We start from the raw sequence: 288,358 nt of genomic DNA on the forward strand, positions 1-288,358 counted from the left end.
GTGCTCTTCAAGCGTACCATTAAAAGTTTTTGTCTTACTCGCGTATTTTCACACTAATCACGTAAAGTTCGTTTTGTTTACATATCGCGGCCAGGCCGAACTTTTGAGCTTTCAGAATAAACTTCATACCGCAATTTTAAGTGCATTTACTGATAGTTTAGTGTGCTAAATACGTTTGCTGCCCCTTTATATCTGTAGAGTATCGTCATCTCTTAAGTAATTTCCAGTAATAAACTTCTGAACCATTGTTTACATTGTTGCGAGTAGGCCTAATTTTTCGTACACGTATTTTCATTGTTTTCTGGTAACTTAATTGCCTTTCTGTCACTAAAATCGATTTGTACCATGAGTGTAAAGTGTCTGACATGCCGTAGAATCGTTAGCTCTGGGGTCTGGTGTGATGGATGTAGTAAATTTTTTCATTGGGGTGATTGTAGTGGCATGGGAATTGGGAAAATGAGCGAGACTCATCAGTGGTTCTGTAGGCTATGCATTAGAGATAGGAAGATTGTGGAACAGGAGGGGAAAATTGCTGCCCTTCAGGCTGAGTTAGATGAGGCTAGGTGAGAACTGAGCAGGTTAAGGGGGGAGAAGGGCAAACAGGGGTGGGAAGTGGCAACAGGCATAAGGAACAGGCCAAGAAATTCTTCTGACAGCTTTGTTATTAATGTTCAAAATAGGTTTGACCTGTTGCCTCAGTCAGAAACTGATGAGCCTCTCACAGAAGTAGATGAAGACAGGCCTCAACAAGCTTTCATTAGCAAATTGAATAAGAAGGTAGGGAAGTCTGCAAAGAGAAAGAAAGTCTTGTTGCTAGGTAGTTCGCATGCTAGGGGGTGTGGGCCAACTTCTGCAGGATGAATTAGGGTCAGAATACCAGGTCACAAGTTTTTTCAAACCTAGTGCTGGACTGGGGCAGGTTACAGAGGATTTAGGTTCACTATGTAGAGGCTTTACTAAGGAAGATACCGTGGTTATTGTGGGTGGGCCAGGCAACAGTATTGACAGAGATCCGGGGTACAGCATAGAGTGTGACCTGGCAAATATTGCATCAGCATCGAGTCATACCAGTGTTGGGTTTGTGTCGGTTCTGGAGCGCCACGACCAGCCTCATTTGAGCTCTTCTGTCAGGAGAGTTAATTTGGAGTTGGAATGGCTACTTGGATCTGGTGCAGGGTAATACCTTGTTGTGGTTCCTGTTGATTCACTCTGTAGGTGGGACTATACTAGACATGGCCTACACCTCAACAAGAAGGGGAAGGGTAAACTGGCTGGGTTGATAGCAGGAAATTTAAAGGGGGGAGGAACTACATCTCATGGTGGAAACTTTTTCAGTGTAAGATCAGTGTCCAGTGGGAAAATCAGCCAGGCAAGTACTAAAAATGTTAAAAAAGTTCAAGATACTCAAAAAAGTAAAGTGAAAAATAATTTTAGTATATTTCATCAAAATATTGGGGGATTGGAGAATAAAGTTGATGAGCTTCTGCTTTGTTTAGAAGATATAGAAACTGAGAATGTAATAGATGTACTATGCCTGTCTGAGCATCACATTGTCACTGATACGCAAAAGGTTAGCATCAATGGTTATGAATTAGGTGCACATGTAAGTAGAGATAATATGATGAGAGGAGGAGGAGTTGCCATATATGTCAAAAGCTTCCACAGTGTAAAAAATTGAGAAACTAAAAAAATTTGTGTAGAGCAACATATGGAAGCATGTGCCACTGAACTAAAACTAAATTGTGGCACTTTCATAATTGTAACAGTGTATAGGTCCCCCTCAGGGAATTTCCAGCTATTTCTAGAAAACTTCGATGCTTTGTTGTGCTATATGTCAGACAGGGGGGAAGCAAATTATCATTTGTGGGGATTTCAATGTTGATTCCCTGGAAGAGTGTAATAGGAAGAATGACCTTGTAGTATTACTCAGTTCTTTCAATTTGAGCTCTGTCATTGATTTTCCTACTCAGATAACAAAGAACAGCAGGACATTGATAGATAACTTTTTTATAGACCAAGATAACTTTAAGGACATAAATGCTTATCCTGTTGAGAATGGCCTTTCAGATCATGGTGCACAGCCAGTTACAGTACATGACATAGCTCCATGCAGTATATCAAATCAGAATTTCAAAGCAGTGCATTCAATTAACAATATAAATATTGCAAACTTTAGGGAAAGCCTAAAGCAGCTAGACTGGGATGAAGCGTAAATGGAACCCGATGCAAACTTGAAATATAACTTATTTCACAATACATTTTTAACGGTATTTGAAAATTGTTATTCCAAGAAACACATAAAAAACCTTGGCTAACTAAAGGAATAAGAATATCTTGCAACCGTAAAAGAGAACTGTATCTAACAACAAGAGGGAGTACTGACCCCAGAATTGTTCAATATTATAAAAACTATTGTGCGGTACTAAGAAAAATTATTAAAAAGTCCAGAAACATGTGTATCATGTCTAAGATCAGTAACTCTGATAATAAAATTAAAGCAATTTGGAATATTATTGAAAGGGAAACAGGGCAACCAAGAGCACAGGAAGACTTTAGTGTCGTAAAACTGAATGACAAGTGTACTAACAAACAATCAGAAATTGGAAATATTTTCAATAATCATTTTTTAAATGTTGTGGAGAAAATAGGATCTAGATCTTCACTAGAAGAGGCAAGGCTTCTAATGGAAGAGGCCATACCTGTGCAGTTTGAAACAACTGTATTTCCACCAACCTCTCCCTCTGAAATCAGTAAAATAATAAACTCACTGAAAAGTAAAAGCTCATACGGAATTGATGGCATTTCCAGCAAGATACTTAAAGCTTGTTCCCCACAGATAAGTAGGATTCTCAGCCACGTATGTAATAGCTCTTTGGAGCAGGGTGTTTTCCCCGATAGACTGAAATATGCCATTGTAAAACCATTGCGTAAAAAGGGGGATACGTCGGATGTCGACAACTATTGCCCAATCTCTCTTCTGACAGCTCTATCAAAAATTTTTGAGAAAGTAATGTATTCAAGAGTGTAAAAATAAAGTACCAACGAAATGTCAGCTTGGTTTTCAGAAAGGCTTTTCAACAGGAAATGCTATATACACTTTCACTGATCAAATGTTAAATGCTCTGAATAACCGGACATCACCCATTGGTATTTTTTGTGATCTCTCAAAGGCCTTTGATTGTGTAAATCATGGAATTCTTTCAGATAAGCTAAATCATTATGGTTTGAGGGGGGGCAGTGCACAAATGGTTTAATTCATACTTAACTGGAAGAATGCAGAAAGTTGAAATAAGTGGTTCATGTAATGTTAAAACAACAGCTGATTCCTCAAACTGGGGGGGCTATCAAGTACGAGGTCCTACAGGGTTCGGTCTTGGGTCCTTTACTGTTCTTGATATACATTAATGACTTACCATTCCACATTGATGAAGTTGCAAAGTTAGTTCTTTTTGCTGATGATACAAGTATAGTAATAACATCCAAAAACCAAGAAATAAGTGATGTAATTGTAAATGATATTTTTCACAAAATTATTAAGTGGTTCTCAGCAAACGGACTCTCTTTAAATTTTGATAAAACACAGTATATACAATTCCGTACAGTAAATGGCACAACTACAGTAATAAATATAGACTTGAACAGAAGTCTGTAGCTAAGGTAGAATTTTCAAAATTTTTAGGTGTGTCCATTGATGAGAGGTTAAACTGGAAGCAACACATTGATGGTCTGCTGAAATGTCTGAGTTCAGCTATGTATGCTATTAGGGTTATTGCAAATTTTGGTGATAAGAATCTCGGTAAATTAGCTTACTATGCCTACTTTCATCCACTGCTTTTGTATGGCATCATATTCTGGGGTAATTCATCGTTGAGTAGAAAAGTATTCATTGCTCAAAAACTTGTAATCAGAATAATTGCTTGAGCCCACCCACAGTCATCCTGCAGACATCTATTTAAGGATCTAGGGATCCTCACAGTATATATATTTACTTATGAAATTTGTTAATAATCCAACCCAGTTCAAAAGTAATAGCAGTGTGCATAGCTATAACGCCAGGAGAAAGGATGATCTTCACTATGCAGGGTTAAATCTGACTTTGGCACAGAAAGGGGTAAATTACGCTGCCACAAGTGTCTTTGGTCACCTACCAAACAGCATCAAAAGCCTGACAGATAGTCAACAACATTTAAAAATAAATTAAAAGAATTTCTAGATGACAACTCCTTCTACTCATTGGCTGAATTTTTAGATATAAATTAAGGGAGGAAGGAAAAAAATTAACTAAAACTAATGTAATATCTTGTACAGACATCTTTTATTAACCTGACATGTTCCACATCATTACGAAGTGTCGTATTCATGATCTATGGAACAAGTATTAATCTAATCCATGATTACTATTTGTAACAATTCACTTTGATTCTCGTTTAGAGATAATAACTGAACACATGAAGATTATGCAGCTAATCATTCTGTCTTGTAAGTTTCTGCTGAATGTAAGCTAGCTGTTTCTTAAAAAAAAAAAAAAAAAAAATATATATTGTGATGGAACTTGGATCTGTCTGTAATGAGAAAAATAATTTAATTTTTTGCCAGTGCACAGCAGCAAATCCGAATGAGAATACATAATCTCATAGATGAAAATTCAGTGTTTAATGAAAGAGATGGATTTCTCATAAATCAGACGTTACAGACTGGTATGTATCAAATTATATACATTTATCACAGTGAAGTACTTACTGATAATTTTCTTACGTTTTTAAACCATTTCAGTGATCTCTGCTTTGTGAAATATGATTGGTCTTGCCCACACTACCTGTTGTTGAAGTGTTGAGTGTTGAAGATGTGCATGTTAATCGAATATCGATTCCACTTTGCCTCTTACTCACATGATTACACAGCAACTGAGTCCACATAGATCTTGTTTTCTCATCCAAAACTACGGCAAATATGAAGATGGAAAACCCCTGCAGAGAGGCAGTTACATTGAAGACAGCATCCATATGCATCAAGCCAAAAATCCATCCCATCCCAAGTAAGACTGACAGATATATTGCAAACAGTAGCTGTCTGCGAATGCGTTTTTCAATTTGAGAGGCATTTGAAAGTCGCAAGGATTTATGAGATGAGCTGCAGGTAATGTGGATGCATAATGCTAGTATCAGGGTGTTGGCTGCAATTAGCATGTGGGCAGGCACTGTTACACTGAACTGCAGTATCTGACCTCGTGGATAACAATCTGGTGGCTCATATGCTCCTTGTGATGTCCATACAGAAACTCCAGCCAAGGCCAGTGGTAGCATCCAACAAAGAATTGCTGATGCCCAGAGCTGTAGGAAGACAAAATAAATAAATAATTACTTATACTCTTATGTAGTTGTAGCATAAGAGAGACATTTACTTACCACTGTTGAAATAGGGGCATGACTAGTATACATACAACTTTATAAAAATGTTTTATTGTCTAACTTCTGGACTTTTTATTTCTTCATTGGGAGAAACAGAAAAAAGAAAGGTAAGATAACGTGTCAAAAAGGACATAAAACCACAGCAAATAAGCAGTATCCCAGTAGCAACTGAGTTGCACTTCTGCATGACAGTAGCATATAGTGCAGCATGGCCAACCACACAAGATGGCAAGGACAGTTTGTCAAACAAATATTGACCAATGCATTTATGTCCTGTTTCAAAGCCAGTGTCTCCTAGCATTCGCCAAATCCAAAAGAAATCCACCATGTCGTGCTCGACTTCCTCATCTTGGGTGCCAGCCCATGCTGCTGCACTTTGTCTGCTACTGCCATGCACCAGTGCTGCTCAGTCTCTTCTGGAAAACTAGTTACTCGTAACATCTTACCTCCCCTGTTAGCACTTATCCTTACACCAAATACTACAATAGATGAATTTGGAACTGGTTTACAAGATGACAACATAAAATTCAGTTTAAAAAACATTTTGTTTGTAATGAGAAATAAATGTTTTCTGTTGAAACTGGCATTTCATGAAACTTAATTAGCCATACAATGCTGACCCCATTTACACATTGTAAATATCAGTGAAAACACTAGAAAAAATGTTGCCTAGCCTTATAAGTTTTAAGGAGAAGCTGAAATCTACTTACTTGTATTCTATGATGTTTTGTTATTTGTACTTAAAAAAATAGTAAATAGAATTTTGCAAACATTTAATTAGGATTCTTTCAACTAATGACCACAAGAAATGGGTACATCTATATACATGCTCCGCAAGCCACCATACAAAGCGTGGCAGTGGCTACCTTGTTCTACTGCTCCACTTGCAAATGGATTGAGGGAAAAATGACTGTGTATATGCTTTTGTACAAGCCCAGATTTATTTTGTGTGCATAGTCTTTAAGAAAGATGTGTGTTGGTGGCAGCAGGATCATTCTTCATTCTGCTGAAAATGCTGGTTCCCCAAAACTTTTTCAATAGTCATAGTATGCAGGCTTTCAAAATCAGCAATATTTCTGAATGTCTTCTTCGTTCCAGAGAGGAACTTATTTGAGTTCACAGAGAATTTCCATAATACTTGCTTCATGATTAAACTCAAACTCAATGGTAATAAATCTAGCAGCACACTGCTCAATTACTTCACTGTCTTCCTTTAATCTGACCTGGTGGGTGTCCCAAACAATCAAGAGTGCGTTGTGCAATTGTCCTGTGCACAGTTGTCCACAAAATAAAGAATATCTTGGCATAAATAAATAAAAATTAAAGATATTAACTCAAAACTTTATTTACAATTCACATGTTGTACTCCTCTACAGCCAAAAATTTGAACCAGGATATCACTGTCTGTCTGAGGTCATTATCATTTACAAACTGTTTTCCACCCGAAATTTTCTTTAGTTTTAGGAATAAGTGAAAATCACTTAATTCCAAGTCAGGGGTGTAAGGAAGACGTCCAAAAATTTTCCACTCTGGCAATAATAGTTCCTGTTGTGTTCGTGCTGATGCATGAGGCCATGCATTTTCATGAATCAAAAACAACTCTACCAATGACCACGTCTCTTGATCTGGATGGAGTGCTGAACTCATTGAAGAGTTTCACAATAGATCTCTGAATTGAATGTTCTCCTCTTGGCATGAACTCCACGTGGATCAAACACTTTCAGTCCCAAAAAAACTGCGGATATCACCTTTCTAGTATTGAGATGTGCTCTTTCTTTTCTGTGCCATGGGGGAGTTTGAGTGGGCTGCTCCACAGACTGATGTTTGTTCTCCGAGTCTCTTATGAAGTACAAGTTTCATCTCTACATCTACATCTACATCTACATCCATACTCCGCAAGCCATCTGACGGTGTGTGGCGGATGGTACCCTGAGTACCTCTATCGGTTCTCCCTTCTATTCCAGTCTCGTATTGTTCGTGGAAAGGAGGATTGTCGGTATGCTTCTGTGTGGGCTCTAATCTCTCTGATTTTATCCTCATGGTCTCTTCGTGAGGTATACATAGGAGGGAGCAATATACTGCTTGACTCTTCGGTGAAGGTATGTTCTCGAAACTTTAACAAAAGCCCGTACCAAGCTACTGAGCGTCTCTCCTGCAGAGTCTTCCACTGGAGTTTATCATCTCCGTAACGCTTTCGCGATTACTAAATGATCCTGTAACGAAGCGCGCTGCTCTCCGTTGGATCTTCTCTATCTCTTCTATCAACCCTATCTGGTACGGATCCCACACTGTTGAGCAGTATTCAAGCAGTGGGCGAACAAGCGTAATGTAACCTACTTCCTTTGTTTTCAGATTGCATTTCCTTAGGATTCTTCCAATGAATCTCAGTCTGGCATCTGCTTTACCGACTATCAACTTAATATGATCATTCCATTTTAAATCACTCCGAATGCGTACTCCCAGATAATTTATGGAATTAACTGCTTCCAGTTGCTGATCCGCTATTTTGTAGCTAAATGATAAGGGATCTATCTTTCTATGTATTCGCAGCACATTACACTTGTCTACATTGAGATTCAATTGCCATTCCCTGCACCATGCGTCAATTCGCTGCAGATCCTCCTGCATTTCAGTACAATTTTTCATTGTTGCAACCTCTTGATACACCACAACATCATCTGCAAAAAGCCTCAGTGAACTTCCGATGTCATCCACCAGGTCATTTATGTATATAGTGAATAGCAACGGTCCTATGACACTCCCCTGCGGCACACCTGGAATCACTCTTACTTCGGAAGACTTCTCTCCATTGAGAATGACATGCTGCTTTCTGTTATCTAGGAACTCCTCAATCCAATCACACAATTGGTCTGATAGTCCGTATGCTCTTACTTTGTTCATTAAACGACTGTGGGGAACTGTGTCAAATGACTTGCGGAAGTCAAGAAACATGGCATCTACCTGTGAACCCGTGTCTAAGGCCCTCTGAGCCTCGTGGACGAATAGCGCGAGCTGGGTTTCACACGACCGTCTCTTTCGAAACCCATGCTGATTCCTACAGAGTAGATTTCTAGTCTCCAGAAAAGTCATTATACTCAAACATAATACGTGTTCCAAAATTCTACAACTGATCGACGTTAGAGATATAGGTCTATAGTTGTGCACATCTGTTCGACATCCCTTCTTGAAAACGGGGATGACCTGTGCCCTTTTCCAATCCTTTGGAACGCTTTGCTCTTCTAGAGACCTACAGTACACCGCTGCAAGAAGGGGGGCAAGTTTCTTCGCGTACTCTGTGTAAAATCGAACTGGTATCCCATCAGGTCCAGCGGCCTTTCCTCTTTTGAGCTATTTTAATTGTTTCTCTATCCGTCTGTCGTCTATTTCGATATCTACCATTTTGTCATCTGTGCGACAATCTAGAGATGGAACTACAGTGCAGTCTTCCTCTGTGAAACAGCTTTGGAAGAAGACATTTAGTATTTCGGCCTTTAGTCTGTCATCCTCTGTTTCAGTACAATTTTGGTCACAGAGTGTCTGGACATTTTGTTTTGATCCACCTACCGCTTTGACATAGGACCAAAATTTCTTAGGATTTTCTGCCAAGACAGTACATAGAACTTTATTTTCGAATTCATTGAACGCCTCTCGCATAGCCCTCCTCACACTACATTTCGCTTCGCGTAATTTTTGTTTGTCTGCAAGGCTTTGGCTATGTTTATGTTTGCTGTGAAGTACCCTTTGCTTCCGCAGCAGTTTTCTAACTCTGTTGTTGTACCATGGTGGCTCTTTTCCATCTCTTATGATCTTGCTTGACACATACTCATCTAACGCATATTGTTCGATGGTTTTGAACTTTGTCCACTGATCCTCAACACTATCTGTACTTGAGACAAAACTTTTGTGTTGAGCAATCAAGTACTCTGAAATCTGCTTTTTTTCACTTTTGCTAAACAGAAAAATCTTCCTACCTTTTTTAATATTTCTATTTACGGCTGAAATCATCGATGCAATAACCGCTTTATGGTCGCTGATTTCCTGTTCTGCATTAACTGATTCAAATAGTTCTGGTCTGTTTGTCACCAGAAGGTCTAATATGTTATCGCCATGAGTCGGTTCTCTGTTTAACTGCTCAAGGTAGTTTTCAGATAAAGCACTTTAAAAAAATTCACTGGATTCTTTTTCCCTGCCACCTGTTATGAATGTTTGAGTCTCCCAGTCTATATTCGGCGAATTAAAATCTCCACCCAGAACTATAACATGGTGGGGAAATCTACTCGAAATATTTTCCGAACTATTCTTCAGGTGCTCAGTCACAACAGCTGCTGAGCCCGGGGTCCTATAGAGACATCCAATTACCATGTCTGAGCCTGCTTTAACCTTTGACCTTCACCCAAATCGTTTCACAATTCGGATCTCCATCAATTTCCTTCGATACTATTGCACTTCTTATCGCTATGAACACGCGTCCCCCTTCACTGTCCAGCCTATCTCTGCGGTATACATTCCAATCTGAGTTTAGGATTTCATTACTGTTTACGTCTGGTTTCAGCCAACTTTCTGTCCCTAGTACTATATGGGCGTTGTGACCGTTTATTAATGAGAGCAGTTCTGGGACCTTTCTATAGACGCTCCTGCAATTTACTATTAACACATTAATATTGCCATTCCCTGTTGCATTTTGCCTACTCCTGCCTTGCCGCGTCTCGGGAGGCGTCTTGTCGGGCTTAGGGAGGGAATTCTCTAACCTAAAAAACCCCCATGTGCATTCTACATGTACTCCGCTACCCTTGTAGCCGCTTCCGGCGTGTAGCGCACGCCTGACCTATTCAGGGGGACCCTACATTTCTCCACTCGATACCGGAGGTCGAGAAATTTGCGCCCCAGCTCTCCGCAGAATCGTCTGAGCCTCTGGTTTAAGCCTTCCACTCGGCTCCAAACCAGAGGACCGCGATCGGTTCTGGGAACAATACTAAAAATAGTTAGCTCTGATTCCACCCTGCGAGCGAGGCTTTCCGCCTTCACCAATTCCGCCAACCGCCTGTACGAACTGAGGATGATCTCTAAACCCAGACGGCAGGAGTCATTGGTGCCGACATGAGCAACCATTTGCAGTCGGGGTGCATCCAGTACCTTCTATCACCGCCGGTAGGGCCACCTTCACATCTCGGATGAGACCCCCCTGGCAAGCAGACAGAGTGAACACTGGCCTTCTTCCCTGACCTTTCCGCTATTTCCCTAAGGGGCCCCATCACCCGCCTAACGTTTGAGCTCCCAATAACTAATAAACCCCTCCCCCCGTGTGCCTGCTCGGACCTTGCTGAAGGAGCAGCCACATGTCCACTCACAGGCAGAGCGGGCGATGTCACACGGCCAGCCTCCACATTTACCCTCCGCCTAGTGCGCCGCGAACGCCGCTGAACCCGCCACTCCCCTTGGGGAGAGGGTGGCCCAACCGCGCCCGGTACCCGCGAAGATGTCTCGACAGCATGGACAGTGGGTGAAGCATGTAACACCTGGGGTGTACCTTGCGATGCACCAGACTCCCCACTGCCACTACACTCCGAGGTAGCAGCCTGAAGACGGCTGACCGCGGCCATCAACACGCTCAGCTGTTCGCAAAGAGTGGCCAGCTCCTCCTGCGTCCGTACACAGCAGTCACACATCCTATCCATCCTAAGGAATCAATTTACTGAAGAGACTTAATCAACTTTTAACCAGACTGCTAATTCACTAAAGGCGGCTGATTATTGACAAAACTGTGATTGCTAACCACTTCTTGTAGAAAACAATGAAAATAGCACTACCTGTCTCTGGACTGTATTGAAAACAAACACTAGCACTACTGGCACTGTGGTTGACTAAAGGGACTCTCTCTGACTGTATTCAAAACAACATGAAATCTATGTAACACTATTAATAGCACTCAACAATTAAAGCTTCCTAAAAGCAAAAACACACGGCAGAAGAAGTGTCAAGTAAAAAAAATACAGTTAATACTTAAATTAAGGTAGCTCGGTGCACAGCAGACGTGAAGCAGACGGCGGTTAGGGCGACACTCAAAAGGAAGGGAGCCAACAGCACCCGTGTTTCCCAGGCGGTCACCCATCCAAGTACTAACTGGGCTCAATGTTGCTTAACTTCGGTGATCGGACGAGAACCGGTGTATTCAACATGGTATGGCCGTTTCCTGACTTTTCTTTTCAAATTTTGCCTTCAAGTCATTTGTAATGACTCATGGCCACCTACTCTGATCTTCATTGTGCATACTGGCTCTTCCTTGATTTAACGCAATGCACTGTTTCCTCACTGAATACTCGTTTATTCCTCTATCACCATAAACATTCTTTATTTGCCTATAAATTCTGATACGTCAAAAATTTTATGAATTTGGAAAATGTTTGACATTAGGGGCACACTTAACATTTGGTGGGATTTTTAATGGGTACTGTCATTTCAAAAGCTTCCAGAAAAAAAGAGGTGTGACCAATTGACTCATGCCAAGATGAAGGAAGGAACTAACTAGCACACTTGTGACTGTGGTGGTGGGGAATCAGTGTCGCGTATGGTGGGCAATTGTTCTTTACTTTCTGGATGACCCTTGTAGATGAGCCACAATTGCCAAGAATTCTCCCAAAGAACCAAAGTCATTCACAGCCTTCGCTATGACCGACCTTACATATCTATTGTATTTCATGTCCATTTGCAACGTTATGCCTTGATATTCAATTGACATGACTGTGTCAAACAGTACACCACTAATATTGTATTCAAACATTACAGCATTGTTTTTACTAATCAGCAGCATAAATTTACATTTTTCCACATTTAGAAAAAGGTAGTATTCATCGCACCAAATAGTAATTATGTCCAAGTCATCCTGTCATTTAAAAATAACATTGTCCTGTACTCTTCAGCATACTTTGAGGTAATTTTAAAAGTGTGTGTCATGCTTACCTGCTTTGTAAGGGGTGTAGGAGAAAAATCAAAGAAAGGATTCAACAGTCTTTGGCGCATATGTAGACCAGTCGCAAACATCCACAGGAGAGATGCCAGGAGGAAGACCTGAAGTGTGGCTCCTGACAAAGTGCAGGGAAGGCCAGGCTGAGGACGCCAGTCTGGCAATAACTCCTCAGCTGTCACACGCACTGACAAAGTAGTTGCTAATCCACAGAGTGCAATGCATAGCTGTAACTGTACTACTGCACGGCCTTGGTGACGCCAATTTGGAAATATTAATGCTGTTACTATTATAGCGACTAGTCCAGCTATCGACAGTACGCAGCCAACAAGTGCCACATAATGTAGAGCTGTATTGTGAACTGGATTTAAAATTGCTTGATGGTCTCTCCCATGCAGCATTTCACCAAAGTGGGTGGTATGGAAACAGGCACAGCTTGTTAACGTGCTGTCAACTGGTAGGCAACCATCATTTGACCAGCCACCACCAGCATTCAAATTCCAGAAGACGCAGCTGTCCCTTTGGTTTGTATCTGTAACAGATTTTACACAAATAGCTATTTCTCGTCACACTTATAAAATTTTTGTAACCCACAGAACATTTGAAATATGTTATATTAAGTTAGTCCCTATGTGGATGCATAAAGTGATTCCATAAGCTTTTCTAAATTCCTAAAATACCACAATTTTGTAAACCAAAATTCTGTCGGCTTAATAGTCCACCCTAAATAGTAAAATTTTACCTAGCAGCTTTTTAGATGGTTGTATAATTTCCAAAATAAAAATCTGTTCATTTGCAAATTTTTAAATAGCTGGAAGTCACTCAAAGTCAGTCAGCACCCACTCCAGGTTTAGCTAACAAGCATACACTCCTGAAATTTGCTCACATTGTAGCTATATGCAGTTTGTTTGCAGAAATGCATGCACCTGCACCCGCAAAAAAATCAGTAAGGTCGATGTCTAAAAACTTCCAAGTGATTTCTGTTACTCAAATTAATGAATATTTTGACTTAACTGTGTTGTTGTTGGTAGGAGGTTTGAGATGTCATTATTGTGTGGGTGAGTTATTGTTGAGTGTTATGACTTCAATTGATGAGTGAACTAAGTGATCTATATAGTGTACTTTAATTTCAAAAGTTACTACAAGACAATACTGTATCATGACTTTTGTGTAAATATGGACATTGTTTTGTGCTAGTCATCATTACTTCATTTAGTGACTTGTTAGAACTACCATCGATTACTGGCCAGGGCTTCATCAATGTCTGATATTTTCACAAAGTGCGAAAACAGATTACCATCCAAACCATATAAAATTGAGGCTAATTAAACAAGTCAAAAAGTGTAATCTATGCTGTGATGGCATTTACATTTTTGTTGGGCAAACACCATCAAGAGTAGGGTTTCAGCTTCAAGACAACAAAAGGACTTGCTACTAAGGGAGCGATGGAGGTTATAGAAAATCAACTTAGAGCTCTATATCTAGTTTGAACAGTTTGTAAGTGAAGACATAGAACAGTAGTTTTGTACACTATTTTATAAGTCTTTTTGAATGGTCACTTCACCTCTGTCCAATTTCATCATCCTCCTTGGGATACTGTGGACAGATTGCGTGTTCAGTTGTCAAAAACTGCTTTAATTATTTAGGTGGGTATTCCATTTCATCTAGTCGTTTTTTGTATGTAAATTGAAGTGGGGGAGCAGAGAAAGGTAAATTAAGGAAAGGGAAGTGACTACTAATGTCAGCTGCATCAGAACATAACTCGGAATCAGTGGCCTCGAGTGAAAATGTGTATCAGACCGGGTTTCGAATCCAGGATCTCCTGCTTACTAAGGAGGAGATCCCAGTTTTGAATCCCGGTCTGTTACACATTTTAAATCGTTGCCATTTATTCTGCTTAATGTCCCGATGCAGCTGTTATCAGTAATCCCCTCCCCTCCCTTCCCTTCCTCCTGCCCCCCCCCCTCCCCCAATCACCACTTTCAATTTCCACACAATGTATCACAGCTGTTGATTCTGTGCGGGTCTGTTCTTTTGGACATGTTTGAAAGAACAGACACCACACATACATATAATAGTAATTTTTTCTATTTTTAAAGTTTTTTTGTGCTGTAATTTATTTTTAAGTTTAAAGTTTACCTTTCTTCTGGTACAAACTAAAGGGCTGCGTGTAATTAGGTAACCACTAACATCAGCATTTTATTTTGATACATATTGCTACACATTCCATATCTGGACGATGCACTTGCAATATGGATCTACAGAACATGATATAAGTAAAAAATAAATATATGAAGAAATTGGTGATATATTCTTAGATGTAAGAAGAATTTATAATTATTTCATCTCCTATGTTTCAGAAATAGCTGTTATAAGTAAATATTTTTTTTTTTATAATGGGGCTTGAACAAGGATGTGATGAGCAACAAACAGGCACATTTATATCTTATATTTAAAAGTAGACTATAACTCATATACATTTATGGCCACTGCACCTATCTTCCATTCATCGCACCTTCTATGAGATGAGCATCAATCCATTTTAATTCACATTTCCTTTGACTTGTTTCCATAATTCAGTGTAAAATTTTTGTTTACTTTTTGTTTACTTTTTGTTTAGCCACTTCATGACACTAAATATGATTCTTATACATTGTTAAAAATATGATTCTGTATCACTGAACATCAAGGAATTGTACATTTTGTAACAGATGATAACTGGAGGGCTAAAAATTGTAGATGAACACCAGACTTGACTACAGAAAGCAGGTCCAAAAGTATGTTGCTGTAGTGATGCAGAGATGAAAAGGTTTGCACAGGATAGACTAGTGTGAAGAGCTGCATCAAACAAGCGTTCAGACTAAATACCACAACAATAACAACAACAACAACAACAACAACAACACATCACTGAACATATTTTATTAAATGCAGGTTAGTGTTTTCGGGCACTGTGGCCTCACAGTGGGGTTGGAATCGCATTGATTAGAGACAACAGTGACCACGTGTGTGAGTTGTGCATGTATGAATATCCGAGTGTCTCTTTCTCTGATTAAGGACATTGTCCAATAGCTAAAAGCCATCCAACAATTTACTTTTAGATGTGCAGATTTGCTGCTCAGTGGTTCCTCTATGCAGTGGTGGTACATATGGGGGGTGTGCGCCCCCTTGTGGGGCCACCTACATGGCCACTCTCACCGCCCCCACCAATAAGCCCACACACCATTCTTTTGTTTCTGTCATCAGTCAACTTGACTGAATCGAGATCTGACTACCCTACTCTGCACACACTGTACAAAATATTTGCTTGTCTACCTGCACCTATTGCTACAGTAGAAAGAAGTTTTTCAACATTGTGCTGTACAAAGACACGGCTAAGGTTGACAATGGAGGAAGTTCGACTTAATGGCTCATCTCTGTTGAATACTCATCCTGACATTGATTCTTCTATTGACGATGTAATGAACTAATTTGCCAGGAAGAACAGGCACATAGAATTCATTGTTTAAGGAAGATACCACAATTGTAACTTTTATATCATAAGATGGCATTATCTTGTATATGTGTATGATTAGTTTAAATAAAACTTTCTTAAACTTTGCACGTGACTTGATTATTTTTTATTACGGTAAAAGTAAAGGTAACTCAAGATATCTTTAGCGCCCCCTCATTGAGGTTTTTCTGTATGTGATGTTAGCTATCTATCCTAATTTGTATTGTTATTCCACCCTTAATTATCCAGTGTTTAGTTATCACTGTCACATCTTTCGGTGCTCCTTATCACCCCATTCTACATTTGATTATACTTTTTTGCACAGAGTTTTAATTTTAGTGTAGTATTATTGTATTTAATGAATGAGTGCTGTGTAATCTGGGACCAAAACCAACGTACTTTTTAATCTGTGAAAAAACAGAATGAATGACATGAATTGCAACTTATTCCCAGAAACTACAAAAGCACCTACTGCCTATGAAATGTGAACAATGGACAATAATATTTATATCTGTATTTTTCTGTTACTTATTTTTTTGCTGTAATGTTCTAGACTTTATTTAAAATTGCAATCTCAGCGTAGTCCATATGTTCATGACTGGTGTAACGAGATAGCCTTGGTAATAGAAAGTATTCCTACATTTAATGTAAACAGTCATCCATAACTTTTCCATTCATTTGATCTACAATAATATAATAATATGATCAAAGGAATGAGAACTTACCATAAATGTTAAGAAAATAGCCAGTTTCGGAGTCCAGGTTGTATTTTAGGAGAAGTGGATAGTCAAGATTCATGTGAGTGCGACCATTAACTGTCACACCCATTATGGTTGACAATTTTATTCTCTGCACATTCTGCTGTATAAAAAGTTTATCATTCCAGAAGATGCTGATAACTACCCTGTCGTGGTGTCCTTTCAGTTCATTCTTTGATAAGCAAGATCTTTTGAGCTGAGCAATCAGTTCGGTTTCGGATAAGTTGTCTGTAGCAAGTCCCATCAGAGAAGAAAGAAGCTGCAGGGGCAACACAGCAGCAGCATGAACTCCTTTTGCTGTCAGTGTGTCTGCTGTGTCATTCCACCTCAAAATTACGATTTCCTAAGTTTGAACAACACACAAAATTGTAAAATGTTTGGCCACACTTCAAGATAAAATTAACATAATGAGGTATACAATACTTCAGATGATAAAGTTTGCATTTAAGTAAAGGAAAACCATGCTAATTAAATTAATATGACAATATGTTTTATGACTAATGAGCTCTTTACAGAAGAATATATTCTGCCACTGTTTGATGACTTCTACTAGCATTTGAAAAAGTGGACTTCCGTCATATTTAGTTTTCATAATTTTTTGCTTCCTTACTAAATTAACATTCAAAATGTAAACATATTTTAATGAATTTGTTTATTTACTGTTTATATTTTATTTATATACACATTCCACTGATCTACCGCTATATCTGTACTCTCTAATTAATCTAACCGTGTCTTTGGTATCCATATGGGAGCAATATGTAGGGCTAGATTCATCCCTTTAAGCTGGTTCTAGGAAATTTCTAAGTAGATTTTCATCAGTTACTTTGCAATGTGTCTGCAAATGTCTACCAGTTCATTTCTTCTAGCACCCTTGTGATATTCTCCCATCATCATCTCCCACGAACAAACGTGACAATTTGTGCTGCCCTTCTTTGTACCCATTCAATATCCCCCATTAGTACTATTTGGTAAGGGTCCCATACACTTGAGCAATTTCTAGGATGGATCACATGAGTGTTTTGTGTGCAGTCTTGTTTGTAGACTGATTGCATTTCCCTAGTATTCTACCAGTGAACTGTAGTCTGCCACATGCTATATCTGCAACTGAGATTATGTGATCATTCCTTTTCATACCCCTATTAATTGTTATAGCCAGTTATTTGTATGAGTTGACTGATTCTAATTGTGACTCACTGATATTATGCTAACTCAATATGACCTTTTTTGTGGAGATCACAGTTTTAAATTTCTGAACATTTAAAACAAGTTGCAGCACTTTAAAATCTTACCATGATTTGCCTGAATATTTTAAAATATTACCATGATTTGCCTGAATATTTCATCCTTTTATGCATGTGAGACACTAGGATGTGGAATTGTAAATTACATGGAACAGATGACGAGGGAAGGTATAGTTAATTTATAGAAACAGCTGCAGGAAAAAAAAACTTATATCAAAACAGAAACAAAGTGAAAAAAGAGATCATACAAGGATTAGCAATGGCATCAACAATACATAAAAAACAAACAATAAAATATAATCATAAAAATTCTATATGTCTGTTTAAATGGCCTCTAATAAGTAAAAAGTTTTATCAAGCAAGTACATCTTTATTTTAGTTTTAAACAATGTATTGTTATTGCACAGACCTTTCATATTATTTGGCAATTAATTAAATATTTTAATACAGTGATACGGAAGAACTTTACATACCTGAGATAGATTTCTGAAATCACAATGAAGGTAGCCGTCTTTGTAGTGTTAATGTGGTACAATGGTTTCATAGTGCACAGGATTTTCAGCCATGAAGCTCGTAATGGAATAAACATTGGGAAGTAAAAGGAATAAGATAGGACCACAATTAGGAAAACAACAAGGATTTTGGCCTGGAAGATCAATTATAAATGCCATATTTACAGCCAGACAAGCTGTAGGGGAAAAAAAAAAAAAAAAAAGAAGCGAGTTTGGGAAAAACACTGTAGTTGCTGTATACATAAAAAGGCTTATGACACTGTTAGAATGGAACAGAGATGGCAAGGTCTGAATAGACTGAAAACACACACATAAAAATGAAATGCAACAGACAATCAAGAACTTCTACAAAAAGTGTGTGAACTGTGTTGTAATAGACCACAAAAACTCAGAATGGTTTATAATGGACAAAGGGGTTTGGCAAGGATGTGTGATCTCACCAGTGCTTTCTAAAATAGTCTTAGACATAATACAGAAAATTTGGCAAGGGTCAACAGCAGACAATATAAAAATTGTAGCATATGCAGATGATGTGATGATTTGGGAAGAAAATGAGCAGAACTTGGAAGAACAACTAAGTAGCTGGTGAGAATAATTGAAGGAGGTGGCATGGAAATAAGTGTAACAAAAAGTGAAGTTATGCAAATGAATGGGAAAAATGAAAGATGTAAGTTGCAATGAAAAAGTTATTGAAGTAAATTAAACAAGGAAAAAAATCAAGTTTTAAATTCCAGGAAGAATAGAAAATTGTTCAAAATTTTATTATTGGGTATTGGACATAAATAGAAATTGGAAAATATCTGCCAGGGCAAAGATCATGATGTGCATTATCTGCCAACTGACCTATGGATCAGAATACTGGATTTGGACAAATATGAGCAGGATACAAGCAACAGAGACGTGTTTCCTAAGAGGGATTCTGAGTAAGATGGGAAGGGACAGGACTAGGACTATAACAATCAAAACATCCGGCAGATCAAGATCTAAAAGAAACTATCTACAGTAACAGGCTTAAATGGTCTGGCCATACTGAAAGAACTGGATGAGAAAGACTTTCAAGAAGAGCCCTCAAATGGACAGAATCTGGACAAAGATCAACTGGAAAACCATGAACATAATGAATGGATTAGGTGAAGGGTGGTGTGAACCAAAGAGGCCTGGAATACAGGCAATTCTAAATAGTAGCCTGCGAGAAAAGAGATGTTTGGAAGAGACTCTGTAAACGACCTGCATAAGCAGAAATGTTTCATGAAGAAGTATGTATCTCAACTTTCTTAAATTCTTAAAAAGTTTGTGACATGAGGTTCATGGGCAACTGCTCATCATTTGGACAACAGTTTTCTGCAAAAAGAAAATTTTCTTTGATGTTTAAGTATTGCCCCAGAAGATAATTTCATAACACGTAATAGAGTGGAAATACCCAAAATGAGTGGACTTTGTGATGCTGATATCCCTAAAATGTGAGATTGTCCTAATGGCAAAAGCAGCCTAGGACAACTTTTTTTATGGTCTGCAGGACATCATGTTCCCATTTAACCTTGCTATAAATGTGAAGCCCTCTGAATATGGTGCAGTATACTCTTTGTATTTGCTTATTGTCAAGTAAAACAGGTATGTCCTATGGGAATTTATGTTCAGAGCTGAACTGGATATGATTAGTTTTTTCTCAAGTTTACTGACAGTTTGGTTATACTTTGGGCTAGATTAGGAGTTCTGAAAGTAACATTCTGGCAACAGGCTCTAGATCGGCAGACTGCTTGTTGTTTATCACAATACTAGTCTTCTCCTTTTCTTTTTCCTACCGAGTGCGAGGCCTGTTGGCCAGTTATGGTCTTGTTGAGAAGTTCTGCCAATTTTCTATTCATCAACCTTGTGAACTTACACTGTTGGAGTTGTAGTGTAGCATGCATTTTAATGGTTTTTGAGTTCATTTATTTTAGATATTTTCTCCTATTCTTGTTTTGTAAAACCTCACTGCCAGTTTTGTAAAGCCCTCAGCGATACTGCCGTGGAGGCTGAGTTGCTACTGTTGTTACATTAGGCCAAGTCTGTGAGTTTGGGAAATGGCTCTGGCGCAGTTCACCACTATGACAATATCTCCCTGCCATTATTGCACAGCTGTGCCACAGAGTCAGGTAACAGGATAGAAGAACAAAGGTTCTACAACACTCCAACAGATTAGTAACAAAGTCACACAAATGAGTATAGAACTGTATAGTGGAGATGCTGAGTCGCAGTCATGTGTGTATGTGTGTGTGTGTAAGGGGGGGGGGGGGGGGGGGGGGTGTCTATCTTTGACGAAGGCTTCACTGGCCGAAAGCCTTATTTGTGACAGTCTTTTTGTTGTGCCTGTCTTTTTGTTGTGCCTGACTGCGACATTAGCATTTCCGCTACATGGTGAGGCAACTTCCCTTTTCAAATATTGTTACATTCCATCCTGTATTTTCCATTGCTTGAAATGAGTTAAAAATGTTTGCTTATGTTTGTGGAATTTGAATAATGAAGTCTGCACCACTGCATTTATATAACACAAAAATGCCCTCAATGGCTAAGTGCAAATAATCATAGGTAAGATAGATTATACAATGATAAGACAAGAGATTTGGGAATCAGGTTTTAAATTGTAAGATATTTCCAAGGGCAGATGTGGACTCTGACCACAACTGATTGGTTATGAACTGTATATTAAGATTGTAGAAACTGTGAAGAGGTGGGAATTTAAGGAGATGGGATGTGGATAAACTGAAAGAACCAGAGGTTATAGAGAGTTTCAGAGAGAGCATTGGGGAACAATTGACAAGAATGGGGGAAAGAAATATAATAGAAGAAGAATGGGTAGCTTTGAGAGATGAAATTGTAAAGCCAGCAGAGGATCAAGTAGGTAAAAAGACGAGGGCTAGTAGAAATCCTTTGGTCTGGCTGCATATTGTTCAGATGGCACAGCAGTTTTGGCAGTTATGTATGTAATGTGTGATAGGTTCAGTTTAAGTTCTTTCAATACATCTTCATTTCTTTTGTGATCCCATTTGGTGTAACCAGCTGTTTATCTCAGGAATTTCATTTCACAGGGTGTTAGTCTTTCTATGTCTTTTGCCTTTGTTGTCCAGGCTTTACTGCCATAGCACAGCACAAACCTTGCTAAAGTCTCTCAATGGCATACTCTGGTGTGCTTATGATCTGGTGAAGGTTTCATTACTTCCTAAAGCTTTTATTAACCAATACGTCAGAGTTGCAGTTTATACGTTTGGTGACTAATTTCAAGCCAACTGGTTCATTCTCAAGTCTGAATTACTGTAGCCGCACTGTACTTCACAAAGTAATTATAGATGACTTTCACAGTCACCATGTGCCTACTCAGCAAATCAGAATCAATTGCAGATTGATTGCTAAGTAGGCACATGTTGGTTGTGAAAGTTATCTACAATTACTTTGTAAGGCATGTATTGCTGTTTCAATGTTCATTATTATGATCAGGCACTTTCAGTGCAGCCTAAGTAGGTCAGAGAATGAACCAATTGAAAAATGTTGCTGATCATGTATCAACAAAATGTTTCCATTGTTTTTGTATACCTAGTGGCTTTTTAGCAAGGTCTGCTTCTTCCAGAAAGGGTAGTTATAGCCTAAATATGTGAATAATATAATCATTCATTCCAGAATTTTACTTTTAAAACACATCTTACTTTTTACTGGCTGTTTTCCACATAAGGCCATAGTTTTTGTTTTTCCTGTGTTGATGTCCATGCTGTGATATAATCTCTAAATTATGTACAGAATGCTCTGCCCGCCACAAGTCAGGATAAAAGGTAAGTGATAGAGGAGTCACACCTCTTAGAAAAGACCTTGGGCCAGCTAGCTGGCTGGCAGTTCTTGTAATGGTCCATTGCCAAGGTTACAGGTGAAGATAGTCAGTGGTTTTAAAGGCAGAAGAGGACCATACATCCCTGTGGCACTCGAAGTGAAGGAGCTATCTCAAATCCACCAGGTAGTGTCTGGTCTCCAGGCCTGAGGCGGCTACTAGCAGGGTCAGTTCCTTATGTTAAGGGCAACTGAAATAATGCCTAAAACTGGTCCAGAAACTATAAGATGGCAGCCCCATCACTGTAATTGCTTTCTATCAGCAAGCAGCTGAGTGGAAGCACACAACTTATTGCTTTCAAATCTCAATGGACATAATTGCACAGACCACCGCAATACTAATATAATTAAGAAATATAGTAAATAGCATGTTTTATATGATAAAGAGGAAACAGCAGCACACCAAGTTCAGACTCCAGGTGACTATATGGAGTACAGTGCCCCTGTTTGACTCTACTTCCTCATCTGTTTTGTTGCTCTCATCCAAATTACCTTCTGCTTCCTGTCTTGGACGTAGGGTTTTAGCCAGTTCCCCATTGCCCCATCGGTGATGTGTTTTGTTGAGACGTATTTTGTGATCCACACAGCTGAAAACCTTAGAATGGTCACAAAATATTCCAACTGTCTCCATTTTTTATTTAGAGATTCCAAAACATTATCTGTGAAAGAAAATACAGCTTCAGTTGTGGACATACCTGTTTGGAAACCAAATTGTCTTTCACTGATGACCTCAAAGTTTTCATGGTGCCTCACAATTCTAGTATACAATACTTTCTCAATGACTTTTCTGAGATTGGTCAAGAGAGATCGGACAGCAGTTTGTGATTTCTGTTGCATCTTCCATTTGTAGAGATGCTTCACTATATGTTGCTGGGTTCAGTCCACCAGGAAAGGCATCATAATACATAAAGCATTAAAGATGGGGACTAAAACTCTGCATAATTGATCTGAGCAGGCTGTTAGAAGTTTACTGTAAGTATTATTTGTACAGGATGGCAGCCAGTCAAGGAATATTTTAGGGAATTAGTTAAAAAAATTATTTCAAATTCCCAGTGGAATCTTCACAAGTTTTCTCCCAGAGTAATTCACGCTGTGTCTGCATGACACAAGTCGCTTGCCTTTCAAAACCAAGGCGGTACTGTCCAGTTAAAGCTGCTGACAGGAGACGCCCTGAGCATTCTGCTGAAACTGCTAGCTAATTCACGCCATTGATTTTAGCCAATAGCATGCATGGGATACCAATCACATGTGTGGATGCTGGTGGTTTGCAGTGCAGAATACAGTTGCTTCTCTCTCTTGTAACCCAGACCTCGAGCAGAACAGACATCTTTTTGGGAGGCAGAGCCTCGGGTTTTGTTCTTCACGACTGGCCACCAAAGTAAGTTAACATGAACCGCTTCTCCTTCCGTTACCCATTTAATTTAATTGTTTGACCTCCTAGACTGGCCTAAACCTGGTAACTTCTGACCCTCGGCACGCTCTTTCTACTCAGTGTATTGAAATATATCCTCTTTATTGTACTTAATTCCAAGTTTCTCATTTAATGGCAGCCCTGGATGTCCACTATCAAGTCCCGACCACTTTACCTCCTGCACACTGCCGCCACATGGCATATTTAGCAACCTTCTTCCCCCTTCCCTGCCATTTTATACATTAACATTGGTGTCAGAAGTCTGTCTCCCACATCCTCAAACTATGCTTATCTTTTACAATTGGTGTCAGAAGTGGGATGTAACAATTATATACCCCCTTCTTGGTTCATACTCTGTTACATTTGAAGTCAGAATTGCGATTCATTCCCACCGTTCGGTCTACAGGGTGGCTGTTTATTTTGGTTCATGTTTGACTTTGTGCGGTTGGTCAATATTTGCTGCTGTTGTTCCTCTATGAGCCGAGCCTGGGTGCAGCAGGTCGGCTACAATGTCATGCCAGACGCTTCATCCACACATACGAGCACGCGGTGTGAGGTCTACTTCCTTCCTCTCGCAATCAGCCACTGCACCAACATATGCGTGCTTAGTACAGTGAGCCATGCCTCACTGCGCACATGCATACTGCATGCACTTGAGCCCCATTCGATGGTCACAGTCAGCCCAGCTTGTCAGTAGCCGTCCGCCAACTCTGAGCCGGGTGCCGAGATATGGAGAAAACGTGTGAAGTGACCTTGCCACTCCTGTGGCTACACATACGTAGCTCACGGGTGCACTATTCACGGTTGGCGCGGTTTCCCTGCTGCTGCCGCTGCCCACCTGCCGCCGCCCACCTGCCACCCCATGTTCGCCGCTGGTCAGCCCCCACTGCAATCTGTGTTTGGGTCCTGACATCAACGCCCGGGGCGTGTACTTTCAGTGTCGTGTAGCCAGCCGCCCTGCTGCCGAGGTTGCTGCTGCACGAGTACTGCACGCTTACGGCCTTCAGCCGCCATACTGCCACTGCCACCATCTCTTCTGTACTGTGAGTGTTGATATATACTGAAGTATTTGTAGTGGATACAGAGAAGAACTTTAAGATCTCCTTTATAGCATAAATTTTGCATCCATAATACAGTTACTGCCTGTGTATTTTAAAACCACAACTCTGTTGTTGAATAAGTGTGTCATGCTTAGTTGTTGGGATGAGAAGTGTTTTAAGTTATTTTTTTTTGTATAGCTTTTAGTTAATGTCCAGGGATGTGCAGCTTGCACAATGTGTTTGGCAACCACAGAGTCTCCCAGCTGTTCATGGCACTTTATTCCATTTCATTTTCATGTCATGATCAACTCTTTCTCTTTCATCTTTCCTATAAGCATCATTTCTCTGCCCTATAATGAAGGTAGGTTCCTTATCCTTGCCCCACAGGCATGAGTTCTTAAGGGTTTTGTAATCCTCTTTGCCGATCTTTGCCGACATACCGCGTCCGCAAGGTATCCGAAATCGTTGGTGCCATAAATGAACTTTTTCTACCTTCTCTTTCTTTCCTTGCTTGTGTCTCTGCATCCTCTTTGCTGACCATTTATTCCGTATCTGTCCATGCCTTCTGTTTTTCATAAGTGGTAGTTCCTTGATTGGGTAACTCAATGCATGAAGCTGTGAAACAGAATTGATCTGTTTTACTCCTGTGTAAGTTGATAAGAGAGGGCAGATGACGCCTGGCTGTTATCCCCCAGAGGGCAGCAAAGTTTTGTTAATATGAAGTGATGTATGAGGTTGTTTTATTGAGGTTATGGAGAAGCAGGCAAAAGGTCGTGTGGGTGTTGTTTAATGCTGCCACCCCAGAGGTCAGCGCAGAACCATTAACCATGATTCACTTTACCATGCAGCGAGTTTGCCGTTGAGACAATGTTTTTTTAGTCATCTAAATTGCGGCCTATGATCCCAGTGAACACTTACTATAAGCAGAGACTGCATGACGCAACCACATGGACTGGCACAGCTACTGCCTTGTGGTAAGTCAGTTATGCCCCAAACGTTACCACTTCTCTCCCTATTCTTCATCTTGCCTGTCAGAAATTAAGTCTAATCTTTATTTGGTTTATAAGACATTTATTGTATAAGTTTTGAGTGACCATGTATGGAGAGTATTAAGTGTTTGGAGGTACCCTCTCCCCACTACTGTATAAGTATTTGTTATTTGATGATGTTAAGATATTTGCTTTATATTCAGCTTTGTTGTAGAATTTTTGTATTATACTGTATTTCACTTTTAGATCTCCTTTATTGACAATGATTTTGTTTTGCCTTTCGAAAGAATGTATCAAGTCCAGCCGTTGTGGCTGAGTGGTTCTAGGTGCTTCATTGTGGAACCGTGCGACCACTACGGTCTCAGATTCAAATTCTGCCTCAGGCTTGGATGTGTGTGATGTCCTTAGGTTAGTTAGGTTTAAGTAGTTCTAAGTTCTAGGGGATTGATGACCTCAGATGTTAAGACTCATAATGCTCAGAGCCATTTGAACCATTTTTGAATGCATCAAGTTTACCCTACTGAAGTTTTTCTACGACACTACTTTTTACAGCCTACATCGTTGAATGTTTTGTTTTGTTGTCAAACCTAGAATGTGGAGCCCCTCCTTCCATTTTCCATTCTTGTTTTCTTTTCTTGTTCAATAGATTGTGATACTTTGAATTTTCATCTAACTTTTGTAAAAAATACTCTACTGTTCCACTGCTTTGCAGATGAGCTAAGCCTACCGCAATTTTAGAAGCATTTATTTCCCTGTTTTCTTTCAAGCTGCCTAAGATTAAAAATTATTGCTAGTGTTTCACTCTCATGCCCACTGACCAGGCTATAATTCTGATTGGAGTTTTGAAGCAAGTGACCTCCAGCTGACGGAACGTGAAGTGGAAACACACCATAATAATGAAGCACGCCATTGTGGGGTGTTTTCCCATGGACTGCCATTTAGTTTGGTGGCACTTTGCACTTCTGAGCCTCTTCTGAAGTATAGTACCACCATACCACCTTCCATAAATGCCCACTATGATATGCATTTTCATGGAAATCCTTGCTAAGTGAAGCACCTGAATTATGTAAAATACCCAGTAGAGAAGAGTTGAATGTGCCCCTGAAGTTGAGAAGAAGTGCACTACTCTCTCGCTGTAGAGCGGTAAGTGAGATAGAGAGTTCACCCAGACAAACACAAGTTTCGTTATTATTCGCCCTACTTCTTACAAAGCAATTTATTGATGAAGTGAGGATGTTACAAGCGAGCACGGAAATTGACACTGCTACCATTTGGGTACAGTGATCCGCCATGTGTTTGGGAAATGAGAGAGATCCGTTTGTTTATTCAAACAAACACACCCGTGATGTTATAATATTGAAGCTCCTGCTAAAATAAGCACTAATTTGTTCATGTTTAGCACCCATGACGTGACGTCATTGCCCAAGCGCAGTAATGCATTATTTTGTTGATAATTTAGTTAGCAAGAGACTTCCACCCAAATGAATAAAAAGTTTCGTTGTACAATGTTGCAGTAGTTCTTGCCCCTCCTTTTTCTCATAGCTCACCCTGTTACTTCAGGAAGTTTGGAAATTTTGTAGTAGTTAACCCCCATGAGATGGATTGCCCTATGTCTTCCCCACCCATGCATTGCACTGGGTTACTGCCATTGCTTTGAGTTGCTCGTTTCCACCTCAACAATTACTTTCTACCTCCCTCCTACAGGGCTGTGTGCCTTACACTTTGCAGTTAGCACCCGCAGAGTGCTCAGCTGATCAGTTTATTCTTTTAGTTTTCGGTTTTGTAAACTGATCTCCTACCTATCTATTTCATCTATTCTTCATTGCCTGCCCCCAAGGAGGAGGAAGGGAGTCTTTTGTATTCTAATATGACTACTACAGTCCGAATTTCTCTGTTATCACCGCTGAATCAATTTTTACTCTGAAACTTGTTACGTGAACTTGTTCCCAATTATACCCAATTTCTTATCCTTTAATGTGAGCATCCTTCTGATTCACTGAGAGTGTGTCGCTCAGCATAAATGGCCAATATGGCAGGCTACCCTGGCATTGCAATCACGGACGGCTGTCCACAGTTATACCTAGAACAAACAACATAATTTTCCCAGTGGTCAAATCCCTTTTCTTCCTAAGCTCCAACATCCAGTACTAAAGCTTCCAATTCAGCGAATCACTTATGATACCACTAAATTCCACCGGTACACGCTGCCAGCTGTGCCGTGTGCTGAAAGTGCTACTGCCACTGCCACTTCCCCTTCACCCCTCTCACCCTTCCTCCGTCCCTTCCTCCCTTTCTCATCCCTTGTGCTTACCTCTCTGCTCTTCCGCCCCCTCCCCCCCCCCCCCCCTTGCAAGATGTCAAGATGTGCGTTACGTCACAGATAACTAGAGAGAGTGAGACAATGGCCATTAAAATCTGTCAATATGACACTTCCCCACCAGACGAGCCACGTGCTCTTCTCCCATCGGTCAAAGTTTGCTTACAAACAGTGTGTGCACTTGTGTCACACAGAATCACATTCTAGATGTGAACCTTTCTGTATTTTGTGTGACTGATTAAAAACTCACTGCATTCTTTCCCTTCCTTTATATGAAGTTTTGTGAATAGGACGAGAATATTGTTAGCTGTTTTGTCACTATGGACACACTTTTTAATTAACTTTGTTTTACAAGCTTATGTTGTGCCATATGACACTCCCCTGATTTCATCCTTAATTCCAGTGTTTTGTCGGTATATGTTGTAGCCCGTGGAACTTTATACAACCATTACCTGTGACTAATACATGGAGGATGCACTAAGATTTTACATTTGTTATCACTCTTCTTTAAATGTACTTAACCCAGTTGTAACCCAAGCTAGGTGTTAATGATCTGCAGTACATTAATTTATTATCTTTTTTACCCAAATATTTTGGTTACCATAGAATTAAGTATTTTGTTATAATAGCAGATTTTTCCCTCAAACTAGCAGAAACCATGTTAGTTCATTCCTATTTTGTGAATCGTTATGGCATCATTTTAACTTCGTTTGTCTTAAGACTTGATTATATGGACAGTGATAATTTTAACTATTACAGGAGATATTGTATTGTAATTTGAACAAGTTAATACTTTACTATTTCCTTACTCATGAAATTTGATAAACTTGACTGTATGTAAATCCTCTCCCATTTACATACACTAAACGAAACATTGTAACAGATTCCTCCCATAGTATTAAGGCCCCTACTATGGCAAACCGTCTTTCCAGGGAGTGACTGACGCTCTTTTGTAGACAATGTCTGTCACCACTTCTCTAGAAGAGGGAAGGAATGTACAGGATGGCAGCCAGTCAAGGTATATTTCAGGGAATTAGTTGAAAAAAATTATTTCAAAGGCCCAGTGGAATCTTTATAAGTTTTCTCCCAGACTAATTCACACCGTGTCTATGTGACACAAGTTGCTTGCCTTTCAAAACCAAGGTGGTTCTCTCCAGTTAAAGCTGCTGACAGGAGATGCCCTGAGCCTTCTGCTGAAACTGCTAGTGAATTCACGCCATTGATTTTAGCCAGTAGCATGCACGGAATACCGATCATGAGTGTGGACGCTGGAGTGCTCTGCAGTGCAGAACACAGTTGCTTGTCTCTCTTGTAACCCAGACCTTGAGCAGAACAGATGTTTTTTTGGAAGGCAGAGCTTCTGGCTCTGCTCTTTGCGTGCGGCCAACAATGTAAGTTAACATGAACCACTTCTCCTTCCGTTACCCATTTCATTTAATTGTTCGACCTCCTAGACTGGCCTAAACCTGCTAACTTCTGACCCTAGGCACGCCCTTTGTACTCAGTATATTGAAATATATCCTCTTTATTGTATGTAATTCCCTGTTTTGTCATTTAACGGCACCCCTGGATGCCCACTATCAAATCCTGACCACTCGACCTCCTGCACACTGCCACCACGAGGCATATTTAGCAACCTTCTTCACCCTTCCCTGCCATTTTATACAATTACATTGGTATCAGAAGTTTCTCTCCCCCATCCCCAAACCGCACATATCTTTTGCAATTGGTGTCAGAAGTGGGATGTAACAATTATATCCCCCCGTCTCAGTCCGCACTCTTTTAAATATTATTATTATCATTATTATTATTATTATTTACTTTTTAAGAAGGTAATGGTTTTCTTTTCTTAATTTTAGTTATGGGGGATATGCTTATCTCACTTACAGCATTAGCAAAATGCTGTTACAGGGTCTCCATGGCACCTTCTTTGAAGCCATTGCAGCCTATTTGGTTTGTAGCCCAAAAAATGGCCACTAAATTTTTTTCAATTCTCTCTTGGTTGTTTATACATTTATCATCTATATTTAAGACAACGTCCTTGCTTTTCCTGGCATGGTTGGTACCTGTCTTCTTATTGCATCCCAGACTGTTTTGACTTTATTACGGGATCAGTTGATTTTAGAACTAAAATATAAACTTTTGATTATTTGTTTACTTCAATTACTGTTTTCCTATAATTTTATAATGATTTATTTGGGTAATGTTTCCTGAATTTTTTGATGTAATGTACAATTCTTATTTGTGTTTGCAAGATATTCTTTCCTTCTTTGTCATCTATGGCTTCTTTGTTGTTTCCCTGGGAAAATTCTTGTAAATTTTATTTGAAACAGACTCTTCAAGATTGTGCTGAAATTTCGTTGGTAAATGGATTGTATTTGGAATTGTCTGAAAAAGAACTACAAGATGATGAATCCAGGAATGCATTTGTGTTCCATTGTTTTGGAAGCCATTTGTCTAATGTTGTCTGTCTGTATGCAATGCATTTTGTAGGGAGTACCACATTGACATATGCCATGCATCTCAAGGGGAGCATACTGAATACCTATGAAAAGGTGTGAAAAAAAAAACTTTTTGAGTTTCCTGCTCATCAAAAAACAAAATTCATTGTATATGTTTATTAGTTTCAGAAATATAGATGTGTCAGATCAGGTGATTCTTTTTGATACACCCTGCATTACTCATTGCTTTGGCTAACTGGTTTTTACTGTACTAGTTAAAGTGCAATCTGTAGTTTGTGTAATACATTTGACTGAAGGTGCTTCAATCATGTTCATGTTCATGAACTGTTCCAGAATTCTACATAATCCATATTGGCGACTGTCAGTGCCTTATTTGCTCACGAGGATCAAGCTAATCATGCATGATTGGGACATACATCATAATCTCACTGGTTTGTTTCAACTGGTTTGAAATCATTCTCAAGGCAAAAACAACATTCAGACCTCACTTGTGGCCAAAATAGTTAGAATCACTGCAGATCATAATGACGTCTTTTTTTTTTATTAATTTATGAGAAGTGGCACTTGTTTCAAATACCAACATTAACTTAGAAAATTACATTACACATACACCAAAGGAAAAACCAAACAGAAGAAAGGATATGGACAGGATAATTTCTGGGGTAAAAGTATCCTGTGATGGGAAGTCCTGACTGCACGGCCAAGAGTTGAAACTCCATACTACCAATGTCACAAAATCCTCCAGTATGTCTTTAAAAAAGCAACACAAATACACCTGTGCTCAGAATATAAAATACTCTAAGAATAATGCGACACCTTTGGAACATTACTAAAAATGAAGAAAAAAGTAATGATCCAAATGAAATTGAGACCCAGAAACAGTGATACATCTCATCACTGGCCACCAAATTTAATAATCGCTGGTTCATCTTCACAGTGATGGCAAACACTGTACTCACTGATATGCACCAAATCAACTAAATACAGACACATGATACTTACTTCAGCAGAGGCTACATGCACCACCAACAAGTCTTAGTTTCAAAGATATAATCACTAAAGAGGATTTAAAATATAAGTCACTAAAAAAGAGAAATTTTCTGGCTGAGATGATGTTTCAAGCAAACTTTTAAAATATTGTTCTCAGGCCTCAGTGCCTGAAGATGACAGAGCAGCCATGTTTGTGAGATATATGTGTGTGTGTGTTTCTATGTCTGAGGAAGGACTTTGTCTGATAGCTAGTTTACTTTTATATGTGCCTGTCTGTTGCTCAACACCATCTCTACATGTAGAGTAGCAATCTGTGTTACTTAATTGTTGTTAGGGTTCAGAAGTTAGTAGCAGCTGTGCAGTAAAAGAGGAGGAGCAGTGACTTTTCTCAAAGTAGCTGTTATTCTCCTGATATATACTAACATGTGTAAAGAACATAGGGTAAGGTAAGTTATGGCAGAATGTAAATGGTTTAGGAGTAAAGGAAACCACTAACTGAATAGTAGAAGCATTGTGTCACTGGCATGCACATAAAAAAATGAAAACTTTGCTTCTATGTGTTCTTTAATGAGGTGCAGTACACATACATATGTGTGCACAACGCCCTCCCCCCCTTCATCCCCCAAGGGGGGGGGGGGGGGAGGGGGGCACACAAGCATGTATGTATGTTCTCTCTAGCTCATTGTAGGATTCATCTGCAAACTAGCAAAGTTTTCTTTCTTTTTTGTGGGTCTGTTGGCAACTCAAAGCTTCCACTATTCGGTGAGAGGTCTCCTTTATTCTTAAATTATTTACATAAATAAATTAATTTAGAAGTAATTCCCATAATTATTAGTATGAGTGGGTTAGTAATGGTCAAAAGTTTGTTGGTGAAAATCTTAACAAGAACAAACTACAATGCTGCTTGTCTTGACTTGTTACGCATCCCTGATAGTCTTTCCTACATAATGGAAGTTGTCAGTGTTGACATGAATCTTCAAACCTAAAATCTTAATATTTCTTTGTGAGGAAGGAAACAACACTTCAAAAAGTGAGGAACATTTTTTCCAGTTCTAATTGTTTCACTTGGCTGTAATGGAATATGCCCTCCTGAAGGTAAGTAAGGTCTGCCTCCTTGTAATTTCACAGTTTTCTCAAATTAATTCTCCTACTGACAGACTTAATGGCTTTTGTGGAATTCATCTTCCTGTTACTTGATCAGTCATTGTTCACATACATTATTTATTGGCTAAACCAAATTTGACCCTTATGTCGTTTTCAATACCCCATATTTACTTCTTAGCCAATGGCTGTGTCAGTATGTAGTAGGAGTGTGCATCTTCTTTACTCTCCCATCATGTCCGCTAGTAGCAGACTTGAGGAGATGGATGCTTCTACTGCATACTGACACAGCCTTTGACTAAGAAGTGCTAGGGGCTATTATGAATTATGTAAGTGTCAAAATAGGTTAAGCCAATAAACATGTGTATGAGCAATGACTGTAAACCTCTGTAGTCAAATTTATTGTGCCCTGAGATTATGTAAGCTAACAACATGATGATTACAAACAAATTCTTTTTTGTTGTCAGTGATCATTTTTTATATTTGAAATTGGTTTTCTCTGTATAGTGACTGTTTTTCTTTGTATTGCCATCTTCTTTCTGTACTCAAAGATGTTTTCCCTGTGCCCAGCAATCTATTTTATTTATTTGGCTATCTTGTTTTTTTGGTGATCTCTTATCTTTGTGTAACAACATTTTCAGTATTTAGCAATCTGTTTTCACTGTTGGGAAATCTGCATTCAGTGTTTGTTGAACTACTTTCAATGCTGAATGGTTTTCTATCATTCTTTGGCGATTGTTGTTCCTTTTTTCCAAATGCTTTCTTTATCATTTGTCTGCTATTTTTCTGCATCTTTTACATTCTTACTTGTTTTTCAGGTATCTTTACACTGTATCCAATCATTTACTCTTGTTGAAAAATTATTTTACTGTCAATTAACTTTCTGCACATCTCCCAACAGCCAATTTGCGTATGTACAGAGATGAAAACCTTGTTCTAGTCTTGTTTCTTCTTAATAGCACTACCTTCACAAGCCTAAGCCTTATCCATCTTATCCCTCTTTTTGCTAAACTCACCATCTACCTTGACCTTGTACTTCAATATTTACACTCCTCCTACAAACATGGTCTTGCTACAATCAAACACAACAGTTCTACATACTTTCCCCCGGTCCTGCTTAACCATTGTTTTGCCCTGAAAGCCTCACCTTAAAAATTCACATTTGTGGCTGCAATTCACATTTCCACCAATTCCTCCTTAATTACCAAACTGGTCAGTCCATAGCACTTACACACATAATGCTTGATGTATACACTCCCTCTGCCAACCACCATTCCCCATAGCTGCTGTCTCTGTTAAAAATCCTCACTTTTCATCCTTTGGATCAGCTAGCACACAGTTTATTTTTCATTTAATTACTCCTCAAGGGATGAATTAACTGTTCCAAAAGTTAAGAACCCTTTTTCTACCCCTAAATATTTTTATTGGCAGTACTGGAATTTTCTCTCACGAAGGTATGTAGTGAACAGCCATTCCATATCGTGATAATGTTAAAATCTAAATATTCAGCTTATTTATTGAATGAAGACTCACAAGGTAATGTTTTAACTTAGTTCTGAATTGTTTCAGGTTCCAAATTCTGTACTTTACATCAGAAGGCAATTTACTAACATCTTGAAACTTTTCGACAGGTCAAAACTGGGACTCGAATCTGGGAACTTTATCTTGTTACCAGACTGAAGAAGAGGTCTACGCTCCTGGCCATTAAAATTCCAACACTGGGAAGAATAGCAAATTACAAAATTTTACCTATTGTGCATATATAGTTTAGTGCAAAGAATACCTGATTAAATTTGTAGGTGATTTGGGGGTGTATAGAGTGCAAAATTTAGTACTCAGATCTGCCACCTTTGACAACATTAATAGCTCCAACCCAGCTGGATGTCAAGTTTAACTGAGCAGGTATATTATTCTATGGTGCTCTAATGCTTTAGATGACCTGGAATGTGGTGCGAAATTGGATTGTATGCAAAATTCACACTTCTCTCACATCAGTTGACTTACGTGATCTGCACAGCCAGTCTTTTTCTCTGGATAGCTGGCTACGTCAATCTCCACGAACTTCTTCACCGAAGAATACTGCTGGTTAACGGAATTTATCAGACACTCTCTCTTTTTCTTTACTCATAAAATAAGTGGATACTTGCAGAATACTTTTAGTTTAGTCTTGGTATATTTCAACTTCCACAAAGAACAAATTCACCACTTCTTACATAAATATTCGAATGTTTGCAAGTCAACCGATTCGTGTAGCATTAGACTCAATTAAATACATTTACAATAGTGTAGTTTTTACAACCACATAATTCATGAACATGTTTTGTTTCTGGAAAATCCAACACATGAAGTACAATTAACAAAGTTTTCAACCGTTCTTCTTCTTTTTTCTCATTACAATAATCAATGATATAAAACGCCATGAGATACATAAACACTCCTTGTTCTTCCAATCTGATTTCCGTGGCGCGAGCGACAAATACTTATTGATGCCGTTTGACCGTCACGTCTACCTTGTGCTCGTGACTCCTTTCCAGCCTGCACACATAAACATGTGTTGCGCAGTATGTACGTTCTCTCACACTTATTTTTAAAAAATTGTGTGTTCGAGACAGTAGAAGGGCGAGTGGTTCTAGAATTTACATGGAAATTCTTGAAGCACTACATATCCCTCCCCTCAGCTCGAACATGCAATATTTTACATTTAGTCATTGTGCACATTAGTATTACGTATAACAACAATTCATATTACCATAGTATACATTCCACATTTTTTATAACCATGCTTCCATGCTTAACCCTTTTATTTACCATTTAGCTTTTCTTTTTTCATTTTACTTTGATTATAAAATGGGAGTATTTCATTCAATGTTGGAGTCAATTCTTCTATATCTAGGAGTCATTGGGCCTAAGCCTTTGGTTTCCAACCATGAGCTCCAGGTGTTCATGACACTTGAGTATTTTATTCTTTATTCTAATTATTTGTACTGCTTCTTTAGTACGCGATAGTCTAATTAATTATAGACTGTTTGTAGTCTGTAGGAACTCTGGGCAAATGAAAGTATTCTTCTCAACACTTGTAAACTCACATAAAACATAATAATACCAGTGGAATATAGAATTCAAACTCAACAGAACATTTCCTACAAAATGTGTGATTTCTGTCACGGTGCTGTCCTATTCCCCTAGGAACAGTACCTATGACTTACATGTGGGTTACCCTTTGAGTGCACTTACTCCTTCCATTTTGGTAGTTATGCTCCTTTTTTAAAACATCCCTATTCATCAGGCCACAGAGCGTCTATCTCCACGCAGGTACACCTGCCCTATATGCTTAGCAAATGTCGGGTATGTCCCCCTTTATTATTTGTGAGTAGGCCTCATGGTTCATTGCCCTAGTATACATCTTTATGTACACTACAATTAAATATTTCCCAGTAAAATATAAATATATTATGGACTTTGCATATCCTTATTAATACTTCCTTTGGTCCCTTGAGTTCTCCCCTACTTTTCAACTTATACGTGCTTGGTATATACTATGTCTCCACACACTACACTATGATATACACACACTATGATATACATACACTACACTATGATATATAATATGTTTACTTAGGTTATAAGAGTCACACTATCCTACAAATTGTCAGAATATTTGTTAAACTGACATTTCTTAATAATTATTACAATTGAACCATACCTTCCCCCTACAACACTTGACAGTTCATACCTCTCGACAGGTTTCTAGTTAGTAGTTTCATTGTTTGCGTACTCGTATATCTTTGTGTGTATTATGTGTGTTTGTGCAGCCTGATTCTTCAGCCTTCTTATCTGGAGATAAGTTGTAGGTTATTGGAAACCACAGAATCCAGGAAGGACTTCTGCGATAGAAATAGATGAATATGGAAAGAGGGAAAAATAGATAGGTACTCAAAAGAGAAGTAAGAAAGGAAAAAATAGAAATAGTTGCTAAGGTCGAAGAAGAGAAGGAAGTTAGCCCCAAACACAAGAAACCCTTCCCGGCCCCCTTCCCCAGGATCCCTACCTCACCAGTACTAGAGTGAGAAGCTGGAGGAGGTATGGTGTTAAATTGTATCCTACAGAACAGACATTCCCACCTTCACCCTTGAGGTCCCCAAAGAAAATCTTAGCAACCCCTATGGAATGGTAAATGGTGAAGATTCAGTCACACTTGTTTGTGAGGGTTGTTTCAAAGGTGTGGTGTGTGTTCTTTGTTAGCTGTGATATATATGTCGGTCCAAATCGTGTTTTAATCTACGATACCCACCCCTTCCAAAAATTATACAAACCCTCCCATCTATATCATATCTCACAAAAGGTATAAAATATTCTGTACAAAACAGAAAATTATACACTATGATAAAATAGTTGTTCTGTTCGTCACATTATATTACGTTATCGATAAATGTAATATTCCACTTGTTTTATTTCATGTCTACAGACCACCGTTTATTCGTGATTCTCTCAAGTTTTCTACTTTACTGCCATATCCAGTTTCCTATGTACCAAAATTATAAGGTAGCTTAAGATTTTAGGAGTAGATTACAGAATAGTTTAAGATTTGAAGAGAATTTGGTGCAAGAAAACTATCTTTCAAGAAACCCCGAAAACAATTCGGGATCCGATGGTCGTCACTTTGCCCATTAACTCAGAATGTTAACATCCCTGGGGGACATATGTGACCCCACCCGTATCCCATGGATCTGATATTAACTTCACTTGAGCAAGTGCAAACCAGTACTTCTCATTAAATTTTGCGTGAAAGTCTCCCCAAGGCAAAACAATCACCACTTTACTTGGTAACATAACATCAGGTAAAGTTGTTCTATTTTCTACACTATCCTGGATAAATATGAATACTTTCCATAGTTCATCCATACCTCTCTTGGTATTACTAAACTCAGAAGATATAAAACAGGAGATACACTCTCGGAGATTACTCTTGTGGCAACTTTTCCATCTATCATCTCTTCTACCTGTTCCCCCAGGCTACTTATATTTATCATATCTGAAGTTGCTAGTTTCTCTTTAAAGTTTCTTTCCGCATTATCTACTCGAGTATTGATGCCTGCAATTTGTGATTGGAATAGTGGTAATAACTTGTCCTTTTTCTCAACACTCTCTTTTAAAATGTGTAATATATGTTTTATAGCATCAAATGTAACGTTACATACACTTTGAAATGATCGTAATTTTTCACCAAGTTTGGCTTCTACATTATTATATTTATCTTCAATATCCAATTCTAGCTTTTTAACTAAGTCATGAAATTGGTTACTCTATGTCTGACTAAAGTCAATGAACAGCTGGATTACATGACTGCTTAACAAACTAGTTAATTCCTCTTTCAAATCTATTTTAAAATTTTCTAATTTAGTAGTTAAAGCATCGAACATTTAGTACACATATGTGCCATTTGATGTTTGTTGCATGCCCCTTAAATCACGAGTATGTAAATGACAGAAGTCCATGGTCTTTGAAGAAGCTTTAGTACGGTTCACAGTTATTGTCTTTATTAAATATTTTTATCAAAATAATATGTAAAAACAAGGAAAGACAAGCACTCACCTACAGCCAACAAGTTTGTGTTATACAGACACATGTATTAGCTCAGAGATTCAGTTTTGGGCTACCTCTTTTTTTTCTACTCTAATTACACAGTCCCATACTCGCAACCAAACATGTGCCCAAACACTTCCACCGATAGTGACATACTTCCTATTTTTTCAGATTCCATGTTTTGTTCTTTACATCAGAGGGGAAGTTTTTAATATCTTGATACTAGAACAAATCTATTTTGAAAATAATTTTAAACCTCGTAAGTTTGTGTGATGTATCCCATTTAATGCTGAACTTAACTTTTACTAGCAGTAATTTCCATTACTGTGAGATTGTTTTTGTTTGTTTTTTATATGAATAAATTTCTCATGCTCATTGTTCTCCTGGTATAGGTGTTACCCAGCTGTTATCCCAACTAAGATCAACTAATTGTTTTTAATCCTATTGCTGGTGTGGGTCAGGTGACTGCATCATGTAACGTCTTTTAGCAAAAGACATATTATGTAATAAGGAGAAAACATTGTGTGTCATGTTTTGTTCTTGTATAAAATTATGTACTTTTTTTTTTATTTAGATAATATCTGTGTCAGCGAGTACTGAAACTGCCACAGACGATACTTATTAAATATCAAACAAAGATGAGGATAGGTGACTAGTATAAATAGTAAAAAAAGAACATTAATTTCTCTGTCGTCTTCTTGGAGTTACTTGAGTAGGAATAGCCTGTGACGTTATATTGTACGCTTGCGTAGCATTCGTTTGTCAAGATTGTGAGAGGGACGCCATTAGACATATCTTCAGAAAGGTGTGTAATTAAATGATTTGTTTAAACGTTTTGAATAGAGTTAGTTAGTGAAACCTTGCGTTATGATTTGTAATAAGCTTGCCTGGTATTTTATCCCATCCCTTTAAGACATTTTCAGTTATTTAAATATTATTCGTGGTGCAGAGCTGCGCTACGAACAAACGAGCTGCTGCCGCGGCGCATTCAAACTGCTTTAAATGAAATCCATCATACCTCAAAGAAGCGGCCAGGTAATAGTGAAGTAAAATTATTTCTTGCAGCTTTCGGAATTGCAGAGCAGAGCAGCAGATTTTATGATGTGTTTTACAGGTTGACGCGGGCTGCTGATAATATATTACTAACAGTGCAAAAAGATAATCTACCTTCATAACATGAAAGAAATCTTGCTGTGCTTAGTTCTGGTCTGGCAAACCTTATAGTAAAAACATCTTTTTCTATGACAATAGTCTCGTGTTAGTCATGGTACTTACTGGTGTTTTACTGTTAACAAAGATCCACTGCAAAATTTTGATGCTGAACAATCACTGCGTACTGTAACATCATTATTGATAACAGAGTAATTTTCATTAACCTTTTCAATAACTATAAAGTAAGGAAGATATGTTGAATATGTGGGTTACAGTAACGAAAAAATGTTCCCTTAATAGAAAGCCAGATCCAGAAGAATAAGAACATAATATATTTTGTTTTGTTGAAAATTAATGAACCAAAGAAAGTCACAGCACAGCACCACTAAAAGGTATTTCAGGGCTCTTTTCATAGTGACATATTTTATTTCATATATTAGTTGTTACGCTAGTAATAATAAAACAAAGCAAATAACAGAGCCAGCGAAAATCATTAAGCTAGTATTTCATGAAGAAAAATAGTATGTTTGTACTGGGTAGGCTGGGCAATAATTGTCATTGTTAATTCATAAATAACCACCCTATCTCCATGCAGTTCTATGTTTACATTTACATTTATACTCAGTGAATATCTGTGAAATGTGATATTGTACCATATACTAAGGTCTCTTTCTGTTTCTTCCATTGTTGGGCAGAGGGAAAGTATGATACCTAGTACGCCTATGTGCAAGTTGTTCTCTGGTTCTGAAACAAGTGTTTGTGTGTAGTAGGTGTGTGTGGCTGCTGCCACTCGGCAGGTAGAAATTTACGTCTCTCTTTCTATTTCTATCTAAATGTAAACACACACTTCATATTCTAGAAATCCTGTCAAGCAGGAACTATATACAAAGGTTTTTTATCATTCAGAAGCACTATTATTGAATCTTATGAAGCATTTTTTCAATTACCTCACTACGTATCTCATGAATGTCTTGTTTTTTCAGTAAAGCAAGACCTCGAATTTGATGTCTGCATCCTGCCGTTTGTAGATTGAAGACAAGTGTTGCAAATGTTGGAGTGACAGCCAGTACTGTAGAATAGACATACATTTGGATGAAACAGTTTTCTAAATATCTCTAAGCGTTTTCACACTTTAGTTTCAACAGTTAAATGTTGCATCATCAAATCATTCAACAGATTAGCTAGAATTTCTTTTCACTTATCTATTTTTTATTCCATGTTCAATATAGAAAATCTTAATTATAGGCTAAACAAAAAGTTCCATTTCACAAAGTGTCTCAAATTAATATTTACTCTCTTTGACTATGAATAATTGTAAAATATATAGTACAAAGGAAAAAATTCATACATGTCCTAATGTTACCCCGATTTTTTTTTTTTTTTTTTTTTTTTTTTTTTTTTTTTTTTTTTTTTTTTTTTAATGAATGCTACTGACACAAATATACCTTATGAAATCTGGTAAAACCAAGTAATGAAGTGTATCCATGATTTCCAAGGGAACAAATTCCCAATTTGTGATACTTACTGTGAGGTATTTGTGAGGAAGATCAAAATTTAATATCCTATTGATTTGTTTATAATCTATTTTAAAAAGGAGTTTTCTCTTTAGTAATTTTTTCTATTATTGTAATGATACGGGGAAAATCTTAAGTAGGGAGAGCAGAATGCATATTAATGCTTGCATGTAAATGCAATGCTGTTCTTATCTCTTTAGAATAAAAAATCAAATTTTATTAATGTTAAAAGCTTATATCCACTATGCTACAATACTTTTCCTGTAAATAATTGAATTCTCTCTACTTTTTTTCAGATAAAATTATTCACAAGTAATAAGAAAAGTATTCAATAAACTGCAGCAGATAGTCAAATACAGAAAAATTTGAATTACTCTGAGATATCTTGCATTTTACACCACATAGTGTATTAATGATATTGCCATATGGAATCTGAAATCAAGTACCAGTTATGAGAGTACATAATCAACAAGAAGTAAAACTCTACTCTGAAAGCACCTTTATTAAGCAAATACAAAGGTACAGAAAGAGCTGAACTGCATGCCTCAGCAGATGGAGCACTTACTTATACAAAAATATAATGTTTTAGCAAATTACATAATCCACAAATCAGCAAGTCACAGAATTTTCCATTAATTGTATCAAATGATAAATAATTGGAGGAGGCTGGAAAGGAACTGATGACCCATGTTTACAGACCATGACAATAACTGCTATATCACAAATGATAACACAATGTGTGACATTGCTCCCCCTCCTTGCAAAAGAGAGACCCTCTGGTTTGAAGTTAGAAAAGGACTATAGTGTATTGTACCTGGATCTAGTCATGGTCATCTACTCATGGTCTTTGGGACTTTAAAGAGTAGTTACTTCCATTGAGGCATCACAGTCATCTTCATATCTTAATTTCCCTTATGTTGGAAGCTCCTGTCATTGATCTGTGCCATCCAAATATGTTAGTGTTTCATGCAAACAGTATGGGTGAAGTGTCTGCCCTTTTGTCTCCTCAATTTAGGATATTCACCTGCAACTTTGCTAGTGGAATCTGACAAATGATGAATGATTTAGTATCAACCAAAATGTTGCTTTAATAATAGTGTAACTTTCAACACACATATAAATATCCATAACAGGTCACCTTGGTTGTATCTAACAGTCTAGTGTGTGGTGTTATAACATTTATGTTCCTTATCCTGGCTATCTAACATCCATATGCATGTCAGAATTGTCAAAATGAAATGGAAACGAAGTATCCATTGTTGTTTCCTTCTCTCCACCATGCACCAGAAGTTATGGTGTGTGACCCATAATGTCTTGTTTTGTAGTACTGTACAGAGGTTGGACAAAAATGTGGAAACACCATCAGAAATGCTTGCTTGAACATACATACAGATCTTAACCAAGTCTACAGGTTGCTCCGTTGTATTTGACCATGAACGGCCTCTCTGCAATGTTCTCAATATGTTTATAAGTGTCAGTTGTTCTTAGAACTGTGTTCTCTGTTGTTTTGAGTGCATTACATCAGAGCTAAGTGAATTCAAATGTGGGTAATTTGTTGGAGCTTGTGTGGTGGCTGCTCCCATAACCAAGGTAGCCAAAATGTTTGTTATTTCAAGAGCCACCATATCAAAGATTTGTACTGCATACAGGGAAAGCGGAAAAACATTATCTGCTAAGTCACAATGCAGGCTAAAGTGTCTGTTGTGTGATCATGACAGATGATAGATGAAGAGTACTGTGGTGAAAAATAAGAGGGTGACAGCTGCAAAAGTCACTGCAGAAATGAATGTCAAACTTGTGAACCCTGTAAACACCAAAACAACATGGAATGTGCTCCATAAATTGGGAATAGCAGGACGAACTCAAATTCCAATATGACACACCAGTGCTGCACATGCCATAATAGGAAAACGTGGTGCAAACTCCATGAAACGTGGACTATGGAGCAGTGGAAGAAAGTCATTTGGTCTGATAAATCCTGTTTCACATTCTTTCCAGCTTTATGGGACGTTAAAGCCATTTCCAATTTGTGGTCGAGTTTACATCCCAAGAGTGAAACATAGTGGGGGTTCAGTGTTGATTTGGACAGCCAAATCACAGTATTCCATGGTACTGCCAAAGATTATTTATCCATTTTGGCTAATAAGATCTATCACATGGTAGAATGTTTGTTCCCATTGGCAGTGCTGTGTTTCAAGACAACAAGGTTCCTGATCACCTAGCTTTCATCATTAAGGACTGGTTTTGTGAACACAAGCATGAATTATTGCATTTTCCCGGCCATCACAGTTGCCTTACCACAATATTATTGAGTCTTTGTGGTCTACTTCAGAGAGAATGATGTATGACTGCTATTCACTTCCATCATTATTATCTGAACTTGTCATTTTTTTTTTTTTTTTTTTTTTTTTTTTTTTTTTTTTTTTTTTTTTTTTTTTCACAAAGAATGGTATAAGATTCCCTCGAAAACCATACAGTACCTGTATTTATACATTCTGAGATGACTGGAAGCTGTTTTGAATTCCAGTGGGTTTCCTACACCACAATGAACATGATAATGTGTTGTGTCTGTGGTGTTCCCATATTTTTGTCTGCCCTCTGTATGTGAATGTCACAACAGGCAGCATTATATCCCAGTCTTTCTGTTCAACATCTGCATTTACACACAAACTCTGCAAGCCACCAGATGTTGATGCATGGTGGAGGGCAGCTTGCCAGTCATTCCGTTTGCTGGTCCACTCACAAACAGAGCAAGGGAAAAACGACTATCTGTATATTTCCATACAAGCCATGATTTCTCTTATGTTGCCTTTATGATCCTTACACAGGATTTATGTTGGTGGCAGTAAGATGGTTGTATAGTTATTTAAACTTTAACAACAGTGTTTTGCAAAAAGAACATCTTCTTCCCTCCCATTGGAGTTCACACAGCATTTCTGCAATACTCACATGTTGATCAAACCTACCAGCAACAGATATTGGCACAGCTCTTAACTGCTTCACTGTCTCCCTTTAATCTGACCTAGTGAGGATCCCAGACACTCGAATAGTACTCAAGGAAAGACTGCACAAGTGTTTTGTATGCAGTTTTCTTTATACATGAGCTACAATTTTGTGGAATTCTTCCAATAAATCCTGGATATTTAATTGATGTAACTGTGTTGAGCAGCACACTGCTAGTATTGTATTCAAACATTACAGGATTGGTTTTCCTACTCATCTGCATTAATTTACATTTATCCACACTTTTTCATCTACATACATCAAGAGCACCTCTGCCAGTGTTTTATTAAAATGTGCACTGAGGCTGTGGGAATGTTGATTCATGATTCAATGTGAACAATATTAGCAACAAACATTTTATTAATTTTCCAAGAGGATACATGCATCCCTCAACAGATGATACATGTTACAGAATAAAGCAAGAAGACAATTACAGTCAGTAAAATAAACTAAAGAACCTGTCAGTAAGTGAAACAAAGATATTCACACTTTTGTCTTGGCCTTAATGTTCGACTATTTGCATTACAAACCCACAACCCCCCCCTCCCCCCCCAGTGCCCCTCACAGATTGGAGTTCCTAGGATAAATGGATATTTATGCCATATAATTCTGCCAGATCAAGTGAGTGTCCTGTGAGGGCTGGTCCAGTGACACTGTAGCCTTGTCAGCAGTTGCACCCATCAATGTAAGCAGTGGCTGAACAGAATTGCCTGCTGACAGTTAGGTAGGTCAGCCGCTGCATGTTGTGACATAAGTGTCAAGTGACAATAGTGGGACCAAATTGAACCGCAGCATCTGTCTGGATCATTCAACAGAAACCTTGATAAGTTCAGCAATAACCAAATGTGTTCAACAGAAACCTTGGTAAATTTGGCAATATACAATATTATCACCATGTGGACACAGCAATCCAAAACCAGATATGGACCCATACAAGGTGTTTTCAAAAGGGCCTTGACAGATCCATACATTGCATAACATGAGAGCACATACTGAAATCTTTGTGAACATAAATGGGGGAGGGGTGTTGTGGGGTGGGGGTGGGGGAATGCTGTGGATGGGTGGAAACTGGAAATGCAGTTCTTGGTTTACTGTATGAAGAAGGAAGGATCTCAAAGTAGGTAGCCTGTTGTTGGTTGAAGAACTTCAAAGGTAGCCAGACAGTCTCACTGTATACAAATTCTGCTGTGGATGCACCAATACCAGGTATGAATGCTGCAATTGAACTGAGCAACATGAGGGGTAAGGCTGACAAACGAGAATAACCATGACACATCAGGGTGGACTTTAAAGTTCAATGCCAACATTCCAAAATGTTGTTGCCAGATGAATGGTAGCTGGCTGTATGATGATGTACAAAATCACATAATCTGCCATTTCACAAAACAAGGTGGACTCAAATTGTTGGCCCTCGACTGTGATCACAACCATCGGACAGACAAACTGAGAGAGCCATGAGGTGAGAAAGTTATTTGCTGCTGGAAGAAGGAGCCACCAGCTCTGAAAGCAAAGAAACTGCAATACCTTTTCTTTGTGTGTTATCCTGCCACTGCTTGGTCAGATTGTCTATCTATCCAATTAGTTATACTTTCAAATCCATCCAGTTACTTATACTTTCAAAAATTGATTATTTTCAATGACATATACAAATATGTAATACTGAAAGCTGAACCGTCTTTTATTAATCATACCAAAGTTCCTAAATTTTCAGGTGGTCTTATTCCTATATAAAGTGTGGAAGAACCTCTGGTACTAGTGTTTAGAAATTGTAGGGAAAATGGTTAAGACAACTGCTGGCAAAAACCAGGAAATCTTGGTTCGAATCTTGGTGTGACACAAACTTTCAAATACACACATCAAAAAAAGTTTTGCATCAACTCAGTTCTGAGAGTTCTGGAACCTGTACACAAAATTGGAATAGAGATCAACATAAACATCATTTCCGCACTTTCTATTGCTCATGAAAACCACACATTGTGTGTTGTACCACCCTACAGTGAGACCTTCAGAGGTTATGGTCCAGATTGCTGTACACACTAGTACTTCTGATATCCAGTAGCACATCCTCTTGCACTGAGGCATGCCTGTATTCATCATGGCATACTATCCAAAAGTTCATCAAGGCATTGTTGGTCCAGATCATCCCACTCCTCAACGGCAATTCAGCATAGATCTCTCAGAATGGTTGGTGGGTCACATCGTCCATAAACAGCCCTTTTCAATCTATCCCAGGCATGTTCTATAGGGTTCATGTCTGGAGAACATGCTGGCCACTCTAGTCGAGTGATGTTGTTATCCTGAAGGAAGTCATTCACAAGTTGTGTATGATTGGGGGGGGGGGGGGGGGGGGCAAATTGTCGTCCATGGACATGAATGCCTCCCCAATATGCCACCAATATGGTTTCACTATCGACCAGAGGATGGCATTCACGTATTGTACAGCCATTATAGCGCCTTCCATGATCACCAGCGGTGTACGTCCGCCCGACATAGTGCCATCCCAAAACAGCAGGAAACCTCCACCTTGCTGCACTCACTGGACGGTGTGTCTAAGGCACTCTGCCTGACTGGGTTGCCTCCAAACACATCTCCAATTATTGTCTCCCTGAAGGTATATGTGACACTCATCGGTGAAGAGAATGTGATGCCAATCCTGAGCAGTCCATTCGGCATGTTGTTGGACCCATCTGTACTGCACTGCATGGTGTCGTCGTTTCAAAAGATAGACCTCACTATGGATGCTGGTAGTGGAGCTGTGCATCATGCACCCTATTGCCCACTGTTTGAGTCACAACATGACATCCTGTGGCTGCATGAAAAGCATTATTCAACATGGTGACATTGCTGTCAGGGTTCCTCTGGGCCATAATCCATAGGTAGCAGTCACCCACTGTAGTATTAGCCCTTGGGCAGCCTGAGCAAAGCATGTCATTGACAGTTTCTGCCTCTCTGTATCTCTTCTACGTCTGAACAGCACTGCTTCGGTTCACTCCAAGACTCCTGGACACTTTCCCTGTTGAGAGCCCTTTCTGGCACAAAATAACAACGCGGACATGAACAAACTGCGGTATTAACCATCTAGGCATGGTTGAAATACAGACAGCATGAGCCGTGTATCTCCTTCCTAGTGGAATGACTGAAATTGATTGGCTGTTGGACCCTCTCTGTCTAATAGGTACTGCTCATGCATGAGAGTCAAAGGGACTGTTCATTAAATATTACCAAATAATTTTGAAAATCTACATAGTTTGAATTAAACTCTCCTTAAAATCTTCTTCACATAGAATAGTAGTTCCAAACCATGACTATTTAGAATATTCAGATCAATAAAACTGGAGATCGGAAGCAACAAAAATTTCTTTGCACATTATGATATCACATCATATTCTGTAGTAAATGCTAAATTCTTTAGATACTTAGAATTGCAGCCTGTCTATTTTGTGTTAATTTGCACCGGGTTTTATAATTACACAAACTTCAATACTGCATGTAACCACTGCTATAGCATCTTTCACAACTTTCAGCAAATGTATGAAACTATTACACCACTGATTCCTTTATGGCAGAATATTTCTAGAATTTTCACTACTTATTATTGGATCTTCAGCCTTTGGCATATTATAAGTATTTTTTTCATAAAGTTTTATTTTTTATCACCTGAACACAAGCCTTGGCCAAATTTACTTTCAGTTGTTGGCCAAACACAGGGATCCATTTATTTTTGTTGGTGCTGAAAATTTTCATTTGGCACATTAACATTTAAATGTAGTTTCAACTTTCTCAGTTGTGCACTTAAAAAAACATGTTTGTGCACTCCCCATTTCTTTCCTAGTGCCCAATGCATTAAGATCAGTATCTAATGGGCAAACAGCCATCTAGTAACTGATTCCACACTGGACATGTCCACCTACAAGACATCAACAGGTGTACAATCTTTTACTATGTTGCTACTTCTCTGAATTCTTGTTGGGGAAAGCCACAGATCAAAGTAAATTAACTCAAGAATACAGGAGTTTGCTTCCTTCTTCTGTACAGAATGCCTCAAAAAGTTGCTACTGTAGTCTCCATACAGTGTTATAATAGTAATTTCTTTGTAATCAGATGTTGACAAAATTTTAAATATGTTGAGAAAGATCATGAAATTATAATTGAGATATTGGAAATCAGCATAAAAAAGATAAAACAAACTGATTACAGTAAATTCATCTTTATATCACTATACAGGGTGTTTTTGAAATTCCCAATAAAAACTTCTAGAACTTGGAGGAGATAATATTTTGAATTAGAACCAATGTCCAGAAACATATAATTTCTGTGCTACAACCATTTGAAAACATGTTGGTAACATGATCACTTTTACAAGTAATTGATTAGGCATGACCCAGTACATCACTTGTTTCACAGTTAGACTAATTAACAGCCAAAGAAATTGCTCATGTGTTCATTAAAGGCTTCTCTTCAATGTGATGGTTGTACAGCCTCTTCCAATATGGATTTGTGGCATCTCCTTGGAGTCACAGTCACATCTGCTGATGGTGAAGGTACCCTTTCTTGGAGTCATTGAGTAACTGTGGCAAAAAGGGAATGTGATGGAGTCAAACATTGTGGAGAACAATCTTCATAAGGGCAATGAGTGGCTCTTCTATTTCTGTGAGCTTCACCATTCGGAAGGATCCTGTCAGTGTACTCTGCAAGTGTGTGCTCAACCATGTTGCATTAACACTCACAGACATGTGAATGAGGCTACAGATGTAGGATGTATGTCAAATGACATCAGCTGATCTGATGTAACCACCCTCCACCATGACTACCCTGTTGCATACTTTACTAGCAAACATGTTTTCAAAAGGTTGTGGCACAAAAACAGTACATATCCGGACATGGGTTGGTAGATATTTATGTATGTAACACCTAAAGGGGAGACATTGTTAGAGAAAATCTTGAAAAGTTCTTGATTGATTTACTTCCTATTTTTACATGATGCTCTAACTGGCTGTATATTTTTTAAATACATGTGATATACAAATACATATTTAATATACAAAGGGGAAATATTGTAACAAAAATCTTGAGAAGTTCTTGACCATTTTACTTCAAATTGTTACACAAGACTCTACCAACATTCAAATGGACACAGGCCATATGTATTTTTAAACAACAAAGCACAGATTATCTGTAAAACTGACTGTGAGCAAGAAAATGCTGTGCTGTACAAATGTGCAATTTTGGTTTCATTCTTGCAGTTTTAGCTTTGATACCAGTGCATGTAAACCATTAAACAAGCTGTTTCTTCCAAATATATTCTTTTCTCTTATATATAATTTCAAACAAAAATTGTTTACACAACAGTGTGCTGTTTTGTTTCTTTCATCACAGTCAGTTTTAAGAGGAATAATGTTGTATTGGTAGTTTATTCACTTATGATTAGAATACTACTATGGAATCTGAATCACTGAAGACTTTGGAATTCTACCTGTTCACAGATTAAAACTATAAGAAACACTGTTATTGAAGCTACTATCCTCACATATCCAGCAACTGGAGAGATTGCTCTTGTACATTAATTATATCAACCAATTTATGCATTCCGTTTACACGACTTCATTTCCCAATTGCAGTTTCATTTGCAATAACAATAAGTCTCAGGGTCAGGGAGAGAAGGGAAGAGTATATGGACAGAAATGGAAGAGGGAGTAAATGGATGGAGAGAGGGAGAAGGAGGAGATGGACAGAGATGAAGGGGGGGATTTGGACATATATACACTCAGCAATTGCAAAGCATTGCTAGGTTTGTTAGTACCTTGTAAAGTGAAGAACAAATGGAAAGTATCCTTCATTGAACATCCTTAAAACATGATTAAGATTTTGGAGACCTGATTGATTGCCACTATTCTTTCTCATTCAATGTTTGCTTTTTATTATTAATACACTCCTGGAAATGGAAAAAAGAAGACATTGACACCGGTGTGTCAGACCCACCATACTTGCTCCGGACAATGTGAGAGGGCTGTACAAGCAATGATCACACGCACGGCACAGCAGACACACCAGGAACCGCGGTGTTGGCTGTCGAATGGCGCTAGCTGCACAGCATTTGTGCACCGCCGCCGTCAGTGTCAGCCAGTTTGCCATGGCATACGGAGCTCCATCACAGTCTTTAACACTGGTAGCATGCCGCGACAGCGTGGACGTGAACCGTATGTGCAGTTGACGGACTTTGAGCGAGGGCGTATAGTGGGCATGCGGGAGGCCGGGTGGACGTACCGCCAAATTGCTCAACACGTGGAGCGTGAGGTCTCCACAGTACTTCGATATTGTCGCCAGTGGTCGGCGGAAGGTGCACGTGCCCGTCAACCTGGGACCGGACCGCAGCGACGCATGGATGCATGCCGAGACTGTAGGATCCTACGCAGTGCCGTAGGGGACCGCACCGCCACTTCCCAGCAAATTAGGGACACTGTTGCTCCTGGGGTATCGGCGAGGACCATTCGCAACCGTCTCCATGAAGCTGGGCTATGGTCCCGCACACTGTTAGGCCATCTTCCGCTCATGCCCCAACATCGTGCAGCCCACCTCCAGTGGTGTCGCGACGGGCGTGAATGGAGGGACGAATGGAGACGTGTCGTCTTCAGCGATGAGAGTCGCTTCTGCCTTGGTGCCAATGATGGTCGTATGCGTGTTTGGCGCCGTGCAGGTGAGCGCCACAATCAGGACTACATACGACCGAGGCACACAGGGCTAACACCCGGCATCATGGTGTGGGGAGCGATCTCTTACACTGGCCGTACACCTCTGGTGATCGTCGAGGGGACACTGAATAGTGCACGGTACATCCAGATTGTCATCGAACCCATCGTTCTACCATTCCTAGACCAGCAAGGGAACTTGCTGTTCCAACAGGACAATGCACGTCCGCATGTATCCCGTGCCACCCAACGTGCTCTAGAAGGTGTAAGTCAACTACCCTGGCCAGCAAGATCTCCGGATCTGTCCCCCATTGAGCATGTTTGGGACTGGATGAAGCGTCGTCTCACGCAGTCTGCACGTCCAGAACGAACGCTGGTCCAACTGAGGTGCCAGGTGGAAATGGCATGGCAAGCCGTTCCACAGGACTACATCCAGCATCTCTATGATCGTCTCCATGGGAGAATAGCAGCCTGCATTGCTGCGAAAGGTGGATATACACTGTACTAGTGCCGACATTGTGCATGCTCTGTTGCCTGTGTCTATGTGCCTGTGGTTCTGTCAGTGTGATTATGTGATGTATCTGACCCCAGGAATGTGTCAATAAAGTTTCCCCTTCCTGGGACAATGAATTCACGGTGTTCTTATTTCAATTTCCAGGAGTGTATTTTCCACACTGACATATCCCTGTACGTAGGGCATCATTATGCTTCAGTGTTCACTGTGTATTTCAGATATGGGGTTTCATTTCTGTTTCATCCTAAAAGAATTGGCTGCTATTTGTTTATTTATGTGAAAAAGTACATAAAAATTTAAAATTGTATCATGCTTTGAATCACCCTGGGTTATGAGACCAAATAAACAGCAGCCTAACCACTTCAGTGATTTACAAAAGGTTGACAGTTTCTAGGAAAGATGGCTTAAAGCAACCTCCTTGACAAGATTATGAACATACACAAGACATACTTGAAAATTAAGGGTAATGTGGTAATACAAAAATATATTCATTGAAATTAGTGGTTTTTTCCTACAAACCTATTTCACTTTTCCAGATAACTGGTGTTCACTTTTATGCTTTCTTTGTTGCATTGCACTATCTTTTTCAGATACTCTGCACGGAAGTTCTTTATCTGGCATCAGAACCAGTTGATAACTGCAAAATTGAGTTCCCTGTCATCTATGAACAATAATCCACCAATCCATTGTTTCAAGTGCAAGAAACTAGATGCAAGTTTTGGACTGTAAGGGTAGTTGGTTGAAAAGTTCCTAATGTAACTGCTGCATCTTACTGATAGTCTTCATTACAAGCTTCCGCAACAATCTTGTCAATAGGGGTGAAGGTTATCAGCTATTAGTGCTAAAGGGAGATACTTGTATAAAACCAAAGAAAATTTATGAATACAAAAGAAATCTCTCTGTAATCAACATTGCCAAACTGACAGAGAGCCTTGGTCATGAAACTCAGCATCTAGTATTTCAAGCCGAAGGAGTGAATAATAAATGGGATGCCTTTCTAGATACATTATCTTATCATCTAAATAATACTATTCCCATCAGAAAGATAAATATTAATAAGAATAAGGCAAGACAGTCAAGGCCCATGGAATTTGATAATTCTACCAAAGAACTGAAAGAAAAAATGGAGGAAATGTATATGATACAAAGAGAGACCATAAACAATGAGCACAGGGGTAAATACAAACAATACAAGTACCAGTATCATAAGCAAGTCAAAAGATTGAAGACTGAAAAGATTAACTCAAATATACAAAATTCAGATTGTATCTCCGAGACCTGCTGGTCAATAGTAAGTGAAATAAGAGACAATAAAACAAAACTAAAAGGTAATATCAAAATACAGGTATCTAATAACAATATTGATTTCACCAATCCTCAAGAGATCTGTAACATTTTAATGACTGTGTGGCGTCGATCCACAGATCAATAGGCCAGAACATTATATGTGTATTATGTCTTCGAGTTGATCTTCGTTTTGTATACTTCCGGAACCTCAGTTCCGGCCTAGTCTTTGACCTGTATGTTTGTCTTATAATAAAAGTATTGATGATTAGAAGAAAGAACCATGGTCATTACCTTACCAACTTGATATCTCCTTCAGTGGTGACCCCGACGTGGAGGGTCAAAGTGGTTATGACGGTTTCTCTACAGGTTATTATGCAATTGGTCCTCCACATCTGCAGGGAAATTGTCCATCACCGAGTCACTGATGAGCTTGGTGGAACCTGATGCACTCAAATTACTGCACTGATGAACACTCGGAGTAACAGGCTGGTGAATGTGCAAGCTCCACATGTGTATCACTCCATGCCGGTTGCACACTACGTGAATGACATTCGCCAGCCTGTTATTCCGAGTGTTCATCAGTGCAGTAATTTGAGTGCATCAGGTTCCACCAAGCTCATCAATTACTCTGTGATGGACAATTTCGCTGCAGATGTGGAGGACCAGTTGCATAATAACCTGTCAAGCAACTGCCGTGACTACTTTGACCCTTCATCTAGACACTTCTGTCATTTGGACTTTATATTGCAATTTCCCTCTGACATACAATACGGCAAGGGTGCAGATAATGTGGTTGCAGATTTTTTGTCTTGTGTCAGCATGCCCACAACTCTGATAGACCTCTCTAACTTGCCTCAGCTGCAGTCTGCCGACACGGACATTATGGACCTCATTTCCGATCACAGCTTGTCACTCAAACCTGTGCAATCCACCTTTCCCAGTGTCATAGGTGTGGTTTGGTGTGACGGATCAAATGGTATGCTGCATCCCTTCATATTCAAACCTCTACAGAGACAAGTTTTCGACAAATTACACAACCTAACTCATCCAAGTGTGAGAGCCTCTACCAGACTTATTTCACAGCACTTTGTCTGGTGTGACATGCATCACAACTGACAAGCCTGGGCCCATGCCTGCATTCCATGCCAATAAAATAAAGTTTTGTGGTACACATCGCCCCCACTAGGCAGCTTCACCGCTCCTCCCAGTCATTTCCAGCACGTTCACTTCGACTTGGTGGGCCCCCTCATCCCCTCCGAGGGTTACAGATATGTGCTATCTATTATAAACAGAACATCTCATTGGGTGGAAGCTGCCCTGCTACTCTGTATTACATTCGAATCAGTGGCACAATTCTTCATAGACACTTGGATTTGATGCTTTGGCTGCCCTGTTTACTTGGCGACCGACCAAGGCTGTCAATTTGAGTCTGCCTTGTTTTCTGAACTATGTAGGCTGTGCAGCATCAAGAAAATTCATTCAACAGCATACCACCCCCAAAGCAATGGCCTTGTGGAACATTGGCATAGGATGCTTAAGATGGCCCTACATTGCCATGGCCTCCTTTGAACGGAAGCCCTGCCATTCGTCTTACTTGGTTTGCGTACCACTTTCAAGGAAGACCTTAAAAGGTCAGTGGCTGAGTTCGTCTACGGCCAGTCCCTAACACTGCCAGGCGAACTTGTTGCTCCTACTCTAGTCGCTAAACCATCCGAACTGCCATCCTTGGTAGAGCGGGTGAGGTTACACTGTAACAAGTTTCAACCCCCGCCCCCTTCCAGCCACACTCCGCTGCACACATATGTTCCTAAGGTGTTCAACACTTGTGAATTTGTGTTCCTTCGCGATGACAATGTAAAAGCCCCATTACAGCCCTCTTACACAGGCCCGTACAGAGTTGTCAAATGAACCAGTAACACAATGGACACTGTAATTAAGGGTGTAACTGCTGTCTCCCTCCACAGGGTTAAACCTGCTTGCATCGAGTTTTCCCCTACCTCACCCACCGTTGAAGAGACCACACTCTCTGGCCACCCTCAGCTTTCTTCCTCTGCTCATGATTCGAGTAAAATCATGCCTACACTGGCCCCATCAACGAGCCCACACTCATTCCTTGGTTTTCCACCTCCCGGCTCCTATAGCAGAGGCCCCAGCTCCCAGGGCTCTAATATAACAGTTCCATCTTCATGCAACAGCACACCACGCCGCTCTTCTAAATGGTGCAGCCTGCAGGTTCCTGCCACACCCATTCAGATCTCACCGTCTGACACTCACCCCTCTACTTGCAGCACACCGTCCTCACCGTGCTACGGTCTCCCCACCCCACCGGCTCAGCATACCTCTCCATTAGCAGGCACCACTTACGAGCTCTTTACCCACATTCATCCTAATGACATTTGTGGTTTATCTGTCATCGTTAGTGGTGATACCGCATTAGTGCTGCTTGCATTTGATGAATCATGTGACTCGTTAGTTGGTGTGTCACAACTTATAGTGAAGTGTTTCAAAATCTCTCGAAGTGCTACATGTGGCAACCTACGTGCTTATGTTAGGCCAAGTGGAAAGGTGATCATTAGGTTCCCTGCCGACGACACCCTTCCACACCAGTGCTTCTGCACTGCACTAGCCGATGACTACAACTGCCGACGTTGCTTCAAGACTTCAGCATCAGCATCCCAGGATTTGCTCCACGCTCTCCTCCCACATGGCCTGTGCCGTTAGACACGGAGGAACTTACTGTAACCCACTTAACCCCCCCCCCCCCCCCCACACTCCATCGTGTACGTACTCCACACTGCAGGGGGAGGGGGGGGGGGGGACTATGTGGCGTTGATCCACAGATCGATACACCAGAACATCATATGTGTATTATGTCTTTGAGTTGATTTTTGTTTCGTATACTTCTGGGACCTCAGTTCTGGCCTGGTCTTCAACCTGTACATTTGTCATGTAATAAAAGTATTGATGATTAGAAGAGAGAACCATAGTCATTACCTTACCACCTTGATATCTCCTTCAACTATTTCATAGGATCAAACTTTTCTACCACAGATAAAGTATCTGTTGGAAGTCTTGCTGAGGACAATTCTGAAGCTAATCAACTCAATGAACTTGAAATCAAGGATATTTTGCAGCTCATCAGAGAATGTAAAAACAAAAAAATCCACTGGATGGGATGAAATTTCTCCATTTTTACTTAAACAGTGTGAAAACAGTCTAACATATCCTTTGGTGCACCTAATAAATAGTGTCTTAAAAGAAGGAGTGTTCCCTGACATACTAAAATTAGCCATTGTTAAACCTCTCTACAAAAAAGGTGATAAATGAGTGGTAGAAAATTACAGACCACTCACTTTAACTTCCAGTTTTAGCAATTGAATTGAAAAAAATAATTCTGAAATATATGTTAGAGCATTACAAGAAGCACAACATTCTGGGAGATTTTCAGCATGGTTTCAGAAGTGGTCATAGCACCATGAACGCTCTTGATAAAATTGATGAAGGCGTGCAAGTAGCTGGAGTTTTCCTAGACCTATCAAAGGCTTTTGATAGGGTTGATCATAAGGTACTTCTGTCAAAACTGGCCAGAAAGGGCATAAGTGGAAAACTATTGCAACTTACCACATCACATTTAAAAAAAAGAGAAGACAGTGTACCTCAATCTCACACAACAATGGAGAAACATTAAAAATTTATACATTAAGGGTCAGGAATACTAAGTTTGGTGTGTCTCAGGGATCGATAATTGGTCCCTTTCTTTTTATATGTTACGTCCATGACTTTCTAAAGATAGTAAAAAATGATACCTTCATTGCAATGTATGCAGATGACACTTCAGGCCATTGTTGGGGAAATGATATTCTTAATCTTGGCATAGAGATAAAAAAAATTATAGATATTGCAAAGGAAAAGTTTGAAAATGACAATCTAAAAATCAACTTACAAAAAACAAATATAATCCCCTTCAATGTTGGTGATTTGCAAACTTGTATTGATTCTCAAGATAGTAATATTTTAGAGGAAATCTGCAGTGAGTGTAAATTCCTAGGTATATGCATAGATAGCAAACTACTATGGACACAACAAATTGACAACATATGTACAAGGCTATCATCTAGCCTATATGTTTTAAGAAGAATAGCTCCATATGTCAATACCCAAACAATGAGGATGATGTATTTTGGTTTAATACATCCATTTCTAGCATATAGTCTTGTATTGAGGCGCACAGCTTCCAAAACTCATGTAGACTGAGTATTTAAACTCCACAAAAGAGCCTTCAGAATATTAGGCAAAAAAGATGCTAGAACATCATGTAAGGGATTGTTTATAGAATTGAAAATTCTGACTATCTATTCAATGTATATGTTTGAAGGAATAGTATTAACTGTAGAAGATAAGAAATATACCTGAAACTTCCTGGCAGATCAAAACTGTGTGCCAGACTGAGACTTGAAATCGGGACCTTTGCCTTTCACGGGAAAGTACTCTACCATCTGAGCTACCCAAGCACGACTCACGCCCTGTCCTCACTGCTTTACTTCTGCCAGTACCTCATCTCTTACCTTCCAAACTTTACAGAAGCACTCCTGTGAACCTTGATGGTAGAGCACTTGCCTGAAAAAGGAAAAAGTCCCGAGTTCGAGTCTCAGTCCGGCACACAGTTTTGATCTGCCAGGAAGTTTCATATCGGCACACACTCCACTGCAGAGTGAGAAACTCATTCAAGAAATATACCTGTCATAATGCAGAAATTCATGATCACAATACTAGACAAGAACAAAATTACCATATGATACACAGAAGACTGAAAAAAACTGCAAACAGTCCATATATTAATGGAGCAAAATACTTCAATGCACTGCCAAATGAACTGAAGGTATTAACTGGAGAGACATTCAAAAAACATATAAAATCATGGCTAACTGGGCAGTGCTTCTATAGCCTGCTGTTGAAACTAAAATATAAAATTTTATTATGTCAAATAATTTGGACTACATTCTTAAGTTCCTATTATAAAGTAAAATTAGATTGTACACTGTTGTATTGTACTACCAATTGCTGCAAATTTAATTACATGTTTCATGTAAATAAATTACAAATTACAAATTACAAGCTAAGTTTGATTGGAATCCCATGTTAGCAGCTGTATACTGAGAGTGCACCTGGCAGGAAAGGGAAAGGTAAACTGGCAGGGTTGTTAGTGAAATCCATAAGGGGGGACACTAGCACTCATGGATGTACCTCTTTTTTAGACTAATATCAGTGTCCACCGAGAAGTTCAGGCAGGCAGGTGCTAAAGAGGTCCAAAACTCACAAGATTCTCGCACCAGTAAAGTAAATAATAATGTTACCATATTTAACCAAGATATTGGTGGATTAAATAAAAAAGTAGATTCTCACAAAAGTAAAGTAAAAAATAATGCTACCATTTTTCAGCAAAATATTCCAGGATTGAAGAATAAAATATATGATCTCCTGGTTTGTTTAGATGACATTGAATGTGATAATGTAATAGATATACTATGCCTGTCTGAGCATCACATTGTGTCTGATACGGAAAAGGTGAATATTGGTGGTTATAAACTAGCTGAGGGCTAGTAGAAATCCTTGAGTAACAGAAGATATACTGAATTTAATTGATGAAAGGAGAAAGTATAAAAATGCAGTAAATGAAGCAGGCAAAAAGGAATACAAATGACTCAAAAATGAGATCAACAGGAAGTGCAAAATGGCTAAGCAGGGATGGCTTGAGGACAAATGTAAGGATGTAGAGGCTTATCTCACTAGGGGTAAGATAATACGGCTTACAGGAAAATTAAAGAGACCTTTGGAGATAAGAAAACCACTTGTATGAACATCAAGAGCTCAGATGGAAACCCAGTTCTAAGCAAAGAAGGGTAAGAAGAAAGGTGGAAGGAGTATATAGAAGGTCTATACAAGGGCGATGTACTTGAGGATAATATGATGGAAATGGAAGAGGATGTAGATGAAGATGAAATGGGAGATACGATACTGCGTGAAGAGTTTGACAGAGCACTGAAAGACCTGAGTCAAAGCAAGGCCCACGGAGTAGACAACATTCCATTGGAACTACTGATGGCCTTGGGAGAGCCAGTCCTGACAAAACTCTACCATCTGGCGACCAAGATGTACGAAACAGGCAAAATACCCTCAGACCTCAAGAAGAATATAATAATTCCAATCCCAAAGAAAGCAGGTGTTGACAGATGTGATAATTACCGAACTATCAGTTTAATAAGTCACAGCTGCAAAATCCTAACGCGAATTCTTTACAGACGAATTGAAAAACTGGTAGAAGCTGACCTCGGAGAAGATCAGTTTGGATTTTGTAGAAATGTTGGAACACGTGAGGCAATACTGACCCTACAACTTATCTTAGAAGAAAGATTAACGAATGGCAAACCTACGTTTCTAGCATTTGCAGACTTAGAGAAAGCTTTTGACAATGTTGACTGGAATACTCTCATTCAAATTCTAAAGGTGGCAGGGGTAAAATACAGGGAGCGATAGGCTATTTACAATTTGTACAGAAACCAGATGGCAGTTATAAGAGTCGAGGGGCATGAAAGGGAAGCAGTAGTTGCGAAGGGAGATCCCCGATGTTATTCAATTTGTATATTGCGCAAGTAGTAAAGGAAATAAAAGAAAAGTTCGGAGTAGGCATTAAAATCCATGGAGAAGAAATAAAAACTTTGAGGTTCGCCGACGACATTGTAATTCTGACAGAGACAGCAAAGGACTTGGAAGAGCAGTTGAACGGAATAGACAGTGTCTTGAAAGGAGGATATAAGATGAACATCAACAAAAGCAAAATGAGGGTAATGGAATGTAGTCGAATTAAATTGAGTGATGCTGAGAGTATTAGATTAGGAAATGAGACACTTAAAGTAGTAAAGGAGTTTTGATATTTGGGGAGCAAAAAAACTGATGATGGTCAAAGTAGAGAGGATATAAAATGTAGACTGGCAATGGCAAGGAAAGCGTTTCTGAAGAAGAGAAATTTGTTAACATCGAGTATAGATTTAAGTGTCAGGAAGTCATTTCTGAAAGTATTTGTATGGAGTGTAGCTATGTATGGAAGTGAAACATGGACGATAAATAGTTTGAACAAGAAGAGAATAGAAGCTTTTGAAATGTGGTGCTACGAAAAATGCTGAAGATTACATGGGTGGATTACATAACTAATGAGGAAGTATTGAATAGGATTGGGGAGAAGAGAAGTTTGTGGCACAACTTGACTAGAAGAAGGGATTGGTTGGTAGGACATGTTCTGAGGCATCAAGGGATCACCAATTTAAATATTGGAGGTCAGCGTGGAGGGTAAAAATCATAGATGGAGACCAAGAGATGAATACACTAAGCAAATTCAGAAGGATGTAGGTTCCGGTAGGTACTGGGAGATGAAGAGGCTTGCACAGGATAGAGTAGCATGGAGAGCTGCATCAAACCAGTCTCAGAACTGAAGACCACAACAACAACAACAACAACAACAAGATAAACTAGCTGCACATATGAGTAGAGAGAATAAGGTGAGAGGAGGAGTTGCCATATATGTCAATAGTTATCACTGAGTAAAAAGCTTAGATACAAAAAAGTTTCATCTAGAGCAACATATACAAGCATGTAACTGTCAACTTAAAGTGAAGGAGGGCTCTTTTATAATTGTAACAGTATATAGGTCCCCTTCAGGAAACTTTCATTTATTCCTGGAAAACTCTGATGCCTTGTTGTGCTATCAGTCAGATAGGGGAAAGCAAATTATCATTTGTGTGGACTTCGACATTGATTCATTAAAATAGTGTAATAGGAAGAATGACCTGGAAGCCTTGCTCGGTTCTTTCAATTTGACATCTGTCATTGATTTTTCTACTCGGGTTGTAAAGGACAGCAGCACATTGACAGATAACACTTTTATAGATCAAGATGTGTTTAAAAACATAAATTCTTGTCCTGTTGAGAATGGCCTTTCTGATCATGGTAATGATAATAATGAGCGTATGGCATTGGTGGCTGGGAGACACCTCACAGGGCGGTTTGGCCGCCACTCCACAAGTTCTTTAATGCTACTACGGCGACTTGCAAGTAAATGAGGATGAAATGATGATGAAAGGCACATAATACCCAGTCATCTCAAGGCAGAGAAAATCCCTGACCCCACTGGGAATCGAACCTGGGACCCCGTGCGTGGGAAGTGAGAACGCTACCCCAAGACCACGAGCCACGGAATCTGATCATGGTGCTCAGCTAGTTACAGTATATGACATAGCTCCATTCAGTAATTCAAAACTACCCCCCCCCCCCCCCCCCCCCCCCCCCAAAGTTGTGCATTCAATTACTGACTCAACAATCAGAAATCTTCAGCAGTTAGATTGGGATGAAGTTACAAGGAACCCGATGCTAATTTAAAATATAACTTATTTCATGATACAATTGTAAGAGAATTTGAAAACTGTTTCCCTAAGAAGGTAGTTAAATCTAATTATAAGAAACCATCAAAAAACGTTGGATTACTAAAGGAATAAAAATATCTTGTAACCACAAAAGGGAACTGTATCTAATGACCCAGAAACAGCCAAATATTATAAAAACTACTGTGCTACATTAAGAAAGGTTATTAAAAACTTCAGAAGCATGTGCATCATGGTTGAGATTAATCCCTCTGAAAAAAAATCAAAACAATTTGGAATATTATTACAAGGGAGACAGGGCAACCAAGAGTACAGGATTATGGCATTACCATCAAAGCGAATGGAAACTTTACAAAAAACAAGCCAGAAGTCAAAATCATTTTGAATAATCATTTTTTAAATGTTGTAGAGAAAATAGGATCTAAATGTTCATGAGAAGAAGCAAGACAGTTAATGGAAAAGCTTTACCCACACAATTAATGCAATTGAAATTCCACCCACTTCTCCTTCTGAAATTAGGAAGATAATAAACTCTCTCAAGAATGAAAACTCACATGGAATTGATGGCATTTCCAGCAGGATAATAAAAGCTTGTTCCCAAGAGATAAGTGAAATTCTTAGGCATATATGTAATAGCTCTCTGAAGCAGTGTATTTTCCCAAATAGACTTAAGTATGCCATTGTTAAACCACTGCGTAAAAAGGGGGATACAACTACTGCCCAATCACTCTTCTGACTGCCTTATCCAAAATTCTTGAAAAAGTAATGTACTGTACAGTAGCTTCACACCTTTGTAAAAATAAAGTTTTAACAAAATGTCAGTTTGGTTTCCAGAAAGATTTTTCAACAGAAAGTGGTATATATACTTTCACTAACGAAATATTAAATGCTCTGAGTAACCGGAAGTCACACGTTGGGATTTTTTGTGATCTCTCAAAGGCTTTTGATTGTGTAAATCATGGAATACTTCTAGATAAGCTCTGGTTCTCTGCAAATGAGCTCTCATTCAACTTTGACAAAACAAAGTATATACAGTTCCACACAGTAAATGGAATGACACCACTAATAAATATAGACTTTGATCAGAAATTGGTAGCTAAGGTAGAATATTCAAAATTTCTAGGTGTGTGCATTGATGAGGGGTTGAACTGGAAAAAACACAGTGAATTATCTCCTTAAACGTTTGAGTTCAGCTACTTATGCTATTAGGGTCATTGCAAATTTTGGCGATATACATCTCAGTAAATTAGCTTACCATGCCTATTTCCATTCTCTGCTTTTATATGGCAGCATATTCTGGGGTAACTCATTGTTGAGTAAAAGAGTGTCCATTGCACAAAAGTGTGTAATCATAATAACTGCTAGAGCTCATCCAAGATCATCCTGCAGACACTTATTTAAAGAGCTAGGGATCTTCACTGTAGCCTCACAATATATATATTCACTTATGAAATTTGTTGTTAACAATCCAAACGAATTCAAAAGTAATAGCAGTGTACATGGCTACAACACTAGGAGAAAGGATGATCTTCACTACTCAAGGTTAAATCTAACTTTAGCTCAGGAGGGGTAAATTATGCTGCCACAAAAGTCTTTGGTCACTTACCTAACAGCATCAAAAGTCTGGCAGATAGCCATATAGCATTTAAAAGGAAATTAAAAGAATTTCTGAATGGCAACTCCTTTTACTCATTAGATGAATTTTTGGATATAGTAAGTGGGTAATTTCACCACCCACCATCCAAAAAAAGGAAAAAAGATATATTAAGTGTCATGTAATATTTTGTGTAATGTAATATCTTGTATAGACACCTTTTATTAACCTGACATGTTCCACATCATTACAAAGTGTCATATTCATGATCTATGGAACAATTACTAATCTAATATACTTGAGGTGGATCAAGAATGCCCACACACAGATTGAAACACAGTACCAAACAACATATATTAAGCAGACCAGTTAATTAGATGTTCTTGCATTAGCTGGATAAATGAGAGATGATACGCATTAATAAAATACAGGAGCTAAAAAAGTTTGCTGTAAACACTTAGAAACTATGAATAGTGTTACCTTTCTCATCTGGCACATCATGTATGTCGATCTCACTTAATATTCTGTCCACATTCATCAGTATGACATTACTACTTTCTGCTGTCTGCTGGGCTTCTTCCAGTACTTCTTTGTCTTGCCTTGTCATAGCTGCTGTTACCTCTGCCACAGCTTCCACAGCTGAAGAATTCAGTTTCTCTGTGTCAGCTGAGTCTAAAGCAAGACCTACAATAACAATGTCACTAGCTGACAGTTTCTGACCACTTTCATCTGTTCTGTCTCTGATAATGGACTGCAGATTACTGAGTGCACTAGTGGTATGGTTTCCTGTTCCCATGATGAGTTCATGTAATCTTCTTCTTTTTGATCCCAGGTTTGAACCCTGTAACAGGAAATGTTTACATCTGCTCATCACCAGTTTTTTTAGACAGATTTAATGAATCTTTTTCTTCTAGATCTTGGCAAAAGAAAGTAAGCAATAAACTTAAGTGGACTAAACATGGAATAAAAATTTTTAATGATATGAAAAGGAGAATTCACAATTAGTTAAAATCAAACAGAAATATCGATTTTGTTATGAACGTCAAACACAATAAACTGTATCCAAGAAAATTATAGCTGCAGCTAAAAACTGGTCAATAATACTTTCTCTCTCTGCCATAGTAATAATACAAAAGTAGTGTGGTCAGTTGTTCAGTCAGAATTAGGAACCAAAGTTAAAAGTCATGATATTTCAAAAATTAGATTTGAAAAAGAGTCTTTAATAAACCCTGTTCAGATGTTTCAATGAACTCTTCTTAAATGTAGTAAGGTCAGATGAAGATATAGTAGCCTGTCAAGACAACGTAAATTTCATAAGCTTGGAAACACATCTTTCAAACAGTTTAAAAAATCATCCAAAGGCATGTGGAAAGTGAAATTTTGTCTTTAAAAAACAAAAGCTTGTTTACACGGGATGAAATACCCTTATCTGTAATCAGAAGAGTGTGTAATATCATTTCACAACCGCTATCAGCTATCAGAAACTGATCTCTTGGTCAGTGTTGTTTTCCAAATGTATTAAAACATGTTGGGATAAAACCACTATTCAAATAGGGATTGACAGAAGATGTGAGGAATTACCTCCCTCTCTCTTCTGCTGGAAGCATTTGAAAAGGCTTCATTAAAACAAATTCAAAAATTTCTTAATGTGAATGTCATAATTTTTAAAAATCACTCCGGATTCCAACAAGGAAAAAGCACTGTAAATGCAATTAATGTGTTTGCTCAAAAGATATGCTCCTTGTTGGACAAGTGTAGAAAGGCCAGAAATATTCTGTGATCCAACAAAAGCTTTTGATTCAGTGAACCAGTCCTTACTTCTAAACAAATTATATATATATGCAATGAGATACCCATCTTTACAATGGTTCACCTCTTACTTAACAGATGGGGAACGAAGAGTAATTATAATGTCAAATTCAAGAAATTGCTTCTCAGACTGGAAAACAATTGACCAACGAGTCTTGGAGGGTTTTATATAGGGTCCCTACCTCTTCCTTTTCTACATAAATGACCAACCACCTGCTACTGATGCTATTTCAGTTTTATTTGCTGATGATACATCAGTTCCAACTGAAAATGAGCCTGGGAAGAAACCTGGGAAGTGTCCTAAATACTTTAGAGAAACTTGAATCTTGGTTCCATCAAAATGGACTGAAACTACATGTAACTAAAACCAAAATGATGCAGTTTGAAGCTAAATCATTAGAATGAAGTGAAGTAAAGGTAATTTGCAATGATGAGTATATCACAGAAGCAAACACCATGAAGTTCTTAGGCCTGAATTTTGATGAAAATGTAAATTACATGGTACGCATAGACTGCTTAGCAAACAAATTTAACAGCCTAGAAAGAAGAAAAGAAAGGAAGGAAGGGAGGAAACATGTGTTGCCAAACAATGGGCATAATGTTGATCACTGTCAAAAAATCAACTTACACTTAACTCTTTCTATTTCAACCACAATCATTATTTTATTAGGAAACATATGCCAACATGGAAAAACTGAAGGTTCACTGCAGCACTACAATAATTCAATGCAGCACTAAAATGGAGCTCTTTCAAGAGAAGCCAAGCCATTTCCACACTACCAGGTCCCACATTTGTTGTTCTGAGTATGACTGGAAACAGTGCATCGGCATGAAAAGTGGGCTGTAAACAAATACAAATAACCATTTATCTTAGTAGAGGGGAGAGCAGTCCAGCAGTGGCTATGTGGATGAGAGTGTCACACCTTGACCAGGAAATACGGTACAGCACACAACTGCTAAATGGTCAGGCCTTTGATGCTTTGACTTTGACTTTGGTGCTGTTCGTCTAAGCTACCAGTGAACTGCCCCCTCATCCTGGGACACTGCTGTGACCCAACCCTGCACAGAAATGGTCCCATACACAGGACCACTTCAGTTGGTGTCTGAAGTCAACAACAGATGAACGTTAGTGGATGTTAGGGCTTCCAAACACCACAAGGCCACATCTACAGCTTGCAGGAGTCATGCAATGAGTGGAGTGAGCAAGCTGTTGATTCTGATTGTGTGTGCTGAAGATATAGTGTCAAGGGGAGAGATACATTGGAACTTGAAAGTTATATTAATCAAACTGGCAGAGTTGATAGACATACTGTATTTCATGGGACTCAGGGAGCACTATTTGCAGCCAGGTGTTTGCAGTGCACCCTGCCATGGCATAAAGCACCTTGTGCAGAATCGATGTTAGGTACATGCCACCATTATGTCCATCCTGCCAGTGTACTACATTTAAAGTGATTGATAAGAAGGTGTAGGGTATAAATTGGTTGTTATTTGGAGCATTTGTGGAGTATTGTGAATTGGTGCTTTGCTGTCTTTGTTGTGGATGGAAGCTAAAGGTTTTGCAATGGCAGAGTCATGGACACAGGATGTTTCCAAGTGAGAGGCATTGTGGGTGTTACTGAAAAAGGCAGCATAGTTATACATGGGTAAAACAGAGTTACTAAGTCAAATGGCTATTAAAGATGAGCCGTTGGTGCCAATCTAGCCATCAGGGGCTTAAGTAGATTCAACAACTACCAGCATGATTACTGGTACTCCTTTTTCTTGTAGGTCAGCTGAAGATATGGTGTCTGTCTTGAAGAACCTGAAAATGTCAGCAGGGATGGCTAATTGGTCAGACAGTCAGTTGTTGAAAGTGACAAAGCTGCAGTTGCTACGAGAGGCAAAAACTTTTGTTAGGTGTATGGAGGCATTGAAAAATGCAAATACATTTGGGCAATCAGGTCAGGTCCTCCTGCAGTGATATAGAAAGAGAAACATTATGAGGTTTTTTTTGGGAACAATTAAGTGGAATCATGAAAAGGCACAGTGAGGTAATGGAGAATTTTGCTAATGGGATGCATAAGATTAATGTAGATACATACAAGCTAGGAAAGAGTGATGAGGCAAATACAGTTATGCTACCGGAAGCAAAGCACAGGATACTTGTCACCCGAGGGGCCTGTCACCTGATATGTCAAGACAGGTTCATACTGGTGTCCTGCAAGATATGTATTCTGGTGTCAGGTTAGCAACAGAATCTAAGAAGACTGATGTGGTGTGGGATAAATGGCAAATATTTTCTGCATATGTGAAGTGCTATTGCAGGAATGGGAGACATTGAGAGGCAATGTTGATAGCCTTAACAGAGTGTATAGGATGGAACAGAATAGTGGAAGCAGTAACAGAGGTGGCAAGGGGGAAATGGATTAATATTAAATGCAAGAGAGAACCCCAAGTCTGCAAGTGGTGATCATGGTAACTTTTGATGCATCAAGTACACTACATATGCACAGGTGAAGTGTGCTACATTAGAGAATGTGAGGAGCAAGAAACATAGGGTTTTGTTGCACACAGGGGCGCTTGTTTCTGTTGAAGCCTCCCCATTCAGGACGACATACTGCTCTTTGTCCGCCAGAAAACTTTCTATCCATCTACATATGTCATTGGATAGACCATAAGCACACACTTTTTGGAGCAAGTGACAGTGCAGAACTGAGTCGAACACCTTTTGAAAGTCGAGGAATATGGCATCAACCTGGGAGCCAGTATCTAGAGCTTGTTGTATATCATGCACAAAGAGGGCCAGCTGTGTCTCACATGACTGCTGTTTCCTAAAGCAATGCTGATTTCTGCAGATGAGCTTCTCAGAGGCTAGAAAGGTCATTATGTCTGAACACAAAATATGTTCCATGATTCTACAACAAATCGACGTCAGTGAAATTGGCCAGTAGTTATGTGCATCTGATTTTCTACCCTTTTTGTAGATTGTTATGACCTGGGCCTTCTTCCAGCCCCATGGAACTTTCTGCTGTTCCAGTGATCTCTGATAGATGATGGATATGAATGGTGCTCTTTTTGTAGCATTGTCAACCAGAATCTTACAGGGATACCATCTGGACCAGATGCCTTCCTGGCGTCTAAGGATCTTAAGTGTTTTACAATCCCAGATACACTAAACACTATGTCAGCCATCCTTGCATTTGTTTGATAACTGAAAGGGGGAATGGTGTTGCAGTCCTCTACCATAAACAAGTTTTTGAAAGCTAGGTTTAGAATTTTGGCCTTCTGTTTTTCATCATCTGTTGCATTACCTGTGCCACCAGCAAGAGGAGGTATTGAATTATTTGTAGTGTTCACAGATTTTATGTACAACCAAAATTTTTTGGTGTTATTTTTAGAATCTGCAGGTAAAATATTGCTTTGAAATTTGTTAAAAGAATCGCTCATTGACCTTTTGACAGCTGCTTTCATTTTCCATAATTTCTGTTTGTCAGCAGGGCAGTGACTATGTTTAAAACGATTGTGCAAAATTCTCTGTTTTCTCAGCAACTTCCTGATATGTTTGTCAAACCAAGGTGGATCCTTTCCCTCCCCTATATTTTTGCTAGGCACATGTTTCTCTAGCATGTGGTGTGCAATACTGTTAAATTCTGACCAAAGATGTTCAATATCTTTGTGTCCTGCAGTGAATGCTTGGAGCTGACTATGAAGATATTCATTAATGACACTTTTATTTGCTTTCCCAAACAATAAAACTCTAAGCTGTTTCTTTGGCATTTTTGCAACTTCCACTGACATAGAAGCCACAATGACATTATGGTTGCTGAGGGAAGCTGTCACCAGTGAAGAACTGTTGCAAGGTGCATCTATCTTAAGGGACAAGCCAGAGGGCACCAGAAAGTTCCTTTGGATGACTATATAACTGGAGTTACCTGTTGATATGTTATGTCTAATAGAGCCACTAAAACAGAGTAATGTATTGGATGCATCACATTGTTTTGTAAGGAGAAGTATTGTACGTATACAGGAGGGGGATGGCAGGAAGTTGGTGCCCGTGAACTTTGATAATTTTGGCATCATGAAGAGAGGCTAAGGAAGGGTCTGTTAGTGATGAATCTGGATATCCTGGCATGGTCAGCCAAAGGCCATTGCTAAAACTGCATTGCATAAAAAGGTGGAGTATCTACAGGAAACAGAGGGCAGAAATGGAGAAATTACTAACTGGAGTTCAAGGACTTGGTTTATCCTCAGGGTCCATTGTCAATGACACCCAAGATGCAAGACTGAACACCAACTAGGAGTGAAGCACCAGTGTATACCTTGGCATTTGCGGCCTATTATGGAGGATTTCACAAACCTCCAGCTAGCTGATGGGATAATAGAGGGAAGCACTAGTCCATGGTGAGACACCATTGTGGTTGTGCCAAAGAATTTTGGAGACCAAGCCCAAGCACAGCTGGGGTTGCAACTTTGTGTTAAAAATTCAGTGTATTAGTATAGGTTGGCCTGTGAGCCAGCTATTGCTTGGAAACTGAACTTATTTCATATGACAAAAAGTCAGTGTATAAGTATAGGTTGGGCTGTGAGCCAGCTATCGCTTGAAAACTGAACTCATTTCATATGAGAACAATGTATGAACTTCGTGTGACTTGTCCCTTGACTGGTGCTGCCTTCTGTTATTGATTTCCACAATTATTTTATAAGAAACATTAGCAAATGTAACAGCTGCTGTCATGAATGTCTGAGCCAAAATGATCACAATGACATAATTTTGTGTGTGTGCTCATCAGCTTTCACAGTTTGCAGTAATTCTGCTACAAATATGTCACTTCTGCTGAGTGAACAAGAAATTTTGGAAGCTCAAGAGGAAGGAATTATTCAATGAGTCACCGCACAAAATGAAAAACAAATTTTGAAGCTTGGCCCTCTTTAGTATGTATTACTCTTGAAGATACATCAATTACGTATGTGCTAGTAACTCTCTCAATAATGCATGATAGGCCAATTTTCTAAGTTCAATATTCTTCCAAGTGGCCAGTCTCCAAAGTGTTAACTGATGATTCCAAGAAATACAGGATCTCTTGTGACTGTCATCAACCTGATAGTACAACAGTAACCAATGCATATTCCATACCCAATATCACTTAGGGCAGTGTTGGTATTTCTCTAACATGGTTTTAAGGAGTGGGTACTATCAGCTAGATATGATTCTAGAAGACTGACTGAAAACAGCATTCTTGGCACTTTTGCGATATTATGAGTATCAAAGGTTATCATCTGGGTTGAAGAATGTGCCATCAGTGCTTCAATGGTTGTTCGACAGGGTACTTAGGGGATTAAAGCCTTGGCAATGTGTGGTGTACCTTGATGATATAATTGTGTTTTCAAGGAATATGGAGGAATATACACATTGGCTGAGAGAGGTACCATGTGTAGGAGTATAAGACAACCATGAATATGAGGCAATCCCCCAATTTTTTAAGAGGTTCCCTGAGAAAAATTTCTTTTTAACATATTCTGAATAATACAAATTGTTTTATTGTCACAAAGTGTCTGCCTAAAACTTTAGCATTATATCTGTTCTAAACTTACATCATTTATTGATTGCTTACATTTTGATAACACAAAGGGGAATAAAATAATAAAAAAGAAATTGTTTGCATTAATTTTTTATCTTCTCTACTCATCATCATTATTTATCAGTTCCAGTTTCCCAGGTACTGGTAATGAACCTCTTCCACTTTACCCTGTCCAAATACACCTGTTCATGGAAAACATCATCCACTGTCCATCCTCTGATCACTAGATCAGCCTTAATCACATGCATCCATTGGGTTTAAGGTCTTCCTTGAGGCCTTTTCCCATCCAGCTGTCTTTCCAAATTTATTTTGGCTGTTCTAGTTGGCTCCATTCTCATCACATGCACGTACAATTTAAGTCTAGATGTGCCAATTCGATCCAATGATTTCTGAGGTTGTGGTTACAGTGGGACCTGAGAATACATATCACATTTTGCTTCTATATTATTCCGGCTTCTTTCCTCTCCTCCTAATTCCTTAACTTGTCCATCTTGGTCTTCTGAATGGTGGAACTAAGAAATTTCATCTCTGATGCTGGCAGCCTTGATGATCCTCTTTTTGTCATATGAAATGAGTTCAGTTTCCAAGCAATAGCTGGCTCACAGGCCAACCTATACTAATACACTGAATGTTTCAATACCATAGGTCAATATTGGTATGAAATAGCTATTAAACATCATCGATTTGGCAAGTTTTGGAATCAAGTCATCCCATAAAAGTGATCTTACTTGTTAGTAGAGTTCAGATCCTTTTTGCACTCTGTTGGTGATTTCATTTCTAACCAAATTATCACTGGAGATTACACTTCCAAGGTAAGTAAAACACTCTAGTTGGTGGTCTCCTAGTTTTATCTTCACTGCTGTTCTTGCTTATTATGCCTGTCATCTGGGGTATTGTTACTTTTAGTGATAACCACCATCTTAATAGGACCATTGTGAGATTTACATCTTCATTGTCACAGATACTTGGCTGTTCATTCCAAATATGTTGTGATTTCTGAGGTTGTGGTTACAGTGGGACCTGAGAATACATATCACATTTTGCTTCTATATTGATGTGAGAATGGTACAATGTTTCTTCCTTACAAACATACCATTTTACCATTTGTACACCGCTCTCTCATTGGCTGCGTAAAAGCATCAGCTGACACACCCCCTTTTGTTGCTGTCATACCACATAGTGAGCATCAAAAACATTGCTGCAGGAAATGTGTTAAGTATGCAACTGGACCCTATCTACACTTTTACCATATCGTGTGTAAAGGTATAATATTGCTGTGTATGTGTCCAATTTCAATGTCAATTCAAATGCATTCAGGCAAACTGTAGTTTAACCGTGATACATGTTCATAAAAATCCAAAGTATGCAGTATAGATTCACTTGATTGGCAGCACAACTACAGATTCATTAAAAACAAGGTAACCCTTCAACACAACATTGTGAAGCATGGTACAGGATGCATATGAAATAGTACCATGCAATACCTAACTAAACTAAGCCAACTATCACAACTAAAACCCAAATGCATATGTTTTCACCTTACATTGCAGTCACTAGCAGACAGCTTATTGGAGTGTATGGGCCGTAATGACAAGTTTACAGGAAGTAATTCATATCACACAGTACATGGACAGCTGAGTCCAGTCCTTCTAGCACCAGAGCAGTACTTGGTAGGACTGCAGAATGTGGGAGAAGTTGCCACTTGAGTTAAGATTCATCGTGGAGCCTACTCAGCTCAGCAGAATTTACTGGCTGAACTATCAAGCAGCTTTGATAGAAGTTAGAATGGACCAGGCACTATAATATGTACTGGTTCAGTAGAGGATGGAGGGGGGGGGGGGGGGGGCAGGCATGTGGTAATGACAGCAGAAAAGCTCCAGTGCTGGCAGAGTGTAAGAATTATGGTGTGCCCAACCTGGGTAAGCCAGACTGGCACAGACGCATGCAAAGTTCAACTGGTTATAGGAAAACAGGCAATCAGGGTTGTCCATGGGACACCATGGAACCTAAAACATATTTCCAACAAGCAGGGTTACACTGGGTCTATTCTGTGTATGACAATGTAGTTGTTTGTTGTGGTCTTCAGTCCTGAGACTGGCATGATGCAGCTATCCATGCTACTCTATCCTGTGCAAGCTTGTTCATCTCCGAGTACTTACTGCAACCTACATCCTTCTGAATCTGCTTAGTGCATTCATCTCTTGGTCTCCCTCTATGATTTTTACCCTCCACGCTGACCTCCAATGCTAAATTTCTGATCCCTTGATGCCTCAGAACATGTTCTACCAACTGGTCCATTCTTCTTGTCAAGCTGTGCCACAAACTCCTCTTCTCCCGAATTCTATTCAATACCTCCTCATTAGTTATGTGATCTACCCATCTAGTCTTCAGCATTCTTCTGTAGCACCACATTTTGAAAGCTTCTATTCTCTTCTTGTCCAAACTATTTACTGTCCACGTTTCACTTCCATACATGGCTACACTCCATACAAATACTTTCAGAAATGACTTCCTGACACTTAAATCTATACTCAATGTTAACAAATTTCTCTTCTTCAGAAACGCTTTCCTTGACATTGTCAGTCTAAATTTTATTTCCTCTCTACTTCAACCATCATCAGTTATTTTTCTCCCCAAATAGCAAAACTCTTTTACTAATTTAAATGTCTCATTTCCCAATCTAATACCCTCAGCATCAGCTGACTTAATTTGACTACATTCCATTATCCTCGTTTTGCTTTTGTTGATGTTCATCTGATATCCTCCTTTCAAGACACTGTCCATTCCATTCAACTGCTCTTCCAAGTCCTTTGCTGTCTCTGACAGAATTACAATGTCATTGGTGAACCTCAAAGTTTTTATTTCTTCTCCATGGATTTTAATACCTACTCTGAATTTTTTTTGTTTCCTTTACTGCTTGCTCAATATACAGATTGAATGACATCGGGGAGAGGCTACAACCCTGTCTCACTCCCTTCCCAACCACTGCTTCTCTTTCATGTCCCTCGACTCTTATAACTGCCATCTGGTTTCTGTACAAATTGTAAATAGCCTTTCGCTCCCTGTATTTTACCTCTGCCATCTTTAGAATTTGAAAGAGAGTATTCCAGTCAATGTTGTCAAGAGCTTTCTCTAAGTCTACAAATGCTAGAAATGTAGGTTTGCCTTTCCTTAATCTTTCTTCCAAGATAAGTTGTAAGGTCAATATTGCCTCACATGTTCCAATATTTCTATGGAATCCAAACGGATCTTCCCTAAGGTCAGCTTCTACTAGTTTTTCCATTCATCTGTAAATAATTTGCGTTAGTATTTTGCAACTGTGGCTTATTAAACTGATTGTTCAGTAATTTTCACATCTGTCAACGCCTGCTTTCTTTGGGATTGGAATTATTATATTCTTCTTGAAGTCTGAGGGTATTTTGGCTGTCTCATACATCTTGCACCCCAGATGGTAGAGTTTTGTCAGGACTGGCTCTCCCAAGGCCATCAGTAGTTCTAATGGAATGTTGTCTACTCCAGGGGCCTTATTTCGACTCGGGTATTTCAGTACTCTGTCAAACTCTTCACGCAGTATTGTATCTCCCATTTCGTCTTCATCTACATTCTCTTCCATTTCCAGAATATTGTCCTCAAGTACGTTGCCCTTGTATGTGACAGTAGCAAACTCCTGTGAGTAGGGTAGACTTATAGGGGCAAAATGAGTGGAACCAAGCGTTTGTGGAATATTAATCAGTGGAACAATCTGCAACATAACAGGTTCAACTTAACATCTACCAGTCATGGTTATGGGGATTATGTACTGGCCACACAAACCAATGGACTCACTTCCAGCATAGAATGAAACCTTCCTGAGTAACACAGTAACCAAAACTACACCACTCCCTGAGCCAGCTCACAATAATGCAAGAAACGAATATTTTGGTCAAAGTGCTGCTATAGTATGTATAGGGAGGGACAGCATCATGCAGATGTGATCTTGAATGTTACGATACCTGCAGCATAGTAGCTCTGACACTGTTCTGTTCTATCTCCACCTATATTAAGTGTAACCTTCTCCCCCCTCCCCAAACCCACATTAGTTCAGATCCTGGTCCCGGTAGAATGGGTAAGATGTATTACAAAATGTGCTTGAAATGAAGGGGTAGGCCAGTTATTGTGATAATGCAATGCAATGGTGAAACAGAGATCTTGCAGGATGAGCTAAACCATTAGACACCACCAGGCCCCATATTTATTGACCTGAGCGTAACTGGAAAAAGTGCAATAGTACAAAAATGGGGGCCACAGATCAATATAAATAACTATTAATCTTAGCAGAGGGGACAGCAGTCCAGCAGTGCCTATAGGGATGAATGGACTGTGCCAGATGACTGAATGGTACAGGATAGTGCAGCTGCTAGAAGTTCAGGCCTCCACCACTGCACCTTCTGCTAGTGCCAAGTTCTCCTTCTTGGACATGGTACTCCTCCACCAGAGGCTGCCTCCTGGTCCACTACTGCAGCAGCCAGACTCTTGCCCTGGAGGGCTTCGGAATGAGATCAGGGCAGTACAGCCATCCACCCTTCCGTGCTGGTGCAGACACCTAGGCGGCCCACACTGTCACTCACAGGGGTGAGATCCACCACCAGGAGCAGTTGTGTTCCATTAACTGGGGTGCACACAAATGCTTCTGGAGTCAACATTCCTGGGTACCAATGTCATGTCCTATTAGCTACCAGCTCGCTGTTGTTATGTGCTGTCCTGGATGTGTGTTGTGGGGAGGTGGGGGGTGGGGGGGAGGGAGCATGGGCACTGCCTCACAGAGATGCTGTGAGTGTAGTACATCAGTTTTAATAAAATGTTTTGACTTTTGATTCTGTTTGTCTAAGCTACCAGTGGTCTGATTCCTCACCCTGGAATACTGTCACAACCTATCCCCACACAGAAATCGTCTTACACCCCCACACCATTGAATTTCAGTGGCATTTTTGTGCCATGCTGAGAACTTTTTAGTGTGCATCACATTTTAACATTTTAACAAAACTTACACCATTAGCTAATAAATCTCACAATTTCTCTGGCCTTAATTTACATAAATTCTCTCATTCCTTTGGTTTCAGCATTTCTTTTCAGTAGCTATTCCCATGTTCAGCCATTTTTAGTTTTCTATATCTTTCATTGTCTGACCTGTCTATTTTTTTCCTCACCCTCATCCTCCCCTCCCACCTCCTTGTCTACCAGGTATAATGCTCTTAGCTCTCTGCTCTTTTTAACACTTACATGATGTTTTGTCAGTAATCTGTATTGATTATTACCTTATCTTCCACCTTTAAGCTCTCACCTTTCCAAATCCCTCCAGTGCAGTCTAAAACAATCAGTCTTTCCTTCCCATCTCATCTGGTAAGTCTCCCCTGATCCAGGGTTGTGGCTGACTATTCCATAACTCTTCTCATTTCCTAAATCTTACCAGTCTTTTTCCTTCATCCCTTTTCCTTCCCCTTCAACCCTTCTGCCAGAAGAAGGAGCCCCTGACTCTGAAAGCATGGACATTTCTTTAACTTCCATATGTGCTTTCTCGTGCCACCACTTGGTGAGGAGATTTCTTATCTATCTAGTTATATTATCTTTCCAATATCCTTTTTGGGTCTCATGACTTATTCTATGTCATTTATCTCTTATATACTGCTTTGTGTTATAATTTCCCCTCCCCTCCCTACCATCCTGCTGCTGCATTGGTGAGCAATTAGTAGCTTCAGTCTTAGATAATGACAGTTTGTTAACAAATAGTTTTATAGTCTGGAAGGAATAGTTAATATCTAACCATGGTATAGGAAAGCAGTATAAAAACTACAAAGTGAAAAGATTCAATGTAGAAACATTATGTTTCAATAATACCTACATTGTTAATCTGACAATACCCTTTCCGAATGTGTGGGATTATTTCTGTAATCATACTTCTTTGAGTTATATTTAAACTACACGCGTGTACTAGTTGAATGCTTTTTCTTTGTCAGGTGGATCTTATTTGAGTTATGAAGTAGTAATTCTCTTTATTGAACTTAATATCTTGCAAAAGTGCTATCTTATAGTCTTGTAAGATGGCACTTCTGATCATCAAGTAGCTTCAGATGCTGATGTGTTTAGTACTGCTGACAAACATATGTACCAGTAAAAGTGACTACAAAATCTTATCTTTCAGAATGGAAGTCCTGTGGCAGTTTCAGCTTTACTTCTTACCCTGTCATAATCATCTATAGACTGAAACTGGAAAGTACATCAGATGAACAATCGTCGCAGTCTGTGCAGTTATACACAGTCACTCTCCCAATGAGGTTTACTGGTTAGTGCATCTGGCTAGTGAGGTGGAGAACTAGGTTCAAATCCTAGCTTTAGTACACATTTTCAATTGTTGCTTCTGTCTGTGTATATACATAATAGATATTTGAGACTTCATAAGGCTTTGGAACCATACAGTTTCATTTTACAAAAGTACCTATCCCTATGTTTCAAGCAGGCTGCACCATTTTGTTCGATACTGAGATGCTATTTCAATATAGTTGGAGAGCCTCTGCAAAGGTGTTCAAGATTAAGGGGAATGCCAAATGGGCTGATGTCTGAATAGGAATTTGGATTGAGGAGAGAGGCATGATAGGGTAATCTGTGCAGCTGTGCAAAACAGCTGTGCCAAGGCAGTGTAGTGGTTAGCACCTGTGCTTGAATCCCAGCCTTACAAATTTTCATTTGTCACTTCAGTCTTCATATACACTCATGAGCCAAAGCATTATGATCATCTGCTTAACCGCTTGTTTGTCTATCTTTGGAATGAAATACATCACTGATTTTGATTATCAGGAATCCAACAGTTTGTTGGTAGGTTTGCAGAAGTATGAGGCATTAGATGTCTACACATAGGTCATGTAATTAGTGCAAATAATGGTTGTTGATTTGTGTAGAACGTGATGGTGCCCAATAGTGACCAAGATGGGCTCCCTAAGATTTACAGGAGGCAAATTTGGTCACTGAGCCATCAATGTGAGTACACTACAATGCTCCTCAAACCACTGTAGCACAATTCTGGCTCCAAGACATGGACAGTTATGCAGTTGAAACATGACATCACCATCGGGGAATACATCAAGCATGAAAGGATGCAGGGAGTTCACAGCTGTCAGCATGTCTTTTGAGTGCTACCGCAAGTCCCACACAAGTACAGGAGAACATCTTCCATGGCATAACACTCCTCCCGCCAGCCTGTGTGTATGGCGTGTTGCATGTTTCAAGCTGCCATTCACAATGATGATAGAATTTGTGGGGATGACCATCAACCTTTACAAATGTCTGCTTGTGTCTGTGTATGTGCGGATGGATATGTGTGTGTGTGTGCGAGTGTACATCTGTCCTTTTTTTCCCCCAAGGGAAGTCTTTCCGCTCCCGGGATTGGAATGACTCCTTACCCTCTCCCTTAAAACCCACATCCTTTCGTCTTTCCCTCTCCTTCCTGAAGAAGCAACCATCGGTTGCGAAAGCTAGCAATTCTGTGTGTGTGTTTGTGTGTTTTGTTCATGTGCCTGTCTGCCGGCGATTTCCCGCTTGGTAAGTCTTGGAATCTTTGTTTTTAATATATCGGTTGCGAAAGCTAGTAATTCTGTGTGTGTGTTTGTGTGTTTTGTTCATGTGCCTGTCTGCCGGCGCTTTCCCGCTTGGTAAGTCTTGGAATCTTTGTTTTTAATATATTTTTCCCATGTGGAAGTTTCTTTCTATTTTATATATATAAAATAGAAAGAAACTTCTAAACTTTAAATATGTCTGCTTGTGTCTGTGTATGTATGGATGGATGTGTGTGTGTGTGTGTGTGTGTGTGTGTGTGTGTGTGTGTGTGTGTGTGCGCGCGCGCGAGTATATATCTATCCTTTCTCCCTAAGGTAAGTCTTTCCGCTCCCGGGATTGGAATGACTCCTTACCCTCTCCCTTAAAACCCACATCCTTTCATCTTTCCTTTTCTTTGTCTCTTTCCTGATGAAGCAGCCGCCGGTTGCGAAAGCTCGAAATTCTGTGTGTGTGTTTGTGATTTTGTGGTTGTTGTGGTAGAGATAGCCCTTGGTCTCAAGCTGTGGGAGTTTGCATGGCAGGAGGAGGTGAGCGTGGTGAGAAAAAATCCATGAAATATGGAGTGATAAATAATTTTAGGGAAAGCTATATACTCTGTGACATATGGGGTCTACCATACATGTGAAAATGTGTTTATAGTTTTATTCATCCGACATAATATGATGCTTGCCCATTTCATCGTTCACTCTTTAATCATCATGTGTAATGTCAAACAGATCAGTTTCTAATCTCTCAGAATGCTTTTGACATTCACACTTTACCAAAAATCAACAAATACACAAAGAAAAAAATTCACATACACTCAAAGATAAAAATACTTGAAAGTAACACATGAATAATAGAGTGGTACACTACAGTGATTTCAGAAAATTATTCTTTTTGGGTATATTCCTTTTCATAATTTAGCATGCTTTTGTAAATGACTTTGCTTATTCTTCTTTTGCATTATTCTTCATGAGTATTATCATCCATCACAGAATGGATGGAACATGTTGAGGACGCTGTCACCATTACATTGTGTTGTGAAGGAAACAATAAAAACATTTCCACATACATGGTAAAGTTTGTAAGTCATATATTACTTAGCTTTATGTAAGAGTATTTATTGCTCCATATTTCACAGATTTTTGCCCACCACACTCACTCAATGCCACACATCATGACCAAACTACCTTACTAACAGGATACTTACCGTAAAGAAGACCCTCAAGTTGCAGACAGGAAAAATTAAAAGACACTCACATACAGCTTTTGGCCACAGCCTTCATCTGTAAAAGACACACACCCACGCACGCACGCACGCACACACTCACACACACACACACACACACACACACACACACACACACACACACACACACACAAGCAAGCAAGCAAGCACACCTCATGCACACGCGACCAACTCCAGCATCTTGGGCAGAAGTTACTTTTAAAATGAATAGGTAAATTTGTTGGAATCATTAATAAAAGGGGTACAGGAGAAACCTCACTAACTGCTGCATCTGTGAGGATAGTAGCTCTGATTACAATTTTTCTCATAGTTTTAATCTATGAATTGATAGGATTCCAGCCCGAGACACTCCAGTTTGTTGCAGTTGTGTGAGCATGAGGTGTGTTTTCTCATGCACACATTTGTGTGTGTGTGTGTGTGTGTGTGTGTGTGTGTGTGTGTGTGTGTGTGTGTGTGTGTGTGTTTGTGTGCATGCATATTTTACTGATGAAGGCTGAAAGCTTTATGTGAGTGCATTTTAATTGTGCTTATCTGCAACTTGACGTGTCTCCTTTACAGTAAGTGGCAATCTGTCTTTTCCTATATTGTTGTATTCCTACCTGGAGTTTCCATTGTTTGATTCTTAAGAGCATAACTGCACTCATAATATCCTCAATGACATATACATCTGTAGGCATTTCATACCTAGAATGGTATTCATTCCTTCTCCCATTACATATATTCTGACCTAGGCAATGGCAGTTTTCTCAGCTAATTTAATCATAAGTAAGCACTCAGGAATGGAAGTCCTGAGTGGAATGGGTGGGCTGGAGTCAGTCCCACATCTCTAAATTGCAAGCTGAGCTGCAGTTATCATCTTCTGTGTGCCTAACCAATGCTCAATGCTTATTCAGCATCCTGAATGGTTTTGTTGTCTTTCCTCTTCTCATTATTTATATTCTGTCTGTATCATGTTCACTTTGAAAAATCATTAGAGATTCATATTTTTGTCAAGACAAATACTTTATAAAAAACTATTTGCACTTTAAACATACATGAAAAGCTTTCTCATACTTTCAAACATGAGTACTTACCTTCAGCTTCATTACTGGTCCCCAGTGAGCACCTGAGGTAAAGTTACCATGGCACATACGATAAGCTGTACCATCAGTTGCTATAGTTCTCCTGTCAGCATTTGTTAAATGCCAAAGGGGTGGTTCTTCATCACAATGCCAAAGACTGTGCAATCCGATTAGCTCATATGAGGTGCTGTTTTTTATAAGGTTCTTTATGTTATCAGAGATAGGTCCAATGAGATGAAGAATAACTTGGCTGTAAATGAATATCTTATCAGTATATTATGGTATACAATAAATATGAGATTAAAGCAGTCACCTTTGTATATTATGTGGTATTATACAGTTTTCAGTTTCATTTGCACACATTAAAATTTTTTTCATCTCAAAAAATGTATTTATTATGTTGTGCATAATTATGTACAAGAGTTAACACATATGTGCATTTTGACTGATTTATGATCCAATATTATTTCATTGATTGATTCATTCATTCATCACGGTCTGATAAATACCTTGAACAGCAGTCTTTAAGAATGTCACCTGAGTCAAGATAGAGCTTAACAGATCCAAACAGTTGTTTTCTTTAACATAAATTACCGGCTAACATGGAAAAGCCTCACAATAGCTGAATATGTATGGGAATTGTATATATGTCCTAATCTCTTCTCTCCCTCTCTCTGTCCACGTCATCCTCCCCCTCTCTTTGTTCATCTTCTCCTTCTCCTCCTCCCTCTCTTGTACGTCTCACCCTCCTCCTACTCTCATTCTCCGTCTCCGACCTCCCCCCCCCCCCCTCCCCTGAAAAAATATTTCTCTCCAATTTCTCCTCACCCCCTTCTCTGACAATCTCCTCCTTCCCCTTTCTCCTCCTCTTCCCCTCTCTCTCTGACATGAGCCTTGTCTATTTTTATTGCAAACACAACCTCAATCGGGAAATGAGGTTGCTTAAAATAAATAGGTAAATTGATTGCAGTAATTAATATGAGGGGTACAGGAGAGACCTCTCGAACTGCTGCATCTGTGAGGATAGTAGCTTCAATGATGGTTTTTCTTATAGTTTTACTCTGTGAGTGGATAGGACTGCGAAGTTTTGGATAATTCATATTTCACAGATTTCCATTTCACAGCAGTTTTCTAATAACAAGTCGATGCACCATATATGCAATATTCCTCTTTACTCCTAAAACTGTCTGCAATGAAGAAAACAAAAGAGCACTCCATTACGCATTTTGTTTAAAATTATATATAAAGAGAAAGATTGTCAAACAAGTAAGCTTTTGGCCAAAAAGGCCTTCTTCCAGACTGGATAACATACATACACACACTCCTTCTCCCTCTCTCTCTCTCATGCAAATGCAACTCACTCTCAATGACCACTCTCTGGCTGCTGAGGCCACACTGTGAGCAGCTGCACATGATGGGAGAAGCAACCTGGGTCATGGGGGTAAGGAGGGATAAAGATAGCAGGTCAGGGGTTGGGAGTGGTAAGTTGCTGCTAGTGGGAGCATAAAGGGATAAGGTGGAGAGAGGGTAGGACAGCTAGGTGCTATCGGGAGGTTAGATGGAGGGTGGCAGGTAGTGGAAAAGTAGAGAATTAAAAAGACTAGGGGTGTATTGATGGAACAGAAGGATGTATAGAGCTGGAGTGGGAACAGGGAAGAGGATGGATGGGTGAAGGTTAATGACTAATGAAGATTGAGGCGAGGAGGGTTACGGAAATGTAGGAGCTATTGTAAGGAGAGTTCCCTTCTGCACAATTCAGAAAACATGGTGTTGGTAGGAAGGATGCAAATGGCACAGAATTTTAAGAACTCAATAAAATGAAGAAATTTTTGCTGGAAAGCGTGCTCAGCAAAGAAGGATGGACAGTGAGTATAGTAATACATTAGCACAAGCTGACAGTTTTCTTTTTTTGTGTCTATCTGTGACTCAACATCTCCTCTATATGGTGAGTAGCAATCTATCCTTTTTATAATATTGTCATTGTTTCATCCTGGATTTCCCACTGTTTGATTTTGCCTAATGGCTTTTCTTCCATTCCGTAACAAGTACTGTCTTCCTTTGTTACTATTTTCTAATGCATTACAATACTCAGTGTCTGTCCTTCTTTCTCCGCTTTCCTGTGTTTCACTTGTTGCCTTCCTAACTGCACCACACACTCCTACTTAAGAGCCACACTGTAACAACTGTCTTTGCTGCCACAACACACAGCTACATGCCCGCTGATTGCTAGTGCAGCATCTCATGTGCTACATTTCTCTCACAGATGTCATTAATCCTAGACCTTCAAATTGATCACTCTTCCTGCATCACTTTTACATATTTTTGCATGTTATTTGCTGTGCCTTCCTGCACCACAAAACCTGTACCTTTTCCTACTAACCCCCCCCCCCCCCCCTCCACTCCTTCTCCTCCTTTTTTCCAGTTTGCACATACTAACCTCACCTAATCTAGTCACACCAGCTGTACCCCTTCCTCATAGATACCCACCCACATTACAGTCTTCTTAATTATTTTTCCTTTGATCTAATTGTGTTTTCACATTATTTCAGTGGGTTTTCGCCTTTCACTATTGGCCTACTGCCTCAGGTTTCATTTTGTTTCCCCACATTTCATCCATTCCGTTTTTTTTTTTGTGATTTTTCCTACATATTTTGGTGTATTTTTGTGGATTTTTTGCACATATTTCTGTGTTATTTGCATATTTTTAAGTTTTTTTTACCGTCCAATATAGATCCTTGGCCATTCAATCTGTGCCAGTACAGAGAAATTTCCTTATTCCTGACCAGAGCCCAGTCCCACATACTTTTCCTGTGTTGTTGCTTGACTCATAAAATCGCCTCAAATGGCCTTACCATCAAATTACACATCTATGGCTGCGGCACCTCATTCCACAACGACCTTCATCTGTTCAGATTCCACCAGTTGTTAACCTCACTGACATTAGCCCTGCAAAACCTTGTCAATCAGGCCCATACTCCCTGCAATACCTCCTCTCCATCCATAAAATTCTCCTGCTATGCACTCCCAAATTCTTGGACCCCATCTCACACATTGAAGCTCTTGCCCTCCAGGAGCCAGTGCACCATTCGCTATGCCCCCTCAAAAAACTTTCCAACCTATTCACCTCCCGCTCTTGCCTTGGACTACCATTATCCACCATCTCTTCAACAACCTCCAAACTGCCCCCATATCCCCTCATAGTTGACAAGCCCTGCTTCATAGACCTACTACATTTACCCCATCCTCAAAAAACTCCCTTATACCATCATACAAAAACCGGAACATAAACAGACACAAAATACAGTCATGAACCTTTCTTCCACAGAAGTATTAGTCCTTCCGAACAGCCTCACCTTTTGTCCCACTCCACATTCAATTCAATCATGCAAGGCTTGTTAAAGACCTTCTCTCCTTCTGCCAGTCCCTACAGTGGAAACACTTTTTTGCCACCAACACTACCAATCAGACTCAACCAAAGACCAATGTTGAACCCTGCCTGACTCAGTTCACTCCTCTATCCAACTGTGATCCACTACCACTGTCCCCAAATCACCCCCTGTTAACTTTCCAGATTTTCTTAACCTCACACCTTCCTCAACCATCATTCCCCAAATCCCACAACATGCAAGCTAATCTCACATGTACAGAAAGAACTGCAGTCCCCATCTAAAAACTGATCCTGACCTGCTGACAAAGGCTGCACCACTTTTCTTTTGAACCACAAGGATTACCTGGCAGAAGGACACTGGCAGCTGTCAGATTCATCCCTCCCCACCCAAACCACTCCCCAGCTTCCATATACTTTGTAAAGTTGATAAACACTACCACTCACGATGCCCCATTACAGCTGGTTTCTGTGCCTCCACTGAGAGAATCGCTGCTCTTGTAGATCAACATCTTCAGCTTATCACTCCTGACCTACCACACTCTATAAAAGATACCACCCATTTCCTCCACCGACTATCCACAGGTCCTGTTCCTTTATCACACAGTGCCTTGCTTGACACTATTGATGCCACCTCCCTTTACAGTGCCCAACAGATTACAAACTGATAACCTCCTTCCTGGTCGCCATGACAAACTATATCTTCACCAACAATTACTTCTCTTTTGAAGTCATCACTTATAATTAAATCCAGGGTACAGCAATGGACACCTGCATGCAACATCATATGCAAACCTATCCCTGGACCATCTGGAAAAACCTCTCTAACCACTCAGAATTCCAAATCCCTCACCTAGTTCAGATTCACTGATGACATCTTCATGATAGGGAATGAGGGTGAGGTCCCCCATTCACATTTCTCCAGACCCTCAACAACTTCTCCCCCACTCACTTCACCTGGTCCTCCTCAACTCAACAAGCCACCTTCCTCAGTGTTGACCTCCATCTCAAACGTGGATACATCAGCACATCTGTCCATATCAAACCTACTAACTACAGTACTCCCTCCACTTTGATAGTTGCCACCTGTTCCATACCAAGCTGTCCCTCACATACAGCCTAGTCACCAATGGTCATCACATCGGTAGCGATGAGAAGTCCCTCTTAAAATATACCAAGAGTCTCACTGAAGCCTTCACAGAAAGAAATTATGCTCCTAACCTTGTACAGAAACAGATATCCTGTGCCTTATCTCTTTAGTCAGCTCCCCCAATCCCCCCTCCCCCCCCCCCCCCCCCCGCCCCCACCTCCCAAAGTCCCAATGTCTGCCCTGCAGCATTCCACTCTCAACTCAGTGTCACCCAGACTGGAGCAACTGAACCACATTTTCTGCCAGAGTTTTGACTACCTCTTATTGTGCCCTGAAATGAGGAATGTCCAATTCACTATCCTTTCTACCCCTCCCACTGTGGTATTCCACTGCCCACTGAACCTACACAAACCCTGCTCCAGATCCCTTGCCTTATGGCTCATACCCCTGTAATAGACCTAGATGCAAGACCTGTCCCATACATTCTCCCACCCCCACTTATTCCAGTCCCATCACAAGGATTGCCTATCCCATCAAAGTCAGGGCTACCTATGAAACCAGTAACATGATATACAAACTAAGGTGCAACCACTGTGCTGCATTCTTCATGGGCATGACAACCAACAAGCTGTCTGTCACATGAATGGCCACTGACAAACTGTGATCAAGAAATATCTGGACCACCCAGTTGCTTAGCATACTGCCTAACACAATGACCTTCATTTTACTGACTGCTTCATAGCCTGTGCCGTCTAGATCTGTCCTACCAACACCAGCTTTTTTAAACTTCACAGGTGTGAACTCTCCCTGCAATGTATCCTACATTCTCAGAACCTTTGTGATGTCAACCTTCATTTTAGTCAATATCCTCTACCCACCTATCCCCTTCCCTGTTCCCTCTCCAACACTATATAGCCCTCTATTCCACCACTGCAGCCACAGTCTTTCTGTTTGTCTCCTTTTCCACTGGGCCTCCTCCGTACCCTCTGTCTAACCTCCCAACTGTACCTAGCTACCCTACCCTCCATCTCATCTCTGTACGCTCCCATAAGCAGCACTTTACTGTCCCCCAATGCTATCCAATCATCCCTCCCCCATCCATGTCCCAGCCTTCTCTTAACCCCCACCACCCAGATTACGTCTCCCATCACAACAGCTACTCACAGTCTGGCTTCAGCAGCCAGAGACAGTGGTCATGTGTGAGTGAGTTGCATTGTGTGTCTGTGTGTGTTTATGTTGTCTAATTAAAGAAGAAGGCCATTTTGGTTGAAAGCTTACTTGTTTGACATTGCTTTTGTTGTGCCTATCTGCAACTCAATATCTCCACTGTATGGTGAGTAGAAATCTATCTTTTCCACAATATTACCATTATTTTGTCCTATATTTCCCATTTTTGATACAAGGAGAAATAATATCTGAGGAAGAAACAATTTGTCTAATGGTTCACATGCCGTGATATCTTTGTTAAAACCGACTGTGAGCAAGAAAATGAAACTGCTTTTTCACAGCACAGCATTTACTTTCTCACTGTCAGTTTTAACAGAAAATATGTACATTGTCTGAATGATAGTAGAATACTGTGTAACAATTTGAAGCAAAACTGTCAAGAACTTTTCGAGATGTTTGCCAATGATATTTCCCCTTTATTGTGAAACATGCATTTATACTTTACATGAACAGTGAAGCCTCTATAAAACATTTTTAAGGGATCATGAATTCTGAACAGTGTATGGAGGAAAACACTATAAAGACGACAATTTCCAATTGATAATTCTAAAACTTAAGTCAAATTTTACTGAGGATCTACAACAGAAAAACACAGTAAATGGCAAAAATTAAAAATGAATTAGCTGCAAAACAAGTACTTTAATAATGAATTTATAAAATAAAAATTCAGTCAAATTTTTGCAAAAACTCTATGAATTGGCATAACTTGAACAGCACATGTCTAGGATTTTTGAAGTAGTCAGACAAACATGTCTGCTTCCTCTTTGATCTGGATTGTATCAGAACCATTTCTTGCTCTAAATGAGAAAGTCGTACTATTGTTGTGTCCTCAAGTCTATGGGCCAACATAAACCTTCTGCATATTTCAAATCCTTCAGCTGCCTCTGTACATGAGGGCACAGGTTCACCTTCCACCTCACTATCACTTTCATTTTACTTCCATTTTTCCATTCTTCTCTCATCAATCAATCTCCAACACTCAGCCCTCCTGTAGTTGCCACATGATCATCTGTGGTCGCAAAATCAACAAAAGACAGAATTATTGCCTACTAATTCATGGAACTCTTGCAATTCACATCCAACTTCTTCCACTGGAACAACCATCTTGATTTCATGGAATCCTGCTTTCTGAAAACAGTATCTGATAGTTTCTGCACTCACTTCCCATAATGAATACATTATCAAATTCATAGTTTGTAAAATGTTAAGCTTCAGCTGTGAGTTATACTAGCTTCCTGGCTTTCTTGTGTCTATGGTATTCAAAGTCTTTCTTACCAGAGCCATCCTGTATTTAAGCTTCAGGACAGGTATTATCCTCAAGTCCTTACGTTGCAGCTGGCTGGCAGGAAAACCACTTTTACGTTCTTCAGAAATGAAGTATCTGTGGGATGTGCAACACATCTATTCACAAACAATTCCTGTGTATCTTCAGGCCTCAAATTCCTTCATTAATAGGAATTTATTCCCCCTACATTCACCCTTTCTTCCCAGCCAAAGTTGATACGTGTCTGTCTTTTCGTCGTTGTCATCACCATTCTGCCCTAATCGTAATGGTTGCAGACACTGCCAGGGAAATATTAAAAAAATAACTATATTAAAAAATAACTATGACTACCACAAATATAAATGTAAATTTAGGGTCTGTGTGGTTGTCTGTGGTACTGCTGGAAGAAGAGCAAATGCTTGAAAGCTAGTATGCTGTTTCTATTAGGTGCATCTATGTCCCACACATCAATCCATTACACAGTAGGTGGGTCGTTGCCTTTCCCTTATTTTACATATTGTTCCAACCTGGAACTTCCATTATTGTTATAAATTTAGATAAAGTATCCTTAAGTAAACAAGTGTCATAATACAAAACAAGCTGTTGAGGCATGATTCACAACGATAATAACAAAACTCTGTTTTATCTAATAAGAGACCTGCAATTACTTTTAAGAGATAGGAACCTTGAGCTCTCTCACTTGTCAGAAATTTTTAATATGACTTTACAAAAAATCCTTCATTCCTCTTCCATTTTCAAGTGATATTCCACCTAGTGCGCATGTGCAGATTTGCACCAGGAATATCCCACGTGTATCGTGTAATAGGACAATGTGCACCAGTCTGAAGTTCCAAACATGTACACTTGGTACACACCTCAGGTGTATCATGTAATAGGGGCACAGTGTTAAACACACTGTACAGAGGTTCACTATTTTCTCATGCAAAAAACAAAAACTAGCACCAAGGCGACAAATGACAAGCAAAATGTGTATCACATCTCATGTGACTCGGTCACTGATGCTGAAATGTGACACACTGAGCATGGCCTTTCGGAGCCTATGCATATCCACAGAACAGAAAATGAAGCATAGACGCCAGTTGCTTAAACATTATAAAGAGGGAAATAATATGTTAGAATGCCAAAAGTATGAGCATTACATGAAGGAAATTGTTGTATAGAGGGAAAGTACTAAAGTGGAAATTTTAGCATTGTGCATATGGGCTTTTGGCAGGGACCAGAAAATATGAATGTAACATAAAGGAAAACATTGTGGAGTAATGTTACAAAGAGGTTTCACTGTATTTACAAATATACAGTCTGTGTATGTCCAAATTTTTATTAGAGCATTGTGTAAAATTGGATATAAATTGTTCAAGAACTTTTTGAGCTTTTTTCTAACATTTCCCACATATAATTAAAGAATTATATAGCCAATGCCCATACAAAAGTACATTAGAATAACAGAAAAAATTTTGAACTAAAGTGGTCAAGAACATTTTGGCATTTTTGCTAACAATGGTTCTTCTTTATGTGTTATAGACACACACACACACACACACACACACACACACACACACACACACACACACATATATATATATATATATATATATATATATATAAAACAGAAAGAAACTTCCACATGGGAAAAATATATTAAAAACAGAGATTCCAAGACTTACCAAGCGGGAAAGCGCCGGCAGACAGGCACATGAACAAAACACACAAACACACACACAGAATTACGAGCTTTCGCAACTGGCAGTTGCTTCGTCAGGAAAGAGGGAAGGAGAGGGAAAAATGAAAGGATGTGGGTTTTAAGGGAGAGGGTAAGGAGTCATTCCAATCCCGGGAGCGGAAAGACTTCCCTTAGGGGAAAAAAAGGACAGGTGTACACTCGCACACACACACACACACACACATATCCATCCGCACATACACAGACACAAGCAGACATATTTAAAGGCAAAGAGTAAGGGCAGAGATGTCAGTCGAGGCAGAAGTACAGAGGCAAAGAAGTTGTTGAAAGACAGGTGAGGTATGAGCAGCGGCAACTAGAAATTAGCGGAGGTTGAGGCCTGGCGGATATCGAGAAGAGAGGATATACTGAAGGGCGAGTTCCCATCTCCGGAGTTCGGATAGGTTGGTGTTGGTGGGAAGTATCCAGATAACTCGGACGGTGTAACACTGTGCCAAGATGTGCTGGCCGTGCATCAAGGCGTGTTTAGCCACAGGGTGATCCTCATTACCAACAAACACTGTCTGCCTGTGTCCATTCATGCGAATGGACAGTTTGTTGCTGGTCATTCCCACATAGAAAGCATCACAGTGCAGGCAGGTCAGTTGGTAAATCACGTGGGTGCTTTCACATGTGGCTCTCCCTTTGATCGTGTACACCTTCCGGGTTACAGGACTGGAGTAGGTGGTGGTGGGAGGGTGCATAGGACAGGTTTTACACCGGGGGCGGTTGCAAGGGTAGGAGCCAGAGGGTAGGGGAGGTGGTTTGGGGATTTCATAGGGATGAACCAAGAGGTTACGAAGGTTAGGTGGACGGCGGAAAGACACTCTTGGTGGAGTGGGGAGGATTTCATGAAGGATGGATCTCATTTCGGGGCAGGATTTTAGGAAGTCGTATCCCTGCTGGAGAGCCACATTCAAGGTCTGATCCAGTCCCGGGAAGTATTCTGTTACAAGTGGGGCACTTTTGGGGTTCTTCTGTGAGAGGTTCTGGGTTTGAGGGGATGAGGAAGTGGCTCTGGTTATCTGCTTCTGTACCAGGTTGGGAGGGTAGTTGCGGGATGCGAAAGCTGTTTTCAGGTTGTTGGTGTAATGGTCGAGGGATTCAGGACTGGAGCAGATTCGTTTGCCGCGAAGGCCTAGGCTGTAGGGAAGGGACCGTTTGATATGGAATGGGTGGCAGCTGTCATAATGGAGGTACTGTTGCTTGTTGGTGGGTTTGATGTGGACGGATGTGTGCAGCTGGCCATTGGACAGATGGAGGTCAACGTCTAGGAAAGTGGCATGGGATATATATATATATATATTGAAAAATATGTAGATTTTCTCTATCAGATGATATATTAGATTATTATGAAAAATTTGAAATACACTAGCCAAAAATTTTTGATATTTTTGTTAACAACTTTTCTGTCTTAATGTATAAATTAAATATTTGTATACCATAAAGATTTAAAAAATAATCAGCTATGTCCATCTGAATGTTTATTGACTACAGTGAAAAATTTGAAGTACATAGGCCAAGCACTTTTTGAGATTTTTGCTAGCAATGTTGATCAACAATTTGTTTTTATACATTACATTAAGTATAAGTAGACAGATAAATAGACATATGTTATAAATATTTAAAAAATAGGCTTCACTTGCATAGGCTGTATGGCCCACAGAGATATTTTTGTTTTTATTTAATTGAATTGTTGTTTACAAATAGCAACACTGTCTAAGCTTATGGCATGGTCTTTTCTGAATGTACTTCTGTCTAAAAAGCGATTCTGGTAGTTAGAGTCCAAAGTTTTTGTTAATCATGCCTATTGCATTTCTTGTGGAGAAATTTTCATAGCAAACTTCAGTCCCCTAACAAATATTTCTTTATGTTGTTGTTGTGGTCTTCAGTCCTGAGACTGGTTTGATGCAGCTCTCCGTGCTACTCTATCCTGTGCAAACTTCTTCATCTCCCAGTACCTACTGCAGCCTACATCCTTTTGAATCTGCTTAGTGTATTCATCTCTTGGTCTCCCTCTATGATTTTTACCCTTCACACTGCCCTCCAATACTAAATTGGTGATCCCTTGATGCCTCAGAACATGTCCTACCAACCGATCCCTTCTTCTAGTCACGTTGTGCCACAAACTTCTCTTCTCCCCAATTCTATTCAATACCTCCTCATTAGTTATGTGATCCAGCCATCTAATCTTCAGCATTCTTCTGTAGCACCACATGTCAAAAGCTTCTATTCTCTTCATGTCCAAACTATTTATCATCCATACTTCACTTCCATACATGGCTACACTCCATACAAATACTTTCAGAAACGGCTTCCTGACACTTAAATCTGTATTCGATGTTAACAAATTTCTCTTCTTCAGAAATGCTTTCCTTGCCATTGCCAGTCTACATTTTATATCCTCTCTACTTCGACCATCATCAGTTATTTTGCTCCCCAAATAGCAAAACTCCTTTACTACTTTAAGTGACTCATTTACTAATCTAATACTCTTGACATCACTCAATTTAATTTGAATACATACCATTATCCTCATTTTGCTTTTGTTGATGTTCATCTTATATCCTCCTTTCAAGACACTATCCATTCCGTGTTCAACTGCTCTTCCAAGTTCTTTGCTGTCTCTGACAGAATTACAATGTCATCAGCAAACCTCAAAGTTTTTATTACTTCTCCATGGATTTCAATACCTACTCTGAATTTTTCTTTTGTTTCCTTTACTGCTTGCTCAATATAAAGATTGAATAACATCGGGGAAAGGCTACAACCCTGTCTCACTCCCTTACCAACCACTGCTTCCCTTTCATGTCCCTCAACTCTTATAACTGCCATCTGGCTTCTGTACAAATTGAAAATAGCATTTCGCTCCCTGTATTTTACCACTGCCACCTTCAGAATTTGAAAGAGAGTATTCCAGTCAACATTGTCAAATGCTTTCTTTAAGTCTACAAATGCTAGAAATGTAGGTTTGCCTTTTCTTAATCTAGCTTCTAAGATAAGTCGTAGGGTCAGTATTTCCTCACGTGTTCCAATATTTCTACAGAATCCAAACGGATCTTCCTCGAGATTGGCTTCTACTAGTTTTTACATTCGTCTACAAAGAATTCGCATTAGCATATTGCAACTGTGGCTTATTAAACTGATTGTTTGGTAATTTTCACATCTGTCAACACCTGCTTTCTTTGGGATTGGAATTATTGTATTCTTCTTGAAGTGTGAGGGTATTTCGCCTGTCTCATACATCTTGCTCACCAGTTGGTAGAGTTTTGTCAGGACTGGCTCTCCCAAGGCCGTCAGTAATTCTAATGGAATGTTGTCTACTCTGGGGGCCTTGCTTTGACTAAGGTCTTTCAGTGTTCTGTCATACTCTTCACGCAGTATCGTATCTCCCATTTCATCTTCATCTACATCCTCTTTCATTTTCATAATATTGTCCTCAAGTACATCACCCTTGTATGGACCCTCTATATACTCCTTCCACCTTTCTTCTTTCCCTTCTTTGCTTAGAACTGTGTTTCCATTTGAGCTCTTGATATTCATACAAGCGGTTCTCTTTTCTCCAAAGGTCTCTTTAATTTTCCTGTAAGCAGTATTTATCTTACCCCTAGTGAGATAAGCCTCTACATCCTTACATTTGTCCTCAAGCCACCCCTGCTTAGCCATTTTGCACTTACAGTTGATCTCATTTTTGAGACTTTTGTATTCCTTTTTGCCTGCTTCATTTACTGCATTTTTATATTTTTTTCTTTCATCAATTAAATTCAATATTTCTTCTGTTACCCAAGGAGTTCTACTAGCCCTTGTCTTTTTACCTACTTGATCCTCTGCTGTCTTCACTATTTCATCCCTCAGAGCTACTCATTCATCTTCTACTGTATTTCTTTCCCCCATTCCTGTCAATTGCTCCCTTATGCTCTCCCTGAAACTCCGTATAACCTCTCGTTCTTTCAGTTTATCCAGGTCCCATCTCCTTAAATTCCCACCTTTTTGCAGTTTCTTCAGTTTTAATCTACAGTTCATAACCAATAGATTGTGGTCAGAGTCCACATCTGCCCCTGGAAATGTCTTACAATTTAAAACATGGTTCCTAAATCTCTGCCTTACCATGAACCAAGTGTTAGCTATGATTAATTTCTGCTCTGTGCAAAATTCTACCAGGCGGCTTCCTCTTTCATTTCTTAGCCCCAATCCCTATTCACCTACTATGTTTCCTTCTCTCCCTTTTCCTACTACCAAATTCCAGTCATCCATCACTAATAAATTTTCCTCTCCCTTCACTATCTGAATAATTTCTTTGATTTCATCATATATTTCTTCAATTTCTTTATATCTAACTGATAAGTGAAATACTGATTTTCATAAATTTAGCTTTAAATTTTTTTAATGTAATGAATTATTTGCTTAAAAATTTTCATTCCCTGTTGTACTCTATTAGGAGTTGAATTTCCAGAAACAATGAGATACCTTTTTTTTTTTTATTTCTAACCGAGAAGTCAAATACCAATTGTTGTAGATGTAGCCTTCAAAAATACTAATTATTTATCATCAGTGATTGAATTTCCACAAATTCTGAGAAATCAAATACCAGTTATCATAGTTCTAGCTTCAAAATTCCCTTAATAGAGACATACTTTCAAAAAACCAAATACCAGTTTTCATAGTTCTAGCTTCAAAATTCCCTTAATAGAAACATACTTTAAAAAAGCTTTTCATCCTCTTTTTCATCCCCTTTGAGTGGAATGTCAGACAACCCTTCTTAAATGATGCCTACAGTATATGATCTACACCCTCTCAAAACTTCAAATTTCTATCCACAGTGGTTTGACCTGGGCGAGTCAGTGAATTAGTCTGATCCTGTACCACTCCCTTAGGGGTTAGCTTCAAAAATGCCTTCACAATGAAATACATTCATAAAACATTTTGTCCCCTATTTCACTTCATTATGGGCTGAATTTCCAAAAACAGTTACTTGCGCATGTTTTATTTCTAACTGAGAAGCCAAATATCCATTTTCAAATATTTAGCTTCAAAAATACTTGCAAAGTGAAATATTTCCATAAAAACTTTCATCCCCCATTTCATGCCCATAGGGGTTGCATTTCCAAAAATAGTGAAACACGTATCTTTCTATTTCTAATTGAGAAGCCAAATTTAAATTTATGATTTAGCTTTAAGAATGCTTTCACAATAAAATATTTTGATTAAAAATCTCATACCCTATTTCACCTCCTTAGGAATTCAATTTCCAAAAGCACTGAAACATTTTTTTTAATTTGTAACTGAGAAGTCAAATACCAGTGTCCATAGATGTAGTTTTAAAAATACTTCAGTAGTTCTTTAATAATGATATATTTTCAAGAAGAGCTTTCACCCACTATTTCACCTCCACAGGGTTAAATTTCCAAAAATGCTGAAACACATATTTTTTTTATCTTTGGCTGACAAACCAAATACCAGTTTTCTTAGGCCTAGCTAAAAATTACATTAATAGTAACATTGTTCAAAAAACCCTTTCATCCCCTATTTCACCCCCTTAGGGTTGAATTTTGAAAAATCCCTGCTTAACTAATGCCTACAGTATAAGATCTAGACCTTCTCCAAATTTCAAGTTTCTATCCTTAATGGTTTGGGCTGGGCGATGATGGGTCAGTCAGTCAAGACATTGCATTTTATATATAGAGGTATAGTACATGCACATACACATACATATGCGCACGCGCGCACACACACACACACACACACACACACACACACACACACACACACACACACCCCACATGTATGGCGAGAAAAGAAAAAGTAGCATATATACATCTTTACATTTATCAGAGTAACATGTAAAAATTTGAGATAGCTTTGTCCCAAAGTTCTCGAGATTTTTGCTAGCAATCTTTCTCATCAATATAGTGTATGTATAATTACAGACCACAGATAAAAAAATGTGTAGTCTGTGTCTGTCCAAACGTTTATTAGAGTATTGGGTCAAAATCTGCAGTAAATCAGTCAATAACTTTCTAAGAGTTTTGCTAAAAACCTTTCACTATAATTAAAAAATGTGTAGCCTATATGTATCAGACTGTTTATTAGGGTATCAGGTAAAAATTGGAAGTAAACCGGTGGAGAATTTTTGAAGATTTTTGGTAAAAATATTAAACCACAAAGTGCCTTTACATTGTAGAACAGCCTTATGTTTTTCTGACATAAATTTAACATAGTAAAAAATGAGAATGACATGTTTCTTTTTAAAAAAGCTTGAATTTCATCAGCTATTCATTTGCTACTGCTGTTTGCTGTGAACATTACTACTGTGTGTGTGTGTGTGTGTGTGTGTGTGTGTGTGTGTGTGTGTGTGTGTGTGTGTCCTTAATTCAATGTTTTATGCCTAGTTGGAGCTTACTAAATGTTGTAACTGAAAGTTCTTGTTGGAATTCAAGTAAAAGAACTGAATGGATGTTGACCTTCATGTAAACAAGACTGAGAATCAAATTATCTGGCAGATTTAAATTGTTTGCCAAACTGGGTCTTGAACCTGCCCTATTGACTGAGGTACCCCTAAGTCATCACAGCTTTACTTCCACTAGCACCTATTCTCATATCTTAAAAACTTCACAGATGTTTCCCTGTATAACTGAGACTAGCACTAATGGAACACAGGATATTGTGGAGAAATGTCTTAGCCATAGCTAAGGGGGCTGTTTCCAGAACAAAGTTTCATTCTGCAGCAGGGCATGCCTTCATTTGAAACCTTTCTGGCAGATTAAAACTGTGTGCCAGACCAGGACTTGAACCTGCAACATCTGCCTTTCACAATTACAACATTTTCCTCTTCTACTTCTTTGTCTCCACATAACTGCTGCACCCTACATTCACTGAACCTGCTTACTGTAGCCAAGGCTTGGCCCCTCTCTACACTTACCCATCCACACTTCACCCCATCATCAAATTAATTATTCTGTCATGTCTCAGAAAGTATCCTATCAACTGATACCGTCTTTCAGTCAAGTTGTGTCATAAAATTCTTCTCCCTCTACTTCAGTTCAGTATTTCTTCATTATTTTTTTGTGATAAACAAATCTAATCTTCAGCATTCTCCTGTAGCACCACTTGTCAAATAATTTTTTCTCCTCTTGATAACTATGTTTAACTTCTGTATGAGGCTACACCCCTGACAAATACTTGCAGGGCAGACTTCTTCACACTTAAAATTATCTTATTTTGTAGAATAAAAACTGAGGATTCCTCTTAGTTGCATATCAAGAACCAATATTAATTATACACTAGCCTGTATTGTGACACATGCTGTTGATAACAAATATCAAATTGGCCGTGCAAGTACAGTCCTAGCCATAGGAAGTAAACAGCACATCGCTACGAGATGGAATCCAAAATTATTGGGACTGGTGCTGCCATCTGTAAAGCAGGAGTAGTAGATCTTTGCACTGCTAGATGGTGAGAGCTGCATATCTGATGAGTCAGTGTGCGGAATGGCATTCAGCTGGGAGGTTGTGTTGCATGTCCCACAGTGATTTCCGTAATACTCTGTGTTTGGTGTGTCACGATTTTACGATGGAGCTGCAAACAGAACAGTACAAGTGTATCAAATTCTGTGTGAATCTCAGGAACAGTGCTATGGAGACCCTTGAATGATTCAACAAGTGTTTGGGGGACAGAGCATGAGCCGTATGTGTGTGTTTGAGTGGCCTGCTCAGTTCAGGGCCAGCCTTACAGATGTCAAAAATGATGCTCACACTGGAAGACTTGTTAGCCACACAATGCTAGACATTGTTGCCAAACTTCAACAATTGGTTCATGCGGAGCAACGTCGATCCATTCAAGACCTTGTGCAGGAAGTGGGTATTGGTTATGGGACATGTCAACGAATGTACACATCGTATTGCCACAAAATTGTGCCAAGGATCTTGAATGCCAATCAGAAGGCACAGCCTGCTGAAGTGTAAATGGACCTTAGTAAGACCACATCTGATGATCCAACCTTCTTGTCACGGGTTATCACCAGTGATGAGAGCTGGATTTATTGTTATGACCCAGAGACAAAGCAACAATTGTCCCAGTGAAAGAGCCTGGGCTCTCCAAGACCCAAAAAGAGAGACAGGTGAAAAGCAAAGTGAAGAGCATGATCATCGTTTTCTTTGATACCAAGGGAATTATGCACAAAGAATTGATCCCACCCAACCAAACAGTGAATTCTGCATAATATTGTGATGTTTTGTGACAGCTCTGTGAAAACTTGTGGAAATGACAGCCCAAACTTTGGCATCAAGGGAACTGGCTGCTGCATCACGACAACATGCCCTGTCACACGTCCTTGCTCACCAGGACCTTTTTGGCAAAAAACAGCATGGCGGTTGTACCCCACCTACTGTACTTACCAGATTTGGTACCTTGCAACGTTGCGCTATTCCCAAAACAGAAACTCAAGTTGAAAGGCCATCAGTTCAACACTCTAGAGAGGATTCAAGAAGCATCACTGGTGGTGATAAACACCCTCAAGAACAGGACTTCCAGAAAACATTTGACCAGTGGCAGAAGCACTGGGACTGGTGTGTATGTTCAGATGGGAGCTACTTTGAGGGTGATGGTGACCATTAGTCCAAAAGTAAGGTTTTCAAAAGATGGCAGCACCAGTTCTGAAAATTTTGGATAGCACCTCATATATGCAAGTATTTTCCTTTAAGATGAAAACATAATTTACAATAGATTGAATGAAATTTTTAGTAACTGTTTATTATTGTATCCTTGCTGATTTTGGTTTTATCAGTATTGTGCCATGGTCCAAGGTATATTTCTATGGTTTATGTTTCATCCATCTTCTGATGCTGGAGATATCATCAGAGGCTAGAAACAGTCAGATAACATTTTCAAATGTAAACAAGTTCTGCAAGACAAACTGCTCATATGGATCCAAGAAACTGTATATTTGTGACATCAGCAGATTGATGCCTAAGATCATGGAATCTTGCTGTCATGTGTTAAGGAGCTTATAGTGTGAAAGAATTGGTGCTATTTGCTTTCTTTAACACTAAAGCTCAGACCTTGTCAACTTTTAACTCTCTCTTTTTTTTGTGAATTTCTATGACCTCTCTATATGTGCTACCATAGTAATGATTGGACCCTGACAAAATGACAGTATTTGAGAAATTAATTGATGGTTGTATGGTCACAGAGCATGATCTGATACTGATTTATCTCTGCCTCTCAGGTGAGAGTTGCTCATGTTCCTGAAGCCAGGTATTAATTCTTTTTGTAGTCCATATGTACGCTTGTGAGATGTGCTAAGGTAGGTACACCTGCTCTCCCTCCCCCTCAAATCTGTTACTTTTCCCTCCTCAAATAATTAGCAGATATTTTTGCTATATTTATTACATTTCTAAAATTACTCAAATCGCTCATCTGATTATTCAGAACCTACTGATATAATTAGTTTGGGTAGAGTGAATGTTAATTAGAAAATATTGTTAACTGAAAATATTCAAACAGTATGACTCTGCAGATTTGAAGTGAACTAGCAGACATGTATCAATATTAGGACCAAGATTGTTCAATTGTGAAATATTCCAACTTTATGGTAACACATTTTATTTTTCTTGAATTTAGTGTGCTTCCATGTTAATTGTATTTCAAGTTATAACTTTCTGTTGTCATAACTGGACTTCGATACTGTACTTTTATTGCCTGAATTTTTCTGCATCAGAGGACATACACTACTAAATAACTGAAGCACTAATTAACAATTTCATGAAATTCACTGTAATTTGCAATAAGGCACTCATACATATAAGCCAGGGGATTCATATTGCAGAAAAAATAGTGTCTATTTATTTTTATAAATTTGTAACCAGAAATAATTTCTGCAATCAAAAATTCTATTGGTTCTTCTAGCTCACTGAAAACTGTTAACTCCAACCTTGCCCAAGTTTAAAGCGCTATGTAGTTTTCAAAATAACACTCTTTATTAGATCCATCTCTACCACGGAAGAGTCATCTGTAGTGAGTTTGTATATTAATTAACACCTATGTCAACCTATATGGAAAATGTACCACAGGTGATCTTGACATATCATGAGAGTGTTGTTTAACGAGAGCAAAGTCCTACTGTATACTTCTAACTAATGTTAATGATTCTATGTGTGTTGAAAAACAGTCTGATGTTCTGTCTGAACTGTGTTGCTACTGTAGAGAGTTATTTGGTTTGTGACTCAGGCTGATTGTTTATTTGTCACATTTAAACAATAGTGGACTGTTGTGTTAGTGTTAGGTTACTGCAACTATAGGACAATTGCTGGGTGCAGTATGTAGAGGCTCAATGATCTGTACCAAACTAAAGTATGTGTGGCCTGAAATGGCCATAAACAACAGTTCAGACAACATTCAGGGGATACTTAACTGTTTGAAGTTCAAGTTTTGGTACAGCCTGCATCATTTACTACAGCACCACCAACGCTTCAGCCAGTTTTTGGCAGAGGTGCTACCTGCTGAGGACATCGATTCAGGTAAATCTGGTAGGCTACAAATGGACTGAATGCACATGAGGCATTATATACCCCAGTTGTGCAGCCAGTGGGAATAGATCCTTTGTAATATTCAAATAGGCACAGAAAAAAGCCTTGGATCATAACTTAAAGCCCATAAAACAAAAATAATCATGGATAAAAATAGTAGTCTTGATAGCCTGTATTGTAATTATTATTGTTTTTATATAAGAGGCACGCAAAAAGAAACAAGCTGGGGGCATAATTACAGAAACCAGTACCTGTATGTTAGACCCTGGCTGTTAAGACACCCGTCCCACTGTGACACAAGGTGGTGAATGGCTGTCTCATAAAATTTCCGAGGCTGTGATGTTAACCAATTCCACACATACAGCTGGATGTCATCACCCAAGGTGAATCGTTTGCCCCTCAGAGCCTTTTTAAGGGGACCAAAAATGGCGTAATCACAGGGAGAGAGGTCCTGACCATATGGAGGGTGGCCGGGTGCTTCTCATTCGAATTTCTGCAGGAGTGCTATGACTGTGTTGTCCATATGAGGCTTTGCATTGTTGTGGAGCAGAACGACCCCATGGGTGAGATTGCCTGGTTGTTTTGATTTGAATGCTTGGTGAAGGGTGTTCAAGGTTTGTGAGCAAGACTGGGCATTCACTGTTGTCCTGTGCTGCAGGAAGTGAATCAGAAGGGGGCCACCTTGGTCAAAGAAGACTGTCAGTATAACCTTTCTTGCACTCATATGGATGGCCTTGGCTTTTTTTGGTGGTGGTGACCCTGGATGCTTCCACTGGAGACTTAGTCTTTTTGATTCTGGCTTGAAGTGATGACACCCTGACTCATCTCCAACCACCGCTCAAGACAGGAACACATTCCCTTCCTGGGTATAGCGATGCAGATAAGCAAGACAGAGGACCATTCAACATGCTTCCTGGTGTGGTTGAAGACTGTGGGGCACCCATTTGGCACACACTTTGTGCATGTGCAGTTGTTCCTTCGTGATGGTATAAACTCTTCTTCTGATGCTTAATCTGACCACGGTGGCTATGGCTTTCACTATCACTCGGTGGTCCTGGGCAATGTGTGCATACACCAGATGGACGATGTCATTGGTAATTCAGTGTGGTGCTCCAGACTGTGCATATTGGCTAATGACACCTGTTCTTCCCTGAAGTGCTTGTGTCATGCCTTGATCCTTGAAAGGGACATGCAGTGTTTTCTGTACACTTGTGACATTCGTTGATGAATGTCTGTTCCTCCTACTCCTTCCACTGTCAAAAATATGAACAACATCTCTTTGCTCTTCTGTTGATACCACCAAGTCACTGTCTGCAATGTGACTGGCAGTGTTGGACAATTGATGCATGCTGAAGCTAGCTCTGTATAGTCACGTGATGTGCAGGTGTGCTCTCTAGTGGTGGGCTGTGAACTTCCACACTCTGTTCAGAACCACACCTTGTTACACTCACCACAATATTACTCTCCTGTCACCAGTTTGTGCATTCCAGGCTCTGGCTCATTTCTTTTTGAATAACCCTTATATTATCTGGACAAACTGAATTAGAAATACTACCTAGAACCATGTTCAATCCATCTCCATCTAGTGAGGTCAGTGCTGTATCATACCACTGACTAAAGAGGCAATGAAAGCATTTTCATCCATAACTGCTCAACTGCTACCCGCAACTCACATAGATTGGTCACAGCTGGTTTCAAGGAGGGCTTGTTTCACTCAATAGTGTTCCTGATATTCCCTGTATGACTGAGGTCAGGTGACCAATGTATTAACACTAACATCCTTATCAGTGGAGTTTTGCTGAGAACTGCATCATCTTGACAACGGTGCAGCTCAGAAATGGGGTGCTCTAGTGCCCCACCATTGGCATTACTATGTTTACCATCACTCATCAGTCCAGCCAAAATTTTTCCACGTTTTGAGTTCTCCGTAATGGTGATCTTGTGTGGGATGTGAAATGTAGTGAGCAAGGTTACACAAGTGGGTGATAATTTCTATACCAAATTTTTGTATTCCAGCTGGAAAAATAAGATGTAAATAAAGTGGTAGTTCCAGAAACAGATCACAATAACAGAGATGCCACAGCTGAGGCAGGTGTGCATCCAACAGGCATAAACATGGAGCTCATTACAGAGTTGTTGACAACAATATGGAAATTGCTTCCAACCTGGCATTAGTTCCCACATCATTGGAATGCAGCTGAGAAGGTGCCACTGATGTCACAATCTCCAAGCCATGCTAGCAGCACCATGTGATGTGGTTAGTTCACTTGTCCAGGGCTGTACACAAGGCAGACCAGAACTCCACTGATACAGTTTCAAAGGTTATTCATACATACTGTCTAAGTATTTTGGTATTAGGGATACAAAGTCTCTAGTAGTTCACTGCAGAGTGATAATGTAATTATAGTTTATTTGATTTGTTAGACAGTCACCTTTCTTTCTGTGAAAATACCTTCACAACAGTGAAGAAGCCTGTAATACGCAATGACCAAAAGGTACAACAAACAGTACAGCATGTAACAAATACAGAACTGTTCAAAATACTGACACCCGTGATCATGGCAGAATGTACAGAGATGTACCACTGACTGTGTAACATGCTCAAGAATACCAGAGGTTAGTATATTACTTTTGCAGCTGCAATAATCCTAGGAACTAAGTCCGTCTGAGTATCGACCACAGGTACTGTGAGAAAACGTAAACAAGACACACAGCGCATACTGTCAACATACGCAATGTTGTGCATCATTTTCAGTGCAATATGTATACAAAGCTTACTGGGCCAAGAAACCAAATGAAATCCAATAACTCTCTAATGAGCTGCTGGAGACGATGGGACCCTTATACCATAATACTCAGAACGAATTGCCAAACAACCATTGAAAGTTCGTTAATGGAATTCTGGTTCACCCTGCATAAGACAGGCCAGGCACTTTTTTGGGTCTAGCTGTGCTACATCTGCCTCAAGTTTTGTACACTGTCATGGGTATCACTGTGATTTGGACTCTGCATACTGATTAACCTTAAGACTAATGTATTATTACTGAGCAACAGACTCTGTCCCCGATTGCCTTTGGAGCCTGCTTAAGGACAAACAGTCTAATTTATGAATGAGTGCTGCCCATGGACCCTGCCCCAGATCACTGACAACTCTGTTTGTGTTTGGACTGTGTACTGTGCTCAGTGTGTACATAAGTACTTCTTGGAATAGAAAATGAGTAGTGTGGAACTTTTTCCGAATAATATAGCTGCTCACTAGTCATTGTCCGATGCTGAATTAGTTAGAGATTTGCTACACTATGACCTATTTATCTGATATTACAGTCAGAAATAGTATTCAACTAAAGACCAAGCTGCTCTCTGATGTAGTTGGAGTCAGTGGGTTTCCCTCAATTCAGATACTCACTGCACATCCTAGATTCAGTGACATAAGGAAAACCCTGTACCACCATGATATCAAAGATTGAGTGTATCATACATTGTGCACCAATGATCTAGCAGTGATCCAATAAACTGATAGTGTGACTCTTGCCCATTGTGCAAGCAACTGGCTTGCTGATAACAAGACTAAAGTTTGATGACATCTTACTCCCTGATACACTAAATTATTCCATTTGTCACAGTGACAGAAGTGCTCTCTCTCTCTCTTTCTCCCTCTCTCTCCAATATAGCAGCTATTACTAATTAAATTGTTCCTGACAGCACCCAAATCATTTATCCAGTTGGTTTAAAACCTAAATGTCAGTGGTGATTTTATCAAAAATTTCATTAATTCTGAATCTACTAATGTATTAAAACTCTTTAGTTACTTGAAATTTTAAATATTGCCTTTTAGTTTGTTCATTATCAGGACTAATTGATACTGTGTTTGCTAGTATACTACTGTGGCACAGCATCCAAGGAGTTCTTCAGTCAATACTGAACTAGTTCTAGGGTCTGAAATTTTATTCTGCTTTTCTTTATACAGTCACTCATGTTGTTTCTTTTATGAACTTCATAGTTTATCAATTCACTCATCATGTTCCACAAATGCTATGCTGGAGGGAAATAACAAATTATCTTGTATCTGTGCATGTGAGTAAGTTCCGTTTGAGTGATTTGCATGTGTCAGTGAGAAATGATAACTCATCTCTGGATAAGAAATTATTCTTTTATATTCTTAGGCTAATTCTAGAAATATATCCTTTTATTTTTAATGCTTTTGTGCCTTTCTGCAATATATTACATTAGTAATCTTTCACAATGGTAGTTCTGTCCAAGCAGTGATGTTTGGTGTTGCTAGCAATTGCTTTCCTCAAGCTATGTATGCTCATCAAACTTTGTCAGAATTATATAAATAATTAGATTTGTATTGATATTGCTTTGCCATTCCTTCAAGATCTCTAAAGCTCGCAAGTTTTATCTGTATTTTTCTTTGCTCTTTTACCCATTAGCCCTCCTACATATCTCAATTTCATTCATCCCTTGCCTTTTATTTCTCTGAGAATTGGTAAATTATCAAACCTTTCTTGTATGGGCATAGTGGATTCAAGCTGTAGTTGAGTGGTTATATTCTGTCACTAGCAAAATTAACAGAATCAGAAGCCACAATTATGTCAAGAGGCTATGCAAGTTACAATTCTACTTACAGTGTTTCAGAAGTAGGTGAAGTAAGAATAGCAGCAGGCAAATAACGAACAGTATTTGGAGATTTTTTCTTCAGGTCAGCTGCCAGTATTTCAATGGATTTTTGTGGGTTGCTGCATATGCTGAGATTTTCACTACAGCGCAGTTTCAGTTCCAGTGCAAATCTTTGTTTGTCATTGTAATGTCTATGGGTAAAACAATATATATAATTGTATAACATCTATAGCAATACACAGACTTACATACATACAGAACAAGTCAAAATCCAAAATAAAATCAGATTCACAGCTACAGAAAACACAATTATCAACAAACTTTAAACATTTTATAATTTTTCAATACAGTTGTGTACTAAACAAGTAGCATCCACTTGCTTGATAGGTTCTTGGGAATGACACCGGACAATATCATAGAAACAGCACCTTATTTCTGCGAGACAACTGCCTTCAGGTGCTACTGTTGCATCGCTGAGAAGCTCGCCAATTTATATGTTGGCTTTCAAGAACAGCGCAGGCGCCAGTGGGGGCATAATGTCATCAAAGACCAATCGTGGATGGTGTCGAATACGAGAGCCCTCTTTGGAGAAATGGGTCGCGGTCTGCGGAAGGAGCCATGGTGTAGGAAATGCAGCTGGGAGCGATGGACCCCATTCGCGTGCGTGAGGTGTTGGCATGTGATTTAAGCATCTGCGCTAAGGCTTCCCATCTGCGTTGACTCAGTGCAGTTGCTAATCTGCGACTGATGATTCCTTAATGCCGCCAAGGCTGGCTCTCAGGCTTTGCTCAGGTGAAACCCTTGGTTTCTGTTTATTAAGTCACTGCTTATACATATTTCGACCACTTCTTTGATGATGAAGTCCCAGTATGCAGAAGCATACGAGAGGATCTTGGTTTCTTCATAGTTCATACTGTGTCCCATGTCAAGGCAGTGTTCATAAACTGCAGATTTCTCTGGCTGAGCCAACCTCGTGTGACATTTATGTTCAACGCATCTGTCTTTAACCATACAACACATCTGGCCAATATGACTTCCCACAGTGGCACAGGATTTTATATATACCTGGTCTCCTTAGGCCGAGATTGTCTTTAACAGAGCCCAGCATTGACTGCACTCATGCTGGGGGCTGGAAAACACATTTAATCTGGTATTTCTTGAAAATTCTGCCCATCTTAAAAGACATGCTACCAACATACAGTAGAAAAACTCACCCCCTGGTGTTCTCTGCTTCTTCAGGCTGTTCTTGAGGTTTGGAGTGCGCTGGTCGAAATGCATTCTGGATCTGCTTCTTGGAGTAGCTGTTCTGGGCAAACACAGAGCAGAGATGGCTAAGCTCTGCCGATAAGCTGTCCTGATCTGAGATGGCTCTAACCCTATGCACTAGGGTCCATAATACACCGCTGCACTGTGAAGGATGATGACAGCTAGTAGCTTGTAACTACAAGTCTGTGTGTGTAGGCTTCCAGAACACACTGTGACCCAGGGTGCTGTCTCCTTTTCTACAAAACAAAACATCCAGAAACAGGAGCTCACCATCTTTCTCTACATCCATGGCAAAACAGATGCCACATGAAGTGCATTGTCCTTGAAATCTTTCATAAAAAGATTAGCTACTATGGGAGACAGGGGGCTACCCATAGCAACACCATCAGTCTGCTCAAAATACTGGTCATTAAATAAAAAGTAAGTTGAGGTAAGCACGTGTTTGAAAAGGTGTAAGATGTCCTCTTCCAGCTTAGCTCCTGTGAGTTGTAATGAGTCCATCAGAGGCACTCGTGCGAACAAAGAAACCACATCGAAACTCACTAGTAAGTTGGTAGATTCAAGGTGCAGGTTCTTCAGTTGCTGTATAAAATCTTCTGAGTTTCGAATATGGTGTTCACATTTCCCCACCATGGGACTCAGAAGAGAAGCCAGATGTTAGCTAAGCGGTATGTTGGGGCACCTATATTACTGACGATAGGGCAAAGCGGAACATTTTCCTTATGTATCTTCGGCAGGCCATAAAGTCGTGGTGGAACTGGTGCTCATTCTCTTAAACTCTTCTTCAGATGGTCAGGAAGTTGGCTGGAACTGAGGAGAGCAGATGTCTTCCGTTATACGACATCTGTCAGATCTTTCTGGAGACGACGATATGCTGTATCCTGTAGTAAGTCCATCATCTTGCCAAAATAAGATGTAGCAGGCAGAAGAACAGTGGCGTTACCCTTGTCAGCTGGTAAAATTACTATATCATTGTCTTCTTTTAAAGATCGGAGTGCTCTTCTCTCTTCAATGGTGACATTCTGCTTGGTTGCAGGCATCCTGGTTATTGATGTGCAAGCCTCTCACCTTATTTCTTCAGCAGCATCATTCAGAAATTTTAAAACACCTTGTTCAATGGTACTGATGAACTCCTTGATGGGCAAGATCTTGGGAGTAGGCACAAAATTAAGTCCCTTTTCTAACACTGACATTGCAGTGTCACTCAGTGGTTTATCTGTGACATTAAACACAGTCCATCTGCTAAATTTATCTTCTTGCAATGACCAGTGTGTAAGGCGTTGGAACTTAAAAGTTTGACATGCCATGATTTGCTGCCACACCCAGTCCAAAAGCACCCAAGTAGAGCTGTCCACCCACTTCCAGGAATCAGCTAACAGACACAATGAGATCTTCAGACGAAGTGAGAGCAGGCTTCTGGAGACTTGGTCTAACACTCATCTAGTATAACGGATTTTTTCCCTCACCAGTGCCCTGATTGCTCATTGTTTAATTCCCCTGGCTGCCACAGGATCCACATAATGGGTAAACTTGGCAAAAGTTGGTATAGTTTGCTGGTCCCAACATCTCAGTAACAACAGTCTCTCCCTTTTGTTGCACAGTTTATTGAACTCACGTACGGTGTTAACTATCTCCTCCCCGTAGAGCACATCTATAAAATCTGTGCCACTATGGGAAGTCTTATATTGGCCAGACGTGTCATACAGTTAAAGACAGATGCGTTGAACATAAACGTCACACGAGGATGGGTCAGCCAGAGAAATCTGCGGTTTCCGAACACTGCCTTGACACGGGACATGGTATGAACTACGAAGAAACCAAGAGCCTCTCATATGCTTCCACATACTGGAACTCCATCATCAAAGAGGCGGTCGAAATACGTATAAGCAGTGACTTAATAAATGGTTGCATTTCCCGCACCGCAGTGCGCTTCCGCAGACTGTGACCCATTTTTCCGGCAGAGGGCTGTAGTATTTGATGCCGTCCATGATTTGTCTTCGAAGATTTTATGCCCCTGCATAATTCCCAAGATCCTTTCACACAGATGCAGCACTGGGAAAGCCTCAAACAGCACAAGTAGCATCCACCTAAACTTAGAAATAAAAGTCTGTCACGTGCATAACTATCCCACTGCCCACATCCACAGACAAATTTTCAAGTGAGTCTCCTCCCTACCAATTCCCTTTCTCTACCAATGCTGATTTTACATCCAAATAAGGCAGAAGAGACACCCCCCCCCCCCAATATTTACTAAGTACCATCATTGACTTGAATGGTTCAATAGATTACTCTGATGGGGCTACAATTATCTCTACTTATGAAATGAGGTCATCTCTTCCTGATATGCTCTCCATACTACCCATTGTCACTTTCTATTGCTCTCCTAGCCTTGACATCTTTTCCAGGATACAATTCCCAATTCCTATCTGGAGGTTCCTATCCCTGCAAGCTTTCTTGCTGTAAAACCTACTCATACATACATTTAATGAAACGTTTTTCCAGCCCTACCACTGGAAAAATTATAGCATTAATGGGGAGGTCACATGTGAAACTAATCATAACATTTAACTAATTAATGGAAAATCTCATATAAAGATGTGAAACAATTACTAACAAAGAGATAGAGGGGCTGGCCAGTACTTACCTCAGCTCAGTACAGCCGATAGAAACACAAAAAACAACCGAAAATTTAAGCTTTCGGAATAAATGTTCCTTCATCAGGGAGGAGAGAGGGGAAAGAAAGGGAAGAAGGGAAAGTGGATTTAGTTACTCACAACCCAGGTTATGAAGCAACAGGGAAAGGAAAACAGGGAAGGTAGCAAGGATGGAGGCATGGTTGTCAGAGGGAAGCCAAAGATATTCTACTGCAGGTACTGTGCCAGCTTCAAACCAAAGAGGATGCATACAGAAGTAAAGAGGTGTATAGTATAAAGATGTAGGATGGAAAGATGCATGAATGGCTAAAGAGGAAAGGGAAAGAGGAGAAGACTGAAAAGTAAATGGGAGTGAGGTTGTTTAACGTAGGTTTAGTCCAGGGGGATGGCGGGATGAAAGGATGTGTTGGAGTGCAAGTTCCCATCTCCGCAGTTCAGAGGGACGGGTGTTGGGTGGGAGAAGCCAAATGGCACATACAGTGTAGCACGTTCCTAGGTCCCTAGAATTATGCTGGAGGGCATGCTCCGCTACTGGGTATTGGACATCTCCTAGGCGGACAGTTCGTCTGTGTCCGTTCATGCGCTCAGCCAGTTTAGTTGTTGTCATACCGATGTAAAAGGCTGTGCAGTGCAGGCATGTCAGCTGATAAATGACATGTGTAGTCTCACACATGGCCCTGCCTTGAATTGTGTATGTTTTCCTAGTAGCGGGGCTGGAGCAGGTGGTTGTGGGGGGATGCATGGGGCAGGTTTTGCAGCGGGGTCGGTTACAGGGGTAGGAACCGCTGGGTAGAGAAGGTAGTCTGGGAATATTGCAGGGTTTAACAAGGATGTTACGGAGGTTAGGGGGACAACGAAAGGCAACTCTGCGTGGTGTGGGGAAATTTTGTCAAGGGATGATCTCATTTCAGGGGTTGACTTGAGAAAGTCATATCCCTGGCGGAGTAATTTATTGATGTATTCGAGGCCAGGATAATATTGGGTGACAAGGGGGATGCTTCTGTGTGGTCTGAGGGTAGGAATATTGTTGTTGGACGGGGAGGAATGTATTGCTCGGGAGATCTGTTTGTGGACAAGGTCTGCAGGATAGTTGCGGGAGAGGAAAGCACTGGTCAGGTTATTGGTGAAATTGTTGAGGGATTCATCACTGGAGCAGATACGTTTGCCACGAATACCTAGGCTGTAGGGAAGGGAGCGTTTGATGTGGAATGGATGGCAGCTATCAAAGTGAAGGTACTGTTGTTTGTTGGTGGGTTTGATATGGACAGAGGTGTGGATGTGAGCTTCAACAAGATGAAGGTCAACATCGAGGAAGGTGGCTTTGGTTTTGGAGAAGGACCAGGTGAAATTCAGATTCGAAAAGGAGTTGAGGTTATGGAGAAAATTAAGGAGTGTTTCTTCACCATGAGTCCAGACCACAAAGATGTCATCTATAAACCTATACCAGGCCAGGGGAAGCAGCTGTTGGGTCTTCAGGAAAGCCTCCTCCATGCGGCCCATGAAGAGGTTGGCATAGGATGGAGCCATCCTGGTTCCCATGGCAGTTCCCCTGATTTGTTTGTAGGTCTGGCCTTCAAAAGTGAAGTAATTATGGGTGAGGATGAAGTTGGTAAGAGTGATAAGGAATGAGGTTTTTGGAAGATCTTCGGGTGGGCGTTGGGAGAGGTAGCGCTCAAGGGCAGAGAGACCATGGGTGTGTGGGATGTTTGTGTAAAGGGATGTAGCATCTATGGTGACAAGAAAGGTTTCAGGTGGGAGAGGAGTGGGAATGGATTTGAGGTGTTCTAGGAAGTGGTTTGTGTCCTTGATGTAGGATGGGAGTCTGCAGGTGATAGGTTGGAGGTGTTGGTCTACCAGAGCTGAGATACGTTCTGTTGGGGCTTTGAAGCCTGCTACAATGGGACGGCCAGGATGGTTCTCTTTGTGGATTTTGGGTAATAGGTAGAAGGTAGGGGTACGTGGCTCAGGTGGAGTGAGTAAGTCTATGGAAGCCATTGTGAGGCCTTGTGAGGGACCTTGGATTTTTAGGATTTTCTGCAGCTCAGTCTGAATGGAGGGAATGGGATCCTGGGTAACAGCTTTGTAGGTTGAGGTGTCGGAGAGTTGACGCAGTCCTTCTGCCACATACTCCACACGGTCAAGTACCACAGTTGTGGAGCCTTTATCCGCCGGAAGGATTACAATAGAGCGGTCTGTTTTCAGCTGCTTAATGGCACGGGATTCAGCTGGGGTGATGTTGGGGGTTGTCGGAATGTTCTTCAAGAAGGACTGGGAGGCAACACTGGATGTGGGGAATTCCTGAAACGTCTGCAAGGGATGGTTTTGGGGGAGGGGAGGAGGATCCCTTTGAGAAGGCGGTCGGAACTGTTCTAAACAAGGTTCAACACTGGGTCTAGTATTTGGGGGCTGTGTTTGGGAGGTGAAGTGATATTTCCAGTTGAGGTTGCGGGTGAAAGAGAGGAGATCTTTAACCAGGGCAGTGTGGTTGAATTTAGGTGTGGGGCTAAAGGTTAAGTTTTTGATAGAACAGATGTCTCTTGAGGAGAGAGGGATCTGGATGAGAGGTTTAGAACTGAATTGGAGTTGGTGATATGTGGCATTTGACTGTGGTTATGGTTGAGATTTGGTTTGTGTGGGGTATGTGCTGGGATGGGGAGATTGAGTAGGGTGGCTAGGCTAGGTTTGTTGGCTATGAGTGGGGTTTGTTGACGGTTCTGTTGTGGTTGGTGTTTGTGAGGGATAGGGAGAGGGACCCCACTTCTTAGGTGTTGCACTAGCACTGTGGATAGTTTTTTCAGGTGGTGTGTGGCATGGGACTCAAGTTTGCGGCTGGCTTCTAGGATGATGTTCCTGAGTGTGTTCTCCAAGCAAGGGTTTGAGAGGTGGAGGACTTTGAAGAGAGATAGGAGCTGTTGGGAGTGGTGGTTACATGAAGTAGTGTAGAGGTTCAGGACAAGTTGGGTAAGGGCTAAGGATTGAAGGTTCTGGAAGTCCAGGAGAGATTGGTGGAAGGAGGAATTGCACCCAGAGATGGGAACTTTTAAGGTAAGTCCTTTAGGGGTAATTCCAAAGGTTAAGCAGGAACGGAGGAAAAGTATGTGGGATTGCAGTTTGGCTACGGTAAATGCATGTTTCCGGAATGAATGTAAATAGTGTGGTATAGGATTAGGGTACATAGTGGGTAACTGGTGGGTAGGGAAATTAAATAACTAAAGTTAGAATAGTAATCATAAGAAGGAATAAAACACGGAAGGAAGGGCGAGGAAGAAAGAAATTGTGTTGGTAACGTTAAATACCAAAGAAAGACCACCGAATAAGAAAAATACGGAAAAAGTTGACCAGACCAAGCAAGTATGTCCAGATCAGGGGAAAAAGAACACACGCTTCTCAAAAACAGAGATAGCGAGTAGCGAAAAAAAGATCGCGCGTGACGCAAAAAAGATAGCGCGTGCCGCAAAAAAGATCGTGCGTGCGCAAAAAAGATCGCGTGTGCCGCAAAACGGTTCGCGGGTGGCGCAGAAATGTTCCAAAAAATGTTTCCTGTGGCAGAGAAAGATAGGCAATGGCACAAAAATATCACCAGCAACACGAAATCGACGGAATTGGATGATACTGATAGGTGTGGAAGAGATTGTTGGCAGTGATTGTTGGCTGGAAAACAGCGAATAACGAACGTTAAAACTATGGAATGTTAAATAATGGAATGTTAAATAATTAAATAGAAAAAGGGAAGTGGACTATAAACCGAACATGACAATATATATATATATATATATATATATATATATATATATATATATATATATATATATATATATATATATATATATATATATATATATATATTCGTCACCAACTGTGCTAGTTTCATTTGCCTCCTATTGTCTTGTTCGGTTTATAGTCCACGTCTCTTTTTCTATTTATTTATTTAACATTCCATTATTTAACATTCCATAGCTTTAACGTTCGTTATTAGCTTTTTTCCAGCCAACAATCACTGCCAACAATCTCTTCCACACCTATCAGTATCATCCAGTTCCGTCGATTTCGTGTTGCTGGTGATATTTCTGTGCCATTGCCTATCTTTCTCTGCCACAGGAAACATTTTTTGGAACATTTCTGCGCCACCCGCGAACCTTTTTGCGGCACACGCGATCTTTTTTGCGCACGCACGATCTTTTTTGCGGCACGCGCGATCTTTTTTGCGTCACGCGCTATCTTTTTTGCGTCACGCGCGATCTTTTTTTTGCTACTCGCTATCTCTGTTTTTGAGCAGTGTGTGTTCTTTTTCCCCTGATCTGGACATACTTGCTTGGTCTGGTCAACTTTTTCCGTATTTTTCTTATTCGGTGGTCTTTCTTTGGTATTTAACGTTACCAACACAATTTCTTTCTTTCTCGCCCTTCCTTCCGTGTTTTATTCCTTCTTATGATTACTATTCTAACTTTAGTTATTTAATTTCCCTACCCACCAGTTACCCACTATGTACCCTAATCCTATACCACACTATTTACATTCATTCCGGAAACATGCGTTTACCGTAGCCAAACTGCAATCCCACATACTTTTCCTCCGTTCCTGCTTAACCTTTGGAATTACCCCTAAAGGACTTACCTTAAAAGTTCCCATCTCTGGGTGCAATTCCTCCTTCCACCAATCTCTCCTGGACTTCCAGAACCTTCAATCCTTAGCCCTTACCCAACTTGTCCTGAACCTCTACACTACTTCATGTAACCACCACTCCCAACAGCTCCTATCTCTCTTCAAAGTCCTCCACCTCTCAAACCCTTGCTTGGAGAACACACTCAGGAACATCATCCTAGAAGCCAGCTGCAAACTTGAGTCCCATGCCACACACCACCTGAAAAAACTATCCACAGTGCTAGTGCAACACCTAAGAAGTGGGGTCCCTCTCCCTATCCCTCACAAACACCAACCACAACAGAACCGTCAACAAACCCCACTCATAGCCAACAAACCTAGCCTAGAAACCCTACTCTATCTCCCCATCCCAGCACATACCCCACACAAACCAAATCTCAACTATAACCACAGTCAAATGCCACATATCACCAACTCCAATTCAGTTCTAAACCTCTCATCCAGATCCCTCTCTCCTCAAGAGACATCTGTTCTATCAAAAGGCTTAACCTTTAGCCCCACACCTAAATTCAACCACACTGCCCTGGTTAAAGATCTCCTCTCTTTCACCCGCAACCTCAACTGGAAATATCACTTCACCTCCCAAACACAGCCCCCAAATACTAGACCCAATGTTGAACCTTGTTTAGAACAGTTCCGACCGCCTTCTCAAAGGGATCCTCCTCCCCTCCCCCAAAACCATCCCTTGCAGACGTTTCAGGAATTCCCCACATCCAGTGTTGCCTCCCAGTCCTTCTTGAAGAACATTCCGACAACCCCCAACATCACCCCAGCTGAATCCCGTGCCATTAAGCAGCTGAAAACAGACCGCTCTATTGTAATCCTTCTGGCGGATAAAGGCTCCACAACTGTGGTACTTGACCGTGTGGAGTATGTGGCAGAAGGACTGCGTCAACTCTCCGACACCTCAACCTACAAAGCTGTTACCCAGGATCCCATTCCCTCCATTCAGACTGAGCTGCAGAAAATCCTAAAAGTCCAAGGTCCCTCACAAGGCCTCACAATGGCTTCCATAGACTTACTCACTCCACCTGAGCCACGTACCCCTACCTTCTACCTATTACCCAAAATCCACAAAGAGAACCATCCTGGCCGTCCCATTGTAGCAGGCTTCAAAGCCCCAACAGAACGTATCTCAGCTCTGGTAGACCAACACCTCCAACCTATCACCTGCAGACTCCCATCCTACATCAAGGACACAAACCACTTCCTAGAACGCCTCAAATCCATTCCCACTCCTCTCCCACCTGAAACCTTTCTTGTCACCATAGATGCTACATCCCTTTACTCAAACATCCCACACACCCATGGTCTCTCTGCCCTTGAGCACTACCTCTCCCAACGCCCACCCGAAGATCTTCCAAAAACCTCGTTCCTTATCACAATTACCAACTTCATCCTCACCCATAATTACTTCACTTTTGAAGGCCAGACCTACAAACAAATCAGGGGAACTGCCATGGGAACCAGGATGGCTCCATCCTATGCCAACCTCTTCATGGGCCGCATGGAGGAGGCTTTCCTGAAGACCCAACAGCTGCTTCCCCTGGCCTGGTATAGGTTTATAGATGACATCTTTGTGGTCTGGACTCATGGTGAAGAAACACTCCTTAATTTTCTCCATAACCTCAACTCCTTTTCGAATCTGAATTTCACCTGGTCCTTCTCCAAAACCAAAGCCACCTTCCTCGATGTTGACCTTCATCTTGTTGAAGCTCACATCCACACCTCTGTCCATATCAAACCCACCAACAAACAACAGTACCTTCACTTTGATAGCTGCCATCCATTCCACATCAAACGCTCCCTTCCCTACAGCCTAGGTATTCGTGGCAAACGTATCTGCTCCAGTGACGAATCCCTCAACAATTACACAAATAACCTGACCAGTGCTTTCCTCTCCCGCAACTATCCTGCAGACCTTGTCCACAAACAGATCTCCCGAGCAATACATTCCTCCCCGTCCAACAACAATATTCCTACCCTCAGACCACACAGAAGCATCCCCCTTGTCACCCAATATTATCCTGGCCTCGAATACATCAATAAATTACTACGCCAGGGATATGACTTTCTCAAGTCAACCCCTGAAATGAGATCATCCCTTGACAAAATTCTCCCCACACCACGCAGAGTTGCCTTTCGTTGTCCCCCTAACCTCCGTAACATCCTTGTTAAACCCTGCAATATTCCCAGACTACCTTCTCTACACAGCGGTTCCTACCCCTGTAACCGACCCCGCTGCAAAACCTGCCCCATGCATCCCCCCACAACCACCTACTCCAGCCCCGCTACTAGGAAAACATACACAATTCAAGGCAGGGCCATGTGTGAGACTACACACGTCATTTATCAGCTGACATGCCTGCACTGCACAGCCTTTTACATCGGTATGACAACAACTAAACTGGTTGAGCGCATGAACGGACACAGACGAACTGTCCGCCAAGGAGATGTCCAATACCCAGTAGCGGAGCATGCCCTCCAGCATAATTCTAGTCTTCTCCCACCCAACACCAGTCCCTCTGAACTTCGGAGATGGGAACTTGCACTCCAGCACATCCTTTCATCCCGCCATCCCCCTGGACTAAACCTACGTTAAACAACCTCACTCCCATTTACTTTTCAGTCTTCTCCTCTTTCCCTTTCCTCTTTAGCCATTCATGTATCTTTCCATCCTACATCTTTATACTATACACCTCTTTACTTCTGTATGCATCCTCTTTGGTTTGAAGCTGGCACAGTACCTGCAGTAGAATATCTTTGGCTTCCCTCTGACAACCATGCCTCCATCCTTGCTACCTTCCCTGTTTTCCTTTCCCTGTTGCTTCATAACCTGGGTTGTGAGTAACTAAATCCACTTTCCCTTCTTCCCTTTCTTTCCCCTCTCTCCTCCCTGATGAAGGAACATTTATTCCGAAAGCTAGGCGCTTAAATTTTCGGTTGTTTTTTGTGTTTCTATCGGCTGTACTGAGCTGAGGTAAGTACTGGCCAGCCCCTCTATCTCTTTGTTAGTAATTTAATCATAACATTTAACTGCTGATATGTAATTAAAAAGAAAAACATTAAAACCATTGTGGAAAGTACTAAGAAACAGGAATAATGTAACATGTATTTATCTTTTTTATGTTGTAATTTGCTTCTGGGTGCATGCATGTGCTTTCTTTTTTTTATGTATCTTTTATATGTATACCTATGTAGGCATAAAATTGTTCATTGATGAGTCACTAATGTTTCAATCAAATGATTGTATATCACATATCATGTGACAATAAAAGTTCTATTCTATTCTATCCTCGAGTTGCTTTCTGTACACAAACAACAACAGCCAAAATTGTGGGGCACATGTTATGGATTATTGGAGAAGGTGTGATGGTTTGCCTTCTTTATTTCTTTAATTGTTGTCCTCAGTGTTGACGTACTGCATTGCTTTACTGGCTGAAAAATGTGGGGTGGAAATCAAACATGGTCTACTTTAAATGATATAGCTGACAGGTGCACATTTACATGTCACAGTTGTTTACTTTCACTGTTCACAACCCCCATATACACATTCAATATGGCCAGTGCACTATTGTTTAACTTTCGATAAGCCTCATACTGCTACAATAGTTTACTGCTGAACATCAATGAGCAGGAAAAACCTAAGCAGAAAGTTCACAGTTCTTGAAGAATAGAAAGGTATGTATGGAGTAGACACTGTCATTGTTTTACCACATGGACTAATTGTGTAACACTTATTTCACAGTTAAGTTGAAGCATTGTTGTTGTTCTAACCAACACAGTTTTCTCATCTGAATCTTGGCCATGGACTGACTGTCAAGGGACCAAGAATTGGGCTCTTATATATCCTCATAATAATAGCTACTGTAACTACACATTGTTTGAAGTTAAATTTACAGAAATTACAATTAAAACTTAACTCATTCAATTAACTGAATAATTGAAACATTGGTTCTTTTTAAAAGTTTCTTCTTTCATTTTTTTAAGTCATGAAATTAAAATATATAGTTATGCAAACAACGCTTTTGACAAAATTGAAAATTACTTGGAAATTAATCAAGGGCTGACTTTGCTGACATATTTTCGAATATAGCCAAATCGATCCTTTAATAATACTATTAGTTGTTGCTCCAAATGTTTATGCTTAGTACCAGAGTTTATATTTGTTTATATGTCAACAACAGAATTTAAGTTACGAAACAATAACTAATTTCTCCCTATAACAAAAGATACTAACTAGAAATAGTCAAAATTAATTAGAAAAACCAATTACATACATAAAACTAAACACAAAATTAGATCTGGTGTTATATTCTTCTTTCTCTTTTATGAAAATGCATATTGTATTCACATATGTTAATGGTAATTAGTTAAAAGTGAAAAAAAGGGAGGCAGATTGCAAAACAAGATGGGAAGTAAAAATATCCCAGCTTGCTTTGTCACAGAGGCCTCAGCACCACATTCTTCTTTGTCTCTTCCTGTTTTAGAATCTAAACAACATCTACTATATTGTGACATACTGGTATTTGTTGTCTAATAAAGCGACTAATGCTATAAGTGAGAATATCAATAAGAGTGATATAATTACTGATATTGCACTTTCTCTAAATGGAATATCCTGAAAACAAAATATCTGATATAATAAGAGAAGTCAGCAAATCACACCAAAGATACTTGGCAAATGCACATTGTTGCAACAGATGGTGTGATAATCTCTGCAAAAACAATATTTTCAAAGAATGTCTGTAAAAAACATTAAGACTGCTGGAAAGCTCTTTAATCAAGTACTGGAAGTTGTGTTAATACAGGTATGCTAAATAAATCAAATCCTTAGAGAAACAACTTGATTTCTTGAAACTGACAATGACAGTAACAACACCAACTATGAGCAGATAGATCTAATCTAATTGAGTGTGAATATGTATGCTCAAGATCTAAACAATAAAGATAATATAATTTAGATAAAGAGAATAGCTTTTGTTACAAAAGTGTTAGTTGTCTGCAAAATTTTGGTGCATTTGTAAAGACAACATTTATATGTTATGAGTACAAGTTTTTGTGTGTTATCTTAACAAGTGCACCAGAATTTTGTTGTTTTAATAATAATAACTTTTCCTATGCCCCACCTATAACATAATCAACTATCTCTCTTACAATTTATTCATATTCTAGTATGAAAAAATGGAATCTGTACCTATTTGGTGATCTAGACTTACTTTTTGACAACTGTATTGGATAATATAGGCTTTATGTGTTTGTTGGTCCATGCTTGACATATCAGGTAGCCTTCACCTGTGGTGGTTACACTCATCTGAATCTTTGTGACATTGAATTCCAACACTGTTACACTAAGACATTCAAGTTTAACTGCACTGCTTAGGTGCCATGGTCGAAATCCAAGTAACCAACACTTAGGATTACCCAGACTTTTTTCAGGTAAGTTATGTTCTCCACACACATATTCTCCTAATAATGTCTCTGGAAACAGCAGTACAAGTTCACGTCCATCAGACCTGGATTATTTAATAGATAAGTTTGTTATATTAGTAACCACACTGGAGATGAAAATTGGTATGTTGCATGGAATTTTGAGGAAAGCATCTATGGACAATGCAAAAAGAGTAGAATTAAAAATATAACAACGGAAAATCCAGAATGGGATAATGACAGTATTATGAAAAGGACAGATTACTACTTACCATATACCATAGCAGAGATATTGAGTTGCCTGTGAGAGTTTGTGTGTGTGTGTGTGTGTGTGTGTGTGTGTGTGTGTGTGTGTGTGTGTGTGTGTGTGTAGTGTAATTTGTAAGAAGGCCTTTCCGCCGAAAGATTATTTGTTCGACAGTCTTTTTTGTTGTACCTATTTGTGACTCAATATCTCACCTATATATCAGTCTATCCTTTTCATAATATTAGAATTAAAAAAAAATTAATTAAACTATATCAGTGAATATAAGGCAGCTACCTACTACCATAGATACACTCTCAGACTTCCCAGTTTTATTTTGTTAACTGTATTTTTATGGACATTCTTCTAGATCATAGTACTTATCCAGATACAAATTTGTAGAGGAAAATGGGATCATGTCAATTTGGTAGGTTTAGCCATGGCAGCATGTCTCTGGGTATCAATATCGGCGAGCCTTGTCACGAGTGGGCTGTGGGGCTTGTTATCTGTGTCTAAGGAGGAAGTGGAGTAATGTTGCAGATGATAACAGTGAATTTAAACTGCAAAAAGCAATGTCCTATAAAAACTACAGAGCAAAGACAGTTTAATGAAGGAACTATAAGTGTTTTTATTTATCTTCTAAGGATTGAGAACTGGTCAGAGTTCTATGAAGAAAAAAAAATGTAATAACAAATTTCATTCCTTTCATAAAACATTTCTTCACTATCTCAATACTACACTTCCATTAAAGTCAAGGGGAATCGTAAGCAAATGCACAAAATTCATGGGTAACAAAAGGGATAAAAATCTCTAGCCAGAAAAAGTGCTACCTAAAGAACTTCATCTAACACCATGAGGTGGATGATAATTTTAGATGATACCATCTACAAAAAAGTAATTCAACATGCAGAAAAATTAATTAATGATAAATTAATAACAGAATCTAGAAATAAAATAAAATGTATTTGGAAAGTTGTGAAAAATGAAACTAGCGACAAGCACAATGCTACAAACGAAACTTTGAAACTGAATCTATGTGATGAGTTGACATAAGAGCCAGAAAAAATGATAAATGCTTTTAATGTGAACTCAGCACCCATCACATGTGGAAACCACAAAAGCATCACTGTTTCTCCACAATGCTTCAAACACTAAACTGCTCACACTTATAAAAAGACTAAAAGACTCCAGTGACAGTGACAACATACCAAATTTTACTATACAGAATTGCGGGTAGTACACTGCAGAACTATTAACTGTTATAATTACTGCACCCTTTTCCCTGCCTTCCTAAAGGATGGTAAAGTAACCCTACTTCACAGAAAATGATCAGAAAATGATGTAACTAATTGCAGGCCACTAGCACAACTCAGAACCTTTTCAAAAAAATTTATTAACAGATTTTTCCTAATACCAGAACATGAGCATGGATTTATAAAGCTAAAACATCAACCACAGCAGTGTATGAATATCTCAATACAACCTTAAAATCATTAGATAATAAAGAAATTACTTCTGGTATTGTTTTTAGATTTCTCTAAAGCTTTTGATGACCACACTATAAAAAAATTGTTCAAATCGCTCTGAGCACTATGGGACTTCTTAGAACTACTTAAACCTAACTAACCTAAGGACATCACACACATCCATGCCCGAGGCAGGATTAGAATATGCGACTGTAGCAGTCCTGTGGTTCCAGAATGCAGTCCCTAGAACCTCACGGCCACTGCGGCCGGCTGACCACACTATACTCCTTAGAAAATTATCTGATAAATGTGTGAGAGATACTGCAAGGCAGTCATACCTATCAAACACAGTGCAAAAAGTTGAAGTGAAATTTGAAAAAATGAATACTAATGCTCATCAGTGTTTTGTGCACTAATCTGAGAAAATGCCTGTTAGATATGGTGTACCACAAGGCTCAATCCTGGGAGCCATAGTGTTTCTGTTATATACTGATGATATAAACATGAAGCTATCTTCAGAGCATACTACACTTTTTGCAGATGACACATGCATTCTGATAGCAGGCAAGGACAAAGATGACCATGATCAAAAGATTAAACAACTTACAACATCACTGAATGATTCAATAAGAAAAATCTATCAAAAAAGTGCAAAAAACAACATACATAAGATTCAGTTCTCATATCAGAAATGAAAAATCTGTGAATTGCTCCTAAGCTACGAAGAGCTCTCCAGCAAGCTCTGTTAAGTTTCTTGGTACATAGCTTGAAGAAAACCTTAAATAGAACACATGTCAGTTATATCTCTAATAAGCTGTCAACTGTGTGTTATATTCTACAGTTACTCAGCAAATCAGTCACAAAATTCGTCCTTCACAAGTATATTATCCTTTCTTTCACTCCATACTACAGTATGGGATCATCTACTAGGGAATTCACCCTGCAGAAGCGATATCTTTAAAATGCAAGATAGGGCAATACATATAATATGCAACCTGAGATATAATGAATCATGCAGGCAATGTATCAAGAAACTAGGCATTATGGTGCTGCTAACTGTCTACATTTATAGTATTATATCATTTGTTAAAACCTATCTATTAAGCAAAGACAGCCAATTAACATAAAATGAACACATTTATAATTACATGTTTCAGTCCAGAACAACTTATTTCCAAAAAAGTATCCCACATGTTGGGATACAGATGTATAATAACCTACAATCTAAAATTAAAAAAGGCAGATATAGCAAGAATTTTCACATATAAATTTAAAAAAATCTTTGGGAGCCACACTTTAACATGATTAATGATTTTTTTGGAAAAAGGTAATAAATGTTAACAAATTTCTTAATAACTGATCGCTTAGGCCTAATTTTAGTGCATCTTTCATTCATATATGAAGTAATGTACAGTGTAATGTATATTACCTTCGTGTAATATTGAACAAACTTTCATGAAACAATTAAAATTGTAACAATATAATTGTAAAAATTACTTGTAAAAATATAGGCTGACTTGTTCAATACGTCATGTGAAATAAGGAAAATTATTAAATCTTTGAAAAATAAATGTTCTGTTGGAGTAGATGACATCTCTAACAAGTTATTAAAACAATGTGGAGCAATTTCAGCTGATGTTTTGAGTCACATATGTAATACATGCCTGACTCAGAGTATATTTCCAGACAGGTTAAAATATGCCATTGTCAGGCCTCTCTACAAAAAGGGGGAAACCACAGATGTCAATAATTACCAGCCAGTATCCTTGCTTACAGCATTTTCAAAAACCTTTGAGAAAGTAATGTACTCAAGAGTGGTTAGCCATTTCAACGGTAATGGGATACTTAGTAAATCACAGTTCGGATTTCAGAGGTGCTGTTCCACTGAGACACCAATATACAATTTCACTGTCCACATAATAGAGTCTTCAAATAGTGAAATGTTACCAGTAGGAATATTCTGTGACTTATCCCAAGCATTTGATTGTGTGAACCATGACATTATGTTAGAGAAATTACAATTCTATGGTATAAATGGAACAGTATATGAGTGGTTTAAGTCATATCTACAGAACAGGAAACAAAAAGGTCTCTTTATGTGCTTCAAGTGATTCAAAGGAGTTTGCCACTTCATCTAACTGGGGTGAAATTACATTAGGTGTTCCACAAGGTTTGATCATGAGTCCCCTCCTGTTCTTAATATATGTAAATTATCTCCTTTCTTATGTGAAACATGATGCTGAACTGACACTGTTTGCTGATGATACAAGCATAATTATTAATCCAATAAAATAAAGTTCAATATAAAATGATACAAATAAGATCTTTGGAAAAGTTATTAATTGGTTTTCTGCAAATGGGCTTGCTCTGAATTTTGAAAAAAAAAAAAAAAACACAGTACATTGAATTTTCTGCTGCAAAAAGTATAATTCCTTCAGTAAACATAACACAACAAAAGAAGTTAGTAGCCAGGGTAGATAATACTAAGTTTTTGGGTGTACATATAGATGAGAATCTTAATTGGAAAATTCATATTTTGGTTCTCCTAAATTGACTAGGTTCAGCAACTTTTGCAATCGGAATAACTGCAAATTTGGAGGATGTAGAAATTAGTAAGCTAAATACTTTGTATACTTCCACTCTCTGATGTCATACAGAATAATATTCTGGGCCAACTCAACACTTGGGTAAAAGGCATTCACTGCTCAAAAGAAAGTAGTTAGAATAGTCGCACATCTTGTAGGCATCTGTTTAGAAGGTTAGGAATTCTTACAACTGCTTCACAGTACATTTACTCAGTAATGAAATTTTTTCTCAACATGGACCAGTTTAAAATCAACAGTGACATTCATGATTACAATACCAGAAAAAAGACAGACCTACACTATTCTTTACTTAACCTATCTTTGGCACAGAAAGGGGTATATGCTGCTATAAAACTTTTTGATAAATTACTAGATGAAATAAAATGTCTGACAGACAGCAGTAATAGTTTCAAAATCAAACTGAAATCATACCTCCTTGACAACTCCATCTATACCATAGATGAATTCTTTGTATTTGTATTATCTGGCGATATAATATATGCATTTTGTGCCATTTAAGGGAATGGGATAGATAATAGAAATATTTAGGTATAACACTATAATATTAAAAGAAAAAAGAAACAAAAAAAAAAAAACCTATTTCCTATCCGCATTTCTTGTGTATTTGACACATTCCACATCATAACAGTTTTTCCGTGTTACTGACAAATGGAACACGTAACTAACTAACCATATGTAAAATTGTACAATATTATGATTACTTGGCTCAATAACATACAATACTCAAGATTTTCTTGTTAATAAGTGGATACTGTCTATTTTCTAGTATCGTGATTGTGATAGATATTATTGTGTTAAAAAAGGGCTTATTTTTCCCTGTGAAACACGTCAGTGAGATTATATGTTGTGCTGTGGGGGTGAGGATTTCAATTTCCTTAAGAAGACTTCTGCATGTGATTCGATTCATGATTGTTATGGATCTTTCCTGTGCATACAGCACTTTTCCAGCCAGTGGCTGATTTCCCCCAAATATATTTCATACACCATAATAGCATGAAAATACCCATAATAAGCTGATTTAATAGTTTCTTTATTTCTATAAGAGTAAAGAAAGTGTAAAGTATGAGTTACAGTTCACAGTATTTTGCATAGATCCAGGATGTGGTTTGACCAGTTTAGTTTGCTATCAATATGTAAGCCCAGGCATTTTGAAGCATCCATCCTTGATATCTCCTTGCCACTGAGTTTTTCTCCTATTTCTTCATCTTTAGAGGTTGTGTGAAACTGAATAAAGTTTGTTTTACTGTAATTAACAAAAATACCATTTATGTTAAACCAGTTCACAATATCCCTAAAAACCTTATTAACTGTCACCTCTAGTTTATCTAATGAATTATCAATTAGTGCTGTAACGTCATCAGCAAAGACAGTGAAACTACAATTTTTAGTACAAAGAGGTAGATCATTAACAAAAGTAATAAAAAGAATTGAGTCCTGAGGCACTCCACATATGATGGTAACCCATTCAGATGATGCTGAGACACCTCAACTATCCATTAAAACTTTCTGCTTTTTGTCAGAAAGGTACAAAACAGCCACTTCCCTGCTGCACCATTAATAACTGGTTTTGTGTAAAACTATTTGGTGACTGACACAGTCAAACACTTTCTTGTGGAACATAGAAACACATAACAGAAAATAGTATTTACAATAGCGTTTGAGCTCTTGCTCTTATTCTACTAAAATCTCTCTCTCTCTCTCTCTCTCTCTCTCTCTCTCTCTCTCTCTCTCACACACACACACACACACACACACACACACACACACACACACACACAATCACATAGACACCCAAACATAAACTTCGTGAGTTTGATTTATTTATTTATTGATCCATGTCTACAGCTGCACAATGTGATAGAGAGATTTGGATTTTTATGTTAATAGCTGTGTACTGTGTGATTTTGAGTGATGAGTGGTCTTTTTGTGTGTAAGTTTTGCTTTAAACACATTATATTTTCAAGTACATATATATACAAGGAAGAGGCAGGATCATCCTTTCTTGAAACAATGGCCTACATGATTTGCTGTTATCTGCCCCTCCCATTATTCTTATTTTTTTAAAATTTTGAATGTTTTGATGGCATCTCCAGAATTTCACCAGAAACTATCACACTTTGGAGCTGTGTTGGAACTTCTTGCAATATTGTGTAGGTACCATTTTCTAGCACAAGATTTCCTTATACACTAGTAATCCACTTGTTGCTTTTAGTGGTTTGAGCTGTTTTGGCTATCAGTGGAAAAGCAAATTCAAAATAATATTTAAATATATTCACGAATGTCTGAAACTTATCAGAAATATTTTCTCTACTATACACTAGCTCCCATGATTCTTGTTGGAGATGATTCTGGACTGTTTGTACTGCAGCATTACTGAAAGTTCTGCCCGTATAATTAGAGGATGGAATGGTGTTTACACAAAAGCTTATACCCAGTGCATGATGGTCTGCCAGTCCAGCTTTAATTACAACTAATTTATATTGACTGGTTAGTGATTATTAATTAATGAAAGCAGTTGTCTAGGCTGATGGAGATGGGGAGGGATAGAGAAGGAACCATGTAGCAAGGAGAGGGTAGCCTGATAACAGTGAGGCAGGTGTTTTGAGAGAGGACTCACTGAGTGCACAAGTTGGCAGAGCTTCAGAGAGTAGAGCGTATAAGAGATATAGAGGGACTAAAGGAGTGGAAGGTGGAGTTGAAGAGGGAGACTGAGAGGGTACAGAGGAAGGAAGAGGAGTGAAAAGCTGGGTGCGATGGATGGAGAGAGGGAGGGAGGGAGAGAGGTAGGGAGGAAAAGGGAGAGAGAATTCCCATATTGTGGATGGGGGGGGGGGGGGGGAGGAAAAGTGGTCAGAGAAGCCAATACTCAATCTGTTGTGGAACAATGAGAGAAGACGTTTGGTAATGTGAGGCAGGTCGCAGAGATTTAGGTCAGTGGGGAATGCAAGAGCACAAGATACACTGGAGAGACAATTCCCATCTTTATAGTTTAGAGAAACTTGTGCTGGAAGGGAGTATCCAAATGGTTCACATAGTGAAGCAACTGTTGAATTCATCTGTGTACTGGTCTGCAGGATGTTTGGCAATTGGATGATAAAGTTTGCAGATCGCTGCAGGACGATGGTGGCCATCCACACAAGCAGACATTAGGTTACTTGTCATACACACATAGAATTTATCCATAGCTGATACATAATGTGGCTGATTTCAAACGTAGCACTGTCTTTTATTTGTTAGGAAATGCCTGCACAACCACTAGGGAATGACCCATGGGGTGCAAGATTGGGAGCAGGATTTGAATAAGGATGTAGAAGGATATTCAGTAGGCTGGGTGGATGGTGAAACTCTATTTTGAGTGATGTGGGCAGGATTATATTAAGACATTCTTCATCTCATGGCACAATGACAGGTTGCTGAGGCCCTGCTGAAGGATTTGGTTGAGCTTTTTATGGTTAGAGTGAAACTGAGTAATCAAAGTACTGCTTTTTGGTAACTGGTTCACAGGTTTGCTGGTCCCAGAGGAGGAGATGGCATGGGAGATCTGCTTATGGATAAGGTGGGTAGGATATTGCCTGTGAATAAAGGCTCTGTTAAGGCCATTGGTATATTTTGGGAACTCCAGCTTTCTGCTGCAGATGCAGTATCCATGGGTGGTGAGACAGTAAGGAAGACTTTTTGACACGGAACAGGTGACAGCTGTCAAAGTGGAGGTATTGTTAGTGGTTGAAAGTATTTATGGAACCATCTGAGAGGTGAAGAGTTGGCATCTAGGAGGGTGGCTTACTGAAGTGTATCTTGTGAAGCAGATTTTGGAGTAGGTATTGATGTTGTGGAGGGACAAGCAAAGGTTGTCCATGGCATCAATGCAAATCAAGCAGTTCTCATATGTGAATCTGAAACAAACCAGGGGTTAGGTGTTGACTAGATAGGAAGGACTCCTTCAGATGCCCCCTAACAAACTTGCATAGGCCATGCAAGTAACCATGGAAGTACCATAGATTTGTTTATTGATCTGACCTTTGAAATTGAAATGACTGTGCATCAGGTTGGCTGTGAGGATTATGAAACAGGTGGTATGTTTGATATCAGGAAAGGTTTGTGTACAAGGACATTGCACCTACAGTTACCAACAAGGAGCCTGGTGGTAATGGGACAGGAACTATTGAGAGGCAGCAAAGGCAACTAGCAATGTCTTGAATGTGGAATGACAGGCTACACGCAACAGTTTGGATGTGTTGGTCAGCTTCTCAGCTCAATGAGCCATCATCTTACATGTTGACCTTCATTCCTCATATGGAACCATAAATACTTCTGTTCATATCAAGCTGACCAACCACTAACAGTACCTCACTTTGATGACAATTGTCAGCTGTTTCACACCAAAAAGTATCTTCCTTACAGCCTCACCACCCATCTGCAGTGGAAAGCAGAAATTGTCAATCGATAACCTTCCCACAGCCTTTATTGATAGACAATATGCTATCCATTTCATCCATAAGAAGACATCAATGCCACTTCCTTCTCTGTCAGCATTAAGTCTGTGAACCAGCCTCTGATCAGCACTCTTCTGATGATTCAGTATCACCCTCAATTTGTGAAGCTAAACCATATCCTTCCCCACAGCTTTGACTACCTCTTGTCATGCCCTGAGATGAAGGATATCCTACCCAAAATCCAACCCAAGTCACCCAAAGGAGTTTTCCACTGCCCACACACCCTACAGAATATCACTGTCCAATGCTATTCCAATTGTGGTCCCAATCCAGCACCCCAAGGGTCATTCCTTTGTGAATAGCCTAGGTGCAAGACTTGTCCTATACACCCACTTACCACCTTCCATAGCAGTCCAGTCACTAGTCTCTCCTGACCAATAAAAGGTACGGCCATGTGTTAAAGTGGCCATTACTGCACAGCGTTCTACATGGACATGACAAGTAAGCAACTGCCTACTCAGATGAATTGCCATCACCATACTGTGGTACATTGCAAACTTGACCTACCCAGTTGCTGGACGTGTTGCTTTCCAAAACACAAATGACTTCAACAGCTGCTTTATTACACAGACCATTTGGATACCCCCTTCCACAACAAGTTTTTCTGAACTACACTGATGGGCATTGTCTCTATCTAGCATACTGTGCACTCTAACAATCCTCCTGGAATAAATGTCTGCTAACCTGTTACCCAGTGCCTCACCTTACCCTTTCCTTTTTGCCAAAGCACTTCTTCCCTGTCCAGATAATACACTGCTTTCTCCCACCACCCTACACATGTCAGACATTCTCTTTCCCTTTCCTTGTCTGCTCTATCCTCTGAACTCCTTTTGTCTTTTTGTGGAGTCGCTGAGTTACCACTCAAAAGACTTAGCTCACTCTATCCCACTATGTCCTACTTGCCTCATGCATCCCTCGTTACACCAATTCTTCCCCCATCCACCTCTATCAGTCCAGGCAACTGCTTTCAATAATCAATAATCAATAATCAGTCTCACCACAGGAGTGCACATTTGGGTGAATGTGTATATGAATGTGCATACTTTTGCTAGAAAAAGAGTGAGAGCTTGAAAGCTAGTGTCAATACTGTTTTCTGGAACATGTTTCTGTGCTTCACACATCAGTCCATTACAGGTGGTTGCTTTTCCCTTTTTTCTTTACGTATTGTTCCATTTGGGAATTTCCATTTTCATTAATCAAATGCTTTTGGTAGGTCAGAAAATATTCCAACCATCTTAATTTTGTTGATGATTTTCAATACATTGGTAGCAAATGCAAATACACATCTTATGCTGATAATCATTTCTGAAATCCAGACTGATTTTTGCTAATGATATTATGGTCACTAAGGTGCTTAACAATCCTGGTATGCAGTAGTTTCACTAAAACCTTAGGAAAACTTATGAGTAGTGAGATTGGCTGATACTAAGCAGTATCTGTCTTATCTCACTTCTTATACACTGGTTTTAGAACTGCATACTTAGGTCTTTCAGGGACTTTTGTTATCTCAATAAAAAGATTTTAATGTGTTTCCAAAATCCATAAATTCACAATAATTAATATTTTGTCTTTTCAGACACCATGTACAAGATGTGACAACAAATATTTTAACTCTGATCTTCTGTCACAGTGAGGCAGTTAACTATTCAAAAATAAATTTCTCAAGGATTAGTAGTTATTGTTAAATGATGAAAGAGAGAATTTTGTACCTTGTTCTGTAATTATTTCTGAGCACTGCAGATATTAGCTTCCAACATGCTCTCAGTAAACTCTAAGGTGATTGTGGCTGATACTTCATGTTGTTGTTGTGGTCTTCAGCCCTGAGACTGGTTTGATACAGCTCTCCATGCTACTGTATCCTGTGCAAGCTTCTTCATCTCCCAGAACCCACTGCAACCCACATCCTTCTGAATCTGCTTAGTGTAGTCATCTCTTGGTCTCCCTCTACGATTTTTACCCTCTACGCTGCCCTCCAATACTAAATTGGTGATCCCTTGATGCCTCAGAACATGTCCTACCAACCGATCCCTTCTTCTGGTCAAGTTGTGCCACAAACTTCTTTTCACCCCAATCCCATTCAATACTTCCTCATTAGTTATGTGATCTACCCATCTAATCTTCAGCATTCTTCTGTAGCACCACATTTTGAAAGCTTCTGTTCTCTTCTTGTCCAAACTATTTATCGTCCATGTTTCACTTCCATACATGGCTACACTCCATACAAATACTTTCAGAAATGACTTCCTGACACTTAAATCTATACTCGATGTTAAGAAATTTCTCTTCTTCAGAAATGCTTTCCTTGCCATTGCCAGTCTACATTTTATATCCTCTCTACTTTGACCATCATCAGTTATTTTACTACCCAAATAGCAAAACTCCTTTACTACTTTAAGTGTATCATCTCCTAATCTAATTCCCTCAGCATCATCCGACATTTGCTGTCTCTGAGAGAATTACGATGTCATCGGCGAACCTCAAAGTTTTTATTTCTTCTCCATGGATTTTAATACCTACTCCAAATTTTTCTTTTGTTTCCTTTACTGCTTGCTCAATATACAGATTGAATAACATCGGGGAGAGACTACAACCTTGTCTCACTCCCTTCCCAACCACTGCTTCCCTTTCATGTCCCTCGACTCTTATAACTGCCATCTGATTTCTGTACAAATTGAAAATAGCCTTTCACTCCCTGTATTTTACCCCTGCCACCTTTAGAATTTGAAAGAGAGTATTCCAGTCAACATTGTCAAAAGCTTTCTCTAAATCTACAAATGCTAGAAATGTAGGTTTGCCCTTCCTTAATGTAGCTTCTAAGATAAGTCGTAGGGTCAGTATTGCCTCACGTGTTCCAACATTTCTATGGAATCCAAACTGATCTTCCCCAAGGTCAGCTTCTACTAGTTTTTCCATTCGTCTGTTAAGAATTCGTGTTAGTATTTTGCAGCTGTGACTTATTAAACTGATAGTTCAGTAATTTTCACATCTGTCAACACCAAAGGATTGGAATTATTATATTCTTCTTGAAGTCTGAGGGTATTTCGCCTGTCTCATACATCTTGCTCACAAGATGGTAGAGTTTTGTCAGGATTGGCTCTCCCAAGGCCGTCAGTAGTTCCAATGGAATGTTGTCTACTCCCAGGGCCTTGTTTCAACTCAGGTCTTTCAGTGTTCTGTCATACTCTACACGCAGTATCGTATCTCCCATTTCGTCTTCATCTACATCCTCTTCCATTTCCATAATATTGTACTCAAGTACATCGCCCTTGTATAGACCCTCTATATACTCCTTCCACCTTTCTGCTTTCCCTTCTTTGCTTAGAACTGGGTTTCCATCTGAGCTCTTGATGTTCATACAAGTGTTTCTCTAATCTCCAAAGGTCTCTTTAATTTTCCTGTAGGCAGTATCTATCTTACCCCTAGAGAGATAAGCCTCTACATCTTTACATTTGTCCTCTAGCCATCCCTGCTTAGCCATTTTGCACTTCCTGTCGATCTCATTTTTGAGACGTCTGTATTCCTTTTTGCCTGCTTCATTTACTGAATTTTTATATTTTCTCCTTTCATCAATTAAATTTGATATTTCTTCTGTTACCCAAGGATTTCTACTAGCCCTCATCTTTTTACCTACTTGATCCTCTGTGCCTTCACTACTTCATCCCTCAAAGCTACCCATTCTTCTTCTATTGTACTTCTTTCCCCCATTCGTGTCAGTTGCTCCCTTATGCTCTCCCTGAAACTCTGTACAACCTCTGGTTCTTTTAGTTTATCCATGTCCCATCTCCTTAAATTCCCACCTTTTTGCAGTTTCTTCAGTTTTAATCTACAGGTCATAACCAATAGATTGTGGTCAGAGTCCACATCTGCCCCTGGAAATGTCTTGCAGTTTAAAACCTGGTTCCTAAATCTCGGTCTTACCATTATATAATCTATCTGATACCTTTTAGTATATCCAGGCTTCTTCCATGTATACAGCCTTCTTTTATGATTCTTGAACCAAGTGTTAGCTATGATTAAGTTGTGCTCTGTGCAAAATTCTACCAGGCGGCTTCCTCTTTCATTTCTTTGCTCCAGTCCATATTCACCTACTACGTTTCCTTCTTTCCCTTTTCCTACTACCGAATTCCAGTCACCCATTACTATTAAATTTTTGTCTCCCTTCACTATCTGAATAATTTCTTTTATTTGATCATACATTTCTTCAATTTCTTCATCATCTGCAGAGCTAGTTGGCATATAAACTTGTACTACTGTAGTAGGTGTGGGCTTCGTATCTATCTTGGCCACAATATTGTGTTCACTATGCTGTTTGTGGTAGCTTCCCGCATTCCTATTTTCCTATTCATTATTAAACCTACTCCTGCATTATCCCTATTTGATTTTGTGTTTATAACCCTGTAGTCACCTGACCAGAAGTCTTGTTCCTCCTGCCACTGAACTTCACTAATTCCCACTATATCTAACTTTAACCTATCCATTTCCCTTTTTAAATTTTCTTACCTACCTGCCCTATTAAGGGATCTGACATTCCACGCTCCGATCCGTAGAACACCAGTTTTCTTTCTCCTGATGATGACATCCTCTTGAGTAGTCCCCGCCCGGAGATCCAAATGGGGGACTATTTTACCTCCGGAATATTTTACCCAAGAGGACGCCATCATCATTTAATCATACAGTAAAGCTGCATGCCCTCGGGAAAAATTACAGCCATAGTTTCCCCTTGCTTTCAGCCGTTCGCAGTATTAGCACAGCAAGGCTGTTTTGGTTATTGTTACAAGGCCAGATCAGTCAGTCATCCAGACTGTTGCCCCTGCAACTACTGAAAAGGCTGCTGCCCCTCTTCAGGAACCACACGTTTGTCTGGCCTCTCAACAGATACCCCTCCGTCGTGGTTGCACCTATGGTACGGCTATCTGTACCGCTGAGGCACGCAAGCCTCCCCACCAACGGCAAAGTCCATGGTTCATACTTCATATGTTGCAGTAATATTTCATTAAACTACGCTTTCATAAAATAGTAGCTAAATGCATAAACTGGAGCTTTCGAAAGGAGCTTCTAGCTAGTCTGTCTAGTGGAACAAAACTAATCTCTGATATTGTCTGCATCTTCACAGAGAGGAAGACATTTGAAAATCCAGAAAATCACTGCCTTGCTACAAATCACATAGGACAACATACTGGTTCTTAATATATACTCTGAGGAAAATGTACTTTCTACACTGATGACATTAAAATGAAACTGAATTGCTCAAACCTACTCCTTGCTTAAGTGATGATACAAAAATATGGCAAAGGATTTAAGTAATAGCTGCAATAGTATTTTAATAATTTACTGGCTATATTATCAACTCCAGTAGAGTTTTTACTTTTCAGAGACTTAATGATTCTTTCAGTTTTCTATGTAGTGGCTGTTGTTCCTTGGATCTGTTATATTATGCTAGATACACTGACTTGCAGAATGTTCATGGCTTCATTCATGGAGATCTGCAATCCCATGTTCTGTTATGGTTAAAAATGTTTATTGTACATATCAGCAACTATTAATGAATCACTAAGAAGATGATCCTAATTTTTTATTTAGATATTTTTTCTACAAACTGCCCTTTTCCCTGTTTCCTTCTTTACGGAATTCCAGAAGAATCCTGGGCTGATGATACTGCACGCTGATAGCAGGTGGTTTGTGAGAAATGAAGAATAAAATCTGTCTCATGCAGATGATACAAGGAAATTGACTTAATCTCGTTTAAAAATGCTTCCAGTTGTTCAAATTTGGTGATTTAGGGAAGCTGAGAGATGGTTCAGAATACCAGGACCATATCTCATGGCAGTATCCTATTGCAAAGCTACTATACAAGATGGTGCTGAGAACACCTCATGAGTCCACAGCTTTGCAAACATAGCTAATAGTTCTGATAAAAAGTCTAAGTTGCAAAATATTTAAAATTTTAGAGTGAAAATATATGAATTTTATAAATAAACACGGTGAAACCCACACTACATATCAATGAATCTGTGTGTACAGCAATTACTTCTGAGTTTTCATGGAAAACTTCTTGACTTTAAAAAAGCATCTGACTCAGCACTCTTATTACAGAAACTACAGTCATATGCGGTCTCCAGCAAAGTTTGTTACTGGGTTGAGTATTTCTTGGTACATAATGTGCAAAACATTAATGGAGAGTCATAAATAAACAGATATAGTAACTAAAGGTATGCCCTAAGGAAGTGTGTTGGGAGTCTTGCTGTTCATGTTGTATAATAACAATGTGGTAGACAATGTTAACAGTAATGTCTAAGACTTTGTGCAGATGATACAGTTATTTATACCAATAACATTGTGATAAAATTTCTTTAAATGTTTCAGTGGTGTAGGACACATCAACCTCCAGACCTACCCCAGGACCTTAACTAAACTTATCCTGCCCCCACATACTATGCCCGGAGCCTACCTTTCATTGGTTCTATCTATCCCTTCCAATCCACTGTTCCACACGATGAACAACAAGGGTCCCAACACACTTTCTTAGGGCATAACTTTAATTACTGCATCTGTTTGCTTATGACTCTCCATGGCAAGAACTCTCTGGTGTCAGTGCCCATTTCACATTCCTGTCCCATGTATCTACTGCCTCTCTCTCCCATATTCCTATCCCATTCAACTACTGCCTCTCCCTCCTAATCAGCAGCCATCCTTTGCCAACCCTCTCTCCTACCCCCTGTCTCCCTTCTGCTCTCATCCACTCCATTGTGTTATTAATGAAAACCATTGCAGTTTTTGCTGAGGAGTGTGTGTATGCGTGCGTGCGTGTGTGTGTGTGTGTGTGTGTGTGTGTGTGTGTGTGTGTGTGTGTATTGCAGCTCAAAAAAGCTTAAAGTTAGCAATGTTCTCAGTCTTGTAACTCAAAACCTCTATTGTTCAGAGGACTGTAACATTTACTCTTTAACTTAATTGAAATAGAGAACATGCAGACAACAGCTGGAAGTGTATTTGACAGTGTAGATGCAGTATGGAAATGAGTGCACATGGCATGACAAAATATGTGGACAAATACATGTAGTGGCCATAGGGTGTACTTCACTTCTGACAAATGTTAAAGAGTAACTTAGAGTGAAGCATTTAGTTCACTCAACAGCACCTGTCTATTTCATCTCTGGGCATAGGCCCTACCACATATATCTATATATACTTAGTGCAAAATAGAAGACAACTATTTGTTTGTGGTGACACTGTAATCCTGGAACATGTCATTCTTCATTGTTGGAACACATAACTGATCCTGAACTCTACACTGTGCTGTCAAAGCATGCCCATGTAGTAAATGCTGTCATCCAAAGAGGCATATGAAACATTGTGGTACCTTACATATATTCATTCATAGATATAACTACAAGACTCCCAGCATAATGCTTTGAGGTCAATGATGTACAATGGCAACTGGACATCTGAGTGCTTGTTCCTGTGAAGAACTACACAGTCAGTGTGGACAGTGCCCCAGTAAAAATACATCCACAGGACCTAAGTGAAACAAATTCTTTCTGAGATATCTCAGGCACCAACATGTGTTGGTCCTGAAAGTCTTATGAAAAATAATCCATCAATTCCATTCTTGAAGCCAAAGGAGATGAAGACTATGGCCACATGGGAAGATAGCTTGGGGTGTGATTAGCAATGAAGCAAGATGCTGTGAAAAGAGAAGTTGTGGCTGGAGATTCCTGGCTCTGTGACACATGTGCACATCGTCATCCAATTGCCTTACAGTTCAGTTCAAGAATACAATGAGAAGGACTGGTTCCAAGGGTCAGAGAGGCAGGGTCACTGTCACACAGATTAAGGCTGAAACTGAGTGCCAGATCTATAAACTTCTGTATTTGTTTTCATGCCCCTCACACAATGAAGGTCTGGTCCCATAAATAAAGCAGTTTCATGTAACAATACTTGATAGTGAATGTCACAGAATTATTGCAATGTCATATATGTATGTAACAAAGTACATGTCATTTAATTACACTGACAGAAATTCCGCTTATATAGTAATCCTAACTTAGTTATAAAATACTAAGACCCTAATATATTACTGTAAGACATGTAGCTGTAGTTTTCCAACATATTAACATGACATAACTCAATAGCATCATGACTCTGTTGAGCCAAACATATGTAACTAAATTAAAAATTGGATTAATAAATGTTATGCAACCTGATGTAGTACCGAAGTATCAAATCAATAAATAAAAATTTAAAAAATTTTCATTTGTTACTTTTGTTACTGGCATATAGATTTCTTTTGTCAGGTTAAGTAATTTTTTGCAGTTTTCAGAGCTTCACAGTTGACTTGAGTGTCTAGACTATTGGCTAGAACTTGTCTTGTTAGTGATGGCTTAAGTGTGTTTTCAATGGCAGACAGTCACAGAAAGCAATTTTTGTTGTGTGTACTTGTTGGAGCAGCTTCATCAGTCCTGAGTTCCAATATCCAGAGTCTATGAGTGCTTGTGATGCCTGCAAGAAGTCTCATCTAAGGATAAAATTACAGCTGAATTCTGGTAAAACAACAAATTCAAAAGGCTGTGTTCCTACATTGATAGTTATTGTCACAACACAGGTATCTGTTGGCTGAACATATTTTCCAATTGCAACTATCAACAATGTCTTACAAATCTCAGAACATAACTATCTTCAGATGGCAATGATAAGAATCCAACATAACAAAAAATGGAATCCCTAGATTGACTAATGACTGGACGGGTTAGCTGCTAATGAAGAAATCAGTGTGATTTCCCAACAAATTTGCATCTGTCATTCATGAAGGATATTCATTTACAGTGATCTTACCTCTCTAGTCACCTAGATTTCCCAACAAATTTGCATCTATCATTCATGAAGGATATTCTTTTATGGTGGTCTTACCTGTCTGGTCACCTTATTTAGTTTTCCTAATTTTGGCAGACCAGCAAGAGTATGGAACCTCTGTATGGTGAGAATAAATAAGCACATCACACTGGAGAACAACCTTGACTACAGTATAGCAAAGGGTTCATCCTGCAGACTGGCTGTATTTGTGTGCACTTGCCTGGTAATGTTACTGATGAAAAGTTATTGAGATACACAAGAAAAAGTAAGGGCCCCAAAATGGGACCTTGTGGGACTCCACATGTAATTAGTTCCCAGTTGGATGATGCCTGATAGCTTGATACATGTCTCTTTCCTAATAACAACCTTTGTTTCCTGCCAGAGATATAAGATTTGAACCATTTTGCAGCATTTCCTGTTACACTGTAATACTCTAATTTACTTAAAAGGATATTGTGATTTACACAGTCAAATGCCTTTGAGAGATCACAAAATATACCAGTTGCCTGCAATTTGTTGTCTAATGAATTAAGCACATTTTTACTGTTAGTGTAGATAGCCTTCTCAATATCAGAACCTTTTAGAAATCCAAATTATGACTATGACTGTATATTATTTGAGATAAGATGGTTATAAAGCTGACTGTACATTACTTTTTCGAAAATTTTTGAGAATGCTGTCAACAGTAAAATTGGACGGAAATTTGATGCTATTTCTTTATCTCCCTTCTTAAACAGTGGCTTAACTTCAGCGTATTTCAGCCATTCAGGAAATATTCCACTGATAAATGACTGGTTACACAGTTAGCTTAATATGTTACTTAGCTCAGAATCACATTCTTTAATTAACTGTGTTGATATTTCATCATACCCACTAGATGTTTTTGATTTTAAAGATTTTATGATGGACATTATTTCTGTTGGGGTAGTGAGGGTCAAATCCATATTATGGAAAGTTAATTGAAATTTCTGGTCTGGGGTATTCCATAGCAGCATCTACCAAACCTGACAACCCCATCTTTTCACTAACAGTAATAAAATGTCTATTAAAAAGTTCTGCAACACTATACACATCTGTCATCAATGTATCATTTACTCTTAATGCTATTTGTCCCTCTTCATGTCTGGTTCTATCGGTTTCCTCCTTCACTATATACCACATTGTCTTTATTTTGTTATCTGATATGACTATATTTTCCTTGTAATATATTTGCTTTGACATCTATATTACAGTCTTTAATATTTTGCAGTATTTCTTGGTAATGTGCTATAGCATCAACACCGGAACTGTTTCGGATTGACAGATACAGTTTTCTTTTTGTTTTACAAGTTACCCCTACTCCTTGAGTAATCCAAGGCTTTTTTGTACACTTTGCTCTAACCTTGGTAATTTTTGGGGGAAAACAGTTTTCGAATAAGGTAAGCACTTCATTAGCAAAAGTGTTATATTTTTCATTCATGCCATGAGCACTGTAAACATCAGTCCAGTGAATGTCTCTGAGGAGTGTCCTAAATAATCAATTTTTGGCTTATTGATTACCCTCTTGAGCTCAGATTTAACAGATTTTATATCCTGTTCAGTATTAACATTTAACAGATGGAACTGCATGTCATGGTCTGTGAGGCCATTGACTACTGGTTTTGTAATATAATTTTGTTCATTGAACTTTTCTATAAAGATATCAATGGCTGTTTTTGAGCAAGTGGCTACCCTAGTAGGGAACTTTACAGTGGGAATTAAGTTGAATGATTGTGTTACTAACTCAAATAAGTTCTTATTGGGAGAGTCTTCAAGGAAATCTACATTGAAATCACCAGCAACCACTATTTATTTGTTTTTTGTTGTTAAATGGGCCAGTACAGCTTCAAGGTGGTTTACAAACAGATTAAAGTTACCTACAGGTGCACGACATACACTTAATATTATGAAGGATTTTTTGTGAAATTCTAATTCTGTTGTACATGCTTCCATATGCTTTTCTAGACAAAATTTATGAATGTCTATGTTCTTAAATTTATGACAGTTCCTAATGAATGTGGCAACTCCTCCTTTCTCCATTTCTGATCTACAAAAGTGAGATGCTAACCTAAACCCTGTAACACTTAAAAGTTCTATACCAGTGGCCACATGATGTTCAGAGAGGCAGATTATGTCAGCTGGGTTTGAAGACTCTAATTCATCTATGCAGAAGTTGATTCATTAATTTTATTTCTCAGTCCTCGAATATTTTGATGCAATAAAGATAGCTGACATTTCACATTGACTGAGTTAAAATTTGGTAGACTTATAATTTTTGCTGACTGTTGAAAATTCTTACCAATAGCTGTTTATGCTGATGTAATAAGCTGGAATTATGATTTTTGATTTCTTTCTCAAACTTAAGGATTGTCTCAATTCTAACCTCTCTTAAAATTTGCTTTCTTTCTGTCCTCCCTACACTAAAAAAGGGTCTTTTCTGAACCCTATAACCACTGATATTTTACCACTCACGTCAGTGCCTCCCCCCTTTAACTTTCCTGCTATTTCCCCAGCCAATTTACCCTTCCCCTTCCTGTTGAGGTGAAGGCCATGCCTAGTATGATCCACCTACTGAGAGAATCAACAGGAACCACACCAATGTGTGACCCTGCACCCGGCATAAGCAGCTGTTCCAGCTCCAAATTAACTCTCTTGACAGAAGAGTTCAAATGAAGTCGGTCATTGCACCCAAGAACAGATACAAACTCAACACTAGTATGCTTCGATGCTGATGCTTCACCAGGTCACACTCTATACTGTACCCAGGATCTCTGTCAATACTGTTACCTGCCCCACGCACTATAACCACAGTGTCTTCCTTAGTGAAATCTTAGTGATCCTAGATCCTCTGCCACCTGCTCCAGACCAGCACTAGGTTTAAAAAAATTGGTGACCTGGTATTCTAATCCTAGTTTATCCTGCAAAAGTTGGCCAACACCTCTTCCATGGGTAACTACCTAACAACACTTTCTTTCTCTTTACTGATTTCCTTACATTCTTACTTTTCAATTTGCTGCTGAAAGTTTGTTGTGCCCTGTCTACACCTGCAACTGCTTCAGGCTCACCAGCTTCTAACTGAAGCAACAGGTCAAATCTATTTTCGACATTCACCATGAAGCTGTCAGACAAAGTTCTAGGCCTGTTCCTCCTGTTGCCTGTTGCCACTTCCCATCTCTCTTTACCCTTCTCCCTCCTTAACCTGTCAAGATCTCCCCTGGCCTTGTCTAACTCAGCCTGAAGAGCTTCAATTTTCCCCTCCTGTTCTAGTATCTTCCTATCTCTACTACAAATCCTACAAAATCACTGATGAGTCTCATTTACTTCCCCTATTCCCACGCCACTGCAGTCACCCACATGGAAAGAACTACAGCACCCTTCACACCAAAGCCCCGAACTAACAATTCTACGACTAGTCAAGCGCTTTTCACTCATGATAAAGGTAATGGTTTATTAAGAATAAGTCAGTTAAATTACAGATAAACACGAAAATTCGGCTACACAACTTTGGCCTAGACGCAACTGTGTGTAAACAAAAACAAAAGTGCAAAGTTTCTGAAACAACAACTTAAACTTTATGCTACTTTCCAGAAATGCTAGTTAAATAATGAAGAGGTATGCTAATTTAAATTGTTGGAGAGAGCAAGGAACAACTAAACAACATTCTATAGATTTGCTGCAGCAGAACGTAAACAGAAAATATGACTGTACAGTCTTTTCGCATTTTCTGCTTTATTACGTAAAGAAAAATGAAACTTTTAATGGTACACATAAAAGGCACACTAATACATCTATTTACCATGTAATCAGTACTAATCTATATATTTTATAGTCTAAAATGACTCATGTTTATGAGAACACCAAAACTCGCGCTAGTCTCCTGGCTGCAGGGCTGTAGCAACATAATAAGGTATACATATTATTGTTATCTTTGTGCCAGTAAATAAGGTATAACAGGGAATTCAGGCCTCAGCATATGGAATATTACTAAACTAATATCTATCAATGAAAATAATTAGTTTTCAATTTTTGCTGTAATGTCACTGGAGAGTTAAAAAAATTATTACCAAGCAGTGGCAGAACAACACACACACACACATAGAAAGGTTAAAGAAATACACAAGATTTCAGAGCCAGTGGCTCCTTCTTCTGGCAGAAGGAAGAGGGATAAAGGAAAAGGACTGGTGAGGTCTAGGGAATGGGGGGGAGTTTAGAAAAATCACGCAGAAGTCAGGAGAGACTTACCAGAAGCAGCAGGCACAACAAAAAGACTGTTACACATTGGACTTCAGGCCAAAGTCTTCTTCAGAAACAGAAACACACCCACATTCACACAAGCAAGCACACCTCACACTATGGCCAGAATGCAACAGTTAGTTAGTTACATGTTTCATGAATCATTTTGCATGATAGATTTTAATGATGTGGAATGAATCATTTTACATACATATCACAAAGGAAAAATATTTACAGATGTGAGTTAGTAATTCCTACCCACTACCTTTTACACATTACAAAAATAGAATTCTTCTATGGAATAGGAAGCATTGCCAAGGGGAAGCTTTCTCAGTTTGTTATCAAATTTTACTTTGCTGTCAGACATTTTATATCACTGAGTAAGGAATCAAAAATGTTTGTTGCAGCATTGTGCACCACTTTTTGTGCTAAATACACCTTAATGTGTACTGACAAACATTATTTTTCCTTCTGATATTGTATTTGTGTACCGCATTGTTCCTTTTGAACCACAGTGGATTTGTTACAACAAACTTCATGAGAGAACAAAGATATTGTGAAGCAGTCGACAAAATGCTGAACTCATTAAACAGATGTCTATAAGATGATCATGGTTGAGCACCACATATTATTCCAACAGCACATTTTTGTGCAATGCAGGCTTTCTTTCTCACAGATGAGTTACCCTAGAACATTATGCCATATGACATTATTGAATGAAAATTTGGCAAATATGCCTGAAGATTTGCAATGATTCTAATTGCAAATGTGGTTGAACTAAGTTGTTTTAGGAGTTCCAAAACGTGTTTTTTCCAATTGAATTTCTCATTAAGATGGAACTCTAAGAATTTTGAAGTTTCCACCCTATTGATTATATCCTCACCATATGTTACACTTATCATTGGTGTAGTACCTCCAGATGTGCAGAGTGAGACCATTCCCAGAAAACCAGTCAATGATAATTTTAAGAACTTTGTTTACCATTTCTTCTGTTTCTGTACATAAGCTGGGATTGATTACAATATTAGTGTCATCTGCAAAAACAACTAATTCTACTTGTTGTATACTAGGTGGAAGATAGTTAACATATATGAGGAACAGTAGTGGACCTAATGTTAGATCTTGGGGAGCCCCATAGGTGAATTCTCCCCAGTCAGAATTATGTCCATGGGGTATATTTCTTGAATTAATAAGTACAACTTTCTGCAGTCTTTTGGTTAGATATAACATTATCCATTGGTTGGCTATACTGTAAATCTCATAAAACATTGATTTATCTATGATAATACTGTGATTCCCACAGTCAAATGCCTTATAGAAGTCACTGAAAATACCAAACATCGTTATTTTATTATTTAATGCTTGCATAATCTGGGGAGTGAACATATAAATGGCATGCTCAATAGAGCAACCCATCTACAGCCCATAAGGTGACTTGCTAAAGATACTATTGTTATTGAGATTAGGTATTATTCTACAATACATCATCTTCTCTTGTGCTGAATGAAAGCAGCAATCCAGAGTGGGGTGGGGAAGGGACAGGGATAGCTGGATACAGATGTATGGAGAACAGAGCGCTGTCTGGTCATGCATTCATTTACTAGATGGCTGCAGGACAAGAGTGCCAGGTGGCATTGGGAGGCTTTGGGAGAACAGGGGACTGGGCAGGGAATGGAAAAGGAGGGGAGCAGAGAATGAGAAAAAGACCAGTGGTGCACTGGCAGAGAGCAGTGCACAATGAGGGCGAGAGGAAGTGGATTGGGGGAGAGACGTAGTGCAGAGGGGATGAAAACTATTGGGCGGAGGACATAGGAATGGTAGGTTATTGCACGGTGAGGCTGAGATAGTTTCAGAAGCAGAGAATATGCTAAGGATAGCTCCCAAATGCACAGTTCAGAAAAGCTGTTGGTGGAGGGGAGGATCCAGATGGCTCAGCTTATGAAGCAGGAACTGAAATCAAACATCTTATGTTCAACTGCATGTTGCACCAGCCACTGTGTGGTCCAGTTTGCTGTTGGCCTGTGGACATTCATACTCATGGACAGCTGGTTGGTAGTTGTACCAACATAAGAAGTTGTGTAATGATTACAGCAGAGCTGGTACCCTGGTATCCCTCCCCCTTCCCTGCTCCACTCAGGATTGCTGTTTTCATTCAATTTGACTGTTGCATTATGGCTGTTGATACCAATTGTGTGCATGAGGTCTACTGGATAAGTGAATATGCATGTGTTTTCTTTTCTGAAGAAGGCTTTAGTTTTTTTTATTGCACCCATCTGCAACTTTACAGTGAGTAGTATTTTGTGCTTTTCATAATACTGTTGGTTTTCCAACTTGGACTTTCCATAGTTTAAACTAATATCTATACAGATAGATCTTACATAGCTACAAATCTTCATAATATATTATACTGTGATTTGTCATACATTGTAAGTAATTATCATCTCATTTAATTACACAATTATTCAACAAAATGTGAGAATGAATCAGATTATAAAATACAATTAAGTAAATAGATTTTTAGAAACTATATGCAGCATCAGTATGTAATAGGATTAGTACTAAGTTACTACTTGAAAACTTTATACAGTTACAGAATTTTGGTGCTCTATACCAACCGCAATGTGAGTTCAGGTTCCCTTTTTGTTTTATCATCTGTTAAATTTGCACAGAAGATACTGTCATGTTGATAATCTTCAGAAGAATTGACTAAGCATAGACTGATGTGTCTATTATGACAGGGAGATGGCAGAAGTTTTAGTCCACCCTGCCCTGGCAGACCTGTCACTAATCCACAGTTTGCATCAGTGCCAGGATTTTCACTCCCCGTCCAAGGAAGAAAATTTAAACTGTGAGCAACAAATTGAATGTTTTTATACTTTTTGAGCAGATCACATTTAAATACTTACTACACTTATTCTGTATATTGAAAACGTTTCATTAGCTAACCAATACAAGAACACAAGCAGAGCTGTGAGCAAGGTTCAGGCATCATCCTTCCCAAAACAATTTTCACACACACTCTTCATCCCTATTTGATTACAAGAAGGAGATTTTCTTCTTTTTTATCAGGCGGAACAATCTGACAGCTTGTTCACATTGGAAGCAGGAAATGTAGATCTCCACAACTAAAAATATACTTAGTTTCATAAATGAAAGGCTCAGTTAATACAGTTATCAGTTTATTCATATAATTTTTAATTGTGTTGTAATTAATGAACAGCATAAAGGAAGCTGTAAAAATTTATTTAATTTGTAGCTTTTCTGCTAATTATGCATGAAGTAAATTGACATTTTGTTTGAGTATGATAGGACAGTGGCTATTGCTCTTGATACTGGGAATAATGTATCAATAGTAATTGTTGGTTCTGGTTTTAGTCTACAAAAGCAGTTTGTAATAGTTGCTTATCTGTGATAACATATGTTTTAAATCATTTCACATCTCCGAGAGTACTCCATCATTATAAAATAACAGAACATGAAGTGCAAATTAAAAAGTGAATTCATCACTACGACATTTACATCATCAACTGAGATGCCACTTGACTGCAATATTAGATTCACATTTGGGAACACTATGACTCAAATAATCATCCAGCACTCCACATTTATGGTACCAAAATTTTCCCTAAATTGCTTAAGGCAAATGGCAGGCTGGTTCCTTTGCATTAGTTCCTTTGAAAAAGAATCTCTTTCCCCATCCTTCCTTATCTGAGCTTGTGCTTCATGCCTACAGAATTCATTGTCAAAATATTATTAAATCTCTGATCTTCTTTAGTATTTGTTCCAAGAGTGTTTCATTTTTTCCTGTAGTGAACAGCTCTAGTTTCTGAATTTTACTCGTGTTAGCAAAATAAGACAGGTTTTTAAAACATTCCCTTCTGAATAGCACCATATGTGGTTCTCATTACATTTCAGATGACATGGAAATTATATGACAACATGCCACCTTGTCATATCCAATTCACAAATGAGGACCTTTATAATGTATATGCTTAAAACAATAACACAGGAAACAAGTTGTCCATCATAAGATACACGCAGTGTAAAAAGTAAGGCTGTTGTTAATCCTAAAATTGGTTTGATTACTACAATACTTTACCTGTACCTCTTAGTAGCGGTAATATGCACTAACCTTCCTGCAATCTCTGAGTAGACATACCCAGTCTGTTACAGGAGGTCTATCATTTAATGAAGACTCTGAACAGTGATTAACTTGATATTTTTCACATGTATAAAATATTCCCAGAGATTATAGAAGCTATAGGTACCAGACAAAATCCTGGGTCCAACTGAGGATTGAACTTTGGACATTTTCTGACTTAAACACCAAGCTAAATGATCTGTTTCTCTTTGTTACTCAGTCAACAAAAATCTGTAGAATGTGTTAACAAAATAAATGATTCCACATAGGTGCCAAAACTTGTCTGGGTAATAAAAGAGTAGTGTTTTCCAGAAAGTGGTGTCATAAAAATTATATTCAATTTGGTAATATCACCCTCAGCCATGCTACAAGAAACAACTACCCTGTTCATAGCAGTTCTGTGTTCATACTCCAAAGAATGGCAGTTTCTTTAAGGAGTTAACATCACATACATGACACAAAAGATAAATACATTAGAAACTAAAACAGTTTCCCTCTGCTGTGTACTGCAATGAATACTTTTTTAAATAAATAAAGTGAATTCCTAAAGCATTCTAACAACTTTCATGAAAATTAGCACAATATTAAAGAAATATTGTTGCAAAATAGGGCAGTAAAAGGAGATTCTAACTAAGAATTGGAGAAGTCCTTAATTACATCTTAGTGGTGATTGAAGAAACCAATCAGAGAAGATCCTATTGTCTAATCCAGATGTTCACCTCATGCAGCTGTTAGTATCAATAAGGTGAACATCTTGATGGATCACTTTATTATGGACAAATATAGATGGGCTGCTCACCAACCCACAATGCAGATATTGTGGTACCAGATAGTTATATTTTAACTGATGTGTTCCGAGTGCTGCGGTACAGGTTGTATACATCACATGATGATGAAATGTCATAGGTGTGTTCACCAACTGGTGTGCTCATCAAGGATGCTGATAAAATAACAATCCACTTTCTGCCATCAGGTCAATATATGGTACTGTAAGCAGTAAGAATGTGGTTTGTGTGTAGGAAAAGAGGATGAACAATCAAACACATGATAATGGTGGTTCTAACATGTTTATTAGGATATCATTACAAGTTACAATATGTGTTCAGTGTGGTCTCCTGAGTCAGCAAAATGCTACATCCATAACATGTCATGGTTGACAACTGCTCACAGCATATCCAGTGTAATCAGAGTTATATGTCATCATATGCTATTCTTCAGATCAGGAAGAGTATGAATACATCCATGATAGACATGATTTATCAAATAATCCGACAACCAGAAGCTAAACAGATTCAGGTTGGAAGATGTGGAAGGCTACACATCTTGAAACTGCTTGGAGATGATGTGGTCATTATCAAAGATTTCTCGAAGCAAATCTTCCACTTGTCAAGCAACATCTGGTGTCACCCCATCTTGCATTAAAATAACAGTGTGGACACAAGTGCATTCGTCTAAAGCTGGAATCATATGTTGCACCAGGAAGTCCTCATAATGTGTAGATGTCACTTTACACCTGACAGGCCTGTAACATGTCATCTTCTTAAAGAAAATGGAGTGAGAATGAAGAACCTTGCAAAACCACACAACACAGTCACATAAGCTGAGTGCAGTGGATGTTCCTGCATAACATGTGGTAGAGTAGAACCCCTAATCCAAAGTTCTTTGGATTGATGGTACTGTGCAGAGTAAAATGTGCCTCATCCATCCAAAGAATATTCCCCAGCCATATGTCATCCATTTCCATTATGCCAATAAACAAAAGGGAAAGTCATGGTGTTGTAGCCTATCTTGGGGCTTTATTTGGTGTACATTCTGAATCTTGTAGGGATACCAGTGTAAAACATGCTGCAAAATTTTTCAAACTGTTGATCAGGAGAGAGGCAACTCCCAAGACACAGCTTGTGCACTGTTTTCAGAATTTGAGGCATGTGCTGCACAACTTCACCAACAACTGCCATGGGAACGGGCTGCCTCCCTCGCCCTGCTGCACCAGCTAATTCACCTGTTCCTTCGATTTCTTGATTGTATTCTTTAATTCATTTATTGATAAGGAGCCTCTATGCAGCTGTTTCTGTTACTGATATTCACGCAATGCAGTGCTACTATTGCTGCTGTTCTGATAAAATAATTTTCCCAGCACTGCATGATCTTTCTTCTCAATAGCCATTGTGCCTGATATCGAAAAATCCAACCTTCTTCCCTCTACACTAGCAGTCACTTCACAAAAGAAATCAACACACATCGCCAAGTGACAAATGCTGGCATCAAAACAGAAACATTTCACATTCTGTCTGCTTACAGTGCCATGTTTTCACATGGTTGCAGAAAATGGAACTATTATTTTTTCAGCAGGAATTAATGAACATACATATGGTGTTTCAGCATCCTGTGACGTATGCAGCCCACACTGCAACACTTGGAACACTGCCAGTTTAATTATAACCAGCCGATATATCAAAGTCTGCTATAATGAGGGTTAAAAGTATTATACAAAGGACAAAATGACTGGCTTCCAAATGATGATATTGATAGGGAACTACAGATCTCTGCTTGTACATGAACAGCTAGTGAATCCCAGGCTCTGATTCTGAAGCACTTAACTTTGGGCTGCGTACAATTTCTATGGAGTCTGGCAGACAAGAGAACCTTGGCAGCCTCTGCTGCCATATACAGGTTCATAAGACAAGTGAACTGAAGGAATTCAGGTAATGGTGCAGGTCATGGAGGAAGGTCATTTACTTCCATACCTCCACATTTTTATTCAAACTAGAGCAAAATAGACAATACCCAGCAAATCAGAAACTCAAATACTTCTACTACTTTTCATTTAAGTAAAATAAATTGTACAACTCTTAAGATTTAAAGACAGGTCAGGGGTCAATGGAACTGGAAGAGGAATACATAAGAAAAAATGAGTTATCAGAAAAACAGTGAAGAAAATGAAGGCAAAATAGAGTTAAATGCTACAAATAAATGAAGAAAACGAGACTATTCGGGGCATTAAATAAAAAAAGTCACCATGATTTCAGGATCAAAGAGGTAGATACATAGAAGAATAGATAGATGGATAGATAGATAGATAGATAGAGTTGAGAGAATGAGGCAAAAAATACATAATTTAAGTATGAGAGTTCTTTGAAACTAGGGTAGTATGTCAGTGTGATGGAACTTGCTGTTGGGTTTCATTCATCATTCTGATATGTGCTTGCTTGCATTACAGTGAGCTATTGCAAAATGAGCCATTTCTTTATTACTTATTATTTATTTGATTCACTTCCTTGTTCATAATTTCTACTAAGAATGAGTTCTGTAGCTTACTTTTTTTATTTGTACATATGATTTTTTCTCATAATGTATGGAACATATATATTTACCTCAATCTTTCCTTCACGTCACCAGCTGTAGAATTTGAAATTTTTCTCACATCTCCCCAAAATGCATATATATTGTAGAGATGTAGTGTACTGTAAAACTTTTCAGTGTCTAAGTCATTTAATATCTGAAGAATGCTTTTGTCTGATCCACGTTCCCTGCACAAGTTAAAAGCACTATGCCAATCTGTAGGTGGTATTATGTTCACACAATATTGTGAACTGGGGCTCTCCGCTGAAAAGACTGCAAGAAATGTTTTACATTTAAACTGAATTATTGTAATATGTGAATATGCATATAAAAATTAACAATTTTTCTCTCATTAACAACTAATTTGATATAGTTCATACACACTGCAAATATTTATAAGATTCAAGATCTTTTGCTGTGTTTGGCTGAAGAAAATGACTTAAATTGTAATTGATGTAAAGTTCTTTCACATATCACACACTCTTAACTAACAATTTTGAAAGTAGTAAATTATATTCATTGAGAGACAACACTTACCTTCACTAAGCACAGCTCTCAATCAAAATAATACACACAGGCTGTTACAAAAAGGTACACCCAAAGTTTCAGGAAACATTCCTCACACACAAATAATGAAAAGATGTTATGTGGACATGTGTCCAGAAACGTTTAATTTCCATGTTAGAGCTCATTTTAGTTTTGTCAGTATGTATTGTACTTCCTCGATTCACTGCCAGTTGGCCCAATTGAAGGAAAGTAATGTTGACTTTGGTGCTTGCGTTGACATGCTACTCATTGCTCTTCAGTACTAGCATCAAGCACATCAGTACGTAGCATCAACAGGTTAGTGTTCATCACGAATGTGGTTTTGCAGTCAGTGCAATCCTTACAAAAGCAGAGTTGGCAGATGCCCATCTGATGTATGGATTAGCACAGGGCAATAGCCATGGCACGGTACATTTGTATCAAGACAGATTTCCAGAATGGTGTCCCTACAGGAAGACGTTAGAAGCAATTGAACGGCGTCTTAGGGAGCACGGAACATTCCAGCCTATGACTCGCGACTGGGGAAGACCTAGAATGACGAGGACACCTGCAAGAGACAAGGCAATTCTTTGTGCAGTTGACGATAACCCTAATGTCAGCGTCAGAGAAGTTGCTGCTGTACAAGGTAACGTTGACCACGTCACTGTATGGAGAGTGCTACAGGAGAACCAGTTGTTTCCGTATCATATACAGCACGTGGAGGCACTATCAGGCCTCCACAGGTACACTTCTGCGAATGGTTCATCCAACAATGTATCAATCCTTATTTCAGTGCAAATGTTCTCTTTACGGATGAGGCTTCATTCCAATGTGATCAACTTGTAAATTTTCACAATCAACATGTGTGGGCTGACGTGAATCCACACGCAATTGTGCAATCATGTCATCAACACAGATTTTCTGTGAATGTTTGGGCAGGCATTGTTGGTGATGTCTTGATTGGGCCCCATGTTCTTCCACCTACGCTCAGTGGAGCACGTTACCATGATTTCATACGGGATACTCTACCTGTGCTGCTAGAACATGTGCCTTTACAAGTACGACACAACATGTGGTTCATGCACGATGGAGCTCCTACACATTTCAGTCAAAGTGTTTGTACGCTTCTCAATAACAGATTCGGTGACCGATGGATTGGTAGAGGCAGACCAATTCCATGGCCTCCACGCTCTCCTGACCTCAACCATCTTGACTTTCATTTAGGGGCGCATTTGAAAGCTCTTGTTTACGCAACCCTGGTGCCAAATGTAGAGACTCTTCATGCTCATATTGTGGATGGCTGTGATACAATATGCCATTCTCCAGGGCTGCATCAGTGCATCAGGGATTCCATTCAACAGAGGGTGGCTCTGAGCACTATGGGACTTGTAACAAAGAGTTTGAAGTCATGCTGGTACGTTCTGCTGCTGTGTGTTCCCATTCCATGATTAATGTGATTTGAAGAGAAGTAATAAAATGAGCTCTAACATGGAAAGTAAGCATTTCTGGACACATGTCCACATAACATATTTTCTTTCTTTGGGTGTGAGGAATGTTTCCTGAAAGTTTGGCCATACCTTTTTGTAACACCCTGTATAAAAATAAATAATGACTGTAACATATTTATGAGAAAAACAGGTTTTTTATTGAGGAGTTGTTTGAGTTTCTGTGGGAGCAGACCACTAGGAAGCCAAGACAAAAGGGTCCACTTATTGGAAAGGCAGTGGATGGTGTAGTTATGTTTCTTTATTTGTATGGCTTTGTGCATTGTACTTCACCATCATCATGTTTCTTTTCTCCTCTCACAACGAATTAAGAAATAAGACTTTAAAAGATCAAACTGCTCAGTATTTAACTATGGAAATAATATATATACTGTATGTAAAATTTGACACTACTCTTGCACAGCTACAGGGTTTGGACAAAAATATGGAAACACCAAAAACACATCATATTACTGTGTCTAAAATAGTATAGGAGACATGTTTACATTCAAAACAGATTCCAGTCATCTTGAGAAACAATGTTGTTGTCATACTTTGCATATTTCAATTCTGTTCTAACCTATGGCATAATCTCCTGGGGAAATGCTGCAGGTGTTGAAAAAGTCTTCAGAATACAAAAACGAGCAGTGAGGCTAATATGTGGGGTCCCTAATGGGACATCTTGCAGAGGTCTCTTCAAATCTCTCAGGATATTTACCATCACAGGTCAGTATATATACTCACTGATGTTATTTGTAGCCAACAACAGGGAACTGTTTTTAAAACAATTTTGACATCCACAACCATGACTCAAAACAGGTGAAAAATTTTCATCAAGGCTCTGCATCTCTCACTAAAGTACATAGGGGAGTTACTGAGTCTTGTATTAAGGTCTTCAATAAGCTCCCCATCAATATAAAAAGGAAATAAATAATGTACATGTTTTCAAAAGGAATCTAAAATTATTTCCCATTGAACAAACTTTCTATAAAATGAACGAATACTTAGAGTTATGATGTACAAGAGTGGGGGAAACTGCCTAAGAAAAGCACTCCCTTAAAGAAAAAGTGTGCTGCTGTTACTTGTAGTTTAACTGAAATTGTGGTGATAAAATGTAAATTTATCTGTTTCATTATGAGAAAATGTGAACTCCCATGTATCCCACTCTCTTGAGAATTCACTTAAACCTCTTCTTAAGGAATGCAGTTAAAACTTGTATTCATTCAAACCATGACCATGAAGAAAATTTACTTCCTTGTATATGTCAGTAGCATAAAAATATGCACTGTCACTTAGTCTACTATTTTAAACAATCACTTAAACTGTTTTTGGCATAACGCAGGCTTTAATACTGCATGCAAGTAATTGTTCTTGTGAAATAAACCAATGTCTGTGCAATGTGATGTATAAATGTTAATGTACTACTGTAATTGCATCAATTGACTTGTCCTGTATTACTTGTACACTGGATGTATGATATGTAATCAACAGGACCAAATAAATAAATAAATAAATAAAAATTGAAATGTATACAGTCAGGTACTGTATGGTTTTCAAGTCAATTTTATACCATTCTTCTTGCAAAATGATGGCAAGTTCAGGTAACAATGATGATGGAGTTGGATAGCCATCACACACCCTTCACTCCAAAGTAGACTACAAAGGATATTGAGGTACAGTGACTATGATGGCCAAGGGAGATGTGGAAATTCATCCTTGTGCTCACAAAACCAGTCCTGGATGATACAAGCTGTGGGAACGGGGGTCTGGTTGTCTTGTAACACAGCATCATCATTGGGGAACCTTGGCAGTAATGCTACCTTTCAGAGTAACCATGGGGCTCATGGGATACCATCGTAGCTGGTCCCATTGCTACATTTCATACTAGGACACAAACTAGGCTGCTAGTTGGAAACAGTGTGAAACAAGAATTATCCAACCAAATGACTTTGTTCCATTGCTCCACAGTCCAAGTTTTATGGCTCTGGCATGGGCATTTGCATCATTGATGAATGGTTTTGGAATTCCAGCTCATCCTGCATTTCCCAGCTTATGGAGTTCCTTTCACATTGTTTTGGTGCAGACAGGATTCAGACATTCATTTCTGCAATTCTGTCATGATTACTCAACACACACTTTCATCCAAATTGTTACTTAGCAGATGATATTTTCCAAATATCCCTGTATGCAGTATAAATCTTTGATACAAGGCTTCCGCTTTGGCTCCCTTGGTTATGGAAGAACCCACTATATGAGTATCAACAATTTGCCTATGTTTGAGCTCACTTAGCTCCAACATAAAGCACTAACAGCTGCACTAAACACCGTTCTGACAATTACTGACATTTCCAATGTATTTAAGATACTGCACAGGTGCCATTCGTTGTCATATATGACAGTACAATCTACAGGCTTGCCAGGCATCTGCATTTACGAGTGTGTTCAAACACGCATTTCTAATGGTGTTTTCATATTCCTAGAAAAAAATTTCTTTTATTTCTGTCTATGATCAGAAAATTGTTAGGTCCTTGGACTACAATTTTTGGTCAGCAATGATCTGCAGAAAAATATGGAAGAAACATAAATATGACTGGTGGATTGTCTACAGCTTAATACAATAAAATAGGCCATAATGAAAATTATTACTGACATAAATGTAGAAAACATGCACTCCAAATGTAACCACACATACTTTTTCCATATTTTTGTCCAACCCATGTGTATTACAAATGGAAAGCAGGTAATATCATTTACCATTCTGTTTGCATTCTGACTAATTCTTCTCTCATCTACTACCCTACCTGTTGAGACATCTATCTTCACTGATCACAAATTGTTTTGTGCCACCACCCTGATCACATGCATAGTTAGTTTGTGTAATACACACAAACCACCACCTCAAAAAAAAAAAAAAAAAAAAAAAAAAAAAGGGGGGGGGGGGGGCGGCAAAGATTGCAAACTGATCAGTTTTAAAGGTGGAACCCATATCCAGAAATGTAGAGCTTGGGTGCTGGAGATCACTTAAATCTGAGCATGAATGGTTGTGTTGGTTTGTTCAGATTTATTTTAATGTCTGTATATGGAAGGGATGCAACTCTTTAGTCATCTATACTGTGGATGAATGACCTGAACTTAATAACATTCCTGCACATGTGCTACATTCCTACACATAGCCCTAATGTGCATCCTACTGTGAACCTTGTACAATCTGCCAGTACAGTAATGTTTTTGACTGCAGTATGAAACATACTAGTGCACAGCTGTAGAAATGACTGACATGTTGCTTGCATACAGCAAAGCAGATTGCAATCGTAGAGCTGCTGAAAGATTGTATGCAGAATATTTTCCAACTAGATTTACCACACATCATTCCTCATTCATGGCCATTAAAAGACAACTCAGAGAAGCCAGAAAGTTGCATGTGTGTATTTTCTGTCTGGGGTGTTCCATTGTACAGTAAGGTAGCAATACTTTGTGCCTGATACCATCCACAGTCTATTGTTTGTCCTTTGGTAGGTGCTGAAAGGTGTTGCAGGTCATCCAGACTCAGCTCGAACACCACATTTGGAGAGGGACGTGCTGACGATGTTCAGAAAGGATCCAGCCACCAGCACTCGTCAGGTGGCACAAGCGCTGCACATGGACAAAAATGCTGTGTGGTGTGTTGTCCATGAGCACTGGCTCCATCCATAGCATCTGCAGAAAGTCCAGGCATTACAGGAGGAGGACTATCCATGATGAGTAGAGTTTGAGCAGTGGTATTTACAACAGTGCATACTCCAGCCACACTTCCCAAGCTTGGTGCTCTTCACAGATGAAGGCATGTTACTAAAGATGGCATATATAGAACTGTACTACATGCACATTCAGACAGACAAGAATCTACATGCTCAGGTGATTCAAAACCATTCACACAGGGTCACTATTATCAAGTGGATAACTGGTGACCATATCAGTGGGTCACTTAGAGGAAGTCTTCTTGGTTACCCAGGCCTGCCAACCCAAAGCTTGGTACAGATTTATTGATGACATCTTCATGATCTGGACTCATAGTGAAGAAGAACTCCAGAATTTCCTCTCCAACCTCAACTCCTTTGGTTCCATCAGATTCACCTGGTCCTACTCCAAATCCCATGCCACTTTCCTTGACGTTGACCTCCATCTGTCCAATGGCGAACTTCACACATCCGTCCACATCAAACCCACCAACAAGCAACAGTACTTCCATTATGATAGCTGCCACCCATTCCTCATCAAACGGTCCCTTCCCTACAGCCTAGGTCTTCATGGGAAACGAATCTGCTCCAGTCAGAATCCCTGAACCATTACACCAACAACTGAAAACAGCTTTCGCATCCCGCAACTACCCTCCCGATCTGGTACAGAAGCAAATAACCAGAGCCACTTCCTCATCCCCTCAAACCCAGATCCTCCCACAGAAGAACCACAAAAGTGCCCCACTTTTGACACGGTACTTTCCAGGAGTGGATCAGACTCTAAATGTGACTCTCCAGCAGGGGTACGACTTCCTCAAATCCTGCCCTGAAATGAGATCCATACTTCATGAAATCCTCCCCACTCCACCAAGAGTGTCTTTCCATCATCCACCTAACCTTCATAACCTCTTAGTTCATCCCTATGAAATCCACAAACCACCTTCCCTACCCTCTGGCTCCTACCCCTGTACCTGCCCCCAGTGTAAAACCTGTCCCATGCACCCTCCCACCACCACCTACTCCAGTCCTGTAACGCGGAAGGTGTGCACGATCAAAGGCAGAGCCACGTGTGAAAGCACCCACGTGATTTACCAACTGACCTGCCTACACTGTGAAGCTTTCTATGCGAGGAATGACCAGCAACAAACTGTCTATTTGCATGAATGGACCCTATCCCTTAAAACCCACATCCTTTCGTCTTTCCCTCTCCTTCACTCTTTCCTGATGAAGCAACTGTTGGTTGTGAAAGCTTGAATTTGGTGTGTATGTTTGTGTTTGTTTGTGTGTCTATTGACCTGCCAGCACTTTCATTTAGTAAGTCACATCATCTTTGTTTTTAGATATATTTTTCCCACGTGGAATGTTTCCCTCTATTATATTCACCTTTATTAGAGATGTTTTGCCTGCCCTATTGTCATGTTTGGATGGAATGTAGATGCAATATGGAACTCCAGCACACTTTGATGTCAATACACAGAATCACTTCAACATCGCAACTGATGGATTAGTAGGGGTGGAAAAGTTCCATGGCCCACATAGTTGGCAGGTCTGACACCTCTTGGCTATTTTCTATGGGGTAGTATGAAGAGTATGGTGTATGGCACATCTGTAGTCAGCAGAAGACTTTATTGCTCGAGTCCACACAGCAACTGAAATATTTGAAAGACAACTCATAGGCATGAGGCTCAACACCACCAATGTAGGCTCTATGTTGGTGTAGAAGGTACACAGTACAAAGCCTATTTGTAATGTAGACAGTGTGATGAGCTAAGTTTACTGACATAATGTGCAACACACACCTATTTGAGGCTTTGACACTCTCCAGTGCCCAAGCTGTGCATTTCTGAATATGATTTTCTTGTTGAAAAGCGATTAGTGAGCCTTCCCAAAAAAAAACATACAATTATAGTCCGTGTTTTTTGTGAGACCCTGTGTGTGTGTGTGTGTGTGTGTGTGTGTGTGTGTGTGTGTGTGTGTGTGTGTGTGTGTCAGTGTGGTTTTGAATACTCTTTTTGACCAAACCAAATCGCTGTGCATAGCCATATGCATAATAGTGGTAAAGGTAAATGTGCATTCTCAGCACATTTTGGTAGAGTGCACTGTGTTTCCAATTGTGAAAGGGACAAGTTTGTTTCTGTACACTCTTCTAAGTGTCAACATGTCCCAAACTCTCATTTCAACATTAGACTGTGTGAGCATTGTTACTTTGCAGAAAGAAGGGTTGTCACCACAAAATGTTACCCATCGAAATGTTGTACAACACAGCAAGGTGCGAGCTTTCCCAAAAACATACTAATTATAGTCAGTGTTTTTTGGGACACCTTGTGTGTGTGTGTGTGTGTTTCAATATTCTTTTTGGCCAAACAAAATCACTGTGCGTAACCATATGGATAATAGTGGCAAAGGAAAACATGCATTCTCAGTACAATTTGTTTGAGTTCACTGTGCCTCCAATCATGAATGGGACAAGATGGTTTAAGTATACTCTTCCAAGTGTCAACATCTCCCAAACTCTCATTTCAACCTTAGGCCATGTGAGCATTGTTGCTTTGCAGGAAAGAGGGTTGTCACCACATAATGTTGCCTATCAAAATGTTGAACACCACAGCAATGTCATTTGAACATTCAACCACTATCATGAGATCTACCTTGTAGTGGCCGCCCATGGCCAACAACACAAGCCGATGACTGCTACATACAAATTATGGCTCTTAGGTACCCTGATGAGAAGCAATTTAATGTGGACTTTCTTTTATGCATTTCTTTTGAAGGGGTGGGGGAGGCAGAATGGAATCATCTCCACATGATCAATTTGATCTTTAGGTGTCCACTATAAATAACAATACAGACCTTCCCTGAACTGTTAAAGGTCAAGAATGATGGCAAGGGAAAACCTGGAATGGAATCAGGATCAGTGATATTGTTTTCTCTTCATTAATGAGTGCATGATTTTTCTGGTATCTGGTTATCATTGTAGAAGAGCGTAAAGGTAGCCAGATACCAATGAGCTTCTGAGACCTGCTGTCTCATAAAGATCCCAAGGAGATGGGTCAGTCATATTTTGGTCTGGAACTATGTGTGGTTGTCAGGTACCTCTCATCACTATTGAGTGTAATTTGAGAGCTGTGCAGCATTGGAGCAGGCTCCTGGAATATATTATCTAGCCCTACAGTCAACATTTTGCAGACAGGTTTGTATTTCAAGATGATACTGCTCAAGTGCACCGTGTCCACCTTGTGAACACCTTCCTTCAGGGGGCAGGGATCAACCAAAGAAAAAGAAAGGAATGAAGATCAGAGTTTAATTTCCTGTTAACATTTAGGTCATAAGTGACAGAGCATAAACTCAGATTATGAAAGAATGGGGGAGGAAACTGGCTGTACTCAAAAAATCCTGGCATTTGCTTGGATTGGTTTAGGGAAATCATGGAAAATCTAAATCTGAATGGCTGGACAGGGACTTGCACTGTTGTTCTCCCAAATGTGGGTCCAGTGGGCTAACCACTGTGGCATCTTGTGTCACCAACAGAATGGCCTGTGACACCTGCTGACATGAACACTGTTGAATATCTGTGACTAGAGGTTATCCATCTTGAGCTGCCTGCAGTCTAATTAAAAATAATTACACTAGATGCATTTTGCTTTTATTTACAAAGCAACTTCCATGGGGATTTTGTAAATTGGATAAATATGTTCATACATTTTTGATTGTTTTAGGTAAGAAACACTATTTTCCTTATAATGTTGGTGTGCAAGCTATTCACAGTGTTTCTTTATATTCTCTGCCCCTTCCCTCCTTGCTAGCAGAGGTGGGTGTCGACAGGATTTATTTCACGTCTGCACTTGTTTCTGGCATTCTGCAGTATTCCCTGCACTGCACTATTTACAAATGACTTTCTTAAACTGTTTCTCATTCTGCACTGCCACAGTGTTTGTGCCTGTTCATTTGTTTTCATTCATGTTGTGAGTGTTGCCAGCTTAGGAAACAATTTTTTTTCTTTGCCAGTGGGGGAGGGAGGAGGGAGGTATGGACCTGGATAGTGATTACAGGACAGAATCTGGGAGGTAATGGTAGTAAGTGTTCTGCAAAAGTTGAATGATTTGTCCTATACTTCCATGCCCTTACATGTTCTTTGTATCTGGTGTCAAATGTTCTCCTCGTTTGACCTATGTATCTTCCATCACATTTATTGCTTTTCAGTTGGTATATTCCTGATTTCTGATATGGGTCACATTTTCCTATTGTTTTTGGGAAGTATTTTTGAACTGAGTTGTTGGTTTCGTGTGATATTTTTATGCCTTATTTTTTGAACATATTGCATATTCTGTGTGGGCATTTGTGGTTGTATGTCATTCTGTACCATCTTTTGCTTTCTGTTTCTATTCTTGTATTTTGTGTATTTGTTTGTGTGTGATTTTGTCATTTTGTTGGTGACAGTTGTGTCATTTGCTGTTTCTTGATTTTATTGTGTTAGTTCTTTTCTGTTTCTTGATTTTCTTGTTCAGCTTTGTTGCTAAGTTCTCTTTGTATGCATTGTTTGTGGCTATTTGCATTACAGTATTCATTTCTTTTTTGTAATTGTCTGCATCTATCAGTACTGTGTTTAGTCCGTGGAGCATGTATCTAAGTGCTGCCTGCTTTTAAGAACTGAGGAGTTGTGGTGTCTCATATATAACTGTTTCTGTTGTTGTCAGTTTTTGGTATATGCCAAATATATGTTGTTTGTTTAGAACCTTTATGGTGTTGCCCACGAAATTTAACTGCCTATTTTGCTCTTTCTCTATTGTAAAATATATCTTATCATGAATAGAATTTATGTCCATGTGTAACTGGTCAATTTTATTGTTTGGTTCATTTATCAGCCATAAGATGTCATCCATATATATAATCCAATATATGATGTTGTACCTATTTGGCACTATTTTGTTAAATATAATCTATTCTACATGATTCATAAATATGAATACAATAGAGGGAAACATTCCACATGGGAAAAATATATCTAAAAACAAAGATGATGTGACTTACCAAATGAAAGCACTGGCAGATCGATAGACACACAAACAAACACAAACATACACACAAAATTCAAGCTTTCACAACCAATAGTTGCTTTGTTAGGAAAGAGGGAAGGAGAGGGAAATACAAAAGGATGTGGGTTAAAAGGGAGAGGGTAAGGAGTCATTCCAATCCCGGGAGCAGAAAGACTTACCTTAGGGGGAAAAAAGGACGGGTATACACTCGCACAAACACACATATCCATCCACACATATACAGACAACTGCCTTTAAATATGTTTGCTTGTGTCTGTATATGTGTGTGTGTGCGAGTGTATACCCATCCTTTTTTCTCCCTAAGGTAAGTCTTTCTGCTCCCGGGATTGGAATGACTCCTTACCCTCTCCCTTAAAACCCACACCTTTTGTCTTTCCCTCTCCTTACCTCTTTCCTGATGAAGCAACAGTTGGTGGTGAAAGCTTGAATTTTGTGTGTATGTTTGTGTGTCTATTTATCTGCCACACTTTCATTTGGTAAGTCACATCATCTTTGTTTTTAGATATATGATTCATAAATATGTTTGCTATGGTTCCAGACACTGTAGATCCCATTGGTAATCCTTCACTTTGTAAATAGAATTCACTATTGAAATGAAAATAGTTCTGTTCTGGTATTAACTCTAGAAACCAGACTGTTTCTTTGATGTATTCATGTGGAAGTGTACTGTGTGTTTTAAGATTCTATTCTACAATGTCTATTGTTTCAGTTATTGGTATATTGGAATACATATTCTCTACATCAAATGAGAGGAGGGTGGCTGTATTTGGAGCTTGTGTCTTTTATGTCCTGATCAGTTGTGTGGTGTTTCTTATCGTCCTGTCTTCATGTAATGTGTAGTTTTCTGATAATAATTTTTCAACACGTATTTTGCAAGTGGGTAAGTGGGAGTAATTCTGTAATTCTCAATAGCTCTGATGGTGAGATCTTTCTTGTGTAGGTTTGGTTGGCATCGGAGAGAAGGTGCACTGGGATGGATCTGATTTTAATTTTATAATTTTATTTTTTGTGGTGAACTCTTGTGTCTTACTGATGTATTGCTCTTTATCCATAAGAACCACTGTGTTTCCTTTATCTGCCTTAGTGATGATGGAGTTGTGTTTCTGTAGTTTCTTTTCCAGTTTTGTCAGTTTTATGGAATCTGTGTTGTTTCAGTTTCCTCCATTTTCTTTCATCTGTGCTATTATGTTTTTGATTTCATTACTGAATAGCTCTCTCATCAGACCACCAGACCAATGTTTACCTCTCTTGTTTCATTTCCGTTTTCCTATGTGAGAATGCTCTCTGATTCAACTATGAGCTTTTCTATGTCTTTTTCGCCTGTCTCTGTGGTGATACGTTTCAGACCTTTTTTAAATGGTTGTATTTCTTCTGTATGCAAAACAGTGACAGTGAGGTTGGCCATTTTCGATAAAAGTGGTATTTTCCATTAGACTGGGTGTAATTTATGGCTTTGTTGTGTGTTTGTTTATCTGTTAACTATTGAATATGTTTGGGGACAGCTGAAACTTGCAATGTGTCATCACAGGTACCTGCTTTGCACACTGACTAATCTCACAAGTTCCATTGTCAAAGAATGGGAGTGGAACTATTTGAGTAATGATGTCTCGAGAACCTTGTGGACAATGTGTCAATGAGGATCCAAGCATGTTTCATTCTATAGGGAGGAATAAAATGTCACTGAATGTTAGCCAGCAGCAGATTTTAATTTCACAGATTTGCCAAGATCTGCACTCTTGTTCAGACTATCTTTGCTTTAGTTAAAGGTTTTTTTCCTTACTTCACTTTTTTATTTTTTATTTCATAGAGCTGCTGGTTCTTTCATTGTCTGCCCCTCTTAAATATAAGCCCACACATGTTTGCAGATATGTTAAGTGGAACAATATTCTTTTTGAGCAGTTCTTATTAACATACAGATATTTTAACCTTTTCTAACAGGCCCAGGTTTTCAATAAAAATCATTTAATGATTTGTGGCTATGTACTAACTTATAATGCCAATAGCACAACATCTAACTTTCTGGCCTAAGTTAAATCTCATATAATTGAGAACATTCATACTTAATTTTACACTTAGGAAATTTTGTTATTATAAAATGCGTTGACAAAACCATTTGTTTACTTATACCATTGAGTTAATTACTGTACTGAAATATCATTCTGTGTAGTTTTACTTTTGCTTGAATTTATACTGTGTGGGGGCTAGGGTCTTTGTAGGATTGTTTGTTGTTGTGAAGTAAAAAGGTAATAAATGTTAATGAGTTAATGAGTAGATGACATGGCATGTGCATCATTATTCTGACAATGTTAATGTTCCTTTCAGTATTAAAATCTGATGGTGACTTGCCAGGATTCTCTGTAGTCAATAAATTATTCAGGGTATGTCTCCTCACAGATTAAAATATGCAGTAATAGCACACCTACCCATAAAACTGTAGATGAGCAAACCATCTCTAGTGGTTCCAGATTTGATTTGCAGTTTGGTACACAGTTTTAGTCTGCCAGAAAGTTCCAAAACAACACACACTCTGCTGCACTGTGAAAGATGCATTATGGAGTTTTAATTACAGACCCATTTAATGTTTTACAGTATTTTTCAAAATTTTTGAGAAAATTCCTGTGACAAATATTGACTCACTTTTTTAAGATGACCTAGTTAACTGTCTCACAGTTTGGCTTTCATGAAGGATTCTGCCAGGGAAAGCCAAACAAGGCTTCACAAATGAAGTAATAAGAAAATTTATCCTGCATAACATTTTCTTCTGGACATGTGTAAACGTTTTTTGTATATATTATTAAGGATAAAAATGTGATGTGCATTTTGCTAATGTTAAGTGCTAATAAATAAAGAAATACATACTTTTATTATTGGGTTTCAAGAGAAATTCAAGTGTCATTCATGTATATTAATTACGTCACTTTAAGATTTGTTGTCTACTGAAGTATAAACCAAAACTAAATTACATCATTAACAAGTTACTCACAGCTTAAACTTGTCACCTGATCTGCATTCAGTATGAGGACAGCAACCCAAAGAATGTGACTCATTTGCTTCTATAGGTAGCAGAGCTATGGAAGCCGCTACACTGTCTTGCAGTTTAATAGTTCTGAAAATAAAATATAATAGGCTTTAAAGATGTATTTTCAAATAAGAGAGAGCTCCTTAATCTGATACTGACAATTCAGTAATAGAACTAGAATTTTCCTCATTTAAACTCCTTCTCTGGTTTTGTATCATCCAACAACTGAAATATATGGAGGTGCCATTAACACTTGAGCAGGTGCGCCCCTGTCAAGGTGCACCAACCAAAAGTAACATTTTCTTGTACCATTCCATTGTTGTTTTGCATTTTTAAGCCTGTACCTATATCTTCATTATTGTTTTAGCCAACACAGTAATAGGTTTTGTTGTCATATGTCCAAATGAGCAGGAGTAATATAAAATAAACAACAATCTAGGTGAAAAAAATTTTATGACCTATGCAAGGAAATGCCCCAGATTCTGAGCTAGTAGCACAATTCCACAATGAGGCAGTTATATACTAGTAACCAAACAAGGGTTCCGATGTGGCTGTGGTTTTTTATGCTTTGAGAGAGTTGTTACTGTGAGTTAACATTTGGATGTGACAATAGACAGATATAATGGAATGTTTCCAGAATGAGATTTTCACTCTGCAGTGGAGTGTGTGCTGATATGAAACTTCCTGGCAGATTAAAAGTGTGTGCCGGACCGAGAGTCAAACTCAGGACCTTTGCCTTTCGCGGGCAAGAGCTCTACCAACTGAGCTACCCAAGAATGACTCCCGCCCCCTCCTCACAGCTTTACTACCGCCAGTACCTTGTCTCCTACCTTCCAAACTTTACAGAGTCTCGGTCCGGCACACAGTTTTAATCTGCCAGGAAGTTTCATATCAGTGCACACTCCGCTGCAGAGTGAAAATCTCATTCTGGAAACATTTCATTTCCCCTTGGCTGTGGCTAAGCCATGTCTCCACAATATCCTTTCTTTCAAGAGTGCTAGTTCTGCATGGTTCACAGGAGAGCTTCTGTAAAGTTTGGAAAGTAGGAGATGAGGTACTGGCCTTATGCTACCAAGGTAAACATGTATGAGAAGAATCATAATTTAATCTTAGTTTAAGTAAATAAAGGTAAAATAAACTTACATTATATGAGATAAATCCCTGTTCAGTTAAACAATAACAAAATAAACATTTCATTATGAAACTTCCTGGCAGATTAAAACTGTGTGCCAGACCGAGACTCAAACTCAGGACCTTTGCCTTTCGCGGGCAAGTACTCTACCAACTGAGCTACCCAAGCATGACTCACGCCCCATCCTCACAGCTTTACTTCTGCCAGTATCTCGTCTCCTACCTCACAAACTTCACAGAAGCTGCAGAGTGAATGAGTGAATATCTCATCCTGGAAATATCCCCCAGGCTGTGGCTAAGCCATGTCTTTGCAGTATCCTTTCTTCCAGGAGTGCTAGTTCTGCAAGGTTTGCAGAAGAGCTTCTGTGAATTTTGGAAGGTAGGAGATGAGATACTGGCAGAAGTAAAGCTGTGAGGACGGGGCGTGAGTCGTGCTTGGGTAGCTCAGATGGTAGAACACTTGCCTGCGAAAGGCAGAGGTCCCGAGGTCGAGACTCGGTCCGGCACACAGTTTTAATCTGCCAGGAAGTTTCATCTAGTTTCCATATGCACAATCCAAAAGCTTTTCACAGATTGCATAGCGAAGGTCTTTCTCATCTTGACTCATGAGCTATGGGGTGAACTACTCCAAAATGCTGTGTCAGTATTTTATGACATTATCCAACTAATCCAACTGCCAACCCGCTAGCTCAAATAATAAATCAATGTTTTGAAGAGGGCTGTTTCCCAGAGACATGATGATTCAGATTCTGGGTGTTCTTACATTAAGATTAAGATTGATCAGTTGGAAGTGAACTGTTTGACTGGTATAGGTAGCCCAATTTGTGGTATATCTGAACAATTTAGAGACAAGATCAAGTACAGTAAGAATTTTGTGGAAATACCCACTGTAGATGTAAAGATAAGGGGAGCTACAGGTAAGAAAAGCAAATTCGTAAGATCTCAGGTACTTTTAATATCAAAGGCAAAAGCTGTGAACATGAATGCTTAGTGGTCCCAGGTTTGGAAGAAAATATAAATCTCAGTATGGATTGGACACTGTAAGCTGAGGCTTGTTTTTGGATGGAATGCTAAAGAATTGTTTATTTTGAAATCTCAAACTAATCTTATGTGAAAACTAATTTTTGTATCTTAAACTGTGGTAAAAGTTGCAACTATTTGTAAAACGTTGTGAACCAAGGTGAGTACCAGGTATTTGATGGTGATATAGATTTTGATGGGACTGAGTATCAGGATTTTGAAAGAATAGTACATTCTAAAGTAAGGGAAGCCATGACTCTTAGTGACCTACAACAACTTAGGAATTTGTTGTTAGAATTTAAAAATGTGTTTAGTGAAAAACAAGGGAAAGTGAAAGGCTATCAGTGTATGCTTTAAATTAGAGATCATCAACCTTTCTTTCTCAAGCCATATAATGTACCATTTTCAAAGAGGAAAGATGCAGAGAAAGAAATTCAGAATATTGAACAAACATGGGGTGTAATTGAGAGAAGTAAGAGTGCTTACAATAATCCCTTAGTTGTGGTAAGTAAGAGAAATGGCAGAGTAAGGCATCTTAATAAAGTTCTTATCAGGGAGAATGACCATCCTAAGAACATGGACAAGCTGTTACACAAATCTGATTATGTAAAATACATGCGTAGTTTGGACTTGAGCTCTTGATTCCACCAGATCCCACTTGAAATTAATTCAAGAAATATACAGCATTTTTGTATGGAGGTCAGTGTTTGCAATACTGTGTGGTGCCATTTGGGCTAAATGTATCTGTAGCTGAATTCATAAGAGCTCTGGATTCTGTCTTGGGAAGTGAAGTGAGTTGAAAATTAATTGTGTACATTGATGGCACTAAAAGACTTGGGAACAACATTTGAATCTCTTAAGAGTTGTGTTTTCAAAATTAGAATCAGGAGGTATGACTTTGAAAACAGGTAAGTGTACGTTTGGTGTTGAAGAAGTTACATTTTTAGGACATGTTATATCTGAGAAATAATTTGCACCTGATAAAGAGAAACATGATGTTATTGCTAATTTTCCTACTCCTTGCAACAGGAAACAGCTTAAATCTTTTTTAGTGTTAACTGAATTTTATAGAACATTTTGTAGCAGCCAAGCTTTGAATACTTCATACTTGTGTGAACTTTTTAGCAGAATACTGTTTGGGATTGGAATCAGGAGTGTCAGGATGGTTTTGATGAGATCACAGGACAGTTGTGTTAAAGTCAGATGTTGTTCATATTAGATTTGTCTCTTCCTTTTTGTATTACGATAGACAGTAGTGATGTTGGTTTGAGTGTTCATTTATTTCAGGATGTTGAAGTTGACAGTATTATTGAACATATTCATATGTGTAAGGTGTACTATAACAGAATTACTCATTATGCCTTATTTTTACAGCAGTTCAGTTCTGAAATCAGATATATTAAGTGCACTGACAATGTATGTTTCAAGTGTTTCATATCTTTATTTATATGATCATCCCAAGAGAGACTTTGGTCCATTTTTAGTCCCAATAGTTTGACACTGTGATTCTCTTCTTTCCCTGCTTTCAGATTAAAGTAAATTTCCTCCATTTTTATGTTGTTTATACATAACTATTTAGCAATACATCAGACCCTACATTTTTCAAAAAGTTCATTGTTTTTGTTTACTACCTCTTTTGTACTCTCACCTGTGGAGATAATGGTCATATCACTAGCATATAAGACACTTTTGCAGGCTATATAGTTTGAGAAGTCATTAACATAGACAATATAGAGGAAGGGTGCAAGAACGGAGCCCTGTGGAATTTGTCTCTTAATTTTCATTAGTTCTGACCTTCCATTGTTCACATACGCTGTCACCTGTTATTTAGGTATGATTTAATCAAACTAAGTGGTTTGTCTGCAATACCATAATATTCTAATTTTTTAACAACTATCTCATGTGATACTCAATCAAATGCTTTGCTTAAGTCTATGTGTTGTTTGGCAGAAGAGTTCACAAGCTGGCGTGAGGAGGGAAGGACTCTACTGACGTGAGGTCTAGAACATGACAAGGAATTAGAATTCAGAAAGTGGATGTAATTAGTTTGATACTTAACTTTAATCCATTAATGATGAACATTTTCTTGACGGTACATGATTCACAATATTATCTGTTCAGAATAGTAACTGAATATGGTTCCTTGCTAGGTCATAGCAAATGACATAGCTGAAGGCTATGCTAAACTGTCGTATCTTCAAATGAGAGCGTATGTAGACAGTGAACCATTGCTAGGAAAGTCGGCTGTACAACTGGGGTGAGTGCTAGGGAGTCTCTCTAGACTAGACCTGCCGTGTGGCGGCACTTGGTCTGCAATCGCTGATAGTGGCGACACGCGAGTCTGACATATACTAACGGACCGCGGCCGATTTAAAGGCTACCACCTAACAAGTGTGGTGTCTGACGGTGACACCACACTATGAGTGTTGCACAGGTGATCAGTTTCCTTTGAAAAGCATTTTCGATTTCAGTCATCAGACTTTCATAGCTTTTATGATTGGCTGATTAGTTCTAAACACAAACTGTTGTCATTAAGTAATTTGTTGCTCTCAAAATATATGTAAATCTGCATGTGTGTGAACAGCTCTATGATTTTGGGCAGTATAGGGACATCTGATATTGGTCTATAGTTATCTGGTATTTATCTGTCACCCTTTTGTATGTGGGGAGAGTAATTGTAATGTTAAGGCAATCAGGGAAAGTGCCATCATGGATGATTTTATTTGCAAGATAAAGTAGAGAAGTTCTAATTTCCTTAATTACAGCCTTTATTAGAAAGTTACTGAATCCATAGTAGTCTTCTGCTCTAGAGTTGTTCAGCTTGTTTACAGTGTCATTTATACCTGTAGCAGTTATTCTACTCCAGTTAAATCTTTTATCTGTTTTATTCTGTGATTGCAAAAGAAAAGCTTCCACATCAGTTAAATCATCACTTTTTGGTACATGGGCCTTTACTGAATTTATGAAATGTTTGTTGAGAGTGCAACAATTAATTGGGTTACTGATTTCTTCCATTCCCATGTGTATCTCACTTTCAACTATGTCTGAGGCAGCTTTGCATTTGTTTTTAGAATTTAAAATATGCTCTTCATTTGCTTTCATTTTTGCTGCTTTAATTTCAGATTTATATATTTTTCTTAAGTTTATATACCTACTCTTGTTTTCTTGACTGCCTTCAATTTTGTCCTTCAGCATGAGTAAAAGGATTCTAATTTTATTGAGGTGTGGGGTGTACCACTTTTTTGTATGTTGTGGTTTATGCATGTTTCTAGGTTTATGTCTCTTAGTAATAAGATGGCAGTTACTGTCTAATGTATTTTTTATATTCAATATGAATGCAGAAAAGCTTTCATTTATGTCATTGTCGATGGTTAGTACTCTAGCCCATTCTATTCTACTCAGTTCATTTCTCTTTAGTTCAATGTGCTTTTCCTTGAAAACTCTGTATGTAGTTAGCATGCTGGTATCATCAAGGGTCAGATTTCCAATTTGGAGCCATATGCCATCATGGTCAGATAGTCCTAATCTGATGGTATTCCACTCTACTTGAATCCTTCACACATAGCTAATTATATTGTCAAGACATGCCTGCATTCTGCATGGTTTTTTATTTAAGCAGGAGTTATTCATTGATCTTAAGATATTTAGGATGTGTACCAACGTTTTTCTCTTTACTTTTACATCTACATGAATGTCTCCTGTTAAAAATGTTTTATATTGCTTGTATTTTGCAGTCAGTAAGATTAATTCAGAGAGTTTTTCTGCAAGTATCTCCTCATCAGAAGCTGGTGGTCAGTAAACTTGCAGTAATAAGTTTCTGAGTGTGTATAACCAAGGCAGATGCTTCAAAAAGTCCTTCAATAGACAGGATTGGGAGGTCTATGACTGAATATTTTAGATTCAAATTTTTGTTGATAAAAATGGATGGTCCACTGTGGACATTGCATGACCTACAGCAGCTTGTTGCCAGTGAGTAGCCAAATGGTACAAATTAGCTTGTTTCTGCACTTTTACTCCAATGTTTAGTACTGGAGAGTAGCGTGGAGGGTAAATATCATGGTGGGAGACCAAGAGATGAATACACTAAGCAGATACAGAAGGATGTAGATTGTGTAGGTACTGGGAGATGAAGAAGCTTGCACAGGATATATTGGCATGGAGAGCTGCATCAGACCAGTCTCTAGACTGAAGACCACAACAACAACAACAACATGTACAGTTAAAATTACTTTTCCCTTAGAAAAATTTTAAACTATGAAATATCTGCACACTTAAAATTCCTATTATTAATTATGCAATCTGATGGTAGTTATTAAATTTATTTCTGATATAACTTGGTGAAGACACTTCTTTTGTCAAGAAAGTTTGTAAACTCTTTTTGTTTTGAAATCTCTTTGGAATATTGTTAGTGCTGGAGAATGCGGAATAAGACATGTTTCCATGTTTGGCAATAACAACGTAAATTTCTGGCTTAGAGTGGAGATTGTAAAGACAGTGTGACATACAAAAATGGGATGAAATAAAAAAGCCATAGAAACAGAATCATGCAGCAGGCTTACTTCATCAGTTATTATTTCAAATGGAACCCACAATGTCAAAAATTTCAGCCTCATGAATGTACCCCTAGATGTGACAAACTGCAGCCGACAATGAGTAAGTAATAAAACGAGTAAGTAATAAAAGGTTATTTGTAAATCTTACTCCTCTCAAAGAATATTAAAAGAAGTTAATTGTTATGAAGAGATTGAAAAACTACTGATGATGTGTGGGAGGCTAAGATTACAAATTTTTGTACAGAAGCGGAAGTTCTCGAGTCCTGGTCTGGCACAAATTTTCAACTCTCACCATTGTATTGTCACAATGCCCTGTGAAGTTGGAAGTCATTATTTCCTCTGTATCCCTTTCCCATTCCTTTCACCCCAAAATAATCCTGTATATGTTGTTCCATCTGCTTCATCACGAGTGGTGTCTGGTCTGTTGGACATGTCTGACAGAACAGACACTGACTCATATCTATAAAGTGACACTGACCATAAAGAAGATAAAGACCTTGAATTCCAGTTTAAAGAGGGAAAATGAGACTGCTAAATTAAATCTAGATGGCACCTCTATGTACTGTATCACAAAAACAACGTTTTTTTGGAATAAATATTGATTCTCAGTTGAAGTGGTAGAACACACAAAGATATTTGCAAAATGTATGTTATGCCCTTTACATCTTGTCATCAGTGTGTAACAGCAAGTGTCTTGTAGTTACGTACTATTCACATGAGCACTCAGTTCTTAGCTATGGAATTCTTTTCTGTGGAGCAAGTGCAGAAGATATTAATACAGTTTTTGAACTAAAAAAATGGGCATAAGAGTAATAACCAAAAATATAAGTTCTGCTCATTGCAAAGATCGGCTCAAAACACTAGAGATTTTAACTACACTGTGTGGGCACATTTACCAACCAGCTGCACACATAAAAAATAACATTGATAATTACTCTACAAACAGCTTAGTCCATGACAATGGAGCAGGTTCTAGACTGAGCTTATATTTACCAAGAAGGAAAAAACATAAACTCAAAATAGCATTTTCTACCAAGGAAGAAAACTGTACAATAAATTGTCCAAGGAAATTAAGACTTCACTAAAATATCCTGATTTACAAATCTAGCTAGAATGTACCTGTTACGTAATACACTCCGTAGAGTGAACGATTACTTAGATAACACAGAGTAAGGATGTGGTAAAAACAAACAGTGGTAATAACAATAATAAAACATCTAGTACATTAACATTTCACTTCTTTTTTTTCTTCTCTGAAACTGTTACTCTCAATATGCAGTGTATAATACTAACAGTTTATCGTGTTTCTGAGCAAGTCGTCACCCTCATTAAGGAGGGATGTTGACTCGGTGTTTTGTTTGAGCAAATGTGAACTTGCATAGCCTTTCACATTATTAAATAAGTTATTTGCAAAACAGTGTTGTACAGTGGGAATAGACTGAATGGAGCAGCACTGTTTTAGAAAGACTGCCCAGTCTTCACCCCAGCCATTCTGATTTAGGTTTTTCAAGGTTTCCTTAAATTACTTCAGGCAAATGCTGGGATGGTTCCTACTTTAAGTCCAGTTCACTCCTTGTGGAACTCAACACATAAGTATGTAAATGCTTGAAATATGAACTATGGTTTTTGCCCTCAGCCAGGCTGTGAATAGCAGAATAATCATGCAGATGTAGATGTCATTCTTAAAATGTAATAGCACAACATGTTCTCTACCTTTGTAAAAGTGGTCTAAGGACAAATAAAATGATTACTACTACTACTACTAATTTGTGCCCCGTGAGTTCACAACTGTTCAGTGATTTTGACATCTGTGGTATGGGGTACAAATGCATCTGTCCCCTCTTGTACTGTAACAATGTACATTTTCTCTGTGCTTTACTTCTGGTAACTTCTTTCTTGTGTAACTTAAAACACAATATACATGTAAGTTTATTAAAGTCATAATTTTTTGTTCACAAAACAATGGTTTACAGTGTGCCTTATAAGGAGAACCAGTAATTATTCTAATAGCTTTTTTCTGTAGTATTAAGATGTCATGCACACAACTAAAAATGCCACATAAAATAATGCCATATGTAAGGATGCTTTGGAAGAAAGAAAAATATTGTGTTCTAACATACTTTTCAGGTACACAATACATAAGTCACCTTAACAGATAAATTACTCTTGACAACTTACCTCTAATATAGTGAACATGTTGAATCAAAGATAATTTATTGTCGAAATATACCCCCCATAACTTAACATAACTAGGATCATCTGACACAAGTGTGTCTTTCAGACTAAAAACCATGTGCTGTGTTTTGTTGTCATTCAATAAGAAGCCATTTGCTTTAAACCAGTTGGAAGATTCGTCCATTGTCTTTGAACACAACTTTTAGAGCTGCTGAGATCATTACTACAATGAAGAAAGGTTGTATAATATGCATATAGAAAAGTACTAAGCTTTATAAATGATGGCAGATCATTGATCATTATTAGGAACAAAAATGGGCTCAATACTGATCCTTGGGGAAAACCTACCTTAACTCGGTCTGTTCTCAAGATTTCCTTGCCAGCAGACAATTTGCCTACAGTTCTGTAGATAAGACTTTAATAGTTTAAGGCTGTTACATTCAATGCCATGGAATTAAATTTTTTCCAAACTTGGTGTGTGCTCTACACAGTACAACACTTTACTTAGATCACAAAAACTGGCTTGAGGAAAGCTTTTATCCTCAAAGACTTGATGTATGTGTTTGACTGCAGAGTCTATAGCATCAGTCGTTGCCAAATTTTTTTTTAAAACCATATTGTGATTCAGTAATTATTCCTAGATTTTCAGCATAAGCATATAATTATTGGTAAATTACATATTACAGTAATTTGGAAAGAAGCTGGGACTATAGACATTGGCCTCTAACTTGAAGGTGAGTCAGTATCTCCATTTTTATATATTGGAACTACCCTGGACACTTTTAACTCATCAGGGAAACATCCCTCAGTTATGCACTTGTTTATACAATATGTTAAAGGATACACAATACAACCTATTACTTTCTTTAGTATTTTACAATACATGCATATGTCTCTACACTGTCTGATTGTTTTAGCTGTCTTACTATTCCTAAGATGAGACTAGGAGAGATCTCAGAGAAGACAGACATGTCTGTATTAACCAGTGGTTTAAAATCATTTTTTGAAAGAATCTCTGATGAACTAAGATAAATGTGTAAAGTAATCCAGAAGTGATTGCCATAATTATTAGTTTGGGTACATAAGCAACTGCCATAATTTGTTTTAGTATCCTGTGTAGAAGCAGACAGCGTCAGTCATTTCTACCTTCTAATGTACAACTTCATTTGTTTCACATTCCCAAAGGTTCTCCTTCATAATTGGATTTGCAAAAGATCATTTGTGGATGAACGTGTGAATGTTAGTACAGGTTATCAATCCTCTGGTCCAAATAATCAGGTAGTTTATGTTTGGAAGTCAAGCAAGATGTGCCATTCATTTACTTTTTACTTATAAACAACAGAAATAATATGAACTTTTCAGTAGCTGAAAAATATCAAAATCTTTCTAAAATACTGTGTATTTTGTTCTTAAAAAGAAATATCTCCTTGTTTAAGAAAAAAAATGTGATACTAATAAATAAGAATGACACATCATAAAAACTGAGTGATGAACAATAAAAACAATTTTTAAGTATGGTGTTTATACATACCTCCAGTGTCAAAGAGTCTCTCAATTGAACTCAAGTTGCTCCTTGAGTTGCGGCTACATAACTGTCTTAGAATGTTGCCTTGCCACTTAAAAGGCAGCATATCACGTCACACGTTGCTGTTGTGGTTTCATTTCCTGGACCTCTCATGTACACAGACTCAGATAAAATCTTCCAAGGCTACAATAAAGCAAGCAAGCTTTCCATGCACTGTATAGCCACATCATCTACCTTAAAAACTACTGAAATTTTACATACTAACAAACTGTTTTTTGAAAATATTTACAGCACTTTTTAGTCTTTTTTCTCAGATACAGGAACCTGATATGCTACTGGTAACCAATATTTTCTTCTTGTGTAGTTATTGGTCATTTTTGCTGTTTATCTTCTCTATGTATTAACTTTTCATTCACTTTTCTGGATTTCTTTATTAGAAATAACCAATATTCTTTGATTTTGTCTATGTTCTTGTTTATTTTTTAAGTTCTTGATATTTCATTTATTAGTGCTTTATTTGTGACACCAAAGGCAAGAAATATTTTTCTAATTGGTATCTAAATAAACCAGTGATAGTTTCCACACAAATTCCACATATGATAGAGATGTAATAGAATTGTGTAATAGTCGTCATATGAATCCCATTCTGCATGTGACACAATAGGGTCACATTAAGGTAACATGCCACTGTTGTGGCAGTCTCTAAGATTTTGAAAACTAGAACTTTCAATATCGAAAAAAAATTACTTGTCTACATAAAATGATATACTTTCATGGGAAGAGTGGAACCAGCTGTATTTATTTATAAACTGATAAATAAACAAAGATGATTCCACTCTCCCCTACTATTGTTTATTTCATGAGGACAAATAATACTCTTTCCCATACTGACTGTTCTGTTTTGTAACTATGATGAAGAAGCAACATGCAGACTTTCTGGAATTCTCCAAACCCAAATAAATGGAAAGATCTGTAAGTGAAAGTATTGTATATGGATTTAATATGCCTCTAAATGATGGAAGTTGTAAACATGGAACATATCTGAATAGCAAATGTATTGAAAACTGCAGAAAAACTGTTGTAGGAACAAAATCTCGCTTTTAATGATTGCTGAAATTCAGCTGTTCACAGAACAAAATTAATATTTATTAATTTAATTAATTAATTTATTTATTTATTTCTTGTTCCGTAGATCCAGTTAGTGAGTCAATCACAAGGATATGGGACATGTCAAATTGTACAGGTTTCAATTTAAACTTACAATAAATTCAAGGGCAATTCAATGCCAAATTGTACATAGTTTAAGTTAGACGTACTATAAATACAGTAACAGATACAACATCAACTAGATAACGTAACAACCATTTAACAGAAAAAGGAGTTTCAAATAAAGCTTAAAGATAAGAGCTCAAAGTTAAATCAGATATTAGGCCTACAAGAGTAAATACAGGTACAGCCAATTTGTTGTTACAAAAAGTGTGCTAATGCCCAAATGCACAATAAAATCAATTTAACTACTTCTAGGCACAATAAGTTTAGTGATGGTATACATTTTCTTTCAGATATTCATCCACAGTATAATAAGATTTCTCTGTCAGGTAATCTTTGAGAACTTGTTTAAATTTTGGCAGTTCTGTATGAATACATTTGATATGTAGTGGTAGAGCATTGAACAGTTTAATGCTGGAGTAGTAAACTCCTTTTTGTACCAGAGTGAGACGTTTCATTTCGAAATGTAGATTGTTTTTGTTTCTGGTGTTATAACCATGGAATTTACTGTTGTCTTGGTACATAGAATAATTTTTGCACACAAAGGTCAGCAAAGAAAAATTGTACTGTGAAGCAGTTGTTAGGATACCTATCTTCTGAAACAAGTGCCTGCAAGAGTGTCTTTGAAGGACCCCACACATTATTCTGATTGCTTTTTTTTTGGATGGTGAAAACTTTTATAGCAAGTGGTTGGTTCCCCCAGAATATGATAGCATATGACATCAATGAGTGGAAGTAGCCAAAGTAGGCAACCTTAATGGTGTCAACTTCAGCCACTGAAGAAATTACCCATAACATAAATGTTGCCGAGCTAAGTTCTTTACATAGATGAAGAACGTGAACTGACCAATTACATTTACTGTCTATGTAAGCACTCAGGAATTTTGTATCTTCAACTTTCTGTATTGGTTGATCTCTACATTTTATGTTAATTTCATCGGGATTACTTTGTGATGTATGGAACCTCATATAATGACTTTTATCTGCATTGAGTGAGAGACCATTTGAGGAGAACCAATTTAAGATGTCATTAAAAACAGTATTTGTAGTTTCTTCAAGATCATGATCAATCAAATCGTCAATTAGAATTGTGGTATCATCAGCAAACAGGGTAAATTTGCTGTTTGTCTCAGAACAAAGAGGAAGATCATTAATAAAGATGAGGAAAAGCAGTGGGCCCAAAACGGAGCCTTGAGACACACCACACATTATCGTGCCCCATTCTGACGAGGCAGGTTCTCCAGAAGAGCCATTTAGCATTACAGTCTGCTTCTGATCCTGTAGATATGATTGTAGCCACAAGCCAACAGTGCCACCTAAACCATAGTATTCTGCCTTTTTCAAAAGAATTTGGTGGTTTACAGAGTCAAAGGCTTTCGTAAGATCACAAAAAATCTTCCCATTGGAGACATTTTTTTGTTAATGGCTTCCAAAACTTGGTTGCTGAAAGAGAATATTGCCTGTTCAGTACAAAGACCGGCACAAAAGCCAAACTGATTTTTGCTTAAGATACTGTGGAAGTTGAGATGGTCTACAATCCTCCTGTGCTTGAGTTTTTATAGAATTTTTGAGAATGTAGTTAATAGAGATATTGGGAGATAGTTTGTAACAATGATTTTATCAACTTTTTTACAGAGAGGAATCACTACAGCCAACTTTAGTCTATCACGGGAATCCCATCTTGTAGGGATGCATTGTATATGTTGCATAAGATGGGACTAACAAATTTGTAACAGTGTTTCAGTATTTTACTAGAAATATTGTCCACCCCAGCAGAATTTTTATTTTTTAATGATCTAATTGCTCTTATGACTCTTCTTACAGTAACTGGAGGTAAGGATACACTATGTGTAATGTAAGTAATGGAAATAGGGCTTACGTAGACTTTCTGTTGATGGTTACATTGCAGAAGAGGTGAAAGAGAAACTACAATAAACCAGGCTACAAGAATTTATGTCTTTTTCAATATAGGCACTCCTCATGTTATTTTTAACATAGTATTCTTATATACAGTAGTTTACAAACTTCTTGTGTAAATCATTATACAGATGTACAACCAGCAATTACAGCACTTATGCAAAATATTTTTGATGTAAATTGTATGATGTTCATTCTCTGAGTAACGAAGTGACTGCTCTGTAACACATTATCCATAACTTACATAGTCAGCACCTGAGGGGAAAAAAATTAAAAGTGTAGCAACAATTAAGTATCTCTCATAACGTGATGTCTACAGGATGTAGAATGACCGTGATATGGTGAGCCAGGTATGGATCTGTGAGTGAAGTGTGTGACGTTCGCCTGCTTTACTTCTTCATTGATAGTCCTCAGTGTCGACATACTGCATTGTTATAGTGGCTGAAAAATGGGGGGTTGAAGTTCAACACTGACTACTGAAAATGATGTAGCTGACAGTTGCACATTTGCGTTTCAAAGTTCTTTACTTTCACTGTTCACAAGCCCTCAGTACTGCATAGTTATATGGTCAGTTCACTGTTGGTAACTTTTGATAAGCCTCATTAATAGTTTGTAGGCAAACATCAGCATACTGCTACAATAGTTTGCTGTTGAACATCTATGAGCAGTAAAAACCTAACCACACGATTCACAGTTCTTGCAGAGTAATATGGTACTTGCGACAGTATTTCTCAAACAAATTGAACAGACACTGTCATTGTTTTCACACACACCCTGTTGGTGTTACACTAATTCCACTGTTACATTAATGCATTATTGTACTCTAATTGATACAGAAAATTGGCTGTGGACTGACTGTTTAGGACCAAAAATCCGTCCTTTATATGTCCTCCCGATAATCGGCTGTGAAACTCTACACTGTTTGATATTTAAGTTGCAGAAATTACAATTCAAACATACCTCATTCACTTAATTGAATACATGGAATTTTTTTTTCTTTTTAAAGTTTCTTCTACCACAAAGGTTAGGCTGACTTAGTTGTTTAAATAATGAAATTAACAGATATAGTTATACAAACAATGCTTTTTACAAATCTGGTAATTATTTTGGTATTAAATAAGGGTTGGCTTTGCTAACATGTTTTTGAACAGAGCCAAATAAACACTTAAAAAATCCTAGTAGTTCTTCTTCCATATGTTTATAATAAGTATAGAACTTATACCTGTTTATAAGTCAACAATAGATTGAAGTCATGAAAAAATTACTGACTTCACTCAAACAAAATATATTAACTAGGAATAGTCAAATAAATTATGAAATTAATTACATACACAAAACTAGGCATCAAAATTGGATCTGGTGTTATATTTCTTAACACTGAGGGCCAACCTTTCTCTTTTATGAAAATGCAGATTATACGTTACTTTCATGTATGTTAATGGTAATTTGAAGAAAAAAAAAGAAAAGAAAAATCAAGGAGGCAGATGGCAAAACAAGAGAGGCAGTAATGAGATCCCAGCTTGCTCCATCACATTATCCCCTCACTGGTTTCACCAGATAGATATTGCATATAGCTCAGTGGGCAATTCAATGATCACAAGTGACCTCAGAAAGTGAATTTAACAATCTACACAAAGAAAAATATTACATAAGAAATCTTATCAAGAAGTACAGTACATATGTTTTTTGAAATTCCTACTTACATGAACTGGTCATATGGAAATCCCCCTACAAAATATTTACATATGGGAGATACCAAGGTGACTCATGTTACATTTTGATATCAGTGTTTTATTATGTTGACTTGTTATCAATGCCTGTTTGCAGGTAGGGTGTCCATTTAATTATCGTTTCATTTCTAGCAAAGCTGCATGGTCATCTATGGTAACTGTTCTTCAGGAACAGATACTATCGTCATGTATAATGTAATTTATGTTGTGACTCATGTTACAAATTTGGGAAATCCTTTTCCTAATGTGCATTTTAGGTCACAATTGTCCTCAAACTATTGGGAGCATGGATCTGGTTTTTATCATAGAAAATGAGTATTAGGTTGGCATTCAAATGACAGAGTTACAGATTTCTAAAAATATTTATACAATGTGAAATATTGTAATGGATATTCCATATAAAGTAGGAGACACTTATGATATTTAACAGTTTAAAATTTTGTACTTTTGATATATTTTTTGAAAAGGCTGGACTTTTTACTGTATGGCAACAATAGTTGCCATGGCTCGAGTGCTGCAATTGCTTACATCAGCAAGGTACTGTCAACTATACCTGAAAATGTGAACGTAGTTTCAATCTGGTCAGATGGACCTGCCTCACAATTTAAAAAGAAATATATTACTGTTGCTGTACCTCAATTTCAAAATTTCATAATGTGGAAATCTATTGAAACTTATTCGCTGCATCTCATGGTAAAGGAGCCATAGATGGAATTGGAGCAGTTGCAGAATAGCTAGTGGGGATGCAGTAAAAAAGTGAAAATTCATAGTAGGTGATGCATCAACTTTCGCTCAGGTAGCTGCAAGTACCACAACTATGCAGGTTTTTCAAGGATCTATTGATGAAATTCAAGAAATAAATGTGAAACTTAATCTGGCTCAAATATTTTCTTCAGCACTATCAGTACCAAACATAAAAAGCATTCACTGCTTTCACTAAAAGAAAGAAGTACTACAAACATATCTGCTGTCTCCAAAGAATTTTATTGCTGCTGATCATCATACTGAAAAAACTATAGAAAGTGTGAAAATTGGAGACCGGTACAAATTAGAATAAGACAGTAAATTCAATGCTGGAGAAGTATGTGCAGTTTTTGTAAATTCTTATCTAATCAGTGCAATGAAGTGTGCTGGTCATTACTGGAAATGTGATGAAATTATAAAGATAAGTAATCCACTTGCTGTTGGCAATGCAAGAGGATATTTTAGTTCTCTGACTTTTAATTGAATTTACAGTTCACTTTGCCAGATGTCATGCTCTTATAATTTTTCATAGTGTTTGGAAAGTGAAATGTTACTGTTAAATTTATCCTATTTGGTACATAATGTCATATTTTCATTTCTCTGCTTGCAGGAAAAAAGTTTTTCCAGCAGGAAGTAGCAAGTAACATGAGTCACAAAACATTGAGTCGTGCAGTTCATTTTCAGACAAATTTTCACTTTTTTAATGTTTAGTATTTTGCCCAAGCACTTTCACTCTTTTAATAAGCTTTAACACATTTTCTCACCAAGTCATCCATGCCTTCAAAAGGTCTAAGTCGCAGTTGGTAAGGAAATGCACCGCTATCAGTTGCCTTAGTCATAATACCCTACATGTACACTCGCTTTTACTTCTAACTAAGTATGAAGAAAAAATGTTTCACACTAATGGCAAATGATAGCCATTACTTCATAAATAAATACATTACATAGTTCTCAAAACATCACAATAATTAGCACTAAAATTGACTGTAGTACAAAAGGTGGGGACCAGTAAAGATTTTAAAATCAGGTGCACATCACACTATAAAACGTTACACTATGTCATAATTCTGTCTCACAATGGTTAAACTTAAAAGATTTGGGTTTCTTTTCCATTTGCAAAATCACTAAAATGTCAAATCCTGGCTTGAAATTCACACCATTTATGGACTCATATCTTAATCTCCAGAATATGTACATTACCTCTAGCAAAAACTTAAGATGTGCAGTAGCATAGATTTACTAATCATTACATTACAAAAAAGGATAGTCACAATCACATAACTTAATTACTACTCAAATCACAATTAAGGGGATGGAAGCTGTACCAAATCATTGAATTACTTTTCCACTCAATTATGGGCACCACTCTCATCCAACCAGAAAATTAAATCGTCACAAAATGTTACCAAGTACACACATCAAAAGAAGTTTTGCATCAACTTGGTTTTGAGAGTTCTGGAACCTGTACAGAAAACTGGAACAGAGATCAACATAAACATCATTTCTGCCCTTTCTATTGCTGATGAAAACCACACACTGCATGTTGTACCACCATACAGTGAGGCCTTCAAATGTGGTGGTCCAGAATGCAGTTCACACTGGTACTTCTAATACCCAGTAGCATGTCCTCTTGTACTGTTGCGTGCCTATATTGGTCATGGCATACTATCCACAGGTTCATCAAGGCCCTGTTGGCCCAGATTGTCCCAGTCCTCAACGGCACTGGAGAACATGCTGGCCACACTAGTCAAGCGATGTTGTTATCCTGAAGGAAGTCATTCACAAGATGTGTATAATGGGAACACTAATTGTCATCCATGAAGACGAATGACTCGCCAATATGCTGCTGATATGGTTGCACTATTGGTCGGAGGATGTCGTTCATGTTTCATACACCCATTACAGTGCATTCCATTGCCACCAGCGGCATATATCGGCCCCACATAATGCCATCCCAAAACACCAGAGAACCCCCACCATGCTGCACTCACTGGACAGTGTGTCTAAGGCATTCAGCCTAACTGGGTTGCCTCCAAACAGGACTCTAACACTTGTCTGGTTGAAGGCATATGCAACACTCATCGGTGAAGAGAAAAACGGCATGTTGTTGGGCCCATCTGTATCATGCTGCATGGTGTCATGGTTGCAAATATGGACCTCGCCATGGATGTCAGAAGTGAGGTTGCACATCGTGCAGCCTATTGCCCACAGTTTGATTTGTAACATGATGTCCTGTGGCTTCTCAAAAAGCATTATTCAACAAGGTGTCATTGCTGTCAGGATTCCTCTGAGCTATAATCCATAGGCAGTGGTCATCCACTGCATTAGTAGCCCTTGGGCAGCCTGAGCGAGGCATGTCATTGACCGTTCTTGTCTCTCTGTATCTCCTCCATGTCCGAACATCACTTTGGTTCACTCTGAGATACCAGGACACTTCCCTTGTTGATAGCCCTTCCTGTCACAAAGTAACAATGTGGATGTGATCAAGCCACAGTATTGACCATCTAGGCATGGATGAATTACAGACAACACGAGCCGCGTACCTCGTTCCTGGTGGATTGACTGGAACTGATCGGCTGTTGGACCCTCTCTGTCTAATAGGCTGCTCATGCATAGTTGTTTACATCTTCGGGTGGGTTTAGTGACATCACTGAACAGTCAAATGGACTGTGTCTGTGAAACAATATCCACAGTCAACGTCTCTCTTCAGGAGTTCTGGGAACCAGGATGATGCAAAACTTCTTTTGATGTGTGAAGTTGACCTGTAAGAATATTCACATCGATCTAGCACCAAGGTTATCAGTTAATCAGCAAAATTATTTTTCTTTCTGCCAGTGTTACCACTTTAAGCTCATAATTCCTCAGAACACAAACAGAAGTTTTCAGATATCCTATAGGTCCAATAATGCAACATTATATGACTTGCACCTCGCTAAAATTTTGCTCTTTCTGTTAAGCTCTCATTCCCAGCGACACTGTCACGGATTCCACAATATACATGGTACCCAATGTTGCCTAGTTCAAAAATAGATCATCAACATAGTTACACGATATTTGTTTGTATACTGTTATCTTTTTCATTAATCATGCCTGTCAGCTCCATTATTTTACTAACATTTCTTACCTTGTTAGCTAGTGGAATGCAGTCTCAAAAAATTATCCCTACTGCAGAGACAGGCTCCCTGACCAATAAGACCCTACCATTTTATTATTTCATTATTGCTTCATTATCTAATAAATAAACACCTGCTCTGCTTATCCAATGCAGAATTGATTCCACTGAAAAACACTCCACAGTAACATATCCTTATGCTAAGGCAAACTTAACTCTCATCACTGATCAGACAAAATTATCACTTAAAAAAACTATTATTTCACTGTATACCATCAAATTTCTTGAGATTCTAGCCAGAAGGTTAATATACTCATACATGCAAATCTTGCTTCTTCTTTCCACACACATTACTCCAGGCAACTATGTTTAAAGTTTTGTATCTTTAATGTTAGAAGAGGTTGCACGATGACACACTTCTGTACATAGATAGTTGTCTCCATATACTGACTGCACTGAACACAAACACTTCTATTATATCACAATTAATATTAAGACCTAGTATTCAAGATGGTTTCCACTGCATATTGTCTGAGCTGCTGCACCAGATTATACTAATTTCATACATGAGCTTATTACTTCAGATGTTAATTATAATTTTCAGATAATCTGCACTTTCTCCTCCACATATGCTGACACCTTTCATTTTCTGTTTATCTTACCTCTTTGACAGAAATCTTTAACCATGACACCTATTAACCTTCATCGTATTTCAAAAAACCAAATCACAGTACTTCGTAGATTTTTACCAAGTACCCCTGCTTATCTTTTTATGTTGCCTTTTCTTCCATCCTCTTATGATTCTGTTACTCATCTGTAACACAAATATAACACTGGAGAAACCTTTTCTAAAATATTCCTATACTAAAGTATCCTGCTGTACAAAATCACATGAAGTCGAAGATGGGATGCTTCTGGTTCACTTATAAACTACAGATAGGATAGGTAAAGAGTCTGACTGTCTCAGGAAACCTGAAAAATGAGACAGACAGCCGGGGTAAGCATTATCACTACATAATGAATCCAGCACAGAATGTTGAACCCCCTACTTGCTTTTAGATCTTACTTCTGGTTCAATGCACACTCCAGTCTCCTAACAAAATCAATACTATCTAGGCTCAGAAATGCTTTAAACTGTCATGGCTCAATATTCAAACATCTAATTTGTAATACATAGAATTTCAGATCAGTAATATTCTTTAATCCAAAAATCCTTTCAGTCTTTGTGTAAGCCAATTTATAAGACTTGTCATGGGCATTGCATACCACTCTGAAAGGACCATGTGTATTAATAAGTGATGTTGCTTACAAAGCATAATGTAGAGGCATCTTTAAGGAATTAAAAATCATGACTTTAACATCTACATTTATATTTGAAAGCATATGCTTCATTAAAAACCATCAAGTTTCAGCTTTGAATTGTGAGATCCACAATTATCAAACAAGGAACAGAAATGACTATTATAGGGATGTGCACAGAGGATCAATATATCAGGGAAGTGCTATTTACAAACCAAAAATTCTGTACAGTGCATTGCCAGATAGCATCAAAAAATACCAATCAGTAATACATTTAAAAAAGAACTAGAAAAACTACTAATAAACAACAGATTCTATAGCATTAATGAATAACTGGAATTTTGCTCAAATCTGTAGGTCTGCTTCATAACTCCCTAAACAAAAATTCATAATTATTAACCATTCCTAAATAAGACCAAACTTCTTTCATCCATATTTGTATGTAATTATGCACCTAGCTTTTGTTGCAGTATGTTACTTTGCCTAGTTTACTAAAGTACTGGTATTTAGCAATTTTAGTAAAATTGACCAAGGGGGGTTGCAAGCTTTTGTTCTATTTGTATGTACGTAAGCAGAATAATATTTTTGTTATAAAGATGTGTTGATACCAATGATAAGATTTTGTACATGGTGTAAATATGTAATATTTTATACTGTTCTGTACTTTGACAAGTCCAATATCATGAATAAGATAATAATGGCACTAAATAAATAAATAAATCGTTTGTATTGCCATACAGTGTTCAAATATCTTAGAAACAAATTGTGGATCATTGTCACACAAAAGTGATTTTGGTACCTCTACATTGCAAAAGTAATAAAATGTCAACTTTTCAATCAAAGTATTAGTATTTTCCTTCGTAATTGGATATAGCTTTACATATTTTGAGAATGAATCCAGAACAATGAAAACATACTTACAACCTCCTGTGGATGCAGGCAACGTTCCTAGAAGGTCAACTACTCTAAGCTCTTTAGGTTTGCTAGGAAGAACAGAATGCTTTAAGCCTTTTGATGGGACACCAGTTGTCTTTAGTCTCTGACACTTATCACACTATTCTAGTCTCTGCTTAACACTTCTCTACAAATTCTTAAACACTGCTGTCACCGGTGTCTTAGCTGCTATTTTCCTGGTCCCAATGTGTCCATAACTCTCATGCAAGTAGTCAATAAATTTATCAACATGTTGATCAGGAAAGCATAACTTCCAGTCCTTATAATTAAAATTTTTCGTCCTAAACAACAACCCTTAATGTATAGTATAGCACTGTTTCACCTTTGGCATGTTGTCTGAATTGTAATACTGCTTAACCAACCTTAAATTTGGACCCTAATTCTGCTCCCTTCTCATTTGCTTGCAAATTTTCCCAATAAGCTTCCAACCTTCACTCCCTGCTAATAAAACAACCTTACTTGTTCTTCATGGTTCTCACTGCTGTCAGTATCCTTCTTCCCTACTGGCATCCTAGATAATGCATCAGCAACGATGTTGTCTTTTACTTTTACATACCTTACCTCCAAATCAAATTGTTGCAAATACAAAGCCCATCTAGTTAATCTGGTGTGTTTCCGACTGCACTTCTGAAGGTAATTCAAAGCCTTATGGTCTGTATACACTATGGTCTAATGTCCAAGCAAATAGTACTCAAACTTTTGAAACCCAAAAATAATTGCCAAAGCCTCTAATTCCAAAATGTAATAGTTCTTTTCATGTGGCTGTAATGTTCTACTAGCAAAAGCAACAGTTTTGTGTTCAACCAGCATCTCATTAGGTACTAACAGGAAATTTTCTACCTCCAAGCCACAAAACATGCATCAGTACTTGTACAGAAACGCAGTGAAAAAATTGGACGTCCTAACATTTTACTATTTACTAATTCATTTTTCAAACTCTCAAATACCTCTTCACAGTCCTCTGTCTAATTCAATGCCACATTATTTTTCAACAAATTACCAAGGCAAGGATGGTTAAATGACTGATCTGATATGAACTTTCGGTAGAAGCCAAACAAGCCAAACATAGCTTTAAGATCCTTCTTGTTCTTTGGGGGTGGGAAATCTGCAATAGCAGCAAGCTTTTCTGCACCATGCTGTATACCTTCTTCATTAATCCTGGAACCCAGAAATTAAATTTCCTTCTTTACAAATTCATATTTACTTAATTTTAGTTTCATACCTCCCCTATTCATAGCTCTCAGCACTTAATTCAAAATCTTAAAGTTCTTGAACCATTCTGCATTTGCTACTAGGATATCATTTACATACAGTGATTTCACTGGTTAATATCTCACCTACCACCTTGTGAATAGCTCTGACAAACACACACAGAGACAAGTTCAGACCAAGTCACACTACACAGTATTGGTAACACTTATGTTCACGTAAAAATGCTGTACAGGGCCTACTTTCCTTGGCCAAACAGATATTCCAATAGCCACAAGTCACATGAAAAGAAGTCAGAAACTTACATCCATGGGGTGCTTGCAAAATTTCATCTATGTTAGCTAGCCTGTCACTCTCCCCTCCTATGATTTCATTTAGTTTCCTGGCATCCAGAACCAACCTGACACCACTGTTCTTCTGTATAACCACAAGTGGGTTATTATACCTACTGGCTGCTCTTTCAATAATCCCCCATGAGACTGTCTTTTGAAATTCTTTTCTCACCACTTCCTTTTTTGAAAATGTAATATAAGGTTTCTTGAAAAATGGTTCATGATCCTTAAACTTTAACAAGCACTCAAAATCTGGCCTGTCTGAAAATGCCTTACAGTTGTTCACGGGAATACCTTTTAATTCCTCCCTTTGATTATTTTTAATACCTTCAATATACTAAACTCTCTTTATTATTTTCATCCTTACTCTCTCCCCCTCTTCTTCCTGAGTAACCTGCCCAGTGGTCAAAACTCTTAATGGCAAATGTAATTCAGTTTGCACACACTTGTCCATACCTTCCATACTTAAAACTAAACCTACCACTAGCAAAATCAATATTTACACACCATTTGGTAAAGAAATTAGTCCCAAATATTACATCAATGCTGAGATTTTGAATCACCAAGAAATTGCACTCCAGCAGCTGTCCTGCCAATTCTACGATTAATAGTATATCTCGTTTCACACTCTTTGATGGCTTACCAGTAGCATCAATAATTCTTATTCCAGAAACATTCATCACTACTATACCCTCTGCATTCTTAATAGAATCAAAAAATGTCTGTGAAATGCCATTCAAATCACTACCACTGTCCAGTAAATACTTTACATGTATACCTTGTACACTTCCTGTTATTACAGGGTGTCACACTTCCTTTTTACTTACCATGTGATCTTCTTCATACAACAAATCCTCGTTAATTCTTTCCCTGGAAAAACTATCATCCAGCTTACCAAAATAATTATCAGACACAGTCCAATGGCAGATAGCATGGTTCTCTTCCTCATAACCAATCTCAAACTCTAACTCTTCATTAGGCCTAATATTATCCTCCTTTATTCTTTCTTTACTCAACACATTGCCATCATTATCAGTTATAGATTCAAATACCTCACCCTCATCACTACTGAATTCATCACTGCTATTGTAGTAACACGGTTGACATTTTCCGTCGCACTTCACATAGCGTAGACTGAGAACTGTGTCCTAGGCATTACCAATGTGAGCTGACTAGGTGCGGCCCATGCTACCTGAGTTGTTATTGTAATTCCGCCGGCACAGGTCGCGGCCGAATTCTCGTGTGCCCTCTGGTGGACGGGACTCTACTTGCGGCAACTACCGTCCGTGACGCGCTGTGCCAATGTGCGCCTCCCACGATCTTTCTGGTGGCTACTGCACTCCTCCTCCTTCAGGGCGGGGGGGGGGGGGGGGGGGGAGCCAGAACCTTCAAATACGGCTGGAGATGAGCCACACGAAGAGGCCCCCATCATCCCACCACTGGAGACTTGAACAGAATGGGAGACAAGCCATCGAACTCTGAGCCCTGGTCCACCTCGGGAGGGGCAAGACCCAGTGGCAGGGATGATGGGGAAGGGACGACCACAGGCGAACCAGCCTCCTGAGAAACTGGGCCTGCGAGGGGGGCCTGTTCTCGCTGGGGCATCTCTAACGATGGCGATGCCGGTGCTGGAGCTACTGGAGGCTGCCAAGGCTGAGAACCATCACAGTGAGGCTGAGTCACAGGGGGGAGGGGCAGTAGCATCCCCTGAGAAACCAACATGGGTGCCGGCAATGGGGAAGTCGGTGTCCAAGGGGTTGGAGGGTGGGAACCCAATCATGGACATAGCTGATTTTGTTGACGACGTACCTCCCGGTCCCCCCCATGCAAGGTATAGAGCCGGCGGCCATTTCGGCGCAGGACCACAGCTGGTATCCAACGTGGATTTCGACCAAACCCACGTGCCCAGACCGAGATACCCGGTGGAAAGCCAGGTACTCCGTTTTGCGAAGACTGGCGAGAACTAGGCCGGAGGAGGTGCAGCAGATTCCTAGGTTGGCGCCCGTGGAGGAGCTCTGTGGGGCTGCGTTCTCCCATTGGTATGGTCTGGTATGCCGTCAGGAAAAACGTCAACGCCCCCTCCGCAGGAAATTCGTGCACATACTTTGCAAATTCCTTTGTTTTAATGATTGCCACTCCAATTCACGTATCACGTCTGTGACACTATCTCCCCTATTTCGCGCTAATACAGAACGAGCTGCCCTTTTTTGTACTTTTTCGATGTCATTCGTCAGTTCCACCTGATGCAGATCCCACACCACACAGCAAAACTCCAGTATAGGGTGGACAAGTGTGGTGTAAGCTGTATCTTTAGAGACCCATTGCACCTTCAAAGTGTTCTGCCAATGAATCACAGTCTTTGGTTTGCTCTACCCACAATATTATCTATGTGACAGTTCCAATTTAGGTTATTTGTAATTGTAATCCAAAAGTATTTAGTTGAATTTACAGCCTTCAGATTTGTGTGACTTATCGCTGATTTCTTTGAGTACTCATGTGATTAACTTCGCACTTTTCCTTATTCAGTGTCAATTGCCACTTTTCGCACCATACAGATATCTTATCTAAACATTTTGCAAGTCGTTTTGATCATCTGATGACTTTACAAGACGGTAAATGACAACATCATCTGTAAACAATCTAAGACGTATACTCAGATTGTCTCCTATGTCGTTAACATAGATCAGGAACAATAGAGGGACTATAACACTTCCTTGGGGAATGCCGGATATTACCTCTGTTTTACTCGATGAATTTCCGTCTATTGCTACAATAGACGCGTAAAACTTTGCGATTTTCTCGGAAACGCCAGAATAGTGTACCTTACTACTTGCCATTACATTATGTGATCAAAAGTATCAAGACACCTGGCTCAAAATGACTAACAAGTTCGTGGCGACCTCCGTCGGTAATGGTGGAATTCAGTATGGTGTTGGCCAACTCTTAGCGTTGGTTTCACTCTCGAAGGCATACGTTGAATCAGGTGCTGGAACGTTTCTTGGGGAATGGCAGCCCATTCTTCACGGCATGCTGCACTGAGGAGACGTATCTGTGTCGGTCGGTGAGGCCTGGCACAAAGTCGGTATCCAAAACATCCCAAAGGTGTCGTATAGGTTTCAGGTCAGGACTCTGTGCAGGCTGGTCCATTATATGGATGTTATTGTCGTGTAACCACTCCGCCACGGGCCGTGCATCATGAACAGGTGCTCGATCGTGTAGAAAGATGCAATCGCCACCCCCGAATTGCTCTACAACAGTGGGAGGCAATAAGGTTCTTCAAAAATGATTGTAGGCCAGTGCTATGATAGTGCCACGGAAAAAACAAGGAGTGCAAGCCCACTCCATGAAAAGCACGACCACACTATAACACCACCTCCTCCGAAATTTACTGTTGGCACTACACGCACTGGCAGATAACGTTCACCAGGCATTTGCCGTACCCACACCCTGCCATCGGATTGCCACATTGTGTACCGTGATTCTTCACTCCACACAACGTTTATCCACTGTTCAGTCGTCCAATGTTTACGCTCCTTACACTAAGTGAGGCGTCGTTTGGCATTTACCGGCGTGATGTGTGGCTTATGAGCACCTGCTCGACCATGAAATCCAAGTTTTCTCACTTCCCGCCTGTCATAGGTCTTGCAGTGGGTCCTGATGCAGTGCCGGCCGCGGTGGTCTAGCGGTTCTAGGCGCTCAGTCCGGAACCGCGCGACTGCTACGGTCGCAGGTTCGAATCCTGCCTCGGGCATGGATGTGTGTAATGTTCTTAGGTTAGTTAGGTTTAAGTAGTTCTAAGTTCTAGGGGACTGATGACCACAGATGTTAAGTCCCATAGTGCTCAGAGCCATTTGAACCATTTGAACCTGATGCAGTTTAGAATTCCTGTGCGATGGTCTGGATAGATGTCTGCCTATTACACATTAAAACCCTCTTCAACTGTCGGCGGTCTCTGTCAGTCAACAGACGAGGTCGGCCTGTACGCTTTTGTGCTGTACGTGTCCCTTCACGTTTCCACTTCACTGTCACATCGAGGACAGTAGACCTAGGGATGTTTAAGTCTCGCGTACAGACGTATGACACAAGTGACACCCAGTCACCTGACCATGTTCGAAGTCCGTGAGTTCCGTGGATCGCCCCATTCTGCTCTCTCACGGTGTCTAATAGCTACTGATGTCGCTGATATGGAGTACCTGGCGATAGGTGGCAGCTCAGTGCACCTAATATGAAAAACATATGTTTTGGGAGGGGGGGGGGGGGGGAAGGGGTCCGAATACTTTTGATCACATAGTGTATATTGTTTTAATGGCTTGCTAAAGGTTTACAAGGTTTGAAGTAAATCTGTGACCCCAACATTGTGGTCTCCCCTTGTGAGTTACAAACTCGTCTAAAACTGTCACAATTGGTATATTACAGATCTGAAGAAATTTATTTGCCTTCAAGAAATTCTACTTCAAGCCAGGGTAAATAGCTTCGCATGTGTTCCGAAACTGTAGTACAAAATTCTAGATCGGTGTAGCTTCCTGCTTTTGCCAGGAGTCTTAACGTCACCGCCCGCCACTCACATGGAGCAATTGCTCTCCTCACACAAGGATTTTTCCGTATTATCTCCAGGAGTTATGAATGTCTAAAGATATATTTCCAAATCCATCTGCAAATAATCATGCCAGTCGTCGGTTCGCCCTATTTCTCTCGAAGTAAATTGAAGTGTGAGAACTGGCTTCGCTTAAGCTTTTTTATGTTTCTTGCATTTTGTTTGCATTTTTTTGCAACACAAGTTGCGAACACAGACCATAATAGAATTTCTTCCTTTATGAATCTCTGAATAAATGAAATAAAGTATGAGATTGCTAGAACGTAGCTGCTTGCCCCTGACTTTTTTTTTTTTTTTTTTAGACCGATCGATGGCGGGCGGGCGAGCAGTAGATTCAACAGACCACATTTGCGACTTATTGCATACGCAAATATTTTCGCAGATATCTATGCAGGGAGATCGTTGCTTGTGGATGAGCCCTTAGGTACATGTTCGAAGGGAGTACTGATTCTTTCATTTGTCCAGCAAAGTGAGTTTTTTGGTAATTTTTTCTCTTCGTAGACGATGTTTCCCATTTTGTCTTGCCTTACCCAGCTACCTATAGTTTAACGGTTCTATTAGTGGACTCGAGAACCGTGTCGGCTTTGTTTTTCCGCGCAGGTACGGCCAGCCCGCGAATTTTCTCGGCTGTAATGTTCTCTGCAGCCAGCCAGCCAGTCAGGCAGAAAACTCATCCGCGTGGACTAATAACTGATGTGTTCAACATAGCTTGTCATTTTCTAGAATCCTTGTAATTTTATAGACTAGATGCTTTCATGCTAGGGTACTTCATTATTCTAACGTTAGCTGAGAAATTGGGAAATGGATACAGTCAATCGGGGTAACTTTGTACCACTTTTTTCCATTTTTTGAAAATATTGTATAAAAAAATAAATTACACATCAGAACAGATATTGTAACATAGCTGTATCATCTTCTTCTGTCTACACCTATACTAATAATAAAATTGTAAAACTGCCCCGTTTTTTTATCCTCATGACTGTTACGCATGTGACCTGAGTGTAGCTTGGGCCAACGTATAGACTTTATTTCATCAAAATCGGATCAAGGGCCGGCCGCTGTGACCGAGCGGTTCTAGGTGCTTTAGTCCGGAACCGCGCTGCTGCTACGGTCGCAGGTTCGAATCCTGCCTCGGGCATGGATGTGTGTGATGTCCTTAGGTTAGTTAGGTTTAAGTAGTTCTAAGACTAGGGGACTGATGACCGCAGATGTTAAGTTCCATAGTGCTTAGAGTAGGGCCGGCCAGAAATTCGGCACGCGTGCGGTGCTCCTGCACATGTGCAACATCCGAGTCACAACGAGCACGCCGCAGCCGTCAGCGTTCATGTAGTGCATATTTCTACGCACAGAAGTCGCTTTATCCACTTGCTGGGATACTCTGTACTGGCGAATTCTAGTGCTCTTTCCACAGCTTGCAAGCCAGCCATGGGAAGGTATTTCGCGTATTAAACATTACTGTCACAGTGTGCTCATTGAGACGTTTACTTTTATGTTAACAGAGTAACCCAGTAAGACAAGCAATACAGTTAACAACCGTGGGTTTTTATTAAGGCAGCTTGACTGACGGCACGTAAATACGTGTAATGTTTTTGAGCTAATATTTAAGAAAGAGAGCACTTAGCGACTTTCAAAGAATCTTATTCATGATTTCAAATAACATTAAACTAATGCAAAGTCTCCCATAACAAATTCTAGGTGACCTGAGTTACACCCACATAATTTCTGTCTCACTGATCTCTGAACAGAATGATAACCGCAGACCTCTCGATGATCACCTGTTATTTCAATACCATAATTGCTATATCTTTCATCAGTTCCTTCGGAAATCTGCATAATAACCGACAACTAGATGAATGTTATGTTTTATCGACTTCATCTGACTGTAGCCCTTCACACAATAATAAAAAACCCTAAATGTAAGTATACATTGGAACAATCAGTTTAATGACCAATTTTTTGCGAAGATTTTCATCACTTATGCTTGATAGAAACCTTGATTTATTCATTTTCATCACCGAGAAAAATCTTTCACAAACAAGCTCTTGCTTGTACCACATAAACAGGGAAGTGGAGCCGCCGCCGTTCATTTAGCACACATGTCTACTAACAGATGTCGCTGTTGCTCGCCGTCGCACACGTGCGCACGTGTGCAGCACTTCCGCACGTCTGCATACTGTGCAGCGTTTGGCCGGCCCTGGCTTAGAGCCATTTGAACCATTTTATTCGGATCAAGGGGAAAAGATATCGTGATCTGAGGTTTTATCTAAAGCCGCTTTGTCTGCCTGTCTGTTTGAGTACACTAATCTCCAGAAGTTCTTGATGAATTTTCATGGGGTTTTCACAGGTAATTTGAACGTAGCTTGGGTCAGCTTAGGCCAATAGACTTATTTTATCGAAATCGGATTACGAAAAAAAGGCATCGCAATTTAAAGTTTTAGGAGTCTGCTCAGCTCCCAGCTTAATAGTCTGAATGTTTACCTTAACGGCGGCGTAGTACCTCAAAGAGCGAAAGAGTTTTTTTTTTTTTTTTTTTTTTTTTACCTTTGTGATAGAACTATTTTCGGAAATGACAGAATTAAGCGTCGCAATCTTACCTTTACGAATACAAACTAACACTGAATTTACTTGGTTAGAATATACGGAAGTGCTAATTTTGCTTTCTGTACTAAGACTTAATGAAACTGCGTTCCTCCTTTCGATAGGTTTCGTTTGCATTTGTTTTCTTGGTTAGGAAACATGAATTTGTTGATAAAGTAATCTTATAAGGATTTCGTTTTTTATCGATTGATATACGAAACCCCGAAAACCGACGGTATGTGAAGGCCTGTCTTTAACTTACATTGCGAAGCACGGGCTTACAGCTAGTGTAAAATACAAATGATTTTAGGAAGAATGTTGTCGGGCCTGCTGTAATGACAGCTTCCTTCTTAGATCTACAGAAATCTTAATTTTTTTTTAACTCAAATGACAGATTATGTAAAATATGGATAGAAATGGAAAGTGTTACACCACGAAGCACCAGTCCGCTATTTAGCAAACTGTTTTGGGTATGTTTATCACATAACAGGATCGAAATAATTTAACTCTCATTCCGTTTGGGTCCACCATCAACCCCAGTATGAGGTATGAACCCCACGTACATGAAAACATTCTTGTATTCGTTGTGGCACGGAAGTAAACAGTCTCTGAGTGTCGTCGTGAGAAACTTCTTATCATTTCTGAAACACACGCCGTGCTATTTTTGACGACAGCTGGCTAGACACTGGTATTAGAGTATACGACTTCGCAGTGCGTCACATGCATGTTCTATGGATGACATATTAAACAAGGACCTGCTCATTGCTCAAGGCGTTTGTGGTGTGATCTACTGGAATATGCCATATGGCACCCTGGTCATCATAGGCATGACTACAGGGTTTACCATTTTTCGCACATACTGACGGGTATTCACCCCCCTTTGAACAATTCACAAATCAGCCCCGTTTTCGTGTCCAACAGCTACCCACAGCATTATTCCAAGGGCTGGAGAAATGGTTCAAATGGCTCTGAGGACTATAGGACTTAACTTGTGATGTCATCAGTCCCCTAGAACTTAGAACTACTTAAAATTAACTAACCTAAGGACATCACACACATCCATGCCCGAAGCAGAATTCTAACCTGCGACTGTAGTGGTCGCGCCGTTCCAGACTGTAGCGCCTAGAACCGCTCGGCCACTACGGCCGGCAGGGCTGGAGGGTTACGTGTCTCGAGAATCGTTGCTTCCAGTCAGATCGTCTACACATGCGATGGTGTCGATTTGATCGCAACAAACAGAAGGGAGATTCATCGCTGAAAACCACAGCATGCCACTCCATATCCCAGTTGACTCTACAGCTACAAGAATGCAAGTGTCTGTTGTTTCTGGTTTGCTGTCATTGGTAAATGACGCCTGGCATCTTAACCCAGCCTCCTTAATCTGTTCCTGACGATTCGTGGCGACAATCTGCCTGTAACTTCTGCCCGGATTTAATCTATTTTCATCCGTCTATGCGTCAGAGCCAGTCGAACAGTCTAACAATCTTCTTACATTGAGGTGACAAAGTCAGGATATGGCAATGTGCACATATACAGATGTCGGTAGTAGGCATACACAAGATATAAAAGCGCAATGCATTGGTGGAGCTGTCATTTGTGCTCATTTGAAAATGTTTCTGACATGGTTATGGCCCAACGACGGTTATTAACAGACTCTGAACGCGGAATGGTAGTTGGAGCTAGAAATGCGGGATGTTCCATTTTGGAAATCGTTAGGGAATTCAATATTCCGTTATCCACAGTGACAAGAATGTTCCGAGAATAACAAATTTCAGGCATTACCTCACACTACGGACAACACAGTAGCTGACGGCATTCACTTAACCACCAGGAGCAGCTTTGTTTGCGTGGCGTTGTCAGTGCCAACAGACAAGCAACAAATGCGTGAAATAACCGCAGAAATGAATGTGGGACGTACGACGAACGTATCCGTTAGGACAGAGCGGCGAAATGTGGCGTTCATGGGCTGTAGCAGCAGATGACGAACGCTAATGCCTTTGCTAACAGCACGACATCGCCTGCAGCGCCCATTAGTTGGGTCCTAGACGACCGAGAAACCGTGACCTGGTCAGATGAGTCCCGATTTCAGTTGGTAAGAGCTGATGACAGAATTAGAGTGTGGCGCAGACACCACGAAGCCATGGACCCAAGTTGTCAACAAGATCCCGTTGATGGGTCCCTGATGGTGAGGGCTCTCTGGTCAAACTGAACCAGTCATCGACCCGAAATAGTTATGTTTGGCTACTTAGAGGCCATTTGCAGCCATTGATGGACTTCATCGTCCCATACAACGATGGTATATGTATGAGTGACAATGCATCATGTCACTGGGCCGCAATTGTTCGCGATTGGTTTGAATAACTTTCTGGACAATTTGAGCGAATGATTTGTCCACCCAGATCGCCCGACACAAATCCAATAGAACATTTGTGGGACATAATCGAGTGGTCAGTTCGTGCACAGAATCTTACACTGGCAACACTTTTGCAATTATTGACAGCTAAATATATTCTCGCTCAACATTTCTTCTGGGGACATCAAACAACTTTTTGGCTCCATGTTGCGTTGAGTTGCTGCACTAAGCAGGGCAAAAGGACGTCCGTCACGATTTTAGGAGGTATCTCATGACCTTTGTCACCTCAGTGTATGATCCAGTCCTTGTGGAAGGACTCGTGCCTACACCTCTTCCCGCATTGTTGTCCTGTTCTGCAGCCATCGCACTACAGCCAATTTCCTGCATGTTTTTTCCCATGACCGGAACGCCAATTATTCGACCTCCCTGAGAGTCCGAAAGGTGGCGATAAACTGCACGCAGTTTAAGTCTCCAATTGGGACGCGAAGCTTAGACGAGCGCCAGACCTGTAAGGTTTCTGTACAGGACTTATCACGATCTGTAGCGGCCGCTTGGGGTGCCAGGTGGAGAGGGGCCACGAGCACAAGATTTGTTTACAGTGCTTTATCACAGTTAGTAGTGGAAACAGACATGAGGAAAATGTATGAAGAAAAAGGGGGAGGAGGAGGAGAGGCGCCAAATGATAAAACGCTTGTTTGAAAAAGTGCTCTCGAATCGACCCGGTCTTGGCGTGCTGTGCTGTTATCTCTCGCCTGAAAGTTGCAGAAACTTTGGACACAAGTAACAGCCATCATGTATTCACACCAGTTTTCATCCTTAGGTATAGCTTTTATCTGAAGGATGAAATTTTGGTCAACTTGATTTACAGGCATGGAGATACTGCGATAGTTTGGTAGCATTCGATCGAGGTGTTCATGGCGTAGCACTTGCGATTTCCAGCAGTGTAAAACAGAGCGTCTTGTCTAAATTACTGTCGTGTTGCGTGGTAGCCCACTTACAAGCCTTAAAATAATAGAAAATCAGTTATTGTAGTCAACCGTGAGGGTCCGACTAGGCCTACTCCATCGTCCGTCCTGGCTCTTCACCGGCCTCATAGTAGGCCACAAATCAAAGTTATTATCAGCTCACATATAGTATGGGATTAGACTGTAACGGGAGGCATTAAAAATATACCGATACTCTTCTTGGAATTGCCACGATTGAAAGAAATAGCTTCATGCATGACAGCTAGGTATTCAGGATCGAGTGAAAAGCTGAATCCATGCTTGCCATCCTGCAATGTTACCAAATCATGTTGTTTACGCGAGAATTTCTCGAAATACGTACATCCTACGACATTCTGGCAAAGACTATTTTTGTTTTAATATCCAAATATGTATCGAATATTATGTCAGTTCTTGAAGGAACATAAACATGTTAATAACTTGAATACACAGTATTAATGTTCCTCAATAACATTTATTTAATAGTTCGTTATGAACCGGCTTTCGGCTACTTAGGCCATCTTCAGATAACTTAATACTAAACAGATCGTCCTCACAATTTCAACGAGAGTTCATAGCTACACAAAGATTCTTGTACAAAGATTTGGCATTTTAATGAGTATATCGATACAAAACACAAGCATAACGTAATACCTCAAGAGAGACTGAACAAATAAATCTTATATTACAGTAAGTTCAGATTAATATAGGTACACGAATGCGTAAGCCAAATATTTTGTACAAGTGATGGATGTTACAGGCTACTAAGTCATGTGGAAAAACTGGCGAATGTGATGAACAGGCCGAAAAAATGGGAGAGGAGGTAGAAAGAAGTCTATGGGGTGTGGGTGTGAAATAGTTATAACAAACTTATTATCCAATGATGAGAGAAACAATAACTGGCTGCTGCTACTGCAGTAAGGATGTGTTCCATTACTCACGCTTAATAAAGTACCAGCAGCCACATATTATTTCTCTCACCATTAGATAATAAGCTTGTTATAAGTGTCCCACATCCCACAGACTTCTTTCTCTTCCCTCCCCCTTTTTTCGGCCTGTTTGTCACATTCGCCAATTTGTCAACATGACGTACTAGCCTGTGCCATTACTCACTTGTACAACCCATTTGGCTTATACATTCATATAGTTTAATATTTGAATATACTGTAGTATAAGACTTTTTAATTCGGACCTCTTTGGGTATTATATTATGCTTGTGTTTTGTATCGATACAGTCAAAAAAATGTCACATATCTTTTACAACACTGCTGAGGATAGGGAATTAGGGAATACACCAGTCACTCAGCGACACGTTTAGGCCTGTTACAGTATCTCTCTACCGATTCTTGAAGGCTAACGAACAAGAAGAAGAAGCTGATGCTACTAGTAATTTTATTAAACATTACAGTGATAGTTAAATAAGTAGAACGCATGGAGTAAGCAAGGAAAAATCGTATAAGGTAGATACTCAACGTATAGGCTTAAACAAGATTGCAGTACAGATCAGCGATAGAGAATTTGAAAGAAAACTTGATTTATTGAATTTAATGTTGTTAAAAAGTACAAAACTCGAGAGCTTTCCACGCAAGATATAGAAATGTTTTGTCACATATTAGTACATAACAGAAGAATATAAGGAAGCAAATGGCGTACAACAGTTCGAAATAGAAAAACATACTAAACCTTCCTCAACAGCGTACACATCAGCCGAATTATCGACTCACAGAATCAGACAATTAACAAACGATCACCCCAGTACCTCTGTTATGATGACCTTAACAAAATAGTTGAATGATTATGACAGCTCACAGCATTAGCTGCAGCTGGAAAGACAGCATATTCGAATGAAATCGTATCGATAATATCACAGATTCGCCAAAGACATATTATCGAATAATTATGGAGACAGTTGCTCTGGAGCTCCATAAATAAATAAATTAATTAAATTTTATTGTCATTCAACTAATTACAGCTATGGACAACGACAGGATTACAAAAACATGAATACAGCATATTACATTAAGAGCATTAGAGAAATTATGGTACACTTTCCAACAGTTACTTCTATGGCATCAAATTTTCACATTCATAAAATTAATTAATTAATTAATCAATAACCAACCGTACAATATGTGCTTAAATAAATCGAGTGTAGCTTCTATCCATTCTACAGGTAGTTTGTTGAACATTTTCATACCAGTAACTTCATAGCTCTTCAATGTTTTCGATCATCTACAGTAAGGTATGTCAATAAGTCTATTCTTTCTAGTGCAGTGGGAGTGTAGATCCTGTCTAAGCTGGTATTATGGTAAGTTATTTTTTGTATCTAAGAGAACAGGTAAATGTATAAGTTTATTACAGTTAATATTTTTAGGTCAATAAACAATGGCCTGCAGTGGGCACGATTTTCTGAGTTTTCTTTTGTAGTACCAAAATATACTGAAAGTACGTACTATTGCCCCAAAATAAAAGTCCATAGGATATGATACTGTGAAAAAAAGCAAAATAGGCTGTCCTTACATAAACCAAAGGTACATGGTTTCTTTAAATTTGTTAACAACTACAGCACTCTAAACAACCTTACACTGACATACTTAATGTGTGACTCCGAAGACAATTTACTGTCAATGACAATACCTAAAAACGTACCCTTCACGCTCACACAAGCAAGTGCTATAATTCGAGGTTTGGACAGGTGGATATTGTAGACATGAAACAGTATTCATGGGAGAATAAAGGTTTCAAATATATATTATTGCTTATTGTTACGTACTCGAAATCTGTCTGGGCTTTGCCTGTGGAAGCAAAAATGGGAAGGCAGTTGCACATGTGTCTAATAAGCTGCTGCAGACAGGAACTAGTCGTATGCCAGGCAGTCTTCAAACAGAACACTGGGCGAGTTTTACAATAGATTTTTCAAGACAGTAACTGACTGATATGGAACACACAACTGCTTGACTCAGATGAAAGCAAGTGTCATGCAGCATTTGACCTGAACGATAAACGCATTAAAGTGGATGCAATTTAACCTTTGTGGTTCTTATAAAAAGACAACTATCATCCTGCGAATCGTTGAGCAGTATAACAGGACTGCACACTGGACAATAAAAGTGAAACCAGTTGACGTTGATGATAATGAACTTTTAAATAATATTTAAAGTCATTTTAAAATGATAAATCCATGCAAACAGAAATTTAATGTATATGATTTAGTACGTCTTTCAGAACATAGGAGAGCATTTGAGAAATGATACATACCAAACTGGTCAATTCAGATATTTATGGCTTACAAAGTGTAACGAGCAAATCCTAGAAATTGTGGCTTAAGGGATAGCAGTGGTAATGAAGTTACCAGTAGTTTTTACATGGAAGAATTACAGAGAAACAGTGAACCAGATTTTTTTATTGTAGAACTGGTCACGAGGTGATGAGGGAGAAAGGGTCTTTCTAAATGACTTGGCTTTCCTTCATCACACAACAGCTGGGCAGATGTTGATGATCTGCTACATAACAAGGTGCGCAAATCTTCAATAGTGCAGAGGTATAACGTACGTCATAGGACGCCCATCAGCAGAGTAGTGATATTCTTGACAACTTGCCTGTAGCAGTTCACATCCCCATGAACAACAACTGCAGACCAAGAACCGTATTTGAGACGTGACTCGCAAGTAGTAACAAGGGAATCAGTCTTTTAGATGAGGCCAGAAGTCGTCACAATATTGCTTATGGAGAAAATGAGGATATCCCAGGTCGTCACACTTCAGTTAGAGTTTTAGCCAACTGAGTCAAGGAAATGCGTGCAAGAAGGAATATCGGTATTGATCAGCCTATCACTGTAATCGTAGTGGATACAACAACGTTAGAAAAACATAAATTAGGTATACAGCTAAATTTCAGTCGAGTTATGATCGCTGCTTGTCGTCCGCTGAAGACTAAAAAGAAGAAGGGCATGTAAGGGTGTTTTAAAAAAATGAGTCCAGTAATCACTGAAATCAGGTAACAGAGCTTCAAAACGAAAAAGGATTAAAATGTCTAGGGTCTTACGAATGTCTAGCACATCAGATGGATTCTTTTGTTTCACAAATCCAGCCTTGGTTGGGCTTTCAGTGATTGATTCTTTAGCTGGCGGCGCAGCACCTATTGCCAGAACAATGAAAAATGCTGAAGATGCATAGCAGCAGCTTTCCAAAGTGAATAGACGTAATTTTAAACCACTACACACCCATCGCAATGAAAGTCAATCAGTATGCAGGTTATACCGTTCTGAGGAAACAATCAAATGTGGAAAAAAACGATCGAATAATGTTAAATGTGTAAAAACAGTTGGTGGTGTCGCCACTAGCTGATACTGTAGCTGATACTTACATGTCACTTAGTCTCTGAATGTCTCCTAAAGCAGTGCAATTAAAGACGCTGTCTGAGACAAAAATATAGTTTTATTGACTTCTAGGAATCATGTGAAAATCGCCCACTGACGGCATCTGAAATAATTCCATTAGGCAACATGAAAGCACAGGGTCATAAACGTTGTTATTTAGCTGGTCACAGACGCCGGTGACGTATAACCATTGTCCCATAAAATTTCCGTCGAACTTCTGGATGTCTGTAACCTGGCGCCACGATATTTCGGTGCAGTCTTCGGCCATCTGTAGGCGGATCCACTTGCAGGTGACCAGATGATCCAGTGTCGAAATATCACGGCAAGAAGTATCAGACATCTGGCAGTTCGTCCGAAATTTCACGAAACAATCTGTAGGCCGGGAAAGTTGTGGATTTCACAGATATAACCATCATTTTGCAGTCTCAGGATATCATGTTCCAGAGTTGGGATGTAAATGTGCGACTTTTGAAAGTTGCCTTAAGAGAGCAGCATCTCCAAAATTTAGACTAGCTTCAGAGGGCGCACTACATCAACGCGTACATCCTGTCTAAATACAATCATATAGTAGCAGTTCTGCCCATTGAGAGACACATTTCAGAACAGATACGGCATATGTAGTCTACTTACTATCTCCAAGACATCCTGTGACATAACAGCCACTTCTTGCTAAGTGAGTGGACTAGGTCTGCACCAGTAGGAGCTGGTGCTCACTTTCGTTGGTGGGGCCGAGATAAAAAGTGATAAACTTTATAATGAAATTGTTTCGAACTATTGTTATATAACCTTCATTTTTGTCATTTATCTTGGAAGAAAGGAATCTTTCAACAGTTTTCTTCCTCTGCATGTACTGCACTATAATGACAAACTGACTTTAGTACGTAATGTCTGTAGTTTCATCTGCCTGCGCAGAAAAGAAGTGGTAGTATTAATGTGTTTAATCTGTTCTTCAATGTAAACTCGGTATATATCGTCTAAATGTTCACTTTGTATAGTGTGTCACGTATATTTACGGATGGAAGTACTAGAGCTGTTTAAGCGGTAATCTAACCCACTGCCCCCTTTTCCTACAACAGATAACAAATCTAAGAAATTGCCACGGTTAGCTGACCCCTTAGTGTTAATTCGTGAGTTCCACCAAACATTAGGCACTCTACTAGTCTGTTTAATAGCTAACTGTTCTTCGTAACTAATTAATTATGTTCTCGACTTGACATTTTATACGATGACTCAGTCTGAGTAGCAACAGCGCCAAAAATTTTGTATTTACAAGCAATTACTAAATGTAATGTACTTTCCTCACATGTCTTATTCGACCAGTTAAATGCTTTAAATCCTTACAGCCGACTGTAGTGCACAGTCATCCACCATCAAATAAACGTAATACATTGAAAAGCCAAAGAAACTGGTACACCTATCTAACATCGTGTAGGACCCCTGCGAGCACGCAGAAGTGCCGCCAAGACGAAGTGGCATGGACTCAACTAATGTCTGAAATAGTGCTAGAGGGAACTGACAACATGATCCCTGCAGGGCTGTCCATAAATCCGTAATAAGACGAGGGGTTGGAGATCTTTTCCGAAGAGCACGTTGCACGGCATCCCAGATATGCTGAATAATTTTCACGTCTGGGGAGTTTGGTGGTCAGCGAAAGTGTTTAAAAGCAGAAGAGTGTTCCTGGAGCCACTCTAGAAATTCTTGACGTGTGGGGTGTCGCATTGTCCTGCTGGAATTACCCAAATCCGTCGGAATACACAATGGATATGAATGGATGCAGGTGATCAGACAGGATGCTTACGTACGTGTCACCTATCAGATTCATATCTAGATGTATCAGGGGTCCCATATCACTCCAACTACGCACGCCTCACACTGTTACAGAGCCTTCACCAACTTGAGAAGTTCCCTGCTGACATGCAGCATCCACGGATTCATGACGTTGTCTCCGTACCCGTACACGTCCATCCGCTCCACACTATTTGAAACGAGACTCGTCCGACCAGGTAATATGTTTCCAGTCATCAACAGTCCAATGTCGGTGTTGACGGGCCCAGACGAGGCGTAAAGCTTAGTGTCGTGCAGTCATCAAGGGTAAACGAGTGGGTCTTCGGCTCCGAACGCCCATATCGAAAATGTTTCATTGAATGGTTCGCACTCTGACACTTGTAGATGGTACAGAACCGAAATCTGCAGCAATCTGCGGAAGGGTTGCACTTCTGTGACGTTGAACGACTCTCTTTAGTCGTCGTTTGTCCCGCTCTTGCAGGATCTTTTTCCGGCCGCAACGATGTCGGAGATTTGATGTTTTACCGGGTTCGTGATATTCACGGTACACTTGTGGAATGGCCGTACAGGAAAATCCCCACTTAATCACTATCTCGGAGATGCTGTGTCCCATCACTTGTGCGCCGACTATAACACTATGACGTTCAAACTCACTTAAATCTTGATAACCTGCCATTGTAGAATCAGTTACCGATCTAACAACTGCACCAGACGCTTGTTGAGCATTGTCTACCGCAGCGCCGTATTCTGCCTGTTTACATATCTCTGTCTTTGAATATGCATGCCCATACCAGTTTCTTTCGGGTTTCGGTGTAGAAACAAAATAACTTTGTTTAACTTCACTCAATGTTAACCACGACTTTTTGAGGAATCATGTCTTGTAGAATTTGTAGAAAGTTGCGTTCTTCTTACCATCGATTTGATAAGAAACCTTTTGGTTAATTTGCGCCTGACTGCTTGATTTCTAGCTCCTCTTCCATACTTGATAAGTTAAAGGGTTGTTTTAGCAAACAACCAGTGTTATTAATTTTAAGATTACTGTAAGAATATATGGGTTTCAATCACTCATGTCTAGAAATGGGACACTACTGAGAGATGGCCACTTTTGCTCTTGGCGACAGTTCTCGTTGATCTAAAGGAAGTTACGATAAGTGATGTAGGTGAAAATTCTGACTATGAGCCCAAGCCAGATGGTCCCAAATACTGTGGACAGGTGTGAGAGCGGTAACGTGACAAACACCACTGGGTTCGCTGAAGTGTAGGCAGCGAGGGGGTATGCGAGAGCCAGTCTATCCGATGGTCCAAAAAAATGGTTCAAATAGCTCTGAGCACTATTGGACTTAACATCTGAGGTCATCAAATGGTTCAAATGGCTCTGAACACTATGGGACTTAACATCTGAGGTCATCAGTCCCATAGAACTTAGAACTACTTAAACCTAACCAATCTAAGGACATCACACACATCCATGCCCGGGGCAGGATTCGAACTTGCTACCGTAGCGGTCGCGCGGTTCCAGACTGAAGCACCTAGAACCGAGCGCGGATCCGCTGGTCCCGCCCGAGGTGGTACCAAGATATGCTACAGTGAGTTGCGAGTTGGAGCAAGGGGAAAAAAAAATTGTCACGTCACTATGACTGCCAGGGTGAGGAGAGAGTACGGGCCATCAGGCGTTACCTCTCAGCCCTCTACTGTATGGGATGGGGAAAGGAGGGTTGGCAGAGGGGAGGGATGAGGGAGGAGTAGCGGCAAGACTTGGCCCCGCTGCTGGCAGTTCAGAGTGACATCGTGTGCTTGTGCAACGAAGCAGTGGAAACTGCGCCTGATTATAGCTGGTCTGTCTTCCATACTACACCAAAGTCATGTCCTACCCAAACTGTTTGATATACTACTGAAGAAATACCCAGAATAAAATTATATGGCAAAATTATGGTGGGGTTGAGCCCTTATGAACGAGCCGACACTGGTCTGCACAATCATCACAAACGTAGTAATGTTATAACCAATGAGTCAAACAATGTGACCGCTACTTAATAGAATGCTGGTCCACCTTTGGAACGCAAAAGAGTAGCGCTTCTGCGTTGCAGGCATTTGACAAATCTGTCGAAGATTTCTAGAGGTATGAGGCACCAGGTCACACAAATCCCGAGAATTATGGGCTGGTGATTTATGAGAATGGACTGGACCTCTTTTCCGATAGCATACCAGATGTGTCCTATCGGGTTCAGATCAGGCGAGTTTTATGGCCAAGACAAAACACGAGTTCACTATCTTGCTCTTCAAGCTACTGTAACACGATTCTGATATTAAAACATGGACAGTTGGAAGATGCCATCACTGTCAGGGAAGACACCAAGCGTGAAGGGATGGATGTGACTCACAATAATGCTCACATAGCTCATAGCTGTCATAGTGCTTTCGGTTACTACCATGGGTTCCACTGAAGCCCAGTGGAATATTACCATTGGTATAATACTACCTGTATCTGTGGTGTGGATGAGAGCATATCCAGAGACGACCATGAACCTGGTGTAATAAGAAACGTGGGTCTTTCAGCCAGACGACATATTTCCATTGATGCATGATCCAATTTCGATGATCCACTTCCCACTGGAATCGTAATTGACGATTTCATTGGCTGAACATGGTAACACATAGGAGTCTTCAGCTGCGGAGCCTCGTGTTCAACAACATATGCTGAAGGTGCACTCCGAAACACTTGTGTCCGCGCCAGAGTTGTACTCTTTCGTCAGATTTGGCGCAGACTGTCGCCTACATTGCGTTACAGAGCAGCAAGCCTCCGACATCCCCATTCTGTGATGAAGCTTGGACGTCCAACACCTTGTCACCTACTCGTGTCTTCACTGTCCTTCAATCGTCTTCCATAGATGCTCACCACAACAGCAAGCAAACAGTCTACCAGTTTCACCATGTTCGTTCTCATGAGCCAGGCCATCACAATTTGTCCTCTGCTATAGGCTCTTACGTCAGTGGATTTCCCCATTTGCGGCCTTTACCGTCGCTAGAATGATTCCCCATTCGTCTCAGCTCCACTTTTATATTTTCCTTATCGTGTCACCTGTCCGCAACGTCACCGGGCACCAGGAAGTGGGCCGCGCGGGATTAGCCGAGCAGTCTAAGGACGCTGCAGTCATGGACTGTGCGGCTGGTCCCGGCGGAGGTTCGAATCCTCCCTCGGGCATGGGCGTGTGTGTTTGTCCTTAGGATAATTTAGGTTAAGTAGTGTGTAAGCTTAGGGACTGATGACCTTAGCAGTTAAGTCCCATAAGATTCCACACGCATTTGAACAACCAGGAAGTGGTCACAATGTTTTGTTTATTAAGTGTACAGGAAGATGGAATCGTGCTGCATCTACTACAATGCCTAAATGAAAAGGGGAGCACCAATTTCGGTAGGTAAGTAAATGCGTCAAGTTACTGTTCTCTGTTCAAAATGGTTCAAATGGCTCTGAGCACTATGGGACTTAACATCTGTGGTCATCAGTCCCCTAGAACTTAGAACTACTTAAACCTACCTAACCTAAGGACATAACACACATCCATGCCCGAGGCAGGATTCGAACCTGCGATCGTAGCAGCCGCGCGGCTCCTGACTGAGCGCCTAGAACCGCTAGACCACCGCTGCTGGCACTGTTCTCTGTCATAGATACAACGGTCACCTCAAGTTCATAAGGTTTAGTGTCCTTATCAGGCCCGCTAGGGTATATAAGGGCCGTAAACAAAGCCATATGTTGAGTGATAAATGTAAAGGGCACAGGATACTGCGTACTAGTGTGGGACAGCGTTACCAGCAACTGACAGAATTTGAAAAGGAACACATTGTGGGTCTCCGATTGGCCAGCTGGTCGAATCGTGCAATATCGAGATTTATAGGGCATTCGATTGTGACAGTGACCTGATGTTGAACCACAGGCGATCATAACGGCAGGCATACTCATCGTCCAACTTCCAGTGAACCACGACTGGCCACCACAAGGGAGGATTGTCCCATTGTGCACCGAGCACATCGTAAGCTCTTCAGATCTACGCCTGCTACCAAAGAACAAGTAATGGACTCCTGCAACAAACTGTTTTATTTCTTACCATTGGTCGGAGACTAGCAGCAACCGGAGTAGGGGATTACCATCCCACGCCTAGGCATAGTGGTGCCGTGATCTCGAAGCATGGAGTGCACTGGCGTCGCATTGTGTTCAGTGATGACAAATCGAAGTTCTACACTATCCCAGATTACTATAGTTGGCGACAATGACGGCGACCTGGGTAGAGATTCTATTCTTATAATGTTTTAGAGAAACAGAGTGGTGTTACTCCTAGTGTAATGGTATGGGAAGCCATGGAATATGACTTCAGGTCATGGGTAGTAGTGATTGATAGAATTCTGATGGCACAAAAGGTACGTTAAAGGCATCCCGCATCTTCAAGTGATGCCGGTATCTCACAAATAACAGTACTGTGGTACCATTTCTCAACAGGACAGCACTCATCCATACACGGTATGTGTCTCTATGAACTTAGTGATGTTGAGGTACTCCCATGGCGAGCTAAATCCCCAGATCTGCCACCGATAGACCATGATGGGACTAGCTTGGACATCGTCCCAGTGCTAGTATTCAAGATATCAACGGACAGTTACAACAGTTGTGAGCCAGATTGCCTCAGGAGAGGACACCTTGGCTCTATGGCACCATTCCCAAGTGAATAAGTGTATACATCCAGGCCAGGGGAGGCGCAATGTTACACTGATTATGGACTCATTCTGCCAAGTTCTTTGTAAATATGACTGGATTTGTAATCACTGCAATAACATCACATACCCTCTCAACATGCGAGTTTCATTTCTCATCCTCCTCTCTTTCTGAGTACTTTTTTTTTTTGTCAGGCAGAGTGCTTGCGAGATACTTAATGTGAACAAAGCGAGCTGTTTTTCATGCAAGCTGTTTTGTTTGCTAAAATTCATACGGATTCTGTGGCAGAAACTACTTTGTTTCCAAGAACGTCATAATGTTCGGTCTTGGAAAATGCTCTAGGTTACTGCAGTACATGGACTTTATCATTATTAATCTGCAAGCCTGCTGATATAGAGTTTCACCCTTCTCAAATGTGGCATTTGTCATCACATGCTAACGTCACGTTTCCGTGGTCCACAGGGGTTTTAAGGCCCATCAGCTGCTTTCAGCCTATGTCTTCCATACATCTTTGGTGTAACATAGAACCAGACCACAGCATTAGTGATAAACTTCTGGAGGTTGTCACTTCGATTAAATACCTAAGAGTAACACTATACAGTGATATGAAATATAATAAAAGATGCAAATTATTTGCTGTGTCCTCCAGAAGATGTGGGACACAGCCTGCTTTAAAGAGCACCGAGCCACCTACCACTCACATGGACCATAGTTAAAGTCACATTCCAGAGAGAGCGCTCACAATAAGAATGCCTACTATTATATACAGGGTGATCAAAAAGTCAGTATAAATTTGAAAACTTAATAAACCACGGAATAATGTAGATAGAGAGGTAAAAATTGACACACATACTTGTAACGACATGGGGTTTTATTAGAACAAAAAAAAGTATTGCTAGACATGTGAAAGATCTCTTGCGCGCTTCGTTTGGTGATGATCGTGTGCTCAGCCGCCACTTTCGTCATGCTTGGTCTCCCAGGTCCTCAGACCTTAGTCTGTGCGATTATTGGCTTTGGGATTACCTGAAGTCGCAAGTGTATCGTGATCAACCGACATCTCTAGGGATGCTGAAAGACATCATCCGACGCCAATGCCTCGCCATAACTCCGGACATGCTTTACAGTGCTGTTCACAACATTATTCCTCGACTACAGCTATTATTGAGGAATGATGGTGGACATATTGAGCATTTCCTGTAAAGAACATCATCTTTGCTTGGTCTTACTTTGTTATGCTAATTATTTGCTATTCTGATCAGATGAAGCGCCATCTGTCGGACATTTTTTGAACGTTTGCATTTTTTTGGTTCTAATAAAACCCCATGTCGTTCCAAGCATGTGTGTCAATTTGTACCACTCTATGTACATTATTCCGTAATTTATTCAGTTTTAAAATTTATACTGATTTTTTGATCACCCAGTACGTCCGCTTATGCCACACAAATAGTTCCCTAGTGGCACCCATCTACGGTAAGGGAATAAAAGCCCACACATGGATCAACGATTAGCTTCTTAGGCAGTACCACAAGATAGTACCTCAGGACTCGTGTGCAATATCTGCGAAGAAGAGACAAACTGGAGATTGAAGAAGTGAAGTTAGTCATTGTCCACTGAGTTTAGGACTATACCAGTGCTTCAAGAGCAGATCAATGTAAGTTGTCGTTGACCAGTAGTTTCATGCACAGTCTTCACACTACAGGTAAGCATTGTAAAAACGTCTATTAATAATTGCTGTTAATTTGTGTTGCCACCTATTTCTGCCATAGCTGTTGCCTACAGCTATTTGGTCCTGTGGCAAAGCTGGACGCTGCACGTAAGCAAGCCACCTCATAACAGGAACTGCTTTTGATGGTAGGGAATTCTCTCCTGCCATATTTATATTGTTTGACGCCAAGAGCACTTGGTATATATAACATATTTAATAGGAGAGTTACATAGAAGAATGGAATATTTCTGGAACGTGCACTGAATCTGGTAAGGATACCTACTTTACAGTGATACCTGAAGGTTTATGGCCCTCGTCATGTAGGCTCTTGAAGACACCTAATGAATTAGACGACGCGCTACTAGGATCGTAATTGGTCGGTTTGGTCCAGGCGAAACTGTAGCAGATGTGAAGATCACAGAGGAGAAAGGGGACAAATCAATATTTTTGACAAAATTGCCTTATGCTATATTCGTGTTGCTTGAGTTTGTATCATACAATTATCACAAAGTGGCCATTTGATGCACTTAAAAACTTGAAATTACCAAATAATTAATGTCGTTACTAAGGTTCGTAGAAAGTTATCCATATAGATGCATGGTATCTAGTCAACGTTCTTTGACAACAGACAAGTGCTAACTGCCCTTCAAGATCAAGAATGATACACGTGGAATAAACCGTTAGGCGGTGCTACGGCCCTGTTTTAATAAAACAATTGTCTGTTAACATGAAGAAGTGATAACCAGTTTCATCGTATAAAAATAACTGCATCAGTAAAAAGTAATTGTAAGGATTATGCCACTTAATAACTTGCCATACGATACACATGGAAGAGAGGAAAAATTAAAGTTTCTTATTAATTTTATTACTGAGATATTAATGAAAGAAAGTAGTAATTAACATTCCAGCAAAAAACCACAGCAGAGATGGAGTTAATCAAGCAAAATATAATGGAGCAGTTAAGTCTGTTGTTTGAAATATACTGGTCATATTTTTATGTGGTCAGAAAGCTGCCTACCTGTTCTGATATCGATCCCTGCTAAATCTTCCGGAAGAATGTTTGCATGGGGGCAAAGTCAGTAATTTGCTTAGAGAGACAATAAATCACTGGTCCCAAGGTCTTTAAGAATAATGCATTCTGAGCAAACATGATAGCTTATGTAAATTAAATTCTGAACCACCGCTGCAGCGTTACATACAAATGTTTTTCCAGCAAGTCTTTGAGGCTGCTTCAGTCGTTTCACATTATGGTATTAGTCCCTTTAATAGCAGCCATTTTTACTTTAGAGGTTAGTACCCTTCTAATCCATGCAGGCTAGGAGTTGTGAGCTGAACTGACCCGTGACTCTGGATGGAGTCTGAACTTGTGTATGGAAGCATTCTGGCTGCTTCTGTCGCAGTAAGAACCCACTTTCATGTCACTTTCACCAATGGACTACTACCGCTGGTCGTCCATCATCTTACTTTTTTAAAATCCTAACTTTGTTCAGAACACTACAAAATTTAGTACATAGATATTTTCTTCGCCTAAAATGAAACATAAGAATCTTATTTTGTAATAAACAAAATAGTATAATAGTTTTATAACAACGTAACAGATCTCTGTTTGAATCTGATCTCAGATTTTCTGGCAGTGACAGGCTTCTTGTCTCATCTTACTGACGCTTACCCCACTATCTCTTTGTCTGCTGCGCAGAAGACTCGAAGGTCTCCCTGCTTGCACCTTTTGAACGTGTTGCGCCATATTAGATCACTTTGTAGAGAGAAATATTACGTCAAAATATAATGGAACTGTTATCTATCCTTTCATTCTTGACATATGTAACAGTTATACATAATTATGAATCTTTTGCTTCTATTTCCTTTTAGGTGCGAAAACTTTTGTGAAACTGAAACCAGAGTAAGTTTCAGTTTTCTTTGTAATATTCATTATCAGCGTTACGGAACTGATAAGAATGATCTACTTTCATGCAATTTACATTTTAACTGTTGCATCTCCCCCTCTCTCTATAGCACACAGTGAGGTGTTCAGAGGCAGCAAGGTGAAACTGAAGTGATTGCCTTGCATGTCATCTGTTCTTAACTATATATGACGGTTGTATCTGTTCCCGAAAGAACAGTTACCGTTGATGACGGTGCAGCTTTGCTAGAAATGAAATGATAATTAAATGGACACCCTAGTTGCAAACAAGCGTTGATGTACTTCAGTGGGGGACATGTTGAAGATGTGTGCCCCGACCGGAACTCGAACCTGGGATCTCCTGCTTACATGGAAGGGCACAGAGGACAGTGCGTCTGCAGGGACTTCCCTTGCACGCTCCTCATGGGACCCACATTCCCAACATGTCCACACCACTACATTCATAGTGCGCCTAATAGATGTTTGCCCATCATACTCATTACGCGTGGCAGATTGGGAATGTGGGTCCCACGGGGAGCGTGCAAGGGATAAGTCCCTGCAGGCGCACTATCGTCTGTGCCCGCGGTAGCTCCGATGGATAGAGCGTCTGCCATATAAGCAGGAGATCCCCTGTTCAAGTCCCGGTCGGGGCACACATTTACAACATGTCCCTAATGAAGTACATCAACGCCTGTTTGCGACTAGGGTGTCCATTTAATTATCATTCCATCTGTTTTTGATATAATTTGTGAGTCTGTGATTGGCTCACTCATTTTGCAATGGTTCATCTCTTAGTGGCTGATTTTCACATGTGGTGAAAGATAATCTGAGCCCTTACCATTTCAGTAGCTTTACTAGTCACCTGGCGATAACACGCACCCCCCCTCCCCCCCCCCTCCCCCCCCACACACACACACACCACCTCACACACAGCCTCCAAGTGATCTCATAGGTTGGTGATATTACGCTGAGAGGTTGGTGGGATGCATGTGGCAGTAGTGTTTTCAAATGTACATTAAAGAAAAATATCGTAATTGGCCAACATATATACACAGGGTGAGTCACTAACTATTGTCACCAAGAATAACTCCGAAAGTATGATAGTATCTGAAAAGTTTGTGAGACAAAAGTTGTATGGGACAAAAGGGGCCATAATATGATTTCTCGTCACAGATATGAAGGTCAACTTTGTTTTTTAAATGGGATGCTATAGTGTGGTAGTTATTTTCTGATAGCGGCTATCGAGATGAATCCAATGATGTGTAACAGTGAGGTCTTTGAAAGTCAACGAAGGTCAGAAAGGTGGTATGAACTTCCATTTAGAGAAGGTGTTCGAAGTGATGAACAGTGGTATCAATGCAGTGCTGCAATCTTCTTATAATGGATTGAGTGGTATTTCTTATCACTTCGGCAGTTATCGAAGCACATGCTCTGAAAATTCTCTCCATATATCGTGCAAGTAGTAAATACTCGCCGAATACGACGTATCCATCTAACGTGCCATTGACATGTGAACACCATTCGACGATTTCGCAATACAACACTAGTAGGAACGGTAAGACAAATATGGTCGAATCAAGCAAATATGAATGATGTATTCCTTCGAAGAACAAGTCGATATGCTTCTCATTTACGGAGAATGCCAACGAAATTTAGTGAGAGCTAGAGACTTACACGCTGAAAGATATCCTCAACGTACATTTAAATATGAGTATGATAACTTGAGAACAACTGGATCTTTAACGCATCGGAAATATATCAGGAATAGGAAAGTTACTAACGAGAAAAGGAAATTGGTACTTTTGCCACTGCTGTTCGAGATCCATGTGTTAGTTCGCTTCAAATCGCAAGGGAATCTGGGATGAGCTAGAGTAGTGTTGCTCGTGTTCTGCATCGCCATAAATATCATCCTTACCATATCAGTCTCCACCAAGAATTAAGTGGTACGGATTGTATGCGTCGCATTGAATTCTGCCTATGGGTTCAACTTCGTATTCAGAGAGACGACGCAACTATTAATTTGATTTTATTTACTGACGAGGCTACATTCACGAACCATGTAAATGTTAATTTGCATAACACGCATTATTGGGCAACTGAAAATCCATGTTGGCTGCGGCAAGTTGCACACCAAAAACCGTGGTCCGTGAAAGTATTGTGTGGGAATCTGGAGGACAGAATTATAGGCCCCTATTTCATCGAAGGAAATCTTAATGGTAGAAAGTACACCACATTCCTACAAGAAACATTAGATCTGTTATTGGAAGAAATACCTTTAGGAACAAAGAACAGAATGTGATATGAACACGATGGATGTCTGGCACATTTTTCGCTAATGGCTAGAAATGAGTTGCAGAGACAATTTCCACATCGTTGGATTGGACGCGGAGGAGATGTGTCGTGACCGGCACGTTCGCCAGACTTGACGCCTCTGGATTTTTTTTTCTTGTGAGGATTCGTAAAAGACATTGTTTATAAAGACGTTCCAACTACACCTGAATATTTGTGAGAGAGAATTTCCAGAGCAATTGCTTCGATAAGAACCGAAGTGATAATGAATACCACTCAGTCCATGATAAGAAGATTACAGCACTGGATTGATACCAACGGTCATTACTTCTAACACCTTTTCTAAATGGACGTTCATACCATCTTTGTGACCTTCGTTGACTTCCTTCAAAGACCTTACTGTTTCACATCATTGGATTCGTCCCGATAGCCACTATCAGAAAATAAGTACCAAACTACAGCATCCCATTTGAGAAACAAAGTTGCCCTTCATATCCCTGAAGCGACCACACCTAGTAACAAAAAAACAGCGTTATATTACGGCCCCCGTTGTCCCATTCAACTTTGGTCCCACAAACTTTTCAGCTCCTATCATATTTATTATTATTATTATTTCTTTCTTATCTCAGACGTTATGTCTGGTCAGAAGTAGAAAGTGACGCGGACCTTGATCAAGCGTGACTTCCTTTTAACTGTACCGTATATGTTATATTGCATTTAGGAACTTTCGGGTAACTGAACATGTATCAATAATTACGGATTTCTGTAGTTGTATATATAAGTTTGGATGTAGCTGTATTGCATTGATGTACTGGTGGATATTGTGTGGTATGACTCCTGTAGTTGATAGTATAATTGGTATAATGTCAACTTTATCCTGATGCCACATATCCTTGACTTCCTCAGCCAGTTGGATGTATTTTTCAATTTTTTCTCCTGTTTTCTTTTGTATATTTGTTGTATTGGGTATGGATATTTCGATTAGTTGTGTTAATTTCTTCTTTTTATTGGTGAGTATGATGTCAGGTTTGTTATGTGGTGTTGTTTTATCTGTTATAATGGTTCTGTTCCAGTATAATTTGTATTCATCATTCTCCAGTACATTTTGTGGTGCATACTTGTATGTGGGAAAGTGTTGTTTTATAAGTTTATGTTGTAGTTCTAAAACGCGTATGTTTTTAATAGGTGCGGTAAAACATCAGATAAAAAGTTCAAAACTGCCATCTAAGGGACAAGTTCTAGCAGTTTTTATTTTATAATATCCGGGAAGTGAATTTAACTATCAGTGAAAGTACATATCTCACTATTCGAGATTGTATGATCTTTAGGGAAGAGGCGCATGTACCTACCAAATCTGTCCCTAATTGTGTGAAGAAATTAGTGAACCTATGTCAAGTTTGGAGGGAGTTGTAAAAAAATGCACAAAAAACCCAAAAGGTGTTTGAGCAGCGCCGACAAGAGTTTGTCAACAAGTTGGATGATATGAACGACATTGCACACGCCGATGCACTTCAATTAATGAAAATAAATGAAGATAAAATCTTTTTACTGTGACAGAGAGAGCCAGGTTGGCCTGGTCACTTAAGCTGGAGTGTACAAGAAAATGGCTAATAAAGAGGAAAGGTCGCGTATCATAATTATTGAGGTAGAAAACCGACGTGCTAAATATTTTTCCACGTCAGCTCCATCGACAGCATGTTATGAAGCATTACAAAATGACTCATCTACTGATTGTAATGAAAATGAGATGTGTTTGCAAGAAAATTTCCCAACTGTGATTGATAACATAAAATCTGGAACCAGTAAAACAACTATGTGGAAAAATTTCATTACTCCAAAATTAGTAGCAGCATTATATAGGTGTCAGTTGAGTGTGAGAGATTCAATGTATATTCTTGAAGCTACCATTGAGGCACTTGGATATAATACTGATGAATTTCCTATAAGTAAGTCCTCGATTCAAAGAATTCTTACGGAGAAACGGAAAGAGCGTGCTAAAGCTATAAAAGTTAATTTTCAAAACGAGGTACCAGATGTTGTGACTAATCATTGGGATGGCAAACTGTTGCCTGCTACACATGATCGGGAATCAAAAGAAGAACGCCTTCCGATAGTTATTTCGCGCAGAAATAAAGAGCAGCTTATTGCTGTGCCAAGGTTGGAAAACTCTTCAGGATGTGAACAGGTGGAAGCTGTTTGGAACGCGATTATGGACTGGAATCTCGAAGACAAAGTGCAGTTTCTTTGTTGTGATACTACGGCTTCAAATACAGGCCATATCAGTGGTGCTTGTGTGCTACTTAACCGAAAACTAAACAGAAGTGTCATTCTTTTTCCTTGTCGCCACCATGTGTATGAACTAGTGTTTAAAAACGTGTTCCGGGTAAAAATCAGTCCAGTGACAACAAGTCCTGATATTCCACTCTTCAAAAAGTTCCGACATAACTGGAAAAGTGTAGATCTAGATAACATACAGTGCTACAAAGAAAAGGTCGCAACGCACCTGACTGTTTCAGAAATTGACAATCTGCTTGAGTTTTACCACACTGAACTGACAAAAGAAATAATCGGAGATGATTACCGAGAGTTGATAGAGCTTTCTGTTATGTTTTTAGGTGGAGGTACAGACAGAAAATTAAAGATACGGTCTCCAGGTCGCATACACCAAGCTCTATGGATGGCGAGAGCTACATATTCTCTAAAAATATCATTACTTTGTGGTCAGTTAAAAGAAGAAGGTAGCGCTGTTTGACGTTTGCCTGTTCATCGTGACATCATACGTCAAGCCATGGCTCCAGTGTATTTCGGCAGTAAAGGCACCCTACCAAGATTCGTGCTTTTTGAAATCAATGAAGGCATGCGAAAAAATTGATAAAGACATCTCAAAAGCAGCTCTAAAGAAGATAAGCCAACATTTATGGTATTTGACTGATGAAGTTTCTGTCTTGTGACTGTTTGACGATGATGTGGATCTAGAAACAAAAGTTAAAATGGTTGAAAATTTAACCAAAGATAATTTATCAGCTCATGCTAACCGTTACATCCCTTCGAAGGAAGAACTTTGCGGTCCATTGTGTGGTGAGTTAAATAAATGGATAGAGACCTTGTTTCTTTAGTTTTCTGTTTACATCACAATTTTGTTAACTGGTTTTCTCTCTCTTAATTACAGAGTAAAACATCTACGACTTCATTTCAGTCAGAAGCAAGTCATTGTTCCATCGTCTTAAAATTGACGACAATTTTCTCCACCAATGTCCTGCCATGTGGTCAAACAATGCTTCCTTTCAAGAAACCAGAAAGAAGGTTTCAGCACTGAGAGCAGTGAATGATTCAGCTGAAAGAGCAGTCAAGTTGATGCAAGACTTTCGTGGTTTAATTTCGACTGAGGAGGAACAAAAACAATTTTTGTTACGTTGCGTACAAGAATACCGAAAGATTTATCCTGACTGCAGAAAACAAACTTTGAAACGAAAATTTAGAGACTAATGTTTTTACTTATTAAATAGTGAATAAACACGATTTGGGAAATTTGGTGTTTTATTTATCAAACAATCATTAAGTTCCAGACTCCCTCCATTCCCACATAGTAAAAGTTTTCAAGTCTCATGTTTAGCATCAAGATGTCACGTGTTATAATAATTTAATTGTAATAATATTTAGTATGTGGGTTATTAAGGTCAAGATGTATGTGAATTTTCTGTAATGCAAAAACCTCGATCGATTCCATGTTCCTATCCAATTTCATGACACTCTTCAAACAGCATTCACCGAAATTAATTTTGACAATGTGGAGACGGACGCCCGTCCACTGGAACTACACATTTATTAAATCTAAAATACTTACTGTCCGTCTTTTATTGGTAAACATGCAAACTGAAACTTCGTACATTGCAGCATACAACTCTAAAAGCTAAAGCATTCCAGTAATTTTAACATATCGAAGTGTACGGTTTTTATAATCATGACATACCCACTTCTCTCAGAATGTCATTGGGCGCATAACTTTTTAAAACCACATGACTTTTAATTTTTTTATTACTTGACATTGCTTCTCTTCAGCACAGTGTAAGTTACGTATTCTTTCTGTACTTACTCTGTACATATCTAACCTTTGTTTTTAATATCCTGTTATGAAAAATGTTTGTATATCCTTTTTATTATGCATTTACATTGGCAGTTTCATAACGACTTGAAAAATCGCATGATATAAAACCTTAAAGGAGTTGTGGACTTAATAAAGTGTTTATTACCAACTGGAGCGGCTTTCCTTTAGTCAAACGGAAGAAGTTTCTGTAGAGCTCCGACAAGAACGATGTTCACATTCACTCAAGCTTTCCTTCAATGGTTTCATGGCATTCCTAGAAGACCCGTTCTTAGAACTATGTTATGTAACTTTCCTGTTTCACTGTTCAACTAACTTCCTCTCTCGAAGGTCGTTTAACATGAGAAGACAAAAAGTAACGAAAGTCATATGCGACGGCAATCCTAAGACAACCGTAAAACTTTCAAATGTGGGTAATAAAGAAGGAAACCTTTTTTGCGTTTAAAAATAGGTTTTAACTGAGAACCAATGAAAATTCGCCACTATTTAACTTCGATGTAGAAAGTTCCAAACTGATGGTAGCTCGTTTGTTTTGCAAATCGAAATGTTTTTTCCATTCCACATATTCATTCCCCCCCACCCCCATGAACCATGGACCTTGCCGTTGGTGGGGAGGCTTGCGTGCCTCAGCGATACAGATGGCCGTACCGTAGGTGCAACCACAACGGAGGGGTATCTGTTGAGAGGCCAGACAAACGTGTGGTTCCTGAAGAGGGGCAGCAGCCTTTTTCAGTAGTTGCAGGGGCAACAGTCTGGATGTTTGACTGCTCTGGCCTTGTAAACCAAAACGGCCTTGCTGTTGTGGTACTGCGAATGGCTGAAAGCAAGGGAAAACTATAGCCGTAATTTTTCCCGAGGGCATGCAGATTTATTGTATGATTAAATGATGATGGCATCCTCTCGGGTAAAATATTCCGGAGGTAAAATAGTCCCACATTCGGATCTCCGGGCGGGGACTACTCAGGAGGACGTCGCTATCAGGAGAAAGAAAACTGGCGTTCTACGGATCGGAGCGTGGAATGTCAGATCCCTTAAACGGGCAGGTAGGTTAGAAAATTTAAAAAGGGAAATGGATAAGTTAAAGTTAGATATAGTGGGAATTAGTGAAGTTCGGTGGTAGGAGGAACAAGACTTCTGGTCAGGTGACTACAGGGTTATAAACACAAAATCAAATAGAGGTAATGCAGGAATAGGTTTAATAATGTATAGGAAAATTGGAATGCGGGTAAGCTACTACAAACAGCATAGTGAACGCATTATTGTGGCCAAGATAGATGCGAAGCCCACACCTACTACAGTAGTAAAATAACTGATGATGTTCGAAGTAGAGAGGATATAAAATGTAGACTGGCAATGCCAAGGAAATCGTTTCTGAATAAGAGAAATTCGTTAACATCGAGTATAGATTTAAGTGTGAGGAAGTCGGTTCTGAAAGTATTTGTATGGAGTGTAGCCTTGTATGGAAGTGAAACATGGACGATAACTAGTTTGGACAAGAAGAGAATAGAAGCTTTCGAAAAGTGGTGCTACAGAAGAATGCTGAAGATTAGATGGGTAGATCACCTAACAAAAAGAAGTGACCGGTTGGTAGGATATGTTTTGAGGCATCAAGGGATCACAAATTTAGCATTGGAGGGCAGCGTGGAGGTTAAAAATCGTAGAGGGAGACCAAGAGATGTATACACTAAGCAGATCCAGAAGGATGTAGGTTGCAGTAAGTACTGGGAGATGAAGAAGCTTGCACAGGATAGAGTAGCAGGGAGAGCTGCATCAAACCAGTCCCAGGACTGAAGACCACAACAACAACAACATATTCAATTACTTTTATTTTATCTTCATTCTCTGTTAACATAATATGATAAACACGCATTCACAGCAGTATTTAAATACACTGGTGTCCATTAAAGTTGCGACACCTTGAGGGCGATACACAACAAAATTTTACTGGATGCTTGGATATGCAAGTGGTTAGCATTTGAGCTTAATCGAAGAAAATACAGGGTCTTTACAAACGAATATCGGGGTTTTAACGCTTTATAATATGTATTGTATTAAACTTACAGCTATAAATGATATGTCAAATGAAAGAGCAACTCAAACAGTTTTTCCAAGAACCTTATAAATGTTCAATGTGACCACCATTTGTCACACAGCACACATCAAGTCTATGGCCGAGTTCTTCCCAAACGTTGATAAGTGTGTCTTCAGTGATTGTAGCAAAAGCTGCTTCAATTCAGTTTCTTAATTCAGGGAGGTCTGCTGGTAGCAGAGGCACGTACACACGACCCTTGATGAAGCCCAAAAAGAAAAAAATCGCATGGCGTTAGGTCGCGTCAACGTGGAGGCCATGCAAAGCAAGCCCCGTCATTGGGCCCCTTGCAGCCTTGTACTTGAGTACAGTGAAGTTTAACCAAACGCATACTTCACTATGCCAGTGAGGTAGACACCATCTTGCTGGTTAATTAAGTTCTCTGGCTCATCTTCTTCCAACTGAGGGAAGAGCCATTGCTCTAGTGTATCAAGGTAAGAAGTGCCAGTTACAGTAGATTCACCAAAAAAGGAAGACCCATAAACTTTCCGTGGGGATACGGAACAAAAAACAGTCACTTTAGGGGAATCTCATTGCATTTGTGCCACCCAGTGAGGATTTTCTGAGCCCCAGATGTGCACATTGTGAGTGTTAACATGTCCACTAAAGTGAAAGGTCGATTCATCACTGAAGACAACATGATCCAGAAAATCTTCATCGTTATGAAACAACATTTCGTTTGCGAAGTTGGCACGTAATCCATGGTCTGCCGGCTTTAGAGCCTGTAATAACTGTAAACGGTAAGGACGTAGTTGTTCGCGTTTTCTTAAAACTTTCCAAGCAGTCGACATGGGAACTTGTAATTCACGACTAGCCTTCTGGACTGATTTCTTTGGGTTACGAGTGAACGACTCTCTCACTCGCTCAACAGTCTTTTCACTAACTCTTGATCATGCTGTGCTCTTGCCTTTACAAAGGCGGCCGGTATCTTCAAACTGATGATACTATCTACGAATGTTATTATAACTTGGAGGATCACAACTGAACTTCAGCCGGAACGCAAGTTGCACAGTAACTACAGATTCGGTTTTTGCAAACTGCAGAACACAAAATGCTTTCTGTTCACTAGTCGCCATCTTCGCTACTACCGCTGTCTAGCGGATTGTGGCGGAAACTGCGGGCTCCGCATGCGCACTGGTACCAAACAAAACTGTTTGAGTTGCTCTTTCATTTGACATAACATTTACAACTGCAAGTTTAATGTAATAAATATTAGAAAGCGTTAAAACCCCGATATTCATTTATAAACACCCTGTAGGTAGGAGTAACATCATCTACATTGTACATTATCTGTTCAGAAGTATCTCGAGTCTTATTGGTGAACTTCAATGTGAGATCTGTCAACCCTTCGCCTTTATGACTTGGTCTCTGAAGAGCCTACTTTCTGTGATGTGTCTGATTTTCTGTGGAGAAATGGCAGCCCATTATTCCTCAAGAACCGAAACTATAGTAGATAGTGATGCTGCACACTGGGATCCAGAGCGAAATCGATTCCAACTCATCCCAAAGGCGATCTACTGGGTTCAGGTGTGACAGCCATCGTGTCCGGTATATTCCTCTACTGTACGCAGTAGAGAATGCTGCAAAGTATGCTTATATCTTTTCACATTTAACTATTTCTTGAGCACAACAAGTGGACCCCACCCTAACCACGAAAAACACCTCCATACCGTAACATAACCAGCGTTGGCGTTACACATGACGACAGGTATATTTCTCCAGTCATCTCGAATCCTTCCATCGGCCTGCCACAGAATACAGCGTGATTCGTCACTCAAAATCACTTGTTTCCTGTCATCCACTATCCAGCTGCGTCGCTCATTCCACCACCTCAAATGCCGCTTCGCGCTGACTTCGGAAAGAGACCAGTCAGAATTGCGCTTTATATTCAGGCGATGTCTCAATTTTAACAGAGCAGGAGAGTGATCTACACAAAGGAATTTATCTTCCAAACAGCCTGGACACCTCAGCTTATGAGTGTCTTTTGAGACGCCACCGCTTGTGCCGTCATATTTCTTCGAAGAGCCACCAAATGTGAATAAAGAGCAAATTTACTATTGACGAATTAATTAACATCTTGCAGGTGTAGAAACACGCCTACCAACTTTCGTTTATGTCGCACAACCCCATCTTGGTGCTGCGACTTTTTTCCGTCACTGTCTTTCATGCCCCACAGAGGCAAATGCTTTCGATAAATCGAAGGAAATACCCACTGTCCTCAATCTATCGTATATCCGTGCTAGTGTCTTACACATAAAAGAGTTAACTGCTTTTTCTGTGTATATTTCTTTCCTGAAGCTATGGTCTTATTTAAACACACTTCCTAGATACCAGTTCTTTAATTTCTACTACTGTAGTTTCTCTGGTACTGGTATTTAGCAAGTACTGTTCATTACTTTCATATATTCTTTACTAATCTTAAAAATAAAACTCCGTTCCTTGTACGTAGTTTGTTCCGTTCAGATAGAGTGAGGTGTCGCAGTCGAAAGACAATGATACTACAGTGTGCAGAATGGTGGCTGGAATAGTCATCGGGCCATCCAGATTTGGGTTCCACATGATTTTCCTAAATCACTTAAGGCAGATGCAAGGAAGATTCTTCCGAGAAGGACGCTGTCGATTGTATTATCACCATTCGCCAAGCAAAGATTTAGCTCCATCTGTAATGAGTTCGTTGTAGAAGGGTAATTAAACACGAATCCTCCTATTTCCTTCTTTATTGACTTGAACTTCCATAAGATATACGTAGCCTGAGAAAATTAGTTTTCACACCTGCATCCTCTCTATCCAATTCTGTATCAAAGTTTTCCTTCGGTTCGTTCGTTGTATGTATCCGCGGTGAATACAGGGTTATAAATACATAATCGAATAGGGGTAATGCAGGAGTATGTTTAATAATGAATTAAAAAAAATAGGAGCGCGGGTAAGCTGCTACTAACAGAACAGTGAACGCATTATTGTAGCCAAGATAGACACGAAACCCACGCCTGCCACAGTAGTACAAGTTTATATGCCAACTAGCTCCGCAGATGACGAAGAGATTGAAGAAATGTATGATGACATCAAAGAAATCATTCAGATAGTGAATGGAGACGAAAATTTAATAGTCATGGCGGACTGCAATTCGATAGTAGGAAAAGAAAGAGAAGGAAAAGTAGTAGGTGAATATGGAATGGGGGTAAGGAATAAAGAGGAAGCCGTCTGGTAGAATTTTGCACAGAGCGTAACTTATTCGTAGCTAACATTTGGTTTAAGAATCATGAAAGAAGTTTGTACACATGGAAGAGGCCTGGAGACACGGGAAGCTTTCAGATAGATTGTATAAAGGTAAGACAGACATTTAGGAACCAAGTTTTAAATTGTAAGACATTTCCAAGGGCTGATGTGGACTCTGACCACATTCTATTGCCTATGAACTGTAGATTAAAACTGAAGAAATTGCAAAAATGCGGGAATTTAAGATGATGGGACCTGGATAAACTGAAAGAACCAAAGGTTGTAGAACGTTTCAAAGAGAGTATTGCGGAACGAGTGACAAGAACGGGGGAAAGAAATAAGGTAGAAGAAGAATGGTCAGTTTTGAGAGATAAAACAGTGAAGGCACCAGAGGATCAAGCAGGTACAAAAGACTAGGCCTAGTAGAAATCCTTGGGTAACAGAAGAGGTATTGAATTTAATTGATAAAAGGAGAAAATGTAAAAATGCAGTAAATGAAGCAGGCAAAGGAATACAAACGTCTTACAAATGAGATCGACGGGAAATGCAAAATGGCTAAGCAGGGATGGCTACAGGACAAATATAAGGATGTAGAGGCTTATCTCAGTAGGGGTAAGATAGATACTGCCTACAGGAAAATTAAAGAGACCTTTGGAGAAAAGAGAGCCACTTGTATGAATATCAAGAGCTCAGATGGAAACCCAGTTCTAAGCAAAGAAGGGAAACCAGAAAGGTCGAAGGAGTATATAGAGGGTCTACACAAGGGCGATGTACTTGAGGACAGTATTATGGAAATTAAAGAGGATGTAGATGAAGATGAAATGGGAGATATGATACTGCGTGAATAGTTTGACAGAGCACTGAAAGACCTGAGTCGAAACAAGGCCCCGGGAGTAGACAATATTCCATTGAAACTACTGACGGCCTTGGGAGATCCAGTCCTGACAAAACTCTACCATCTGATGAGCAAGATGTATGAGACAGGCGAAATACCTTCAGACTTCCAGAAGAATATAATAATTCCAATCCCAAAGAAAACAGGTGTTGACAGATGCGAAAATAACCGAACTATCAGTTTAATAAGTCACAGCTGCAAAATACTAACGCGAATTCTTTACAGGCGAATGGAAAAACTGATAGAAGCCGACCACGGGGAAGATCAGTTTGGATTCCGTAGAAATACTGGAACACGTGAGGTAATACTGACCTTACGACTTACATTAGAAGAAAGATTAAGGAAAGGCAAACCTACATTTCTAGCATTTGTAGACTTAGAGAAATCTTTTGACAATGTTGACTGGAATAATCTCTCTTTCACATTCTAAACGTGGCAGGGGTAAAAAGCAGGGATCGAAAGGCTATTTACAATTTGTACAGAAACCAGATGGCAGTTATAAGAGTCGAGGGGCATAAAAGGGAAGCAGGGGTTGGGAAGGGAGTGAGACAGGTTTGTAGCCTGTCCCCGATGTTATTCAATCTGTATATTGAGCAAGCAGTAAAGGAAACAAAAGAAAAATTCGGAGTAGGTATTAAAGTCCATGGAGAAGAAATAAAACGTTGAGTTTCGCCGATGTTATTGTAATTCTGTCAGAGACAGCAAAGGACATGGAAGAGCAGTTGAACGTAATGGACAGTGTCCTGGAAGGAGGATATAAGATGAACATTAACAAAAGCAAAACGAGGATAATGGAATGTAGTCGAATTAAGTCAGGTGATGCTGAGGGAATTAGATTAGGAGTAAAGGAGTTTTGCTATTTGGTGAGCAAAATAACTGATGATGGTCGAAGTAGAGAGGATATAAAATGTAGAAAGCAATGGCAAGGAAAGCGTTTCTGAAGAAGAGAAATTTGCTAACATCGAGTATAGATTTAAGTGTCTGGAAGCCGTTTCTGAAAGTATTTGTATGGAGTGTAGCCATGTATGGAAGTGAAACATGGATGATAAATAGTTTGGACAAGAAGAGAGTAGAAGCTTTCTAAATGTGGTACTACAGAAGAATGCTCGAGATTAGATCGGTAGATCACATAACTAATGAGGAGGTATTGAATAGAATTGGGGAGAAGAGGAATTTGTGGCACAACTTGACAAGAAGAAGGGATCGGTTGGTAGGACATGTTCTGAGACATAAAGGGATCACAAATTTAGCATTGGAGGGCAGCGTGGAGGGTAAAAATCGTAGAGAGAGACCAAGAGATGAATACACTAAACAGATTCAGAAGGATGTGTTGTTGTTGTTGTTGTCTTCAGTCCTGAGACTGGCTTGATGCAGCTCTCCATGCTACTCTATCCTGTGCAAGCCTCTTCATCTCCCAGTACTTACTGCAACCTACATCCTTCTGAATCTGCGTTTTTATATTATCTTCTTTCATCAATTAAATTCAATATTTCTTTTGTTACCCAAGGATTTCTACTAGACCTCGTCTTTTTACCTACTTGATCCTCTGCTGCCTTCACTACTTCATCCCTCAGAGCTACCCAGTCTTCTTCTACTGTATTTCATTCCCCCATTCTTGTCAATTGTTCCCTTATGCTCTCCCTGAAACTCTGTACAACCTCTGGTTGAGTCAGTTTATACAGGTCCCATCTCCTTAAACTCCCACCTTTTTGCAGTTTCTTCAGTTTTAATCTACAGTTAATAACCAATAGATTGTGGTCAGAGTCCACATCTGCCCCTGGAAATGTCTTACAATTGAAAATCTGGTTCCTAAATCTCTGTCTTACCATTATATAATCTATCTTATACCTTCTAGTATCTCCATGATTCTTCCATGTATACAACCTTCTTTTATGATTCTTGAACCAAGTGTTAGTTATGAGGATGTAGGTTGCAGTAAATACTCAAAGATGAAGAACGTTGCACAGGATAGGGTAGCATGGAGAGCTGCAACAAATCGGTCTCTGGACTGAAGACCATAACAACAACAACGTCCGCGGTGACATTTACAGTTTGAAGTTTACAGTTTAGACATATGTGTTCATCTTCAAAAATGTCAATTTTTTTCTAATTTTAGAAGTAATTTATTCAATGAGTGGCACACGATAAATACACTCCTGGAAATTGAAATAAGAACATCGTGAAATCATTGTCCCAGGAAGGGGAAACTATATTGACACATTCCTGGGGTCAGATACATCACATGATCACACTGACAGAACCACAGGCACATAGACACAGGCAACAGAGCATGCACAATGTCGGCAGTAGTACAGTGTATATCCACCTTTCGCAGCAATGCAGGCTGCTATTCTCCCATGGAGACGATCGTAGAGATGCTGGATGTAGTCCTGTGGAACGGCTTGCCATGCCATTTCCACCTGGCGCCTCAGTTGGACCAGCGTTCGTGCTGGACGTGCAGACCGCGTGAGACGACGCTTCATCCAGTCCCAAACATGCTGAATGGGGGACAGATCCGGAGATCTTGCTGGCCAGGGTAGTTGACTTACACCTTCTAGAGCACGTTGGGTGGCACGGGATACATGCGGACGTGCATTGTCCTGTTGGAACATCAAGTTCCCTTGCCGGTCTAGGAATGGTAGAACGATGGGTTCGATGACGGTTTGGATGTACCGTGCACTATTCAGTGTCCCCTCGACGATCACCAGAGGTGTACGGCCAGTGTAGGAGATCGCTCCATACACCATGATGCCGGGTGTTGGCCCTGTGTGCCTCGGTCGTATGCAGTCCTGATTGTGGCGCTCACCTGCACGGCGCCAAACACGCATATGACCATCATTGGCACCAAGGCAGAAGCGACTCTCATCGCTGAAGACGACTCGTCTCCATTCGTACCTCCATTCACGCCTGTCGCGACACCACTGGAGGCGGGCTGCATGATGTTGGGGCGTGAGCGGAAGACGGCCTAACGGTGTGCGGGACCGTAGCCCAGCTTCGTGGAGACGGTTGCGAATGGACCTCGCCGATACCCCAGGAGCAACAGTGTCCCTAATTTGCTGCGAAGTGGCGGTGCGGTCCCCTACGGCACTGCGTAGGATCCTACGGTCTTGGCGTGCATCCGTGCGTCGCTGCCGTCCGGTCCCAGGTCGACGGGCAAGTGCACCTTCCGCCGACCACTGGCGACAACATCGACGTACTGTGGAGACCTCACGCCCCACGTGTTGAGCAATTCGGCGGTACGTCCACCCGGCCTCCCGCATGCCCACTATATGCCCTCGCTCAAAGTCCGTCAACTGCGCATACGGTTCACGTCCACGCTGTCGCGGCATGCTACCAGTGTTAAAGACTGCGATGGAGCTCCGTATGCCACGGCAAACTGGCTGACACTGACGGCGGCGGTGCACAAATGCTGCGCAGCTAGCGCCATTCGACGGCCAACACCGCGGTTCCTGGTGTGTCCGCTGTGCCGTGCGTGTGATCATTGCTTGTACAGCCCTCTCGCAGTGTCCGGAGCAAGTATGGTGGGTCTGACACACCGGTGTCAATGTGTTCTTTTTTCCATTTCCAGGAGTGTATATTCTTTCGAATTATGTTTACAACACAACGAGTTCGTTTCGCCAATTTTCCGATTTTCAAGTGATCCTGTAATGATAGTACAGTATTATGTAACATTAAACGAAGAAAGTATATGGTTTACATATATGTCAGTAGTTGCTTTATATCTCAGATCTTATAATGTGTATTACAATATTGCCTACTGGAGTGTCTTTTTTGTTTATCTCTCAATTTTTGTGCTGCTTGTAATTTTTGTACAAGATCATGTTTATAATAACACATCTGTTTCTAATCACGTTGATAGCACTTGTATATATTTGACAGCTTACTCCAATGATGCTTATAGGTTTACAATCAATTTCATTCGTGGTAAATCAGCGATAATAAGAATATTACATAGATAGTATAACTAATTTTTTTGTTTCCATTACAAAATTGTTTATGTTGAGTATTGTATTGTTCTGTGTGTGTCATGAAGCGTTGAAAATTATCCTTTTTGTTTTAGGGTATCAATAAAATTTTGTAGACAGTACTGTTTGTTCATTAAGAATCTACGCCCACACAGACGCATACTCAATCGATATTCTTATTGATGGAACACAGTTTGGAAGAACATATCTAATGCGTCATTCTTTGTCTTAATACGTGTAAAGGTCCATCAGAAAGGACATTTTTTAGTTTACTACAGTGAGTTGAAATCTGTCATAAGATTTTCGTTTCTCGTTTCTTCTTCCATCAACTGCTTACCAGTATGAAAAATCTTCATCTTCCTCTCTCAGATCATCTCAGTGATTCAAGTTCTTCCAACATTTTCCTTGCTCCATTGTGATACGAGTGCAACAAGTTCTCCCTTAAATTTCTGTTGACTGTGGCTTCAGTTCAACCGCAGGAAGAAGAATTTTTTCCCATACTCGCTGGATTTAAGGCTCTGTCGCTCGTATGCGAATATACGCTGCTTAATAGGAGAAATTGTTCTACAGGCAAACATTTCTTGGCTGCTGTGCTAGTTTATTATATTTCTTTTTTTTTCAGCTAGATTGCTTATACATGTTTGTCAGACATAAAAAAGGGTAACTGCTTACTGACAGTTGCAATTGTACCTACGCTTCTACTGAACATCTTTACTTGCATTAGTTCATGTGGTTACCTACACAATTCAACTGCCACGCAACTGAGGTATATTTATTAATATTTGACGCTGGATAAATCGGAAATGTTATAAATGTTACTATTTTTTATTCGTTTTTGTATTTACTACTCGTTCTCATGTAGCCCTTATTGTCTTCTGTACGGTACCATTAAACTGTGACAAACAGCAAAAAGTGAAACTGCTGTCTACGCGCCAGTGTTAATAGTGACCATAATTATTACAATAAATGTTTCATTGATGAATAGTGACAAGGAAGTCGTTTTTTTATCAATACACAGAACTTCATAGAACAGAGGTTGTATGTAGTATGATAGCAGGTAATAACTGCCTTACGTAAATGTCAGGATAATGAAACACTAGCAATTAGTATATATGAAAACCGCGAGTCACAGGTAGGTCGACAGGTCGTGTGTTGGGTATCAGTGTAGTCTCATCCCACGCTTGGAATTTCACAAACCACAGCGGCAGTACGCTAAGACTAATACTTGTCAAGGTCAGCTGGTGTCAGTGTAGATATAAAAGGAAGTGCGCGTTCTTTCCACTGCATACTATGAGCTCAACTATTTCCCGGAGACGAACGATGTCTCATTCTGCTATTCTGTGCGTCGTTTTAATAACAACAGTTTTCCCCTTCGCTTTAATGCGGCGTCCAAGTGAAATTATCACGGGCCGTGAACAAGCGAAACCAGTTGTGACACTTCCGCCACGATGTCCTGACGGTACCGTGAAGGTAGGCAACAGCTGCAGGCCGACGGCGTCTCCACCTGGGGTAAATAAAAAACACACGTTATTCATCTGATTTCTCTTCTTCTCTCACCCATTTTTCTCAGAATAAATACCAGTAAATAATATGAACAGCGTTTGCTTAACTTTAAACACTTCATATACTTATTACTACTTGCCTTTTTGTTATGGAACTGGACCTTGGTTTTTCTCTGTACGCCGGCCGGTGTGGTCGTGCGGTTCCAGGCGCTTCAGTTTGGAACCGCGTGACAGCTACGGTCTCAGGTTCGAATCCTGCTTCGCGCATGGATGTGTGTGATGTCGTTAAGTTAGTCAGGTTTAAGTAGTTCTAAGTTCTAGGGGACTGATGTCCACAGATGTTAAGTCCCATAGTGCTCAGAGCCATTTGAACCATTTATTTTCTCTGTACAATACGCAATTTGTTTCATATTGCCACTTAATCTTATTTTTGTACCAACTGTATGTAACAACGATTATGTTATTTCTTACTTTGAGCGATGGATTACAGTTGTGATTGCCCTAGACAGTATGACTGTCCTTTTCCAAAACACACAAAATTTCTGGCTGACTTACACCCATTCAGCGAATTGGACTGCTCACCTAGTTCTGACATAAGTATCATCACAACTTCTCTGTATTGAGAGATAAACATCTGCAAGGCTAGCTGATGATTAGAGTCTCGAGGAGTTTAATTTTTATTTTTCACCTCAAAATTTCTTTGCGTCAAAGCAGAGATGAATTTTTTCTTTAATTTGCAAGTATATGGCTGCAGTCCTGGCTAATAACCAACGACAGGAACAAAGTACCTCTGCTATCCTCCAGAATTATTTGATTTTATGTGCTTATTCATCCCTTCGTAATTTATTTTGTAGGGATATCGTTCAGTTACATGTAAAAGTTAAAATAACAGAAAACTGCATTGAACGCGACTGCAAAAATTTCAGTCTGTAACATAATAAGACTGCTTAAGTCGAAATAAACAAATTTTGTTTTAGGTACCACACATGATTCGTTCTCAACATGAGTACACAATTTGACACATAAACTAGACTAAAAAATGTACGTTTGTATGAGGAAATAATATTCAGTAATATCAGAACTCACATGAGATATATAATTCTTGTTGAATTTACTTACATAAACAATACCAACTTTACCTAATTTTAAGTTTAATGCTGGAATATAGGTGATTTAGTCGTATTTCACCTTCAGAGATTTTTTTCAAGGGCGGGATCGTTGCAAGCAAGAATATAATATTCTTGAATGTTTGACTACTTACAGCTAGTACCTTAAAACAGTTTCATCATTTTTCAAGTAATTTGCACCATGCATTGTTAAATGCTGAAAGCAATACAAGTTTTTAGTATTTAACTTTTCGGTTACCTATTGAACTCTTTTTTTTTTTTTTTTTCACCACATGTAAAACTTTTGTGCATCATATCACCTTTTGTTTGTATGTTCCAGAGACGATGATGCATAAATAACGTTTGATGCGTCAGCAGTTTTTGGATCCAGGACATGCTACATATATCTTTCATCATGGAATTTTATACTCTGCAATATAACCATGCCAGAAATGTTCATGTGTGGAAATGACATACTTGAGCTTTCCAGCGCATGTGGAATATGAGTATTAAACATAGATTATTCACTTTAAAATTTCTAATTTATTTCTAATTCCAATCCTTATTTGAAATACATTTTTTTTGGGCTACGAGTGACAAAGGTTGATGTACCTTTCGTGACGTCCGGTGTCTCTGCTCTGTGTCGTGTGGCCCTTTATAGAAATGTGTAATGTTAATATAACATGTTGACTAACTGATGTAAATGAATACTGGCTTGAGTGGTGCAGCGGCAACTGAACATGTAAATAAGGACGATGGGGGCACCTACAAGGATGGAATACAAGATCTTTATGCTTAAATAAAGGCTTCCTACACAGGTTGCGTGGCTCGTCTTTATTAAATACATGTTTTAATAGAGCCATCTTCACAAATGTTGTGACTGTGCCCTCTTGTAATTTTTTGTGGTTGCTGGCTGGATGAGGAGAGAGTGGGTGATAGGTCAGTGGCCGGTTTCCTATCACTACAACACAAAATACACGCATGCTTAAAATACACTTTATTGCAGGAACCAATTGATTACTTAGCTTTAATGATGTGCACTCTGAAGTTATGTGGTTAACAGCAATCAAATAACATGTACTAGTTCTTGAATCTTGTCCGTGTCCATATTGCAACTATATACAATGACTAACGTTCCCTCACAGCCAGCTAAGGTGCGAGGCGACGACTGTCACTGCGGAAGACTAGAGCACAGCGCGACGTATTGACGTGCAATGCGAACTGATTCCCGATGCGTCGTACTGTGACAGCTCGGTCGCTGGCGGTGGCCTATGTGCACGCTGCCCATAGACTAAATATCTCTGGAGTGAGCATTCACATGCGCAGAACAGATTTTGTGTTGTCAACATACATTGCCGTCCTGGTCACGTGTTCTCGGGACGTGTGTTTGTCCGTATAGCGTCCTGTATACTTCTAATGTCACTACATCCCTAGTACAGACGGATTCTTTTCGTACGTGTCGTGGATTATTTATATATGTTGCGCAGACATTTCAACAGTATCCATTTGATATCGGGAATAAACCAGCTACGTAACTTTTAATGGGCAAGTGATATTGCATTCTGCTTCTTTGCGATAGGTGTCACAGTTCAGATGCACTCAATTTTTAGTAGTTTTCGGTATGATACGGCAATTTATAGTTTTACAGAGCCTAACGTACATTTTTGCAGTGATAGTGTTGCAAAACGACTTGACAGGATGCTAGTACTTTTGCAAGTGTCCGAAAAACACCGAATTTTCCACACATTATCGATCATATTCCTGCTAATTTGTCCTTTTTTCTGCTATTTCTGCGTATTTATTTTCTCGTTTTTGAGACCTAAAGCACAATTTTTCTTACTGGTGACACTCTGAAGTGTTTATTTAACGCACTTTACGTACTTGCTCCCAGTTCATTAAATAAATAGTAGACTGAGTAAGAAGGGGGGAAAAGGCGATCGGAGAATAAATGTACTGTAAAGCAAATGCAACTGCATGTAACAGTCAACCCATATAACACCATTATGGGAAGTGGAAAGTGACACAAACGGAAGAGTTGGGGACATGTTTACTAATATTTTACGCTTCTTAATCAAATGGTGAAGAAAACAAATTGAAGGCAAACTACACCAAAGAAGATGAATGTGTACTTTCATTAGCTACACTATTGTGTTATTTATTTGATTTGTGCAGAAAATGTATTTAAGCTGAATGCACAAATTGGTAGTAGGTGCTGTGGAAAACTAAAAATAGTTTGTATAGCATCTACCTTCAGCCACACACGTCCAAATTTTTCTTTGTCTAAACATTCCTCTTCAAAGTGTTTTGAACATACTTCGGAATATTTTGTGGGGACAAAATTACTCCTCCTTATTTTCTGGAGCCACATGTTTACTCGTTGTTCATCCTTTGGGAAACTAAAATATAAATTACACATAATCATTCTCCATGTCCTAGACACACTTAACATGGTCTCCTACTGTAACTTTATAGTAAACAAAAAGTTTTGTACACACATATTATACGAAGACAATTACAGACTCCCACTATATTGAATTTATCTGTCTCCCATCTTTCAAATCTATATACATAATCGACAAGTCACTGATAAATGCATGGAGGATAATATTTGCTGAAACAACTAACCATTCCCTTTCCTGTTCCGCTAGCAAATTGCCGTAATCTCATTTATATAGTCATAAAATCGTAGAAAAATAGGTCTACAGAATCAGGCCTTAATTATAACGCGTCTAGAAATTTTTAAACATAGTACCCATGTAAAGTTACTATCCCTCCTTTCACATATTTTTCTTTGCATCCGTAGCAACAACAGTAGTTCGCCATAGCTATTACACTATCAACAAACGGTGAAAGCACAACAAAAACTTTTGATATTATAAATTTCAAAATCTGTGGAAAGCACACACGCACAGCGAGGTGCCGAAAGCACGTGACAATCCTGTTTTAATGTTGACAACATGCGCAGAACTCAATGCTCACTCCAGCGATATTTACTCTGTGCCGCTGCCCAGGGGGTGTTATCGGCGTCTTCCCTTTTCACAGGCGCGCCTAGTTCAGCGCGTGCTACACAATCTTTCCTTGTGCCGATTGGTGTGCTGGCGAAGGCGTGCGCCAGCACAAAAACTGGAATCATAAAATAAAAAGAATTATAATAGAAGTGCAATAACGTTAATAACACAACATACTTCTTTGCTGTAACCGAGCAGACAATATACTCATGAAACACAGCAAGTGGATCATAGGTTGTGAGTCAAGTAGATTTCACACAAAATGTAAAGTGGTACCTCACTGAAACAACGAAATGAGTCAAAGTGAAACTTATAAACAAATCTTTAGAAGTCCAAACACTTCCATTACAATTGGCTAACGGTCATCGTAATATATGAAATATCGTAGTAATATCTAAAGCCTATGCGGAAAATGTATCGCTCAAACTTTTGTTTCTATCTAGAAAGAAAAAAACCTCAAGAAGATGAGCGTTAAACATCGCCATTATATTCGATTGACGCTTATGATGTTCTGCAACTCCGTTGTCCACCTACGCAATTCCAGTTCGGAATGGAGAAAGCGGAATTTATTTCGAACAGTATTTAACTTTTATTCACCCGATACACCACCGCTTTTTTTGTCTGATAAGGTAATTTTAATTCCCGGTGCATCTTTCGAAGATAATTGATAATTAAATGTGGCAATATTGCTCTGCAGTATGAAGCCTCTAACCTCATGTCTGCACTATTAGGTTGGTACATAAGATCATAGCTTTTCTCCGTGAGTTTAATAAACGCAACAGATACGTTTAATATATTTTACTTCGCTATTTACAACAGTCTATTTCGATTCCGTGACTGTAGTAATAACGTGGTTGTGAGGTGAAGAACTCGTCGAGCTATGTTAGGAGCTCATTTCCATCCGGAAAGGAAGGTCATTGAAGGCTGTTCGATAGAGAGCGGAAAAGATGAAAATCTGAGTGCACCGGATCATGTGAATAAGGCAGGTGGGGAATGGCTTCCCACCCCAACTTCTATATAGTGTTTTCTGTCAGTCTAACAGAATGCTGGCCGGCGGGATCGTGGAGTTGCATCACTTCATGCAGTGTTCCTGGTTGTTGTTCTTGGATTGCGTCCGCAAGACGTCTCAGTTGTTGACAATAGATGTCAGGGAAGCAATTCGCAGTACATCATTCCGAAGCTGTTCCAACAGATGCGTAACATTATCTTCCATGGATGCGTGACGTCTTTGTACGGAGAGTTGCTGCTTTGTTTGGGTTCTACCATTCCTTTCTTCTCCTTATACTAGCATAAAAACACCATTTATCGTCAGCAATATTGATGCAGGATAGGAATGCTCGGAGTTCTTCAAGAGGCAATTGATGACGAGCAAGCAGAGAGGCACACATGCTGGTTTTTGTGGTTTTGGCTAAGAGCATTCGGTACCCACACAACCGATTTTTAAACCTTTCCCATTGCACGTAAAAGTCGCACAATTCCGGAATGGTCACCGTTCATCACATTTTCCAGTTATTGAATGCAGTGAAGTGCATCATTGCTGATTAATGCTTTTAAATGATCTTCATCAAACCTCGAAAGTCTTCCTGAACATGGAGAGTAACTAATGTCAAAACGACCCACCTTAATATGGGATTACGATTTCCTTGCCATGCTCTGTCCAATGGATGCGTCCGCATATAAAGGCGCAAATGTTTTTGGTTGCCTCCGCTGCTGTTACCACTCCACTGAAATCAGACAGAGGAATGTCTCGGAAATGTTCAGATTTCTCCACTTGGCACTCCATCTTCTTGTGTTCACAGCTCCGCCCACCATCTCCAAGCGACGAAGTGATAATATGCAAACTAAAATAGCAACAATGAACTGCAAATAAAAGTCACAATCGATAAATAAACCTATTCCAACCGGAATGCCAACCGCAAAACAAAAACGCTACGAACGTATGCATCAACCTAATATTTACTATGACATATCAAGAAGGAATTGGGCGGGAGAGAGATATGATTTCTGCTTCCCTCCTGTCCCCCCGCCCCCTTTCCCCGTCGCCCCACCTGAAATACACTTACAGTTAGAGATGTGCATATCTGCAGACAGAACCAGCGATAAAAAATAAACTGAGGTGACAAAAGTAATGGGGCAGAAAAATGGTTCAAATGGCTCTGAGCACTATGGGACTTAACTTCTGAGGTCATCAGTCCACTAGAGCTTAGAACTACTTAAACCTAACTAACCTAAGGGCATCACACACATCGATGCCCGAGGCAGGATTCGAACCTGCGACCGTAGCGGTCGCGCGGTTCCAAACTGTAGTGCCTAGAAACCACTCGGCCACCACGGCCTGCTAATGGGGTACCTCCTAATATCGTGTCGGACCTCCTTTTGCCCGGTATAGTGCAGCAAATCGACGTGGCTTGGACTCGTTGGAATTCCTCTGCAGAAATACTGAGCTATGCTATCTCTATAGCCGGCCATAGTTGCGAAAGCGTTACCGGTGTAGCAGTCTGTGCGCAAACTGATCTCTAGATTATGTCCCACAAATATACCATGGGACTAATGTCGGGCGGTCTAGGTGACCAACTTATTCACTCAAATTGCCTAGAAAGTTCTTCAAACCATACGTGAACAACTGTGGCTCAGTGACATGGCACATTGTCATCCACAAAAATGCCATCGGTGTTTGAGAACATGAAGTCGACGAAATGCTGAAAATAATCTCCAAATAGCCGAACATAACCATTTCCCGGCAATGGTCGGTTCAGTTCGACGAGGGCGCCTACTCCATTCCATGAAAACATAGCCCACAGCATCATGCAGCCACCACCAGCTTTCAGTGTCTTGTCAACAACTTTGATCCATAGCTTCGTGGGACCTGCGCCGTACTCGAACATTATCATCAGCTCTTACCACCTGAAATCGGGACTCATCTGACCAGGCAACGGTTTTCCAGTCGTCTAAAGTGCGCCCGGTACGGTCACGAGCCCAGGAGAGGCGCTGCAGGCGACGTCGTGCTGTTAGCAAAGGCACTCTGTCGGTCGTCTGCTCCCATAGCGCGTTAACGGCAGATTTCACCGCACTGGCCTAATGGTTACATTTGTCGTACATCCCACATTCATTTCTGCGGTTATTTCGAACAGGATTGCTTGTCTGTCAGCACTGACAACTCTACTCAAACGCCGCTGCTCTCAGTCGTTAAGTGAAGGCCATCGGCCACTGCGTTGTCCGTGGTGAGAGGTAATGCCTGAAATGTGATATCCTCTACACATTCTTGACACTGTGGATCTCGGAATATTGAATTCCCTAACTATTTACGAAATGGAATGTCTCATGGGTCTAGCTGCATCTACCATTCCACTTTCAAAGCCTGTTAATTCACGTCGTGCGGGTATAACCACGTCGGAAAACTTTTCACAGGAATCACCTGAGTACAAATGACAGCTTGTAACGTCACGAGTATGTGAAAAACTTATGCGCCCACACAGGGTTGACACTGAGGAGAGGTGAATTTGCTCGCTTGACTGTGTGCGAGTCGGCGGGACATGGACGTGATCCGACCGCTGCAGGCGTGCTCAGGTACAGAGACAATGAGCACATTGCCGGAACCGGGTAACAGCTAGAGCCGTGCATAGCCCAGATACCTAATTACGAGTAACTTCAGGTAGAGACGCAACCGGTTTGCTCGCTGGGGAGCTGTCTGGAAGAGCAACAATACTGAAGCAGTAACAGTTAGGTACCGTCACAAGCGTCGCCAGTGTACTGGCCTTTTTATTCCTTGTGTACGCGATACTACCGCCCTCTGTATATGCATATCGCTATCCCATGACTTCCGTCACATTAGTGCATACTGAACGCCAGAAAATTTTTAATTAGCAAACATGCAACAGGGTATCTTTCTTTCCTCCGGAAATCGTCTTAAATAGTTAATTATGTCTTGGTTTAAATGGCTCTGAGCACTGTGGGACTTAACTGCTGAGGTCATCAGTCCCCTAGAACTTAGAACTACTTAAACTTGCCTCGGGCATAGATGTGTGTGATGTCCTTAGGTTAGTGATAGGAGGAGAGGGTTGGGGAGGGGAGTGGATCCCCTCCCCCCCGCACCGACACTAGGTTTCTGTAAATTTTGCATGAAGCAACCTCCTCGCAACTCATGCGTGTGTGTGTGTGTGTGTGTGTGTGTGTGTGTGTGTGTGTGTGTGTGTGTGTGTTTGTGTGTGTCCGCCACCACCATGAAATAGATGGTGGGTAAGTTCAGCTCCCCACCACTTGCGTATTTCTTTAGTAATGTGTTTGCATGCACATCATCATTTATCACAGAGCACGAAACTCCAACAGCAGCGATCAGCTGGGTTGAAGGAGAAGAATACCCGTGTATATTATGTCAGTCCATCTGTAATTATTACTGTGAGACATGTGGGCTTCACTACACTTAGATTTTTTTGCTACAATTGTTCCAGGCGGACAGCAGCAGCTGCAGCCCACAGAATGTTTGACATTTTATGCACTAGCGTGAGCAGAGCACCTGCAACGACAGTCTGATCCAGTGCTGAATGATTACGCTCAGTCGTAGCCCAGAGGGTGCCTTCGCAGTCCTTTGGACTTGGTGTCATCTGTCTATGCCATAGCAAACCACACCAGTGGAGTCCCACAAGAGTGTTGTTATTTGGTAACATGTACAAAGTAATCAATCTGTCAGAAGTTCTAAATGCTGAAATGTAGGTTTGGTGCCTTACAATGACTTTGATGTAGTTATAGAGCTAGAAAGTGCACAACATGTCAGTGCTAAAGTGGGACAATCTATGCAGTTTGATGGAATATGTAGATAGTAAGATGACAGACAATCGTGACGCATCTCACGGCCCTACTGGCATTCACATGTTTGGTTACAAAACTTCTGTAGTAGGGATGTGTGGTGAGTCAATGCAAGAATTAACTTTGTGGAACTCGAATATATATCTAAAACGTCCAAGTGTTGTTAAATTGGAAGACCTGTATTGTGCATTATCAATTGCCACAGATAGATTGCATTATTGGGATCAATGTGTGAGAGGTGCGTACGGCGAATCTGTTGAGTATTTGCGCAATAACAATGTCAATATTGATCAAGTGGAGCAATGCATCAGTGCTGTATTCTTCCTGTACCAAAGTGTGTAAGTGTTTTTAAAATTTTCTTTTGTTATTAATTATGACAGGATCATGCATGAATAAATGCTAGGGAGTGAGCCAATTTATTAAAATAATTAAGAAAATTTTTAAATAAATGATGCTCGTAAATATATTACTTTTGTTACATGTGCTTGATAGTGGCTTTCTGTGTAATGTCCGTTCTGATTCTTTTACGCGACAGTGGATATCTCTTCAAATGAAAACATCTTTTATCAGACTTCAAAAACATTGACATACCGAACAAATAGTTCGTACTGAACTATTTATGTGCATTTAATGAAGAAGGAACCTTTCGCTATGTCAAGATGTAGTATAGCTGAGGATGACTTTTAACATAAAATGCAACTAATATTAAGTAATACCACTATGTTGAATTATAACACAAAACAATAAATTTACAATGATACTTACATTAAATCAGCTGCTGTCTGCAACAACACGTGAGTGCGCCTAGTGTGACAGTGCCTCATATAAATGATAATGGTGGCCGTGTGCCGTATAAAGCTGCTGTAATAACAGATAAGCGTCAGTCGTAGCTCGCTTCTAAAACAAAAAGGTGCCATCCTTTTCCCAAAAATAATTGAGGGACATAATTTTACATTTCTTTCTGTAGTTGGATCTTAGAGTCGATACAATCTTACACTGTACTTAATTTTTAATTAATACTTTACTTATTTATTTATTTATTACATATCAAGTATTTTGCATGTAAGTTCCGATCTTCCCGCAGATGTGCCTTTTAATGTTGTGCATGTAACTATAAAATCAGTGGAGGCTGAATTTACTAAACGAATGCCCATGTATGTAATTGTATCTACAAGCTTGAACATGATACAGGCTGAATTCAAGGCATATATAAAACAGTTATTTGCATCCTGCAGTTAAGCTGAATGATTGTGTGGAAAAAAATAGATGTTCTATAAAGTTGTTCCCATTTACTACAATAACTTTAATCATGAAAGGAGAAATCAATAATAATAATAATAATAACACAGATATGTGAAATTAACTGACGGTTTATTATTAGAAAAGATAAATTTTTTCAAAAGGAGAGATTTTCAAAATACAGAGTGATTTTATTTTTACATAACAGCTACTGATTGCAGAAGCAGAGATACATGAACCACTAAGAATACTTCTCCTTTTAAAAAAGGAAATTGCATAAATGCAGAATGATTTTATTTACATAGTACCTACTGATCGATTACACAATATTTATAGCAGCAGAGATACACTATACTAAGATGATTTTAACTAGAGAGTCCAGGGGAAAAACCTGATGAGTCCAAAATTCAAAAATTTCTGTTTTTCATAATTTAGTAGACCAGCCAGTGTAGTTTTAGATGGTTTTACAGAACTGGTCAAAAACCTGATGAGTCAAGAGATATTCTTATATCTTGTAAGAATGTGGAGGCGAAAAACATTGTAAGTTCACGCAAAACAGGGGAATATCCTGATAAGTCGAGAGAATGCAACGATAAAATTTTATGACTTAATGATCCCCAGCCCGTGCAGGTCTGTTTTCACTAACGTTATCGTTGTTTTATCATTGTTGCCACAGTCATTGTTGAGTATAAACTGACAATTGTTGTTAGCTTTGTGGAGTTTGTGAAGGAAGTTAGACCAAGTATTGTATTCTGTCAGTGTAAAATGAATAAAGAAGACAGTGACTCATCTACTTGCGAAGAAAACTATAGAATGTCATCAAAGAAGCTGAAAAAGAAAAGGAAGAAGTATGGTCGCGTTAGAGATGTCTCCAATCGTTTAAGATTGCAGTCACATGAACTAGGAGAACTACATAAGTGCAAAAACAATTGTTTTAGCATTGTCAGTGATGAAAATAAAAGGAATATTATTAATAACATGAACCACTTCCAAAATCATGATGAAATAAAACTCTATTTAAGTGGTTTAATCACAGTGGTCCCTGTACAGCGCAGGCGTCCTAGAAGAGAGGAGCAGGAAGCAAAGTTTCGTGATGCAGCATTTAAATTCAGTGTTTGTATTTCCATTAATGGAAGCGTCCAAGAAGTACATTTGTGGAAGCAAGCATTTATGTCGTTACACGGAATAAAGAAGGGCAAGGTAGGTCATTTACTGAAGGAACTTAAATCTGGAGACCAACCTCCACGAGACGGCTGAGGGAAACACATATCCCTCCCAAAGGCTTTGAAAGATGAAACACGTGCAATAATAAGAGGGCACATTAAATCATTTAAAGGTCGCAACAGCCACTACAGTTTGCCGAAGTCAGAAAAAAATTACCTACCAGAGTCTTTGAATATTAAAAAAAATATTCCATATGTTCAAGGAGAAGTTTCAGGATCGGAACGTGTCATATGAAACATACTGCACTATATTCAATTCAGACTTCAATATAAGTTTTGGATATCAACGATCTGATACTTGTGGCTCCTGCGATGAGTATCTAGCCAAGAAGAAAAATTTGGAGAGAGAACTGACTTTAAGATCATCTCTTGAAAATAAAGTAAGGCTTCATTCCCAACTTTGATGAAATGAAATAGTCCATGAATTGCAACTCAGGAAACAAAAAGTGTTCTATGACAGGAAAAAAGGCAAAAATGGAATGTCAAAAAAATCCATCAAAGGTTGCAATTACTATGGGCTATATATATATGTATAATAATAATTATTTTACAAGCATAGCCAGTGTGCAGTCACGTGCTTGTTACACACAAATAATGTATACGATTCAAATGCATACACACACACACACACACACACACACACACACACACACACACACACACACACACACACACATACATACAATTGCTCAACTGAATAGTTTGAGAACAGGTGTCCTGATCCCATCCACACAGGTGAAGCATTTGTCATATTGCAGTGCAGTATGTACACCATGCCCTGTGACAGAAAGACTACTTGGTTCACCATATCAGGAGATTCACACCAGAAAACAGACACTCCTTATAGTCTTCAATCATGGGTGCCTGTGGGGCTTGACGATGCACTCCCTTAGCCTGTCTCTGGGTGGCATATGCATCTACACAGTATACATATATATTCGATCTGAGCCGCACAAACTCCATAATCTGGCCCGATTAAAATTTGGCCTGGTGAGGTAATTTCTTGCAGTATAACATCCATCCCAGAAGTAAACGAAATGAATATTATGACAATTTCTATCATTCTCAATGGTTTTCCCAGAAACTAAATTCTATAATTTATAAATATTTTCTTCAAAATCACACATCATGAGAGCCCTCTGTTCAATGTTTAAATTAATACATTACTTCAGCCAGGGACGATGGTTGTAAATGATGATGCAGGTGATTCGGGAAAGTCACATCCTCAACCCGAGACATTGATGGAGGTTTCAGTAGTGTAAAATTTATCGTTGCTTACTCTCGAGAGTTGACATCAGTCTGGAGATGGAAGCATTTCATGGGACTAGGAGCTACACACACAGTGGCAGGTCACTGCGTGCGCCATGTAAATCAGTAGGATATTTCAAGTCTGCCTACGGAACATAGCATCAGCAGACACAATGAGGATCTTATCCTTCAATCTGACGAGTTCATCTTTAGACAACTATCACAACCCTCCAAACGGCAGAGTTTGTTGCGTGGCTTGTCTGTAGAGGTTGTTCACACCCAAGTAAATTATGTAACTGAAATAATCAGATGGCCTGTACTCGCTTAATCACAGGCATACCTATGGATGCACTGGTAAAGTCCACCGTGGAAGACCCGCATGGTGTAATAGAAGGTCGGATACAGAGTGTGTGTGCCCAGGCATACACTCCAGAATTTTTATAACACGTCTGCAAGCAAGCGCACATCTGCCTCCATGTACAGTTTAGCATAACCCTCTAAATCAGAGATGCTGAACTCCTGCCAAACATTACCGTGTGCCTATACTCTTCATCCGTTATAGCAGTATCCGTGAGCTTGCTGGTGAATGCAGTTATATCAGGAAACATGGTTTTGTGGACACTGACTGTCAAACCTAGATATTCGAATGGAAAGATTTTTTTTTTTTTTTTTTTTTTTTTTTTTTTTTTTTTTTTTTTTTTTTACAAGCTCGAACTTTGCATCAGTGAGAAATACAGCTTAAGTCACATGCATATCCTATTGATGTCTCAGAGACTCTGTGAAGAGGTTCCTGTATAAATTGTAGTGGATCTAGGAAGTGGGGCGATTTTCTTGGCGTCATTCGCTTGGTGAATGAAACGTATTTTTCTACATTGTCAGGTATGATACTGACCTTATCGTTCTCCGACCTGGAAGCACCCAAGTGCTCAACAAGAAAATAAGCATCATACCCGCTCAAATTATGGAAGAAGACAGGTATGTGTAATGACAATTTGTACTTCAGATTGCATGCACTGTGAGTTGTACTGTGGACCTTCCTTATTAGAGGGCAGTGATCTTTAAGTGTAATTCCCGCTATGTGTAGTTTTCCACTTTTCTAACCAAAGACAGGTCACAAATGTGACATTTAACTGCCTGCTTCTATAAGGCACCATTCTCCTACTACTTGGTTATTGGAACTTTTTTTTTTATTTTTTTTTTTATATAAGGCCATCAACATCCCACACAAGCATTTAGACAATCTTCTTGCAGAATTATCCCTGACATAAGAGTCCAATTTGTTGCGACTAGAATAATACGACCATAGAACCTGACATGCTGCTGCACACAGGACTTGCCGTTCTGTGAAAGTGGTGTTAGAGGAACTGGGATCACCGTCACATCTTGCCACAGTAACCAGTAAGCACTGAAAGTCAGTGTATACAACAAAAGGGCATCGTTCCTGGCGGAGATCATTCTTAAGCTTTAAGAACTTTTCTATCCTCAGTGTGCATTTCCACAAGTACCAGCTCTTCGGTCGAGTACTCAAAAAAATGGTTCAAATGGTTCTGAGCACTATGGGACTTAACATCTGAGGTCATCAGTCCCCTAGAACTTAGAATTACTTAAACCTAACTAACCTAAGGACATCACACACATCCATGCCCGAGGCAGGATTCTAACCTGCGACCGTAGCGGTCGTGCGGTTCCAGACTCAAGCGCCTAGAACCGCTCGGCTACACCGGCCGGCTCGAGTTCTCAGTCAGATGTCTTTCTCAGTACTCATGCTTATTAAAAGAGTTGAGGCATCTGCGCCAAAAGTGCCTTCTCCCATTCCTTTTTGACACTTCATTGGAAAGTAGGTGGGATAAGTTTTTGATGCAGATGTAGTGTTGATTCTCGCCATTGGAGAATAGTAATAAATCCACGGATACTGACTAGCTAATATGAAAACGTAGAGGAGTGAAACTACCTTATTCTTCACGTCCTCTGGCTTGCTTTTTTTCTCATCTGCACCCAGACAGTAAACATGAACCGAGTAGCTGGTCTGTGATTGTGACCGAAGAATGAGAAACCTTCAAAGTTAAAATGCCTGTAGCCATTAGTTGTTTCATATGTACTGGAAGATATGCATGTTTCAGGTAATTTCTATCGCAAGCCAGAAGTTGTCATATATATTCTGGAGATTAATGCATGCCTTTTCAGCGGCAACATCATCTGGGAGAGGGATGGAACTGGACCGATGACCATCCGCCATTCACTGTTTATGTAATTTCTGATAATTTTATCGTTACAATTTCTAGAATACCACACAACAACAGCAATTTCCTTCAATATCTTTATCATCAGTCCTCCCATCAAGTCATGCTGTGGACAAAAAAATTTAGTATAGAAAATTGAATGCTTGGTTGCGAATTATTTTTTAATCCTTAGAGTCGACATTTTCATCACTCATTGTCAATGTCAAGATGTAAATGCATTGAGAGAGTGCCATACGTGGATACTTTAAAAAAGAAAACCTACAGCCTGTTGCTGCTGTAATAGTGATGGAACATAATGAGGGCTATAGGTAGAACAATACTTATACGCTTGGACAGGCATTTTAAACAATTCCAATGTACACAAGATTTCATACATATCAGTTATAGTATCGTGATGCCACGGGCACGGAGGCACAAGGTGCGTGGTGTGCGGGGAGGTGGGTGCTTCTTGGAGTCTTCCTCCCTACCTCCCATGAATCCATGAATGCAAAGCGTGGAGGGAGGGGGGGGGGGGGGCACTTGGTTCTTCATGCAGAATTTGCAGAAATGGGGGCGGAATTTATGCTGTCCTTCCCTCCTTGACCTCAGAACATAGTAGGATGTCATGATTCCTGGAATAATCTTGGAGATAAGGAAGTGCTGATGCAGATGTCAGTAAAATATAACAGTACACTTACCTCAGCATGATTACCAGAATGACCTCTATGTCAGGTCAAGGTTATCTAGCATCAGCATTTCCCAATTACTCCTGTAAAGGTAAAATCTTTGAAGCATTTCGAGGAAAACTAGTACTGGGTCCAGAAGACAGTGACTGAAATATCGAACGCACAGCACTCAGTAAAAGAAAAAGACAGGGCTATGCAAAGCAGCTCGAAAAGTCTGGAACAGTTTTTTTACTGCAGTTGCTATCGAAGTGTTTTGTCTATTCGAGGCACCAGCCACATCTCTACAAAATTCCCATTTTCCTGCAGTCGAAGTGAAAAGTTCTGCAGATGTCCTAAAAGCTGCTCTGGTGAGTGGCGACGACTTAAAACTTGCCTCAGATCGACAGTTTCGCAGTCGAAACTCACCTAGCTATTCCTCCTTCACGTTTTCAGGACAGGGTTAGGAAAATTAATCTAGTGAATGTCATGAAAGTATTTGTTTCCTGGATCGTGGAAAGGAAAGCTACAGTCATAAGTGGTTTGTAACATTTTTGCAGTCTAAAAACAAACAAAAAGAATGCCTTCTTCTTTTCTTCAAAGAAATTATAATTTTCTTTAATCTGTTAAGAAGCGATTCTAAAATATTGATAAGAGTAATGACGACGATGATGAAATTAATAATAATAATAATAATAATAATAATAATAATAATAAATTTATCAACAGCGGATTGCATAAATCTGAAGTACTGTTCGTAAGTGGTCTCACAGAAGAATAGAGCTAATGTCTTCCCTCTTATGTGATGGCTTTTTCAAAATTAAAGGAACAATATTCTTCCCAAGAAGCAGGACCTATGAAATAGGGCCCTTATTTATGACTTTTCATATCAATGAATTGTTTCTCTTTGCAGAAGAGAATAGCACTGACTGCCAATATCTTCCCACACTGTCGACGTACACATTTGCTTATCGGGTTAGTTGAACGATGTATGTCTAATTTACATTAGATGAAATCAGTGAACAGACTTCCTGCGCCATCAACCTCTCCTAACAATCAGTGAACGGGCTTGCTTGCACTCCCCCCCTCCCCTCCCCGCCGCCCCCCACCATGCACGTCTCCGAAAATCAGTGAATATCTTTGTTTGTATACCACCAAAAATAGTGCTTGGCGGAGGGATTTTGTACTTGTCTTTGTTATTTTCAGGTCTATTCCTTCGAATATTGCGGGACGGAAAAATGGCTGGTACAATGGCTCTGTAGGCGCAAATCTATCTTATCCAGTTCCCAGTATCACAGCGCCAGATATACAGTGGCGGCAGCAGTCTTACACAGTCATCCTTGAATAGTCTCTGTAAAGATACAGCGAATGCTGCATAACTGGTTTAAAATAAAGCGTAGGAATGTGGACAGACACTGTGTGGAACGTATTTAGGTGTGTAAAGATCCTTTACAAAAGAAGATCCAGGAATAATGTGCCCGTTTAATTATCCCACCATTGGCAAGACGAGTGCTGTGTCTATTATTGTACTCGATGATAAGAAACAGCTGAAATCGCAAAACGTGGACAAAGTATCAGAGCCCAATGGATCCCAATCAGACTATACACAATATGCAGCTGAGTTACTCCTCTCTTAATCATAATATTCTGTTGCTCCCACGGAAAAAAACCTTTACCATATTGTTAGAAGAACAGCTCTCAATCGTTTACAAGAATGATAGCAAAAGTTATCTACACCAACATCTAAATTCCTGAAGCAACCTTGCGGTGTGTAGCAGAGGGTGGTTTGTGTACCACTGCCACTTTCTGTCTTTCCTGTCCCAGTCGCGAGAAGTACGTGGGAAGAACGATTGCCGGTGAGCCTCCCCGTGTGGGCTCCCATCTCCCTTATTTTATCTCCACGATCTTTTCAAGAGATATAAGTAGGAGGAAGCAATATATTTGTACGTTCTAGGAATTTATTTCGATATCAGCCATTTTGTCTTTCGTGGACGATCTAAAAGAAGCACTACAGCACAATCTTCCCCCGTGAAAAAGTTTTGGAAAATAGAGGTTCAGTATTTCGTCCATTTCTGGGTCATCCTTCGTTTCATTGCCCTTATGGGCACAGAATGTCTGGATAGATGACAAAGATCCGTTTACTAAGTTAAAATAGGTCCGAAACTTCTTAGGATTTTCTGTCAAGTCGGTAGACTGAATTTTACTTTCGTATTCACTGAACGCTGCACGCATGGCTCTCCTTACGCTGATTTTGGTTTCGTTTAAGTTTTGTTTCTCTGTGAGGCTTTGGCTACGTTTAAATTTGCTCTTTGCTTTCATACGTTTTTGACATGTCTGTCGAACCACTGTGGGTTTTTTCCATTCCTCATAACTTTGTTCGGCACATCCACGAAACTACAGTCCCGTATCACTGACATCCATCTGTCGCAGTATCTTAGAACAAATTCTGAGATGGGTCGACCACGTAACTAATGAGGAGGTACTGAGTAGAACCGCAGGGACAAGAAATTTGTGGAGCAACTTGAATAAAAGAAGGGATCGATTGATGGACACGCTCTGAGACATCAAGGCATGACTGGTTTAGTACTGGAGGGAAGTGTGGGGAGTAAAAGTCGTAGATGGAGACGAGGAGAATAGTTCAGTAATGAGATTGAGAAGGATGTAGGTTGCAGTAGTTATTCGGCGATGGAGAGTCTTACACAGGATAGAGCAGCATGGAGAAATGCATTAAACCAGTCTTCAGACCGACCACAACACAACACATTCCGAGCTCATACATTTGAGGTATCTCTCCCGCTTACATGACATCGAGGACACAGAAGATAGTGCGACTGCAGGGACTTATCTCTGATACTCTCCCCGTGAGACCCACATTTTCGACTTACTGTCCACACACTACATTTGTAGAGGCCTTGCCCACTATACTCATTACTCGCGGCAGTCAGTCTACAGATTTCTGCAAGAGTTTGAGCAATGTGAGTGCATCCGCACTGAAGAAGATCATTGGCCTCTAAGCCTTATCTATTTGAAAATGGTATCTGTTCTTTCGGACACTCGGTCACTGTGTTGTCTATGTTCGAAATTTGGTATTCTCGGCACATTCTTGACGCTGCGGATCTCAGAATATTGAATCCTCTAACGATTTCCGAAGTTCAATATCCCGTGAGTCTAGCTACATCTAAGAGTCAAAGTCCGTGTTTAAAGTCTGTCAATCCCACCATGCGACTATAACCACGCCTGTAACTTTTTCACACGTATCACCTGAGTACAAATGACAGCTCCACCGATGCACTGCCCTTATATACCTTGCGTACGCGATGCTACCACCATCTGTATATGCGCATATCGCTATCCCATGACATTCGTCACCTCAGTGTACCTTCACACATACACCATAACAGATCAAGGCCAAGAGAAGGGAAGTTAACTGAGGAAGTGTCGAAAGAAGTATCTCAGATATACTTGCTTGACAAAGTTAACTTAGTTAATAAACTGACTAAACATTATGACCTTACGTTTAATGTAGATGATCTTTTATTTGTCACAAATAGCACACCTCGTAGTGAGACTGTTATATTTGCTGTTAAAAATGCTTCTACAAAAAAGGAAAAAAGAGAAAAATACTAATATGTCGTTATAGTGATGAACTTAACACATCGAGTATTAATGGAAAACAGATTGAGTATACGTTTTACAACAGAATTTCAGAGACAGACAGAGTGTTTCCGTATGGAACGTACCACAATTGATGAGCGGTGACATGATCACACTGAAGGTAACAGCGATCCAGTATTTGAGAATAAGTGGAAGCGAAAGCAGTCTTTGATCGCATATTGCTTCTTTTACTAAGTTTAAGGAGACAGTTCAGTCTGATGATGATTATAATGATCGAAAACGTTATTGAATTGAATGAAGCAAATTTGCGATCCAAGACTGTTTTGTTTTCCACGTATTCACGTACCATAGTGTTGGAAATTGCCAGGGGAGAGTACAGCTGGAGCAAGTGGCATGGGAAAATGACAGAGAGCAAGCTGATGAGATCACGAAGTATCTGTTGTCTGCCAATGTGGAGCGCATCGTGCACTTGCCTTTTTACTTACGTGCTACTCTAGGACAGTACTCTGGAAGACAGAAAAATCCAGTGAACGACTCGTCAACATGGAAACTAAATAGTCACAAAAATGTGAGCATAATAGAAATAACAAGCTTATTTTACTAAATAATATAGAAAAATGCTAAAGAAAACTGAAGACTTGTCAGATGATGGTCAGTCTGACTTTAGAAAAGGTACAAATACCAGAGAAGCAACTCCGACATAGCGTTCAATAGCTGAGGTAAAACTTAAGAAAAATCAGGATTTTTCGTAGAGTTTGTCAGACTAGAATTTCTGACACAGCTCTCGGTAATGGAGGAAAACCTTTAAAAATATCAAGAGTCTTTCATGGAATTTTTCAGCTTAGAAGGAATATTTGAAGTAAATGAATGGCGGACGAAGCAAGGAAGATATTAAAAGGAGGCTAGAACAGGCAAACAAGGCCTTCGTTACTATGAGAAATTTACTGATATCAAACGTGGTCCATAACTCGTGGCACAAATTTCTTAGAATGTACGTACGGAAAATAACGTTGTATGCAAGTGATTCATGGACTGTGGCAAAACTGGAAAAGAGGATAATCAGGATGTTTAAAATCCGTGTCGTGGAAGGACGCTAAAAATTTACGGGTCTGATAAGAAACGACGATGTTGTCTGTATTGTCGGCTAGGAAAGGGGGCAGGATGATACGAGATTTCTTAAGACAACGGGGAATAAATTCCATGTTACTAAAGGAGTTCGCAGAGGAATGTAAGACGAAAATTTTCGCACAGGACAGGGGATATTGAATGGAAACGAAGAAGGGCAACATGAATTGTCACATGTTTGTTTGACCCCTGCGAAACCGTCATGGAGATGGTGAAAGAAAAGAAGTCGTAGACTTTGAAGGCAGACGAGACTGTCCCTTGAATTAGGCGGGATGTACTCGCAGTTGAGAATAGGATTAGACTTCAGCTGCACAGTTTATTAGTGGCGTATGAAAATTTCTCGGGATCAGGATTCGAACCTGGATTTCCCGCTTTAGGTGGCTGTTGACTTAACCACTTCTGCTGCCCAAGCACGCCTCCCGGATCCAGCCAAACCCCTGTATGTCACCGCGTGTGCACGTCGCACCTTCGCACGGTTGCTGTGATTCCCGCACAGGGAGAGACATTATTACTGTCGCGGCCTATCTAGGCAGATAATACTACTTCCCAGTGTCTGTGTTGCAGCTTACTATGCAATGACCTTCAGACACGCATGCATGCACGAAGGCTATCGAACACTAATTATAATAAAAATCCTGATACGTTGTTAACTGCCAGTCCTTTTAAAACTATATGCTAATTCATACACGATTATGAGCACAGTTTATGCCCCGAAACACCACCCCAAACAGCGAATGTGACCCACTGATAACGCTATCTAACTTTTAACCAGCAGCTGGTGATGAAAAGTTTACACTAAGCGTAACGAAAAAAGGAGGAAGTTATACAATTGAGTACTGGATGCACACTTAAACTGCAAACCACGTAGACTTCCACACGGCGTAAAATATAGTAAATTGCCCTTTATAGGCCCGATTTGTGCAAGGACAACTATTTTTATAGAGTGTTACGTACGTTGCCTAATAAGCCGTAAACAGTGAGCTTGTGTGGCAAATTCGATGAATTGTAATTACGTCGTCTTCGCGGTAGAATACCTGGGCTTTGGCCACATGGTAAGATAAACCAGCACTTCCTTGCTTTTGACAAATATGACTCCCTCTCGAGGTCAGAGGCAGCTCATAGCTGACTGTCTGTAATCAGCAACTATACAGAGTGGTCCATTGATCGTGACCGGGCCAAATGTCTCACGAAATAAGCGTCAAACGAAAAAACTACAAAGAACGAAACTTGTCTAGCTTGAAGGAGGAAACTAGATGGCGCCATGGTTGGCCTGCTAGATGGCGCTGCCAAAAGGTCAAGCAGATATCAACTGCATTTTTTAAAATAGGAAGCCCCATTTTTATTAATATTCGTGTAGTACGTAAAGATATATGAATGTTTTAGTTGGACCACTTTTTCGTTTTGTGATAGATGGCGCTGTAATAGTCACAAACGTATAAGTACGTGGTATCACGTAACATTCCGCCAGTGTGGACGGTATTTGCTTCGTGATACATTACCCGTGTTAAAACGGACCGTTTACCCCTTGCGGAAAAGGTCGATATCGTGTTGATGTATGGCTGTTGTGATCAAAATGCCCAACGGGCGTGTGCTATGTATGCTGCTCGGTATCCTGGACGACATCATCCAAGTGTCCGGACCGTTCGCCCGATAGTTACGTTATTTAAGAAAACAGGAAGTGTTCAGGCACATGTGAAACGTCAACCATGATCTGCAACAAATGATGATGCCCAAGTAGGTGTTTCAGCAGCTGTCGCGGCTAATCCGCACATCGGTAGCACACAAAGTGCGCGAGAACCGGGAAGCTCAAAAACGTCGGTGTTGAGAATGCTACATCAACATCGATTGCACCCGTACCAAATTTCTATGCGCCAGGAATTGCATGGCGACGACTTTGTACGTTGTGTACTGTTCTGCCACTAGGCGCAAGACAAATTACGGGACGATGACAGATTTTTGGCACGCGTTCTATTTTGGTGAAGCGTCATAATATAACCGGCATAATATGCACTATTGAGTAACGGAAAATCCACGACGGCTGCGACAAGTGGAACATCAGCGACCTTGGCGGGCTAATGTATGGTGCGGCATTATGGGAGGAAGGATAATTGGCCCCCATTTTATCGATGACAATCTTAATGGTACAATGTATACTGATTTCCTACGTAATGTTACTACAAGATGTTTCACAGCATGACAGAATGGCGATTTATTTCCAACATGATGGATGTCCGGCACATAGTTCGCGTGCGGTTGAAGCGGTATTGAATAGCATATTTCATGACAGATGGATTGGTTGTAGAAGCACCATACCGTAGCCCGCACGTTCACTGGATGTGACGTCCTAGGATTTCTTCCTGTGGGGAAAGTTGAAGGATATTTGCTATCGTCATCCACCGGCAACGCCTGACAACATGCATCAGCGCATTGTCAATGCATGTGCGAACATTACGGAAGGCAAACTACTCGCTGTTGAGACGAATGTCGTTACACGTATTGCCAAATGCATTGAGGTTGACGGACACCATTTTGAGCATTTATTGCATTAATGTGGTATTTACAGGTTATCACGCTGTAACAGCATTCGTTCTCAGAAATGATAAGTTCACAAAGGTACATACATCACATTGGAACAAGCGAAATAAAATGTTCAAATGTACCTTCGTTCTGTATTTAAATGTAAAAAACCTATCTGTTACCAACTGTTAGGTCTAAAATTGTGAGCCATATGTTTGTAACTATTACAGCGCCATCTATCACAAAGCGAAAAAAGAAGTCCAACTAAAACATTAATATTTCTTTACGTATTACACGAATACGTAATAAAAATTGGGGTTCCTATTTTTAAAAAAACGCAGTTGATATCCGTTTGACCTATGGCAGCGCCATTTTGAGGGCCAACCATAGCGCTATCTGGTTTCCCCCTCCAAGCTAGACAAGTTTCGTTCTTTGTAGTTTTTTCTGTTTGACGCTTATTTAGTGAGATATTTGGCCCAGTCACGATCAATGGAGCACCCTGTATATATTTTGCGAGGTGATAATGAAAAGTTCGTGACCACTGCACACTTTACTGATACAGACGTAGTGACAATTTAAGCTCTATCCTCGTGAGTCAAAGCAGGGCTGCAGAAACCCTTTTAGATTTTTTACAAGTGTAGGAGTCCGTCTAGGTCAACCAATAAACGTTTCCAAGTAAATCTGAGTGGCAATACTTCTTTCATTTACTTTTTATTCTTTTACAATAAGTAAGCCGCATTCCATAGGCATCACGGAGATGGATATCTGGGACGTGGAAGGAAGGAAAACATGTGCATTCAATATAGTGAAATGACATTACAGTACTCTGTTGTGCTACTGAACGTAATTATAAATTAGCCTGAAACATTAAGTTGAAGAATTTCTTTGAAGATGCTCTTCAGTAAAGTAGATGGAATTACCCAGGAGAAAGTTTTTTTATTATGTCTTAAACTCCACCATATTATCAACATGACATTAATGTTTTCTGGTAGGTTTTAGAATACATGTGTAGCCATGTGTCTGCTTTCTTCCTGTATTAATGTTAGTCTCTTGAAAATTTTGTAGCGGCTGTCTTTGCTGCTGGTGTTGTGTTCATGCTATTCCCAAGCGTATATGGAAAGAGAACTATTGGTTATGAGAACGAACATTAATGAATACATTTGTTGTGAAGTACTCGTCAAAATGTCCAATTTTCTGAAGAGGCCTCTAAGGGATGTTGTAGAATTAAGACCAGATATAATTCTTACTGTACTTTTCCACATTCTGAAAATACTGTCTCTGTAACCTGAATTTCCCGGAAAACTAATGAATGAAAATATAATTTTTAAATCACCTATAGTACTAATGATGAGTACTGCAAACACAGCTAATGCAATGCGCTTCATTAATTCTAGGCAGTGGGTTTTCCAGACGACGCTGTAGCCCCAAAAACGTGATACCTGCTACTTACTGTATTCCATTTTTTAAGAAACCTATTTTTATAGATTTGAGGTGCTATGTGAAGTTCTGTTTCATACGCACTGACTCTTCAGTGATAATCTGTTTACCTTGAATTATCTGTTGGTGTCTTCGAATGTTTCATTAGCTGCCTTTTCAGTGAGAGGTCGGATATTATTTTGGATTGATATACTTGTATCACCAGCAAAAAGTAGAAAATTTGCATCTTTTAATACTGCAAGTCGAAGACCTTCTTATATATAAGAAACAACACAAGACCCAAACTCGATCCTTGTGGTGCACCATGTCTGATTGCCTCACAATCTGAATGATTTTGTTATTCGAGTTCCATGGAACTGACACGCATTGCTTTCTGTCATTTGGCTACGATGAAAACCGTGAACTCAATGTGCTTACTATTCTGAAATATTTTAGCTTTTGCATTAGAATATCTTGATTTACTCAATGAAAAGCCTTAACTGAGCGTCGAAATATTCGCAATGGTAGGAGTTTCTGATGTATTTATTGTGATAAAGGTAAATATAGCCTCTTCAGTTGACAGTCCTTTTTGAAATCCAAACTGCTAGCTGTTCAGTATGCTTCCATGCGCTGTGTGTAAAGTCCATTATACCTTATGCTATCGACAATTTTTGAAAATGCTAGTAGTAATGACATTGGTCGGTAGTACGTTATTAATGTTTGGCCTCCTTTTTTGTGAAACGTCTCTAGAACAGCATGTCGCAAATTTTTTGTCTCACGCAACGCACAGTTCTAACAGTGGGTGGATTCTGTGATATTGCTTGACGCCACAGAAACAATGAAGACGAGACAGAAGGAACGTTGTCAGAACGTACTTTGACCTGACATATCGAAAACAAATTGTTTCTTTTTAGGGATCTGTACCTCAAACGGTAGAAACAGTAACCTTACAGGATCGCTTTGTTGTCCGTCTGACCGCCCGACTGTCAAAAACCGTTTTTCTCAGGAATGGGTAGAAGTATCAAGTCGAAATTTGTCACACATAAAGCCTAAGATTGAAGATTCTGATTCAAAGCAATCAAATGTTATGGCCATTTAAGTCGCATGTTTTGATACTGGCAAACTCACTCATCAAAACTTCCTGTTGGACTACATTCATGCAATTTGGTAAGATGCAAGATTTCACAGAGCAAGTAAAGGGAAAAAGTGCGATAGTTGTTAGTATGCAATTATATCACACGAAAAATATTTCTTTTGTCATTTATTCTCCGACGTCAAACTGATTAGGTTTGAATGTTTACCCAACAGTGGCCAGATGATGGCTGTAGTGATCGCTGTAGCAAGCAGAAATCTACAGATGCCAGTATTTGAATGTTAGCCCCTGTTTTTACCGGAATCTTCCTACACGTCGATCAGAACCTGAAGATGGCGTAGTAAATCGCCGAAATTGGTAACGAAATAAAGTAACAATTTAGGAATTGGACGGCTGAAAGGTGTTTGTTTTGACATCCTGTAGCGAACAACCAAGTTCCGCAACCATCTCTAAAAAGATGGACATACGGAGACTTGAAATTAAAAAGGTCAGTAGTTCCGGATGCAGGTTGACTGGGTCGAGATGATAAAAGTCAAACATTAGGCAAGGAATGACTTTATTGCTCACATGATGTGTTTCGAAATTTATCCACCATCAGATATACAGGAGCGATTACTGCGCGTATATACGACGTTTCAAGTTGTATGTGAAACAGACTTTCGCAGACTAGTTTGCTGATTATTGTAATGGTGGTCACCTGCTTCCTTTATGACTTTATGTCACATTCTTCTTCTTCTTCTCCTTTTAGTGTTAAAAAGATGTACCTCTAAATCTAGTTGCATGTGCAGAACTAAAAATTTCAGAAATATTAGTATTAGCACTATTCATGTCTGTACATGTATCATGTAATCTGACTTATTCCATGTCATATCGATAAAATAATCGAAAAAATGATCTACGGAACATGACATAACAAATTCAAACTAAACTAAGCTGAGATTGGTTTGCAGCAGAGCGCCATTCTTCTCTTCCGTTTGCCTCCTCTTCATTTCAACGTACGTGTTACATTCAACATCATTCATTATCTGTTGCACATATGATATCCTAGGTCGTCCCGGCCGATTACTTCGCTCAGTAGCTTCATCTGCTATTTTTCCAATGATGTTGTATCTTAGGATGTACCTACAAGTTTTTCTCTTCTTGTCTGGATGTGCCTCCACAGAAATCTGGTTTCCTGTACTCTTCTAACTCTTATTACATTGTCTCTCCAGCTGATCATCATCCTTTTATAGCACCACATCTCCAGGGCCTCTAGCCTTCTTCTCTCTTCTCTTCCCATTGTCCAAATTTCACATCTGTATGGGATCACATTCCAAACGAAAGCTTTCACGATACGTTTCCTTATTTTCAGACTCATATTCTTGCTGGTGAGTAAGTTTCTCCTCAGATTGAATGCAATTTGGGCCTGTTGAATTCTGACCACAATTTCTTTCAGGCTTCTACCATCCCTTGTGATTTTACTTCTCAGGTAGGTAAATTCCTCTATCACTCCCATCTCCTCTCTTCCACTTCTCATTCTCAGAGGTTCATGTTCTGCCTTTGTGTTGCATACCATCTGTTTATTCTTATTCCATGCTGATTGCATAGAATTGTTCTGCGGGTTTCCTCTAGATCTTCTGCAAAACATAGCATGTGTATCTTCTGCCCATTAATTTTGATCTCAACCTCAGCAGTTTTCCGCACTTCATCTATAGCTTCCTGGATTTAAGCGTTGAATATAATAGGAGAGAGAGCACGTCCTAGTGTTACCTCTTCTGTAATATTTGCTTCTTGTTGCTGGTGACAGTTCATAATCACTGCCACCTCATTCTTATAGAAACCGAGTATGACGTATGACACGGATGTCTTTGTACTTCATTCCATTTTTCCTCAGCACTCTGAACATATCTTGGCAGATAACATTATCAAATGACTTTTCCAGATCTACACGGCAATACAAGTTGGTTTATTTTTCTGTAATTGATTTTTGATAAGGAGTCTCAGTGCCAGAATCGCTTCTCTTGTACCAAATCTCCTTCTGAAACCAAACTGATCTTCAATCAGCATATCCTTCACCTCCGCTTCAATTCTCTTCAGAATTATTTTTACGAGAATTTTTGATGCATGTGGTATTACGTTTAAAATTCGGTACTGTTCACATTTTGTAGCTGCTGCCTTCTTTGGTCTAGGAACAATGATGCATTTCTGGAAGTCTGTCGGTATTTCTCCTGTTTTGTAGATGGAACTAATAAGTTTAAGCAGCATAATTTTCATACTGTCACAAGTATTCTTTATTATTTCTGCAGGGATGTCATTAATACCCGTTGCTTTGTTGTTCTGTAGTTCTTTTAGAGCTTTGTCAAATTCTTCTTGTAGAATATCACCTCCCCTGTCATCTTCGGCTACTTGCTCTTCTCTTCCTGTTACTTCATCCGAAAGAGGTGTTCCAGCATACAACTCCTCAATGTATTCTTTCCATCTATTCACCATGTCGTCACCAAACAGCATTTTCCTCTCTCTATTTTCTACTGCACCTGAGAGTGTTGTTATACGTTTGTTGAAAAATTATTGAAATTAAAACATTCTAGAAAATCTTAGTTCCCTGGAACCGACAACCCGCAAGTGACAATGTCGATGACGGGCAAAAATGGTCGAGATTCTTGATTCCCAAAATGGATGAGGTGTGGATGCAAATAATTAAGTTTGTCTAGCGCCCTCAGTACACAGGTCATACTCGCTCTTGGCTAATTTTTTCTTCCTTCCTGTATATTTTGTAACGTAATTGGAATCGATCAGGAACGAAAATCCTAAAATGTTAGGAGATTCCAAAATTACTATTTATTCTTTGCTATGTGCTGTGTACAGCGCTTAGAGGAACACACCAATACTACAAGGGGCCGCTACCAGCAACGCAAAAAGCACGCGCCCGGCTCGTTCTCAGTTGCAAGCAAGCACCTCCAGATGACGCTCGTTCATTGGGATCATCTTCCGCTTCTGCTCCACGTTCACCGGTGCATCGAATGCACCCACCGATAGTGTTTCCAGATGCCGGAGAGAGCCCTGTCAACTGTGCACTACTTTGTTTCTGCCTAGCACTGTTACAGATGGAGATGCTTCCGGCAAAATCACTAAACAAATCACTATGCGCCACCGACGCTCGCCCTGTACCTGCAGCGCTAGCAGTTCTTAAGAATTCCTGTGATCACACAATTTCATCCTTTCATCATTCATCACACCTACAAATTCTTGGTCCACCTCATCCTTTGTTGTGCCAGCGTTGCTTGGATTTCTGCCCCTCTCAGATTCTATAAAGCCATTCAGATCCTAGAATACCATGCACTCTGCCTCGCCTTCTGTATCCGCCTTCTGTCCCCCATACGAATCCTCTTTGACCTCATTGTCTTCCCCCATCTTCTTCTTTTCTCGAACACTTCCACACCCTATACATCATCCGATGGCTAGATCCCCTCCACCACCTGGTGTCTTCACTCCTCTCCACCCCAAGCCCATTGCTACACCTTTACTATTGTGTCCTGCCCTATCTTCATTTCAACAACCTCTACCTCCTTTCCGAAAGCAACTTCCAGCACCCACCCCTCTTGGATGATGAGCTTCACCCTGATTTCTACCCCTCCTATTAATTCTAACCCCACCTTCCCCCCTCCTACTCCTTAGGGCTCCCTCTCCCCTCCTCTTCCCTTCCCCTGAGCGGTTTTCCTCCCTTCTACACCCTCCTCCCTTTCCTGTGCCGCCTTCTGTGTCTCTGCGCTTCCTCCTGACAGGCCTTCCATCTCCTGCCCTGCCCATCTCCTTCCTCTTGGTGTGCCCCCTGACCCTTCCTTTTTCTTCTTTCCCTCCCACCCCCTGCAACCTCCCCTTCCCCACTGCCCCTTCCTCTCCGCTTTTTTTACATCCTCTTAGGCCTCCCATCCCTTGGCAGGCAGGTTCCTACCAGCAGTTTTTGTTCTTCGGGTGTGCTCCATCGCTTACAGTGGCTGTTTAAGTGTCTTTTACTCTGTGTGTTTTAATACTGTGGCCAACTTTTCAGTTGTGCGTGTGACTCCAGTGAATTTTAAGTGCCCCACGAATCTCCTATGTGTTACTTTAACTTTATGTCGACTTTTTTAATTGTCCCCTGGGAATGTCACTGCGCCAGTGTCTATTTTAACATTCATAGTCACTGCTTACTGTGTTTTTCTATCCCTCTTTTTTCCGCCCTTTTATTTATCAGTTTCCACTTTATGTTTTGTGTAATGCCACTCGGCTGAAGAGCAGAGAATTGTGCCGCTGCCAGCCCTCCTCTGTCTGGAGCAGGGGAATGAAATTACAATAAACAAGAGAAAAAATCACATAGTTCCACGAGTTCCTCAGTTTTATTCACAACATTACAGTTCTGACACAGCAGTTGCTATTAGCAGGATAATATTGATAATTAATTATGATTGTCTGCAGGATACTTTCATACTGACTAAATCATAGACTACTTAGAGATTTATTTAGTTATTTAGATGAATGGGCGCTCCTTAAGAAGTTGCTTGCTCCATGATCACTACATCAGTATTATTCTCTGAAGCAGAAATCTTTATTTCTGTTTCAAATCGATTTCGATCACTGAGTGACTATGATCGGTGCCATAGATAAACAACAATGACATAATCAGGCCTCACTATAACATACTACATCTACCCAATAATAAATCTAAGAACATACAGAAGAGGTCGTTTTCATCAACATGTGTATTATTAAAGCCCTGCAGACTCATAAATACAAGCTGTAAAACTGCAATATCTGCACTTATCAATGAACAGTACTTGCCAGACTGTAGGAACAAATGCAGCTGGGCTAGCTGTTCACAGAGTACTTAGAAGCTATGCTCATTGCCAACAGCGCCCACTTCAATGTCATTATCACAAAATCTTTTATTAATGAAAGTAGAAGACATAACGAAATATAGCATCCAATACATGCACACATCGAGAACCTTAAACGTAAAAATCTGTAAGATAATTTTGTAAAATCACAAAACTAACAGTGCTATGGCCTCCTGGTGTGTGTTTTAGGAACCACGTCCCAAAGCAGGTGGTAGCATGAATCATACTGAACATAGTATTGCAGCCATTGTGCTAACATAACACTGAAATATTCTAACAAAACAAAAAGAATATGGTTACTCTATTACGATCTTAATGGTTAATTTTTATATTCATAGACATTTTCTCTTTATTGTCATTTTATTCCCCTTGTCCCATACGGCCAGGAGTGGGGCGGGGAATGGGAGGGGGGACTGTCAGTACATTCAAGTCGTCGCTCTTCAGCTGTATGAGAGTAAAAAGTTTAAAAAATATTTTAAAATTGATTGGACATGGCAGATACCAAAGCGAGCGCTTGACATAATAAAAAGACATAGATTCAGTTGCATAATTTAAAATATAAAAGGCGAATTTGTTGATTAATTAAGTTTAATGCTGATCAAATGGCAAGTGAAGGTTTCACAAAAGGTAAAAGACAGAGGGACAGTTGCATAAGTTAAAAAAGTAAAACGCCAGTGTGTTGACTAATTTAAAAAGAGACATAGATGAGTGAAGTGATAAGATTGTATTGAATAAATTAGAAGCATTAGGAATAAGAGGGGTAGCTAATGAATGGTTTAGATCATACCTAACAGATAGGTAACACATCCTTCAAATAGATCTAAACATTTAGAAAACACTTAACAGAATCAAATATATGAATATAGGAGTTCCACAAGGTACCACATTACGACCAGTACCGTCCCTGATATTCATCAACGACTTTCCCAGTAGTGTTACTCATGGTGAAAAAATTCTCTTCACTGATGATATTATAGTCACTCCTTGCAGAAAAAGCAAATGATTGGACAATAAGCAATAAAGTGACATTGAACATAAAGAAAAACTAATACCATGAATTTCAGCTTGAAGAGGAAAAATGACAACGTTAAATTAAATGTAGATGGGACCTCTATAGACTGTGTAACAAATGCAAAATTTCTAGGAATGAATATTGATTCTCAGTTCAAAAAAATGGTTCAAATGGCTTGATCACTATGAGACTTAACATCTGAGGTCATCAGTCCCCTAGAACTTAGATGTACCTAAACCTAACTAACCTAAGGACATCACACACATCCAAGCCCGAGGCAGGATTCGAACCTGCGACCTTAGCGGTCGCGCGGTTCCAGACTGTAGAGCCTAGAACCGCACGGCCACTCCGGCAGGCAGTGTGTAACACGCATTGTCTTTCAATTAGATATTATTCATATGTACACTCAGTTCTTAGCTATGGCATTCTTTTTTGGGGAACAAACGCACAAAATATGAACACAATTTTCAAATTCCAGAAAAGAGCTATAAGAATAATAACCAAAAATACTAGTCGAGCTCATTGTAAAGACCTGTTAAAAAAACTGGAGAATTTAATTGCTCCATGCGAATACATTTACCAGTCAGTTGTACACATAAAAAATGACATTGGTAATTACTGCACAAACAGCTCTGTCCATGACCATGCAAAAAGAGGTAGACTCAACTTACATTTACCAAGAAAAAATAAACATAAAACTCAAAACAGCATTTTCTACCAAGGAATAAAACTGTTCAATAAACTACCAAAAGAAATTAAAGAAATTACCAAAATACAATTATTTGAACAGGCAGTTAAAAAATACGTGTTATGCAGTACATTTTGTACATTGAAGGCTTACACAGACAAAACAGAGTAGGGATTTGATGAAAAAATTATACAAATAAATAATAATAATAATGATTATAAAATATCCAACATTCAACATAACATCTTCACTTTAAGATTTTTCCTTCTTTTTTCATTTCTAGAAATACTTACCCCCAAGCTATACATAGCACAATACTAACACCTCTTCCTCTTTCTGAGCTTAACATCTCACTCATTATAGAGGGATGCTGACTCAGTTTTTCAAGATAGCAGGATAGTTGTGGTACACAAACTGGCCCAGAGACCAGGAGTGTGTGTGTGTGTGTGTGTGTAGTGAGTGAAGTGTTATGAAACAATGTGTGTATGCTATGTGCAGTGACTGATAGTGAGATATGAGTGAACAGTGTGGCATTACATTATTTAAAAAGTTATTTGTAAAAAAAGTATTGTATTTTACATGTCCTATATCCTAGTAAAAAGAGCTCTACAGATGAATAAAGCTACTACAACTACTACTACTACTACTACCACTAAGTGGACGTAGACTGCCAGGAAGAAGGGTACCATGGGGATGTAGCAGTCGGGGCAGGGCATAAAAGGGTGTTTTCATGGACAGATGTTTGGAGGAGGAATTCGGGAGAATGAAGAGGAATGCTGTCCTGGACCAAAGTTTACAATGTGGATGGAGAGGAAGGAAGCCTTGACCTTGGTAGGTAAGGATGGGTTTACTTACATATCTTTCTAAATCCCATTTTGACAGATGATGTTTTAGATACAACGTAGGTTTAAAAAACACAACAACATGTAAAAAGTTTTAAAATATCATATTACAGATTCGTCATTGTCATTTAGGAAGAGTGACTGACTCACACAATCTGACATTAATTTTGTTACTCATAATTCTTGAATAACACGTAATAGCAATGTAGATATAAACATATGTACAATACCACCCAAAAACTTTCAAAAACAGCGTACAAAATTCTCATAATCATGTTTAGGTAGAATGACTTAGACAACATGTATTGCCATGAAACGCTCTTGGCGTTTGAATCTAAAGAGTGCTTTCTACACTCTACTACAACTGTGATTTAATCTAAAATACATCACCTTTTGATGTTATGAAATTTTTCTTATCTAAACATAGTAGAAACAAAGAGAAGCTGTGTACAGTCCTTCCAAATAGATTTTGCTCTCGCATGCAGGAGAAGTGTGTAAACCTTGCTGGCTGTCTGTTGGCCTGAAAGGTCTCGTTTTCCGTTGTCGTAATCAGAAGTGGTGCTTAGTACATCCAAAACTGACCGCTTTTCATTGACGTCTACTCGTTCTACTGGTTGAGCAGCGTATACCTGGCCTACTTTTTACTGCAGAATATATCTATCCCCTCAAGGAGATTCTAATTGTGATGTAAGACCAGGGGGGGGGGGGGAGGGGAGGAGTTAGCAAGGCCAGTAGCTGTCAAAAGAGTCGCAAAATTAGATTTGCTTGCTGCATCGCTCCTGTAAAATGCTATATGCTCGCGGAACCTCACTTCAAGCCTTCTTCCAGTTTGCCAATCTGTATCCACGAGATTCCTGCAACTGCTCATGTTTATGAATGTCATTAATTACCAGACAATCCAGCCTACTGTCAACGGAAAATGGCACATTAATATCCCGGTTTCTAAAAATTACAGCTATTCTTGTGCTACCAGCATCGTAATATTGTAAAGTTTCAAAAATCTTTCGATCATTTATTATTTTACGCAACTGGTTGCTATTGAGTTGATCATACTTTTTGGTAACCATTTTATAAATATCATTCACATTCTGCTTTTGGTAGTTATTATTTGTGGCTTATTTCCTTTAGTTCTTTATCATGATTTTGTTTGGAAAGTGGTAACCTAAATAATCTTTTAAAAGTAAAGTGGAAGAGAGCCTTCTTGTTTTGGTTCGGATCCTGAGAACCATGATTAAGGATTACATTTGTGGAAGTGGCTTTTCTGTACACATGAAACACATGTTTACCATTCTCGTTAGTAATAGTTAAATCCAAAAAATAGTGGAACGGCTATTCACTTTCTCTACGGTGAACACAATACTTCTGTGCAGTGTATTGAATTTGCTTACAGTCTCATCTACCTGTCAAAGAGTATCGTCCAAGTATCTGTAATAATAAACTATTTTTTCAGCTAAGGTTGGAAAAATCATGGACAAAATTTATCTCTAAATAGTTGATGAGAATATCCACTAATAATCCCGAAACGGAGCTTCCAATACTCAATCCCTCATGTTGTACACATATTTGTTCATTTAAAGAAAAGCATTTGTATTTCAGACAAAACGATAAGAGATCTACAAATTCACTAATTTCATTGTCAGACATATTATTTTTATTTCTCAAATTGACGGTAATAATGTCAACAGTTTGCTCAATAGGAATGTTCTTATTGACAGTATCTAACGACACAAATGTCATTGTATCTGTTAAAGGTACGTCTTTTATCTCCTCAACTAATTTAATACTATTTTTAAGGTTCTTGATGTGTGCGTGGATACTATATTTAGTTATGTCTTATTTTTGCATTAATAAAAGATTTTGTAAAAATAATCATTAAAGAGGGCGCTGGTGCGCCCGCTGTTGGCGATGCGTATAACTGCGTAGCTCCCTGTAAGCAGCAAACCCAGTTGTGTTTCAATCTTGGACCTGACAAGTACTGATATGTACAGTATTGCTATTTTACTGCTTTTATTTATGAGTCCACAGGGCTTTAATACTATATAAGACGATGGAAACGACCTCTTCCGCATTTTCTTACTTGTTTTGTTACGGAGATGTATGTTATACTGCAGTCTGATTATTTCATTTTTGTTTCATCTACGGCAGTGACGACGGTCACACAGTGGCTGATAGCCATTTGCAACAGAAATAAAATTTCTAATTCAGCTACCAATGCTGACCCTCTTTTTGTTAAAGTTATTTAGATTTCATTATATTAGATACAGGACATCAATTGCCATGCATCAAACTGCTACCAGATTTAAGTAAACTGTGGACCGTCGCTATTCATATATGTAATCGATTTTCTCTGTTTTTTTTCCTTTATTGTTAATTCACCCCCCTCGTCCCACGTAGGCAGAAGTCGCAGGGGAGGGGGGCAGAGGGCTGTCAGTGATACCGTCAACCCGCTCTTAGACCAACTGATAAGGAAATATAAATGAGATGAAAGAATAATCAACAGAAAGGCGAGGTATTTGCAAATGAATTTAATAATTTTAAAGGTGAAGAAAATGGAAGATTTTATATATAGGAGACATGAATTCCTTCGCTTTTAGATAAAAACAGTTGTAATAAAAGATAAAAATCAGAAACCCAATAAGATTACATTTAAAAACATTTTTAAAAACCTTGATACAGAACACTGATGTAGAAAAGAAGCACTTTACTTGCACTGAAGCTGGAAGGACATGCTCTGTGGTATGTAGGCTGTTGTCGAAGGAGAAGGTCTGGTCGCTAAGGAGGGTAGAATGGAGGTCGTACATGGATAGAAGAGTGGTGCAGATGTATCAATGATGTAGGAGTGGCTGTTGAGATTCAAGAGGGGTTACAGTAGAGGGTTATTAGTGAGACTATACTTTGTTGAGGAGAAAGCTCTAGGCAGAGAAGGGCAGAAGGGAAAAAAGGGGGTTGGGGACAATATGGGGAAGGGAGGAAGAGGGATCCCTGACTGGGTGGAAAGGGTGGAGTAGGTTTAAAGTCCTTAGGGGATATAAATGTCAACTGATTTCATGATATGAGTGGAGGACACTGTTGTTGAAGTTGCATTGGGAGAGTATGTGGAGGGTGATCAGGCATAGAGCTGGTGGGATTCGTTGGTAGAGTTGCCGCAGCGTACTAGGATTGGAAAGTAGAGGGGAAACAATAGTGTCAATGGAGTCGAGTTTGCAGATGGTGTATGTTGTTTGGAGGAGTTCAGTGTGGGTGAGGAGACGTGGGAATTTCATAAGTTGCTGAAGGACCCATGTGAGGGGAAGGTAGATAGATGCGGAAGGTGAGGCAGAGTGCATGGCATTCGAGATTCTGGAGAGACTTATAGAACTTAGAAGAAAGAGGGGCTGCTATCAGCGCTACATTTTCATAGCAAAGGATGCGTATGTAGGACAGTGAACGTGTGCAATCTCCAAGTTCAGCCAGTTAGTAGTTTTAGTGTATTGCGGACTTTCTGCTGGATAGTTAATAGATGAGGATTCTTCATTAGTTGCCAGTCGATGGTTAATAGGAGATATTTTAGTGTGTTTTTTAACTGGATAGAACAGTCGTAAATGATGAGATAGAAGTCATGGAGATGGAGGGTGCAAATGATATGTCTTATTGCTACCACCTGAGTTTTGGAAGGATTGATCTTCCGGAGCAACCGAGCGAGGTGGCGCAGTGGTTAGCACACTGGACTCGCATTCGGGAGTTAGGTTTTCCGTGATTTCCCTAAATCGCTCCAGGCAAATGCTGGGATGGTTCCTTTGAAAGGGCACGGCCGATTTCCTTCCCCATCCTTCCCTCAGCCGAGCTTGCGCTCCGTCTCTAATGACCTCGTTCCGGAGCAACTGGTCACACTAGGAGGTAAACTGACAGAGGTGGGTTTGGAACGAGCGTTGGGATTTCTGGAGTGTAGCACAAAGATCAAGGAAAGCGGTATCATCAGTATACTGAAGGAGGTGGATTAGTGTAGGTGGTTTGGGAATATCAGCAGCGTAGAGAAGATAAAGGAGAGGAGGGAGGGCGGAGCCATGGGGCTTACCTACAGTGGGATAGAAGGTATAGCAATTGGTGTGGTTGATGGTGACAAAGGATGGGCGATTAGAGAAGACGAATGCAATAAGAGGACTGTTTCTCATTGTTTTGCCACATTCATGTTCTAGTCCTGCCCTGTCAAGAAAGTGTCTAAACAAATAGTACAATTGTACATAGTGCCACCTTTTATAGAGTCACAGTAGAAAATAACTTTTCTGCTACCGTAGATGTTAGGCCGTAATTGATAGTTACATTTAGTTACTACATCCCAACAATATGTAATTGTGTGCGTGTGAACTGACGAAAGATTTTTATGTCAGATGGTTCAGTCACTTTCTAGGAACAACGTGACGAAACAGTGCTGGCGAAGGGAGTTAATAATGTCTGCCAACAGAATGCAGTAGTGGAACTGGAGATAACTGACCCTCGAAGCGGAATTTTGGATTCTAGGCACAACAGCGATGGGCTGAAGTAAGAATTGTAAAGGATGTAAATGACGTGGATAAAGGAAGTCGCCCTGTGTAAGTGACGTGCACTTAAGTGGTGTTTATGAAATGAGTGGAGCCCTGAGATATATCCAGATGGCTAAAAGAGCAACACTCAAATGCAAATGCTATTTGACATGAAGATCAAAGTAAAAGATTGGGTTGCCACCAACTCTAGCCACACGCCAAACACGAGGTTCGACTGAGTTGGAAAATTAATTAATTTAGCCATAAGAACATTCATTGTAATGTCACTCATAAAAAAATGCCACGTAATTATTAATATGATCCAGGGATTGTTCACATGAATCAAATATTAAAATAAAGTAAAAAATGCGTGAACACTGAATAAGAGCAGCTGGCAGCAACATTCCTGGAAGCAAGATCTATTCCAAACAATTTGTTTTAAATAAAAAGGGAACACTAATTACTGGACCTGTGCGCATGGAAACGCTATGGATAGGCTGCTAAGGAAACAACAAGGTGAATGGCGTAGGTGAAGGAGACATAACATCAGTACACTGGATAAGACTTGAAACAAAATTATTTATTTCTTACGACAGTGATATACGACATCTACATATAACTGCTGTTTAACTACGTACGATTGCTTGTGAAACACTGTACAACTAACAAGATAATCTTTTAATTTAGAATCGCGGTCGTAATTAGAGGCGGACGGGAGAAGTGTAATACTCGTATTGAGACTCACATTCGCTGTCTTGAGAAATTGTTGAACCTCGGTTTGAAGAACTAGCCTCAGCGAGGGCCACACATACACGCTTACGCGCTTAACATGAAATCACAAACCCAAATGCAGTTTATAATCCGGACAGGATATATGTAGTATTCCAAAATCAGAGCAATAAGTAAACTCTTGGACAGAAACTGGGGACCACAGGAGAGTTAGGCTCACAGTTAACTCGTGTGGACACGTGGTTCACGGAAAAACAATTTATACGTATCGTGGCCAAATTTTAGTAACATTAAACCACGCAGCCGCGTACAATTAACATTTTACAGAGGACACATTTGAATAGAAGAAGGGTAATGGCAGAGGGCCAACAGACAATATTAACCAACGTGGGTGGTTTCCAACGGACATATAGTAATGAAACAAAGAAAATTGACATAGAGGCAAAAATTGTCAAGATTCGGAAAAGAATGGAATGTATACACACGCAGTCGCAGACACACAAACATTCACACTGAACCGAGGGGGCACTTCCTAAGTGAGATCGCTTCAAAATATGCAACACCTTTGTGCTACGTTCTTCTTACGAATCAAAGTCTGCATTAGGAATCAAACTGAAATTCGGCAAAAGCCTTGCATTCATTGCTGCGACCCAGCAAAACAATCTCTATAAGACAAAGTGCGAGGCCAAAAAGTAAAAGCTTATCTCTCGTTATGGACCAACCTTCTCCGAAGAGACATCGGCTGCAGACCCTCGGAGAGCTGGCAGCAGACTGACTATCTCACACTAAAACTTCTCCCACAAGCCCCCGTGGCCAGGAAAACCCAGAGATGAGGCTTCCGCCTAATCAACACCGGTAACTTTCACACAAGGGGAAGACCTCTTTGCCTACCTGGAAACTACAAGGCCATTCTGTAAGACTACAGCTGATTTTCTGGAGCAGACTAAACCACCGTACAGAAAAAAATGAAACACATCCACATTCATTTATAAAATGACTTTTATCATAATAATATGAATATTTGTATATGTTTTGGAGAGAGAGAGAGAGATTGATTTTTGATGGAGACTTTACTCTCAGTCGTAACTGGTACCTGAATTTTGGTTGTCGCCTCCTTAAATGATCAGCTTCTGCACCAGTTGGTGACGTATTATAATTTGAAGGAAGTTATTGTTCTTCAAGATTTAAAATTCAATCCTGTTGGTTACTTGGCCGTATTGTGGATAGCTTCGAGCCCAAGTTTTCGTAGCTTTTCATACCTAAGGGACCACTGCTGTAAGTAAATAAAATCAAACAGCAATCTGCCTTCAAACTACACGTCCTGTTGCATCAAAATTGGTCAGTGGAGTTCAGCCTATACTATTATACAAGAACATAATCCAATTACTGCAATTAAGGAATGATGAGAAGTTGTTAAGTATTGAATGAAAACTATAGAGAATGCATTTCCTTTCCTGTATCTTAGTGAACTTTGTACACTTACAATTATGTCGATCGATAGCCGGCGACGACAATTAAGTTCACTTCCTTTTCCAAATACAAGATATTTCTGTTCTTCGCTTCCAGAAAATTTGTATACATACATATTTGGCAACTCGTACACATACTTTACTCGGTTATATCACTGAAATAGCAATTTTCATTAAATGTAACAATACGTTCTGAGCGACGTCCTCTTTCGACAAGATACAGATTAACAGTCCTCTTTTTTTAAAAAAAATAAATCAACTGCCTTTTTTTTATAGTCCATACTCAAAGATTCACAACTATTACCGTTGTGGGGATTGCACGCTTAAGAGTTTCTTGCTGTCCAGCTGCGCTTCACTTCACTTCAAGTACTTTTTGAATAAAATTTACATTTACGGTATTTAATATACACTCCCGGAAATTGAAATAAGAGCACCGTGAATTCATTGTCCCAGGAAGGGGAAACTTTATTGACACATTCCTGGGGTCAGATACATCACATGATCACACTGACAGAACCACAGGCACATACACACAGGCAACAGAGCATGCACAATGTCGGCACTAGTACAGTGTATATCCACCTTTCGCAGCAATGCAGGCTGCTATTCTCCCATGGAGACGATCGTAGAGATGCTGGATGTAGTCCTGTGGAACGGCTTGCTATGCCATTTCCACCTGGCGCCTCAGTTGGACCAGCGTTCGTGCTGGACGTGCAGACCGCGTGAGACGACGCTTCATCCAGTCCCAAACATGCTCAATGGGGGACAGATCCGGAGATCTTGCTGGCCAGGGTAGTTGACTTACACCTTCTAGAGCACGTTGGGTGGCACGGGATACATGCGGACGTGCATTGTCCTGTTGGAACAGCAAGTTCCCTTGCCGGTCTAGGAATGGTAGAACGATGGGTTCGATGACGGTTTGGATGTACCGTGCACTATTCAGTGTCCCCTCGACGATCACCAGAGGTGTACGGCCAGTGTAGGAGATCGCTCCCCACACCATGATGCCTGGTGTTGGCCCTGTGTGCCTCGGTCGTATGCAGTCCTGATTGTGGCGCTCACCTGCACGGCGCCAAACACGCATACGACCATCATTGCCACCAAGGCAGAAGCGACTCTCATCGCTGAAGACGACACGTCTCCATTCGTGCCTCCATTCACGCCTGTCGCGACACCACTGGAGGTGGGCTGCACGATGTTGGGGCGTGAGCGGAAGACGGCCTAACGGTGTGCGGGCCCGTAGCCCAGCTTCATGGAGACGGTTGCGAATGGTCCTCGCCGATACCCCAGGAGCAACAGTGTCCCTAATTTGCTGGGAAGTGGCGGTGCGGTCCCCTACGGCACTGCGTAGGATCCTACGCTCTTGGCGTGCATCCGTGCGTCGCTGCGGTCCGGTCCCAGGTCGACGGGCACGTGCACCTTCCGCCGACCACTGGCGACAACATCGATGTACTGTGGAGACCTCACGCCCCACGTGTTGAAATTCGGCGGTACGTCCACCGGCCTCCCGCATGCCCACTATACGCCCTCGCTCAAAGTCCGTCACGGTTCACTTCCACGCTGTCGCGGCATGCTACAAGTGTTAAAGACTGCGCTGGAGCTCCGTATGCCACGGCAAACTGGCTGACACTGACGGCGGCGGTGCACAAACGCTGCGCAGCTAACTCCATTCGACGGCCAACACCGCGGTTCCTGGTGTGTCCGCTGTGCCGTGCGTGTGATCATTGCTTGTACAGCCCTCTCGCAGTGTCCGGAGCAAGTATGTTGGGTCTGACACACCGGTGTCAATGTGTTCTTTTTTCCATTTCCAGGAGTGTATTAGTGACCTTCTCAGAATAAAATTAGGCACAGATTAGTTAAGAAAAGGGCAATGAGGCTTACATAACATTACACATTCACTCACGTATGCCAGAGTTTAGGAATAGGAGAGCAAGGGATAAACATTTCATAGAATCATAGTCGTGAGTTGGGTTACATACGAAAGCATAGAAGACTTATAATGACGTTATAGATGCATCTGCAACTCTGAAATGAACCAACATGACAACCATATGATGCTTGCAAATCGTAAAACGAAATAGGTCACGGCTAGATTGAACCATAGCTCAGTCTTCTCTAATACGAAATTTAGCAACGGAAAAGCCGAAATTGTTCTGAAGGATGCAAAGTGCACTGGAAAGCAAATAAAGTGATAATGAAAGGGAACTATAGGAGTCTTACAAGGAGATTTTGTTTTTTGTTTTAGAAGTTAAGAGACTTCAGAAATTGAAATGAACTTTAGAAAATAATGAAACGTTAGATGCGAACACAAAGACAGCTGCTAATCTGAAACAGATTATGAAAACGGTATACTTACGTTTGAAAATTGTGAAAGCTTCTAAACATTCATGGTGGTGTCTGTTTGTTCTATATCGTGTCTCCCTACCACACCACTTTCGCGCAACGATGCTCTGAGCGTGTTTTTTTTTTTTTTTAGGGAATTGACTAGTTTTAACCTGGGACCTGTTGCTGGTAAGGAGACGCCAGACCACACATGACATGTAGAATTCAGAAGAGTTCAGTGAGACTAGCGATGATATAACCAAATACTAAATGATCTCAGCATCAGCTCCACTGCACTCCCTGTAAAAGAATCTTCAGTTCTGAGTGAAGCCTTATGCGCTCAAAAATGCGGCATCGCGTGCGTTCATTACCTTGTCGGTGTTTAGGCAGCGTCAGGGCAGCGGCGGGCAGCACAGCTCCGCTCACATCGCCATCTCGGAACTAACTCTCCTAACTTCTCCTTACTACAATTTACCGAAGTAGATTTAAAAAAGCTATCTGGCTGTGTTTTCATCTGACCAATCAGGGTCTCAATGTTAACCTTAAGCTCCGCCTACAAAAATTGTGTCTATCCAACGAGAAACGTTATAGTTTTTGTGGTGGGGCAATGTTTTAAAAGTTTGCAACGTAGCAGAGACGCTAAAAAGTCTCATGCTAAAACCTGCAGCTGGTGTGGTCCTTTTAGCGTTATCGTAAGATCTATACTGTTCTTCTGGAGAGCTCTATCTTTTAACATGGGCTGGGGGGTGGTCCTTGACGTACCTGAGACGCGAAAAAGTCTCACGCTAAAATTTGCGGGTGGTAGTGGCCCTTTTTGTGTTATCGTAAGATCTATACTGTTTTTCTGGAGGGCTCTAGTTTTTAACATAGGCTGGGGGTGGTCCTTGATGTAACAGGGACGCGAAAAAGTCTCACGCTAAAACGTGCGGGTGGTAGACTTAGAGGAAGGCTGGCGACGTGGGTGTCCAGTCCGTCCCGTATCGTAGGGCCTTCTACCTTAACACGGTTCTGCTCTCGGCTTCTGTCCTCGTTTCTCCCCTCGGAACTGCGTTTGCCTCACGGTGGGAAGGTACGACATGCATTTAGGCATTCTTGTGTTAGTCTGTGGTATTCCATTTGCTCACTCGTTACTTGTATTACTTTGGTTAATTTAAGGTCACGATTTATTCGGAGCAATGTGACATACTACTAGATTTGCTTATTATGTCAGGGTTTTCATGGAAGGTGTTGGATTTGCCTGACACCTTACATATCACCACCCTTCTAATTTAATTTTTGCACTGAATTTAAGCAATGATTGAATTGTTGTCTAAGTCAGTCAAAAATTATTCTGGTGTCTAAATTTTGTTGCATACTGTTCAGCTGCGTTATTCTGTTCTATGCTAGTTTGTATTACTAATTTATATTTTTATATTGTTCCAAATTATAATTAAAAATGTTATGAGTAGAAAATTTTTATGCTATTATTAATTTTTAATTATTTTCTTTCCTTATTTAAGTGTGTAGTTTGTTTTTTTATAGAAGTTTGTTATCGAAAGTGAGGAGTTTTTCACATCGATTTTCTTAGAAATATTGTTTTTATAAATATAGTAATCAAGTAAAATCTATTCCTAACACATTTTCTAAATATCATGTACAAGTAAAATGTTTTTGTTTCTAGACACTCATTTCAACATTGTTACACTAACAAATAAGAATTATTTGCTGACACCTTACAAGCTGTGTTTCTAGTCAATAACAAATGTTATGCAGCTTTTCTGTATGGTTAAATAATAACTCTTCGGAAAAATATTCTGGAGGTAAAATAGTCCCCCATTCGGATCTGCGGGTGGGGATTATTCAAGAGGATGTCGTTATCAGGAGAAAGAAAACTGGTGTTCTACGGATCGGAGCGTGGAATGTCAGATCCCTTAATTGGGCAGGTAGGCTAGAAAATTTAAAAAGGGAAATGCATATATTAAAGTTAGATATAGTGGGAATTAGTGAAGTTCGGTGGCAGGAGGAACAAAGACTTTTAGTCAGGTGAATATAGGGTTATAAATTCAAAATCAAATAGGGGTAATGCAGGAGTAGGTTTAATAATGAATAGGAAAATAGATGTGCGGGTAAGTTACTACAAACAGCAAAGTGAACGCATTATTGTGGCCAAGATAGAGGCTAAGCCCAAACCTACTACAGTAGTACAAGTTCATATGCCAACTAGATCTGCAGATGACAAAAAATTGAAGAAATGTATGATGTGATAAAAGAAATTATTCAGATAGTGACGGGAGACGAAAATTTAATAGTCATAGGTGACTGGAATTCGGAAGTAGGTGAATATGGATTGGGGGGAAGAAATGAAAGAGGAATCCGCTTGGTACAATTTTGCACAGGGCACAACTTAATCATAGCTAACACTTGGTTCAAGAATCATAAAAGAAGGTTGTATACATGGAAGAGGCTGGAGATACTGACAGGTTTCAGATACATTATATAATGGTAAGACAGAGATTGAGGTACCAGGTTTTAAATTTTAAGACATTTCCAGGGGCAGATGTGGACTCTGACCACAATCCATTGGTTATTAACTGTAGGTTAAAACTGAAGGAACTGCAAAAAGGTGGAAATTTAAGGAGATTGGACCTGGATAAACTGACTAAACCAGAGGTTGTACAGAGTTTCAGGGAGAGCATAAGGGAATAATTGACAGAAATACAGTAGAAGAAGAATGGGTAGCTTTATGGGATGAAGTAGTGAAGGCAGCAGAGGATGAAGTAGGTAAAAATAAATCCTTGGGTAACAAAAGAAATATTGAATTTAATTGATGAAAGGAAAAAAATTTAAAAATGCAGCAAATGAAGAAGGCAATTAGGAATACAAACGTCTCAAAAATGATATCGACAGGAAGTGCAAAATGGCTAAGCATTGATGGATAGAGGACAAATGTAAGGATGTAGAGGCTTATCTCACTAGGGGTAAGATAGATACTACCTACAAGAAAATTAAAGAGACCTTTGGAAAAAAGAGAACCACTTGTATGAATATCAAGAGCTCAGATGGAAGTCCAGTTCTAACCAAAGAAGGGAAAGCAGAAAGGTGGAAGGAGTATATAGAGGGTCAATACAAGGGCGATGTACTTGAGGACAATATTATGGAAATGGAAAAGGATGTAGAAGAGGATGAAATGGGAGATATGATATTGCGTGAAGAGTTTGACAGATCACTGAAAGGTCTGAGTCGAAACAAGGCCCTGGGAGTAGACAAAATTCCATTAGAACTACTGACAGCCTTGGGAGAGCCAATTCTGACGAAACTCTACCTTCTGGTGAGCAGGATGTATGAGGCTGGCGGAATACCCTCTGACTTCAAGAAGAATATAATAATTCCAAACCCAAAGAAAGCAGGTGTTAACAAATGCGAAAATTATCAAACTATGAGTTTGATAAGTCACGGCTGCAAAATACTAACGCGAATTCGTTATGGACGAATGGAAAAACTAGTACAGACCAACCTCGGGGAAGATCAGTTTGGATTCCGTAGACATATTGGAACACGTGAGGCAATACTGATCCTACTACTTATCTTAGAAGTTAGATTAAGGAAAGGCAAACCTAAGTTTCTAGCATTTGTAGACTTAGAGAAAGCTTTTGACAATGTTGACTGGAATACTCTCTTTCAAATTCTGAAGGTGGCAGACGAAAAATACAGGGAACGAAATGCTACTTACAATTTGTACAGAAAGCAGATGGCAGAGTCGAGGGGTATGAAAGGGAAGCAGTAGTTGTTAAGGGAGTGAGACAGGATTGTAGCCTATCCTCGATGTTATTCAATCTGTATACTGAGCAAGCAATAAAGTAAACAAAAGAAAAGTTCGGAGTAGGTATTAAAATCCATGGAGAAGAAAAAAAAACACTTTGAGGTTCGCCGATGACATTGTAATTCTGTCAGAGACAGCAAAGGACTTGGAAGAGCAGTTGGACGGAATGGACAGTGTCTTGAAAGGAGGGTATAAGATGAACATCAACAAAAGCAAAATGTAGCCGAATTAAGTCGGGTAATGTGGAGTGAATTAGATTAGGAAATGAGACACTTAAAGTAGTAAAGGAGTTTTACTATTTGGGGAGCAAAATAACTGATGATGGTCGAAGTAGAGAGGATATAAAATGTAGACTGGCAGTGGGAAGGAATGCGTTTCTGAAGAAGAGAAATTTGTTAACATTGAGTATAGATTTAAGTGTGAGGAAGTCATTTCTGAAAGTATTTGTATGGTGTGTAGCCATGTATGGAAGTGAAACATGGACGATAAATAGTTTGGACAAGAAGAGAATAGAAGCTTTTGAAATGTGGTGCTACAGAAGAATGCTGAAGATTAGATGGGTAGATCACATAACTAATGTGAGGGTATTGAATAGAGTTGGGGAGAAGAGGAGTTTGTGGCACAACTTCACAAGAAGAAGGGACCGGTTGGTAGGACATGTTCTGAGGCATCAAGGGATCACCAATTTAGTATTGGAGGGCCACGTGGAAGGTAAAAATCGTAGAGGGGGATCAAGGGATGAATACACTAAGCAGATTCAGAAGGATGTAGGTTGCAGTTGTTACTAGGAGATGAAGAAGCTTGCACAGGGTAGAGTAGTATGGAGAGCTGCATCAAACCAGTCTCAATACTGAAGACCACAACAACAACAACGACAATAAATCTTAAATAATGTGCTTTATTTTTAGCTTTATACATGTACATCTCGTCATTAATGTAAGCTGTCATTTTATACATTTGTTTATTACATCTAGAAATCATGAAAGAATTTTCATAACAATAGACTTAGAGTCCAATGAGTCATCGTCTCCTTGATGCATACAAGTAGACTGTGGGTATATGGCACCTTTGTGACTGGATGTTTGAGGCAGATTCTAGGCAGGCGTCAATTCATACCTCTCACACAAATCGGAATAATGTCGATTTTGTGTTTATGTGAAACTGCAAGAGGCAGGAGTTCAGAAATCTTGATAAAAGTGTCGCAGAGTTCTTTTCCCTATCTGTGAGGTAGAGGCGCACTATGTAACAGCTATAATTTTTCGTATTTTTGGCAGAGACACGATAACGTTTCAAGGTGCATCAGTCATTATTACTTCACTCGGGTAGCGAATGCAACATTGTGGCACGAGTGATGTGGATTTTACGGAGTGATGTGAGGCGGGGATTAGGGCGGGCCCCCCTACACCTGCGCCTGCGCCCGACGCCGTCGCCCCGAGCGCCGCGCAGCAGCCGCGCCAGGAGCAGCTCGGCAGCCAGTGTAGCGGCGGCGGCGGCGCAGCCGGCCAGCAGCAGCGCGGCGGCGCCCTGCAGGTGCTGCGGGCTCAGCACCACCAGCTGGCTGCGCAGCGCCGCCGGCCCCGCCTCCTGCTGCGCCAGCGGCTCCGCCCCCGCCACGAACTCTGAGGGCTGCACCAGCGCCGCCTGCACCACTCGCAGCACCGCCGCACTCAGCGCTCCCAGCAGCGGGCTGCCGCGCTCCACCTGCACCACCACGTCGTACGACACCGTCTCCCTGCAACATCACCACCGCTACACCTCGGCACACCTACAGCCACATCTGTGTCTACACTCCAAAAACCACTTCATGATTAGTGGCACAGCGTACATCTGGTGAGAGTGTACAGAATAACTTGGCCTGCGCCTGTGCAGATTTACATCTAGACTAATGCTCATAAATTAAGGATAATTGCAGAATGTGGTGCCACACAACGTGGCTCTACACAAAACTGGAGCTAACAGCATAGGCACATAGGGAACACACACGACGCGGATCTGTAAGTCCATGGTATTGGTGATACGTCTCGAAACACATGTGCTACAAAACGCAACTGTTTCGTGCCCATGTACCCTGACATCAATATGGGATATGATCACTATTCACATGTACAAAGGCGCACAGCAGGTTGGCATACTCTGGATCAGGTGGTCAAGCAGCTGCTGGGGTATAGCCTCCCATTCTTGCACCAGTGTCTGTCTGAGCTCCTGAAGTGTCGTAGGGGTTTGAAGACATTCAGCAATATGTCGACCGAGAGCATCCCAGATGTGCTCTATGGGGTTTAGGTCTGGAGAACAGGCAGGCCACTCCATTTGCCTGATGTCTTCTGTTTCAAGGCACTCCTCCACGATGGCAGCTCGGTGGGGCTGTGTGTTATCATCCATCAGGAGGAAGGTGGGACCCACTGCACCCCTGAAAAGGCGGATATACTGGTGCAAAATGACATCCCGGTACACCTCACCTGTTACAGTTCATCTGTCAAAGACATGCAGGTGTGTACGTGCACCAATCGTAATCCCACCCCACACCATCAAACCACGACCTCCATGCAGGTCCCTTTCAAGGACATTAAGAGGTTAGTATCTGGTTCCTGGTTCATGCCAGATGAAAACCTGGCGAGAATCACTGTTCAGACTATACCTGGACTCGTCCATGAACATAATCTGGGACCACTGTTCAAATGACCATGTACTGTGTTCTTGACACCAGGCTTTACAGGCTCTGACCAGGGGTCAGTGGAATGCGCCTTGCAGGTCTCTGGGCGAATAAACCATGTCTGTTCAGTCGTCTGTAGACTGTGTGTCTGGAGACAACTCTTTCAATGGCTGCGGTAAAGTCCTGAACAAGGCTACCTGCAGCACTCCGTGGCCCTCTGCGGGCACCGATGGTGAGATATCGGTCTTCTTGTGGTGTTGCACACTGCGGACGTCCCGTACTGTAGCGCCTGGACACGTTTCCTGTCTGCTGGAATCGTTGCCATAATATTGAGATCACACTTTGTGGCAAACGGAGGGACCGTGCTACGATCTGCTGTGTTTGATCAGCCTCCAGTCAAGCTAGTATTCTAACCCTCATAAGGTCATCAATATGTGTCTTTTGAGCCATTTTCAATACACAGTCACCATTAGCACGTCTGAAAACGTCTGCACATTTACTCGCTGCACCGTACTCTGACATGCACCAGCACACCTCTGCGCATGTGGACTGCTGCCAGTGCCACCGTGCGACGACCGCATGTCAAATGCACCGCATGGTCTTACCCTGAGGTGATTTAAACCCGCAAACCGCCCACCAAAGCGTTGTTTCGCCATGTATGAGCATTATCCTTAATTTATGAGCATGAGTGGATATTCCACAGAATCGTATATTGGCTCAGATAATGTAACTGAGCCATTCAACTGCACTGTATACATCGATATAGAGAGTGATTCCGTAATAATGTTACAAACTCTCAGGAGTGATGCAGAAGAGTAAGTGCATCAGTTTGAGACAAGGGATCCTAGTCTGTAAATGACCGAGTAGGAAGGTACACATGAACATTTATTCTAATTTCGCCATAGCCTGACGCCCCATTCAAACTCACCCTGATCATTACGTGCAGTACTCCCGTTAAATACACCTCAGAAAATGTCCTTTGTTGTTGGACAATAACGGCGAACATTACTTGATGTGAGATAGACTGAAAATCCTAAGTCTGCTGTACATAATAAAATTCCATTTACCTACAAAAGTTTCACAAGCTGCTACATTTGCAACAGTTGTTCAAAATAGCGTCACCTAGCGTCAATTCAGGTATGGCATTCGCCACAAACATTTCTGTCGTACACGTTTTAATATCACCAGTGACGTTTGAACAACGTTGCAGGTAGCGAGAATTCTTTCCAAGATATCCTTTTCATTCTCTATGACCGTCTCGTACGCAAGACTTTTCACATGGCCACATAAGAAGATATAAAGTGGGGTGAAATCAGGTGAATATACTAGCCACGGAAAACGACATCCTCTGCCTATTCACTATTCAGAGACTGCCTGATCCCGGTGTTCCCAAACCCTCAGTCCAAAGTGAGGTGGGACTCCATCATGTTGGAACCACATCCGTTGATGAATAACAGGTGGGATAAGTTCCAGAAAAGTGGGTACTAAGTCTTGATAAACCTGTACATGTTTTCTACTGTCAGAAGTACGACAACGATTTTCGCTTTTAACTTTCGATTCGTTCAATCCAGGCCCGGGTACCTTACGTCAAATTGATGCATTAGCATCTCCACCACCCTGAAAGTTTATAAATCATCACAGAATCTCCTGTACATCAGTACCTATGTTTATTGACATATATAGAGTACAAATAAAGTAGTGAGTGGTGTAGAACGCCTCTCTTGTACAGACTGCCACTGGAGTTCGTTGAAGATCTTCATGATGATCTTCTCTGTTTGCTCCATCAGGCCTATCAGATACGGATCCCAGACTGATGAACAAGTACTGGTCGAATGAGGATTTTGTAAGCTGCCTACTTTGTGAGTGGACTTCATTTCCTGAGAATTCTTCCAATGAATCTGCCTTATCCACTATTAGTTTTATGTGATAGTTTTACTTTCAATCACACTGTATGCATGCTCCTGTATTTATAGTTGTGAATACTTTCAGTGATTGTTCTGCAGTCAATAATGTATATTATGATGCGTTTTTCTTCCTATTTATCCGCAATATGTAATATATGATTATGTTGAGGGTCAACTGCCACTGCCTGCACCAAGCATCGATCCTCTGCAGATCTTCCTGTATTTCGCTACAATTTCTAACATTAGGACTTTTCTAAACACAACAGGCTCATCTGCAAAAAACTTCCTGAATTTCCTGCGTTATCTACTAGCTCATTTATATAATTTGTGAGAAACAACGGTCCAAAACACTCCCATGGGATACTCCCGACGTTACTTTTACTCTTCGATCCAGTCACATGGCCGGTCTGAGGTTTCCTACAGTCGTACTTTGTTTCTTAGGTGGAAGTGCAGAACTATACTAAATGCCTTCCGGGAGTCAAGGAACACGCAGTCAACGTCATCGTCGTCGGTATCTACATCATGTGATCAAAAGTATCCAGCCACGCCCAAAAACAAACGTTTTTCATATCAGGTGCATTCTCCTGCCGCTTACTGCCAGGTACTCCATATCAGCGACGTCAGTAGTCATTAGACATCGTGAGATAGTTCAATGGGGCGCTCCGCGGAACTCACGGACTTCGAACGTGGTCAGGTGATCGGGTGTCAGATGTGTCATACGTCTGTACACGTGACTTCCACACTCCTAACATCCCTAGATCCACTATTTCCAATTTGATAGTGAAGTGGAAACGTGAAGGGACACGTACAGCACAAAAGCGTACAGGCCGAGCTAATCTGTTGACAGAGACCGCCGACAGTTGAAGAGGCTCGTAATATCTAATAGGCAGACATATATCCAGACCATCACAGAGGAATTCCAAATGCATCAGGATCCGCTGTAAGTGCTATGACAGTTAGGCGGGAGGTGAGAAAACTTGGATTTCATGGTCGAGCGGCTGGTCATACGCCACACATCATGCCGGTAAATACCAAACGACGCCTCGCTTGGTGTAAGGAGAGTAAACACTGGACGATAGAACAGTGGAAAAACGTTGTGTGAAGTGACAAATCACGGTACACAATGTGGCCATCCGATGGCAAGGTGTGGATGTGGCGAATGCCCGGTAGCGTCGTAGGCCAGCGTGTGTAGTGCCTGCAGTAAAATTCGGAGGCTGTGGCGTCATGGTGTGATCGTGCTTTTCATGGAGGGGGCTTACAGCCCTTGTTGTTTTGGGTGGCACTATCACAGCATAGGCCAACTTTGATGTTTTAAACACCTTCTTGCTTCCCACTGTTGAAGAGCAATTCCGGGATGGCTATTCCATCTTTCAACACGATCGAGCAGCTGTTCATAATGCACAGCCTGTGGCAGAGTGGTTACACGACAATAACATCGATGTAATGGACTAGCGTGCTCAGAGTCCTGACCTGAATCCTATACGACACCTTTGGGATGTTTTGGAACGCCGACATCGTGGCAGGCCCTACCGACCGACATTGATACCTCTCCTCAGTGCAGTACCGAATTATGGAAGATGATTATGCTTAGGCATTATCACATTAATGAAAATTTCCTCAATAAAAATTAACATAGATTCCCCAAATAGAGATCTTGCGGAACTCAGCTGCTTCGGTTTCTCCATGAGATCCACAGCACCTTGTAGATAGGCGCTCAGGTTGATGCTGTGTTCCTCGACTTCAGGAAAGCATATGACACTGTCCTTCACTGTCATTTAATGAACAAAATACGCACTTATGGAGCATCCGACCAGATCTGGGACTAGATTCAAGACTTCCTCTTAGACAGAACTCAGCACGTCAAAAGAACCCTAATGGTCGTACACAGAGGGAAGCCGTGCAGAGAAGACTTTGGTATCAATTGAGGATTTTTTGGTAATTTTGCCTTTTCACTGCACGTAGTTGTTGGTTGCTTGCGCACTGCACGGATTTTGTCAAAGTCGTGTATGGATACACCAAGAGCAATATTCGTATCTTTGTTGTGGCTAGAACCGCATTTATTGAGTGTACACATTGTGGAATAATTAAAAGTCTGCGTAAGGTTTCTCTGCACTTAAATAATTAGTTTTCTGAATATATGAAATTGAAAGTTTTGATCGGTTTCTTTGATTTACATCGTTTAAGGTTATTGGTCCAGATTGCTGTACTCACTGGTACCTCTAATACTCAGTAGCATGTCCTCTTGCACTGATGCCTGCCTATATTCGTCGTGGCATACTATCCACATGTTCATTAAAGCACTGTTGCTCCAGATTGTCCTACTCGTCAACGGCGATTCGGCGTAGATCCCTCAGAATGTGGGTCACGCCGTCCATAAACAGCCCTTTTCAATCTCTCCCAGGCATGTTCGATAGGGTTCATGTCTGCAGAACATGCTGGTCACTCTAGTCGAGCGAAGTCGTTATGCTGAAGGAAGTCATTCACAAGATGTGCACGACGGGGGCGCAAATTGTCGTCCATGAAGACGAATGCCTCGCCAATATGCTGCCGCTATGGTTGCACAATCGGTCGGAGGATGGCATTCACGTATCGTACAGCTGTTATGGCGCTTTCCATGACCACCAGTGGCGTACGTCGGCCTCACATAATGCCACCCCAAAACAGCAGGGATCTTCCGCCTTGCTGTACTCGCTGGTCATTGTGTCTAAGGCGTTCAGCATGACCGGGTTGCTTCCAAACACGTCTCCGACGATTGTCTGGTTCTAGGCACATGCGACACTCATCGGGGAAGAGAAGGTGATGCCAATCCTGACCGATCCATTCTGAATGTTGTTGGCCCCATCTGCACCGCGCTGCATGGTGTTCTGGTTGCAAAGGTGGCCCTCGCCATGAACGTCGGGAGTGAAGTTGCGCACCATACAGCCTATTGCTCACAGTTTGAGTTGTAACACGACGTTCTGTGGCTGCACGAAAAGCGTTATTCAACATGGCGGCGTTGCTCTCAGGGTTCCTCCAAGCAATAATTCGTAGGTAGCGGTCATCCAGTGCAGTAGTAGCCCTTTGGCGGCCTGAGTGACGCATGTCATCGACAGTTCCTGCCTCTCTGTATGTCCGAAGAACGTCGCTTTGGTTTACTTCGAGATACCTGGACACTGCCTTGTTGAGAGCCCTTCCTGGCACAAAGTAACAATCCGGACGTGATCGAACCGCGGTATTGACCGTCTAGGCTTGGTTGAACTACAGACATCACGAGCCGTGTACCTCCTTCCTGGTGGAATGACTTGTAATAGGCGCTGCTCATGCATGGTTGTTTACACCTTTGAGCGAGTTTAGTGACACCTCTTAACAGTCAAAGGGACTGTGTATGTGATACAATATCCACAGTCAACATGTATCTTCAAGGGCTCTGAGAACCGGGGTGATGCAAAAAAAATTTCGATGTGTGTAAAGAAGTATGGCAGCAATTGTTGCAATTAATCCATGCATTGCAGTCTGCATGCATCGCAGTATTGCTTTTTGAAATATTTTAGCATGTTGCTGATGCAGTGGCAAGAGGTAAGTTGTCTGTCTCGTACAGGAGCATTGCAGAACAGTTTTTGAGAGACTCAAAAGATTTTTTAAAAACTCGCAGTCAGATGGCCGAGAATTGATCTCTTTACTGATGTACTATCACACACACTGAATTCTGTATGTGATTTAAAATTTATCCATGTGATATTCAGCTTTTCGGAGTGACGTAAGGCGGAATGACCACATAAAGCAAGTAAGAGGAAAAGCAGATGCCAAACTGAGATTCCCAAGGAGGATCTTACAGAAATGTAATTTATGTACGGAAGAAAAGGTGTATAAAACAATAGTTCGAGTACTGTTCATCAGTCGGAGGCCCTTACCAAACACGATAAATAAAAGAGATACAAGAGATCCTGAGGAGAGCGGAGCGTCTCGTCGTGGGATCGTTCATTCGGTGGGAGAACGTTGTGGACATGCTCAACAAAATCCAGGGGCAGACGCTACAAGAGAGGCTCTGCGCATCACAGAAAGGTTTACTGTCGACGTTTCGAGAGCGGAGGTTTCAATAAAATTCGGACAACATACGAACGCACACACGACGACGAAGGAGTTATGCGAATTGGTCACAAATTTGTATCCATACAGGTATCGGAAGACGCAAAATCGTAAACTTTGGCGGCCTATGCGGAATACGTGAAGCTGCAGCGCAATTTCAGAGCACAGCTGGCAAGAATAGTAAAGAAGCGACAAGTCCGTCAAAACATAAAGTTTTGGGAATTTCGCTCTGTGTATTTAGTCGACAGTAGCTACACCTCGCAGACAGGCCCGTGAACAATACACGCGGATGTCAGCATTTGAGAGATTACGTGTAGTTGAGCTGAAAGAAGCCGATTGGTGTAATCGGCGAATCACTCGATATCTGAATTGGAGTAATGCCTCTACTCGACGACATGGGCAGGAACCATGACCGAAGACAGCGTCAAGAAGGAAGCGGTCAACCTAGACTGTAGAGAGACGACAGAACGAGAGGTCAGAACAACCGTCAGAGAGGCACTCAGAGCCCCGGATTCATCATTATCATCGATCCGGCGTGCAACTGGTGCTTCAGTCACCACAAGGGCCGTTAACAGGCTGCTCGCAGAAAGGGACTGAGGTCACGGCGTCCCTTGCGCCGACCGCCATCAACCTCTGTACACCAACAAGCCAGTTCGCTTTCGTCTTGGAATCTCACTGGCTGGAGTAGAGTTGTCTTCAAGGATGAATGCCGCTTCAAACTGAGCTCCGATAACCAGCGAGGATGTGTCTGGAGGCGCCCCGTACAGCGGTGGGACACCGAACTTACTGTCGCTCGCCAGGAATGACGGTCTGTGGTGCCACTTCATTTAATTTCACAGCACCACCCTTTTGGTTGTCATCCGCGGCACCCTTACGCCACAGCGTCGACGGTATTCTACGCCCCGTTTTGTTGCCCGTCATGGCAAGCCATCTTGGGTGAACATTTCAATAAGACAATGCCCGCCTGTACATGGTGGGACTTACTACCGCGTGCCTTCGTGCTTGCCAAACCACACCTTGGCCTTCAAGGCTGCCGGATCTTTCTCCAATCCAAAACATTTGTAGCATTATGGGCAGGGCCCTCCGACGCGCTACTTGGACAGAATTTCACACGATAGCCCTCTAGAGGATATTCAGCAACTCTGTCAACCAGTGTCTAACCGAATAACTGCCTGCATAAGGGACAAAGGTTGACCCACGTGTTGTTGACTTGCTCAATTTGTGAAGCTCTTTCTCTTGAAGAAATCATCCAATTTTTATCAAATTATAATCATTCGTTTCCTGTACATTTACATTACATCCTCCGATTTCCGTCCCATTTGGATAGTTCCCTCGCAGATCGTCGCTCTTCTTCTATTCTTTTATTTCTCTTTCTTAGTGTGTATTTCTCCCCCCCCCCCCCTCCCCCCTACATACGTCTCGCGAAATTACCACGATCAGAAAATTGAGAATTTACAGGGTGTTTCAAAAATGACCGGTATATTTGAAACGGCAATACAAACTAAACGAGCAGCGATAGAAATACACCGTTTGTTGCAATATGCAGTACATTTTCAGGCAGACAGACTTTCGAAATTACAGTAGTTACAAGTGTCAACAACAGATGGCGCTGCGGTCTGGGAAACTCTATAGTACGATATTTTCCACATATCCACCATGCGTAGCAATAATATGGCGTAGTCTCTGAATGAAATTACCCGAAACCTTTGACAACGTGTCTGGCGGAATGGCTTCACATGCAGATGAGATGTACTGCTTCAGCTGTTCAATTGTTTCTGGATTCTGGCGGTACACCTGGTCTTTCAAGTGTCCCCACAGAAAGAAGTCACAGGGGTTCATGTCTGGCGAATAGGGAGGCCAATCCACGCCGCCTCCTGTATGTTTCGGATAGCCCAAAGCAATCACACGATCATCGAAATATTCATTCAGGAAATTAAAGACGTCGGCCGTGCGATGTGGCCGGGCACCATCTTGCATAAATCCTCTGTTCTAAGTAATAAACCATGTTGTCCACAGCACACTTGCACGTTGTGAACAGCACACGCTTACAGCAGAAAGACGACGTACAGAATGGCGCACCCACAGACTGCGTTGTCTTCTATATCTTTCACATCACTTGCAGCGCCATCTGTTGTTGAAAATTGTAACTACTGTAATTTCGAAAGTTTGTCCGCCTGAAAATGTACTGTTGTCCCAAGCATATTGCAACAAACGGTGTATTTCTATCGCTACTCGTTTAGTTTTTATTGCCGTTTCAAATATACCGGTCATTTTTGAAACACCCTGTAGATGTAATGCAGAGCTTTACCAACAAACATTTTCCCCACACACTTTTCGACGAATTGTACAGAATAAAGCGGGGCAGGTCGTGGTATCAGAAGTACCCTCCTCCACTCACTAGAGTGTGGCGTTCGGAGTATAAATGTAGATGTACATTGTACCATTTGTTTCCCGTATTCTGAGTCCATATACCCTGTTTTTTCTAGCTAAATGTCATGTATACCCGTATGAAGAATATTGTGTGCTGGGTGATCCACAGTTTCTATGTATATAGTTAAGGACATATTGACGTACACCATTAGCTACACTTCAAAAGCATTTTTTTGCCACACTGGTGTTCGGGCATATACCCCATCATCTGTGGCATATACTCTGCACGGTTACATCAAACAATGTGTCTGTCCAGTATAAAATTTTTATCATAGTCAAAAATTATATGGATCTCTCCGGTACACAGATATTCGTTTGTACATGTTATAAAAGTGGAACGATAAACGACCACACTTCCTAGTCCTACCCTGCACTACTTTGATACGACTAGGAAATATTTACGATAATGCAGTGCCTGTGTTATTCGGAATTACGATGCAAATTTCCTTTGGACATGCATGCATGTTCGTAATTCGGAATAACACAGGCAATGTAATATACACTCCTGGAAATGGAAAAAAGAACACATTGACACCGGTGTGTCAGACCCACCATACTTGCTCCGGACACTGCGAGAGGGCTGTACAAGCAATGATCACACGCACGGCACAGCGGACACACCAGGAACCGCGGTGTTGGCCGTCGAATGGCGCTAGCTGCGCAGCATTTGTGCACCGCCGCTGTCAGTGTCAGCCAGTTTGCCGTGGCATACGGAGCTCCAGCGCAGTCTTTAACACTGGTAGCATGCCGCGACAGCGTGGACGTGAACCGTATGTGCAGCTGACGGACTTTGAGCGAGGGCGTATAGTGGGCATGCGGGAGGCCGGGTGGACGTACCGCCGAATTTCAACACGTGGGGCGTGATGTCTCCACAGTACATCGATGTTGTCGCCAGTGGTCGGCGGAAGGTGCACGTGCCCGTCGACCTGGGACCGGACTGCAGCGACGCACGGATGCACGCCAAGACCGTAGGATCCTACGCAGTGCCGTAGGGGACCGCACCGCCACTTCCCAGCAAATTAGGGACACTGTTGCTCCTGGGGTATCGGCGAGGACCATTCGCAACCGTCTCCATGAAGCTGGGCTACGGTCCCGCACACCGTTAGGCCGTCTTCCGCTTACGCCCCAACATCGTGCAGCCCGCCTCCAGTGGTGTCGCGACAGGCGTGAATGGAGGGACGAATGGAGACGTGTCGTCTTCAGTGATGAGAGTCGCTTCTGCCTTGGTGCCAATGGTAGTCGTATGCGTGTTTGGCGCCGTGCAGGTGAGCGCCACAATCAGGACTGCATACGACCGAGTCACACAGGGCCAACAGCCGGCATCATGGTGTGGGGAGCGATCTCCTACACTGGCCGTACACCTCTGGTGATCGTCGAGGGGACACTGAATAGTGCACGGTTCTACCATTCCTAGACCGGCAAGGGAACTTGCTGTTCCAACAGGACAATGCACGTCCGCATGTATCCCGTGCCACCCAACGTGCTCTAGAAGGTGTAAGTCAACTACCCTGGCCAGCAAGATCTCCGGATCTGTCCCCCATTGAGCATGTTTGGGACTGGATGAAGCGTCGTCTCACGCGGTCTGCACGTCCAGCACAAACGCTGGTCCAACTGAGGCGCCAGGTGGAAATGGCATGGCAAGCCGTTCCACAGGACTACATCCAGCATCTCTACGATCGTCTCCATGGGAGAATAGCAGCCTGCATTGCTGCGAAAGGTGGATATACACTGTACTAGTTCCGACATTGTGCATGCTCTGTTGCCTGTGTCTATGTGCCTGTGGTTCTGTCAGTGTGATCATGTGATGTATCTGACCCCAGGAATGTGTCAATAAAGTTTCCCCTTCCTGGGACAATGAATTCACGGTGTTCTTATTTCAATTTCCAGGAGTGTAGTATTTACGCTTCGATACCGCGCAAGTGACTTTCAAGTGAAATGTCTCAGCTGTTGGGGAATTACATAACCGATGTACGAGTGCAAGCTGTAGATACAAGCCTGACGAAAGATAGAATATTGAGTCTCTGTATGAATAGCCAAATGACATATTCGCTGTTCGGCCGCCGAGCTGGACGGACGCGTGGCGGCAGCGCTAGGAGGGCTGGCGTAAACAGCGGCTGTGTGGCAGTTACGAAGGTCAGTAGAGCGCTTTGTTTACTTTGCATCTTTCAGTTATTTAAAATGAGAAAATGAACGAAATTAACTGTGAAAGAAGAGATACGGTTAGATTCGCTTTTGATTGGACCTGCAAAAGACCAAAGGCTTTTGAGATCAAAAGGTGGCTTTCAGAAACAGTTAAGATCACAGGAGACGAAATTATTGGCGTTCATCTTTCTTTTGTTTCCAATTCTGTCTTTTTGAAATTGATTTCCTCTGATTTGTGCTCCTCGATAGTTGACAAGTGTGGTGGCAAAATGAAATTTAATCATGCAGACGGAACCGTTAGTGACGTTCTTGTTTCAATGCTGGGCTAGGCATTCGAACAGTGAGAGTTTTCGAACTGCCGTTCGAGGTCCCTGCCGGAGCAATCAATGCTGCTCTTCAGCCCTATGGTAGGGTTATATCTAATACTGCAGAAAAATGCTCGGAGCAATGTATGTTTCCGGTTTTGAATGGAGTTAGACAGATTAAGATTGAGCTCTTACGACATATCTCTTCTTACTTGAATATTTGTGGCCACCGCGCTCTCATAATTTATGATGGGCAGCCACGAACTTGCGCGTTATGTAACGCCACAGGGCACCTCAGAAGTGAGTGCAGTAGAAGGCGTGTCCCTCAGTTACCGATTAACGAGGCGGCTCTCCCAGGACAAGTTGTTAGCATGCAAGTGACGTACGCTGCCGCGGCAGCTAGCCGGGCCCCCTGTCAACAGAATATGGCCGAGCAGGCGGGACCTTCCGACGCGCGCACGGAAACGGGAAGCACCGAGGAGTTGACTAACGATGACAATCAGAATCTGGCCAGTAATGACGTCACTGAGGGCGCACCGCGCATGCTCTCTGAGTCTGACAACTCTTCCAACGAGCGACAAGCTTCATCGATAATATCTGATGTAGACATGGCAGAGTACAAAACGGCCAACATCCCAGATGGAACTACAGTAGATGGACATAAAGAGGAAGTGATGAAACAAATAACTGACAACCACACAGATGACAGGACACCACAGACAGGTTCAGGGAACATCAAAGGAAAAGGGGGGAGCAAGAAGACGAACCAATGACACCACCCACCTCACGTGTCGTGGAAACAGCAGCAACGGCCGACTCCGAAATTAACGGAGCACAAAAATCTTCCGCCACGAAGGCGGGACAGGTGACTTCTCCTCGACCTTCCGTGGAGTCGCCAGGAAGTTCACCAAAGGTTTCACCGACGATTTCACCGAAATCATCAAAAAATAAAAAGAGACGAAGAGCACATCAAGCTGCAGAGAACTTAGCCCCTCCTTTAAGAGAGCGGCTGAGGAAGATACAGGAGACCGAATAGATACACAAAAGGAAGCGGTCGGCGAGTCTTCGGATCGGATCAAGAAACAAGAACAGGCTGACATGCCACATGGAACATTTGAACCCTTGTATGACAATACGACATCGGATATGGACAATGAAACCCTACTTGGACAAGGTCATGGGCACGACATCACCGAGCCACGATTTAACTGGGCGGACGAAAAGGAGGATCAAACCGATGCAAGGGGGACGGAGGGGACTTTTGAGGAAGAATTTTTTTATTAAAAATTGTCACACTGAACTCTAAGAGGAAAGAGAAAAAAGAAAAAAGAAGGAAAACCTTCAATGGAATAAAAGTAAAATAAAATAACACTATATATATCTAACCAGAAGTTATTGTACGCGGCTCCAATAACATGTCTCTATTTATTGTCTTGTAGCGTCTCACAGTGAAACATACATATAACGTGACCACTCTCAACATAAACAAAATTCAGAGTCAAGCAAAGGTAGCTGCACTGAAGGACTTTCTGTAGTAGTCAGATACAGATATCGCTTTCCTGCAGGAAGTCAATATCAAAGAGGTGTTGAATGTGGCTCCAGAAAACGCGTATGGAACAGCCATCCTTGCTAAAGAAGGGATCGACATGACAAACGTGTGCCTTTTAGAGTCGGGGAGGGGAATAGCTGCAAAATTTTTAACACCACTTTCTTATAAATCTTTACGCACCATCAGGCAACAATGCATGACGAGAAAGGGCAGCCTTTTTCAAAAGTGACATGTTATTTCTACTCCAAGAAAACCCTGCAGAAATTGTCATTTGTGGAGATTTTAATTGCATTTTAAATAAAAAGGATCAGCGACCAAATTTTAACTTCTTCGAAGAACTGCAGGCGTTGGTCACCAACATGAAGTGGCTTGACGCGTGGGAAATAAAATATCCGACGCTGGTTCGCTTCACATATATCACTGGTGCTACACAGAGTAGAATCGACAGAATGTATGTCACCCCCATTTTAGCCACCAAAGTCAGTAGTATCGAGGTGATACCAGCTGCCTTCCCTGACCACCTCGGAGTGAGGTGCAGCATCAAATTAACCAGACAAAGGCATATTGGGGTCGCCCACTACGGAAATTAAATATCAACACCCTGTCTGAAAACGCTCTATCTTTAAAGATGCAAGAAACTTGGCAGTCTGTTTTAAGGATGCGTACTAAATATAGAACAACTAATGAATGGTGGACTATGGCCGCTAAGAAAAATATAAGAGCAGCGCTGATATCTTACGCCAAAGAAAGGGCAATGTGGTCAAGACATACAATGGAGTTTTACTACTCTTGCTTCAGAGACCTTTACGACTAACCAATGTCTCAAGACGTCTTTATCAATATTAAAAACGTTAAAGCCAAAATGATAAGTATCAAGAAGGTACATTTGGAGGGATTACAAATCAAATCACACACTAGAACGACAGTGGAGACAGAAAACACCTCCACCTACCACTTGATACAATACACAAAATACAGAAGAAGAAATTTTATTGCCAGCCTCAGAACGGAAGATAACAGAGTCCTGACAGAACAAAGGGATATCTTAAATGCAGCACATAGATTTTTTCAGCAATTATATTCTGGAAATGCTATTGACGACAACTAAGTACAAGAGTTTTTACAGAACTCCGGAATAGAGGCAGTTGTTACAGAGGAGGAGAACAAAGGTTTAACGTTAGAAATTATGAATGACGAGGTTTTTGATGTACTCAAA

At 40.0% G+C, this 288,358-nt stretch overlaps 1 protein-coding gene and 1 non-coding gene across 7 annotated transcripts; both read right to left on the bottom strand.

The window, feature by feature from the left end:
* Nucleotides 1-4,296: 4,296 nt before the first annotated feature.
* On the bottom strand, nucleotides 4,297-171,157 carry LOC126335174 (adhesion G-protein coupled receptor G6-like). Of its 6 annotated transcripts, none has more exons than XM_049998157.1 (12): nucleotides 171,016-171,157; nucleotides 160,570-160,692; nucleotides 146,840-147,080; nucleotides 141,940-142,170; nucleotides 117,207-117,503; nucleotides 103,414-103,596; nucleotides 79,568-79,805; nucleotides 62,787-63,147; nucleotides 40,224-40,345; nucleotides 16,588-16,963; nucleotides 12,366-12,901; nucleotides 4,297-5,330 (listed from the first exon to the last, which is right to left on the bottom strand). In XM_049998157.1, the coding sequence occupies exons 2-12, from the start codon at nucleotides 160,631-160,633 to the stop codon at nucleotides 4,770-4,772; spliced, it is 3,210 nt and encodes a 1,069-aa protein (XP_049854114.1). In that variant the 5' UTR covers nucleotides 160,634-160,692; nucleotides 171,016-171,157; the 3' UTR covers nucleotides 4,297-4,769. The 6 variants fall into 6 exon arrangements, with proteins under 6 accessions (XP_049854114.1, XP_049854118.1, XP_049854116.1 ...); XM_049998161.1 differs by lacking the exon at nucleotides 141,940-142,170 and adding an exon at nucleotides 160,010-160,121 and having other exon boundaries at nucleotides 160,224-160,692; nucleotides 171,016-171,088; XM_049998159.1 differs by lacking the exon at nucleotides 171,016-171,157 and adding an exon at nucleotides 160,010-160,121 and having other exon boundaries at nucleotides 160,570-160,647.
* On the bottom strand, nucleotides 11,481-11,599 carry LOC126337526 (5S ribosomal RNA). Its single transcript, XR_007565095.1, has one exon. It is a non-coding gene; the product is annotated as a 5S ribosomal RNA (ribosomal RNA).
* Nucleotides 171,158-288,358: the final 117,201 nt, after the last annotated feature.

The sequence above is a fragment of the Schistocerca gregaria genome, chromosome 2 (genome assembly GCF_023897955.1).
Source record: "Schistocerca gregaria isolate iqSchGreg1 chromosome 2, iqSchGreg1.2, whole genome shotgun sequence".
Classification (NCBI taxonomy): Eukaryota; Metazoa; Arthropoda; class Insecta; order Orthoptera; family Acrididae; genus Schistocerca; species Schistocerca gregaria.

Excerpts from the sequence above, each read along its gene's own strand:
- LOC126335174 (XM_049998157.1), bottom strand. The coding sequence starts at position 160,633 with ATGAGTCACATTCTTTGGGTTGCTGTCCTCATACTGAATGCAGATCAG. Across the intron at positions 147,081-160,569 it reads TCAGGTGACAAGTTTAAGCT|TCTTTTCAGCGGAGAGCCCC; the intron begins GTGAGTAACTTG and ends CATTTCTTGCAG. Across the intron at positions 103,597-117,206 it reads TCCAATACAGTTGTCAAAAA|ACATTACAATGACAAACAAA; the intron begins GTAAGTCTAGAT and ends TTTTACCCATAG.